Consider the following 248,559-nt stretch of genomic DNA (forward strand, 5'->3'; position numbering starts at 1 on the left):
TTCCACTGTTTTCTTCTTCCACCTTCCATAGATGTCTTTAACATTTCACTTTGAGGACTGTTTGTGGTCACCTTCACCAAAGCCTGATGTTGCTTGATAATATTCCACATTCCTGGGTCCATCCAGACCTGCTACATCTGAGCAGCTGGGGCAATGATCAGAGTTTTAAAACCAGCTTCCCAGGAGATTACTGCAAACTGCAACGTGACAACATGCCTTGAATCAGTGGTTCCCAAACTAAGTAGAGAAACAGGCTTGTTATCTGAATCAAATTGGGATGCTTGTTAAAAATACCCAGGCACTGAATTCCCTCCAAGACCAACTAAAACCAAAACCCTGGAAGTAGAACCTAAAATTTTGTATTTTAGAAGTGATTTCTTAAGCAGGGCCAAATATAGAAACAACTGCAGTCTATATCATTGAAATGAGCATTGTAATAAGAACTGACATTTTTCTTATTCCTTTTAAATTCTTTTGATAGTAAACTTTTAGAATACTTTGAAGTTTTGGTGTAGATCTATGGCTCTCAAAATGTGGATACTGGGCCAGCAGCAACAGTATCACCTGGGAACTTTAGAAATACAAATTCTCAGACCCCACTAAACCTATTAAATTAATTGGAGGTGGGGCCCAGCAATCTGTGCTTTAGCAAACCTTGCATGTATTAATAATTCTGATACAAGCTTAAGTTGAAGACAACTGGTTTGGGCCAAATAATGAAAATTACTTCTCTACTTTTTTGTTTCTTGGTGGGAGAGAGATTTTATAATAAACAATTTCATATTTAAGAACTTAATTCTTTAATAGATGCAATATTGGCAACAAGTGAAGCGTCAAGTTTTCTCTCTGTGTTTAGGTTGTGTGCTACAGATGTTGGCAAACATAGCAACATTTTAAACATTTGCAGTGGGGGAGACTGAGATTAGAATTAAGGAAATCTTTTAAGGTTAATTTCCCTCAAATACTTCCTCCCAAAGACCTTGTGCCAGTTCGTGATTTCCAGGCAGATGTTTTCCATTAGACCACTACTGGGTCATGACAGAATCGCCATGGTTTGCAGTTGCCATGACAACCAGATTTTTTTTTTTTTTAGTCTGCAGAGAATATTATACAGCTCAGAGATATAACGTTTTCTCTTAGTAATGGAAATGTTGAGCCATCAAAGGAATCGATTAAGTTGACAGCTGTACATTTGATAAATCAGCAGTCAATCTGAAGGATTACGTTTATTATCATGCTTTATCCAGTAGACAATATCCTGTTTCCACTAAGTTTTCTAGACAAATAAAGATCCTGTGGTAAGCATACCAGTCTTTAAAACTACAAAAAGCTGGGGAAAATGTTTTATGATTATTATAAGCCATATTTTTCAAGTAGAAGGAAGAGATTCCAGGGAAAAATAACCACAAATTTTAGTGATTTGTATTTACTGCTTTACATTCATTTTGAGCCTATTTCCCGCTTGGTCACTTACTAGAAAAATGAAAGCAAGTATTAATTTGCAAGGCAATGATAATTTAATAACATTATAGACTTGAAAACAGTATATGTAGCATCTAATTGTTCGTAATTCCATTTGGGAACTCGTTATCTAGGGTATAATTAGGTTTTACATACACAAATATGCTATGGCAAAACATTTTCAGAATTCAGGTCCTTTGAAAAATGGTCCAATTATCATTTTTAAATTAAGCCAGTAGAAGATTATTTTGATTCTTTTCTGTACCAGTATGTGTTTGAACATGATAATTTTTGTTTGAGGCATTATCCATAGCATACTGAAATCATGTTCTGGTTAGTTTATGAACTATGCTAGAACAAAAATCTTTCCAACAGAGGTCAACAGATTTTAAAATTATGGTACTTACTTTCAGTATTAGGTCCCCTGAAGTCTGGGTCAAAATACAATGCTTATCTAAGAAGCTGTAAAATCTAACTTCATTTCTTTTACTACAATAATAAGTAAGAATGGACCTCATTTTCTACTTGTTTTTTAATACTTTGCTATTTTTTTGTCTTGGAATAATTTTGGTTGAGTTTAATTATATACATGCCTCATTGATAGGCAATTTTTACATTTTAGTCAATTCTTTATTTTTAAAATTGCATTATTTAAGTTGGTAAAAATTTAAAAATGTTCTCTTTCTTTTTTGATTATGTTGAAAAATAAAAAATTATTTACATTCCTTCATTGACAAATTTCTCTGAATTATAGACCTGAAATTATTGTATTTGGTTCTTTTACCAGTTGTATTCTTTTGCCTTGTATTAGTGGTATGTGTACTTATATTCCCACTGCATATTATGTGCTTCCTGAAGTTTAATATTATTTAATTGGTTTGTCTTTGCATGCTTTTGTATGTACATAATACACACATAGGTGTACGTTATTGCTTGTTATAATCAATTGAAATAAATTACTTTATCTCCTGGTAAATTCAAACTGTAGTGCTGCAATGTATAAGCTTAATGCTTAAACACAGCTTGTAGGTTTAAGATATATATAACATATCCTTAGGATTTGAATTGCATGGATGCTAACCTGGTACTATTTTATACATTTCTGAATTTTTCAAATATTCTACAGTTAACATGGATGATTTTTAATAATCTGAAAGGCATCAGGTCTAAATTTTAAAAATGCCAAAAATAAAATCTAGTAGTTATTTTTTCTGCCTTGGAATCATTCTCCATTTCACATCATCTGGTAAATATGCAGTGGTGTTTGTGTGTTTTTCTCATCTTCCATCTTCTCTGAAATTATGATCAAATTTTGAAAGGATTAAGTCTGCTCATTCAAGAGAACTTTTGCATTCACACCCTGTCAGAAAAGAAGCCTGGAATTGCTCTCTGTCCTCATCCTGTTCTATCCCTTTCCATACACCTCCCATCCTCTCCTGCTGTATGTGTTGGCCTTTTAGGAAAAAGAGAATTATGGTATTTCAGAACTGGAAGGGATGTAATAGGTTATTAGATTACAGATTACAATCTCTAATGCTCCTGGGGCCAGGCAGCACTACAGAGAAGGAAATGGGCTTGCCAGGGACTCTGATGACTTAGAGAACACAGTCCTTGGGCATGAGCAGTGAAGACTCAGCTCCTGCTAATTAGTGCCAAGGGAGAAGGTAGGCCAGCTCTACCAATCTTTTTAAGAGAATCCAGAAATGGACTTTTATGTAAACATTCCAATTTTTAAATGCTGCCAAAAGTACTATCAGTCAAATTAAATGTGTCTCTGGACCAAAATTAGCCCATGAGCTGCCAGTTTAGATCAAACTGTCATTTCACAGATGAGAAGACTAAAGTCCAAACTGATATAAAAGCTTACCTAAGACCATCTGGATATTAGACAAACACTTCAGTGCTCTTCAACCATAGATGTTGGTGACTTGGTGTAGCTATTTCCTTAATGGGTCAAGAGGCAAGTGTGAAAGAAAGCATGCCCTCTGTGAGAGTGGGGTGTCTTGGAACTTTCTCCCGTGTTTGATCATGGAACGAAGAAGGCATTTGTGTTTGTGGGCCAGGAACAGGAAAGAAGGTTTTGTTTGAGTAGGTCATATGATTTGACACCTGAGAGGCAGGTAGGGTAATAATGTCTAATTTAGGTTCCTTGCATTTTTTATAGAACTATAAGATTTTTATACAGAAAAAAATATAATTATCTTCAACTTTCAGGTAGGATTTTGCAAATGGAAAGGAATATGTATATTCTATATTACCTCTACTAGATTAAATTTTGATGAATGTCTTATAATACTTGTAATTCAGAGAGAGAGAAGAATATTTTCAAAAATTGCAATCTCCTTGTGTTTATATTGTTACATTGCATTTTATATTCTGCACTTAAAGTACCCTCTCTAACATCTCAAGAAGCTTTCAGTCAATTTTTAGTAGTATAAACTGGGCCATACTTGTGAGAAGTAAAGTTTCTATAGGTATACTTCATTTTATTGCACTTCACAGATACTATGTTTTTTGCAATTGAAGATTTGTGGCACCCTTATGTCAAGAAAGTCTACTGGCACCATTTTTTCCAACAGCATGTGCTCACTCCAGGTCTGTGTCCCACAGTTTGGTAATTCTTGCAATATTTCAAATTTTTTTCACTATTATTATATCTGTCATGGTGATTTGTGATCAGTGATTGTTGATGTTACTATTGTAATTGTTGTGGGGCACCATAAACGAAGCCCATATAAAACAGCAAACTCATTTAAGAAATGTTATGTGTTCTGACTGCTCTGCCGAGAGGCCATTGCCCTGTTTCTCTCCCTATCCTTAGCCTTTCTATTCCCTGAGGCACAACAATATTGAAAATAGGCCAATTTATAACTCTATAATAGCTTTCAGTGTTCAAGTGAAAGGAAGAGTTGCGTTCTCTTGCTTTAAATCAAAAGCTAGAAATGATTAAGTTTAGTGAGAAGGGCATGTTGAAAGATGAGACAGGCCAAAAGCTAAGCCCCTTGTGCCAAACAGTTAGCCAAGTTGTGAAGGCAAAGTAAAAGTTCTTGAAGGAAATTAAAAGTGCTGCTCCAGTGAGCACACAAATGGTAAGAAAATGAAACAGCCCACTGCTGATCCAGAGAAAGTTTTATTGATCTGGATAGAAGATCAAACCAGCCACAACATTCCCTTAAGCTAAAACCTAATCCAGAGCAAGGTCTTAACTCTCCTCAATTCTATGAAGACTGAGACAGGTTAAGGAAGCTGCAGAAAAGTTTGAAACTAGCAGAGGTTGGTTCATGAAGTTTAAGAAAAGAAAACATAACATAAAAGTAAAAAGTGAAGCAGCAAGTGCTGATGTAGAAGCTACAGCAAGTTATCCAGGGGGATAGTATAAATATCAGATTTTCAATGTAGAGGAGGAAACAGCCTTCTATTGGAAAAAGATGCCATCTAGGACTTTCATAACAGGAGAGAAGTACATGTTGAGCTCCAAAGATTCAAAGGAAAGGCTGACTCTCTTGTTATTAGCTAATGCAGCTAGTTACTTTAAGTTGAAATCAATACTCATTTACCATTTTGAAAATCCTAGGGCCCTTAAGAATTATGCTAAATCTACTCTGCCTGTGTTCTACAAAAGGGACAAAAAAAAGCCTGATGACAGCACATCTGTTTACAGCATAGTTTACTGAATATTTTAAGCCCACTGTGGAGATCTACTCAGAAAACAGGTTCCTTTAAAAATATTATTGCTACTGCTCATTGACAAGAACATTAATGTTGTTTTCATGCCTGGTAACACAACACCCATTCTATATCCAAGGATCAAGGAATAATTTTGACATTCAAGTCTTATTATTAATATTTAAGAAATACATTTTGTAAGGCTATAGCTGCCATAAATAGTAGTTCCACGGATGGATCTGGTCAAAGTAAATTGAAAGCCTTCTGAAAAGGATTCACTATTCTAGATGTCATTAAGGACATTTGTGATTCATGGGAGGAAGTCAAATTATCAACATTAACAAGGGTTTGGAAGAAAGTGATTCCAAACCTGGTGGAACTGTGTGACTTTGAAATGTTCACAACTTCAGTAGAGGAAGTAACTGCAGATGCACTGGAAATTGCAAGATAACTAGGATTAGAAGTAAAGCCTGAAGGTGTTTCTGAATTACTACAATCTCATGTTACTCTCAAACGGATGCGGAGTTGCTTTTTATGGATGAGCAGGATGAGCAAAGAGAGTGAGTGGCTTTTTGAGATGGAATCTACTCCTGGTGAAGACAGTGTGAATATTGTTGAAATGACAACAAAGGATTTAGAATATTATGTAAACTCAGTTGATAAAGCAGCAGCATTTGAGTGCATTGACTCCGATTTTGAAAGAAGTTCTATAGTGAGTAAAATGCTATCAAATGGCATCACCTGCTGCAGAGAAAGGAAAAGTCAATCAATGTGGCAAACTTCATTGCTGTTTTATTGTAAGAAATTGCTACAGCAACACCAGCCTTCAGCAACCACCACCCTGAACAGTCAGCAGCCATCAACATTGAGTGTAACCCTCCATCATAAAAAAAAGATGCTGACTCTCTGAAGGCTCAGATGACTATAAGCATTTTTTTTAGCAATGGAGTCTTTTTTAAAATTACAGTGTGTACAACATTTTTAAAGATATCTTATTGTACACTTAGTAGACTACAGTATAGTGTAAACATAACTTTTATATGCAGTAAGAAGCCAATAGAGTCATGTGACTTGTCCTATTGTGATATTCACCTTATCTCAGTGGTCTGGAACAGAATCTGCAGTATCTCTGAGGTATGCCTGTATTTCCTTAAAGTTTGCCCACTGATGAGATTTTATATTCAGATGACCCAGCATACATTACTCCCTGTTTCACAAACTACACAACATTGGAAACACGATCCATTAGACAAAAGATGGCTAAACTCTGCAGGTGAGAGTAAGGCTGCAAAGATGAGGGAAGGCCTAACTCACAAAATATGTCACAGGGCACCCTTCAAATGTGTAATAAAGATGACTCTCTGTGTAAGTTATTTTCAGCCCAGATCATCTAGGAAATTTAAAAAAATACCTATGCCCAATCCCCACGGCCAGGGATTCTTATTTAATTGATCTGGGAGGTAGGCACGGGGATATCTTATCTCAGTCCATCTCCATATCCATAGTGGTACTAGCAGATGGTGGGAATAGCAATCAGTCCAGAAGTGGAGTAAATCCTCCTCTAACTCCCCACACCAGTCCTCATAATGCATCCCGGGATATCTAGTAACAATATCTAAAGAACAACAACAAATCTGTCTCAGCCCTGTATTGACATGTTGACCACTGAAGAGGGAAACTAAAGCCTTGCTTATTTGCATCCTAAATGCCAAAGGTGGTTGAGTTGATGATTATCATTCTGGTGTCAATATTCCCTGTTCAGTGGCAGGACTTCTAGATCAAGTGGCCTGTGTCTATAAGACTGAAGATTCTTCAACACTCCGGAAGCTCAGAGATATGAAACAGAGGAGATAGGAGCATTGATGAAACTAAGCACCACTGGCTGGACATGCTCAAGTTGTTGATCACAGTAGAGCCCACATAATGGAGGATTTTTTTTTTTTTTTTTTTTTGAGACAGAGTCTCACTTTGTTGCCTAGGCTAGAGTGAGTGCCGTGGCGTCAGCCTAGCTCACAGCAACCTCAAACTCCTGGGCTCAAGCGATCCTTCTGTCTCAGCCTCCCAAGTAGCTGGGACTACAGGCATGAGCCACCATGCCCGGCTAATTTTTTCTATATATATTAGTTGGCCAATTAGTTTCTTTCTATTTATAGTAGAGACGGGGTCTCGCTCTTGCTCAGGCTGGTTTCGAACTCCTGACCTCGAGCAATCCACCCGCCTCGGCCTCCCAGAGAGCTAGGATTACAGGCGTGAGCCACCGCGCCCGGCCATAATGGAGGATTTTAAATGATTCCTGAGAGAGCACCAAAATTTCTACATGGCAGGGAAGGAAATAACCCTTTGAAACCTATCTTAAAGTTACATTTGCATGGCAAAAACACTAGTTTTACTTAGTTGAAATGTTTATTTGTAAAAAGAAAAGAGAGAGGGGGAGAAACAAAGAAAGAAAGAAAAGAAAGAGAAAGAAAGAAAGAAAGAAAGAAAGAAAGAAAGAAAGAAAGAAAGAAAGAAAGAAAGAAAGAAAGAAAGAAAGAAAGAAAGAAAAAGAAAGAAAGAAAAGAAGGAAGGAGAAGACAGAAAGAGGGAGGGAGGGAAAGAAAGAGAAATTAGTTAAATAATTATGGAGCCATGAAAGGATGATGAAAATTTGGGGGTTAAACACACACCTTAGCCATTTATTTGGTGATGCCTTGTGATGGCCTGAGAACTGGCTAGCTGTCAACGCAATGCTTGATCCCAAAGGCCAGGAAAAAGAAGAGAGAATGGATCCTCTATTATGGCCACTGCCACAAGCCTTCAAGTGATGCTTTTGGGAAAACATCAGCCCTCTAAATCACGCACAGTGGTGAGGTTTTCCTCCCCGACTACATTCTAAAGGGTTACAGTTTCTGGTGTTCATGTCTTTAAATTCACCAACACAATCAGCCCCTTTAAGTGCTAGGTTAGTTATTATTTCCAGAAATTACCACCTCATAGACTCAGAATCCTTATCCTCTATATTTTCCTCATTGTCCACTTTGATGTCTAAATTTTTGACCCTCAAAACATCAAAATTCTTATTAACTTTATCTATAGAATAGCTTACCGAGCAGTTGCAAGCAAGAGAAATTAACCTCAGAGATTCCATGGTGATTTTCTGTTCTAATATTTAAAAAGTTGCCACTTATCACTTTAAGGAAGACAGAAAATATGGATACATAGATTTATTTATATTTAAGCTCTGAGCAATTTCATAATTCACATTTAAACCTCTGAGTACCTTCAGACAGAGGTTTATACACACAGTAGAGATAACTTTTATAAATGTAGGTATTTTAATCATCTCAAAAGACTGTGTCTAGTGATCACAAAACTTTAAATAAATATTTCCCAAACTGTTCTGCAGAACTGGAGTTCTATGGCTTGTTAACAGTTGCCACATACACTTGTGTACATGTGTTAAAACAGACACACACACAATTTACTGGTTTGGGAAATGCTGTTTTACACAAATGTAAACTGATGTTTTTATGCTAAGATTGCAAAACTTTGTGCCAATTAACATTAGGGGGATATATTTTAACATGTTTTTAAAATGTATTCAACCAATCAATCCATTTTGAACGATTATGTGATGAGAATAAAGGTTTCTTTTTTAAAGAACTTCAGAAAATATGTTCCATATCACGAACTGGGAAACCATGTACTTCAGAATCTCCGACAGGGTTAGAATTCAGCTCTGTCACTTACCCAGCTATGTGACCATGGACAAGCTACTTGATTTCTTGAGTAGAAATTGGATACATAATATCTGTCCCTCAAGGTTGGTCTGAGATTAAAAGAAATAAACTATGTAAAGACCTTGGAAAACAGAGGTCCTTGATATATCAATAAATCTGAATTCACTCCTTCCCCTGCCCTCACAGTCTCTTCTGATGACTCTTCATGTACGTATTTATGTATTTATGTGCCTTTAATCAGGTTTTACACACGGATCTTCTTCTTACTTCACTTAATTATTTACTGTAACTGTGAGTCTGAATTGACATAGTTCACACAACTTAAGAAGCCCACTAATAGTCCATGCTATCAAACACTAGTTTCACTGGACAATTGCTTATTGTTAGACATTTGAGTTATTTTCAAATTTTCCCTTTCACAAGCAGCTTTTTATGAACAGCTTGGAACAAATTACCCGTTTGCTTTTAGATTATTTTTTAGGAGTATATTCCCCAAAGTAAAATTATTAGGTCAAATGAAAGAAGCCATTATACAGCTTTTGTTACAAATAGTTCTGCAGAAAATTTGAACAAATTTACAATGACATTTAAAATATATAAGCCTACCTTTTTACCCTAACCTGTCACCCATGAATTTTTATAGCTTTTCCTAGTTTAATGGGTATGGACTGATACCTTAACTTTGCTTTAAGCCAATTTTATTTAATTTCCAAAATGCTGTGGATTTTTTACTATACTAGTTTACTGTCTTTATTTTTGTGTGCAAGTTGTTTATTCTACTTCTTTGATATTTATTGACTGGAATCTGAATTTCTAGATTATAAGATCTCCAGCCAACCTTCTGTTTTAGGGTAAATATTGTAATATATCATAATGGTTTCTTTAGGATGAAGCTTTGTCATGTCACTTCCACCCTTCTCCCTCCCACCACCTCCCTTCCCCATCCCACCCTCAGAAGTTGATAGAGCTTAGTGAATCTTAAAATTTTTAGTATAAGAATGATACTACAAGATATCTGGGGTTTAAATCTCTGTTGTGGTTGGCCAAAAATTTATATCCACGGGCAATCCTTTAAATGGAATCCGGGTAATTTTAAAATTATTATGGATTAGAACTAGGCTAAATTATGTAAGCTCATTCCTAAGGTCTATTTCTACATATTGCCAAGCTCTGCTTACAGTATTTTTTTTTCCTCCATTGCCAAGGCCACGTGGTTGCTACATACTCTGTTCTTTAGGAGCAATCCTAATTTTAGACAACAGGTTCCATCTCAGCAATCCAGGGTTTAGCTTTAAATTGCTCATCCTGCTAGTCTAGTCTTGGTCTTGAACTTCAGTACTGATAACTAGCCTGTCTGTCTAGAACCCTAGGATCAAGGTACTGCCTTGATTTTGCCTCTATTAGCACCACACAGAGATAGTTGACATTTCCCAAAACTGAAGCATGTTGGTGGGGCACATGTTCATCTCCGATCTGTTTACAACTATAAACACTGATGCCTTATCTGTCCTAAACCTTAGTAACTATGAAGTCACTTTATTAATTACTAACAGATGAAAAGCTAGATGAATCATAATCCAGAATCTGAAGCTCTGCCATTGTTTTCCAGAGAAAAAAGTTGTGTTATTTATACAGCAAACTGAAAAGCTGTCTCTTGCCAAGGTGCACAAAATAAGGACTGTCATATGCATACATGTGACTGAAATACTGCCTTCTTTATGTTGGGAAAATATGCATGCCTTGTAAAAGAACAGACGTATCGACGACTGTGTACTAAAAAGAGAGAGAGAGAGAGAGAGAGAGAGAGAGAGAGAGAGAGAGAGAGAGAGAGAGAGAGAGAGAGAGAGAGACAGGGGAGAACCGTGAAGATACCCAGCAATCGTCTGTAGAAATAGTTCACTAGATGTCACCCCACACTTAAGTCAGGATTAATGTTTTCCTGACAGAACACACAGGAAAGGTGCTGTCTGTTTCCTGCCAAAGAACTCTTACTACTCCCTGAGCTAAATTGGCAGAATATCTGTGTGTAGAAAATGATTCCAAGTCATAAAACTAACTTTTGGCTTTAAGCAAAGGATTTTAATGTTCTTGAAGTTTTGACATTTGAGCAATAATGTATTATGCTAAACTATTAAGTAAGCTTATATAGTGCATACTTATTATATAAAAATTTGAAAATACAAATAAGTAAAAGAAAAGAAAGAAATCACTTTACCGCCAGAAATAAAATTGTAAACATTTTGTTATATTCTTCTAGAATTCTTTCTGTACATACTCACACACACACACAAATTAAAAAGTTGGCTCATAAAGCATGTACTCTGTGCACTTTCCATGTCAATAAATATATTTTTGCTGTGAGTATGCAATACCAATTAAGTGGCCCAATAGTATTCTCTTATTTATTAACCAGCGTCATATAACCAAATATCAACATCCTATTGTGTTGAAAAAAGAGGTGAGACCTAGTGTATTTTTCTTATGTTTTTGATATTAATGTATATGACATCATCAAATTTTATTTAAACCATTTTAACATTTTCCTTTGAAGTAATTGTGCAGACTTTAAAAAAAAATCTGATAGTATGCTATCTTAATCAAAGTACTCAGTTTAAAAATCTGTGTTTACTGCTAAGATTTCAATTCCAGGAAAGAAAAATGATGACTTGATTGAGGTAAGCATTTACTCTGAGGGAACTTGATATTACTCTGGGTCTTATCCGACTATAGGTGGGACCAGAGAAGCCACAGACAGGTTTTGTATGCAAAATATTGTATGCATGTCTTTTACTGGGAAGAGACTCCTTCTTCATTCCTATTCACTTTCAAAGTGATTAGTGACATATTTCTGAGAGCCAGATGTTTCTGTGTTCAAATTCCTAATGGGATGAGTTCAGGCAACTTATTTAATTTCTCTGATCTCATATTCCCACCTGTAAATTGGAGGTCATGATACCTACCTTGAAATGTCATTGGAATAAAATGAGATCATACTTTTAAAGCTCTTTGTTCATAAAAGCACTGGTTTATTTCCTATTTTATAAATGGATCCTTCCTTTTTTCAGAAATATAATCCATGATTCTGCCCATCAGTTGAGTATATAAGTAACTACTACATGAATAATTCTAGAAAATGCTTAAACATATTTTATTTAACTGCACAATTACAAGTAAACAATGTTTGCTGCTGTTATTTCTATGTGGCTTTTATCAACATGTTTTTGATCTGTTTACTATAAGCATTATACATCCTTATGATTTGTGTCTACCTCTGACATTTTTTCTTCCTCTCTTTCAATCCTTTCCTACTTGGCAATCTAATGAAGTCATTAAGGCAATCGTGAAATAAGTCCTATTGGGCTATGAATATATCACTTCCGTTTCTGTTGATATTCACCATGTGCTGGTGGAATGCATTGTTTGGGTTTTGAAAGAAATAATAAGGTGATCACTCTGACAGCTCACTCTCTGCACTGTCCCCACAATTGCTTGGGTAATAATAGGAAAGAGGTTGCTTTTCTTTGACAAAGCTTTTTTATTGTCTGGCCTCATTAAGCCTCACAGCTTTGGTTGTACCTAACCAGACACTGAAGGAATAAAGTCAGAAAACTTCCTCTAGCCCTTCTCACTAGTGCACACGTACAAATGCACACAGACATACTATTTTTTTTAACAGTTTCTCCAAATGGATATTGTGTTTAAGGAATGCCATATTTATCTTTTGTATTACCTTTATCAAAATGATTTCTTTTTCAGACATGCTACTAAATAGAAAATATATAGTTGATCTTGACTTAACATAGAAACATGAATCAACTGCATATGTGCATGTATTTATGTACATAAAATTCAGTTCCTTGTTTCTTAGAATCTCCCCACCATATAAAAATAGTAAGGAAAAAACCTAGCTAGGTGGGAATCGGTTAACCTCTATTGCTAGCCTTACTCTTGTCTTATGCGCATTCCTTTCCTTCTTTCTTGACTTCTTTCCTTCTTTTCATTCATTTCTCTCTCTCTCTCTTTCACTTTCTCTTCCTCCTCCCTTCTTTCCTTCTTTCTTTCTTTTCTCCCAGGTGATCTTGTCTGAATGTTTCCAGAAGTTAGTGTAGCAACTTTCATCTAAACTTTCTGTGCTAAGCATGTCTACTTTTATCCTGGATACTGTGCAAACTGTGGCACTCAAGGTGTTTTACTATTTAAGGCTGTATTTGCTCAAGCTGTTTTACTGTGCACCACTGCTGTAGCATCAAGACCTAAACATTCAAAATGGAGGTCAAAATAAGTACATTGTTCTTTTATTCAATGAATGTTTATGGTGTGTTTAATAGGCACCAGCTACTACTTGTGTCATTAAGTGCTCATTTCTGTTATTAAATTTTTATTGTTAAGTGTGTTTATTCTCACTTCTGGAAGAAAAAAAGACCTTTATTCATACTTATATGTTTTATATATCATTATATTCAATATACACCCTAAAATCAATTTGCTACTCACTGTATCTGATTCATGAGATTTACTAGTTTCTGATTTTCTGTGAACTTTGACAGAAAGGAATATAAATATTTAGATTCTTTTCCATCACTTCAAAGTTTAGAAAGATTTAAGTTCATTAAACTAGTCAATAAAATAACCCCCTTCACCTACCTATGCTCATTAAACAAATTCTCCACTTTCTATAAACTGAAATAAACTGATGGGAAAAAACTATATATTTGGTCTTGATCCAAAATGTAAGTGGATATGGAGTAGTGTTGTGTATTAAGTTACACTTTCAAACACATTTTTATATATCTGGCCACAGTGCTAAACAATGATGAATAAGAGTGTCATCCTTCAAGGGGCTTCTAGTACTAAGTAACTTGTTAAGCTGTTTCCTTCTATTTTGATGAAGGAATGATATACAGCTCCATGGACATTCTCTTTTATGTACACCCAAAGGTCAAATTGCTTTTAGCTTATCTTCATTACCTACTTGGTCAGTTGTAGAATTTTTCTCTAACCCTACTTATCTATCAGGAATGTCCAGTGATTACACAATATTTTTGATTGATATCTTTTAAAATATTATATAAAGATAAATATGCATGATAGTATAAATATGATGATGTCTACTCATATTTCTATAGAGAATATACATAAATCCACTCTCAGAATATTCTTATGAGGAGAAACTTTATTGTTATTATCAAATACATTTTTCCCTCATTGGAATGTGGACATAAGCAGAATATATATTTTGTGAAAGTTGTTTTTTTTTTCCTCCAGTGGGACAAGGCAAAAAAATATTTGATAGCCATACATATCTACATTGTGTGCATCAGGCATGGAACAAGTCATTATGTGCACTAACATCATCTCTCTGATGGAAGGAGTTCAAAGGACAGTGGGGGCAGATGGAAAGGAGACCCCCAAGGTGAGTGTTTCTGAAAGAAAAGAGAGAGGCTCCAGACCATGCCGTGTCTTGTCTGAAGCTCTACGGCCTAGTGGAATTTTGCCAAGTTTTTTAAAGGAAGGAAACGGAGGAAAGTAAATGTATGAACATGTGAAAGTGAGAGAGTACCGCGTAATTGCAGAGGTATAATAAGCCTAGAGTTTCAGAAAAGAAAGTTATGGCAGGTAACAAGGCAGGAAAGACATGCAGCTATTGAGACATCCAGGTGGAAGTCTTTGTTTGCCAACTTTTGAAAAGAAATCTGAGTTTGGCAAAGGTAGATCAGATGACCCCTAACAACCAACAGGGGAACAAGAGTCTGGGTTAAATCATGAGACTATCGCTTGAGAATGACAAGTTATTTGATTTTCATATGAGAAATTATGTAAAAATATTGTGATTGATATTGTTAAAAGGGAATACACAGTGTTGAGACCACTGAAAATTTTTATTTTTATGGAAATGAGTAGTCAAGAAAAACACACAAAAAGGAGATGATCAATATGTATGTACAGAGATTTGGCTCCTCATAAACACCCATATGATAACATCGGGTCTACTCAGCACATTAGTGAAATTTGGCAAGATGTATGATTTTTCTTAGCAACCTCCCCAGGAAATGAAGTTTGGCTGATGCAATGCCATTTTTAGGAAATGCCAGATCTGCATATTATTAACATTTGTGTTGGTGGGTTCCCAAAAATGGGTCTAGTCTGACCCAAAATGTGTGTTAGAATAAAAATCCTACTTGCTACAGGAGTGTGAAATGATCTGAGAGAAGCAAAAAAAAATAGACATTTCTTCAAGCACAAATGGCTGGTGTCAAAACTAGTTTGCAACAGCGCTATGTTCAGCAGCTGTACCTGCGTGGTAACCAGGGAGCTATCTGGCTAGGACTGTTTGTTTCACACATCAGAATTTAAAGTAGAGAGTAGAACACACTAGGCAACACCTCATGAAAATGAGGGAATGGGTTCTTCCTCCCTCTATTATTTGAGCCTGAAGCCTTAAAACAGGAATGAAAACCATAATATAATGGTATGTTCATCTTTGGAAAAATATATCTTTTTCTATGCTAATAATGTGATTTAAAAAGAAAAAAAATGCCTGTTTGGTAATCACTCACTCCTACCTCATAAGCTGTCTTAGAGTTTCCTTTTTGAGCAATCTTTCCTAGAGACCCAGTATTGGCCTGAGACCAATTTGTTTACTTTATGCCAAAAAGTTACTTCTTAAGCCCAATTATCTAGAAAGCTTATGAAATGTGTACCTTGGCAGGCTCAAGAAAAGAGATTTTTAAAATCAGGTTTTCCAGAGGAACTCTCAGAATTTCCAATCCAAGATTTCCTTTTTGGTTGGAGGAGGGTGCAAAGATAGGAATAATAATAAGTAAATATGAGGAGTGTTATTAGTTTTACAGCCATAGGCATATTTGTTTAATCAAGCTCCTCCTAGTGGAAGGGAAGGGGGTGGTAAAAGGAAGGAATCTAGAAATAAGGACCTCCTATGATGCCCATAATCAATATGACCACAGTGATTTGGAAAACCTTGTGGAAGGGCCTAGAGGCAGATCAGTGACTCCTTTCACAGCTTTTTGGGCCAGATGAGTATATCAAAGCAAAGAAGACCAGTAGGTGAGTCTGGGATCCATACAAGGTGGAGGTCTAGGACACTGATACTCCCTGAGGATTTAGCTTATTTATACACTCAGTTATCAGATGAGCTATAGAGTCACTAACCTTCCTTATGACTCCTATTCTCTCACCTCTTTATTGAGTGCTTTCTCTTTGTAGGTGTGTTTCAAGTGGCCTGGGCTTAGTTAGGTTTTGTGGAAATATTGCATAAGATTAATAGTTTGGAAATATCGCATATAGAAAAATTTGTACTCTAGGTTCAAAAAAAAGTTAAGGTTTTTGCAAGGCAGGTAAAGAAAACTATGTGTTTGGGGAAAATACTAGCAAAAGTCAGCTAAACCTAAATCACACAGAGGACCCTTATAAAGCATCAATGAAAAAGTTTGCCTTGGCAAAATTTTTCTTTACCCAAGTATAAATGCCCACTCAGGCAATTGTGTGCTTGGGCTTGTAGATAAACCTTCCGGATCTCTGAAGGTCTGGAGATGGAGACATAAGGGAGACCTCTTGAACATCCCCTTATGAGATCAAAACTGTGTTGCCAAAGAGAAAAGAAATCCTATAGAAAAATTATAATATTTGCATTAGGAAAATACTAAGGGGAGGAAGGACAAACATTTTAAATGTTGTATTGTATATGAACTATAAAAATACATGATTGTTTTTGACATGCTAAAGTGGATGTTATCTGCAGGGACTTAATAACATATTGTGCATTATGTATATAGATTGCCTCTGAAAATAGTATATTTTCTCATCAGCAGCTTCAGAAACTAAATTTGAATTATATCTTGAGAAGTTAAAATAAAGATAAAAGACTTCAGAACATCTAGGATTTGGAGGAAAAATTGTCCAGACCCACTCCCAATTTTATCAAGGTATTTCTTATAATAAACATATTTTTATACATTCAGTAGTATTTCCTTTTGATAGTGGAAAGAATAAGACAGATTTGGGTTCAAATCTTGGCTTTTTCCTATAAAAAATGGGGTACTAAATAACTTCTTGGTGGAGATATTTTAAAGTTTCAGTAAAATACTATAAATGCTATAAATAATGAGAGGAGCTATCTTTCTAGTAGATATTTTATGCTCAATACAAAGAAATTATTGCTAGCACTAAATTTAACATATAGCATTAAAGATTAGGACATTAAGAAATGACTATGATTTCATTACTCCCATCAGGACAAAATATAAGGTAAGAGGTTTATAATTTGGGCTTCTTAAAGGAAAAAGAAGGAAAATAATGTTTGATTAAGGCATTACCAGAAATATTCATTATTATTATTATATATTTTTAATCAGTTTTGGGTACAGCATTATGTCTCATTTTGTCTCTTAAGATCAAAAAGTTTGAGCCAAACTTTCAGTTCCAGATATAATGAAGTAGCCTATAGCAGATAGTATTTCTTGTGAAAATGACTAGGAAAACAAAAACAGATTTTTTTTTTGTAAGTCTGAAGAAATTGGAGAGCTGTCAAGGCAGCTAGGACTTGAGGAACCAGATCTTGCAGAGAAAGGGAGACTGAATTGAGCTGCAGTTGGGTTAAACATAGCTTTCTACATCCCATTCTCCCCTTGGGACATCTGCTGAATCTTGGCATAGGACACATATCTGGGAAGCCTGGCAGGAAACAGTCATTAACCCACAAAGTGAAGTTGCCAGGCATACATTTTTGAAACAACCATGACTAATATGTACCTTAAAATAGATAAAAATATAAAGAATTTCAAAAAAAATTAGAACCTATCAAAGAGAAGCAAATGAAAATTCTAGAATTGAAAAATATACTGTTTGAAAACTCAATAAAAGGGTTTAATAACAGACTGGATATAGCTAAACAGAGAATTAGCAAGCTGGAAGATAGGACAGAAGAAAATATAGACTAAAGTAAAGAGAAAAATAATGGAATATGGAGATAAGCATATGGTAGATATATAGGACATGGTATAAATGTCTAATACATGTGAAATTGAAGTCTCAAAAGGGGAAGAGAGAAAATGAGAAGAGAGAATATTCAAAAACATAATGGCCAAGAACTTTCCAAAGCTGATAAAGAAACCACAGATTTGAGAAGCACTATAATCACAAAGATAGATAGCAAAAAATTAATTAATAATCAATCAATTGCTTAAAATAAAAAAATTTAAAAAACAATTTTAATGTAGTCAGAAAACATACGCACATATAAATACAATGTGAATATGGGAGCAACAATAAGATTGACATTTACTCAAAAGAAATAATAAAAGGATACTGAAAAACCAAGAGCTGTACGTGGATGGCTCTAAATGAATATATAGTTTAAAATAATAATATTGTCCTATGAGATTTAGATGTATATGTATATAGAGTTAAAATTCATGACAACAATAGCACAAAAGCCTAGAGAGAGGAACTTAGTCCTAGCATTTTGGGGAAACGAATAAAATTACTCATTTATATTAGACTCTAACAAATGTTATCTGTAAAATAACCACTATTTAAGTTGTAAAAGAACATACAAGGAACAAACAAATAGAAAGAGAAAATGGAATAATAATAATAATGCTTGAATAATCCAAAGAATGCAAGAAAGAAGAGAAAAAGGAACATAAAAACAGTGAATGAATTTACACCAATAAGACAATAGACATAACCTCATATATATCAGCAATTACATTGAATGGAAATGGCTTAAATATTCAAAAGGAGGCACTGGCCTCATTTGCAGAGTGCTGGATTTTTCACATGCCAAGGGTCCAGACTCACTTACTCTTAGGTTTTTGTTAACATACAGAGCTATTTTCCTAAGTCCCAGTTGCAATAACAGACATATATGGTATGTGGCTGAATCCAAAGAGGTTCCAAATACATCTTTAGTTATGCTGGTTTCTTTTACCCCTGTTGCCTCAGTCCTGTAGCCTAGGGAAAATTTCCTTTCACCCCCTACTCCAGATCCACTCTTCCTCCACTTCTTCTCCCTAAGGAAAATGATACTCCTTTAGGGAGAAAAACTCCAGCTAATTTAAAAGAAAACTGATTTGAGTCTTCATATTTTTGCTAAGTGTATCGCTTCTCATTTCTTACAATTAGCTTCTGCTTTCTGACTTTGAAAATATCTCTCAAACTCCATCACAGAAACAAAAGGCATCCTCCATCCCATTCTACTTAAAATGCTAGCATATAGCTCACTTCTTTCAGGAAAATATCTATGATTTACTAGATCTAATCCTATATTATAAATTCCATATTTAAAATTTCTGTATTTGACATCTCATGTGAATGACAAAAATTCAGGGCCAGGCTGAGGCAAAAAACAAAAAAATACTCTCAAACATGGCAGCTGGTGGTGATACAAAATTACAGAACCTCCCAAATAAAGGAATTTGATAAGTTCTGACAAAATTGCACATGCATATGCTCTTTAGCCTGTCATATCTCATCATTTTAACAAATAGTAAAGAAAGGGGGAAAAAGATAAAAGAAAATGAGATAGTGGGTTAGGGAAAGCTATAGATTAAAAGTGAATACTTGCTATGTACGGTATAGTACTGGACCTTCTTTGGAAGCTGATTTCAACAAAAACCAAGAAAATATTTATGAGACATTTGGAGTATGTGAACACTGACTATATATTAACTTTTTAGCTGAGATAATGGTAATTTTAAAAGTTTCCTTATGTTTTAGAGTGTGTTTAATATAATAGGGAGAAGGAGATAGGCATCTGAATGAAACAGTAACATCATGAGTTGATTATTGTTGAAGTTGGGTGAAAGATATATGGAAGTTACTTTTTCTTTATAAATTTGTATCTGTTTGAAATGATCATTAATAAAGAATGTACTATGCTATACCTTATAAAAATACAGATTTATAAGTCAAAAACTCCATGATTTTGATTTTGCCAATCTGAGGTGACACCAGGAATTTGGTTTTTTACCTAGGGTCCCAAATGTTTCTCATGTAGGTTACCAAAAATATATAATTTTGTGACTCTTCAGCACTTAAATTATAAAACATAATTATAATATTATAAAATAGTAATTGTCATGTAGATTTCCCATGATATTAAGGTATGTTTTTATCTTCACAACTAGACGGAAATGACTTTGCATTGTTGTTTTCCCTACTATTTCACTAGTACCATTCCTTTATTATGATAGACATTGGAACATTTAGTCCTCTTGGAGAGAGTATACATGCCTTAGTCCAGAAGAATTTTCCCTGAAATCCACAAAGCAAAAGTAGGATGCTGAGACATCTTAAAGCTAATCTTGTATAACTCTCATTTATAAGTTGCTATTTTGTTTTAAATATTTAGAATAAATGCACTCCCATGTTTATTGTAGCACTATTCACAATAGCTAAAATATGGAATCATCCTAAGTGCCCATCAATGGATGAGTGGATAAATAAAATGTGACATATATACACAATGGAATATCATTCAGCCATAAAAAAAAAGAATGAAATCCTGTCATTTGCAGCATCATGGGTGGAATTGGAAGTTATTATGTTAAATGAAATTGAGCCAAGTACAGAAAGACAAATATTGCATTTTCTCATTCATATGTGAGGGCTAAGAAAGTAGATCTCATGAAAACAGAGAGTAGATTGGTATATACAGGAGTGTGTGTGGGGGGATATATACATCTATTATGTATCAATTTAAAAAATTAAAAAATAAATGAAGAAAATATCATAAAACATACTATGTTAATTTTTACTTGTAAGTTTGAGTTTATTTATTCATCTTTTTCTTTTTTTTTTTTTTTTTTTTTTTGAGACAGAGTCTCGCTTGTTGCCCAGGCTAGAGTGAGTGCCATGGCGTCAGCCTAGCTCACAGCAACCTCAAACTCCTGGGCTCAAGCAATCCTGCTGCCTCAGCCTCCCAAGTAGCTGGGACTACAGGCATGCGCCACCATGCCCGGCTAATTTTATATATATATTAGTTGGCCAATTAATTTCTTTCTATTTATTCTAGAGACGGGGTCTCGCTCTTGCTCAGGCTGGTTTCGAACTCCTGACCTTGAGCAATCCGCCCGCCTCAGCCTCCCAGAGTGCTAGGATTACAGGCGTGAGCCACCGCGCCCGGCTCATCTTTTTCTTTAAATAAGTTTACAACTGCAAACTGATCTTTATCAGAAAATAATTAAATATTAATAATAATGATGAGAATGATAAGCAACTCATAGCATCTGCTTTGGCAAGATCAAATCTGAATATCTTGTTATTTTCATTTCCCCACATGAAGATAAAAGGAAAAAGTAGGAAGATGAAAAGGCTTAAAAAATATGTGTGTGAGCATGGTAAGGAAGGGACAAAAAACTTGGTCCAGGCATTCAATTACTCACCCATGGTTGCCTTAAGAAGTCAATTTGGGGTCTGCTGCATATCAGAGCTGCACCATGAACCAGCTTCACTTTAGGAAAGAGGAAAGCCAAAAGTTAGCCTTTCAAATTTAACAAAACATAAAACTACCTTTGAACTAATCAAGAACACTTCTAAACACTATATTAGGACTCTTAGTTTTTAAGGATATTTTGGCAGTTATGAGGTAGAAAGTTCACCTGAAAAAGTTTTACTTGCTCAAGTCTGTTAGCATGCCTACAATCCCCTCAAAGATTTGAATTCCATAGGAAACTTTGGCCAAACCTCACATTATTGTATAAGCATGGCAAGATTTTCCTTGTTCTTTTCGCTATTTTGCAAATAAAGCTCTCTTGTTTGCAATGTGAAACTGTACATACCATTTATTTTCTTCTTCTATGGATGGGGCAAAACACATAATCTTAAATATTTCATTTATTAAGTAGTATTCTTAATTATGTTGCTACTTGTTTTCTTTTACTTCCTGAAAATTCATATTTAAATGATCTATTTTTAGAAATTCTTAGAGGTAATGTGTTTACTCTCATTTTTTTTGTCTTTAACATACACAGATATGAATGGCTACAATTTCTTGCTATTTTCACCCTGAATTTGTAATAATAATCTATTTACTGAAAAGGAAAGAGTGCCTACCCACAATACTGTGTGGGAGAAATGCCTCCCTGGGGGTTATGGCTGAGATCAACTTGGAGAAAATAAAAAGACAAAACATCTTTCATTTCCATCATTCACCCTGGGATGACTACATAACAGGATGTATAGTCCTGTAGTACACATCATAAAGATTTACACAAATTGTTCCCTTCTCTCCGAGTGCTGTTACTTTTCTCAGTGTTACATACTGTCATTAAATTCTCCACCCTTACTATTACAGCTTCCATTACCACCCACATGGCACTACAGCTTTATCCATGGGTGGCAGATGTTATCACCATATGTCATCCGATCAATTTTCCATTCAAGGGTAATGTAATGTTTGGGGGAAAGCCAACTCACACTTTAGTAAAGGCTGTCTCTGTAGGCTTCACCAGCCGTAAATGCAAGCATCCTTTCAACGTATTGGCTCTGATATCTAACCCAAAAATCAGCGGGGATCTTAGAGGCGCTTTGTATGTTTCCATGTTAGTTGGGCTCTCTCTCACTGTCCTCTGCCAAATTATTTTCTATTAAGGAGTTTGGCATTATTTTGTTTTCCTCCACTTTTATTCATTGCAGGATACTCTGGACAGAGAAACACTGGATAGATGAACAACAAAGGAAACTAGTGGTCTCGGTCTGGTTTATGAGGCTGTTACTGCTCATTTATTTCTGGCATCTGTATCCCACCTCCTTGTTTAGAAGCTGGCGTTACTCATGGAGTTCGGAATTCTTATTCTATATAATTCGAAGGGGCAGCCGAAGTTAGGACAAGATCAATTTATCTGTATAGTTCTGATTTATGTTCTCTCTTTCTCTCCATCTCTTTCCCTCTCAGTTCTTTTTGGTTTGTTCTGGTCTTTCCATTTCCTCCCACCTCTGTTGTCACTCTTGCTGTGAATCTGTATTTTTCCACATTTATTGAGCATCTATTATTTGCCAGTCACCAAGCTATGCTCTGCATATTTAAATATTAAATAAAATATAATTCTTCCATGACTTCCAAATCTCGAAGCTAAACACTAAATTATTTTGAAACCAATCCAGTCTAAATCACTGTATTTCCCATTCATGTCAGGTTATTAAGATGTGTAATGTTCATGAGGTGAGGAAGTAGAAACAATCACTTGTTTTTATTGTTCATGAAATTATCTCCCTTTCAAGTACTCAAGCTGCCTGCAGTTGGGTAAAGAAACTTCTGTTTACATTAGCCACATGCTTAATATCTTAAAGATTTGAATTACATCCTCGTTTCTTTTTTGTCTTACCAGTTTTGAGTTATCCAAATCTTGTTGTCAAACTCATTGAAAACCTCTTAATTCCACTGGTCACTAGACTTGCCTTTCTTCAGATATTTTCCAGTTATTGTATGTCTTTCTTGACATGTGATAACTAATAATTACTGTGTCATTTCAAGTGTAGAAATCTGTACTTTTATTAATACAGAAAATAAATCCTTCCTTCTTAAAATTCTCATTCAATATCCTTCCAGAAGACAGTTAGGTTGGGGGGATATTTTGGGTACCTTTAAATAATATATGTATGAATCACTCTAAAGTGATAATTAACTTTTTCCTATGTTACTATTGATGCTCAAACATCATTGTGCCTTAAAGTCGAAGTTTCTTATTCTTAACTTATAAATTTATACCTAATGAAAATCACCTACTGCTTTATTGTTCATTCATGCTGACTTATAAAGCTATCTGTAGTTTATTCTTGTTTATTCATTATGACACTCCCCAGGAAATGTGAGATAGGATAACATGGACAGTTTACTGTTCTCTGGGCTTGGTGGCACATGCCAGTAGTCCCAGCTACTCAGGAGGCTGGACCAGGAGGATCGCAAAATATATTTTGCCTCCATTAGAATGGTGGCTACATAAAGACAGACACCTGGTCTTGTTTACTATAGTATTTTAGGACTAAGAACAGTGTCTTCATATAAAAATGCTTAATAAATATTTTTGAATTGGTGCTTTTAGAATATATTGTTTTTTTATAGACTACTAATGAATAGATTCTTAATTAATTTGTATCCATACCTAAGTGATTTTATGAAATATCTTTTAGCATCTCTTACTGTCTGATAATTATCATGGTCTTCTCACATGGGCACAGGTCACCCAGGTGGTTTATTAACTTCCTGGCACATCTGGGAATTTATAGCAACATGCAAAATATTTTGGCCGGTTTTACCAAACATTATCCTTGAGTTCCTACAAACATTTGGGTGGTTGCCACCAAGACATGTTGATCTATTTATTCCCATGTGTTGATTAGGTCAATAGTAGTCTTAGTGCTCTTTATTAGGGTTGGATTTGATACTTCTGAGTCTCAATTTCAAAATGCAGTTTAGGAGTCCTTTAATGATTTCCTCAGTGAAGAGTGGAATGAAAAGCAATTTTCTCTATTTTGCTTTATCCTTTGATATGTTATGTATGAGACCACAGACATTAAATAGTTTCACTAATCCTTAGGCTTACTTTAACATATTTGAAGGCCTTTTATCTTTGATAGTTCGTTCCCTGCAAGGGTCTTCTTGCTTCTGAACTAAATACTTTTTTTTGTATTATTGCTTTTATCTCCCTCCCTCCCCAACTAAACTACATAATTTTTGATGTACCTGTAATATTACTCCTCAAGATCTTCCCAATTCTATTCACCTGGCAAATTTTTGAACATTCAAAAATACAGGTTTTATTAAGTTAGTCTCTTTGGCCTGTTAGGTATGAAGAATTTTTGTTTGATCATTTGCTCTGTGCCCGGCCTCATCTATTTCCTTAGTGGTCAATTATATTATCCTAAAACCTTACCTCTACAGGTCAATGGAGAAACCTTTACCCCGTTAATGCATTCAATATTGAAATCCTTTCCTATTATAACCTGCTCTAATTTTGGACTTCCTTAACACTTGGCAGGTCTCTTACTCTATTTGGTTATTCCCGTTTTGCTAAGATATTTTAAAAATATCTTATTTAATCATGGTTCTCTCAACCTTTAGATATTTTGTAATATTTCTCTTGCCATGAATTATTTTTCAAGTCACTAAGACACACTTTCAGAAGGTCTGTCACCTTTGCTTCAGGCAAGCAAGGCAACATGCAGCTCAGCTTCTGTGGCCATCAAGGGTCCAACTGTCACTGCTCCTTAGGAAAATGTCTCCCTCTGTCAATATCACCCTCTGATATTTCCATCATGTCACGACTCTCAGATGAATGGTCTAAGTAAAGACAGCAGCAAGCAAGGCTCAATTTCTGCCTCTGCTCTTATTCAGTTTCTTTGAATTGAAGAGATGGTCTAGTGAGCAACGTGTGTACTAGAAGACTCTTGTTCTGGGTGTACACAAAGCACAAAACTTGTCTTCATTTCTTTATCTCTCATTCATTTTTACAACCACTGCAGTCTGCCTGCAGTGCCCTACTACTCCACTGAAACTGTTCACTTTCAGTTCACCAAGAACTAAAAGTCAAATTCCATAGGTGACTGTTTCTAAAACTTAAATGTGCCTGTGATTCGCCTGGGGATCTTGTTACAATGCAGATTGTAATTCAGTTTATTGGGGCAAAACCTGAGGTTCTGCACCAGAACTAGCTCCCATGGCATTTCTAAGTTGACATTAGTGAATGCCTTTGGACTATCAAGGCCGTACATCCTACTGTAGTATTTGGTAGGGCATCTTCCTGAAACTTTCTACCCGTTTGAGTTTTGCTACATCATTCTCCCCTGCATCCTCTCCTGGATAGCTAACTGTTCCTCTTAAGCATCTTTTTTTTTCATTCTACTTTCTGTTTGTTCTTCAAAGGTAAATAAATTCCCATAGTTGCATTCTCAACCTATTTCTCTTCTTCCTAGAGTGGTGATTTTCAAACTTTGGTGTACAAAGAAAGTTAGCTGGAAAATAGATTAAAAATGGAGCTCCCTAAACCCCACCCCAGTGATTCTGCTTTAGTAGGCATGGGGTGGAGTCTGTTAGTCTGCATTTTTCATTCTGATAAAAGTGTTTCTTTTTTTTTTTTAAAAAATAAGTGTCATTGTATGTGATTAAAGTATACAATAAGATGATGTCAAATGATATATATAGGTAGTAAAAAAAGTTACTAAAGTGAAGCAAATTAATATATCCATCATCTCACATAGCTACCAATTGTTTTTGTGCAGCAAAAGCAGCTAAAATCTACTCATTTAGCATGAATCCCATATACAGTATAATTTTATTACCTATAGTCCTCCTGCTGTCCATTAGATATCTAGAATTGTTTACCCTACATATCTATTTCTTTGTATCCTCTGACCTATATCTACCCATTTTCTACCATCCCAGCCTCAGGTAACCACTGTTTTATTTGCAATCTCTGTATATTTGATTTTTTTTTTTTAGATTCTACATATAATTGAGATCATGTGATATTTTCCTTTTTGTGTCTAGATTATTTCACTTAGCATAATGTCCTCAAGTCTCATCTGTGTTGTGGCAAATGACAAGATCTCATTCTTTTTTAGGGCTAAATAATATTTCACTGTATATATGTACCACTTTTCTTCATCCATTCATTCATGGATAAACACTTAGGTTGTTTCCATATCATGGCTATTGTGAATAATGCTGCAACGAACATGGGAGTGAGGATATCTATGAGCTACTGACTTCATTTCCTTCTAGTATATGCCCAAAAGAGAGATTGCTGAGTCATATGGTAATTCTATTTTTAATTTCTTTAGAAGCCTCCATACTCTTCCATAATGTTGTCCAATTTACACTACTACTAACAGTGTACAAGGGTTCCCTTTTCTCCATACCCTAATTAACATTTATTTTTTCACTTTTTGATAATAGCCATCCTAACAGGGGGTATGTGGTGGTATCTCATAGTTGTTTTGATTTGCATTTGCCTGATGATCAGTGATGTTAAGCAGCGCTTGGCCATTTTTATGTCTTCTTTGGAGAAATGGCTATTTAGATCTTTGGCACATTTTTAATTGGTTTGTTTTTCCACTATTGAGTTGTATGAGTTCTTTATAAATTTTGAATAATACCCCTTAGAGCACTCATCCACTCTCATTGTTTTAGGTATACCCTAGGTGCTGGTGATTTCTAAATTAGACTTACACCCCAGACCTATGCACGAGTTTAACAGACTATTTAATATTTCAATTTGGATATCCAGAAAAATTCAAAATGTCCAAACTAAATTTGCTGTTTTGTTTCCAAATCTGTTTTTCTTCCTCTGTCTAGGATAATGGCACCATCATCTAAACAGAAGAAATCTGGTTAGAGTTTGTGTCTAGGAAACACATATCTACAAGTCTCTGTCTATAGCATAGTTGGCATAAAAACTACCTGGGGAGCTTGCTAAAAATGCTGAGTCAGAAACCCTTGGAATGCTGATTCTCATTAAGTCTGGAGGGAGGCCCATAGATCTGCATTTTAAATGAGCCTTTCCCCAGAGATTCTGATGCAAATGGCTCCCAATAACCACTTCAACAAATGCTCTGTCCAGGGGTTGCTTTCAGTTATTCCTAGCAATAGCACCACAGAGACTTTGAAAGCATGTTCCCCCATAGAAGACTTGGGAAGTGGGCTTAAGATAGTTTAACCTTCCCAAACTAAGTATTAATAATACCAATGCACTTTGCATTTCCATATAAAGTCAATTCCAGGCTAAGTCACCAGCCACTCCCCTCATAACAAGATTGACACACTGCACTCCTGTACAGTCCTTCCTGGCCTACCAGTGATTTGCCCTCACGGCAGTACTCTTAGAATTCAAGAATACTTGCTTGCACCCTCTCTCTCCTTATTCTCCCTTTGGTTTTGTTTAACTGCTTTAAGAAATTGAATAGCTAAGCCTATAAATATGTCAAATAGACGGTATGTACCCCTATGGTGGAGATGATATCCTCTGTTAAATTTATGTCTCCCCAAGGAAACTTTTTCAGACCACCTCCAATAGAGGAAGCTCAAGTAATAGCATTTTTATCATAAAGAGTCTGGTTTGCATTACAATTTTTTTTTTAATTAACCTCTTTGAAGCTGTGGATGAATTTGCTTTGTTGTCTTAAAGAATTCTAATGTGATGTTTTCCTCAATTGTCCTTTTATACATGTTCAGAGGTGAAATGATTTTGCCCAAGTTTATCCGAATAAAATTGGAGTTCAATTAGTCACTGGGAAACATGGCAACCAAGTGGCTGATCCTTTTTAAATCTTTAATAAGTCCTATTATTCACAAATTGACGCTGGCATTTAAGGAATCCAAAGTAATGCAAACCATATAACTTTGCAATATTTGAATACTCTAATACCTAGGATAAAATATATTTTTCATACTGATTAGATCCTGAAACTGGCTGTGAATGGAAACATTGCCAAACAGAGATTGTATTGCAAATAGTGTACAACATCAATGTTAAGAGTTTTGATTCATTTTAATTTTCTCTCTTTGCAGACTGAATATGCATAATGTCATCTGATTTGGTATTTAGTCTCCCTCCTCTAGCCACATAACAAAATGCACAATGAGGAAATACATTCTGGTGGGGGAGAAAAATCAGTGGGAACTGAAAAAATAAGTACTGTACCTAGGTTTTACCATGAGGGTTTTGCTTTGATTCCTCGTGAGTGAGGCATTGATTAACCTTATTTTCCTAAATACAAATCAAGACATTTTACTTCAGCTGAAGTCACCTGCAGTCATTTCCCATGGTTTGGATCTATTCTTCGAAATATTTTGCATCTCTGCTTTCCTCTCCATATTTTTTTTTTCTCCACTCCCTTCCTTTCTTCCCAGCTGCAGGGATTTGTCCTCTAAAAGAGTGGGGGTGGGAGGGAACAAGGAATGGAAGCAAAGCAGGGAGCATGAGCTAGAGAATGCCAGGATCTGGCTTTTGTTATTGGTTGGCTGCCGCCTGATGGAGAGCGGAGGGAGGAGTGAACTCCTCAGTGTGTTCAGACGGAGCCGAAGTACAGAAACCATATTTACAGGTAAGAGCAAAAAAAAAAAAAAAAAAAGAAAAGAAAAAAGAAAAAATAAATAAAGAAACAAGAAAAGAAAATCCTTTTATCTTTGAAAGAGAATGCTTCTCCATTTTTATTGAACGATTTTATATTATGAAAATTATTCTGAAATATTTTCCGAAAGCCTGCCCCTTTCATTACTTGAGGACGCTTTGCAATGAGCTGTTCTTTCTCCCTGCAAAATCCTTGGCTGATAAAAAACACCAGAGGCGTGCCTTACCCTGGATAACTTTCTAAGCAAGTGTAATTGAAGCCAAATTAATAGATAAAATGAGTCACCATGTGCCTTTTAGAAAAATTTGTGTTCATGCTTATGTTAGGAATCACAGGGGCAATGAGCAAAGCTCGATAAATTCCACAGGTCCTGAGAAAATGGAGCCTTCTCTGAATATGCAATATAAAATTTCATGTGGTGCTTTTAAATATTTACAATACAATAAATGACTTAGGCAATTTTTTTTTAGGTTGTAGATTCTTTTAACACTAATTTAGATGAATGATTTGTGTGCATTTAAGTCCGTTTATTTAACTCTTCTTGGTAAATCTCATGCTGTTGAATAGTTGTATCATTTTATTCAGTAAATTTTAAACTTATGTGATAATTGAACAATCATCTGTCTGTATTTAACAACCTATATGGAGCGCTGTCTTTTTTGTAAAGCTCAGAAACCTAATTTTGAAGAATTAAATATTGCTGTAAAAAATAGCATCCTAACAGGCATGTTTCATTGATAGTATCATTTATCAATCAAATAATCTAGATAAGAATTCTATCAGAGCTTTTATATTGTTGGTAATGTCTCCAAGGCAATATTTTTTAACAGTTCTAAAGTTAAGATCTTACTTTACTAATTGCTTATATCTCCTAATGTTCTTGTATTTTCCCTTAGGGGAAATAAGGAAGAGTTCTAAATATGTAGAATAAATAGCACACTTACAGTAAAAACATGGGGGAAATAATTTTACTCCAAGTCATTAATTCTATAGTTATTTTAATTCATAAATATAGGTCACTTAAGGGTGGGAGAATCTCATTAAGATTGAGCTTTGAAGAAATATTACTGACTTGGGCACACTGACAATCAATTAATACCTGTTGACTATAATAACAAAATAAAAGTCTTTTAATGATGTAAATCATTCATTCATATATATTTTTAATGCTTTTTTGAGTGAACCATGAAATAATATAAACAACTATATAATTTCTAAGGATTTTTTTGGTCTCATTTTTGCTTTTTCTTTTTCTTTTTCAAATTTATTAATTTATTGTACTTTTTGTTTGAGAGATGGATTTTGCCTTTGAATAAAGAGATACAAGCATAACAATTCTTGCAAAAATTAAAATAAGTGGGCAGAAAAACTACTGAATATTGGGTAAAAATTATCTAAATGAATGGAGAACTACCTTAAATTTGCTAAATATTAAATTTGCTAAATGATTAAATTTGTCATACTGATCCTAGCAAATACTCTTGCATGGTTTATTTTGAACTATTTCTGGATTTCAAGAAACTGAAATTTTGCTATGTTTCTAATTATTAATAGGGTTTTCTGATTTTGGTTTTTCAAACAAAATGATGGGTAAAATTAATATACTTCCCCAGTGGAATTTAAGGTGATATATAAGACCAGACATTCATCTCCTAAAATGTGTTAGAGGAAATAAATCAATGCAACCATATTTTTTAGAAATTATAAATTCTGACTAAAGCTACCTCCAGGAATGAAGGGGAATTGATGAAAATTAGAGAGCAGAGTTCCACATGGTTTTAAATTATTCTGTTTCCTTGGAAACCAGCTGCTGCAGATGCATTTTGCTTTCTTTGGCTAAAAATATCATCCTTTTAATAATCACTAAGGGAGAGGTTCTGAATAAAACCAGAGTATATTGTTGCTGCTTTTTATAATTTCCTTAATGGTTCACATATTTTGGATGAAAAGTAGATAAACCCTTTCTCAATCAGCATTTCCTATCAGCCACTGGCAGACGTCTGCAAGTCTTATAAAATGAGACAACTGTGGCAGCTTTTGCTGCAGAGTCTACAGGGACTCAGAGAGGGAGAGGGACAGGGAGGGGGAGGGGGTGAGAGAGGAGGAGTGAGGAGGAGGAGCAGAAAGGGAGGGAGAATGTGTCCTGAGAGAGGAAAAAAAGCATGAAAGAAAACAGTGAAGAGATTCCTGTCCAAATGAACAATGAAACAGGGCAAATGAAAACCATGTAAAGCAGCTCAATTGAATGATGGCAAAACAAGACCATTTGTTTTTCCTTTGGTGAAAATGTTTTTAAGATTTAAATGTAGGTTTTTAATGGAATTTGTTGTTTCCAACTTTGGCCCTTCTCGGGATAGTTTCTTCTCTTTTTTTCTTTATGTTTGTAGTGGTTAGTAATGTACTGAATAAGACAATAAGAATATTTTTTTAGTATGTTGGTCACTTTAACCATAAAAGAAAAGCTTGTTCAGACTTTGGGTAGTGAGGAAGATTAAATACATGTTTTTACATATTACGGTAGAATAAGAATGTTTTAAACTTAATGTCTAGATCCTGTTTCATTAATGCAACCATCTTCTTGCCTTTGTAACCTATCCAATATATTTTTAAAAATTACACATTCTAACAACTTAAAAGCTATTTGTTTTGATATTGAGATAATTTACTTTAAATTTAATATGAATTATTATAAATGTGCATATATACTTTTTGTTTTATTAAAACATTTTGCTTTATATGAAAATAAACATTTATTTTTGTGGCTGTTCTCTATAAGAAAAGAAAATCACAGATATCATCATATTTTACCTTAGGTAATTTCTTAATTTAAAACATTTTTATTATAAAATTGCATGCTTCAAAGACAGCACTGTCAGCCCACACCTCATTTTTTCCCTCTCTCAGCAATTTTTTGAGAGGAAAAATCATCATAAAACTGTTACATCCTTTCTATTATTTTTATTATAATTCAGGTGATATTCCTAACTGTATTTTCTTTTTACAGCTCATTTAAATATTTTTGACATATTATACTTTATTTTCATAATATTAACTTTAGTCTGTTAGATTTTGTGTTGGCAATGTAGCAAATAAAGTACTATCACGCTAACTACATGTTAAAATATTTAATATGTATCCAATGTATTATATAAAGTGAAATTAATTTGGTATGTCAGTACTTTATTTTTCAAAAAGAGTTAGGATGGTGAGAAGTATTTAGTTTTTATCAATTAACCTGCGCCACGCACTTTAGTGACAGCACTTTCAGGATAAACACTGATGACATTACAAAGCACACTAACAACAAATCAGACAGACTAGTAAATGGATTGTGTGACCTGTGCAAATAACTCTTTTAAGACATAATCAAAATTATCAAGTGCATGTCAAGTTCTTGAAAATAATGCATTGCATAGACTTACTCTCAACTACAGATAATTTTAAAATACAGTTTGTTGTAGCGTCTACTGCATCATACTTCTTTATTTGCTAAAAGTAGCTTGCCAGAATTGTGAGTGAATTTACAGGGGCCTCATAAAGTCTCACAAAACATACTAAAGAAAATGAAATATTTAATAGTGTCTCCTATAATATGGGTAGAAACTTTTCATCTATAATGGAAATATGCTAGTTTAGCAAATAACCCCACATGGCTGTAAATGGAGGGGGTGGGATTTATAAGAAATGGATATAACACCAGGGGAAGAAAGCTTGGGTCAGATTTCACAATGTTCAAATTGTTCTATGTACTTAAGGTAATCCAGGCAAATGAAAAATCACATTTACATTTGTACTATGATACACCATAACGCAAAAATATTATTAATCAGATATTATTTTTTACTTAATATATATTTAAAACCTGATAGTTTAATAGAGAGTTTATGTAGATATGGAAAGGAAGTTGGTTCAAAACAGCATTATTATTTAATTAGCATTTTATAAATCAAGGAGCGAGGAAGAGATTTGATCATCAAGCTAATGATCACATTTGGATACACATATCTCAGCAAATCAGTTGGGTATGTCATTCAGTTTCTTGGTCAGTTGTTTAGATTTCAGATATTATAATGAACTAAATATTTTGATACGGAACTTGCTGAATGTGTATGCTGTGAGAATACAGACTCAATATAATATTTCAAGCATTTAACTCAAGATTAGGATGACCTTGATAAACATCCATGCTAATTCTAAGGATCACACATTAGCAAGGAAACCACTTTGATATGAGATCAACTACATGCTTTAGTCTCATGGCCCAAAAGGTAGATACTAGTGATGTGATTTATTTCCAAAGAGCCATTATAGTTTAGTAATTATCTTTCAATACAACAGCAAAGGCTGGTGTACACAACAAATATCTCCATTTTTCCTGACTCACATGGACATTCATAAAAATGATATTATTTTAAACAAAAACCTCCAACCACCAGCAAAAGGAGGTTTTTAAAACTTTTTATTTATTTTTTAGCAACAAGGTCTTACTGTGTTGCCCAGGCTGGAGCGCAGTGGCTGTTCTCATAAAGCACTACAGCCTCCAACGCCTGGCCTCACATGACCCACCAACCTCAGCTTTCCGAGTAGCTGGGACTATAGGTGCCCTGCACCATGTCCAGCAAAAACAGTTCTTATGCAAATTTTTATGTCTTTAAGTAATGTTTAATATAAAGCCCCTTTGGCAAATACTCATTTAATTTTCATGTATTCTCTTTTCATAATTTAGTCTTCCATTGCCCTAGAAACATGAGACTGGCCTATAGAGATAATTCCTTCCTAGATTCCTCATTTTACTTATGAAGAAATTAAGGCACACAGAAGACAATGATTGCTTTTGGTGGGAAACTAAACGTTTGCTTATGCAAAATTACAACAGCCAAACACTATGTATTTGCATTAAATATTGGACATAATGCATTAACTACTGGCTGAAAGAAAACCAGAGCTTAGAAGGGCTTTGGATAAAGGTGAGAAAAGATGGTGTGGCCAGATGGGCTCCAATGTACTCCATAGGGATTTTTAGAGTTGCACAAAACCCTCCACTTCAGACCTGTTGCTGGTATCAATTTAGCCTAATGTCTTTGGCTTATCAGCACAGTCTGCTAGACTTTTTATAAGATTGCTGTTATGATCAAAACTGCATTTTCATTTTGTTTTTGAGGAAGTGTTGATGCAGTTAGTTGCTGTCATGTTATGGATATAACCCGATATATTTAATAAATGAAACACATAATTTCCTAAACAGGAGCCCTAAATGTATTTACAAAGATTTTCATTTACTTTTCTCTCCCCATGATACGCTAGCCACAGAAAATCAATATTTGACATCAACCGTTACCCAGGTAATACTGGTTGGGATGGTATCAGCATCTTAAGGCAGAAAGGTTCTGGGAAAGGTTTTCAAAAGTCATTAAAAAAAATCCTTTTTTGGGGTCAAAATTCCTTTTGGTAGCACATAAAACTCATACTTCAGATTTTAGATTGTTTACCCATTGTGATATCCAAATCAGTGAGGAGTCCCAAGCTGAATAATTAAGGGAATTATCTTGTCAGTCATTTAGCCTCTTCTTGTACTTTCCCAATGACAGAAATCATTACATTCTAAGACAGTCCCTTGCTTTCATGTACGTCTCTGTTAATACTCTTCAATGTGACAGTGTCCATGTCACATAAATGTCATTAAGCCATGCAAAATTTTTGTATTGTAGACTTTTTATTGTCCAAACTCCATTTGTACTCTCCTACATTAATAGTGAATTCCATCTGCATACATTCCCGATTTTCTGCTTCGTCATTATACTACTGTGTTCCTGATACACACACTCAAACACATCATCATATACTAAATCAATGGGTTATTAGTAAATTAATGGAATTAAACTCTGATTGTCATATTAATATATGATATAAATGTTAAATACTATTTGTGTAAGAAAATATAGGAATATACATTTAACCAAATCTGTTTTCATACATATACTGTTAGTCAAGAATCCCTACTCTATTGAGTTAACATTTTCAGCAACCTTTTCATTTGGCTCTGGGCCAAATTTCTGCCATTGATGTATTCTGGTGAACAATTCTAAGCCATAGTGCCTGGCAGGTGACAATGCTAAAAAGACAATTTTCAGCTGCAAAGAAAACAAATGCATACTTGTATACCGAGAGTAAATATGCCCGTTTTACTAGGGTTTAATATGCCTCAAAGTAAAGGTAAGCAAGTGATATAAGACTGGTAGAAGTCCCTTGATATAAATATCACCTCCAGCCAGGTAAAAATAACCAAGGGGAAAAAAAGGATGCCATACCCTGATGATTGACTGGTGTCTGCATAGAAAGAGTGATTGCCAATATGCCATAAATGTGTTCATTTATATGGGATTATACTGAGGCATACATATACCCCATAAATGGGTGATTCAGTCAGGCAGCAAGTCTGTTTCTAGAAATGCATCCTTTGAGCTACTAAAGTATTGTGACTTTGCCTTACCTATTTGATTCTTTAGGTAGTGCAGGGTAATCATTGATGGGCTGCCTAATGGGCTTTGCAATCAGACATGTTATCTTACTGCCTGTGTAAATTGGGTCAGTTACTTAAGCTATCTGAGTCCCAGTTTCCTTACTTGTAAAATTCAGTTATCTACCTGGGCAATAATTGTGAAGACTGGTAGATGTATGTAGTGCATTTTTCACTGCAGAATTTGGCACATAGTGAGCCATTGTGTGCAACTTTAGTTGTTACTGTTAGTCATGCTTTTCTGTTTATAAGCCAAGAACAGGCCGGGCGTGGTGGCTCATGCCTGTAATCCTAGCACTCTGGGAGGCTGAGGTGGGAGGATTGCCTGAGGTCAGGAGTTCGAAACCAGCCTGAGCAAGAGCAAGACCCCATCTCTATTATAAATAGAAAGAAATTAATTGGCCAACTAATATATATAGAAAAAATTAGCTGGGCGTGGTGGCGCATGCCTGTAGTCCCAGCTACTCAGGAGGCTGAGGCAGCAGGATTGCTTGAGCCCAGGAGTTTGAGGTTGCTGTGAGCTAGGCTGACACCATGGCACTCTAGCCTGGGCAACAAAGCAAGACTCTGTCTCAAAAAAAAGCCAAGAACAGAAGGAGCAAAAATAGTCTCTAGGGTTTTTAATGACTTCCTGAAGTATTATTCTTCATTAGTGGATTAAAAAATTCCTCTTGTTTGGCTAGTTTTTCTACTTTTCTGTATTAACTATAATTAATCATTGGATATCAGCTGATAAAGTTAGCATTATATGAGAAAGAGGAAGTATGACAACAAATCTTAAAATCATTAAAGAATAGCAACGGTAGGACCTTCAAAATATCAAATTGGAAGAGCATTTTCCAAACTGGGGCATAGTTCTGAGAAATGTAATTGAAAATTTTATGGAAAAAAAATGTTCTATGGCCTGGTGCAGTGGCTCACTCTTGTAGTATCAGCTATTCAGGAGGCTGAGGTGGGAGGATTGGTTGAGCCCAGCAGTTCAAGGCTGCAGTGAGCTACGATTGTACCATTGCACTCCAGCCTGGGCAACAGAGTAAGACTCCATCTCTTTAAAATAGAAAAGGAAAGGACAGGAAAGGAAAAGAGGAAAGAGGGGAAGGAAGAAGAAAAGAAAAGAAAAGAAAAGAAAAGAGAAAAGAAAAAAGGAAAGGAAAGGAAAGGAAAGGAAAGGAAAGGAAAGGAAAGGAAAGGAAAGGAAAGGAAAGGAAAGAAGAAAGAAAAAAAAAAGAAAGAAATGTTCTATGGTTGAATCAATTTAGGAAAATGGAGAATCTGGATGACATTTAAACAAGACCCATTCCTGTTGAGTCTTTCTTATGCTAATAAATATTGAGACTTCACAAAGGGTATATGATATTAAGAATTTTTCATATCATAGACCTCCTATTAAAATCTTGTGGATCATGTTTTATACAGACTACACTAAGCATTTTTAAGACAGATGTATATCTACTATGTTACTGAACAACATCTAAATCAAAGGCTAAAACATGGTTCATGTTTTTACAATTGTTAAAATATAAAATAGTTCCAATGTTTCTAATATAAAAACATTTTCAAAATCATTCAATTACTTACATATTCACTCTTCATCAGAATTAATATATATTGATATATATTCAAATTTTCTTTATTTCCTCTCTTTTTCTCTTCTCCATATTTTGCTCTTAAACTTCTAAAAAGCAGCATGCGCATTTATGTTTCAAAAGACTTGCTGCCCCAAAAAGTACATCCAATGATTCCCTTTTGTTTAAAGTTCTCTATAAAGAGAAATCTGGAAACTTCTACTTTGCTGCCATATCTTGCCCTCTATTTACCTTAGTTTCCACTTCAAAAGTCCTTGCTTATTTACCAAACATTTCCTGAATCTCTGAATAAGAAAATATCCTATTCTTGAGTTGCTCATGGTCTAGAAAACCTATGCAAAGTTTTATATAAAGGGAGTATAGCATGACCATGAAGAGCACAGTCTATGGAGTCAGGCAAGTTGGGTCTTAAATTCAGCTCAGTTATTTATTACTTTTGTCAATGTCAATAAATTACCTACATTCTAGGCTTCATGTTGCTCCATGATAAAAAGAAAATCATAATATTTAATTCAGAATCATTGGAAGGTCAAATAAGACATGTTCACAGGATTTAGTTTATGAATCAGCAACATTATTATGATCTATTTATCTAAAAACAAAGTAGTTTATTAACTAAGAAAAAAAATAGAACAAAATGGAGAATATGAAGAAATCCCAAAGAATCACTTAAACTTTTTAAATAAGCAAGGACTTTAAAGGTTATAAAGAGTGCTTATTAATGACCTATTTCTTCTGCAAAGGTATTGTAAAAGTACTAAAACTCACAAGCCATATGTGTGCTCTTTATAGCTAGAATAAAGTGTCTGTAAACACAATATTTATGTATATTTTACCAGGAAAAAAGAAATGTAACTTAGACAATCACACACACCCACGCAGAAACTCATTAAGAATAAAAAGAGCCGGGCGTGGTGGCTCATGCCTGTAATCCTAGCACTCTGGGAGGCCGAGGCGGGCGGATTACTCAAGGTCAGGAGTTCAAAACCAGCCTGAGCGAGACCCCGTCTCTACCATAAAAATAGAAAGAAATTAAATGGCCAACTAATATATATATATCAGCCGGGCATGGTGGCTCGTGCCTGTAGTCCCAGCTACTCGGGAGGCTGAGGCAGGAGGATCGCTTGAGCCCAGGAGTTTGAGGTTGCTGTGAGCTAGGCTGACGTCATGGCACTCACTCTAGTCTAGGCAAGAAAGCGAGACTCTGTCTCAAAAAAAAAAAAAAAAAAAGAATAAAAAGAAAGTACATAGGAGAAAAAGTTCTAAGTATCCCCCCAACCCCCCCCCCCTAATTTCAAGCAATGAGATACCATCAAGAATGTGATGATTAAGGTAGGATTTCAAGTGCCCAATGCCTGGGCTTGAATTCTGGCTCTAAGACTAATTACCTATATGACCATGGCCTCCTCACCTAACCCCTCTGTGTTTTAACCTCTAAAAGATATTAATAATAATTAATAATAGTGCCTACCTCACACAGATGTGATGAAGATTAAATGAGTTGACATATGTTGCATTAATGTTCTATTGCTGTGTAACAAATTCCCACAAACTGAACAACTTACAACCACATCTATTTATTACAGCAAGTTAGAAGTGCTGCACAGTCTGGCCAGGTTCTTTGCTCAGGGCCTAAGATGGCCAGAATAAAGGTGTCAGCTTGGCTGAACCCTGGACTGGTTACTTTAGGGTAAAATCTACTTTGAAGTTTTTGTTCTTACTGTTGGCAGAATTCAGCTCCTTAGGGCTATAGAACTTTGGTCCCTGTTTCTTCCTTGCTTCAGCTGGGGGCTCTCAGTTTCCAAAGGCTGCACCTGTTCTTTGTCATGTGATCCCTTCCTACTTTGATGTAAGCCATGAAGAATCTGTCTCTCATTGAATCTCTCTTATCCTTAGTCTCTGCTAGACCTTGATTTAAAGGGCTCATGTGATTAGGTTAGGACCACCTGGATAATCTATCAGGTCACTGGTTTGGGACCTTAACTCATAGACAAAAATCCTTTGTGCCATGTAACATAAACATAATCACAGGAGTGGTATTTCATATTCACACTATTGGGGTTATACAGGGTACAAGGTGTGTTCATTCTGCCACCTTAGAATCCTACTTACTAAATATGTACAGTGCTAGAATAGTTCCCAGCACATAGTAAGCACTACATGTGTGTTAACTATAATTATTATCTTGAGTAGCTGACAAATTCACAAATTTTTTTTTTTAAAATAGCAATGCTACAAGTATTGGCAAAAGTATAGTGAAATGATATCCCAGTGCACCATTAAAGAAACATAAACTGGCAGAACCTTTCTGGCAGTCCAAATTGGCAATGTGTATTGAAAGGCCTGTACCTCCACTTCTAAGAATTCATCCTAATGACCCAATCAGATACATGCACAAAGATACATAAAGGAAAATGTTAATTATACTAGGATTTATAATAACAAATGTTTTAAAAGGAACCAAGCATGTCATTTTAGATGTTTGGTTAAATATTATGGCCTAGCTATTCAATGAAATATTATGTAGTTTTAAACACAGAAATAAAAATCAAATAAAACAAAAACACTAGAATGGTGAATCCTTTCCAGAGGGTCAAAAAAGAAAAAAAAAAGCAAAAAAATTAAAAATTTAATTAAAATGTAAAAAAAATTTATAAAAAAAACCAAAAACAAAAACATGTGGTTTTGGAAAATCTTGAATGAGAAGGAGACATTTATGTTATAAGTGGAGAAATTATAGGTTATAAAATTACACATATAGTGTTAATCAGTTCACACTTTCCCCTGGAGTGTGAGGTAGGCTTTTGGCAAGACATGGTCACCTGACAAGGGCTGGGGATAGACCCTGACAAGCACCCTCAGATTGCTGTAGATCAAACCAGACTTCTGGAGACTTGTTAGGAAGCCCCAGCCTCCTTCCTGGAGTGTGAAGTGGGCTTTTGGCAAGGGAGGGTCATTTGACAAGGAAGGGAGCATGCCCTGACCAGACTAGTCGTAATGTGAGGCATCCTGAAATACATGATATGTACCAACAAGGGTTGGGGGGAAGGTATAGAACTTAGAACACCTACAGTGTACATTCTAACAGTATAAAGTAGCTATAAATAATATTAGTCACATTTGACAGATGAGAAAACTCAGAGAAATTAAATACTTGCTCAAGAAATCCTTTTCAGAAAATGGGGAAACCAGGTTTGGAAGCACCTGAGGTTTTGCCATACAAATGATTTCTTGTGGTTCCTGAGACTCTGTATATATTTTTAAAAATGTCCTCAGAGAAGTTACTAATTACCCCAGTGTAAGCCAACTGCAGTACACATTCCTGCATCCCTATACATGAAGGCAAATTACTAGTGCAGTTGCTTTTTCTTCCTCAGATTTTTTAGTTCCTGCTTCTCAGATCTTAAATTCTAAATTAACAGATGTGCTTTTCATTGGGGGATCCAGGTATCACAACAACTTCAAATGGAAGCAGTTTTTCCCATTTACTTTTCAACATAGGAAGGTGTACCAAACTTCATAATCTTTGGAACTAGCATCTTTCTATAGACCCTACAGCCCCGGCTAGTTTCTTCTACTTATTGCTCTGCTATGACTAAATTTTTGATAAAAACCAATGCCCAGACCTCTCAAGTCACCAAATTGTTCTTTTCTCATTTGAGGATTTTTCTTCATCCTTCTCAGAATCTTTCTCCCATGTCCTACTTTCCCCCATATTTCCAGGACTGTTCAGTCTACTCACCTTTATTTTGCATTCTTCTCTACTTCCAACAATCTGTCCCCATTTCTTGCTCTAGCTTTTGCCAGTTAGCCTTTGGTAATCAATTCAAACCCATGGTTGTATCCCAGCTATATAATAACTGTCCTTGTAGTGGGAGGAGGGGAAAGAGGCCATAAATATATATCTATGGTTGTGGAGAGTTTCTATTCAATATATTGGGGCTCTGGGAGGGGCATTCAGGTGTCCTAGTCCATAATCATAAAATATTAACCATTGGATGTTTTATTCTGAAAAACTTGTCTAATAGCAACAAACATTTAAGACTCAAGTGTGTGTGTGTGTGGGGGGGTGGAGATCCATCTAAGCTCTAAACTCTATTATTTTTAGAAAAATAACTTTCATTTGTAGAAAGGCCAATGTACTCAGCATTCATAGGCATCCTTCCCTCAAAATGGCAAATTGTGTTTTATAACTTATAAGTTATATTATAAATTATATATGTACCTTTATATTCTTTAAGTGAACTATCCTGAGTCAATAGCTACTCCAGTTATTTCTCATTACAACATCATAAACTGAGCATAAAAATTAATAATTTATAATTTTCTACTACTACTCTTAAATGCTAATAATCTCATTTTACTCTTTTGAATGTCTAGGTTTCTAGGTTACTAAGCTTTATTTTGGAATATTTTAATTTGAAATATGATTATCCGATGTCTTAGTTCCTTGGGCTGCTATAACAAAACACTGTAGACTGGGTGGCCTATAAACAACAGAGACTTATTTCTCATAGTTCTGGAGGATAGAAGTCCAAGATCAAGGACAGATTCTGTGTCCACTGAAGGGCTGCTTTCTAGACAGCCATGTTTTCACTGTCACTTCACATGGCAGAAGGTCTAGGAATCTCTTCTGGGGCAACAATCTGCCTTCATGACTTGATTATCTCCCCACATCTCTACCTCCTAATACCATCGCCTTGGGGGTTAGGATTTCAACATATGAACTTTAGGGGGACACAAACATTCAGATCATAGCATTTTACTTGATAAATATACAGAACTGTAACTATTTTCATATTAGGAGTGCCAGTAAGAAAATTATATTTTATATACTTTTCAAAAAGAATTATTATATATAGGATCAATTATAATACAATATTCCCATTAGATAATTTTTTAAAAATTTTTTTATTTTTTTATTTTTTTTATTTTAGTGTATTATGGGGGTACAAGTGTTACAAATATTGCCCATGCCCTCCTCCCCCTTTGAGTAAGAGCTTCAAACGTGTCCATCCCCCAAACGTTGCACATCTTACTTGTTGTGGTGGTATATAAATTTTAAAAAAATTGTAAAGCATCATCTTTTTTGGACCCAGGAAACATAGATTTTGTTAGGGGAGCTTGAAGAAGGATTCAGAAAGTTCTGGCTTCTAACAAATACACAACTAATGTAATTTCTTTTATGTGTTAGAAAATATAAATCATCTGGGCTGGGGTGCGGTGACTCATACCTATAATCCTAGCACTTTGGGAGGCCAAGGTGGGCAGATTGCTCAAGGTCAGGAGTTTGAAACCAGCCTGAGCAAGAGTGAGACCCCATCTCTACTAAAAATAGAAAGAAATTAATTGGCAAACTAAAAATATATAGAAAAAATTAGCCGGGCATGGTGGCACATGTCTGTAGTCCCAGCTACTCGGGAGGCTGAGGCAGAAGGATTGCTTGAGCCCAGGAGTTTGAGGTTGCTGTGAGCTAGGCTGACGCCAAGGTACTCTAGCCCGGGTAACAGAGTGAGACTTTGTCTCTAAATAAATAAGTAAATGAATCGTCTGTACTTCCCTCTTTTGCTAACATTTTCTCCCAGTCATGTACTCTAAAAAACGATATTCTGTGCTATAGGGTGATTTTTAATACTGTTTAGGATTGCTTTCAGTTGACCATGTAGTGGGATGAACCAGTAAAGATCATTCATAATCACTGTCTTCTCCCTTAATTGTCCTCCTTTCCCACCTATTACTGCAGACATCTGAATGAGAGTAGCGTGTTAATATCTCTTAAAATTTTGCTTTCCATTATGATCTTGCTTCTGTTGCCATGGAAATAATTATGAGATTGCAACTTTGGTAATACAACCAGAAGGCACTACAATGGAATCAGATTGGTGAAAACAAAGCAGAATGAATCAACTCTCTCTCTCTCTCTCTCTCTCTCCTCTCTCTCTCTCCCTCTGTCTCTCTCTCTCTCTCTCTCTTTCTCTCTCTGTCCTTTCTGAGGCTCCAAGGCTTTGGGACGTTCTTTTCTACCCTATATTTGTGTTTACTTAGATATCTAATCATACATTTCAATATTTTTTTAATGACTTTGTGTAAGAATCTTCAGCCTGGAGGTATAACTGTGAGCAAATGTAACAAATTGACACAAATATTTACATTGATTTCTTGTCAGATAAAGAAATCAATTAAACACTTTCATAGTGTAACAGTTTTCAAATATTAATAGTTTCTTAATCTATAAACATAAGGAACTACAACATTTTTAGAAATCCACAACAACTCTTGGTCTTTCAGAGATTTTCCACACTACTTCTAAAAGTGCCACAAGTCACTTGAAGACAAGAGTCTAACCAAATAAAGGTTACTTTAGGTCTTCAAGTGAGTTTTTAAGCTAGAGACCGCTTGGGTTTCAAACAGAGTCAACCCAGAGCCAGAATCCTATTATCCCCACAGTAGCAGATAGTGATTATATATTTGAACTTTTCAAAAAGCTTTATTGAATAAGTAACTTTAGGGAGGGTGGTGGGTAAAATAGTTAACTCTGTGTCTCTATTTTCATTTTCCCATCAACAAATAAATCCTTGATAATGATCACAATCTATATATTGCCTCTTCTCTATCCAATTGAAAGAAGTATGTCTTCAGAGTGCTAAAAGAAAGGTTACTTTTTCATTGTTTATTTTATTTGCCAAAGTAGCACCACAAAGTGGTACAAAGTATCTGAATTCGTCTTATTTGAAATCTAGCAAGTAAGGTAACTCCACCATCATCAAGTAACTAGTTAATCTAGAGACCAGAGATGTAAAATTAAGTAAGCAAATTGCTTTAGGAAGCACTTTGAATTTCCCTCCCCTTCTAATGTCTTTTTAGATTCTTCATTCCCCCAAAAAAGTATTGACCTCTTTGGCTCTCTAAATAGTCAGGTTTTATGATTTTAACTGCTCATGTAAGCCACTAAATCCTCCCTAGGCATTTTCTTTAATTCTAGGCCTTCTTTTTTTTTATCCCATCAAATCTACCTTTTGTTTATCATAGATCTTCTGTTTTCTTATGAAAGTACAAATTAATGAATTGTCCTTTTAAATCGTAAGCCAGATATTGTCACTACACTACTTAAATGCTGCAGTGGCTTCCATCTCACTTAGAGAAATAGCCAAAGTCCTTAAAGGCTCTACACAATCTAGTCCTGAAGACCTGTCTAACCTCATCCTCTACTGTGCCTCTCTTGGGTCTGGCACATACCATTCCTTTTGACCTGGACTGCTCTCCCCTCAGAAGCCCACATTGCTGATCCCTCACCTCCTTCATGTCTTACTTCCTCACTGGGACATTAACTCACCAATCAATTAAAAGCTGAATGTTCTCTCTACCAACTCTGTAGTCACCACATCACTTAATGGCTTATTTTTCTCCATAGTATTTATATCCATATGACAATATTATGTATTTAATTTATTTGTGTTTATTATTTGTTTACTCCTTCCCCAAATAACACCAAGTAAATAAGCACCATTAAAGTAAAAATAACTTATTTTTTTGGTTGCTTCTTTATCATTTCCTGCTATCTAACTAAAGTAGTCACTGGAACATAATAGAAGCTCACTAGATGTCTACTGAATAAATAATGAATGGCCCCTAAACAAGGGGCAGACAAATAGATCTCTTTTCTATAGAATGATGTAAATGACCAAAAAAAGGACACTCAGATTCCGCCCTAAAATATAAACAAACCCAAGTCATTGGTGTTCGTAGTTGAGACTGGCAGAACACAATGAGGTAGAGACAGATCTGTTGGGCGCCAAAGCCATCTGCCAGCTGAAAATATGAGGAAGCAGAAAATACAGAAAAAGAGGAAGCCAGTCTGCAGAAAGACGTGGAACAAATATGCCCCATGAAGTAAAGCTACCAAGATGAAGGGCGAGCATGAGGGCAATGAAGTGCACAAGGAGGGTGGCCAGTTCCAAGGTTGCCACCTTTTAAGAAGTCACTCAAGTTAGACTTGATCTTTACCTCCATAAAGGCATAGATAGTACCACCATACTGGGGTGTGTTGGCTTAAGATGCCATTGTGCAGGTGTCTTTTGTAAAATAAGTTTATTCCCCCAACTAATGCATCTCTAGTGAAGAGCATTTCAGGTGGTATGTTGAGCTGATGGGAAAGAGAATGTTTTGATTCCCTGGTCTGTTAACCCCTCCAAGTCACAGGTCTGAAACATTCTTTGTCTATCTTGTAGAGCCAGTCTAAGTTGAGATTTAAAACTAAAGTGCCCATCAATACATGAGTGGATTAATAAAGTTTGGTATATGTATACCATGGAGTACTACTATTCAGCTATAAGAAACAACAGTGATATAGCACCTCTGTGTTTCCCTGGCTGGAGCTGGAACTCATTCTATAAGTGAAGTATCCCAAGAATGGAAAAATAAGCACCACATGTACTCACCAGCAAATTGATATTAACTGATCAACACCTAAGTGGACATATAGGAATAACATTTATCGGGTGTTGGACAGGTTGGGGGGAGGGGATGGGTATATACATACATAATGAGTGCAATGAGCACCAACTGGGGGATGGACACGCTTGAAGCTCTGACTCAAGGGGGGAGGGAGGGCAAGGGCAATATATGTAACCTTAACATTTGTACCCCCACAATATGCTGGGAAAAAATATAAATAAATAAATAAATAAATATAAAAAATAAATTACAATGTAATCTGAAAGATGCTCCTTTAACTTTGTAAATGAAATTAATAAGGGAAAGGACAATGGGGAACATGGGCCCTAAAGGACTGCTTATGAATAGGAATGGGCACTGGCCAGAGTTAGAATAGATTAAATTGGGAAAGCAGGGACCCAAAATGACATAATACCTGACATGAGTAGCAGCTTCATCCTTTGGCCTGGGGGTGCATATTTAGTTCTCCACAGTCTTACTACCTACTATCTCTTTGATTGTGAAGTCATTTATTATTGTATGCATGCTGTCATTTTCCTTCAGGTCAAGAATTTCTTGATACCCTTGTTACAAATAACGGTAGACAAAAAACTAGGATGACTTCATGATTTTATTACATCTGACCCAATGTACTCATCGAGGTTACCTGCCACTGTAGAAATTTGTGTTTGCAACCCTAATCACCTTACCTGTTTCTCTGTAGAGGTTGGAAGAAATTGTTACTCTCAGATGTTTAATGACTCATCTAAATTTTTTTTTTTTTTTTTGAGACAGAGTCTCGCTTTGTTGCCCAGGCTAGAGTGAGTGCCGTGGCGTCAGCCTAGCTCACAGCAACCTCAAACTCCTGGGCTCGAGCGATCCTTCTGTCTCAGCCTCCCGAGTAGCTGGGACTACAGGCATGCGCCACCATGCCCGGCTAATTTTTTTTTATATATATATCAGTTGGCCAATTAGTTTCTTTCTATTTATAGTAGAGACGGGGTCTCGCTCTTGCTCAGGCTGGTTTCGAACTCCTGACCTTGAGCAATCCGCCCGCCTCGGCCTCCCAGAGAGCTAGGATTACAGGCGTGAGCCACCGCGCCGGCCAGACTCATCTAAATTGACATTAACAAACTTTAGGAAATGCATCAGGCTACATCTGGCTGGCTTTTACTGACCATGTTGATATAGAGAGTGAAGAGACCTAAATTAATATTTTATCCACCAAAAGATTTAGGACTGTGTTTTTCCATGTATCAAATCTATTCAGCCAACCTCCCTGGCATGGGACTCAAATATTCCCTGTAGCTCTGCTGAATTGACTGGAAACATGATAATGCATCTAAATTCTGCAGGTATAGCCATGCCTAGCAACCAATTTGATTTTTGATGGACAAAGAGCCCCAGGAAAGTAGATGCCTTTATACCTGAGAAAAAAAGAAATCCCAAGCAAGATAGACATACCCTCATCAGTATGCTGTGGATATGACAGCATGCAAGTGAGTGATCTATTTTGTTCTGAACTCTGGCTTTGTCAGTGACAGTGCACGATTTACTAGAACAGATAAAATAAATGCATTTGACTCCTGTTTTGACGTTTCACGACACTGAACCATATTTCCTTATGCAGTTTTCTTATTCCATATTCTTAATTTTGACTTTTTCTTATAAGACACTGTTGTCAGAATGAGATTGAAAATAACAATGAATCAGGGTAGAATTGTTTGCAATGCTTTCCAACATTATGGAAAGAATAATTTCTGCATGGATATGATAATGTGGCATATGTAGTTCAAAAAATTACAGCCCTCCTCCCCCCCCAAATGACTTTGAGACCTTGACTATGCAATCAGCAGTCAAATATTTCAATGCTCTGTTGCTCCCATTCCTGGTACAGGTACATGTGACAGCGCTGCAGCTATGAGTGGAATTTTAAAGGGGAAGTTTCAAGAAGTCAACGGCGCCTCACCCTGCTCTTCTGTGCAGGAATCAGATGATGACGTTTTTAGCTGTGACCGCGCCGAGAGTGTTGATAGTGTCAATTCATCCACTTCTAATGACTTTACCAGTGAGTATCTGAAGCCGTATTTCAGATTGTGCTCTAAATTGTATTGGGCCCATTCTTGGGGGCTTTAGCTTTATCTATTGCCTTATATCTGCTCCCACATTCTTCAACAAATCAAACACATTTGCAAAAACATGATATCGATTTGGTTAATTAAACCTCAGCAATACACTTCTGTTTATCTTTATGAGTGAGTATATAGGACTCATTGTTAGAAATGAGTCCAACTGGAAGTAAGCAGGTAGCAACTGAAAATGATTTAATATGTGTCTTCAGTTTTCTGAAATATTAATAGATCCAGCTTTTGGAAATATAAATAATTGAACCATTTTGATTTCTAATATTGATCAATGAGTTGTAGAATATTTGCAGTGCTAAGTGTAACGCATTTACTTTTTGGATGAGAAAATGATGTTTGTTTTTAAAATGAATGCTACCGTGAAATCAAGGCCTTGATGGCCTTGAGATTTTGTAGTTGTTTGGACACAGGTGAAACTTAGCCATAGCCAGGTTCACGTGCTAGGGTAAGGGCAGCTTTCTTTATGTATATACTTCAACATCATTTAGCTTAGTATGATATGTTCTGACTTGAAACTCTACTCATTTTAAAATTGTATTCCTTGTAACAGATGCACATATGAAGGTTTTGAAATAGGTGACCTTTTCCAACATCCCTGTGCTCATTCAACATCAATCATTAAGGGAAAAAGGATCTCAAATCAATTTTTAAAACAAGTTAGCATGCAAAGCAAAACTAAACAAAGTCAATGAAAGCCCCATAATTTAACCTATGCCTCATGAGAAGATGGATATAAACTTCCTTTTAAGGTTGTATTCCATAAATAAAGGTAAAAATTATCCAATACAAAAGATTATCATTCAGAAGAGGTTATTTCCACACTAGTGTTTTTTCTAGGATTACTTTTCTGGGGCATTTATATTCAGGGATTTCAAACTCAACGAAACAGCCTTTTTAAATTCACACTAAGGTTCATACAGTGTAGCTCTTTGACCCCTACAATTCTATTTTTAACCTTCTTCCCACTTCTTCAGGAATTCAAATTTTTATTTGGTATTTATGAAATTTCCTTCACCATTGTTAAAATAGTTTAGAATAAAAATAAGTACAATTTTATAGTCATTTTTAGCCTTTGTATCATTAATCTCTTGACTGAAATAGAACATTTTTTTTGAACTTGTAGAAAGTAGAAAAAAGTAAGGAAGATATAAAGGAACACTTGGGGGAAGGGAAAAGCTATTTTGAGGATAAGATTCTCGAGGTACATGGAAAGACTATTGCTAGATAGTCGATTTGGGGTAGGGATTTAAGTTTTGTTTGGGATTTGCCTATAGCCTTTTCACACCTTCCTCCAAGTGACTGTCACCTTGTGGAGGGCACCAATTTTGCTTTTTACACCGTGTTATCAACTGTGGTGTCTGAAAGAGTCCTAAGGATGCTCAGAATTCTTTATTGAGTAAAAGGATAAATTTCAGACAATTCTTAAAAGCTGGAGAGAATGAGTCCACTGGATGTTCTTATCCTTAGAAAAGTAAGAGTATATATTTAAATTCAAGACCCTCCAGAGCCTTCTATTAACACCCTTTCTGTGTGCTTTGGAGAGCTCTCCTTTTTCAAGTCCTGCAGCACTGCAGGAGGTGCCCAATATTTCTCCATTTTTTTTCCCTGTAGCCACTCCTGAAAAACATCATCAATCTAAAACCCTATTTCTTGAGGTACCACCTCATCTAGTAGTGCAGTGCAGTGTTTTCCACACCCCTGTGATTTTTTTTATCTCCAGCGTGCTTACAAGCTCCTTGGTGTCTATGCCTCTCCTCCAGTTACAAATTGGCTCTCTCCTGGAAAAATCAATTGCAGGACTTCTCTATGCAAGACACTTATTGATTTCTATAGCTTGTGAGTTCACAAAGTGCCTATAATGCTCATTTAAACACCATCAGGTCTTACAATTGTGGCTCAAGATGCTTTCCAGATGAAAGTGATGTTCTGGTGGTTTAGGAAAGTTTGAAAAATTATAGGTCAGGCAGTTGTTCTGAGCACCTAAACAGTTCCCTGAAAGGATAAAAGTTCCAGTGGAGAGTGGTTTTATTTTCTCATAACTATTTTGATATGTGGGCATAACTATTCCATTTCATCATCATTACATTACTACAGTCTGTAGAGGAGAAAACATGTATCCACTGTGGTCAGAGAAGTCTTAGGCTATTAAAGAAGGCAGCTGCAAAGTTTGATTCCTTTTTTTCCCAGCAGTGCTGTTAATGTACTTTTCTTTGTGAATTTTCAAGGGCTTTGAGGGAAACATTTGCTGATACTCCTCTGTAAGGGAATGGTGATATGCATCATTGAACAACTTGTAATTGAGTGTGTGATCAGAACCATGATTTGGGCTAAACAGTGGGGGAAGGGTAAAGCAGCATAGATGGCAACATGACCTCCAGGGGACTTTCTGTTGCTGTGGGCTCCTTTTAGCCTCATTGCAAATACAAAACCATATAAATTACTTTATTCGGTTGAGTAAATTGAAGAAGAACACCCATGCTAGTCTCTTTAAGTGGATGTAATGCTCTGCTTATAACGGAGTGAGACAAAAACAACAGCAAAGAGTCAGACCTCATTTTGAATTCGAAGAATGTTAGAACTAGTAGGGCCTTGGAGAGCATCTAGACTGACTCCCTTATTTTACAGATGTGGAGACTAAGGCCCAGGGAGAGTAACTTGACAAGAATCAAAATGTGAGCTGGTGGCAGAGGACTTTAATGTAGATCCCTAGAGTCTACCTTTCTACTAGACCGTGTAGCAGCTCTCTGATGGCTCTGTTACATGCCTGACTACTAAGTAGAGGGACACAAATCATCCTGTGAAAGACGTGCTTATATCTTTTATGCTAGCTTCTCTTAGAAATAGAATGAATCTATCTTTTGGTAAAGGTGATTGGCATTTCATCTCTAGTTGCTTTGGTGTGTGTGTGAGTGTGTGTTTGTGTGTGTGTGTTGGTTTTCCCCAGTTGGTTTCTGATGAAAATGCTAGCATGCCCTGGCTGTATGATAGTGCCAGTGATGAGTTTATGAAAAAATCCAATGAGCTAAATGAAATAATGAGCAGAGACTTCAATTCGAGTGTGAAAAGAACATTTCACTTCCCCTTTCTATAAGTAAGTGACAGGTCAGACAGTTGAGACTTTCCTTGTATGTCACTGACATTGATGGAAATATCTTACAGCAAACATGTTGTTTTACATTTACATGAAGGAAATTGGTTTGTCTTGGTGACATAGTGCTACTTGTGATAAAGTGAAAACGTTACAATGAAAATAGGTGAGATGAAGTATGCAGTGTGGATCTTTAACAGCAGCTAACAAATCAAGGGTTATTTCATTTACTTTAAAAGTAAAACCTTAGTGTATTTCACTTTTTGCCAGAGGGGCGAATAAGCGTCGTGGACTCCCTGAAAAAAAGATAATAATATCTTTCTATCCCTTGAACTACAGGATCTTGCATTACTTGTTCAATAATTCAAGACTTCAGAAACTCACTTACCTTTCATTTCAATTGGACTCACTTAGTCACAGTTTCTGACTGAATGGTGTAATTATATTCCATTTTGCTGGCTAGGTACAGAGCTGACTTTTATATTTGCTTATTTGTTTTAATCCCTGACAATCTTCATTTAAATTTGGCTTTAAACTTAAAAGCATAATTGGATAAATTTCAAATAAAATTTTATGTATCAATAACAATGAATCTAGAAAAACAATAATCACCGTGGTTTTGACTCTCAATTAGCTATCATGAGAGATTAAATATAAAGGTATTCCTGGTGATGTTAATAGTACTGTCTCTCTCATCATTTGAAGGATATGGCTTTATTAGCATGAGAATTGAAATACATCACAGAAAATCTCCCAATTTCCCACATCAATTATTTACTCAGGATGTGCATAGGTGGAATTGATATTGTAGCTGTATTTCATAAAAAGCATAAGAATTAAAGTTGCTATTAAATATTAAAGATACCATCTTCACATTAGTGATCAAAACATTTTCATCTAGCAGTGTAATTTACTTACAAATAAATCTTAGAGTGTTCACATTTTATAAAGCTCTTGATAGAGAATCACATCCTTTCTTTGGGGTCATCTAGGAGTGGTCACAGGCAATAAATAAATGATTTCCCAACTGCAAAATATCATGGCTTGAGAAATGGATCCAAACAAATTTAGATGATTAAAATTAAAATTCTACTAACCATCTTCAAAGTAGCAACATCTCCTGGCTTTGGTTTGAATACCAGACATTGACTGGCTTTATACTTGTTTATGATGGTGATGATGAAATCAGTGCCTGAAGCAAATGTCCTTGTGTTTCTCAAAAGATTTTAAAATTCACTGTGCAGATCAGGCAGTCTGATGCTTTCTGACAGCTCCGGGAAGTCTATTTGTGTGCAAGTGAATGCAGAAAAGAATTAAACCTGGTTCTGCTTAAAAAAAAAAAAAAAAAGAGCCAGTTGGTGCGATTTTTAAACAGGCTGCAATATTTAACCCTTTAACTCTGGGAAGAACACATTTGTACATTTGGATGTCAAAAATATTGCTTTTTTTTTTTGTCTGAGGAATTTAGAAATAAACTGGAAATGTTTTAGGGCCGCAGAATTATTGCACCATATGTTTTACATGTTCAGCTACAGTGATCTGGCAGGAACTAGAATAGTTAAAAAAAGCCTCAAATTTACTGAATTCTATTGAGTGTTGGATTAAGGTTAAAAGTATAGTTTTAAAATGTAATGAAGAAAGAGCAATTAGAATAAATTTAATAAAACCTAAATATTTGTTTTTCAATGAAAGACCAAACACATAAAACCTTGGGAAAACAATTTAAGTTTCTGACAGAAAAGTATTTGCAGTGAGTTGAACGTAAAATGGACACTCGGTTTGTTACATTTGCTCTTATCTCACAAATACAATAAAGGAACAGTAATAAAGATTGATTTACATAATTTAAATTATAAGAATTTAAATAAAATTTCATGAGACTTGGTTTATATAAGGACTAATTAAAGCACTTTATAATCCTTAATGTATATCTGCAATGATCTTAATTAGCATTACCAAAAAACTCCCAAAATCCCCCCAAAACACCAGAACACCAAACTCAATTAGAAGAATTTTCAAAGCACTCTGAAAGCTGGTGAAGCTTGCCAGGCAGAGTGCTAAAAACACTAGATATTTCTGTGTGGATTCCATTAGTTAGAGTGGGACTAGATATTTCTGTGTAGGTCTCATTATTTGTGACATGTGGAGACCTGAAATGCATGAAATGTTATGTATTTTTATGCCATAATTAGACAATAACATTAGTGGAAATATCATGAGATGAAAAATGCATATATTTTAGTTTGAATCATAGTAATAATGTTACTTTTAAATATTTGCCAGTAAAAAACATTTATATTTCATTTTGAAATTTGCGCTAATTCCTACAACTCCCAAGTTTTGGAAAATGTACGTACTTTAAATCTTAATGTCAGAGTTTGGAGTATTTCATTTCATCCATGAGGACTTTGGTTGGGAAGAAATAATGGCAATTAATTTTAAATAGAGTTTATTTCTTTTCAGCATGTCCTATGTCCTGGCCTATTTCATGGTTCTCCTAAAGGTGCTGTCCATTACCTTCTTGCTATGTCAGATCTGACTTTCTGCCATTTGCTGTTTCTATGACAACCATCATTTTGGCTTGGCGAGAGTAGTGCATTTTTCAGATACATACACATTTTCAGATATTTATATCAAGAGCTCTTTACTTATCCAAAGAATTGATGACTAGGCTGACCATTATGGTGGCTATTAATCAGTGTTACAAGGTTATAATGCTAAGATCATGGTTATGTAAGACATAGATGTCATACACTTAGCCTAGATTTTTAAAAACAGGTATAAAGCTAGAGAGGCTGAAAATGAAAACCTAGGGAATAAATTTGACTAAGCAATTAATGAGCACTAATAAGAAAACTTATATATATAAAAATGCCCCTTAATATGAGATAAAAAATGTTTCAATGAAATATTAAACAATGAAGGGAATCCAAAAAGGATAAACACAGCTATACAAACATTGTTATTTTCAACAGAATAGCTCTTACTTTTTTAGTATTCACTAGCTTTGTACTGTGAACATAGAAATAATTTAAATGTATAATTGTATATATTTTAACTTTCTTTTTTTTTGAGACACAGAGTCTCACTTTGTTGTCCAGGCTAGAGTGAGTGCCATGGCGTCAGCCTAGCTCACAGCAACCTCAAACTCTTGGGCTCAAGCAATCCTACTGCCTCAGTCTCCCAAGTGACTGGGACTACAGGCATGTGCCACCATGCCCAGCTAATTTTTTCTATATACATTAGTTGGCCAATTAATTTCTTTCTATTTATAGTAGAGACGGGGTCTCATTCTTACTCAGGCTGGTTTCGACCTCCTGACCTCGAGCAATCCACCCACCTCGGCCTCCCAGAGTGGTAGGATTACAGGCATGAGCCACCATGCGTGGTCATAAATATTTTAACTTTCTTGATGGCAGGCCCGTGTCCTCTATTTCCCCCACATTGCTTCATGGGAATAATCATAATAGTAAGCTTCACTGAGCATTTTATCATTTGCCAGGCATTGTGCTAGATGCTTTAAACAAAATATTTTATTTAATTGCCTGGCTTTAGGTCTAAATGAGTTTACTTATTTATTTTTTGAGACAGAGTCTCATTCTGTTCCCCTGGCTAGAGTGCCGTGGCATCAGCCTAGCTCACAGCAATCTCAAACTCCTGGACTCAAGTGATCCTTCTGCCTCAGCCTCCCTAGTAGCTGGGACTACAGGCATGCGCTACCATGCCCAGATAATCTTTTCTATATATTTTTAGTTGGCCAATTAATTTCTTTCTATTTTTAGTAGCGATGGGGTCTAGCTCTTGCTCAGGCTGGTTTCGAATTCCTGACCTTGAGTAATCCGCCTGCCTCAGCCTCCCAGAGTGCTAGGATTACAGGCATGAGCCACCGCACTTGGCCTAAATGAGTTTATTTTTGATTGGCATATTCATAGCTTTTTACTATAGAAGATTTAACTGATCAAATAGTTTCTATCATCTTAAATATGACATGAGTCAACTGAAACAGGCTAATTGTACAGAAATTAATCAAGATTGTTAAATACAATTATGGCCTCCTTCAACAGGTACAGACACACAGGAAAAAATGTTTTCATATTAGATGCTCATGAAGTGTCTAATTTATGTATACAGTATTGCCAGTATGAACTTGGTCACTCCTCAAGCTCTGTATGTAGTTTCTTCAACCTTTAAATTTATTAGTAAATCAGAATTCAGTATTTCAAGATTAGAACATTGAAATATTTAAATCAGTGTACTCATCATTTATTTATTTCTTTAAAAAGCTTTAGGAATGATTTTTGCAGTTTTTTTTCCTTATGGTGAAAAATTATACAGAACCTATATACTATGACGTTGGTTAAATAATCTCTGAAAACCCCACACCATGGGGGGGGGCTACCATGGCTACCATGTAGCCAATAAAACAGCTGAATAAGTGTAGTTATTGACATAAAAATATATTCACATTACCAAATTATATTATGTTTCATGCATTTTTATAAAATCTTATATATGAGGTATAAGTACAGTAAATTCTAGAAGGTAACAGAGAAACGCATGTTTTCTACAGATGATAGAATTCTAAGTATGGTAGAATTATGGGTGATTTTTGTTATCTGTATATATTTTCACAATTTATTTTTATATATTTTAGCCTAATAAGACTTATTGTGTTTATTCATTCAGCTTTCTAGAATTTTCCACTAATGTGATTATTGCTATCATGACATACTTGTAGATAAATTTTAGGATAATTCTCTAAAGGTGAAAATCATAGTACAAAGAGTATAACTTGAATTGCCCTACAGAAAATCTTACCCACTTCTAGCCCACTCCTAGCATTTGTGTGCCTATTTTCCCAGTGTCTTGCCTAAACTGGCTAGGTATTTTCTTTCTCTCCCTGTATCCTCTGTCTCTCTGTTTCCCTAGTGTGCACACACTCTCTCTGTCATTCGCTCTCTCTCTCTCTCTCTAAGTATGTATATATAAATACATGTGTGCATACACACATATATATATATAGACACACCCATGCGTACATTGGCCAATATCATAGGTGAAAACATATTTAATTGGTGTTTTAACTTGAATTTCTCTGAATACTAGGAAGCTAACTTATATATTTATTTATTTGTCACATGCACAAATAAATAAATTTCCTATCCAGGTTCTTTTTATTATGATGATGGTGATTTTCTTTTTCATTATTTTATAATTTTAAGGATTAGTTATTCAATGAATGCATACACAATATCTTTTCTATTTTGTCATTTGTCTTTTAATTCTGTTTATGTTTGCCAGAGAACTATATTTGTACAGTCAAATATAGTATGGATTTAGCCTTTAGGAAATACTTAGACAAACCTTCTGTGCTCTCAGGATCAATTGCATGCAAATAATTTCTTCTAGAACTTTCATAAATTTCTGTATATATTCAAACACTTAGTCCATTTGAAAATTATGTTGGCATATTGCATGAAATTAAAAATAATTTTCAGTTTTCCTTAAATCATATATTGAATAATTCAATATATCCTATTGACTTGTAATTCTGTTCTATGCTAAATCCTTACATACAGTGTGATCAATGTTTGTGGTTTTCTTTCTGTTTCATGACCTGGATGGTTATTTCTAAACCAACACTAGTGTTATATCATGGCTCTATAATTAGTTTTATTATCTCACATGGGAATTCCCAATTTTCCCTAACCCACTACTATAAAGAGAAACACAGTACAATACCATACTCTTTAAATACTCACATTATTTTTATGTGATTATAAAATTATATATTTTATTTGAATTAAATTATTTGAATTATAGAAGAATTATTATTTGAATTATAGAAGAATATTGTTAAGTCACCAAACAAACCATTGCTGTGCCATTGGAATTACATTAAATTTATAGGTTAATTTTGACCACACATTAGGTATCTTTTTGTATTTAACTGTTATTCTATGCAGAGCAGAATTTTGTCTTTTTATTCTTGCAATATAGGTTCCTTTCTGAGTCTCTACGTTTTAAAGATTTTTGTACCCATTATGAATGGGATCTTCTAATTATATGTTCTAACAGATTATTTTTGGTACTAGGAAATGTTTAGTACTTTTTAGTGGAAATGCTTCTAGCATTTCACATTTAATTTGGCTATAGGATATACTTTATGCTAAATTAAGGAGATATCCTTCCATTAAGAATTTTTAGTTAATAATGAATATAAAGTTATATCAAATTTTTAATCAGTATATATCAAGATGATCCTAATTTTTGACCTATTAATATGATAAACCAAAAAGTAATTTTTCTAATATAAAATTATTATTGCCTTTGACTTTATTCATCATAAAGTAATTTGTTTAATCTCGAATGAGTACCTAACTTAGTCTAGCAATGTAGGTGCATTATAGGCCCTTTAGGCTGGGGCCGGTGGCTCAGGCCTGTAATCTTAGCACTCTGGGAGGCTGAGGTGGGTGGATTGCTCAAGGTCAGGAGTTTGAGACCAGCCTGAGCAAGAGCAAGACCTGTCTCTACTATAAATAGAAATAAATTAATTGGCTAACTAAAAAATATATATGTGTGTATATATATATATATATATATATATTAGCCAGGCATGGTGGCACATGCTTGTAGTCCCAGCTACTTGGGAGGCTGAGTCAGAAGGCTGGAGCCCAGGAGTTTGAGGTTGCTGTGAGCTAAGCTGATGCCATGGCACTCTAGCCCCAGCAACAGAAGTGAGACTCTGTCTCAAAAAAAAAAAAAAAAGCCTTTTAAAAAATGTTCAAGATTATTTTAAAATCTGTTTTAAAATATATTTCAAAGAACATTTTAAATTCGTACTCAAAAATAATAATAAGATGGAAATGGTGCAAAACAAGCACTTACAAAAAGTTCTCATGAGTTTGCTGCTTCATTATAATTTGAATGCTTTTAAACCATCATCTCATTTAATCCCCACAAAGCAACATATGAGATGGGTGAGGGTGGTAGTCATGGTAGGGATTATTCTTTTGTTATAGATGAGGAAACCAAAAAGCAAAAAGGACAAGTAACTGGCCTGAGTTCACATGGATTGTAAGTGTTGGAGCTGGAATTTAAAACTAGTTCAGGCCGGGCATGGTGGCTCACGCCTGTAATCCTAGCAGCCTGGGAGGCTGAGGCAGGCGGATTGCTCGAGGTCAGGAGTTTGAGACCAGCCTGAGCAAGAGCGAGACCCCGTCTCTACTATAAATGAAAAGAAATTAATTGGCCAACTAATATATATAGAAAAAAATTAGCTGGGCTTGGTGGCGCATGCTTGTAGTCCCAGCTACTCGGGAGGCTGAGGCAGCAGGATCACTTGAGCCCAGGAATTTGAGGTTACTGTGAGCTAGGCTGACGCCATGGTACTCACTCTAGCCTGGGCAACAGAGTGAGACTCTGTCTCAAAAAAAAAAAAAAAAAAAGCTAGTTCAGACTCCAGAACCCACAGTGTTAACCACTACAGTATGGTATATGATATAAATTCTACAAGAAAATAAAATATTGTTTTATTTCCATGCCATATAACTAATGTGTTCTCAAAATTCTTAATTAGGCCAGACATAGTAGTTTGTATTTGTAATCCTAGCACTTTGGGAGGCTGAGGTGGGAGAATTGCTTGAGACCAGGAGTTTGAAACCAGCCTGAGCAAGAGTGAGAAGCCAGCTCTACAAAGAAATAAAAAATTAGCCAGGCATGGTGGTGTATGCCCATAGTCCCAGCTACTCAGGAGGCTGAGGCAGGAGGATCACTTGAGCCCAAGAGGGTGCAGTGAGCTATAATCACACCACTATACTCTAGTCTGGGAAACAGAGCAAGACCTTGTCTCAAAAAAAAAAAAAAAAAATCCTTAATTTTAAAAAAACCTTTAAGCATTAAATACAAGAGGTTCTTTAGTTCTCATCTACAGAAGTATTAATTAGACTAAAATGAAGATACCATTGGAAGTGATAAAGATTCAGATTCTTTCTGATCAAGCTTAACTCTTTTATGCTGATTGCCATTAAAATCGGTTTCATTAAATGCTTGAAACTCATATTCTTGCCTTTAATACCTCCCATAACTGAAGAGACATAAATTCTTTACATATATCTAGAATCTATTAAAATTCTATTCATAAGAGAATTAATAGAGCACACCGAATGTGTTAAATACTACACTGAAAGTGTATCACAGTATATAAAGTGAAAAGCATGTGACTGTCTTAAGGAACTCACACTCTAGTTGAGAACTTGAGACTAATAGACATGAAACCATGCTGACAAATACAATTTTCATTACATACAGAGTGGATAAAAAATTAACTCTCATATCCAGGAAACTTCATATACTCTAGAGAGTGTATGATTAAATGAGGACAGATTTTGAGCAGATTGGGGTTAGAAGTTCATTCTCCAAACAAAAATGTTTATTGACAGATCCAACTCTCAATTTTAGGTTGTCAAAACAAACAAGCAATAATTGCTAAGCAACTTTGGATTTTCAAGGATTTCTATCCTATAAAGGGAAAACCCATTCATTTCTCTCTGTTTCCCACTAAATTGGAAAGTAGTAAGAAGATAAAGGCATTGCTTTAAGTGAGAGAAGAAAATGCTGGAAACATTAGCATGTAGAACAGATGGATTGATAGTGTAGTTAACTGAGACTCCTTTACCTTTTTGCAAATGGGTTAAATGATAAATTATCCATTAATTTTATTTAAAAAAATCTTTCTTCAATTGTTGAGTTAGGATAAAAGAGGATGACATTGCTCTATTTAGCATCTCACATCCTATAGCTGCAGATTAACTTTAGATGCATTTTTGTTTCTTTACAGTGAATTTTTGTTTTGATACCTAGCATTCTCTCCTAGACGATCTATTAGAATCGTGAGAATCTGTTTACTATTGTGGTTCCTCTCCATGGAGGAGACACATGCTACCTGTGTCTAGCCAGCCATCTTGATCCTATTCTCACATTTATTCTTTAACTTCATTTTTTTTTACTGGTAATACTTGGCATTTGCCCTAGCACCTCTTTAAAGTAGTCATAGTTAATGGTCATGGTTATGTTAATTAAGACTTTTTATTGCAAATGACAAAAGCCCTACACAATCTAACTTAAAAAAGGTATCTTAACTCATACAACTGAGAAAGACAGGGGTGAAGGTCGTATCAGACAAAAATGGATTTGGGGCTCAAATGACAAACTCAATCTAACCTGACTTGACTCTTTTCACTATGGGAGGGACTCAGTTTGTCCTATTGCATATGGGATCATGGGTTTTTCCAGATGATCCTTGGATGATGTTTGCCTGCTCATAGACATATGCATTCTCTTAGACCTGTATTCTTGAAATCAAGAAGGCATCTCCTCCACCCCTGTTCCCAGCAGTTTAGATCTCAAGGATTATCTTAGCGTGTCAAGTATGTGTCTGTTTGTACTCAGATCCAGTCCCTGCCAAATTGCTTTTCCCAACTTCTATGCCCACTGCCTTCCAGGTGGGTTCAGCAAATAAGAGGTGGTGGTGAGGTAAGGAGGGCAGGAGTATGGGTACACCAGGATATTCCCACCCACTCATCCATGTCTCAGGTGGTGTTTCCAGTGGCCATGGTTTCTCCTCATGGTCAGTCCTTGCTGTAATGACCCTGCTTTTGTGGTCCCAGCCCCCAAGCAGCAACCTCTCCAGGGATTTGACTTCCACTTGGCAGTACCAGCTCTTGAGCTCTGGTAACTGACATCACCTCCTTCTTTGTGCCTCTGAGTGGTGGTAGCATCTTCCTACTGTTGCTAATCTCTGAATTTCATTGTTTTTATTACATACTTATTAGGTGTTGGGTACTTTCTACAGGGGAATTTTGAAATATTCCTTGTATCTTATTGTGGCAGAGTAGATAATGACATATTCTTATGAGAAAGTACATGATTTGCTCCTCAGTTTTTAAGAGAATGAAAGTTGTCAGGGCAGCCCTAGCCACCAGCAGGACCTTATTTGGGTGTTCCTACCTTCAAGGACAATAGCTACAGTTTCGATAAGGGAAATGTCCATGATAACAATTAAGGTAGATACCATAGGCTGCTTAATTAACTAAAAGTTGAGCTAACACATGCTGTAAAGATCTCCCTCTTTTATTCCTATCAGTGGATTTCGCTTTTTCTTTTTTTAGGGTTGATTTCTATTTTCTGCAGCTGAGCATGAAAGTACACTGACTAACATAGTCTGCAATTTAGCTGTGTTCCTAGGACCATCTGTAAGAATTTGTGCATTGCCTGGGAATCTGATTAATTCTAGCAAAAATTCTCTGTTTTATTTGTGAAATTAAGGAACTCTGCAATCAATTTTATATTTAAAATTTGATTTTTATTTTAAAAAATTGTGAGCCCACTGTGCAAAAAACATTCTGTACTTTAAAATTGATTTCTCTTTTATGCACACACACCTTTTTATGTAAAGGCATAAATATCATGATATTACACAATTTGTTCAATGTTCTTTTCTTCTTTTTTTAGATTGACTTTTTCCTATTCTCCCCCTCTGTCCTTCATTCACATCTCTTGCTTCTGTGGGTAACTCTTTTTGACAACTTGGTTTATATCCTTTCATATTTTTTCATAATCATATATTCATAGATAAACATATTCATTTTCATGAAAATTTTTTGTTTAAAAAATTGATCATATTATATACATTTTATTGCATCTTAATTATGTCATTGGGTAACACCTTATGGAAATTCCCCAAGTTATTTTTCATAGCTCTATTTCATTCTTTTAATAACTACATAATATTCCAAGGTATGGATATATAACTGTTTAGTCGATCTTTCCCCTATGGGTGTTCATTTATTTCAGATTAGTTTTTATGCTACTACGAACAAAGCTGTAATATATGTTCTTTTTAAAGTATCCTTATATACTTTTTTTTTTTTTGAGACAGAGTCTCACTTTGTTGTCCAGGCTAGAGTGAGTGCCGTGGCGTCAGCCTAGCTCACAGCAACCTCAAACTCCTGGGCTCGAGTGATCCTTCTGCCTCAGCCTCCCGAGTAGCTGGGACTACAGGCATGTGCCACTATGCCCGGCTAATTTTTTATATATATATATCAGTTGGCCAATTAATTTCTTTCTGTTTATAGTAGAGACGGGGTCTCGCTCTTGCTCAGGCTGGTTTTGAACTCCTGACCTTGAGCAATCCGCCCGCCTCGGCCTCCCAAGAGCTAGGATTACAGGCGTGAGCCACAGCGCCCGGCCCCTTATATACTTTTTATGGTATAGATTCTAAACAGTGAGAATACTGACTTAATAGATATTGACATATTGCTTTTTCAAAGGGGCATCAAAATGTATACTTCTACCAGTTTGGGATAAGATTACACTTTTTCCTATAAGTTCCAAGCAGCAAGTGTTTGTTTATTCATTCAATAGGATAAAGCTACTGCCCTGATAGTGTGTATGTTAGTAGTTAGTCACCATGGATAATAAACAAATAAATAACATTATAATGTCACAAAAGTGCTGTGAAGAAAAACAAAGTAGGGTTAGGGAATAGGAATGGGGGTGACTATTTCAAATAAGATGATCATAAAAGGCCTCTCCAAAGAGACAATATTTTGGTAGAGGCTTGACGAAGTGAGAGAGTGGGTCATGTGATATCTGGGATAGGAGGAGGCTTCCAGAAAGAAAGAACAGCAAATGTAAGATGTCATGTGTGGAGACAGGTGGGAGGTTATCATCAAGTAGCAGAAGTGAGAGATGGGGGATTTGGTCTATGGTGGTAGCAGTGGAGATGGTGAGAAGCAGTCTGATTCAGGATACATCCTGAAGACAGAGCTGACAGGGGATGCTGATTGTTTGGCTGTGGGGTGAATGAGGAAGAGATAAGCATGAATGATTCCTGGGCTTTTTAAAATAAACCTTTTGTTTTGGAAATAATTTTAGATTTTTGAAAAAGTTGCAAAAATGGCACAGAAAGTTCTGATGAATCCTTTGCCTAACTTCCCCCAATATTAACCTCTTACATAACCATGATGCACTTGTCTAAATTAAGAAATTATCATTGATACAGTACTAGTAACCAAAGAACAGACTCCAGATTTTACAGTTTACTCATGACTGTCCTTTTTTTAAATCTAGGCTACAATGAAGGATACCATATTGAATTTAGTCATCATGTCTCCTTAGTCTCCTTGATTAGTGACAGATCCTCATTCTTTCCTTGTTTTTCCTGACCATGACTTTTTTGAAGAGCATTAGTCAGACTTTTGTAGAATGTTCCTGAATCTTGATTTTCTCTGAATTTTTCTTTTGATTAGCGGGTATGAGTGTTTGGGAAGAATACCATAAAGTACTCTTCTTATCAAATCATATCAGGGAGTACATAATATCAGCATGATATATTTATTACTGGTAATATTAATGTTTGTGAATTGGTTGAGATAGTACTTTCCACTGTAACATTACTATTTTTATTTTTTCATACTCTTTTGTTTTTAGAAACAACTCACCAACTCCAATTTACACTCAAAATGGGGGAGTGGGATCAAGCTCCTCTTCTTGAAGGGGGAGTGTCTATATACGTTATTTGGAAATCTTCTGTAAGATTCCACTTCTTTCATTTATTTATATGAGTATAGACTCATAGATATTCATATTATTCTTTGGGTTATAATCTAATACTGCCATTAATTTTTGTTGCCTAAATTATTCTAACTTTGACCACTGAGAGTTTTTTCAGGTTGGCTATTGTGTCCTGTTGACATGCCTGTGACTATCTTTTTTAACTTTTTCTTTCCTTACTTTCTGGCACTACATGATGTTTCAGGTTCCTCTTGTATTTCTTCTGCCCCACTCCTAGAATCGGCCATTTCTCTAGGGAGGTTGGTTTTTTGTTTGTTGTTGTTGTTGTTTTTGAGACAGAGTCTCGCTTTGTTGCCCAGGCTAGAGTGAGTGCCATGACGTCAGCCTAGCTCACAGCAACCTCAAACTCTTGGGCTTAAGCAATCCTGGGACTACAAGCATGCGCCACCATGCCCGGCTAATTTTTTCTATATATATATTAGTTGGCCAATTAATTTCTTTCTATTTATAGTAGAGACGGGGTCTCACTCTTGCTCAGGCTGGTTTCAAACTCCTGACCTCGAGCAATCCACCCGCCTCGGCTTCCCAGAGTGCTAGGATTACAGGCATGAGCCACCGTGCCCGGCCTGGGAGCTTGGTTCTTAGTTGAGAAATTGAGTAAACAGTGATGCCATTTCCTGAAATGAAAAAGCTGAGGGAGGAGGAAGCCTGGTGTGTGCTGCTGCTGCTACTGCTGCTGCTTCTGCTGCTGCTGCTGCTGCTGCTGCTTCTTCTTCTTCTTCTTCTTCTTCTTCTTCTTCTTCTTCTTCTTCTTCTTCTTCTTCTTCTTCTTCTTCTTCTTCTTCTTCATTATTATTATTATTTTGATACATTAAATTTGAGAAGCCTATTAGCCATTCAAGTGGGGCTATGGAATTGAGTAAGCAGGATATGGGTCTAAAGCTCAGAAAAGAGGTTCAGGCTAGAGATCTAAATATTGGATTCATCAGTAAATGCTGCTACTTAAAGACGTGGAACTGGTTTCCATGTCTTTCCATCTGATTTCCTAGGACAGAGTCAGAGAAGTCTCACAACTGAATCCACTAAAGGATGTAGAGTTCAGGAAGAATGGAAGAAATCAGGCAAAGAGGCTGAGAAAGGGCAACAAATGAGGCAGGTATGGATGATATCCTATAAGCCAAATGAAGAAATATTTTAAGAAAGGGAAAGTGATTCTCTGAGTCAAACTCAGAGATTAAGGAAGATAAGAACTCATAATTGACTGTTGGATTTGACAATATTCAAATTCACTGCTCACCTTAAGTATTTTTTCCATATTTTTTCAGTAGAGTTGGGGAAATAAAGTCTAATATGGAGGAGTTCAATATAGAATTGTAGCTGAGGAATGAAGAATGCTCTCTTTTGAAAGGTTTTGTTATAAAATGGAGCAGAGGATTAGGGTGCCAGTAAGATGGGAAGCTAGTGTAAATGAAAAAAATAATTTCAAGATGGAAGACATTATAACATATTTGCATACAGATGGGAATAATCTAGTAAAATGGAAAAAAAATGATGTAGGAGAAAGAAGGTATCCTTAAAGTACTGAAAACCTAATTTGGTGAAAGGAAATGGAATCTAAGGCTCAAGAGAATGGACTGACATTAGGTAAGAGAAAGAAGTTTTCCATCATTATAGGATTGAAGGCAGACTATTGAGTACTAATATTAGGTGTATGGAGGATATGATGGTAGGAAAAGGAGGAAATTTAACTGTGCTACTTTCCATTTTCTTAGAAGCGATATCATAAACTGAGAGTGAAGAGATGGGAAGGACTATGAGAGGGTTGAAAAGAGGCAAAGTTGTCTCTCTGAGTAGTATCACACAGTTGAAGCATGAATTAACAGGAAAAATGTGATAAAATTGACAGGTACTACTAGATACACACTTGGTGTTTGTGGTCAAATGTGAAAAGTTATGCTGATAACACAATATCCCACAGTTTTTCTAGTCACAGTCATCTGTTTAGCCTCTAGGGGCAGGTTCATAGCAGGGAGAACTGAATTTAACCATGTGTTTTTTTTGTTGTCACGCTAGTTTGAAGAGGAAAGAGAAAGGCCTTGGAGGTGACTGTATATGCAAGGAATGGACTATCATGTTGAATAATGGACTTGAAATTGAAATAAGTGGGGAATTGTGAACATTAGTGGAATGAGAGAAAAATGTTTAGAGGTCAATAAAATTTTTTACTGGTGAAGTATATGATTTAAATAATGTGAAGACCTTGTTATAAAGGTTCTCTAAGACTTCCCTATACCCTACTGATACTTTTTTTCTTAATTTTTAATTTTTCATATGACAATTCCAGTGGTAGAACTTGAAACGGGTTTTTCAGTCCCTTCTATGGTAATCTGTGTCACCTAGTTTGAACCTCTACTGTGGCTAGTCTTACTAATTTACAGTTTTCTAGAGATTCATCTACTTCTTTAATATTTAAATTTTTACCTAAATTATCACCTAGATTCTCTTAAAATTCTTGCAAATTCCTGGTAATTGTAATGTCTCTTCCAGTCCCTTGAAATAGAGAATTATCTGAAAAATTTTAGAGAATTGTTTGCATACTTTTGAGCACAGGTGACCACATGATCTATAAATAGTTTAACTAAGAATAGTTTTGCTATGATAACTCTTGTCTTCTTTACTCAAATAGAAAGACTAAGTGCTATCATCATTTTATAAACGTTTTTGTCATGTGATACTGCTTTTTATATTTCAACATATATTTTAAAAAATGGAAATCCATTTTTGTTTGGTAAATGAGTGGATTATGGGCTACACATATTTTTGATAGTTGTACTTCAGCATGTATGTGAAGGTACAAAATTGGAGTGGTATTGTTAAAAATAATTCTAAATGGAATTAACATAACTATCAGTAGGGTTTTCTTCTCTTAAAAAGATAGGGTCAAACTCCACATGGCAGATTTCTCTCTGCTGCTAGATTTCTTTGCTTCAGACCTTTTGCTTCTGTCAGAAGTTGTCCTTCAGAGTAAATTATGCTTTTGCTGATTATAGGCATTTTAACTATGCAATACTATATTTTGAGATGTAATTGTAAATACAGTTATACTATTATACTGAATTTGTAAGTCTTATTATCACTTTAAAAATATCAGACAGCTTCTCCACTGTGTTCATAGACCAATATTCTCTTTTGATGTATTTAAACTCTTTATATGAGCCAGACTTCCATACATGCGGAAGTTGTCAGCTTAGGGGTCTCAAATTCTGTGATTATGGGAAGAATAGGTTTTTTTCTCAAAACCAAGGGCTTGCAAGACAGATTTTTAAAGGGCAGGAACAAGATGATAGTGTTTCAAGCAAGTTATATTTCTTTATAGTTAATCATTGAATCATCAATTGAAAATAATACAAGCTGGTTTTATAGCTCAGTGCTATCGCTGGGATGTCACCTTCAGTCATCTCAGTGCAAGCTAGGTTGGCTATTGACTGAAACACACCAACAAGAGCTGTGTGCCTCACTGACCTGCTAAAGGTGCTGCTGTTTGGAGAAAATGTTGACAAACAGGGAAGAGTGCCTTGACCTTGGCCATTCAAGATGGTGACTGGGGTTTGCAGCAATGTCAAGAAGCCAAAGGGGCTGAAACAAGGAGAGGTTGCCTTCACCTTTCCCTCCAGCACTGCAACATTAAAGGAATTTCCACAAGTTGAACTGGTTCTTGGGGTCTTTCTCAATGACCCCCCAATATTAGAAAAGATCAGATGTGAACCATAAGTGTTAGGTGCACGTTTCTAAATGATGGTATAGGTCTATGTTAATGTTATTTTTTCACAGGACTCATGATTAGACATCTGATACTGGGTTTCTTTAGATGAACAACTGAAGCCATGTGAGGACAACTGATGTTAATGTACACGTTCCCAGTCTTCTATAAGTTTCACACTCCTTAAACATTTTTGTAGTTCCTGGGATGATTATGTTTACCCTCACTTTAGTCGAAGAGGTCATTGTACCAGAATACCACTCGTGTGGTTGTATAGGATGTGATGGGGCTATCCAACTCAGTCTTGATCACTTCATAAAGATTGGATTCCGGGAAAAATGGCAGTTCCCATTTATCTTGTGTACCATGCCTGACGTGCCTAGAAGGCTTGAAAGAAAGAACAGGAAGCCCTAGGTCTTGCCGAGGTACCTCACTCAGGGATGATTCCTTCATAAAGTTGCCTCAGAGTGAGTGCCATACATCTCAGCAACACAACTCTTTAAATTCCCTTTCTCTCCTACATATGCGCACACACACTTTATTAACATGGTCTCGCACAGCCAATGTCCCCAAATCATATCCACCGAGCCAAGGTGCTGAAATGGAATGTTCCTATCATCAACTACTGGGCGTGGTACTTGGACCTTTGCATTTAATATGCCTTCTTCTTGTCTCTTTCTTCCTTCGTGGTAGACCCTCTCCTTGTGGCCCCATTGGCCTCAGTTAGGGTCAGTCTTATCCATAAAGTTTATTTTCGTATCATTGTCCTTCAAACAGGTTAAGAGGTTGACTCTCTTTTTTCTATAGCCAAGAGTACCTTTGCGTCTGTCTAAATTACAGGTATGTAGATTTAGATCACTAAATTTATCAATACTTATGTTTTTCTCAACAGAGTACCTTAATGCCTAAAGAAAGTCTTATTCATTCAGTTGTAAAATACAATTATGTGTTTTGTTTCAATTTTGATAATTAGAAGTCAAAAATACCTAATCTCTTCCTTTAGATTTACCTACAGGTCACAAATATAAAGTAATCAGCTTTCTTATTTGTAAATTGGGGAACTGGAATAGAATAGCAGTTTTCCCTTTTTTTTATAGGAGCAAAAACTTTGTTTTTAGCATAAAATTTTAAATGATACCTCAATAGGTAAAAATTGTCATTCAAATAATGTGAAATTCATTTTCATTAACAAGAAAATTTGAGTTGAAATTATGAATGACATAGAAATGTTTAACTTAGCAAAACTGATTTTTTGATTTTTTTTTAGTTGCAAATAATTTTTTAAAGTCTATTCAATGGACACATTCAAATAGAGATCTGTTAGTATATGTGCTTGCTTGTTGGTTTTTAATTCCTTGGCTTGTAATCTCAGGGTATTTATCTTTAACAGAGAAAACAGGACAAGTTATATGCTGAAATTTTTCTCAAAATGATTACAATGGGTGGTTCAAGTTATTTCTTTAGTGGTCTCCATCATACCCTCATTTGCGTGTGTAATGTTCTCAAGAGAACTTTAAGATATTTAAAATTATAATTAACACTGTACAGCAAGGTGACTATAGGCAATGATGATATATTATGTTGTTGAAAAGTGTAAAGAAAGTGGAGGTTGTATGCCCTCCCCACAGAAATGATCACTATGTGATTAACTAAATTTGTTAATTAGCTAGAGTTAACCATTCCATGATGTATATATAATTCAAAACACCATGTCATACATAATAAAAACATAATGTTATCTGTCAATAAAAAATTATAATAATGAAAAAGATTGAATGTTGAATCAATCTTTCTGAGATTCCTTAAGTTCTTCTGCTGAATCTGGGATTCCTCTGAACCAAACTGAATTCAATAACCTCTATTGCTCTGTAATTCTAATCACAAGTTGATATTTCTATGCTATTGTTGTATCAAAGACATTCTAGTTTGTTCCAAATCTTTATCCCAGCATATCTATGTAGATATTCAAGTTTAAAGGAAGAAAGGTCCCTGGAGAAATAATCTTTCTAAGATAATTTTTTTTCTTAAAGATTTTGACATTTTAAGTTTGCTCAAATGACAGCAATATAACTTGACTGCTCCGAGTATTTCTTCATTCAAGTAACACATTTATAATATTTTTACACTAGTTATTGTCATTGGCTATGATCAGTGACAGTTCAGTTCTGCCTACTATGGGAACACAATAAATGAGCTACCTTTCACAAGTTTTTCTACCTTATTTTTAAGGAAATTTTTAATTTTTATATGGACATAGTAATATTTACCTTAGCATGTAAGAGTCAAAAATTCATTAGAGATAGAAACAGTGACTATATATATTGTAGTCTGGGTAAATAAAAAGTAGATATGATTGCCAGAATTTCACCATCTTTTTAAATTGTTGCACTATTCATTTGTATTATGTAACTGTAATTTTAAAAAAACATGATTTTTGTTAAAATATGTCTATTTTAAAGAATATTTTCTTAATTTTCTTAAAGCCTAGGTTGTCTTAAAAACTTATAAATGTTTGAGTTAATTTTAGAATTAAATAGTTTCCTTTAAGCAAATTAAACAAATCAGGAAACATACCAATATTCATCGCAATTTTCATCAACTATCAAAGGCTACAACATTTTGATTTCCCTGAATTCTTATGTGTCTTGAAGTTATGAAACTCCTGGAAACTAGAAATTTGTTTAAGTCTGGTATAATGCTGATTAATAAAATGGATATATCTTTAACTTCTTGTCCATAATAATACTAGTTTATTGAAAGACAAATAAATAAATGAATTAAAGTTTTACTATACTGTTCTAGGAAGGATATTTGTTCTTCACTGAACTATATACAATATGATTATTTAGTTCTATATTTAATGTCTTCCTTATATTTCAAGATTCTTTTTTATTTTCTCCTGTGTAATCGTGATGTTTGCATCTTGTAGTCAGCTTTACTTTTTGAAAATATAACCTTATATAATATTTTGAAACATATTTTCTTTTTTAAGGAAAAAATAAGGAGATATCAACAGACTGAAAAAATGTTTTCAGAGGCATAGTCTTCAGGAGAATACTGGAGTTCATGAGATCTCAAGGTTAGCAATTTATACATTATTATTTTCATGCTGTTACAGATTTGGGATATAACTGTGTAAATGTTCCAAGTTGTCATTGCTAATGCATAATCAAATAATAGAGAGCAAAGTTCTTCAAATATACGTTTTTAACAAAATCTTCTAAAGATTTAAAAAAATCCATTCATGTTATTATAGAAATGTACCATTTGGTTTCATTAGGAATGGTTAAAAGAAATGAATATTTTAAGAGAGAACCACTGGTTATTATAATTTGCCTCATTTTTAAAGGGTAGTTCTATTAGCATAAAAATAAATATTAGGCATTGCTATAAAATTTTCCTTACGGTTTGTTAAGGACTGTACACTTGTTTAATGGATTTTTCATTTCTTTTGTATCTTTGGCTACAATATATACACATATAGACACATAATTTAGAAGGATAGCTAATCAGCAATCCTAAAATTCCTTGCATCCGATTCTCTGATTTTCCCTAACTACAGTCAAAGAAATGACGCTTTCATTGGAAAATGTGGTCTCAATAAAATGACAATTAATGTGAAACAACAAGAACATCTTGGGAATCTTTTCTAAGTTGCTTAAGATCACGAGACTGGAAAAGAAGAATAACTGTAAACAGTTTATTATAATGACATCCTACTGTGAATTAATTATTTACATTATAAATGTAGGTTAAAATACTTTACTCTAAAAAGTAGATGATTTCGGCCGGGCCCGGTGGCTCACGCCTGTAATCCTAGTTCTCTGGGAGGCCGAGGTGGGCGGATTGCTCGAGGTCAGGAGTTCGAAACCAGCCTGAGCAAGAGCGAAACCCCGTCTCTACTATAAAGGGAAAGAAATTAATTGGCCAACTAAAAATATATACAAAAAAAAATTAGCCGGGCATGGTGGCACATGCCTGTAGTCCCAGCTACTCGGGAGGCTGAGGCAGGAGGATTGCTTGAGCCCAGGAGATTGAGGTTGCTGTGAGCTAGGCTGACGCCACGGCACTCACTCTAGCCTGGGCAACAAAGTGTGACTGTCTCAAAAAAAAAAAAAAAAAAAAGTAGATGATTTCTTACTTCTTTGTATTATGTGACCAATATTAAATATTCATAATTTTAGATGAAGAAATATTGATGACCTTTTATTTTGATTGTCTTAGTTAAACTTGTCATTAGTGTCTGTATCTTTTTCTCATTTATCCCAGGGTTTATTCATTTATTTAGGACTTACCATATGCAAGGCAATGAGCAAAATGCTTTGGTTGTTTCAAAATGAATAAGATATGGTCCTTGTTCTAAAAAATTGCCAACCAATATGTTACCCAGAAATTAATTTTATTACTAACTCAAGCAACACATAATTAAAAAGACAAGCTAGATTTTAAAAGGGCATGTAATTAATTCTAAAGCCAAATGGGGATTATTTGGGGATTATTCATACTTTCCCATTATAACTTTTATTAACCTAGAATACTAAGAGTTTATACCAATGAGAATCTTGCTCCATTACAATACACACCCTATGACTTTTTATTAAAGTAGCTTGCTCTTCAAGTACAACAGAAGTAATACGAGATTCTAAGAAGGAAAAGTCTCTCTTTTGCCACAGTAGCAAATTTAATTTGTAGAAAATAGTTGCTCAAACGTCTATGAAAAGAACAAAAGTAGCATTACCTACTTTCTGTTTTTCATTCCAGTACATTCAATTTCTTTATTAAGCTCACCAGAGAATTAAATCATTTCCCCAATGGGCTAGAAAGGCTTGTGAGTTTGAAAGGGATTGAACACTATAAACCCCTATGACAGCACATGCAAATAGTAGCTATATGAGTAAAAGGATTTGAAATGGAGTGGGAGTCCCAACTCTGCTTCAAATGGAATTGCATAGCACTGTGCTTCTAAATAAAAGTATTTTTAAAAAGGCAATGTCTTGGGAAGTCAAAGCAAGTGAAGAAATTAAAAATAGTAAACTTCTATTTTGAAAAATCTATGAACATATCCTTTGCCTAATTGTGCCATAAGAAAAGTGGTTAAATTAATTTATATAATAACCATGATCATTTAACAAATATTTATCATGCACCTACTATGTGCCTGGGGGTGGGGGTGGGGAGCAGCAGTGAATAAACTATATTAATATCCTTGCCTGAGTGGAAATTACATTCCAGTGGGTGGAAATGGATAGGTTATAAAAAATAAAGTTAATAGTGTTCTGTTTGATGGTTATAAGTGCTGTAGAGAAAAAGGAAAATGGAAAGGGACTATAAAGTATAAAAAGGAGTGGAATTTTTAAATAAGCTGAATGACTTAGTAATACATGATTCACACAAAGGAAATAGATGTCACTTTTGTCCACATAGAACCAACTAAAAACAAGTGTGATGAAATAAACACCTGATGGTAGGTTTCCTAAATCATCATTTGTTAAGGTAAAAGCTGTCAATGTCATAAAATAAATATTAATAGTATGTGTCTTTTGCAATTTCATCAGAAAGAAAAAATATTATTTTCAAAAAGGATGGTATAGTTGTTACATGTACATAAAATGTTATAATGTTTTCAATAAATAAATATATAATTGAACTTGGATTAGTTCATCCACTTACTAAAGGAGTAAAGACTGTAACTATTCAGCTGTGTGTAAGGGGCAATCAACCCATTTTTTTAATTAAATAAAATATTTTAAAGCCTAAATTAGTTAAGGATCTCTATGCCACTACATATAGTTGGTACATGGTGCTTGAAGTTTCTATATTATTTTCTTTTTGTTGTTTAATTATCAGTCTTATCATTTTAAGAAAACATTGAGTATCAGGATTGAAAATAGAAGGAAAATATTTAAATACCACCTCATGCATATAGTACACTAATTTCTTAAGTGATATAGGTCTCTGTATGTGCATTTTTTATTAGAAAATATACAGAGAGTTGGAAATTACAATAAATTAATCTATTTGTGATCATTAACGAATGAGTCATCAGGTTTCTTTTGTTGGTAGTCTAGTTGGAATTTTCCTATGCAGTGTTTGGTGCTGACCACAGGAGTCCAGAGATGTTTAAGGCCCAAATTTTCCTGCCCATTTTTTGCAGTCCATCTAGACTATAGATGAACCCATTGTATAAATTAGCAGTATCTTAGAAGTCATTCAGCCTTGACTTTACAGGATAGACTTAAGAAGTTTAGCCACTTTTATATGCAGCAAAAGTAGGTGACTCAATTATTTTTATTGAAGATAAGTTAATGTGAAGTGAACATCTGCCCATCAACATATACAGAACAAAGTTTGAATTAAAAGGTCTTAAACCCTATTAAGTGCTGCAGTTCCATCAATCTTCCAAAAGACAGGTATTGTAAGCAGTATAGTATCTAAAAGAAATAAGGGTCCAGTATTGGAGTATGAAAAGAAGCACAGAGTAAAGGTCATGATTGTTTAGAGGCTCAGTCTTAACTAAACCAAAGCAGAGAATGTGCATTACATGGTATATTGTAGAGAGAATTGATGGTCAGCTCTATGAGCTTGACCATGAAAGGAAACTAGTATTGTCTGTTTTGAGAAAATCAAAAGAAAAGAAAAAAATTAGAGATGCAGAGGGCTAGTACAAGTGTATAGAGAAAACAAAGACTTTTCATATAATGTCACTGTGTTAGAGGTAGATTCTTCCAAAACCAATATTGACCTTTCCTGAATTTATCTGGAAACATTGACAGAAAGACCTAGAAACTCTGGTAAAGGAGAACTGAAACATGACTTTTCAAAAGCAAGTGACAAATAGCAAAAAAAAATAGTAAAAAAAAGAACACTTTCCCTTAAAATCCCTTGCTTTTATCCTCTCTACCTACATTTGCTTCACAAATTTGCTAACCCAGGAATCATTAGCAAATTTGCAGCACAAATCCATTTCCCCATGATGTTTCCAGATAATGACACTTTCATCCTCACACAGAATACATCTTGGAATCTCACATCACCTGACGTGCCCACACTCTGAGTGGTCCTTCCCTGTGTGCCTCTGTCTTCAATGGTTCTCCAAGTGATTTCCTAGATTCTTATTGTTCCTTTCCTCTTACAAATAATGCATCTAATCCAGGGTTTCTCAACCTCAGCCTCAGTACTATTAACATTTTGCTCCAGATAATTCTTTTTTTTTTTTTTTTGGTTTTGTTTTGTTAGCCTGTAGAACTACCAGTTTGTAGATAATTCTTTTTTGGTGGGGCAGGGGTTATTCTGTGCATTGTAGGATATTTAGCAGCATCCCTGGCACTAGATGCCATTAGTGCCCCATCCCCCAGTTGTGGTAATCAAAAATGTCTTCAGACATTGATCAATGTCCTCTCAGGGCAAAATTACCCCAGGTTGAGAACCATTGATCAACCCTAACCTCTATAATCTCAATAAACTTCCATTGTACAGCAACCACAAAACCTCACGACCACCTCCAGCATCTTATTCTCAATCAAACATTTCAACGGAGACACTTCAAATACCAGCTTCCTCTTTTAAACTGAAATTCACCTCTGTTTGACCATCTGTATGTTTTAGTTTCCTTTTAGTTTCTTGTATCTGGCCCTGTATCTAAAATGTGTCTTACAAGATATTAAGACAGAATATAAAAAAATTAGCTTAAAGAAGAAATAAGGTAAAAATATAAGATAACATAAGTTAGGAGTGAAATTAGGTTACAAATGCAATAAACTTCTTTTTCTTAGAATTCAGTGAGAATTCTAGTATCTTTAATCCTTCCAAGTTCTTCACATCTTGCTTGGAATTTTGCTGGGACCAGCAGCTTACTTTCCATAGCTCTACTGCCTGTCCTTTCTTACACAGTACCTGTAACCTTGAATCTGAGCTGTATCTTCTCTTTTCTTATACCTAGGCTCCTGAGTGCTACAGGAGCAAATTATGCCACTCTGTGATTTATGGTTTTCTAATCTGAGTTAGTCCCACAATAGCATTTACTAATCCTTTTACTCTGACTGTGGTCAGCCACTCTTTTCAAATTTTATCACTCCACTTAAGCCACACAATCTCTCTCCTTCATTCTTAGTGCACCTGCTATTTTAATAAGAAAATTGAGGTCATTGTGTGAAAATGACTTGTGACTCCTTGCCAATTCCCTCCAGCATCAAAAGCTACCACATCTATAAACATACTTACTTTTCCCCCTCCAATCTTGAAGAAGGATCAGGAGTTTTTCCTGCTATTCAAAGCAAAGCCTGTGTTCGATTTTATTCCCTATCACTGAGGCTGAAACCTTTTGCCATTAGTTGTCTCCTTTTCATCCTTTATCTTCAACTTCTTTTTTTGCTGACCCTTTTCCTTCTGCCCATTCATGTTCTCCACATTCGTATCCAAGAGAGTAAATTGACAAAGAAAAACAAACTGACCCTTCTCTTCACTGGGGCTCACCACCACTACCATCCAATTTCTCTCCTCCTCAACTCATTCAAACGCTCCATAGCAGCAGTCTACATTCATTATCTCCGATTTCTAAGACTCAGTCACTCCTCGGCTCAGTGCCATCTGATTTCTAACCCCATTTAACCGAGCATGCTCTCTCTAAAGGCACAGATGACCCGCAGCCCTTATCTTGACTGGCTCTCTCATGGGTATTTGACACTGTTAACTACATTTTTTTTTTTCTTTCACTTTCTGGACTGTTGTTATTCATCCCTCTTAGTTTTCCTCAAATCTTGTGGACCTGTTTTCAAAGACTCCTTTCACAGGCTCCTCTTTCTCTGTTCTTTCATCCAGGAAGTCACAAATCACAAGCTCAGACACCAATATAGGTAACACAAATGAGTGATGTTGGCTAATTGAAGATAAGAAACACTGTAGAGGTCAAACAACATGCCCGTGAAGTTCTTCGTATTTTATTCCTACCCAAATGGCAGTGCTCCCTAGAGTTCCATTCTTAGCCCATTCCTCTGCTGTCCTCCTGCTCTCCCTAATCAAGCAAAGCTACTCTTATGATTTTGTTAATGACATAGATGTGAATTTCTCTAACTCTCTTCTTTAGTTAAGCTAATTAAATGTTATACATACATGTCTACAGAATACTGATGTCTAACAATAATATACACAAAACCAAATCATCAGAGCAATGCAATAGAATAAGGAGTCCAGAACCAGACACTATATAAATGGAATCATAGAATGCAAAAAAGAAATAACCGTAAGTCAATGAGGAGGCCCTCCATAGAAAATCTGTTAACAAACTGAAGTACACATAATTAATTAGTGTCTGATAAAGAAGACATTTCAAATAGGGGGATGAGGGAAGGACTAAGGGTTATTGAACAGATGGCACTAGAACAGTTTTTAACAACTTGGGGAAAAAATAAGGTGTGACTTGTACATCATATAATATTAAAGTAAATTTTAAATAAAGATTTAAAATACTATTTTAAAATAGTTTAAATTAAATATTTTAAAAATATTTGAAATCATTTAAAAATATTACTGAACATTGAATAAATTCAATAACTTGAAGGTATTTATGTGACTTTGATCTAGGAAAGCATTTAAGTGACACAAGAAGGCAAAGTAACTTTTTTATTTTTAAATTTATAAACAGTAAAATTTACTGTTCTTGGTGTATAGTTCTGTGAGATTTGATAATTGTACAAAGTCATGTAACCTTCACTACAATCAAATTACAGAACAGTTCCATCAACCTCAAAATTCCCTTGAGCTACACCTTGTCAACTTCTCCCCACCTTCATCTTGGCAACTAATCTGCTCTAGGTCACTATAGTTTTGCCTTTTCCAGAGTGTCACATGAATGGAAACATTCAGAATGTTATCTTTTGCATCTGGCAAAAGATTGCCAGATTGCCTTTTTTGAAGAGACTGCCTACTCCCTAGTGTGTGTTCTTGGCAACTGTGCCAAAAATCAATTGACTATAAATTCATGGGTTTATTTCTGGATGCTCTATTCTGTTCTATTGGTTGATGTTTCTATTTTTGTGCCAGTACCATGCTAGTTTAATTATTATACCTTTAAAATGTAGTTTGAAGATAGTATGATAGCTCCAGCTTTATTCTTTTTGCTTATGATTGCTTTGGCTACTCAGGGTTTTCTGTGGTTTCATATCAACTTTAGGGTTTTTTTACTAAGTAGAAATATGTGAAAAAATGAAAAATGACATTGGAATTTTGGTATAGATTGCATTAAATCCATAGATCCCTTTGAGTAGTATGGAAATTTTAATAATATTGATTCTTCCAATCTATGAACATGAGATATCTTTCTACTAATTTGTGTTTTCAATTTCTTTCATCAATGTTTTGTGGCTTTCAAATCTTTCACCTCCTTGGTTAAATTTATACCTTAATATTTTATTGTAAGATGTTGTAATTGAGATTGTTTTCTTTGTTTCTTTTATAGTCTATAAGAAAGCTAATGATTTTGTGTGTTGATTTTATATCCTTTAACTTTACTGTATTCATTCATCATTTCTAATAGTTTTTTAGTGGACATTTTAGAATTTTCTGTATATAAAATCATGTCATTAGCTAACAGAAACAATTTCACAACTTCCTTTCCTATTTGGATGCCTTATATTTCTTTCTTTTGCCTAACTGTTATGGGAAAAACCTTCAGTACTATATTGAATAAAGTGGTAAGAATGGGCATCTCTGTCTTTTTTCTGATTTTAGAGTAAAAGGTTTCAACTTTTTACCGTTGAGTATAATGTTAGCTGTAGGCTTGTCATACATGGCCTTTGTTGTGTTGTACACATTGTACATGTATTGTGTCATTCTTCATATACCTAATTTTTTAAGAATTTTTGTCCTGAATAGACATTTTTCAAAAGAAGACATACAAATAGCCAACAGACATATGAAAAAATGTTTAACATTACTAATCATTAGGGAAATGCAGATTAAAACTACAATGAGATATCACTTCACATCTTTCAGAATGGCTATTATCAAAAAGATGAATAATAAGTGTAGATGTGGATGTGAAGAAGAGGGAACCCTTGTACACTGTTGCTAGGAATGTAAATTAGTATAGTCATTATGGAAAACAGTATGAAGGTTCCTCATAAAATTAAAAATATTAATAGAACAATAATAGAATCCAGTAATCCCACTTCTGAGTATATATCCAAATGAAGTGAAATAAGTATGTGGAAGAGATAGCTGCACTCCCATGATTATTGGAGCATTAGTCAAATAGCCAAGATATGAAATCCTAAGTGTCCATCAACTGATGAATGCATAAAGAAAATGTGGTGTATTTATACAATGGAATATTATTCAGCCTTTAAGGAAAATAAAATTCTCTCGTTTGTAACAACATGGATGAAACTGGAGGACAGTATGCTAAATAAAATAAGCCAGGACCAGAAAGACAAAAACTACATGTTCTCACTTATGTGTGAAATATAAATATGCCTAATTCATAGAAGCAGAGAGTAGAATGGTAGTTAGTAGAGGTTGGGAAATGGGGGGAATGGGGAGATGTTGGTGAAAGGGTACAGAGTGGCAATTGGAGGAATAAATGAGAAATATTTAAAGTGATGGCTATGTTAATTAGATGATCCAATCATTCCACACTGTATACCTATATCATAACATCACTATGAATACCATAATTATATATGTTTATAATTTCACAAATAAATAAATGAAAAGAAACTTGTTAGAAAATATGTCAAAAATATTCATATACTTATGTTTCTTACCTTAACAATCATATTTTCAGATGAGAGGAAATGTATCATAGCATTATATATGATTGTTGGAAACATTGAAAACAACATACAAGTTCTACAATAGGGATTGTTTAAAACAATTTAGGGACATTCAGAAGATATGATATTACACAGCCAACATAATTTCATTTACAAGAAATTATAATGCCATGAAAAATGCTCAGAGTATGTTAATTGATAAATGCAGATGGAAAAAGTGATGACATTATAAATTTAACTATATAAAAGGTACATTAAAATAAAAAAAGACTGGAAGGAATTAATCCAAAATTTTAATTTGCTTCCCAGAGGACTTCTTGCTCATCCCATAGGTTACATGCATCCTGTTCTGGAGCTCACTAGTCTGGAGGGGAGGATAACATGAAAGTGGATAATTTCAATGAAGTGGTCATTTATTTGATTGACAGTAAACGTAAGGTGCTAGAACTTGGAAAGAGCTCAGAAGACTTTCTAAGAAAGAGCCACTAGAGGTAATCCCTGAAGTACAAAGAGCAGCTAATGAAGCACAGAAAAGAAAGCAGGGTGAAAAGAGGACTATTCCAATCAAAACAAGCAGCCTATGCAAAGGCACAAAGGAACAAAGCCAAGAGAATGATTATAGGTGAATTCAGGACTAATGAAATGTGGAATCACAGTTTAAGCCTAATGAGCGATGATGCTCAAGAAGAATATGGAAGACAGGTAATTGAAACAGGTAGCTTGGATTTATCGATGTATGGAAATTCTTTAAAGAAAGTGAAGAGGGTGAATGAAGGTCATGATCAGATATTTGTTTTGGATTAGCCCCTAGGCAGCTATACTTGGAATGGATTTGAAGGGATATAAATGTAACCAGGGAAGCTCAGTAGGCTATCACTTTATCCAGGTGAGAGAAGAATAATAGAATTGAAGTGGTGGCAGTGAGGATGCAGCTCTCAGGAGGGGATAAGAAGTAGCACAAGGAAAAAAACAACAGTAGAATTTGGTCATGATTTTCTGAAAGTGACTGGTGAATGAGAGGGAATATTCTCAGCTACTCTGCAGCTTTCTGATTTAGATGACTGGCTACTCTTAGCTGAGATGATGAACACAGTAGCAGAAAAAGATTTGGGGCAGGGAGGAGATAAGCAGATTTTTTAAAAATCAGCACTTCATGAAAATTGAAAGTGAAAAAGAACAAATCACTTGTCATTCTACTTCTGAGAGGAAATCTTTGTGCTCAAATACTACTTACATTATTTATATTGTTACAAAATATTTGTGAATATTTTGGTTTAATTCCTTCCAGTCTTTTTTTATTTTAATGTACCTTTTATATAGTTAAATTTATAATGTTACTTTTTTATGTCTGTATTTATCATTTAACATACTCTGAGCATTTTTCATGCTGTTAAAATTTCTTGTAAATGAAATTTTGGTGGTTGTGTAATATCACATTAATATTTATGTTTATTCTTTTCATCATTTATAATTTCTATATTTAAGTATTCATATAATTTATATAATATATTTCTATAGTAATACACGATATTATATGTAAATACATATATATGCACATATAGGAGTGCATGCAGAAACTTTTTTTTCAGCATACTATGGGAGTACAAATGTTAAGGTTATGTATATTGCCCTTACTCCCTCTCCCCCTGGAGTCAGAGCTTCAAGCGTGACCATCGCCCAGACAGTGCCCATCCCCCAGACAGTGCACATCACACTCATTATGTATGTATATGCCCACCCACTCCTCTCCCCTCCCATCTGCCTGACACCCAATAAATGTTATTCCTGTATGTCCACTCAGATGTTGATCAGTTAATACCAACTTGCTGGTAAGTACATGTGGTGCTTGCAAGAAACATTTTGTTTAAACTGGTGGGGATATATGTTTTAAAATTCTAGCAGACCATTGCTCTGAAGTTTCTCAGAGGTGAGGAGTATACCTTATTTATTCAGAATGTATAGCACAGTGTGGGGCACATAGAGGACTCTGTTAAATTCAACCGAAATTAAAATTTTAGCAAACTCTCATCCACATTTATAAAGTTGGTTGTGAAGCAATTAAAGATTTAGGTTAGAGGGCAAAATTCTTCTTCCTCTTGCATATTAAACTTGATGTGTATAAGAGAGGAAATTTGAGAAAGAAATGGAAAGTAGTAGAGAAGAAAATCCATACTAAGTTAACTTTCATGATTGCAAATGTTTTTAAAGCATAAGGAATACAAGATTTTAACAGATGTATGCTTGGGGTTTGCCAAAGGCAGCTAAAATGCAACATTGTCATAGTCTAGAAGATCTATGAGGATTTATAAAAGGGAGTGTGCATTTTCAAAGCAAATGAAATTTTAAAAGTAGAGTATGTTTGATCACCCCACTTCTCCAATCTTAAAACTCAAAAGTCTTTAAAAAATTTCCTTTATAAGAAGCTACCCCAATTTATATAGTATTTATATATATGCGTTGGAATATCTGTCAATCGGTTTCAATTTCTAATCTGATAAGAGCCAGAAGTCTAAACCAGAGAGAAGAATTCCATTCAAATAAATGTGAACGGTGTTCCCAATTTCAATAAAATTATAGTGCCAGTTATCTGAAATTCCAGACAAAGAATGTGGGAGAAATGTAAAGAAAAATTATCTTTATGGCTTGTATAAGGATGAATGAATACACAAATGAATGAATCCAATATTTACAAGCTATATATATTTTAGTGTTGTTTTCAGGGTAGAGTTGAAAGTATATATCTGAATATAACATGAGATAGTTGTAAAGAAATTTTCTCTTTCCTAATTAGTTTTTTAAAAGACTTTATGAACATGATGAGTTTAGGGGCCTCTCTTACATTTTTTTCTTATAAAATATAATAGACCTATCTTTTTCTGCTGCTCTTTTATTTTAAGCAGAGCTAATCCAATTTAGTTGCTTCTTTAGATTTTTAACATCAAGCCAAAAATAGGTATCTAAAAATTTGTGTTGCTCTTGGACAATTCTGTCCTACTTCAAGGCATACATTTCCTGAAACAATGTTATTTTTATCTCACTCATGATTACCTTTAAAAATCAAAAGAAATGAAAACATCGTATGAGAGATTTCTCACTAAGAAAAAATAAAAGAATTAAGCAAAATAAAAACTCACAGATGGAACCTTATTTTATAGCACTTAAAATAATCCCTTATTTTCAAAGTTCTTCTTTTTCCTAAAATGATTTTTCAAAACATGATAATATGATATATTTTAAATGTGAAAGTTTAAGACAGTTTCTTCAACACAGGTTTGATTTCCAATTGTGAACATCATGTCACTATTTCTTTTACATTCAGTAGAGGTGGTAGCTTCCCCCTTTCTGTTAAATATAAACCAGAAGCATTGAAAAAAATGGCTGCAGTTTTATGTCTTATTTTATGTGTAGGTGTTTTATTTTTTAAGTCTCCAAAGAAAGGAAGATGGCATAAATAAGTTGTAAATATAAAAGTACAATTAGAATAAAGTGACTCATTTTCAAACTCACTTTCCTGGTCATTGTCGCCCCCATGTCAGACTGATTTGAGGTGCTATTTTATTCTGCTTTGAAATCCAGTCTTCCATTCACGCTGTAGCAATGGGAATCCCTTCCTTAGCCATCTCTGCTTGACAATCTCGTAAGGTTAAAGGGCATAACAAAGTGCTAAAGGAAGCCAAGCTGCTTCGTGCTCACATTGTGTGCTCTGTGTTGAAACTTCCAGACGTTTATTGATGCAGTGGGACTAGAAAAATGAGAGCAGAACCAATTTTCTCCATGGCCTTCACCCTTTTCTCACAGACCACAAGATAATCACTGTTATCAAAAGGACACAAGAATTTTTCTCTTCTGTTTTTTGTCAAGCTAAAGTAATGACATTTCTTTTTTCTACTCAAGGATGTTTTGGTAGGCTAAATATAAATCTTAGCAGGATATTGTCTTTATTTGGGACAAGTAGTATATTTCCTTAGTTTCCCCTTGTTTCTGGTAAATGAATGATGACAGTATTAAAATATTCTTATATTTAAATTTAAAGGTTTTCTAACAAGTTGATAAGTGTTAGAAAATTGTGTCTATGAATGGGCAAAATATAAAACAATATTTTTTCTACTGCTTTCAGTGTATCTGTTACGGAACATTTATGTTGTTAAAAATCAATACAACATACAAGGAATCCTGTGCAGGAAAGAATGAATTCTTCTCACAGCTGTGATTTTGAAAAAAAAAATGTAAAGAAAGAAAATAAGGTCAAAACTAAGATGTATCTAGTGAAATTAATCATCAAATGTTGTGTTGCTTTCTCTAGTAAAGGGAGTTCTGTGTTTTATCAAATCAAAAGTGGGTGTATTCCATTAAGACAAGGACTGAAAACTGAAAGCCTGAGAACTGAAGATATGTATGTTTTGTTTGGCCTCATAGTGTTTTATTTAATGAAATTTACTAAATCTCTTCTACTTTCAATTTTCTTACTCTGTGCTAAATCACATAGTCTGGTACTTATTTGGCTCCCAAATCATCTGAGTTTGTGACCTCTGCTTTAGAAAGTTATTATTGTATGAGTTTAAAAACTGGAAAGTGTGTAGAGCAGGTTCTCTTATATGTTACTGGTGAATATGTGAATTCTTTACAATATTTTTGGAGGGCATTTGGCAATATTTATTAAAACATTAATTCCTTAGAGTCTTCCATCTCTCTGCAGTTATTCTACAGAAGAACTCACAGGTGCATAAAAGATGTTCACTGACAGCTTGTTTATAAGAGTAAAAAACTGAAAACATTCCAATCCTTGTTAATAAGATATTGATTTAATAAATTATAATAAATCCATATAATGGAATATTACGCAGCTCTTTAGTTAAAAAATGAGATAGTTCTAGTATACATTGACATGAAAAGATATCAAGTAAATATAAGTGAAAGAAGAAGTGGTGAAATATTTATATGTTTATTTGAATAATGATTTCATGTTATTAAAATAATAATACATTAGTATATTGATAATATATACAAACTAGTAATAGTAGTTATCATTGATTGGGTGGGATTATGGTAGGTTTCTTGTATTCTAAGCCTATATTCCTGTAACATTGAAATTTTTAGAGGATTTATATGTAACACATAATAAAATCTTAAATACAGATATCCGAAACACTGAAATTCATATAGAAATTATCAGACAAGAAATCATTTTCCTATATTATACCTAAGACTTGGCTTGGCTACTGATACTTAGTAATGATATACAATATAGTCCAAAGTGTAAACACTTGTTAGATTACGTTTATCAGCTTTTTGATGCTATTTTATATAAATAAGAGACATTTTAGTGATATAGGCAAAATTTTTAAAATCTAACTTATTCTTAAAAAGAAGAAAAACACTTAGATATCTAGATATATACTTTTCATAGACATAAGAAGAGAAACATATTTGATGCTTCCTGAAAAGTTGTATTCTGAGGACTAGGTGTATATTAAATGCTTTAGCTATCTCTCTTTTTTTTTTTCCTTTTGACCTAGTTTTAAAATTCCGTAATAACCAGTTTTGGAAGGAAAGAAAGGACATATTCCTCCTGCTGCTGAGAAGAAAACCTTGTCATCTCAGCCTTAATCACAAACTGGGCAGTGGGTTACAGAATAAGCTTGGCAAAATTTAGATGTCCTCTCTTTGTAGACCATTTGTTCTACAAATGGACAGATGATATACAAGATGGCCTTCTTGTCATCAAGGATAGGATCAGACATGAGGCAATCTTACATGCAGGGGAAGGAATTTGTGTGCTAGCCTTGGAAAATTTTATGTCTGACCTGATCACACTGACAGGTTTATTGCAATGATGAGAGAGGATGAAAACCTTGCTGGCCTAGAGAAGTGCTTGAAAATGAAAAGGGGACCACAGTGTGGAAAATGAGATCATGGCTTGGACCACTGTCATCATTATCAATAGCAAACACATATTGAGAACCTACTAGATGAAAGGCATTGAATTAAGTGTGGTTAGGCTGATGCTATAAAATCCACATGAGAAGCTGACAGAATGATATATATTTACAAAGTTGATTAATGGTGTATTTAGTCATTCCAGCCATCATCAGAATTGGTAGGGTTTGGAAGTTTCTATTTCCCATGAAACTATGATTCCTCTTCTCAGAAAAATGCACACAAATGTTTCCACAAAACTCAGAGGTACATTCATTCATAGGTCCCTACTTTAAAATAATTTTCTTAAGTTAGCACTAGAGATATAAAGGACAACTTGGTTTTGAACTCCAGGTTATATGCACATTTGTGTGCCAATCATATACTTCTAAAATAATTTTAATTAAATCTCAACCAAATACGTCAACACAACATTTCTAAGCCTTTTTCAGTGTAATTAAAATAGTGTCCTACATATTCTAGTTGCTCATCAAATGGTAGTAATTTTGTTGCTATTGTCATTGGAATATTACTAGTTCAGGACAGGCATCCTCAGAGTTTGAAAATGCACATTCATTGGACCTCAAATTACTCTTTTATATCTGTTTACTATTAATCATGCTTAAACAAGTTTCTTCAAAGTGCATCTAGGTATGTTTTTTACTTCTTCCTTAAGAGACTAAGGTTTCTACAATGTTTCCATAAATTTCACCTGAATATGGTTTTCACATGATTCTACCTGTCAAGCAATGTGCCAGTGCTCAACGACAACATGAAAACCACACCTTATTACTTAAAGTATTGGTTCTGTTGGGTGACAAGTAAATAATGATGGTCTTTAAGATTTTTATATTTGTATAGGTGTTTATTGACCTCACCTTTATAAAATTACTCTTAGGATTTCTAAAGTGTGTAATGTTAAACACGTGTCAAGTCCTTCAACTAAATGCAGTGAACAGAAGTGCGTGTAAGGTTCTTTTGAGTTCTAACTCTGCCATGGAAACATGCTTCTGGCAGAATCTGCTCATTCTTCCAAAAATAATATTTAATCATAGTCCACTATATGTAGTTTTTTCATGTGTGTCAGTTATCGTGAATACATTGTTATATTGCAGTAAAACAAGATTTAAGTTGTTTTCAGTTAAATAGATGAATAGACAATATGCACTGATATTAATTAATATGAATTAAGAGCTTCTATAAGACCATATGAGGCACTGGCTATAGCCATTGTTAACATGTTGTATCATAGGTATGGCCTTCCCCAAAGAGAAATGAAAAACAGGATATATGAAGCAAACACTCAAGCAGGAAACTCTGCCTTCCTTTTCCTCTCTTTTTATCTCAATGAACTCTCCAAAAGAACTATCCACAGCAGCACAGATCTTTATTTTTTTTGCATCATTCTATTGTCTCTGCTGCCCAGGACAGAAGATAAATCAACTTCTTCAAATGTCAAGAGAGAGGGATGGTGGATAACAAGCCCAACTGTTCCTGACACAGTCAACTCCACGCTGCTTTTTCCTGTTTATGGCCCAGGACAAAGCAAGGGTGAAAGAAGCTCCTTACTGAGTGCCAGTGGGTTTACAAATCCTGACCTTGTTAATACTGAGTTTTAGGGATTTGTTGGTAGAGACATTCAGAGAGTGAACTGCAGGGGATCCAAAGGTTCTTAACACCAAGAACCTTACCTTGAATTTTCTAAATGAAAATCTTCCTGCATCCTAGATCTATATTCAATGATATTTATCTGTTCTATCACATCAATGTCATACTGAAAGAAGCTGAAATAAAGGGTTTTGTTCTTATCAATTAATATGTCAGTTTTGTAAGTGTAAATGGGAGAAAAAAATTATTACTACCTTTAATTGAGTTGTTACGAATTATTAGCAATTATTCAGAATGTAACACCTCCTCTCAGGGAGCTCACATTCTTTCTTAAAATTTCGTTTGTGGTACATCAGAGAAATATCATTATATTGTTCACTCAGAATTATCTTTTCGGTGTCTTCTTTAAAGTTTCCTTACTTTTTCTTTTCTCTTGCTTTCGTTTTTCTCCATATTCTCTATTTTCTTCTCTTCTTGTTGATCTTAGCATTTCCTTGCCTTAATTAAATTTATGACCTAGAACTGCTGCTTGCCTTCCATTTTTCTTTTAGATTTGCTCAATGCAGAAATATTTATTATCTACCATGTGTACCAACACTGAGAATCCCAAGTGAAGAAGAGGTAGCTCCTGCTTGATGAAACTACTGAGCTTTTCCCCTTCATCTCCTAAGGATGGGTGAAAAAAATTAAACTAGAATGTTTGTGGACAAAGGAAGAGAATAGAGTTGGCCCTTATTTTTCACATATTAGCAATGACCCACTGCTCCAGCAGGACCTCCAACAGTTCAGTGGGGGCTACAGTTTCTTTGGAAGGCAAAGAAAATTTCATTCTGTAATGTGGGAGGATTTATCCATACAAATGCCCCGAGAGTAATTCAGTTAATTAAGCGCTCCTTATTTGAGATTCCCATGGTGCTTTGTTTAATTTCTTCTGTTATTATTATTATTACATAGCACCCTGTCTCTAATCCTGCTATTTCCCAAACCGGTAGAAGGAAAGGGGGACAGGCCATTTTGAGGCTCTGAGATTCTAATTTCCAATGATACCTTCATCTCTCTCACTAGCATTTTCCTTCTTTGCAGATTATATCTGCCTCTACTTTCCCATATTCTTTATGAAGTAGTTATCTACATGTGCTATACCACATGCCCAGAGTCCCCACTTCCATCCTGTCTCTTTCTCCATCACTCATGGACAAGAAGGGGCATATCTAGTCTTATTTTTGTATGAACTGAAAGAGCCACTGTATAAATTGCTTTTGAAATGGATTGTTGACATTTCAATAGCATCTTCCTTCACCTTGCCTTGACATTTCTCCCATTTTTTTCATAGTCATCTCCAGGAATAGGAATAGATATTCTATTCCTTTGCTTTTAGTGAAAGAGTCTCCTCTCCCACTTGATTAAAGAATAACGAAATGGCTTATCTTTGCATTGAGAATTGAGGTTTTTCTGGCATGTGGCATTACATTTGTGAATACTGTCTTAGGGATACTCATTTATGAAGGATGTTGCATCTGTTATAAAGGATCTTTTATTATGAAGGATCATGCATCTTGCCATTGGTGAATATCTGCCATAGCCAATTTTCAAATCTTAAAAAGTATGTTTAACATTTCTATCACTCCTTGCTTCAGGATCACCACAAAAATGGTTTTCCCCCCACATTTGGTGAAGAAATACTCTTAAAGATGGGCTATAGGAAGCATGAGCTATCAAGGGATAGTGGGTTGAGAAGGTGCAGTTATTATCTAAGCCACCAAGAAAGGTTTAAATTTTTTTGTCTTATCCTTTTTCTTTAAAATTCATGTTACTTTTTACATGCAACTCCATAGTATATTTATGTTTATTATAATACAAAGTGATGTTTTGATTACTTGGAGCATTTTTTCCAAGTATTTTTAGTAAAACTGACAGATCAATATGCACTGTTTTTACTTTGTGGTTTTATGTATTAATAAATCCAATATGCCTTCTGTAATAGAGAAGCAGGAATAGATAAAAATTTGCATTTTCCTTCACTCTGCCTGACTAGAACACTGAATTTTCACGGCTAACCTACTTGATTTTCTTAGTCATATACACATCCACTTCATTCACTCCTCAATGAGCTGACATTTTATCTGATATTCTATAAAAGCCTCACCTATTTTGTGCAATATTTGATTACTTTTCCCTTAATGCCTATGTATTTTAAACACTTTTGCATAGCTCCTTCTAGATGTTTTTGATTAAGAACTTCAACAGAACAAAAGCTTTGCTCTTTTCTATAATTTACAGTATGACTTGCACTGCTAATGTATAACAAGATGTTTAATGAATGCATTTTGATAATGATTTTTAAATTTCTTTTCCACTGCTTTCTTTTTGTGACCTTTTTATTTGAATTAATGTGGATTTATATTTGCACTCCAAGTGGCTGCCTGCTAGAGATATGGCTAACAGTAAGAAAAAAGTAAGAAGTAAGAATAACAGTAATAATTATTGATATAAAAGTGGTATAAATTTTAAAAATTAATTAAATTCTGTGACTGAGTTTTTAAAATTTTCATGTGAGACTGATTTATTTTGCTAAGGATGTTTGTTACTGGCTATCCTGGAGCAGACTGTAAGAAACTAGAGGTGCTGGAAATCAGAATAAATCTCCAGGTGAAGCCTACCCCTTGAACTTGAGAGATCATCAGTGTTGCTGGTAATATACCAACAAACCCAAAGGATAAAATGCCAGAAGCAATTGACCCGTGAGTCCATCACCAATAAAACAACATGAAATGTCAAGACTCTCCAGTCCAAACCTCTAACCCATTATTATTCCTGGATAGCAGAGTATATTGTCTCATTGAGACAAGGTGTTGGCAGGCAACCAGTTCTCCCTCTCTTTTTGCTCTAAAATGCATTGAATAGCCTGTTGAACTTGTTTATATTATTTGCTTCAGTGGCTTGCCTTGGCAAATTACTCCCTGTCTTCATTGTTAAATTCAGTGTACTGGTAGTGTTTTAATTTTGGTTTGTAGCCCAGTGTTTAACATTTCCACTAGTGTAAACAATATTGGATAAGTTGATATTCTGAGACAGAAGCTTATAAAGTTTCTCTCTTTCTTTATTGGGAAGTCTCTTACCCAGTAACTTGAAAGTCTTTATTTTTACATTTAGAATTATCTTAATTCTATGGGAAACACCATTAATACCTGCGATCTTGTCCTTTGCTCTAACACTGGTAAAGGCAGTCTCTTTCTCATCTCTTTCGAAAGCTTAGCTGTGAAATCAGTTTCTCTTCCCTATCTCTGCACAATAAGCCCTGGAGACTCCCGTAGACCTTCCTGTATTCCACAACACACCTCATTGATCTTTGCAGTTTTATTGCACCAGTGTTTTTGCTTTCCCCAGGAATCCCTGCTGGCTTGTCCCTATAAGATAATGGATACATTCCGAATTATCTGTTTAGTCTGAATCTCTAATGCCTAAACTCTGAATTCTAGTGACCTAGAAAGAGAACTCAACTGCCAGGCCCTGTCTGGAAAGGGCCATCTACTTTCTGTGGCTAGTCCCTCTGTATCTATCTTTAATATAGTTTCTGAGAAACTGGTGTAGTTTGAGTATCTACAAATAATATTATGAGAACATTTTGCATATATTTATAAAGATCCAATATTTTTACATGGTGGGGTTTTCTCTGAAAAGTATAGCTTTCCAAATTAATTGTTATAATATCTTGTATTGCTCTAGCTGCTTGAACTTGGATTCTGTATTTTGTATACTATCAGACAATAAACCTCTTTTATTTGAATATTCATCTGAAGGATCAGTTACTGTTTGGAGTTCAAATTCTAACCCAATCCCCATTTAGAGTTTCTGGCCTTCTCATGCTACCTCATTAGCTGCTAGCTAATCACATCCTTTACAACAAATGGATTTTTTAGACAATATGCAAGTCTGCCACTTTTTTGTTTTCTTATTGTATATTGTAAATTATAGAAGTTTGTAAAAGAAAGTCCCTTTTGCCTTATTCTTTACCTGATCTCTTTTCACATAAGCTTCTAGAATTCTGGCTCTCAGTGGTTCCTAAATACTATAGAGGCTGTCCCATAGGACACTGATTGTCCTAAGGTCTCTCTCCTCTGTCTTTAGCTATTTCAAAGTGACTTGAAACTGGAGGTCTCCCTACTACTTATTGGGTGGTGCCTACCCTCAAAGTTCTCAGCCCATTTATAGCACAGTTCTTCTCCCCACACATTAGAGCACCGAGGGGCATCTGGCCCAGGTGACACATACCACAGGACACAAAAATGAACTAGATCATATCTGCTTATAGAGAACAGGAATCTAAACTCTCCTAAACTCTCATGTTGCCACTATAGAACTTATACCCTTTGGCCGCTCATTCTACTCTTAGTACATGGTGTCATAAAACATCTGAGCAGTTCTTTCCATCCCTCCCCTTGTACACACAGTGAAGGTAAAATTCCTCAATCACCCCGGTTTAGGGTGAGTACTCATACTTGCTAAGACAGTGAGGTGTAGAGTCGATGATTCCCTTCTGCAGACTTTATATTTTTCCAACTGTTTTTATAGTGTCATAAAAAGATGATCACATAGGCAGAGGGAAAAAGTACCTTGTTATCAAAGAGGAAATCCGCCTTAGAGAGGTCTAGAACTTGGAACTCTGTTCACCACAGCAGTGTCCACGCTGGCAGTGTCTGAATGGAGCCATCACAACCTTTTGGCAATGATTAGGATTTTCAAAGACAGGTTTTCAAATTACCCATTGCTTTCCAGAACTTTTGGTATTTCATCCTAACACTCCTAGCACTGTACTCCCTCCTCCGGAAAATTAGTTTTCCTAATGCAGAGTATCACTAATGGAATTGTTTTGTGCAAGTGAATTGCATGGTAAAAGTAAAAGTAAAAGATTTGAGTAAAAGATTTGAGAACCAGGCCTCTGAGAATTAGATGAAACTTTCTACAGAAAAATGCCTATAAACATCGTTTTGCATCTAATTTCTAACACTCATGAATCTCTTAAAAATTCATTATTACCATTTGGTGCATGTTCTATCAGCATTAATGAAGGGGTGTGTGTGTGTGTGTTTGTGTGTGTGTGTAAATATATATGTATATAAACATATAACAAACAAAAAGACTCAAACAATTCATAATGTAACATTGACTACTTTTTTCAGTTGTCAATATTTTGTGAACATCTTCCCATTTCAGCAAAATATTTAATGACCTCATAATTTTAATGCCTGCATAATATTATACCGTATGAATGTATCAAGTTATATCTTTAACATCCTGTTCCTGAAAGGTGATGTTGTTTATATTTTTCCACTGTTAACAGTGATCCTAAAAGTTAAAACTTTAAATACACGTAGGATTGTGTTCTCTGCATAAAATTCTTAGAAATGAACTTTAAGACTTTGGATAAGAAATGCCAAATCAGTGGAAATTTATCCTACCTATTCCAATTGCAAATGACAATAGTATTCTCTCTTAGTGATAGGATTTTTACATTGAAATAGACATGATGACATAAGAATATTTTCACTTCTCAAGATCTCTGATGACAAGTCCTTATGGAATATCAAGTAGTAAATCAGAATGATATTTTTCTGAATTTACTAGAATCTGTGGATTAGTAGGCAGCAGTAGACTCCCAAACTCCTCTGGAACCGATCAAACAACCAGTAGGCTCTTATTAGCAGTTGAAATATATTGTGTGTCTGTGTCTTCTCCTGAATAGGCAGAAGGTGACAGTTACCTGGCTTCCTGGGATGACTGAAACATCAATTGACTCAGCTTTAATTTGAGGCCTTGGGATTTTCTTCTACTTTACTAGACCAGGTTGTCTCATCCATCTTCCTTAACTATGCCAGACATCTAACTGGACTGCAGAGCTATAGCTGCCCTTGTCTCTAAGGTCTTCCTGTATTCTTATGTTTGTTCTTTTATTAATGAAATTTTTATCTAATAGTTTTTTAAATTAATTAAAGAAAATGTTTTTAGCAAAGAGCATGCAAATTAAAAGTATATTCAGTTAGTAAAGACAGAACTAAAAGTTCATTGAACTGATTTACCTATGATCTTGGGAACATTTTAATTATATTTTAATCAGAGTTTGAAACTGGATATGTAATTATTACCACATCTCAAATATCATTTAGTTGTAGCTTTAAAAGATCAAGTATATTATTTTCTATCTATTTTTTAAAAAGTTGATTTACCTGAAGGGAAAGACATCTCAGTCACAAAGCTCAATTATTTTTTTCCTATTCAGGATTGTGTTAATGTTTTCTTAATGAAGGTAGGAGTTGGTTCAAATGCTAGGATTCAGCTTCTTTTGAAGTTGCAATAAAATCAATGGTTTTAAGTCATTCATTCAATAAATATTGATTAAGCTTCTATTATGTGCAAGGCCCTATTTTAGGGCTTTGAACACATCATTAGATAAAAGAGACCAAGATGCCTGCCCTCTAGTAGCTCAACTTTCTAGTGAGGGAAGATAGACAATTAATAATTCATGCAACATTATATTTGTATATTATATATATCATATACATATTATATAAAATAATATATATTCTATATTTGGAAAATATACAGACCATCAACCATATAGTGTGTTAGAAAATGGTATGAAAAGAGAAAACTGGGGCTAAGTACATGTGATCTGAAGTGCAGAGGCAGAGGCAGAGGCAGATTGTATTATAGTATTAAATAAACTGGGTAGCCTAGGCTTTACTAAGAAGAGAGAATTGAAAGAAGTGGAGGAGGTAGCTAAGAGGGTTATGTGGGGGAATAGTGTTCCAGAGAGGGGGCGGGACCAGAACAAAGGCCCTTAGGTGGGAGTGAGACCTCCTGTTTGTAGCACCACCAGGAGGCTGTGGGTGGCTGGGATGGATGTTTAAGGAAAACGTTGCAGGTGATAAAGTCACAGTGGTAAAGGGGGCCTGGTTATAAGGTCCTTTTGCTAATGAAAGACTTTAATTATTACTCTGAGTGAATGGGAGAGCCACTGGAGGGTTTTGAGAAGAGGGTGACAGGATCTGACTTAGATATTTAAAAGGATCTGCCTGACAACTGTTAAAAATTGACTGTAGAAGAGAGGAAAAGCAGAAGAAGGGAGACCTTCTTAGGAGACTTGGGCCAGAGTGACAGAGTAGAGGTAAAGGATGTGATCTGATTCTGAATATGTTTTGAAGGTAGATCCAACAGGCTTTGTTGACAGGGTGTGAGGTGCTAGAGAAGTGTGGAAAATCGGAAGTCCAGGCAAGGACATAATGAGTTTAAATAATACATTCAGGTGGAAATATTGAGGTGGTAGTTATACTGGGGCATAGACGTGATAGTCTAGACAGAATACATAAGTTTGAGAGCCTTCAGTATGCAGATGAGGTACAAAATCACGGGAGGGCATAAGATCACAAAGAGAGTGAAGGGAAATAGAGAAAAGAGCCCTAGATTGAGACTTGGCCCTCTACAATTTAACATAGAGATCAGGGAGAAAAGGAAAACCAGGAGAAGAAACAGAGAAGAACCAATCATGAAGCAGGAGGAAGCCCAAAAATGGGACAGCGTGAGCCACAAGTAAAGAATGTGCACCAATGAGAAGAAAGTGATTAGCTGTGTCATTTGTTTCTGATGGCTCATAAAAGGTGGACTGAGAATTGGCCATTGCTCCAACATCACGAAGACCACTGGTGGTCTTGATGAGTGTAGTTTCAGTGAGCTGGTGGGACTAAAGCCTGATTTAAGTGATTTTAAGAGACAATGGGTTGAGAAGATTTAGAGTGTGTGTAGACAATTATTTCAGTGTGCTTTGTTAAAACATACACAAACACACATACTCTCTCACACAAAGAAAGGGGTAGTTATTACGGGGGGGGACGCTTTGAGGAGAAAGTTGTTATTTTTTTAAATGGGAAAAATAGCAGCAGGTTTACATAGAGAATGATCTAGTGGAGAGTGAAAATTTAATGACGTGGGAAAAGCAGAGTAGAATTGCTGGCTCAGTGTCCCTGAGCAGGCAAGATAGGGTGGAATCTAGCACATAAGAAAAAGGAGCATACTGTAGACATGTTTACTGTACTTTGACACTGTATGATGACAGAGTCATTGTAAGCACTTCAAAGAGTCCAAGATTTAGGGTGGAAATGGAAAATATGGACAGATATCTGAGATCATTGTCACTTCTTTCAAGGTTATGAATTCTTAACAAGGGCCATGAAGATGGGGACCATGTTTGTCTTATTTTCCCTCTGTGCCTCGTGCCTGGGATGGGTCCTGGCACATTAAATAGGTATTTTATAAGTGTTTGGTAACTGACTAGGTGAAGGAAATATTTTATTTTCTTCTCTTTTATCTGTCATTCTTAAACTTAGCATAATAAACATCTATTACTTTTTAAATTAAAAAATAAACATTGCTAATCTTAAAGAGATAAATAGATCCAGGAAGCTACAATTGGTGATTTCAAGTCAAGTGCAATATTTGAAAAATTATTTACCTCAGGTGATTTGCTAAATACTCTATAATTCAGGATCAAAAATAAAAATAGACATTGGATGCCTATTATTGGTTAGGGCTTTGCATTTGTGTAGTACAATATGTATTATTAGCCCCGTTTTTATTGATTAGGAAACTGAGGCTCAGAGATGGTGAGTATCTTCCTGAAACCACAATGTAAAGTAGAAAACCCGGACTCCACCTGGTTCTAACTCCATGCTTTTTCTCAATACCCCGTTTCACAAAATCTCTGTCTTCTGCAATGCTGGTACCACTGATATCCTACATACCCAAAAACTCAATGCAGTGTTTTCTTTGAATCAGATTGATCTAAACAATTTCTTCACCCCATAAATTCAGAACTATTTTCTGGGGAGTTTATCTTGCCTTAAAGATTGTTTTAATTAGTAGTTTTTAAAGAGATATAGAGCACATTTGAATGAGTTCAGAGAATTTTCCTCAAATGACATAATATGTAACTAGAATTTTTTTATGATAGGTACCTGTCTTTATTACCTGGGGAAAATAGGGGATTTACAATATTAAAACCTGTCTATCTATCGCTATAATTTGGGATCCTGAAAACATTGCAAAACAGAAAACAAATTACTTTATGCTTTTTTCCAAAGATGGAAATCCACCTAAGTCAATTCTGGCTATGTTCTGACTTTTTAAAATTTGAAGTATTTTAGTAAAAATGTAAAAATATTTTCCAATAATATGAAACATAGTAAGCAAAAAGTGAAAGTTTCCTCTATATCCCCCCTCCAACTTACTCCCTCACTCACTGATCACCACAGTCAATGTTTGTTGTAACTCTCTTTAAGCCTTTTCTGTGTACAGTAAAAAATGCTTTCTTAGTGTTCTTTTTGCTTTGGAACATACTAATGAACCTCATCCATTTTTTTTTTTTAATCTGCAGACCATCCCATATTATGGGTGTGTCATTACTCACTTAACTATTTCCACTTAGAAGGACACTTGACATTCTGTTCAAATTTTCACCATTACAAATAGTGCTACAATAAGCACCTGTGTATTTCTGGAAAATATGTTCCCAGACATGAAATTATTGGTCAAAAGGTTTGTGCATTGGACAACTTTGACGGACAATGCCAAATTACTGAACAAAATAGCTGTCTCACCATTGATGTAGACAAAGGCCTGCTTCCCAGCCCCTTGCCAACACTGAATATTGTCAGTCTTGATAACTACCAATCTGATGTGTATTTGTTTTACTGGTATCTCTGGGTTCCAATTTATATTGCCTTGATTATTAGAGACGTTGAACAACTTTTCATATGTATATTGGCAGTTTGTATTTTTTCTATTAAGTACTATGTACCTAATAATTCAAAATATGCCCAATTTTTCAATGATTTCTTCTTTTAGCGTTTACTGAAATATTCCAGAGGCTACCCTACCCGGGAATTATAGTATATTTTCGGTTTTTTATTTTCAAAGTGGAAAGTATTTCTTTTCATGGTTTTTTTTTTTCTTGACTGTAAAAGTAAATCATGCTAATGATAAGAAAAAGAATCTGGATGTGCAGAAAATTATAAAGAAAACTGTAAAAGAACCCAATTAAGAAAAATTTAAAGACCACTTGCAGTAATAACCCCAAGGCAATCACTGTTAACATTTGGGTTCTTGTACATTTATACTTTACATGATTCTTTAGTATATAATTTTACAAAATGGTAAAAGATGATATGTATTGTTTTGAAACCTCAAATTTTATGTTAAATTTTGATTTATTTTGCTTTTATTGCGAAAATAATGCATGCTCATGGTAAAGTATGCAAATACTAAATGTGTGATATGAAATGCAAAAGTCTTTCCTCTACCCTACCTCTGTGATAGCTAATTTGTGGTTTGCTAAATTACTTCCTCAAAAATGGTCTGCTATTTTGGCATTCAGAACCATTTAGAAGGACTATTTAAGAAATGGTGAGATGGAAATTCTCTCAAAATATGTGCTGGTAATAATTAATCCGTATTTGCTTTTCCTAAAGTATCATGTTAAAACACAGGGTGGGAGGTCTTAACATGATTAGATTCCCATTTCTGCCACTTACTAAAGTTGGATCTTAACCATCATTTCACTCCTCAAACTCCTCAGGTGTAAATGGGATTAGTAACACATACCTCTCCAAGGTACTCTGAGAATTAAAAGGCAATACTATTACCTGACACATGGGAAGGTGTGCAATAAATATGATTTGAATTTGAATTGTTCAAGCCACTCCATAGGACTATATTTATCTCTTAGCTAGATTAATATAGGAAATAGTGTTGTATTGATCTAGTTTATTTATATCCAAAAGTCTTTGTCTTATTACAAAGATGGCAAATATGATTTCTTTTTAAGCGTTGCAACATAAAACAAGAACTTCACGAGGTTATAACATTTATTATTTTTAAGTGAAGACAGTCTAAATTGTTTGGAAATTATTATGTTCTAAAAATTAAGAGAACCAACCATAAATGCATAAGTACCTAAAATCTACCAGGAATCAGTCTGCTCTTTTTTAAGTGACATAAGAGTGACATATTTAATTCTGGGTATGTCACTATTTCTGCGGCGAATCTATTATGGACAGAATAGTCTTTAAGTAGAAGATTTAGCCAGAATTGTGTCAAAAGTTAATACAATGCATGGCATTTTCAGAACTACTCCTTTAGGAATTTCTATTTCACTCTGGATAAAAAGGGAATTAGCAATTAAAAATATTTCCCACTGCTTTCCTTCCTTTTAACTTCTTTTTTAGAGATTGTTTTTCTGAGGTAATATCTTCTTCTTTTTTTTTTTTTAAGTAGTAAAAGCTATTATGCCTTCCTTAAGGAAAACTACTTTTGAATTCTTAAATGCCTTAAAGGTGGCTACCTAATCTACTCCTAGCTATATTGAGATTGCCCTGAAAAACCTTCAAGGAATAATTTTGAGCTGGTGATTCATATTATGAAGATGACTTTATTTATAATCTGTGCTAAAGGAAACCTCATTGTTAGAAAGTCTGTACCTCAGAACACTATGAAATCTGGGAAGGACCAGAAATCGTTGTCACTTTTTCTGGTACAAAAATAATAGCTTTTCTAAAATTCACAACTAAAATCTAGTCATTTAATTGGGAGACTTGAAGGTTGGGGTAATAAATTTAAATTTAGATTTAAGACCAATTTGAAAGTTTACACCTATAGTCAGTTAATATAAGCTAATAGCAACTGTCTGCTTACAAAATCAGGCTGATAAAGAACTTGGCTTCTTCAGCATAAAAAGGACAGGGATTCAGTCAATTTTTTGGCTGGCTTAAGATACATACCCCTAAATTACTTACCCAACCCTAACTTAAGTCAAAATGGGGTAGCTCTCAATTCCATATGACATTATTGTTTTCAATGAGCTGTTACATTTTTAAAAAAATGTTATTCCATCTAAATCTTCACAAAATTACTGAAAGACACATCACTTTACTAGCACTCAAATTGGGAAGAATTGAAGGGGTAGGAAATATGAAACAATCTAGCATGACAAGGAGATAAAGTCTGTATTTTTTTCTACCCATTAAAACCCTCTACAAGGCCACAGAGGCCCTAGAGTAAAATGAAGATTCATTGTACTGCAGCCTAAAGGAGCTTTCAGTCTTGCTGTAGTCCATATGGTACAGACGAAGTGTCCTTTCAAATTTGTATTGATGTCTAGAGATAATCATCAAAATAACCTTGAGAAATGGAGATGAAAAAAAAGAAATCAGCCCAGCCCATGGTTTTTCTGTAGTCTGTCATACCTCAAGGAAGAATCATAACATTTTGGAGTGGGAAGTATTTCAAAAACCTTTAGCAATTAAATTGCCATTATATGTGTAGGACCTTGAATATTCTAAGATCTGGCTAAATAACCCTAGCCTTAGCAAATAATTTAAGATGTAGTAAAAAGCTCAACATTATTCCCAGAACCATGCTGATCATTGTCAATGATTTGAGGCCGAAAACGAGGACATGAATAAAAACCCAACACATTTTTAAATGGCAATGGCAATGCACGAACAAAAAGATTAAAAAAAGAAAGAAAGAAATGGGTGCCAAATGAAAGGAGGCAAAACGTTACTTTGAATATCGTAGGATATTATTATAAATAAGACCCTATTTTAGAGAGCAATTCAGTATAGGAGTGAGCCTGGGGCTAAATTATGATGTGGTCCTGGGGGAGAAAGAAAAATCAAGGGGAACAGAGTGGACAATTTATTTTGAATAGAGAATGGTATTAACAGCTCGATTAAGTGCCAACAGTTTAGAATTAGCTAAGAGTCATTGTCTTCCCGGGACAAATAAATTCTAGCTGTTCTAACTTGCTTTATGTTTCACATAAATGTGAACTAAAATGTGCTTATATTGTTCCTGTCAACAACAGAACAAACCAAAAAAAGCTTCGTTTGTGGAGTAGAAATAAAGATTTGTTAATTCTGGTTTTCTAGAACACTATCAAGTCACACAAATATTTTTAAGTTTCTATATTTAGACTAATGTAGATTTATTTTCACTGGATGAATTTGGCCCGATCTATCCTGAATCGTGCCCATTCCTTGCTGTCCTGCTTTCTCCCTCTGTCTCTTTCACATGTTCACCAGCTAATCCTTAGGAGGCCACCATCACTCCTCAGGCTAGGAATGCTTTCTGAAACAGTTGCTTTGCACTGGCTTCTGGCTTTAATGAGAACAACCATTTGGTAAGATGATGAAGGTGAGCTTTTTCTTTAAACACAGTCTCTCTGCATTTTTAGCTTTGTCACATAACCTCCTTTTCTTCACCTCACTTCCTGAAGAAGACTTATTTTCTTGCACCTCTGAAGTCAAACACTAAGATCCACCTTCTCTTACCTTCTTCTACCATGTGCTTCCAGAACTGGACAGCTTTTACGACCCCTTTCTATGCTATCATTCTTTGGATCCAAATTTGCCTGAGTGTTCAATTTAATTCCAGGGTCCATCACACATGGACTGTTGAAGTTCTTATTTCACACCTGCTAAATCACATTAATACCCCCAGTCATTTCATCTCCTCTTGAAGCCCTAGGCTAGGCATACTCTTACGTGTTCTCCCCACCCCAGTATGAATTTTGTAAAGGAATGTTGAAACAGACATTTCAGAATTTCCCACTAAGAGAAAATGAAGTATCTTTCACACCTTATTTCCATGGTGCCTTATGTATTTCCCCCAAAATCTTTTAGTCTCTCCTGATACCCAAGTGAACAGTGGGAGCTCCTGTTGTCTGTCTCTCTGCCACTTACCTTTCCCTTTCTCTGTCGTTCCTCTGTGCCAAATCACAAGTGGAGATGGAGAACTTTCAAAAAATGCTCACATGTGTCCTATGTGTATCTAGTAATGGCAGAAGTCACTTTCAAAAGCCCATGCATATCTTGTAATAACTATTCCTTTCTAACTCTGTTCATTGCTAAAATAGAAAGCTAGGAGAAGAACAAAATTGTATTCCCAGAGGAATTTAAACTGTGGCACTTCAGAACAAAGTAAAAATTGTGTTCTGATTTGTGCTGCTTTGCAAACTATATGGCTATGCCATGAAATATTGGTTTACCACTCTGCTTCTGGTAGCAAAAAGGAATATGTAGATTATTCCAAGAATATGTTAGAACTCCATACAAGTGTAAGCTGTGATGTCAACCTGTTCTCAAATGAATCAAATAAATAGAAAGAAATCTTCAGGGAGAATTTTAAGAGTTGCTAAAGAAATGCAGAAATTCAATAAATATGAAAAGTGTGAAAATCATTCATATTTTTTTTTTTTGGTGAAGAATCTAACCTAATAATTTTCATGACATTATGGTAGATCAACAAGAGGCCTACATCCTTTATTATGATGAACATTGTCTGCCAAAGCATGGAGAACTCACAATGCTGAGCAGGCTATTGTTCTAACACAACATCCCTTTCCCCACATCTTTCATTTATAAATATGTTGGTCAGAGTGGCTTAAATGGAAATTTAATTAAAAGAGAAGAAAGCTATTAGTTTTTCTGCAAACATTTAAATAGTGATCTTATGGAATTCCTAATTACTATAAATGTACTATACACTAAAATAACCTCAACCCAGGAATCCCACTTCTTGATGCTCTTAAGCTATTCACTTCTTACCTCTGCAACTATCTCAGTTTAGTAATCTGGATAGAAAATCAGCCATCTATTCCAGCACAAAGCCCATCCTCAGTCAATCAGTATAAAGTTAGATATACTTTGGCATTGGTAACAGAAGTTAGGTGATTGTCAACTGTGGATACAGTCGGATAATAAAAGTTGAAATTTATTGAGTGAGCCAGTAGACTGGGTACTCTGATAAATTGCTTTCTATCTCCTTAACCCTCACCAACCTAAAAGGTACAAACTATCATCTTCTTAAATAGTCATCTGCAGGCTCCATATCACTCCTCTTTTCCTGAAGATTTTAGCTCTTGTCTCACTGTTTCTCCACTTAACACCACACTTTCACAATTCTTGGTAATATAAATGTCTGTGTAGATGATTCTTCCAGTGGTAGTTCCATGAATACCTTTTCAATACCGTTATCTTTCACTTTCTTCCTTTGTATGTACCATACAAATTTTCATGACCAATAACTGCAGCTGTTCCATGAACTCAATCTCTAGCAGTCCATTGTCTAGTCTATCTTTCTAGCTCGATCCCTCTAATAATCTGATTACCATAACTCTTCGACCCACTGGGACCTACCATGCATTGATCCCACTACCTTTCCATTCATGTACATCTTTCCTTCCTAAAATAAACTAAATTCCATGGTACATTATTTTAATCACTTCCTTAAATTTACCCTCAATTCCCTTTGCCTCTTTATCTCTCTCTCTCCTCTTCACTTTATAGTACATGCCTGGCATGACCCCAGCCCATGTTCTATAAAACACTCTGCATATTTCATTACCTATTTCCATACAGCTAAACATGGTTGGAGGAAATGCACAGCTGTGCTGATGTATTTACATTTAAATTCATAGCGATTAATTTCAACTAAGCCTAGTGGTAGCCACTACTCCTATCTTATTTCCCAAGTGCACTTAGTTCCTCCCCATCCAGAAGATTTCTTTCTTTCCTTACCACAAAACTCCAGTACTCCCCATCCTCACGATCAGCTTATTATCTTGTTTCCTACTTCACTGAGAAGTAGGAATAGAAGTAGAATAAGCTCTCCTCCCAAATCTCTACTTTCCATTTGTCATTATGGATGTTCCTACCCAGAGCCAGCTGCTCAAATTGTGTAGTAGATCTGATTTCTTGCTGCCTTCTCAAAGATATCACTCGAGCAGATATCCCTCTCTCCTATATCATCTATATCTCCTTCTCCTATATTATTTCTATCAGCAAATATACGTATACTTTTTTTAAAATTAAAAATGAAAAAGTCTCTTTTCCCCCGTATCACCTTCCATCAGCTGCCCCACTTCTACTCACCAGCTTTGTGAAACTCCTTGAAAAGCTGTTTATGTTCTCTGGTCAGGCGTTGCCTCTATGACTTCATCAAAACAGCTTGTCACAGTGCCCTTTATGTTTCTAAACCTAATTATAAATTTTCAGTCTTCCACTGACTTGAGCCATAAGTGGCTTTAACTGTTGAGCATTCCCCCGTGCATGGTGCACAATGCACCCCCTCACCCACAACTTTACTGCCAGGAAGCACGCTCTCCTGGTTCTCCTCCTGTCACATCTGCTGCTTCCTTTTAGTTTCCTGTGCTGCTTCTCCTCTTTTCCCCAATCACTAAACACTGGAGTGTACAGTGTACAGCCCTCAGACTGCTTCCCTTCTCTACCTAGGCTTTAAATATTATCTGTTTACTGGAAAAGTCTTATCTTTAGCTTTAACTCCTTCTGTGACTTTCAACTTACAGAGCTAGAGATAGAGATAACTACCTATTTGACATCTCCACTTGAATATATAACAGTTATCTTCAAGTTAATTTGAACTAAACTGAACTCCTGTTCTTACCCATCACTCAGAAAACCTTTGCAGACTTTTCCAGTATGAACTGCTAACACCATTATTGTAATTGCACAGGTGAGAATCCTTGGACCCAAGATTGTCTCCTCTCTTTTCTCTCACCTAACATACAGCAAATCTTTTTTACTCTACTCCAAAATATATTCAGAATAAACCATTTTTTTTTTTACCACCAAGTGATCCAAGCCATCATCACCTATTATCCAGAAGATCGTAAGAGCCTCCTAACAAAGCTCTTGATTCTACCTTGTTCACCTATGATGTATTTTCAACACAAGGGCCACAGTCTTCTTAAACCTTATTACTCCTCTGCTTAAAAGAATTGTCTGTCTATGTCACTCAAAGTAAAAGTCAGAGTTCTTATAAAGGGCTACACAGGTATCCTCAAACTGTGGCCTGCGAGCCACATGTGGGCTGCCTAGCACATTTATCTGGCCCTCCTGGTGTTTTTGCTGCCGCTGCCTGTCCTGCTTAGCAGCAGACTTGTCCCCGGCCCGCAGTGCACACTCTTCAACGTTCTGAGGGACAGTGAACTGGCCCCCTGTTTAAAAAGTTTGAGGACCCCTGGGCTACAAGTTGGAGCACTGTCTGTTGCCATTCTCACTTCCCCTGCCACATCACCCACATCTCTGACTTCATTTCCTTACTTCCTCACTAGCCCTCTCCTCTTCGACACTGTGGCAATCTTGTTATTTCTTGAACATCCTAGGTCCTAGAAATAGAACATTTTCTATTTCCTCTTTCTGGAATTCTCTTCACCCCATATATGCTCATGGCTCACTTCCTCACCTCCTTCAGGTCTTTGCTCAAATATCCTTTCTCATGAAGGCCTTCCTTAATCAGGAAAATTTGCCTACCCCCTCCTGCATCCCAAGACTCTATTCCCTGTCCCTCATACACTTATCACTATATGTTTATACTGTATGTTTCATTTAGTTATTTTCTCTTGACATATTTATTTTCTTTGTCCCTTCCTTCTTCTAATTCTACTGGAAGGAAAGCTCTTTGAAGGTGAGATTTTTATGTGTGTGCCTAGAATAATTCTGGAAATGTAGTGCTTACTAGGTATTTTTTTCATTTACAAATGAAGAAACAGCCCAAAACCATAGAACAAGTAGGCTGTGCTGCTAGGAATGGAACGTGGGCAGTCTGACGCCTACAGCATTTTTCTCAGACCTTCTCTCTCAGGGTTGTCTCCATGGCTTGCCAACTACTCTTCCCTTAGGCCTGGACTAGGAGCGGGAGAGTCCATGACTAACCGTACTTTGCCTACTCATTAATGGTGATGCCAGGATGGTTACAGAAGAGGGAAGGAGTTCTTTCAATACAATTTGGTAAATAAAATGGAAACAGTGAGGAAAGGTTCTTAACCCAGTTATATAAATTCAGAAGCTGAATCTTAATAGATGAGTAGGCATTAGTCAGACGAAGAAGAGAGGAGATATTTTAGGTGAGCGTGTGCAGTGTTATGTGCAATGTCACAATTGCATTTTATGTTCAATTCCCTATTATTGGGAATTAAAAACAACATAGAATTTGAAAACAGATGAGACCGAGGCAGGAAGTAGAGTCCAGATGCAGGGCCTTGGTGCCGTGTTAAGTATCTTGATAGTGAGTCACTCGGGAATTCAGCAGGGGAGTTCCTTGGCTTGGATTTGTGTTTTAGGTTGTGTTTTAGGTAGCACTGTGAAGGACGCTAGTGACTACATCAGGGCCATGGCCCAGTTACGTGAAGAAGGCCTAGACTCAGACAGAAGTAGTAGGGATACCATTGAAAATTCAGAACTGGGAAACATTTGGAGGAAAAGTCAGTAATGACTAGTAGCTAACTAAGTAGAATTAGGTGTAGGGCAGGAAAGCAGTGAGTAATGGCATGTAAACTTGGAATGTAAATTCCAAGTTTCTTGACTTTAGAAAACAGGGTAGTGTGGCTGGACTAAGATACGGGATGTGAGCGGAGACGGATGTCTGTCTGATGGGAATGGTTCGGGTCCACCGTTTGACACACTAAATTTGAGGTGCCTGAGGGAAATCCAAGTGGTGAAACAAGTCTGAAAGACTAAAAAGATGTCAAGGCTAGAGATGTAGGCGCGGAAGTCATCTGTGAGAAAATGGAAGTCAGAGCCTGAGAATGAATCATTCTGCCAAGGCACAAAGAACAGAGAGCAGGAAGGGGTGGGTAACAACTCTGGGGAAGCCCAAGTGCAAACAGTTGCAGGAGAGGGTGCTGCATAAGCAGGGACCTGCCATGGCGACCAAGAACCAAAAGTCAGAGAGGTGAAGAAAAGTAGTGGAATTTAATGTGAGTGACAAAAATAGAGCATTTCTCTAAAGGTCTGAGAAAATAAGAAAGTTTTTTTTCTGGCAAGGTCAGATTTAACAGAATGGTGAGAGTGCATTCACTGAAAAATGAATGGAGGATGAGAAATTAGAATAATCCTCAAAAATATTAGATATAAAAAATAGAAACAGAGTAAGATCAACACAAGAACACCTTTGTTTGTTTCATCTTTCAGATGAGATGGAGGGATGTGATCTGGCCTGAACACACTGAGATTAGCCACAAATGGTTTATGGCTGGTACCAGTTGTGATTGGCTAGCTTGTCTATTCTGATTGGTTAGAAACCAGAGTCATTGTTCAGTGTCCAGAGTCACTGCCAAATATTTTTAATATTCTCTTTAGTGTGATTATAGACTAAGTTAGTGGTCCCCAACTTTTTTTGGTGCCAGGGACTGTTTTCATGGACAATTTTTCCACGGACCGGGGAGGGGACATGGTTTCGCGATGATTTAAGCACATTACATTTATTGTGCATTTTATTTCTATTATTATTACATTCTAATATATAATGAAATAATTATACAACTCACTATAGGTTGGGGACCCCTGGCAAGGGGAAGTAGGAAAGCAAGGATTGATGATATGGAAAAGTGACAATCATATGCAGCAAAGGCCAGCAAACTATGGCCTGTGGGACAAATTTGGCCCACCACCTGTTTTCTAATGGCCCTCACACAGGGTGTTTTTACATTTTTAAATGATTGAGAAACATAAAATAAAAAGAACTTCGTATGACACATGAAGATTTTGGTAAGTTCAAATTTCAAGTAGGCCGGGCGTGGTGGCTCACGCCTGTAATCCTAGCTCTCTGGGAGGCCGAGGCGGGCGGATTGCTCGAGGTCAGGAGTTCAAAACCAGCCTGAGCAAGAGCGAGACCCCGTCTCTACTATAAATAGAAAGAAATTAATTGGCCAACTGATATGTATATAAAAAAAAATTAGCCGGGCATGGTGGCGCATGCCTGTAGTCCCAGCTACTCGGGAGGCTGAGGCAGAAGGATCGCTCGAGCCCAGGAGTTTGAGGTTGCTGTGAGCTAGCCTGACGCCACGGCACTCACTCTAGCCTGGACAACAAAGCGAGACTCTGTCTCAAAAAAAAAAAAAAAAAAATTTCAATGTCTATATAACATTTTATTAGAACACAGACACATCCATTTGTTTATATATAATACATTTGTGTATTTGTACATTTGTTTATCTACAGCTGCTTTCGCATTGTAGCAGAGTTGAGTAGCTGTGACAGCAACCCATATGTCTTGCAAAAGCCTTAAAAATGTACTATCTGGCTTATTACAGAAAAAAACTTGTTGACCTCTTATTTATAGGATAATTTCTGAGAAAAAAGAGGGCGAGGAAGTCAGAGGAAAAAAAATGGGATCAAGAGCATATATGGGAAGATTGGTCTTGAACACTAAAAAAACTGCTTCATCCTATGAAACTGGGGGAAAAGTGGCAGGATTGTGCAAACATAGACCAGTTTATAGGTTCTGGGAGAGAAAAGAGAGGGAGTTCCTCCCACCAGTGTCCACACCCACACTGTAAGTTAAATGTGCTGGCTGCCACTGATCATGACATTCTAGAGGACAAAAACTGTGTCGTATTCATCTCTGTTCTCCCACCCACAGCTTTCAGTTACAGTGCCTTCCTTTCAGCCACTCTCACTAAATATTTAATTGAATCCCAGGTGAAACTCTATTATAAGCACATTCCTAGAAACCTCTGCCCTTAGGGCTTTGCATTTAATTCTCTTACTATCTAGACCCACATTTATTAAAGTTTGATGTTATGTTTAGAGGTGTGAAGAAAATGGAAGCTAGTTTCTTATTTAGTTAATTTTCAGTTCGCTAAATGGAGTCAATGTGGTCAGAGATAGTAAATATTCTTATTAAAATTGGCCATTTTTCCCTCTTTTTTCAGCCTGAATAGTTCTATAAATCACAAAGGGGTTTTGAGAATAAATACTATACAAATATAAGGTATTAATGCAGATTCTTAAAAAGCCACTAACAATGTAAAAAGAAAATAAGAACCACATGGAGAGTTGAAAAGTTAAGGGCAAAAAAACTATTATAGAGTAGAGGATATGGAAAACACTTAGTTATTTTATTTTGCCAGCATGGTAGATCGTAAGAGTCTGAATTTCAATGTCCTTGGGTACCCTGCTCATTCACTGCTGTTGCCATAGTTGCTAGTGTCTTAAAAAAACTGCTCACACAAATATATTGCCAGCCTGGACCTTCAAATTCTTTAAATTTGTAATTGATGATAAAGAATTATCTGAAAGCACAGGAACAGTCCACATGATGAGCTTAAGGTTTACCTTTTATCACGGCATATATATTTTCAAAAAGACTCTATAGAAGTCACTGAGCAATTTCCTCTGCCTCTAGGGGTACTATATTTATACCATGTAAATTGATATTCCCATTTAAAAAACATTTTTAGAAAAGAAGGCCATCATTCCACCATTTAACAATGGGGAATTTTCTAGGTGAAATAATAAAAGAGTTTGTGAGAAACAAACACACATGTGTATTTACATGAATATACGTATATTCACTCCAATTAGCCAAATCACTAGATCTCTCTTGTTTACTTAAACAAGTTAACAGCATGTATGTGAAAGTGTCAATGATTTTACTTATTAATCTATTGTGAATAGAAAAATTAATTTCGATATTTCTCAGTTAGCTAATGTTCTTTAGTCCTTCAATAAATCTTTGCATCTCCAAAGGGAGCTATATATGTGATGACCTATAATGATATTCATCTTGGCATGATCATCCTTATCATTAATCTTCTAGTATGCACAGATTGCTGAAAGGGATACTCTGAAATGACTAATGATAGTGCTATGGCTCCCAATGACAGAGAACATATCTATGCATGCAACATATTAGTATACAGTTACATAATAGTAACTAGACACATGCTCATACTGCCATGCCCTAGCTACAAATCTACAAACTCATCTATGGTACAGAATAGACTTACAATAAAGTGATGTGTCAGGGGCTATTGAAAGAGAGAGAGAGAGAAATGTGCAGAGGCAAAAAACAAACTATTTTGCCTGTTAATTCATATGGAAATTAGAATATGGGAGTTTTAACTTCTTTATTCTATTTTCAGTATATTTCAACATACACAAAAATTTTGGTTCCTGGGTACTTTGCCACTTCAGTCAATAAATCACTCTGGAACTAGAAATAACAGAGCTTGATCTGTGAAGGTGAGAGAAACAGCAATAAAAATACAATCTGTCAACTGTTGATCTCTACTGATGGAAGTGCACCTTTAAGATCACTTGTTCTAAATGGTATTACACTCATAGATAAAGGCTGGGAGAAATATGATATGATCTTCAGTTGAACATGCTTTTCACTAAGTATCTTTTTTTTTTTTGTCCTTCTAACTGAAAAACATGTAAATACATTAGACCAAGATATATATTGGGAAATTGGCATTTTTAAAAAAATGAACAAAACATAATTATATTAGTAGATTTTATGGGAAAAGTCCCATCATTTGTCTACGAGTAAAGTAAAGGGATGTGTGATAAAACTAATGGTTTTATTAATGAGGAAAATCGAGTTCAATTTTCGCCATCTACCTTTGACACATTAGAATTTATAGGAATATAATTAAATAAAGAGACTTATAAGAGTAAATATAAAATATATTAAATGTGCATTTTAAGTCATCTTTGTAGTCTCCTATTTGTCTCATATTATGGAATTGCTCTGTGTATAACACTTTTTTTAAACTAACAGACCATTTTTTATTCATCCTAATCCAAGGATGAAAGATTACAATTAGATCCTATTACTCTCCTTAGGGCACGCAAGACACTTTCATTATTTTCCCTGGAAATTTCTCCCTTGTTAGATGGTGGAATGAGGGACTTCTTTCTTAAGAATGTTTTTTAAATGGGAATATCAATTTAAATGGTATAGATACAGTCCTCCCTAGAGGCAGAGGAAATTGCTCAGTGACTTCTGTAAAGGCATTTGAAAATGACCCGTGGCACTTGCCTGTGTAGTGAGAGAATTGTGTCATTACTACCTCTTGCTAGCACTCACCTCAACGACAACTTTTATAACCATTGGGAATAATCCTTATCTATCCATCTCTTTTCCTGCATCCTCTTTTAGCATGTTACTCTGTAGCTAACCCAAGCTTTACACTATCTTTTCTCTCTTCCTTTAAGCCACCTGGTTCCCACAGAGTGAGTCTATCTCCCCCATAGTCTTTCCGTCTCCTCTGATGGCATCCACCAAAACCACAGGAAGCATGATTACAGTTTTGCAGCAGTTGCTACCAAATTGAGCTTGAGTTATTCAAATCATTCTGGTTTTTTGTTTTGTTTTGTTTTGTTTTTTCGAGACAGGCTTTTGCTCTGTTGCCTGGGCTAGAGTATAGTGGTATGGTCATAGCTTACCACAACCTCAAACTTCTGGGCTCAAGCCATTCTCCTGCCTCAGCCTCCCTAGTAGCTAGGACTACAAGCACATGCCACCACGCTCAGCTAATTTTTCCATTTTTTGTAGAGATGGTGTGTCTCGCTCGTGTTCAGGTTGGTTTCCAACTCCTGACCTCAAGCGATCCTCCCACCTCAGCCTCCTAGAGTGCTAGGATTACAGGAATGAGCCACTGCCCTTGGCCCAAATCATTCTGTTTTTGATGGGAAGGAAAGTAACACAGTGATCAGGTGACCAAGTAGTATCTAAAAGCAAAGCTCAAAATATCTATGTTAATTTTGTTAACGACTCGATCAGATATGAAATGCAGGTCCGTATGGTAAACCAGACTTTTTCCGTTTATGTACTTGGCGTGTAGATCCACTCCTTTAGTGATATGTCTTTAATCGCTTTAAACTGTTTGTTTCACTAGTCTTCATGATGTGATTTGGCTCACTGGAGCTTACATTTGGAAAGCAAAAAATGCTATTATTTTCATATTTAGTTATAGCTGTCCACTTTCACACAGTACATTTAGGGCCAGAAACATGCCTTTAAATACTACCCATTTGTCTCACATATAAAATGAAACACTTTAATTCCTCATATTAGTTAGGAAGGACTACCACTTATCAAATTCTGCATTTGAATAAAGTTTTAATTTCTGTGCAGTTAAATAATAAAAAGCCAGAATACTTGAGTGAAACGAACATTGTCCAAACTAAGAAAGTGAAATCTTTATTCCTTACTTTTACCATCAGTAAAGCTGGATAAAACTATAAGTAGTGCTTCCACCTTGCATGACTACTTAAAGATGAAAGCGAATGTTTAAAACTTCTCAGGAGAAAATTCAAGTCCATCAAAAGGTTGAATAAATTCAAATTAGGAAACACAAACCCCCTAAAAGGCTATATGAAATCAGGTCATAAAGGGAGAATGGTTGAGGTATTTTTTCTCTTTTCCAAGAGTGATTTCTTACTTTTACAATTCAGTGATGATTCTTCTGTTTGTTCTGAGTTCTTGATATACTACAAAAAGTCGTTTCAATTTTGTTAATTTATTCACTGAGTCCAAAATGGACTGTTCATTTGGATTTTATTCTCTCCGCAAATATTACAAAATTACATTGACTCACTCTTCTATGAATTTAATGCCAATGTTTATAAAATTGTTGCAATACAGACCACATTATAATTTGTTTTGCCCTAGGAAATACTCAACAACATGAAATGTTAATATTTTCCATAGCAAAGTATGCCCTTTGCCAAAAGAGGAAAGAATAGACAGTTGTAATAGACAAAAAGCCAGTAAGGAACATTTACTTTGTAAAACCTTTTCTTTCTGGTCCATCTGTGGTAGGTTTGATTGGGGTGGGGGAGAAGGGATTCTCATTATTAATCAATGTCTCAATAAGTATTTCTTATGTTAAAGACTATTAAAGTTCAGCAAAATTAATTCGGAGTGAATATATATAAAGCTCTTCTATATATAATATCAATTAACACATGAACATTTTAGTATAACTTAAGTAGTTTTAACACATGCCATGAATTGACAGAAAGTTCCTATTGACAGAAATAGTATTCTTAAAATGGCTGGCATATTGGCACATGTGTTTGATCCAAAATGTGAAAATGTTTGCAAAAGTCCATTAGCAAAGCCTGAATACCCCTTGATGTGCAAGTGTCTTTGCTCTAAATCTACTTGTAACCCCATAGTCATGTTAGATAACTAACAAAAGTTAGTTCAAGACTACTCTTGAACATGGGAGCACGTTGAAGCACATCTCTGCATTTGAAAGAAAAGGAGGGAAAGGAGAAAAGTTGTTGACAGTGGGGATGGGAATGATGATTGGTGCTTGAGAAAAAGGCCTAAGAAGTTTTATCAGTAGGAGAAATTTTTAACAAGGCTGAAAATGTGTTCCCAGCTGTGGAACAGCTGAAAGTGGGGAAAAATTATAAGACACTTTGTCTGATCCAATTCTCATAACCTGTCATTGGGAGGGGGGGAAAGTCTATGCAATATCTCCTGCTTTTCACCTGTTTTATTTAGACAAGTTCATGAAACACAAACTGAAAGCCAATGTTAAATGATAATTCTGTCCTCTGAGCAACCTGAATTTTACCAGCACTATCAAGCATTCTAAAGAGAGCAATCTCAAAGCTTGTGCACACTTTATTCAATAGTCTAAAAACACTTTCACAAAAAACGTGTTCAGTAGTGTTGAGGATCTCTCTTGGGAAAGGCTTGTGGTGGGCTCTAAGAATATGAGTATGACTAAGGCAGGGCTTTTGTCCCTGAGATCCCAGTTTATTGGTATCTGTCTAGAAATGCAAACACATTAATAGAGAATAGTGTTATTAAACGTATAGCAGAGTAATAATCAAAAAGACATGGAAGAGAGAGAAAGAGATTTTTTTTCACCTCATGTAAAGGGATATGGGACTAGGCTTTAAAGAAAGGGCACTTGTCTTGAAGAAGGAGGATTTAACTTGAAGAAGGAGAAAAGGGTGTGAGAAATCGGATCACTGTCTTACAGTTTCTACTGTGCTATGGATTGAAAATAGGGGCTTTCTATACCAGATTCTCCTATTTATAGCCAAAGATTTATTGGGCAATACATGGTAAAAGCTGCCCCTCAAATCGTTGCCTGGGAAACACACTCCAATTGTGTAATGATGGGTTCTTTTTTAGTATGCAGTTAAAAACCATAACAAAACTCACTGATAGTACGCTGAGTCTCAGAAATCTTCAGCACCGGGTCTCTCCGGGAAAGCAAGAAAGTAAGAGTTCAAGTGCTAGACTTTTGTCTTCCAGGTACCTTCCCAACATAAAGGAGACTCAGTATGAAGATACTAATGTTTTCCCAACTACATGCTTTCACCACAGGCCTTCTCTGATTTTTCTGCAGTAAAATTTTGTTTGGAACTACATAATGCCCAGCTACAAATTTTTCTAATTTCTCAATATCTTCCTCTAATTTAAACAAGTACTACATCACACTAGTGCCCTTGCCATTTTTAGTAAAGTCTCTATCCCCCAAGCAAGAAAACTAATTTATCGTCCTGTAGGGTTTGGCAGCTGGGTCAGTAATGTCACTCATTGATACCTTAATGTGCCATCTCAATCATTCTTTTTGGTCCATGGCCACCTAGGGAAGGAATGGGAGGAGATATATGAACCTCTTTGCAGTACCTGGAAAGCAAATTTAGAAAAGCAGCATATTGTGTGTTTTCTTGAAGAAAATGTTAAAGAGGAATCTGTCCATTAATCAAAAGTAATCAGGTCTTTAGAGTTTAGAATCAAGCTTCAGATCCAGCCTAAGGGTAGAGTGTGGAAGCAAAGATAAATTTCCTTGATGTCTAAAAGCTTAAACTTGCAGCAGTTGAAATTGTTTAAATAGCCCCCTTATTTTTAAATGCTTTTCTCATTAAATTAATAGTAATATAATTAATATTAATTGCAATAATGTAAATAATGTAATTAATAATATTTAATTATTTAATATAATATAATTATATAGCTAATTCAAATACAATAATAATTCTAATATTAAATTTTGCATTGTGTGTTAATAACAGAAAACAGAAAAATAGAAAAATCCAAAGTAGAAAATCAAAATTATCTATTACTTAATTTCAAAAGATAACTATTTTCATAAGTTTGATTATATTTTTCCAATTATTTTATGCTTACCTATATTTTAAACACTGAGATCACAATGTGTGTATTGTTTTATACTCACACATAGTCCCTTAATTCCTTTATATTTCTGCCTAATCGTCTTCTATACATATTAGTTATAACCATGCTTATTTGAAATTCTGGTAAACTTTCACTAATCATTACTTTATAAACATTTTAATTGCTTTTACAAAATCATAATGATTCTGATTTTAATGGCTATCTGACATCTCACTACACTAATAAATCTATATTAAATATATGTAGGGGATTGAAAGCTTCAATTATTACATATGTGGTTTTTAAACATATCTTTATATTTAAAAACTGCATTCTTGCTGCCACCTGGTTTTGCAGTGGCCATAGAACATAGTAAATGGGAGTGATGTAGCTGTAGGCTTCCTAGAGCAAAGAAATACTGTGTAAATATAACAAATACATATTATATATAGATAACTTTAAAGCATCTTACTGTGAGTGGCTGGGAAACAGTAGCAGTATAGTGCCCAATTTTTTTCTCAGCCATCATAATTGCACATCCATAGATAATCATGAGTAATTAAAGAGGCAAAGATCCAAATCTTACTATGGCCTACAAAGAATAGCAGTTGCTGTAGTATCCATGGTTGTCAGCTCAAGTTATCAGGGGTCATAATATTCCAATAAAATGTGTTTGCCCTTCTCTCTATTCTTAATCCTACGTGGTTGGCTATTCACATAAGCAAGTTTTAGAACATCTAGGTAGAGTTTATTGAGACTGTGATGAAAATAACTTGTTTTTACTAGTTTGTTTACAAAGCTAATTACTTTTCTTCAATGGCATGTTGATGCTCTAAACTAATACAGTTGTGAGAAGAATACCAGTCCTTTAACAAGACCACTCAAATTAAATACCACCAACGTCTAATATGAAGGAACACATATGTACTATTATAACATGGGTATGTGTACATAATCATATACCAGTGTAATAAGGCTGTATAATTTCCTTGCTTCCATAAATAAAAACCAGAGTCAAATATGTTTGGATCATAGTTTCATGTAATAGTGCTCTTTGATAAAAATAGACATGAATAATGAATACTAAATAGGAAGCTGACTATATGAACAAGAAAGAAATGCACGCCTCATATCAAAGAAACCAGCCACTAGCATTAATAGCAAGCCACGAAATTAAGCTCATTAAAATATTTGCCTAAAGGAGAAATCTAATTTATTTCTTGTATTTATTCATGTTGTATGATTAATAGAAAGCATGGAGGTGGATTTCCTGATCAGGAGCATGATTTTAATCTGCACAGAACCCTTTAATATGGCTTTTTTACATGAGAATTATAATTAAGTTCAATTGATAGTATTCAAGATTTGAAGTTTTTTTTGTGAAAAAGGCAAATGCTCTTTGTTCTCTCTTAACCTGTAATCAGGCCACTAAGAATATAGAAAAAATTCTATATTCCTAAAAGTTAGCTGCCATGGACAGACTTGTCTATCTGGGTTTATAGATGATAATCTATGAATATCTCTTCTTCCAGGCCCTCATTGCAATTCATTCTTCAAGAATTTCCAGTTACTTAATAAAACACAGTTGTAATCAAGCCACTTAAATATCCTGTATGACTCTAAGATGACTGTCAAACATTCCAGCATTACAAAAGCACACGTCTATTAAGATCAAACAATCTTAGCACTTTCAGAGTGAATTCTTTAGTTTTCTTCACAGATCATTAGTCATGCCTTGGAATCTGTATATATTCTAGCTTTTCAGCCTAGAATATTCTTCCTCTTTTCCACAAAACAACTCCTGGTCATGGCTTTAACAATTATTTCCCATGTCACCTCTTCTGCACACCCCACCATGAGTATCTTAGATAACATGCTCACAGTAGAGCCACAGTAGGTTAAAGCCACACTATCTGGGTTTGAATATTGACTCTGTTGCTTGGTGCCTCAATTGTCTCATCTACAAGATGGAGATGGTAAAGGTAGCTACCTCATAGGCTTGTTGTGATGGGTACATGAGTTAATCAATACATGCAAAGCACTTTGGACTTAGTAAGCACTTAGTAAGCACTTGAAAACTATTAGCCATTTTTAGATAGCATGATTCAGTCTGTCTTTATGTTATTATATGTTCTTCAATTATAGAACCCATTTCATTATGCCGTAACTATCTCTTTATATCAGTCCCTGCTTCTAGATGGAGAGCCATTTAGCTTGTGCACTATGACTTATTCATCTCACTAACATATCAGAACACTGAACCCAATTCCAAGCATACGGTACTTGGTGAATGTAAAATGAGTAAGTGTGTGAATGAATGAATGAATGAACCCAGATAAATAATATGCCAAAGCTGTTTCTGTATGTTTCTGTGATACAAATTAAAGTATACTCATTTGGTTAGCTAAGTATTTGTGGATTTGTGTTGGTGAAATAAAACATCAAAATATCAAAAACGTTTTTGTGCCTTGACCCCAAAAGCAGTCTCATAGCCCTTTTAGTCATGATGCAACCTTCCCATCGAAATGGAAGAGCCATCGGTCCCATTAAATTATTCTTTTTATTTTAAACTGCTCAGTTCATGTTTGTCTTTAGCATATCCTATTTTGCTCCATATTTTATCGTGTCACAGGTGAGACATCTAATTCAGCATAAGAAGAAATCATTGTAATCAACTTTTATGGTCATTAAGAAATAAATGTATCCTTTGTGTTCTCGGATAGGAGGTTTGCTTCGTTTACTCTTTTCTCTTGATAAGTGCTGTTTTCTAATGCTTTGGTAGTGATAGAGACTGAAGGGTAGGGAAAGAATGTGGACACTTTCTTCTCTGAGTCACTTTGCATAAAGTCTTCTTTACAGCCATGTTCAAATGATTTATGTACACATCGTAGATACAGTAGCGGCAACTATAGAGCTATTCCTAGCACTTGACCTGCTGCATTCCGAGTGGCCATTCACTGGCTGCTTAAGTTAACATCTGCTGCTCCGGTAGTCTAATATCTAAATAGAATAAAAAATAAAAAAGATAAAACTCCAGTAGGCTTTGATAAGTAATGGTGAGCGTGTGTGTATAAGTCTTAGCTTGCATTATCCAAAATTATGTTTTTTATCTTTGCATAACTAGGACATTTTTATCTTTTTTTCTACATTTTCCCCCTTAGGAATCAGATACGAAAAAAAAAATACAAATACTTTCCTCTGTATACCTTATTTAAAGAAGGCCCTACAGTTTTACTGTCAGTCTTCAAACACAACATTAACAATATTTGATATTGACAATCTTTCACAATATTGGAAAGTTCACAAACTAAAGCCAATACAAATCAAAATACCTATGATATTAGTGAAGCTGTCTAACAAAACTAGTTTAATCAATGCTTTCTATTTCTAGATCTAATTGGTAGCTGAACCATTGAACTAATAATGCCTTTTCTGTTGTTGCTGCTATCTCTAGGTAGATAGTAGAACCATTGACTGTTAAGGCTATAACTTGAGACAGAGACCATTTTATTCAACTGATTTTAAATATTCCATCTTTATTTATGGATTCGTCTCTCCTTCCTCAGTTACTGCCTTTGGTTCACGCCCTCATCATCTCTTCCCGTCTTCATCAGACCAGAGCTGTAGCCCCAGTGTTCCACCTGGCTAGTCCCTCCTCAACTGCCAAAATTCTTTTCTTTGCTCATGACTCTACTCATACCTCCTATCTCATCCCTTAGTGATGTCACAACGCCCTGCATGTTGCAAGGCTCTCCTCACCTCAAGCTGCAGGGTGATCCAAGAGGAAGCACCAGTCTTCCTTTTTCTCTTTCCACATCCCACCACTTGCCTAAATCTCCTGTCACCCAAGCCTTCTCACAGGTCCTCTCATTGTACTTAATAAAGCTCTTGCCTTTTTTCCTGAGCTTTTCTCAAGGTGCCATTTTACAACTTGGAATTCCCTTTTCTCCCAGAGTGTGGCTTCTCCAGCATGGCAGCATCAGGGAAGTCAGTCCTCTTCCATGGCAGCCCAGAGTTTTCCTGAACAGTGTTTCAAGAGGCTCAAGTGGAAACCACAAGGTTTCTGAGGGCCTAGCCTTGAAATTTCCGGAACATCACTTCTGCAGCTTCCATTGGTTAAGTAAATCATTAAGGCCAGCTACTAATAAAGGCAAAGGATATTAGACTCTACCTCTTGCAGGAAGAAAGCAAATCATTTCCAGCCATTATATATTTATATATATGTTATATATAAATATATAGTATATTATAAATATATAAAATATTTCCTTATGAGTAAGGTCTTATCTCTTCTAGATTATAACATCCAAAAGAAACTTTTGATAATTTGCAATTTGACATTTGATAAATAATTTTTAATTACAACAAGGATTTTTCTGGTTTTAGGAGATAATATTGAAAATAAAGAAATTATGTTAACTATACATAAAATGCATATTTAGTCAATAAAATATTAATACATTTTTTTAAAAGTCCCTATTTAACCACTTTCCCATAACATGCTCAGCACTTTTCTTTTTTTTTTTTCCCCAAGCCAGAGAGACTATAATCTTCTTGGGAAAAGTGTATATTTCATTTTTATATCCCTAGCAACTGTCTCAGAGCTTAGTATGTGGTAACTTCTCAATAAATGTTTGTTGAATTGAATTGAATTACTCCTGGATTTTGAGCTGATATAGCCGACTTGTTGACTTCTCTGAATGTGTTGTGAAGGAGGATGAAATGTAGCAAGAAAATCCAGTCTGATCAAGGGGCAACCCAACAGGAGTAAATTGTATATATACCAATTAATATGTTCCAGGAAACACAGGTGATGGTGTCAGTAAATCTTCCTTCACCCAATAGAATGTTCAAGGGGTCATCTACTTAGTATGTCTATGCCTAAATTCCTAAGTTCCTGCAAGAGCTAGATAGCAAATATTTTGGGTAACTTCTGATAAGCTTTGGTTATTTTGTAGGAAAGAGGAGTAAATAAAAATGATTCTGTGAGGCCTCTTTGTCTTTAGAGAAAAACCAAGCTAAAAAGAGTGAATAGTAAGACTTAACATCCCCCCCCTTTTTTTTCAATTTACAGCTTTTAATATGGTAAAGTAAATTAAAACATCTTCTTAATCTTTGATGGAATTTGCTTCTTAAATCTGTGATCTTGTGTTTCTCTGTTAATTTCAAATTTAAAGAACTTTTGGCTGATGAAACTGTTATATAAGCAGGGACACCATTGTTCATTGTGAAATTTGAGTATCTCTGGGGCTATTCTCCTGCCCTGTCACTGGCAGAGAATTCCAGAATTTTGACTGGAAGGATGGACATATTTTGTAATTTGTTTTAGTCTTGACACAATTTTATGAGATTTCAAATTATAGCACTGCCTAAATTTATTTCTGTTTTTTCTGCATGTATTAGAAAAATAAATCACCTCTTACTTCCAAAAGTCCTATCTACTTATATTTGTTTGTGCTATTAGGATAATTCATTTAAAAATTCCTTTGAACAATCATTAGAATTTTATGTCATATCTTTCTATTTTATCAATATTAGTTGACAATTGTTGGCTAAAGCCAATTTGGGGAACTGAAGTATAAAATATTGCTATATGTTTCCATGATATGCTCTCTAAAGATTTTTCTGTTTCTTGTTTGCAAACTTGAAAATTAAGACATAAGATGCTGGCATAACTCACAAAGGTCATTTAAGACAATAGCAGAGCTGGAGAGATTATGACTACGTCATGATTCATTCTGTCTTTTTCTAGATCTTTCTAGTTCTGGTGTCTACATTTAAATATCTTTTTTCAACAATAATGACTTCAACAATATATTTAATACATTAATTTTTATAGATCATAATCTTCCCATTGGAAACTCACTATTTTATTGGTAATTTGTTTTAATTGCTAGCTATTTTTATATTCCTTATATTTATTTATAGCTTTTTCTTATTGTTGAATTGTTTCTTTGCATGCATACACACAAACTTCACATATATATGTATTTTCTCCCCAATTTCATACCCTTTCCCCCTTGTCACCCCCACCAACTAAAAACTTGGAAGTAACTTAGTTTTCTGCTGGTTCTTTCCTTCCATTCAGCAACCATTTTATTTGACTGTTTTTGAAGTGATGCAGTAAGAGAAAAATGGCTGCCTTTTGTTTATTTCCTTGTACATTAGCATGATGTCATCATCAAAGATATTAACTAGAATGTACACATCTTTAAGAACCCAGAGGTATCTTATAAGCTGGAAACCCTTTATTTTCCCTTTTCTTTTAATGCCCCAAGGTTTTGTTGCTTTAGTGTAGCTCTTGTGTGCAGAAGGAAAAATGAACATGAGCATTTTAGAACAAGCATTAAGATGATGGCATTTAAAACATATCTGAATATTTCTTTCAATGTTAAGAAAAAAACACCCAAAGGTATTTATTTAAGTCATGAAACACTTAGATCAATGCTATCCCTGCAAAAATTGTAGAGAAAGATACTAAATCATTATATTTAAAGACTGAGCTATTTAACCACACTTGCCTATTCTGGCTTAAAATTATTTTTAAAAATTTCAATTGACACAAAAATTTGTGTTACAATATTTTTTTTTGAAAATAATTTCTTACTAATGGAAGGCCTACGTAGATATGTATACACACACACACACACATATATTCAAATTTTAAGATTAAATACTGAATTATTTACAAGTACTATTAAATGTACTGTATTTCTAACTATTCAGAAAATTTATTTTCTGATCTTCATTTATGGTGCTTCTGACTTTTCCTTCTGTGCTCTTTATTGTACTTTGCATGTATTTGTCATAAGATATTCACTGAGATTTATAAGCCACTAGCTTTCAGTACCAATTCAATTTAGACAGTTATTAAACAAATAATATATTGATATTTTTTATTAAATTCCAATAACCAAATAGTTTTTTAATTTAGAAACCCACAATCCATTTTCAAATTTTGAGGAATAATTTCAGAGATTTTTTTTTATATTTGGAAAGATGATCCAACTACATACACATATTGTATATATGTTAATGTTATATCTGTGCAGCAGAAAATTCCTATGAATGTTGAGTAGTCAACTCTGAAACTACTTGTTAACACTGAAATCAGACAACATAAATCATATGCTTTATTGAGGTAAGCTGTCTAAAATAAGTTACTACAATTTTAAAAATTAATTTGAACCATATGTTCTTTAGATCTTTAAATTGAAATCTGCATTGTTCTTTGAAGTCAGCTGTTCTAGGAATGTGTTGTGTTTTGAGAAGATAAATTAATCATCTACCTCATTTATATACATCAATAAAAAAGATTCACCCTCTCATCTACTTTATCAAAAGTAATTAGGATATATATTTTTATTCATATATAGTATCTTTCAGTGACTGAGATTTTTTCATTGAGATTTTGAGGGAAACAGCAATTATGGTTTTTTAAAAAAACAAACCCAAGAAAAAGAAATACCAGCAATCTAAAGGTTAACACATATTGTCAAATCACTCAGTAGCACAAGGCTCTTTAATAACATTTGTACAAAACTACTTTTAGAAAGCATAAGGTAGGAAATGGCTTTTTGCAAGTTCTTTTCCCTTAAATTATTATTCAGCCTCTTATTAAAATAAAATCTAGTTAACTGCTTTTGAATGCTTGCTCAAACGTTTTCTATAATAAAAAAAAATTCCTGTGAAGGGATTTCCATAAGTTGTGCTGCATTAATGACTTAGAGCAGCTTCCTAATCTGTTATTCCTTCCTCCTAGTAGACCTCAGCTGATAAAAATATCCATAGACACAGTGAAGTCAGTGGCACGCCTGGCTTTCTCAGACAAAACTCCATGTGATCACATATAGGCAGCCTCAGTGAGGCTGATGCCGTGCAGCAAGCAGTAGGTAATGAGTCTTTGTGCAGAGTGAAGCTCTTGTCGCTGAACAATAAAGCATATGGTACCAGCAATAAAACACAGGGCTGGGAAATTTAAGAAGATTCCGCTGAACCAAGAAGAACTGTGTCTTTGGTGATGCTGACACATATTATAAAATGATAATCAACTTATTTTGGATTCTAATGAATAAACAGTGCAAGGACTAAAAAACTACAGCTATTTGAACAGGTTGGTGATTTTATAAATTACTCCAACACTTGCTTGTGTTTGATTGGATTTAAATTAGAATGAGCTGGTATGTGTTTTGCCTTAAACAAAAACTTTGCAAGATATTTGTGGTGGGTAATATAAAGGATGCACTTGAATTGACCCAACGTGATTAAATTGTTGTTCTAGGCAGATGTGACGGAGAAATATTGATATCATTACATTAAACTGAAAAGTTATTTATTCTATTTAAAAATTTATGGATAAGAAAAAAAATGCATCCAATAATTTCTAATCTTCTATATGCAGAAATAGTAGAAAGGAAAATACTACCAAAAAATAGCTCAAATAAAAAGCTTCAAATTTATTTTTCCAGCATTAAAAAATTCTATGTTGCAATAGTTTACATGTTTTATCAATCGGATGGTATGTCATTCAGAATTTGTTGATGTGTTTCAGTATAGTGCAAAAGGAAGATTTGGATTATTTAATTATTTAAATAAAAAAATTAAAAACCAGGAAATTTTGAAATATTAACAATGTTATTGGGATAATGTATTTAAATACATAATTTAATAATATACATTTATGTGCATGTGTTGTATGCTTTTTATTTTTCATGTTACATTTCTTTTGGGAAATGGAAAAGATTATTGCATAAAACATTTTACTTTATGGAGAAAAACAAATTAGCTTAATTTTAAAAAGAGGAATGGATTAATCATTTGATGATGCATATTTTCATTGGTTTACCATGTAGGAAAGAATATATGCCTTTATGAATATTTATAAAAATATATAAACACACATGACCTTCTTTATCTAGAAAATAACCACTTCTTATGTTTATGAGCAATAGAGAAGTTTATGTTTCAGACAGAGATTGCTGTGTATAGGAAGACAAGGGAAGAAATAACTAGCAAATAATAGCATAACACTGAACATTTTTGCCAAAGACAGACAAGCATTACTGCCATATGAATCTTTAGATTTAAACACATAGTTTAACTTTGCTCTACATTTTTACTGCTGTATTGTTTTAAAGGCATCCTGGGACCTAAATTCTTTACAATTAATTTTTGGACACCATTTAGGATGATAGTCTCCAAGGCACTTAGGCACATTTAACATTTTACAGAATTACTATAGTGACCTCATGTATTTGTATAGTGGCTAATATAAATTTATGCCTGTAAGATGCTGTTTAAACCACAGCAACAAAAAGAAATACCCCATGTGCCAGATTCTACGTGCAATATGTGTTTGAATTTTTTTAAAAAGCTATGTTTCAAAAACAAGAGAAGTTAATGAAAATTTAAAATTGGCCTTCCACACGTATTTAAATGAAGTATTTGACTATTTGGGTTTCCTTGGTTACCATAGTCGCTGCTGACAGCTTCTTTTGGTGGGGAGGGGGTAAGCAGTGAGAATAGGACTCTAAAACAAAGCGTTAAAATCATTTGTCCACTAACAGACACGGGGGAACGTGATGCTCACAGCCCAGTAAAACCCTTGCCCACTCCCCATCGCGTGTTCCTGCTCTCCCGTGATTCAGGTACCCTGGCAGAACTGCAGTTCCACAATTCCTTACCCAGCATTCCGTTTCAGCTGCTGGAGGACTGCCTGAGCCTTATGCAAATGAGACCAGCTCAGAGGCTTTGACTGCAGAAGAGAGAGGAGGGGGGCAGAAGGGAGTTCAAAGGTCACAGGGCTGGTGGAAAGCTGGATCAGTTGCCTGAAAAAAAATGCACTGGGCTCCTGCAGCAGTGTTTTGCAGCAGTTAAATGAAGTGTGCTTTATTTCTGGGAGTGAAGATTTTGCAGCGTGTGTGTCGTACTCATTTAAAGTGCATGCAGGTATGGTGACATTTCATGATGCGCCTGATTTTATTTCTGTTATAGACACTGATGAGGATTGGCTATTTTAATTCATTGTGGCAATTGGCAGGGTGTTCCTGGTTTTCAGGCTTCCCTTAACTAGTTTATTTTTCAATTTTCTTTTTCATGTTTTCTCTGAAACATGGACGTTGTGTTCCAATGGAATAATTTCATATGAGAAAAAAATTGTGTTTGGGCTTCTAAATAATTCCATTTTGGGGGGGAGGTAAGTCTTTATTGCAGAGAGATATCTGAGTTCAAACATCTAGATAGATATCAAGACTTACAACTTTTAGAAAATTTTTACATTTTTAAAGAAATGTATTTTAAATAGGATCTGAGTTCCTATCCTAAGATTCTTACAGATATCTGGAATTAAATAATGGAGTTCCTTTGTTTATATCCCACACAACATCATAAGGACAGTTTTAATAAGTTATGTTTTGACTTCAAGAGGGGGTTTTGGTTTTGAGAGTTTTCTTTCACTGTTTTATTGCTAAACATCTTGTCAGAGAAATAATTCCTTATTTTGGGTCTAGATCCTTTAAATCCTTCTTCGATTTTTCTAATTGTTATTAATTTTCTTTGAGACTTTTTAGATCATGCTATTTGAACTCAACATGTTCAACTTCCTATGACTTTTCCTTTCAGTTAAGTCTGGATTGTAAAGTGATCCTCGTAAATGTCACAGGCAAGACAAAAGTCTTTTCTCCATGCACTAAACATCACACTTCTGTAAAACGTGTGATTACATCATAGTAAAGTCTGTCCTGCACCAAACAAATGTGTACTCACTTTTATTGTTCATATTGCTTTTTTATTTCCAAAACATATTTTCAAATAAACTTAATTAAAACAACATGATCAAACTGTTTATCCATAGCATTAAAAAATTTAAATATATCAATTCGGTACTTAAAATGTTGATGAAAAAAATGTTATTTTCATTTGCATCAACTGTGCATCTGTCTATATTACAGGTTGCATGTGTATGAAAATATGTTGGAAAAAATGAAGAGGCAAAAATAGCATTTAGTCATGAAATTACTGCTTTATGCTTTTATATTTGCATAAGATGTAAAAATAAATTTTATGAAGCTTACATGTGAAGAGGTAGTACATATTTAGATACACTTAATTACTTTTTTTGCACTGAAAAAGGGGAGTTAATTTTATTATAATGTTTAAGATATTGTAGTTTGGCAATAATATCTTTTATTTTATTATGGAAGAAGGCTCAAGGGGAGCCCAAAAGAAGAGGATGGGCATTGAAAGCAGTGAAGGACAATTATTTCAAATATTTATGAAATTCACTTTGTAGTGGTTATTCAGGGCTAGATTCTCACCCTTTATCACTCTATGGGGACATTATGACATTTATCCAGGATCCGGAGGTTAATTTAGGAAAAGGAATTCATGTTTTGTATGAGCTTTTTAAAAATGCAAAAAGTGACATTTTCTTCTAAACTCTTTCTCTTTTGAAACTTTCAATGACTTTAGCTAAAGGGAGTATATTTTAAGTAAATTATTTCCTTTTTTATGTTGATCAAAACATACAATTCCCTGGTCCAAACAATATTAATAGACTTTTGCCTTTTTATATATCTATACACACAAACATATATACACATACATATACACACACATATGTATATATAGCAATATATGTATATTATATTTTGTATACATAACATACTATTATTTTCCTATATATATAAAACTTATATTTTAAGCAGCCAAATAAAATATTCTTTACTGATAAATCATATTTAATCCAATAATTTTTAATAAAATTTTTATTTTACCTTTAATTCAGGTAGTGTCTTTATTAACCTCTGCATATGTTCTAGGCAGAAAGGGAAGAAAGAACCGAGTTTAATATTAATCTAGGCTGTCCAGTTCTTCTGACTTTGTAAATGCAACTGCTACCAGTAAGCACATTCTGAATATGGAAATAAAAACACAGTGCAGCCAAAGAAGGAGAGCCCATGAAGATTCTTGGAGAAAACGTGATAATAGACAAATGTGAAATAAAGAGAATTGTTGTGCTTCCGTGAGCCACAAGAGAGCTATCTATGTCCTGTAGCTAATTTATGGCTTTGAATATCCTGGATAATTTATGTCTCTATGCAGATTCACTCAAAACTATGAAGTCTTTTTTGCATTAGCTTGGGCCATATTATTTCCACACAAATCTCAGCAGCATGTACATAGTAAGTTTATGGTCTAGATATCTAAATGTATATAGAAAAATGTATTTGTGTAAATACAATTCGAATCAAATTTGAGAAGTAAAATAAAATAAATAGAATAATCTAAAAACAAATCCTTGGAGATGTGCACTTAGTGTACTCAAACAGTGTTCTATCAGACGTCAAAGGAATCTTTAAGGATTTTTCAAAAATGAATTTCCTGCTCTCTGATTACCAGTCTGTCTTTGTCATCACTTGAAACTAGAGACCATATTGTAGGCTTGGAAAAGATTTTAGGGCAAACATGTTGTACTCAGTCTAGCAGCATGGAATAGGGTCTAAAATCTACAAATAACTGTTGTCATCTCAAAATCACGTGTGTATGTTTTAAGTTTTATTATTGCTATATTTGTCCTTCTCCTGAACTTCTGGAGCCTGTGAAATAGAAAGAAGAATTTAATTATTTGTGACACATAGAAGGAAAATGCTCAAAATAATTCAGTATTCAAAACAATCATATTCATTTTAACATGACATTTTAAAAGAAACAATCAATAATTGCCTTTATTATCCCATATTGTAGAATTTAAATAAAATTAAATCAACCTTATTGAAAAGTATAAGTATAAAAATTGTAAAATGATTTTAAGGATCTTATTAGACCTATATATAGTAATGCTATAGTAATACCTTGTCTAGTAGAGTTGAAAATAATCTGTACAACATAAACCAATTTTCCAAATAGCTAGAGTTTATAAATATAAAGGCCAGTTTTTTAAAATGCTAATAGCTTTCTTGAAAGCAAAATATAGTACACATCATTCTGCCTGTTGAGCAAAGTAGAACTCAGTATATAGACTTTTCTTCATGGCTTAAGAATGATAATTCCCACCATTATATTCACTTATTGCAAAAGACAAAACGTGTTCCCAACTATTCTCCATCACCAAATAGCCTTTTACTGTTACATGTTTTTTATATGTAATTTTATATGCTTTCTATAATTTTACTACCTTATTTTTCATGTTAAAATATATTCTTTTTAATATAGTAATTGTTCCTTGTCTTAGAGCAATCCAAAAATAAAATCAATTTTGTGAACCTGGCTTTACATTAAATTCTAACTCATTTAGACTTTGCTAGGCAGAGGGAGAGAGATAAACATTCTTCCATACTTCTCTCCTATGTACTAAACTTCTGACACACATACATATATAGTATAGGAACATAGAAAATAAATAAAATTTATTTTTGGGTTTTTTTTATGCTCATGATATTGAAAATCATATGAATTCCAAATAAATGAAAACGTGTTCTTTTTGCTACAATGAGAATTTATCAGATTAAAGAATCAACAGTCATCTGAGACTACTTAATGTCTCATAGGGAAATGAGGAATCGCATATATAAAAGAACACACAGAGACCAATTTTTTTGGTGAGATTAGACTAATCATTGGTGCCACATACCTCTTCTTGCCAATTTCAGGAGTGTGATCCATCTCATTTTCAAGCCTGGCATCAAATTCACCACCTTCCACTCACTAGATGGGAAGGGTTGTTGCTTGGTCACTCCTTTATCTCCATGCAAGCTTATGAATCATATATTCATTTAGAAATGCATTTAGCTGTATGTGTGCATGCTCAGGTTATAAGACAACTGAGCCATAAACCCCCATTTCTTTGAAAACTCACTAATACAATGTTTGTTTTAAGATACACAAGACACACCATTATTTTAGTAGGTGTTCTTCCACACTCTGAAGAACTTTGAAGATCTGAAGGAGTACGGGTTCCATGAACCTAATGTTGAAAGAGTCTGTAAGAATGAGAACTAGTCCAAAATATTTGGGGGAAATCGCTTCATATTCTGGTCCTCTTTTACACATTAGCATTTTTTGAAAGGCCTGAGTACTGCTTCTTTAATAAATCGGAGTCACTTTGTTTAGTACAATAAAATTTTATAACTTTAGGTCAATTTATGAACAACTGAAAAACCAGAAGGATACTGTATTTTGTTTTCTTGATAGGTAAATGCTTTTATTATGCAGTTTATTGTGTGTGTGACTTCAAGCTGTCTCATGAAATATAAAGAGCCTGAATAAGAGAATAGTTAAGAGCTTTGGTTCAAGTCCAAACCCAGATCACTTCCTCGTTGTGCTCTGCCACTTACAAGCCATGTGGCTTTGACATGGTACTAGAAATCTGTAAGCCTCATCTTCTTCATCTGCAACGTGGTAATACTAGTCTCCATATCAAGAATTTTTTATGAAAATGGAATGGCATGACATAAGAACATTCTAAGTGATAGCTAATTTTAATATTTTTCAACCCATAATAGTTGATTCCCTGATATTAATGAGGCAAATTCAGCTCAAACCTATAGTTATAGAGAATCCTGATGAAATACCTTAAGTTTTAATGGATGAGGAAGAGATTTGTTTTCCAAAAATGGGAACCTACCAGGATTTTATTGAAAGTTATACCAAGGTAATACTGAGCAGCTAATGCCCAGAGTTCAGATGGGGCAAGTAGAGAAGGCAGTCAGCATGTTCATCAAGGTTCAAACTATATGTGGCTTTACAGGGATATATCTGAAATCTTTTTAACTAGAAGTACAATCTCTACAAAATCCTCAGATATGATGTGGCAGTATGTACTTTTCTGACCTCTCTTATTTTATATCCTTTATTGCTTTTCAAATTTCTATCTTTGTGCTTTTGCTCTGCTATTTTTCCATTTTGACCTTGTACAATTAAGGCAGGAGTTGTTCATGTCTGATGAATTTCTATCCAGAATTTCTATCTCGTCCACAGACTATGAATTTTTCAATTATGAGGGAGGTTGGCACATAATAGATGTCCAAGAAATGTTTGCTGAGCTACTGCTGTCATGGGGCATAAAGAGCCTAATTTTATCTAATTACATACAAGTGATAATTTGTTTAAATCATGAAATGATCTTTATGTCACAGATTAATCGCTATTTTAAACGTCCTGTATATCACAATGATGTTTAGAAATATTGCATGAATTGATTTAGTCACAAGATTTTTCAAAAGAAATTGAGAAAATATATATACATTTTTTATTTAAAAATTCTTTTAATAGCAGCATACTTAGAAGTGCTTTTTGATAAATATACATTGGTAACCAGTTTTGTATAAACTGGAGGAATATCACGAATCTTTGATTTTGTGAAACTTCTTCGAACGGAGAATCTTCTTTAAACAGTGTATTTCCAACTTTTTAAAGATTGTATAACATTGTTGTGATTTAGTTCTATTGTGAAAAAGTCTTAATTTCTGACAGTAGGACATTCACTAAGACTTGAAAATCCACATAGTTAATTTTACACCATGTATTATTTTTACTAATTACTTCTTAATGCAATGCCAGCTGCAGGTTGAATAACTATTGTTCTCTGTCTTAAATAGCAAAAAAATCTATGTTGTGCCTAAGGTGGTGGCTTATTTTAAAGAATATCTGAAGTAGTTTTTTCTACTTGTCCTAATTTTTTAAATGTCTTTTATTTTCCGTGCAATATCTCTGGCAGAATCCCAGTGATTGGATGGGTATGGTTCTAAAACTTGGCCATATTTTATTCTGATGTCTATTTTAGATTACTTAATGAGGGAAATGCTTTTTTAACGTTCTTTTTCCTTCACACTATTCAGATGATTCCTCTGAAGGAAAAGGTTACCATGTCTCTTAAATATCCTTTGATTTACATTGGATAGTCTATTGTATTATTCAATCAGAAACTTTCTAAAAGACTGAAGGAAAACTTCTTAAGTGCTAAGGTGAAAAAAAATATTATCTTTGAGTGCTGCAATAATACTAAATTTTTCCACATCTGTGTGGTTGTTTTTTCCTTAATGTGCTAAGTCTTGCCAATCATCCAAGTAATCAGGCTAAGTACTGTTTTTAGTTGTAATAGCAAGCATGTAAAATAAATTTTTCATTGACTTTACATGGTACTTTTGTTGTTAGAGTGGGAAAAACAGGCTTACGATGGCCACTTGATAAATTTGCAACAGTTTTAAAAGCCTTATCTTGTTCCTCACAGTTTTTCTCTATTCTTGCTAACTAAAAGAGCACCTTAATGGTTAATTTTGGGGAAAGGACTTTTGACTACCAGACTAGTATGTATGCCATTATATAATTTTGCCAAATACCAAATGATGATCAATGTTTAGGACCAAGAGGCATTAAAACCCAAGTTCTGGCTATGCTTCTGTGAATAATAATCCCAACGGCACACAAGCATAGGCAACATGGAAAGCTTCCTGGGGATCCCTCAGCCAGACAGTCATAGAGAACCTCTTTACCATTAATAAGTGGACTAGCTGTCCATCAACCCTTTATCAGCAGGACTTAAGTCAATTTAGCTGATGTGGTTTGCACACAGTGAGGGAAGAGGGCATGAACGATTAGAGACCCTTTGCATAGAGGTCATAGATTTTGCATTTACTCCCAGGTAGTGGGGATGACTTGGTTTCAGAACCTATTTTTACTAGTTATGCCCTGACCCCTTTTTTGGTAGAAGTGAAAACTGAGACCCAGAGAAGTGATCTTCATACTTAAAATTATGCCACTTGTTAGTAGCTGATGCAGGATTAGGACTCCAAGTTGATGACCAGTTATTTACTGAGCAGGCTCTGGAATACATACTCGGTCCACAAAGAACATTTTAGTCAAGCGTGAGAAAACATCAGGTAAAACAGATTATAACACAGTATAATAAGTACTGATAGGCCGGGCGCTGTGGCTCACGCCTGTAATCCTAGCTCTTGGGAGGCCGAGGCGGGCGGATTGCTCAAGGTCAGGAGTTCAAAACCAGCCTGAGCAAGAGCGAGACCCCGTCTCTACTATAAACAGAAAGAAATTAATTGGCCAACTGATATATATATATAAAAAATTAGCCGGGCATGGTGGCGCATGCCTGTAGTCCCAGCTACTCGGGAGGCTGAGGCAGAAGGATCACTCGAGCCCAGGAGTTTGAGGTTGCTGTGAGCTAGGCTGACGCCACGGCACTCACTCTAGCCTGGACAACAAAGTGAGACTCTGTCTCAAAAAAAAAAAAAAAAAAAAAAAATAAGTACTGATAAATGCATGGACCATGCTGTGCTGTGAATGCAAAGAGATCGCTGAACCCTAGTGTGGTGCTGGTCAGGGAATATTTCTCAGTGAAGGAGTGAGTTAGCCATAAACCTTGAGCAAATGATCTAAGCATCTGAAACCTCAGTTTCCTTTGTTAAAATTGCCTTGTAGGATTTAGGGGGAGGTTACAGAGAATGGTTACAAAGGATCTGGTCCATAATAGGTGCTCACTAAATGCTAACTTTAATTATTATAAATGGAACGAGGCTATCGAACCAACCACCTTTTAGGAAAGACAGATACTGTCTGGGAAAGTATATCTCAACTTAGAACCAGTCCTGTTAAGTATTTATCAAGTCACAAAGTTACAGATGAGGCCAATTTTGGGTAGCTGTTTAAGAGTAGTATGTGGCAGCCAAGAGAACAGTCAAGAAATCGAGAGGTAGTGCCCCCATGAGATGCAGTAGGTCTATTGGCACACATGCCAGACAGAAACCCAAGGGGCTGGAAGGAGCCTTTTCCTAGGAAGGAAGTGGGTAACTCTGGTGGTAAAGGGAATGGAGCGGGTAGATTCTCAAACTTTTTCCATACTTTGAACTAATTTGTTCACATTGAATCATTTCTCCAAGTTCTGGATATCCACTAAAGCTGGAGAAATGGCATAATCACCAAAGCAGAGGTTCTTACCCTGAGAGTCCATGAATAGATGGTCTTTTCTGCTATGTGCACAGTTTTTTCTGGGGAAAGCATTCATTTCTTTCATCAAATCCTCAAACTGCAAATCGTCAAACTGCAAAACATGTTATGATCCACCACACATAAAGTAACTCAGACCTTAACTCAAGGTCACAGGCAACTCTGGCAGAAGGAATTCATACATAATTGGGGAACCCCACAATCATTATTTCTCCAACAAAAATATTTATTAGCCAGGAGTGCTCTCAGGGTTCTTGGCTTAAACAGACACCTGGACAAGAGAAGTACACTTGGCCGACTTGCACTTCTCACATTGGCAAGCCACCAACAGCATTTTTCACATTGGTGGTGCCCCATGGAAACACCTTGTGGGATTTTACCTTGTGAAATCCTTGCCAAATCCCTCTCCTCTTGGCGGCAGATACGCTAATTCCCTGCCAAATGGGTTTAGGCAGAAATGGCCCTAGTACCGTGGAAGGAGAAGAAGAAATCTTTTTTTTTTTTTTTTTTTAGAGATAAATGCATAAACATTCTTAGAATGTATGGAGTGGTAAATGTTCAAGGCATTCTTCTGCTTATTCAATGGTAATTGTTTGAGTGATCTAAGAGTGATGGATTACCTTCTAATAAAATTACATTAAATATTGCTTTTGAAGGAACATTGCCCCCACATAGATGTGAACTGTTTTTTAATAAAAATATTCTAAATATTATGCATTGTAGTTACCTCTGTGATTTGCTGGAAGTCTTCCAGTGGGAAGGAGCATAGTATGGATGTACAGAGTTCTAATCCTGGCTTTCTAAGAAACTGAAAAAATTTTGTGGCAGTCTTCCGTCTCTGAAACTTGGTTTTCTTTAACTGCAAGATAAGGGCCACATTGCCAAGATTGTTGTAAAGTTTCAATAAGATAAAGATTGTAAATAAATTGCACATAGTAGATCTCAAGATACTTAAATCCTCTTCATCTTTCCCTATGCCTTTATTTAATATAATAGTCTTCAGCCTTGTACTTCTGGTCTACAGGTTTTATTCTAGTAAAATAAATATACAAAAAGTATTATAAATGACATTAAAGTAAACAAAAGATGAACATTAAGGACAAATATGTATACAACTTCTCTGCTGTTATTGAATGACCATTTATTACACATTTTAGAAGTACTCTCAGGGAAAGGAGCTGAGGCCAGGATCACCATGGCTGAAACAAAGAGCCAGGTAGTAGCAAAGAGACGGCCTCCTAAATGACACTTGGAATTAATTTCCAGTATGGAAATAAATCAGAGAAATATGCTGTCACATAACACTCAGCGTTAGAGAGATGGTCTTTACCTTGTCCATGCCCCAGTTTTGCAGGCTACTATGCAAAGAATATGAGAGTGCAATGAAGAAGAAGCAGAAAGAAAAGAAGGAAATGGATTTGTTTAAAGATTCAACAACAACAAAAGCTAATAGAACTGAGTCAAAGGCCTTGGGAAAAAAGTAAGAATTGTTCAGATTAATTAAGATTGTTCAAAGAAGTCATTTCTTTTAGAAGGGAAACTGCCTAAAATAATGATTATTTTATTTAGCGGAGACTTTAGACTATAGCCAGTGTTTGATTAACAAAATAGTGTAAGGGCAGAACATCACAGATTACTCAAAATTAGAGTTTGAAAAAATTGGAGAGGAAAAGGATTTAATATAAACTAACTTAGCTAAAAATTTATCCAGACATGTAGGAATATTTAGTTAACTAAATTTTTCTAAAGGGATAAAAGTAACATAGCATGGTTTTTTAAAACTGAGTTCTCTTTTAAATATTGAAATAAAACCTACATACCATCAATTGAACTACTGTCCTCTTCATCCTCTATCTAGACCAATAGACAATCTGGTTGATGATTTCACATTGCAAATAATCTTACTTTTGCCAGCTAAGCTTTGACCACCTGCTATCACAGATGAGCCACTCCCAGTATTTTCAATACAATATTTCTCACCTCATCATTTGAATTTGGTGAAGCAACCAGAAGAAACATCAAAATTGTTTTTCATTCTGAGTAAAGCTACAGAAGAAAAGCTTTTCCTGTGCAACTCAGTCCAGACACTGGTGTTTCCTGGACCCTGAGCCATTGCTGATTGAAGCAAGTACCCTCACCTCATCAAGTTCACTGGAATAGAACTTTATTTATTTTCTTAGCCTTTTGTGCTTACTGGAAGAATTTATTGGAAAAACACAAAATAGCTTATTTTGTTGACAAATCATGAATAATTCCTGCCCCCCCTGCCACGCTACATTAGAATATGGAGTTGTTTTATATGCTCCTAGATCTATGCTAAATCACTGTGGTGGAAGAATCTCTGTTAATGACCATTGCAACTAAAGGTTGGTCTCACTTTGCTTAACTACAAAATTTGCATTGCAAAGGATAAAGCCAGTCTCCCAGGTGCAAGTGACTGGAAAGGCTGTAGATGCCTTTCATTGTTCCTGATTGAATACCCACTAAGGCTCATCCACTAAACACCTTTGAATAAGGAACTACCAGTTCAAAGGAACACAGAACTCACAGCTCACTTCCCTTTCATTCCTCAGGCCAAGGAAGAGACAACTTCTCACTAGAGGGACCTCCCTATCACCATATGAAGAAATTCTTGCCTTGCCAAAATTAATGTCCTTTCAGTTTCATTTATTTCTGCGTCAGTGATAAGTAGTCCTATACTTAACCTATTAACCACTACATACCCCCTCACTTTTTCCAACTGTTTGGTAAATTCATGATTCACCCTAATGATCTTACATGTTTTATTTACAGGGTTTCAAGAACAGGAATATTCCAGTCTAGGCGGTTTTCTTATATAGGTGTTTTTGTTGATTGCACAGTCATTTTATTTTCTCACCAAGAGAACCAGTTAGTGTTGTCAGATAAAATGTAGAATGCTCAGTTGACTTTGAATTTCAGATAAACAAATAATAATTTTAGTATAAATGTCCCAAGTGTTATTCATTTTTTAAAATAGGAAATTCAAATTTAATTGAATGTCCTATATACTTTTTTGTCCTATATTTTTATTTGCTAAATCTGGCAACCCTAAAGTGGTTCTTCTGCAAATCACATAACCTGTTCCTCACAACTGGGTGATTGACTATGTTCTTAAAGCACATTTTCTGTGGTTGTTTTCTTATAATGGATAAGAAAATATTAAGAAATAAGGATAGAATATAAGAATAGAAAAGGATTATACATTAGATAAATTTAGGTAGGATACTAACCTATGAAGGCTGTAGAATTTTTAGATCATCAAAAGAGAGTGAAATGAACAAGAGTCCATACAACACATACCCAAAGTTTAGTTTTAGTCATTCTTCCAAAGGCATTAAAATGTATGTTTTTATCCATCTTATTGATTTGGCATTTTAAGCCAAACTCTTCCCTTTATCATCACATACATCTTTCTGATACTTTTCTCTTTGAGCTTGCAATTCTCTTTGCCTTCCCAATAGGCCAGAAACATATTCAATGAAATAACTATACTGATAACCATAGAAGATCTAGTGTTGTTTCATCATCAATATGTTTTTGATGAGAGAAATGAAACATTTATGCTTTTCTGCTACTTGTTCCCAAATGTGCTAAGAAGCTTCTGAGCAATGGTTACATCTAATGCAAATATGAAATAAATAGTATATGTTAATCAAGAATAGCAAATTTCCAAGATTGCAACATGCTTATTAATGTTTTAAATAAAGTAGTTCTCAATTAAATTTTGCAGTAGACAAAGAGATGTTGGTGCAGGGAAAGGGGAATCCCAAACTAAGAACCTGGCCAAAAGGTAAATACATGGGATATATTGGTAAATGAAATAAAATGCAATAAATCAGTTTTTTACAAGGAAGAGATACTGGCTTTGAAAGTCTCTGAGTGAGAGTCTATGGAGTGGTATCTAATCGAGTAGCTATCTTTTCATGATACTTCCCTCTCTACCTAACGCCATATAGGTGAAAGATCAAGGGGCAGACAGACACCTGACCCAAGACAGTTCAAAACATCACTCAGTCCTGGGAACGTTACCCTTGAACCATGAGACAGAGAGAAAAGTTGCTGGAGCTTAAACCTGGTAACAGCAGAGCTCTAGAGAAAAGATCAAGGAATTTCTACACCCGTAATCCTAGAAGCTGTCCTGGTTCCTGTGTTTCCTGAGTTTTGGTTTTTAGCTCTGTCTTAGATTACATGTACTAGTCCAATATTTTTCCAACAGAAGTCTTTTTGCTCAAGTTAGTCCAGAGCTGATTTTTGTGTTGCTTATGAGCAAAATATTGTGTGACATTTTAAGGTCGATCTCATTTCAATCCTCTTTCAATCAAAATGTTTTGTTAATCAAGGGAGACAGAGAAGTAAATGAGATGAACATGATTTTTGCCTTCATAGAGCTTCTAGTCTAACAAAGAAAACAGACATGATAAAGTAATTAACGTATGGAACTAAAAGGATTTTATTCATTCATTGGACAAATATTTATTGAGCTATTGGCCTTATCATTGATATTTCAGGTCAAATAATCTTTCAATTTCTCCAACTTGCCATTTCTTTCTGGCCTCTAGGCCAATAGCTCAAAGTGAGGATGAAGAGGTTAGCAAGCTAGATTGCTAAGAACTTTATAAGCCATTTTGAGGATTCTGAGCTCTATCCTAAGGCAATCTAAAACCACTTAAGAGTTTTAAGATATAGACTGACATAATCAATTTTGAATTTTAAATTTGTCATTTTGGCTTGGTGAGGTGGCTCATACTTATAATCCAAGCAATTTGGGAGGCTGAGGTGGGAGGATTGCTTAAGGCCAAGGGTTAGAGACCAGCATGGGCAACATAGCAAGATCCTGTCTCCACAAAAAATAGAAAAATTAGCAGGGTGGACATAGTGGTGTGCACCTGCAGTCTCAGCTACTAAGGAGGAAGAGGCAGGAGGATCACTTGAGCCCAGGAGTTTGAAGTTGCTGTGAGCTATGATGCACTCCTGCCCGGGCAACAGACCAAGACCCTGTCTCAAAATAAATAAATAAGTAAATAAATAAAAATTTAAAAATTATCATTGTACCTGCAACCTGGAAAACACACTGGAAGCTAGCAGCAGTGAATGGAAGAGAACAATTAGGAGGCTCTGTCTGAATGGTACCCTTGACTAGCATGTGTTTCATGAATTGGACAATGGTAGTTATGATAAAATGGCTGTTCTAGACTTAGACATTCAGCTCTTTATGTTTAGAATAAATTAATGCCTCTCCAACTTTATCATCTGCTCTTTAGATGCTATCTAAAGCCAATTTGAAATGTTTGCCACTTTTTCAATCGCTTCATGCTACCAAGTTTGATTGTTAGGAACAAAAATATAGTATGTGGGTATTTAAGGAGCAGCTATTGGGTGAGCATTCATTCTCCTTACTTGGATCTGTATCTAGCCAGCCATATATTGCCATCCTCAAATTCTGAGGTGATCAACACAGGGTTCAAGCAAACCAGGGATATACACCACTTTATTGACAGGGTCTTCTCCAAAAATCCTTATATGTTTTTCTTTTCTAGTAAGATGATGTAGACGATGAAGGAGAAAACTACATCTCTCTTTAAGATTCCACTACTGAGTAAAGATTACAGGTTACATATTGGCAAACAATGGGCCATTTGGCCCTCCTGTTTTGTTATAACATTTTGTTATGCTCACATAGTATTTTAAAAAGACAGTGAAACTATAGACAGATGTGATGCCCTGTTGCTTCATGAGAGTTTAGCACTTCACCAGTTTCATAAGTATAGGTATAAGTTAAGGTTATGACCCACTGTAATTAGTTTAATTTCTTCCTTAAATACTGACCATACCCTAAACAAACAGTTCCTTACTTCCTTGCACCTGGTTCTAGCTCAAACTCTTTTCAGTTATAAATATCCAGACAGAAATTACATCCAACCTTCAACTTTGTTACTGCAGCTCTTGGCAGTCCCAAATGTAATAACAAAAGGAAAAAAGACACTTTTTAACTCTTTTATTGTCTTTCCAAATATTTCCCCTCTCATTCTTGAGGAAGTGAGAAAGGAAGAGAAGAATACCAAGTACCACCTTTTGTAATGTTGGGACATGGTTCCCTGTAGCCCAATTAGGTGTCTTTGATTCTTGAAGAATCTGCCTTTCCTATGGAATCTGGAGGGGTGGGGTGGGGGAATTAAGTGGAGCTCAAGAACATGGTTTTTAACTGTTCCCATTGCAATATCTTATTATAAAAATGTGCTTTTAAACATAGGTTTCCATCTTGTATTACTTTGTGTCTTGGAGTCTCTCCCTCATGAATTACTTTGCATCTTGTTTGAAGTGAACCATTTTAAAATTTATATCCTGTCCTACTTTTATTTCAAGACTTTGCTTAAAATATCTTTTTTTTCTCTTCGCTCTATTCAGATATGCATGAACATTTTATGCATTTCACACTCTCTAAGATGGAGAAAATAATATGCTAATCCGAATAGTGGTAAAATCACAATCAGAATAGAGATTATATTTTCAAAATAATGGACGATATATCTTCCTGTTGCTGTCTCTATTTTCAATATAACAATCATGCAGAAGACATGGATCAATAAAATGATTGAGGTAGAACAGGAATGTGGGGTATTTGATGGAACCCAGCATAGTGAATGTTTGCTCTTTGAGGACAGGTAAGGTATTCTAACTCCCTTTTGTATCCCCACTCAACTCAAGGAGTCAAGCACATGCATATTTCTCAACGCATGTTTAGATGAATGCAATAAACTGAAATTATAATATTTATTAGACATCTAAATACTGTAATTATTTTGCTAGGAATCATGCCAGGGTAAGCCAAAGAAGAGATTTTGACTAGGAATTGAGAGCTGGGTTGGGTGACTGTCTAGGGCTGGTGTGTGGACATACCCAAGGAAGGTCAAAGTCCAGGGAGGGAGACACTGGAGCATCTGAAAAATAAGCAAGGAATTCTTTTTTTTTTTTTTTTTTGAGACTGAGTCTCACTCTGTTGCCTGGCCTAGAGTGCTGTGGCGTCAGCCTAGCTCACAGCAACCTCAAACTCCTGGGCTCAAGCAATCCTCCTGCCTCAGCCTCCCAGGTAGCTGGGACTACAGGCATGCGCCACCATGCCCGGCTAATTTTTTTTTTCTATATATATTAGTTGGTCAATTAATTTCTTTCTATTTATAGTAGAGACGGGGTCTCGCTCTTACTCAGGCTGGTTTCGAACTCCTGATCTTGAGCGATCCGCCCGCCTCGGCCTCCCAGAGTGCTAGGATTACAGGCGTGAGCCACCGCGCCCGGCCGCAAGTAATTCTTAAATTTGAGTATGCATCAAAGTCACCTGATTTGGGAGCTTCATAAGTATGGAATGCTGGGCCTTACTTCCTGGGAATTTCTGATTCAGCAGATCTGAGATGGAAACTGAGAATTTGCATTTCTAACCAAACTCCTAGGTCACACTCTGCTGATGATCTAAGTAGCACATTTTGAAAACTACTGAATTAGACTTTGGAGAGCTGGCCCCACTCAGGGGATCTGAGCACAAAGAAGGGGGGATTTCAGAGATTTCTCAGAGCAGTACCAGATAATGTAACTACGTTGACCTCAGAATAACTTTAAGGGTCTTGCTTCTCTTTGATCAACAGGAATGTCTATACTCTGGCAGGAAAAAAGAAAGAATGGTTTCAAGAACTCAGATTAGAGTTAAAATAGACATAACGGAGGTGAAAAATAGAATGCATGGAATTAAATTAGTAAGAAAAGTTGAACATTCCTAATTGGAAAATCTAAGTCCAAAATGCTCAAAAATTCAAAATTTTTGATGCCTATGTGATGCTACAAATGGAAAATTCCACACCTGACCAAATGTGGTAGGTTACAGTCAAAACATGGTCAAAACTTTGTTTCATGCACAAAATTATTAAAAATATTATATAAAACTGCCTTCAGGCTATATGTATAAGGTATATATAAAACCTAAATTAATTTCGTGTCTAGACTTGGGTCCCATCCCCAAAATATCTCACTATGTAGATGCAAATATTTCAAAATCCAAAACACTTCTTATCGCAAGCATTTTAAATAATGGATACTCAACGTGTACTTTCAGCTAAGTTAACCTAATTTAGCAATGTAAGATCATGTACATATATCTAAGCTAATTTATATATAGCTTATTCCCTAAAATATCCTTAGTTTGCAAAGGACTATGCCCATGTCAAGGTAAAATAGGGCAGGTGGAGAAAGGGAAGCCCAGGGAGAGTGGAAAGCCCCTTTATCCAAGAGAAATGATCTCGAAGAAACCACATCCACTCCTCACCCCCAGGTCTCCCTACTCAATTAGTGCTGTCTCCCAGGCAAATAGCCTTAGGAAGTTTCAGAAAAAGTGGCAATGACTTCACCAACCAGGTAGCATGGGGACACATATCACCTTACTGCAACATTGAAATGGAAACTACCTAAAACTCAGACCTGATTTCATTAGCTTCATTGTGCTCAGCTATTTAGGGTTCTTGAATTTTTAAAACTTAGGTATAAAGTTTTTGCATACTTTTTTGTGTTCTTTCCAGATGAATTTAATATCATGCAGTCATCATTTAGGACTTCAGGAGATACCAGCATTTGTTTTCTTTACAGAATTTTATGGACTCAGGTAGATTTTTCTCAATTCGCCAACAAAAAGAATAATGGCATGACATTAAATTGAACTATGTCTAAAAATGTCAAAACGTTTTGGTAACAAAATGGTCCAATACTCTGTGTTTAATTTAATTTGATTTTTTGTTAATTTAAAAATAGAATAAAAATCTGCTTGGTGATCCTTCCGAGGGAAAGCTGTACCACAGCTCGTGTAATAAAAAGCCACATAAAAATGACTCCGGAGACCTTGACTACACGTTCAGCGGTCAAATATTTCAATGCTCCACTGCTCCCGTTCCTGTTACAGGTACATGTGACAGCGCTGCAGCTATGAGTGGAATTTTAAAGAGGAAGTTTGAAGAAGTTGACGGCTCTTCGCCCTGCTCCTCTGTGCGAGAATCAGACGATGACGTTTCCAGCAGTGAAAGTGCTGACAGCGGGGACAGTGTCAATCCGTCCACTTCTAATCATTTCCCCCGTGAGTACTGAGATCAGACCTGAGCCGACTGCCTGGTTCTACCGTGAAGATAATTGTGTCCTCTCAGTCTTTGTTTATACCTTTATTGCCAGTTTTTTTTTTTGTTGTTGTTGTTGTTGTTTTAATTTTCCAATTGATGAGATACAAAGAGCAATTACCCCCAAAATGAAATATGTTTGAGGCAACTCAGTGGTTTCCGTTATTTAGATGAGTCTTGGTGGTGGATGATTTGATCATGTTAACCGACTGATTGAATGAAAAATGACATTTCATTATTATTATTTTTCCAAGGAAATGCCCAGTGTTCTGGGAAAAGATGAGGAATGACAAAGAGTAAATCCAGGTTTAATAAAATGTATCCTCTCATAACTGAAATGATGTTCTGAACAGGAGGGGAAAAGGCTGTATTTAGGAGAGGAAGGTCTAGGTTATGATGAGAAGGCATTTAGGCAGCCAGGCATTAAGAAAAGTTGTGAAGGTAGCAAAATTCTCCGAAATGTGCAAGTGTTTATAATCTTATACCTCTTCCCTACTCATTCCTTTATTCTCTCTTCCCCAAGGATAGTATTTAAAGTCTACTAACAAATATAAGTGTATATGTATGCTTCTTTTTTAAATTTCTTTTTCTCCCTCCCTATAACACCAGCCCTTCTTGTCAGGCAAGATATTATGAGGATTGAAGGAGTGATATGAAATATTCTTAAGATAGCACAATCTATAAGCTAAAGGAAACTGACAAGTAATAGTTAAATAATCTTTGAATTTATGTTTCTTAAGATATTTATATAATCTTAAGATTTTAATATGTCTCAAAATCATGATAGATAGCTGGTCTTGGTTTTTGATTTTTTGATTAGCTAATTCCATTAATATATGATTCTATAGCATAGAATTTATTTTGCAAATGTGGCAACCCAAAAAGCCAAAGGATTCAAACATATTTTTAAGAGATAGTAAGGAACTGAATCACTGTTGAACATGAGAGAAATACACTGAAATTAACAGCATTCCTTTAAGCAAGCACAATTAATTACAAAATGTGATGAAAGGGAAATTATAATTATTATAGTAGAAAAATTTATAAAATATTTGGGGCAATGTCATTGTGTGATGTTGGTAATCTATAAATATATAATAATCACATATCATGATAATATGAAATGAGCTTGTGCTTTTGATGCAAAAGAAGATATATATTTACTTTTTTGGTCTTAATAGTAGTAATGATAATAACAACATCATCTCATAGGGTTTTGCAAAGTTCAGACAAAGTAGGATAATACACATGAGAGAACTTTGAAAAATGTCAAGTACTAGGCATATGCTGTATTAAAAACTATGATCATAGCTAACATTTATTGGATATGTGCTATGCTCCAGTAGCTTTATATATATCATCCTTACTCCCTACAGATCCTGAAACTAAGTAGTATTAACTCCAATTCATGGAGGAAACAACTGAGGCTCAGATAGCATAAGAATCCCGACCAAGATCACACAGGATTTGACCCTCAGTATATATCCATGTTTCATTTCATAGTCTCTATGTTTTCCATTATCTTATTCTGCTTCTTAATTATATTATATTGGACATATCTTTAGAATGTTACTTCTTATGGGTTATAAAAGAAGATTTTAATTAGTGAATAGGCAGATTATGTTTCCAGATGTAAAGATAAATAAAATTATTAATGCTTTCAACATTCATTTATAAATATAAGAGTATAATCTCAATAAAATCCTCAACTGAAATTTCTTAGAAGGTGAGAGAATGACAATCTATTTGGAGAAATGAGCCAATAAGAACAAAGGAATATTTTTAAAAAGAAACCATAAATGTTGAAAAGCCATTCCAGATATCCAATTGTAGTAGAAAACAATATAATTGAAGTTTTTTCATAATGTGCTCTATGTAGGAAAACATGTAAAATCCCACATTATATCTAAATTTTGTATCTATAAGAAAATGAGCATTATAGAACAATAGGCAAGGGAAAGATTATTTGATAAATGGCTGTGGTATTAACAAATTTGAAAAAGAAGTAATTTATATTCACAACATATGTCAAAATACCAGATGGATTAAATAGATAAATACATTTTTAAAGAATTAAATCATGGGGAAGTTTGCTTATTTGCCAGAATTTTAGTAGAATTATTATATCAGCTTTATTGCAATAGGAAAAAAATTACATTGGAAAGTACTTAATATGCTTAATGTTATAAAAATATTAAACTTATCTTCTACATAAAAAAACCCAAAGAGAAAGAAAAAACAATTTATATTGGAAAAAAATATTTGCAGTTAATATGTTATAGGCTGGGTTATTTTCCAATAGAGTATAAAAAAATACATGTAAATTTTTGAGATAAACACTAAAACATACATGCCCAAAGATAATCTACATAGTAGGAAATATGATTAGCAAATATTTTAAACCATTTAACAACAGTAATAAAAATATAGATTAAAACAATACTAATGTCATTTCATTATGAAATCACAGACATTTCATCTGTGTGAAATTAATATTCCTTCCTCTAACAAAAAATACTAATACCTAAGTGTTGGTGAGGGTTGTAGTACAAATTATTATAGGTATACATGTTGCTATTACTAACAGTGAAATTTAGAAGCACTTTGGCAATATGAAAGCCATAAAAATATTCATAAGTCTATACTTCAGAGAATTTATCTGAAGGGAGAAACATCAAAATCAAGGGGAAACTGTATAAATGAAAATGTGGGTGGTTAATGGTAATTCAAAAAACCAGGGGTGGGAGGAGGAGGAGGCAGAGGAAGGTAACATGTATGAGAATGGAGATATGATCCATTAAGTTATGGTAATTCATTCAATTAATTTATTTTCATGATAGTTATGAAGGCTCTCTGGCAGTATGTACAATGCTTATAAAATAAGCAGAACACAAAATTTTATCTATACTGTCAGGCAGAGCCTATGCCTGTACAAAATCGAAGAATGGTAAGATGTCCTAAAACTTGGAAACAATTTGATGTGTTGCAGAATTAAAATGATGCATGAATTCTTATTTCTGTTCATTTACATCTGTTCTTACAACAAATGTGTCAAATTTAAACATCTAAAAATGATAACTGTAGTTCATATTGTGTTTATATATGCAAAGCAGGAGATTGAAATGGCATGATGAGCTAACTTGTATACCCTAGCCAACTAATAGAGACTTTTTAATGAGCTATGTCCAGTAGAGATTATTTTTCCCATTGAAGAAAATAGACTTATTTCATGATGTCCAAGAAGTTATCGAAAGGTTTCAGCTCATCATTTAATATCAGTGGTAGTAGCAATAGTTAGTTTACTAAAATGCTGATTTAACTTTGTATTAAACAGAATCTGACAGATTTTTCATGATTTTTAAAGATAATTTAGTAAATGTTTTAATAAAAATTTCCCTTTTCATTTAATAGTCTTCTTTGTTCACAATATTCATGTCATGCAGAGGGAGGTAAAGGAGGAGGAATAACAAAGAATCAAGATAAAAATTCTGCCTAGAATATTTGCTGTATAAAATAGCTGAGCATTTTAACCAATATGAGAGGAGTATTTTAAAAGGGTTTCTTGTTTCTAGATATGTATTTCAGATTATTTGCTAGTTTAAAAATTGATACACAAATTTTTAGAAAATGTTTTATTTATTATTTCATCTAAATTAAGGCTTATCTACAGTGATCTTATCAGATCTGAAGTTATGGTTATAAACCTTCAGAAATGCTATTATTGATAAATCCTGTTTCTTTATCTTTCTACTTTCAAAAATAAAAATAATTACCTGTTTTAAAGGATTCTTGAAGGCTATCAAATTTGTGTAGCATTAAGAAATTATTTAGTTTCACATTGAGATTCTTTCAAATGTGGCTGCTCTTATTTAAATCTCACTCATCATGGGCTCATCTTTCATATTTAAAACTCCCATGTACCCAGCTTTTTAGAAGCACTAACATATTGTGTAACATAACATTTTGTTGTCATTGCAAATATAGAAATGGATAAGATTGTTGGTACATGTCAGCAGCTGTGGCAGTAAAAAAATTCCATGCTATTCTACGCTTTCTGTTAAAATACTCAATTTGCAGCATACCACACTATGATAATAAAAGCTTCAAAATAGAAATCAATAAGGGCATTATGGCTTTTTCCTTGGACTTTTGAATTTTGCTAGGCAACTAGCGTGCTTACCAGTCATCAACCAAGGTCATATCTTGTACTTCCCCTGAGATGGAAGCAGCAGAGTCTGTAGTCCTGTGGAACGCTTTGTTTCATCAAATCCCTATGGCTCTATAGCCAAACAGCCTGTACTTGAGCTCTGTCAAAAGGAGAGCTACAGAGAAACTAAGAGGGGTGATTTTTTTTCTGCCCTCTCAAGGTTCTTAGCACTTCACATGAGTAATGAGAAGCTGTGTGATGAAACATGGTCCCAAAAGGAACACATTATTTTTCCTGAAACAGAGTGTTTCTACAAATAAACGTACAGTATTTAGGAAGTGAAAATATCAAGAGGTGAAAGGATAGACATTCTAAATTGCACATGAAAGCAGGTAGTTGGATGCCTTACATAGAGATAAGATTTTTCTAATTTACGAAAACACTTTTGCATTCTGGAGCTCTTTTATATTCCAAAAAATTGTTGTGTGATTAGTAGCTGATTATTATACCCATTTTATAAAAGTAGTAGAGATTAACATTCAGAGATACAGTAATAATTTACCCAAGAGCTTAGATTAGAATCTGTGCTTCCGTCCTTCCCTCCTTTGCTTGCTTCCTTCCTTCCTTCCTTCCTTCCTTCCTTCCTTCCTTCCTTCCTTCCTTCCTTCCTTCCCTCTTCTGAATACATTAAACATAAATATGCCACCAAGAACACCCAAGTCAGAGTCCTTCTCCAATATTACTTCCCTACAATTGACTCCACATTTCATAATGGGTTAAAGAATCAATAGAAAACAGATTTTTTTTACATTAAACTTTACTAGAAGCATGACTGGAACATGTCTTTTCTCTTACTAAGCAGTTAAACTGCATTAAAAGTCTAGATTCAATTTCAACAAAGATAGTGTCTTAGGTTACAGCTGTGTGCTAGGATCCTTCAGACATGTCACAGTGATAGTAAATACAACTTGGGGACACAGTGACAAGTCATGTCTCCCCAGCATTGTGGTATTAGTTTGAGAATTTACTGGAGCAATCTACCCCCAACTCAATGATTTTTTTTTTAAAACAACGAAGGAGTCTTTAGGCCAAGCAGAACACAGGCCTTTTAGAAGTCCTTGAGCAGGAGGTAAGACATCATGACCCTCAAAAGCTCCTTCTTACTCTGTAATAATATGATTGTAACAAAAAGGATCCAAAGTAGCATCCGATTAGTAAGTTGGAGCCAAGACCAAGCAGGAGAGGATAAGCAGCATAGATAAAGACACCTGTGAAAAGCTATTATTAAATTAAGAGATCCCCAGCCTCTTTGCACCCACTTATGTTGGAAAAGAACCAGTTAGCTTGGGCTTGTGCAACCAGGCCTGAACCCAGCTGCAGATCATGTCTGGGATCATGCAGATCATGACTAGGTCATGTCCATATCTCAACACCAGACATACACCACTTGAATCATTAGATGTTTAGTTTATGGGAGATAGGAGAGTTAAGTATTTAATAGTTAGGCCAGTTATGAGTGGTGGAAGATAGATATGAGCTAATGGTCCTTCAGAAAATATATTGACTTGAATATGCTCTAAGACCTACTGACTGATACAATGGAATTGTTACCAGATCATTTGATCTGCAAAATCATGGACTACGGTAATGATAAATGAGACAGAGTTAATCACTGCTACTTCCCCTGATCTTACTTAGACCATCCTTCAGGCTATCTTTCCCTCTCCTCTCATTCTATGACTATATAAATTCCATTCCTGCTATGAAGTTCATATCAGATATTTCTTTTTCCGTGAAGACTTCATAACGTCTCTCATTCTATGCATTATCTTCCCCATCTCCTTAGAATCTTCTGGTATTTCACCAATATTCATAAACTTTGGCAATGGTTTCCCTGCTTCTTTCCACCTCAGTATTTCCCACCAAACTTAGTCATGTCAGTAGCCATGTCTGGCTCATTGAGCCCATCAGCCCCGTGCTTCCCTGAACACCTGTGTCCTAGAGTCTTTGCTTTTGTTCCATTCGCGTTCTTTACCACCATGCTAGTTAGTGGCTTATGTCCACAGCTTTACCCACGAGATTTTTACACATGAGCACAGCTTTACCTCTGAAATACCCAACTCAGTATTCCAAACTGAGACCACAACCCCTTTTCCTTCCACTTCTTTCCTCCCCCATCTACTTTTTTACTTCCTTCTCTTGTTTTCCCTTATATCCACCCGCCATTTTTCTCTACCTAGCTTTCTACTCTTTACCATTTGCTCTATTCTTTCAGTCTTTTATTTTATTTATAGGCTGGGCTCTTAGTCACTCCCCCCACCTGATATCCTTCACTCCATATCTATTTTCCCATTCAAGACACCTGAAAACTTTCAAGAAGTTTTGGAAAACATGACAAAACTATGTTTCCAAATTCACCTGTTCATTAATGCCACACAAGTGTCTCCTACTAAGAGTCCAGAGTCAATTTTCTCTGCTGTCTCAAGGCACTAAGTGGGCATCAGTCTCCTTAGGTCACTTTCTCCTCCACTTGCTACTTCATACACAGCAGATCTTGCTTTCTTGTCATCTTACACCCTGCATTCATATTTGTCATTATCTGTGTGTTCTTACCCTAATAAGCAGGGCACTCAAAACGAGTTTTGAAGACATGAGTGTGAGCTCATTAAAGGCAAGAACAAGGTCTTGGTATGCCTACCATCTAATCATCTAATAAGGGCTTAATAAATATTTGTATAAATGGATAAATGAATGGACTTATTAGACATTTACTATTTGCCATTCATTGCACCACAACTAGGAGCTGGAAATATAAAAATAAATGAGACAGAATCCCGTTTCTGTAAAAACTCACAGTCTAACAGCACTTTAGCACTTCTTGAATACTTACTGTATTCTATTTTACATTGTAGTTATTTGTGGACACACTTTATCTTTTCTGGAGATTTATTGTACTTAATTGTGTTTTCTTCTCACTGCCTGGTGCTAGTTCAATTACTGTTAAATACTTGGTAACATTTAGCTTTGTAAAGACTTGTCTTTTTTAATACAACTGAAACTTATAAGGTGAAAATAAAGAGATGTATTTATTGTAGGACATCATAATAGCACAAACATTAATGGAAATTAATACCAATTCACTAGCTAACTGTAATTTATGATTTTGATGAGTGTCATTGTGATGTAGCAGGATCCTGATTTATTAGTTATCATATCTGAATGCATGTAACGGTGTACTGTATTTTAAATAGGGTCCCACTGTAATTATGCATTCCTATCATGTGCCTTTCTGGTTTCATTTGCCTATATATAGCTTTCCCAGGCAGAAACATCACTGTTTAATTGGATGCTGTGCAGCTATTTATGCAGTAGCTATATAACACACTTGAGGGAATCCAAGTTGCTTTCACCTTCACCATCCTTTGAATCAGCTAGGAAAAAAAGGCATTGCTAAGTCAGATCACTGACACCATGTAAATATAGTTCATTTAGTTTTTATTTGATTTGTTTTAAATTTAGGATCAGGACCTCACATTTAGCCTTAATAAGTGGTAACATTACATTTAGCTCTTTATTTCAGCCTGCTGAGATTTTTTTTTAAATTGTGTTTTATCTTCTTATATATTTGGTTTTTCTCCCACAGTCATGTTTTGTATAAATATATCTCCAATCCATCCATTTATCTCCATTTGTGCTGTACCAGCCAAGTCCATATATAGCTGTCATCTCTCCCCTGGACTGTGTTAGGAGCCTTCCAGCTGCTCTCTCTGCTTCCTTTCTTGTCCAAGTCTCCGCCTCTTCTCTATGTAGCAATCTTTCAACCACTTTCAATCCTTCAATCATTTCAACTGAACTCATTACTATGTCCTCCAAAGCCCTATACAACCCTCATCTGACTGAAGCTTCACTCCTGTCTCTCTCCATCTCCAAACTCCAGCCACACTGATCTGTACTCAGTTCTTTGAGCATAATAAACTTTCTTGCCTAGGACAGTGTTCCCATCACTGACATGTTATATTTCAGATTTCAACTTAAATATCAGCTCTTTAGTAAAACGTCCCTGGTCAACCGCATCTGAAGTATGCAGATCCAAAGTCCTCATCTCTTACAGATAAGTGTGAAAGTTTTGGCAGGAAAAATGATGGGTACCTTGAGTTGCTTTTAGATAACCCAGTAAAATAGAGAGAGATTAAATGAGACTGAAGAAACACTGAAGCTGGAGGCTTACTGTACTACTGTCTACATTCTTATATAATTAAAATTTTCCATAATACATTCTAAAAATGTAAGTCTAACTTATCCTAAAATTCCCATGGAAGGGTCAGGGCTAAAAGTACGGCCAAGTACAGTTTTGAAAAAGAATAAGGAAGAGGTAAGGGGAGTGTGATTGACTACTCTAAGTGATCTCAATACTTAAAAGTACTTAAATAATTAAAACCCTTGGAATTAGTTTGAGTCTGCACATGAAACAAACAGAGAGCTTAGAAACAGACTCACATTTAAATGGTAACTTGGTGTATGACAGAGAAGACATTGCAAATGAATTGAGAAAGAAAAATCTATTCTAATAAATGGTTTTTTTGACAAAAAAATAAAAATAAAATAAAATTAGATCCCTACCTCATACTATGTATGAAAATACATTTCCAATGAACTAAAGATCTAAATGTAAAAGAAATTAAAACTGTAAAACTTGTAGGAAAATAATTCTTGACAGGATAACATGCAAAAAAGCATGAATTGCAAAACACTAGTATGTATTTGGCTAAATTAAAATAAAACAATATATGATGAAATACCCCATCAAGAAAGTGAAAAATATGAGCTATAGACTAGAAGGAGATATTTGCAAATCATTAACTGATAAAGAATTATACTATTACTATATAGTAAATTCCACATAACCTTTTTTTTCCCTCTAAGGTATTGAAACACAATATTGTTTCTCTAGTTGATCATCAGTGAAGTAGTGCATTTGGGAGCCATTGTGAAAGAAAAATATTTAGGTTTGCTATGCTTTTTCTTTCCCTAGTGCATCAGTTGAACTTGTGAGAATGGACTTCACTGCAAATTCATTCAATTTGTTGTAATTGAAAAAGTCACAACCAAGGAGCCAGAAAATTCTCATTCTAGTTTTAGTTCTGATACAATTAACTCTGACTTTGGTTAATTCATTTAATATGTTTCTTCATTTGTAAAATGTGAGAAAAGATTGATTTTCAAGGTATTATAATTTGTATAAGATTCAGGTAATCCCTTTTCCCTCTAAATACAATATGCCTCCAATAGTCCCTTTTGCTTGAGTTATTTATGGTACCATATTTTATTTGAGGACATCTTTGTCTTTTCAATGTTTATGCTTGTGTACTACTAGTGTGACTATATATAAATATAATAAATATTTTATCTTGTGCTTTTAGATCACGCAAAGATGAAAATCATATGAATTATTTTAATGGATTTTATTTTGGGCTCTCTTAATTAAACAGATAAAGCACTCAAAAGATAGTACATTAGAACTGTGAAAAGGAAAGTTTAATAATATAGGGCTGAGTAAAAAAACAAGGGCCAAATGTTGGGATAAGGAATTGTGTGTGCATATTGATCCACTGGCAATGAAAAATTTGAGCAATAAGTAAAATATTCATGTACTGAATGATTTTTAAACCATCTTTAAAGCTATCTTTAGCTGAAATATGTAAATGCTCACTCTGCAAAATCTCATGACCACAAAGGAATATTCTAACTGACAACCTCTAAAAGTCACAAAAGAATGAGGGACTAAAAGGAATGATTTATCCTGGAACATTTCTTAAAACACATAGTCATCTGATAGCATGAAATGTTATTTATAAAATGAAATATCTACATTTTTCTCAAGGATGTGCTAACTGTGTTTTGGTATTGGCCAGCTTAACCCTACTTGTCAACAAAATATGGAAGCGTTTAGGCAGCATATTTTAGGAAGCTTTATTTGTCTTTGACTATCTTATACCACATGACTGAAATTCCCACCATTAATGTGATTCCCTTGAGATAACTATTAAAATCCTCATATAGATAGCAGTCTATCTAGTAGTTAAAAATGTAGTGTCTGGAGTCCTATTACCTAAATTCTCATGAAAGATCATCTGCTTACAGGAAAATAATGTAATATCGCTTTGATTACCTCATCTATAATCACTGATAAAAATAGTACCATATCTACATTATAAACGAAGATGAGTGAATACAGGCAAAATGCTTTACATTGTACTCCACATCTACTAAGTACCCAATAAGTAGCTGTGATGATGATATTTCCAAGAAGGGACAACACAAATTTTACTAATGCTTATTCTGAAAAACATGCCAAACAAAGAGTAGGTCTTCAGACAAAAGAAATTTGAGACAATTTTGCTTTTGGCAGAGTGGGAGAGAAGCCTGGAAAAGGGCTGAATTAGGGATGCAAATTCAAATATCTTCAGATGCAGGCAGATCATGTAACTGTAAGAAGCAGCCAGGTGTGTGACAAGAGGGGATGAATCATAGCAGCTTTGAAAGGAAGAATTTCCAGAGTTTGCTTTTTCCATTCTTGCTGGCATTAGTCCTAAAAAATCATGAGTTCAGAATAATAATCACAGCAGTAATAACTGGCACTTATTGAATTTTCATTAAACATTCAATGGGAGGGACTGCAATGACATTTTACATGCATTTTCTTACCCAATTAGCACAACCTATGAGGCATCTGATGCTTGGAAAGATTTTAAGTAACTGTCCAGAGTTACAAACCTTATAAGCAGTGGCCAGCTTTCCACCCTACATCGGTCTGATTCAGGATCCTGTACTTTAATTTCATTACATTGTTTCCCACAATGATTGTTGCAAACAGCATTTATCAGTCTTTCTCATTCTAGCATCACTTTTCAAATTTCTGAAAACATAACATTTTGCATCCAATTCAGAAAATATACTAAAGTGTACTGCTAATTCATAAAAACAGCACATAGATTTATTCCATTTTTAATGAGACAAGTTCAATAAATATTACATGGGTTGGGTTCAAACTGAATACTGTGTATTTGTTTACTAATTCTCTCATGCATAAAACTTTTTGTATTGGTATCATAAACCTTTGTATTCCAGTGCTATGGCTCATAGTCAGAACTTTGGCCTCAGATTTTTCTGAAGCTGAACCATCCCAGTCCTTTTTTTTTTTTTCCTTCCTTCCTGCCTTCCTTTTCTTTCTTTTCTTTCGTGGTAGTTTCTTTTCATTTCCTCCAAGTAAAAGAAGAAAGGAACAAGAGTCGCTGACAGTGCTATGACTAGGGGGGTCAGACTGGGCACTGTGGCACCTCTCCACCAGGCCTGCTTCCTTGCAGGAAGTGCTTCAGAGCAGCGTAGATGGGGGTGATTTGGCTGCTGTTTCCCTCGTGATTGACCACACCAGGCTTTAAAAATATCTATGGGTTCATTAGCGCCAGCCATTTGCAGAACTCTCTCAAAGACCGTCTTAATGGAAGCATGTGAGAGCTTTTATGAGTGCACTCCAAGATATGATTTATGGGAAATCGTCACAGCAAGTGTTTGCTTGAATGTCTTTTGGACTCATTCCCCTGAACTCTAGGCATCATCAGGACATCAATAAAGCGTGACTTTTGTGTAAATACCAAGACAGAGAAATAAGTGTTGGCGCAGGTATTTCTGGGCATTTTTCTATATCATTCATCAAGGACAGTTTGTCAGAGGAAATAGATAGTAACCTGATGCTAAAAAGTCAAAGAGGAGGGAGGAAGGGAGGGAAAGAGAATGAGGGAGGAGGAAGAAGATAATGCAGTTGGTTAGACTGAGAATGTATATTTATATACTCAGAATATGGGCTAAAGACAAGAAAAGGGTAGGAAGCAGGGGAACTGTTGTAGAATAGAGACCTGAGTGTGGCTCAGGCACACGGCACAGTGAATGGGTGCTAAATAATAATACCAAAATGATAATCATGTGAGGCAATATAATCACTATTAATAATTAGCTAGATTTAACATTATATATATTTTTATATTTCCACAACATTATATACTTCAAAACATCATGTTGTACATAAGAAATACATACAATGTTATCTGTGAAATTAATAAAAAAAAAGAATACAAATTATAAAATTGATTGCTACTGCTCCAGTTAGCATCTTTTAAAAGTTTCTACCTAAGAGACTGAATCTACTTATTCCAACCTCACAATAAGGGTAGGTTTCATTTCAAATGGTGAAAGAAATGTGAGATTTAAAAAATTGATGTTTACTCTTACACTTTACGTGTATCAGTACATTTGATTTTCATGGCAATCCAATGAAATAGGTACCAATTTTAATCCTAGTTTGACAGATGATAAAACTGGAGTTTTGAGAAGTTCAGTAATTTTCCAAGGAGCTTGCAGTTATAGAGCCAGGTTCAAACCCGGGCCAGTCTCACTTCAGTCTTGAACTATTAATACAATGCCGTTCTGTGGAAGCCTCAAAATTCCTCCTACCTGAGGCCTTCTTTTTCTTCCCTGATGTGGAATTCTTAATCTAGGCTTGATTTTTAAACATTTGCAGATCTAAGTGGGTGTAACTTAATTTTCTTAGTGTGAAATAAAATCAATGTCAAATTATTTACTTAAAGAAAGTCTTTGTGGTACAACTTTTATTTATGTTGCCAAAATGTAAAAACATTTATAATTTAAGACATTTGCTCTTGCCTTTAAGTTTTTTTCTGTACTACACTTGATCTTAGCCAAAAGGTTGACAAGTGATGAAGTTTTTTTCTATAAAAATTACCTTTATGTTGACTAGGTAATATTTATAAAACTACAACAAGATGCTTGCCAAAGCAATAAGTGTTTTTTGCCATATGCAAAAATTTCTTTGAAATACTATTTTGTGATTATTCTTGGTAACTCATTAGTTCTCTAATTTTCAAAATTATATGTACAGTAACAAAACCATCTACCTTAGAATTTTTTAATAATAGAACTAATGTATAAAGCAGTGTGTGAAAGTATTATCAGACCTTCATTGATTTTGCCAAAGGTTTATAGATATTTGGGCAAAAGTATCAATTATAACCACCAAAACAGTGAAACTCTAACAAATATTATTTTGTATATATCTAATAGCTCTTCTTCTTTTGCTTGTATGTTTATATTGCTTATTTTGTACTTTGAATTATTCCTCTAAAACATTAAATTAACATAATTTATCGGTTGTGCCAAAAGTATACTGGTTGGAGGGGGTTTGTACTCTCCTAAAAGAGCCAATTTTTAAATGGGTGATGTCTTATAAATATTTTCCATTAAAAAAAATAATCCAGCATTTTCGTGTATTTTTTAACTGCTTCCAGACTTCTTTTGCTGTAAACTCTTGTCTGATTTGTGGTCAATTAGCTCAGTTAGTTGCAATCTGAGCTTCAAGTTCGAATTTTAGTGCCAAAGTCAGGCTCAATCTCAGACTGACTGCTGGATCAGTTTCATTCTCTTCCATTGACACAGCCACCCTTGATTCTCAGACAGCTACAATGTCTATTCCTCAATACTATAAAACTGGCTAGAGGGATAGATAAATATGTACAGATGTAACACACATAGTAACTGAAAAACTCAGTTCAAAGTATATGGTACTTAATGATCTTTTTACACAGACCAAAGTCACATATGCTATACTAATAAAACTATTCCATCTGTCATCTTGCAATATCTGGTGGCAGATATTTTTGCTGTACTATTCAAAAGGAAGCTTGAAAAACTATGAGTATCTTTTATCCCCCTCTTGGAAATTAAAGTATATTATTTAAAAAAAATGTATTACGGTAATATATATATAACAAAATTTAACATTTTAACCATTGTTTTTATTATATTTTTAGTTGGCATATGATTTTAGTTGGCATAAAATATATTTTTGGGATACAGAGTGATTTTTGATACCTGTGTAATGATCAAATTAGGGTGATTAGTACATTTATCACTTTGAACATTTATCATTTCTTTGTGTTGTAAACATTAAAAATCCTCTCTTCTAACTTTTGAAAATATGCACTAAATTATTGTTAATAATATTCACCCTATAGTACTATAGAACATTGAAACTTATCTTCCTATCTAGTTGTAACTTTGTATCCACTTACCAATCTCTCCCTTGCTCCCCTCTCCTCTTCCCATCCCAGCCTTTAATAAAGACAATTCTACTGTCTACTTCTATGAGCTCAATTTCATTTTAATTCCCACGTATGAGTGAGAACATGCAATATTTATCTTTCTATGCCTGATTTATTTCACCTAACATTGTCCTCCAGGCTCATCTATGTTGCTGTAAATAACAGGATTTCATTATTTTTATGGCTGAATAGTATTCCATTGTGTGTGTTTGTGTATATGTATATATATATATACATATATATATACATATACACACACTACATTTTCCTTATCCATTTATTGGCTGATGGACAATTAAGTTGATTCCATATTTTGGTATTGTGAATAAAGCTGCAATAAACATATGGTGCAGGTATCTTTTCAATAAACTGATTTCTCTTTTTTTGAATAAATATCCAGTAGTGGGGTTTCTGGCTTGTGTGGTAGTACTATTTTTAGTTTTTTTGTTTTGAGAAGCCACCATATTATTTTTCATAATGGCTGTACAAATTTACATTCCCATCAATGGTGTATAAGAGTTTCCTTTTCTCTGCATCCTCATCAGCATATATTATATTCTGTCTTTTGGATGATAGCCGTTCTGAGGTAAGGTGATACCTCATTGTGATTTTGATTTGCATTTCCCTGATGATTAGTGATGCTGAGCATTTTTTTCATTTATTAGTTGGCCATTTGTATGTCTTCTTTTGAAAAATACCTATTCAGATACTTCAATCATTTTTAAAATGGATTATCTGTTTATTTTCTGTTGAGTTCCTCTTATATTCTGGATATTACCCCTTGTCGGATGAATAGTTTGCAAATATTTTCTTCCATTCTGCAGATTGTTTCTTCACTATGCTGATTTGTTTCCTTTGTTGTGCAGAAGCTTTTTAGTTTTAGTTTAGTTTAGTCTATTTTTGCTTTTGCTGCCTGTGCTTTTAAAGTCCTACTTATAAAATCTTTGCCTAGACCAATATCCAGAAGCATTTCCCCTGTCTTTTTTTCTAGTAATTTTATATTTGGGGGCCTTACATTTAAGACTTTAATTCATTTGGAGTTAATTTTTATATATGGTAAGAGATAGGAGTCTACTTTTCTTTTTCTATATATGGGTATAGGACTATTTATTGAGGAGGGTATCCTTTTCCCAATGTATATTCTTGGTGCCTTTGTTGAAAATATGTGGATTTATTTCTGCATTCTCTATTCTCTTTCATTGCTCTCTGTATCTGTTTTTATGTCAATACCATGCTGTTTGGTTACTACAGCTTTGTACTATATTTTGAAATCAGGTAGTGTAATGCCTCCAGCATTGTTCTGTTTGCTCAGTATTGTTTTGGCTCTTTGGGGTCTTTTGTAGTTCCATATGAATTTTAGGGCTTGTTTTTCTATTTCTATGAAGAATGTCATTGGTATTCTGGTGGTGACTGTATTGAATCTGTAGATTGCTTTGGGCAGGATGGTCATTTTAACAATATTCATTCTTCCAATCCATGAGCATGAAATGTCTTCCCATTTTTTTGTGTCCTGTTTAATTTGTTTCATCAGAGTTTGTAGTTATTATTGTAGAGATATTTTACTTCCTTTGTTAAATGTGTTCCTAGGCATTTTATTTTATTTTTATAGCTATTGTAAAAGGGATTATTTTCTTGATTTCTTTTTCAGATAGTTCATTATTGATGTATAGAAATGTTACTGATTTTTGTATGGTGACTTTGTAACCTATATTTTTACTGAATTCATTTATTGGTTCTAACAGTTTTTTGATGGACTCTAGGATTTTCTAGATATAAGATCATGTCATCTGCAAAGAAGGACAATTTGACTTTCTGTTTTCCAGTTTGGTTATTGTTTATTTCTTTCTCTTGCATAACTGCTAGGACTTTCAGTACTATTTGAATAGGAGTGAAAGGACTCATTGTTGTCTTGTTTCAGTTCTTAGAGGGAAGATATTTGGCTTTTCTCCGTTTAGTATGATGTTAGTTTTGAGTTTATCCATATATGGCCTTTATTGTGTTGAGTTATGTTCCTTCTGTACATAATTTGTTGAGGGTTTTTATCATGAATGGATGTTGAGAATTATTTTGTTCCTTTAGAAGTATCATGCTGCTTTTTCATGTTTCTTGTGTCCTTACGTTGGTATCTGTGCATCTAGTATAACATTGACTTCTTGTAATTTTATGGAGTAGCTATTACAGGGAAGACTTCTTCCTGCAGATATATCTATAGTGTTGATTGGGTAGGATACTTTGACCTTGATTCTGGGTGGGTGCTATAGTATATGGTCTCAATATTATTTCTTTGACCTTAATCAACATCAGCAGTATCTGCAAGTTTCTCAGTGGTTTAGCATGCAATTTTTTTGGAGGCTGTGGTGAAGTTTTGCTGAAGACTACAATGCCAGGCAGGCTGATCCTCAAGCCCCTGAGTGGCATGTATAGGCATGGCTATGGCAGCAGCAGGACCTGGGAGGATTGGTTCTCAGGCCCATGAGTGTTGTATGTGAGTGCTGGTTGGGGTGGTGGTGGGCCAGGCCTGAGAGCCACCTTCCTGATGCCACTGCTAATACCGCTGTCCCTTCTAGTGGCAGCCCCACCCACTTAAGTGACAGGACCAATACATATCCATGTGTGCCACCCAAAGACCCAAAATATGGCCTACGTGGGCCACTGCCACCACTGCTGGCTCCTACATGTGCCACACAGAGGCCCGAAGACTAACTTGCCCAACCCACATTACCGCCGTAGTTATCTGTAGGATATTACATTACATTTTCTTTTCTACAACCAAAATGTCATATTGCCTGTGAATTAAGTGGTCTCCAGCTTTGTTTTCTTTTTTTTTTTTTAATTAGTATTTTTAATCTGCTTTTTTTTTTATTTCGGCATATTATGGGGGTACAGATTTTAAGGTTTCAATAAATGCCCATTTCCCCCCCTCCCCCCAAAAGTCTGAGTCTCCATCATAACCATCCCCCAGATGGTGCACATCTCACTCATTATGTATGTATATACCTGCCCCCTCCCCCCTCCCACCTGCCCAATACCCAATTACTGTAGTACCTATGTGTCCACTTAGGTGCTACTCAGTTAATACCAGTTTGCTGGAGAATATATCTGGTGCTTGTTTTTCCATTCTTGGGATACTTCACTTAGTAGTATGGGTTCCAGCTCTAACCAGGAAAATATAAGATGTGCTATATCACCATTGTTTCTTAGAGCTGAATAGTACTCCATGGTATACATATACCACATTTGTTTTCTATTACTGAATTATATTTTTATCTTCATCTATTTTGATATTATAATTATATTTGATTTTTAATGTATAATTAATTATGTAGCTGATATCTTCCTAATATGTATGCTTTTCTTCAAAATTACACCTTACAAGAGAAATGACCACCATATAGGTAACCTGGCTTCTCTTCTCTTATTTTAATTTCTTTCTCAATTATAAATAAAATAAGGAAATTGTCACATTATGATAAACTGAAAAGTCAGAAGCTGAAAGTCAGAAATCAAACTTAAGCTGAAAGTCAGAAATCAAACTAAGCAAATAACAGCTCTTGGTAAGCAGTCCTGGATCATTGTTGTGTTGAGTCTTGTCTGACCACAGCTGTTCTGGGCAGCTTTTATTGCAGGCATCCTACCAAAATATTATTATTTGTGTTCTGCTTGCCTCCTTCAGTCCTTTTTTTTGAAACACCGTGGATGCCAACTCTGGCTTTCTTTTCTGGCTTTTCATCTCACTTTCCTCCCAGCAGGCACAATTTTCCTCAAGTGTTCTTCCATTTGCTATGCTAAGAATGGAAGACACAGTACAAAGAAAGAAAACATGGCCTGACCCTCAAGGAACTCCTAGTTTTACTGATGGGGAAAAGAGACACAAAAAATTTCCAGTGGGGCATAGAATGAATCAGTAGAAATACGGAGAAATAATGTGTGAAGCAACACGGGGTAGAATATTACTATATCAAAGGAATATAGACTAGGAAAGTCTTAAAAAGGAGGGAATGTTTGAGCTGTTTTTTTTTTATTTCATTGTAAAAAAACATCTTTATTAAAGAGAATTATTCAAGTTCTCATTATCATCCTTCTCTATTTTTTTTATTTTTGTTCTTTATAAGTTTGTACCATTGGAAAAAAAGTCTATTTTAAATAGTCTTATCACATTTTAGGCTTCATACCATCATGCACGTGTGTGTGTGTGTGTGTGTGTGTGTGTGTGTGTGCGTGCGCGTGTGTGTACACACACCATTCACACACATGCTTTATCTTCCTTCCTCTATTTCTTTGGCCTTATTTACTTCTTGTCTCTTGTTGTTTTGATTTTCCACTTGATATTTCTACCTATGTGTGCTACTAAATGTTTCTACAGATGAGAATGTTTATTTTGCTCTTTAGAGCATTCAGCTTTACCACTTAGAGAATTTTCTTCAGATCATTTAACACCATTCCCCACTCTCACAAATCTTGAAAGGCAGGCAGAGCTTTCCTCTTTGAACAGGTCTCTTTATTCTACTTTGAAACATCTCCTTTCTGAAAGGCATCTTACTGTATTTCTCCCATATTTTCCACATTAAAAAATAATTTCCAAAGTTACTATGGTGATCAGAAAAGAGTATCTCTCAGTTTGAATTTTGAAAGTTCATCTTCCTTGCAAATAAATATTTTTAATTCTAGCAGACCATTTTCCTTCTTTCGTAAGTATATTTCCCATCTTGTTGTTATAAAATTAAATCTCTCTAATTCTCATTTGGCTTTATGGTTCTTTTGATAGGTTACTTCTTGGGATATACATTTTTATAAAAGTTAAAATATCCATGTCTTTAAAAATAACATACTAAAGAGAAGTATAGATTTAAATACCTTTCTTGGTATCTATGTATTAGTTCAGCTGCTGTAACAAAATAATAGCTTTAGCTACATTATAGAATATGGTTTATATTTAAACATATTATGTAGCTTAAACAAGGTAGAAGTCTATTTTACTCAACAGAGGGGTCTAATCATAAGCAGTCACCACTGATCTGAAGGCTCAGTGACTTTGGGAACTCATTTTACTTCTATCTTGTTGATCCACCATTTTTAACGCACAATTTCTGTCTATGTTTGAGGTTGCCTAATCGGGTTCCTGCCACCATGTTCACATTCCTCCAGTGGGTAGGGGGTAAGAAAGAAATAAAGAAAACGATATGTTTTTTAAAAACAAAACCCAGAGTTGCCATATACTATTTTTACTGATATCCATTAAACAGAAGCAAGTCACAGGTTCTCATTTAACTGCAAGGAAGAAGGGGGACTAGCTTAAAACTATTACTAGAGAAGTGAAGGTACTGGAGAAACAGCTACCAGTTTCTTTTTACAGTCTACATTTGTGCATACCACTTTCTTTTCCTACAACCTAGATATCATGTTGTTAGGAATTTGCACCTTTCTGAAGAGTCTCCACAGCCAGGCTTTTTGATGTACAGTCAGCTCCCCATATCAGCATGTTCCACATTCACAGATTCAACCAACCTGGGGTCAAAAATATTAAAAATAATCATAATAAAATATAACAATATAATAATAAAAATAATACTGATATAAACATTACAGTGTAACAACTATTTACATAGCATTTACATTGTATCAGGCATTATAAGTTGTCACGAGATGATTTAAAATATAGGAGAGGATGTACATTAGTAGGTTATATGCAAGTACTATGCCATTTTATGTCAGGGACTTGAGCATCTGTGGATTTGGATACCAGCAGGGGTCCCAGAACTAATCCCTCATGAATACTGAGGGACAACTACAGTGAGGCTTTTGTGCCACATTTGCATATTGATATTTTGTACCCCAAGGCAACAAAGTCTTCAGCTGTGAGATATTTCGATGGTGTGCAGTCGCTGATTGTCCCTTTCCTTCCTGAATTTCTTATCCTGAAACTTGGATTCTATTTACAGGTGGCTGTTGTCTAGGTTTTTTTGTCTCCCGTCATTACTTTTTCTAACTCTTTTCCTTTCCTTTGTAGAGCAACCATAACTGGGGTTGCCAGCTTCCTTCTCTCCACAAAAGCTAATATCTCCTTGGCCAGCTTTTCTTGTCATAGCCACACATGAAGTCCATCAGCTTCATTTCTCTGTCCTTCTCTGGAGCTTTCTCGTATTGCTCCCCACCCCCACAACCAATAAATAAAAAAAGAGCCCTGGCCACTTTGAACTCTTCCTCTAGCTTAATTACCTTGTTTCTTCTTTCATCTCCATTCCTAAAGAAGGTTCAGGAAAAGCATTCTGGAATTTGGAGGAGAAGGAAAGAAAATATTCTTTATTTTATATAATTTGGGCTTTTTTATAAAGGAATATTATTTAATATTTTTATCTAAGCTTTTTTTATATTTATTCTGAAGCTACGGGTAAAATAATCTTTATCAAAACACAGGCTCAGATTTTAGATATATGCACCCCACCCTGGTTCCATGTGACCCCCTGAAGGGAATGGACAAAGGCTTCGTGCCTGCTCTGTGGAAATACAGAAGAGAGCTTCCACCAGGCCAGTATTTTTTCTTCCTGAAATATTATCTTAAGTCAGTCTTTTCTTTCCTTTGATGTAAGCTCACAATTTCCTCACTTTCAGGAATTTAAATTACTACAAATGTCCTGTGGGTTTGTCCATTTTGAGGTCTCCTGGTACCTACACAGTTTCTTGCTGGCCTGCTGCTCTCTCATCCATTGTTCCCTGGCATCTCATAAATTCCCCCCAGAGGTCTTCCTGCTACACAAAGCTGCATGCATTTTCTTCTCTTAACTGAGAGGCCTTCGTGTCATCCTACAGACTACGAGGAAGCAGAAAGCACACTGAGGTTCTCACCCTTCCTTCCCCTGCCTCTCCCCATTTTCTCCTCCTTCCTATCACCTCATTTCTTTATTTATTCTTCTGCTCCAGTAAGCTCAGCTGCCAGTCACCGGGGTTCTCTTAGGTGCCAGATGTCATACTTGCTAATCTCTGCAACCCAGCGAGGTAGATATTCCCATTTTACAAAGAGGAAGCAAGCATAGAGAAGTTACAAAGCCCAAAGAAGGTGGGAAACAAAATATTAATAGCAGCTGAGCCAGGATTGAAATCCCAGTCTGACTCTGAAGCCAGCACTATGTCACACTGCCCTTCAGACATAATCATCATGTTATGTTTTTAGAGAAGTCACGCAGAACAATGGAAACAGCGTAACAGTCCAGAAGATCCGATTTCAAATCCTGACTTCATCATTTTGATTGTGTCCTGGTAAACATTAGATTTCTAGGTTCATTTTCTCATATGCAAAATGGGGCTAGTGATCCACTTTTTCATTCAATAAATATTTACTGAGCACTTTCTATGTGCCAGGCAGTTCTAGGCACTGGGGGATAGAACAGGAAATAAGTCAGACACTACCCTGTTCTCAAGGAATCAGCATTTTAATGGGAAGATGAGTAGCACATATATGTATCTAAGTGCTCTAAAGAAAAATGAAATCGTGGAGAGGAGAGAGTGACAGAAAGGAGGGGGAGAAAAGGCTTTCCACCAAGATGAAACTTAAGCAGAGACCTGAGTGAAGTAAGGGAGGCAGCCACGTGGATAGCTGGGATAAGAATATTCCAGTCAAGAATAGAAGTACAAAGGTCCAAAGGCTGGATTTAGTAATAACTAACTCAAAAGCATGTAACAAGTTAACCCTTACAGTGTATGCGGATTGGCATGTTGCAGGTACATGACATGTTTCCGTCTTCAAAGTATTGCTAACACTGAGCATTTCCTTGTCCTGAGTGTGGGATAAGTGTTTGAGAGCTAAGCACATCCAAAAGGCTACTGTTCAGCCTCATTGCTATGATGTGCAGTTTCTTTCTGCACCCTCCTTAGCAGGTCAGTCGGCTGCCTGTCGCCAACACCTTGTGTTCTACCACCTTTCACAGTTGCTGCTCTCTCCTCTTGGTACCCAGAGGAGAGAAGTGCCTTCGCCTCGGTGTGGACCAGCCTTTCTCATAGCGAAAGCTCTTGATTCTTCCATACTTTTTAATGTAAGGATGGTGTTACTTGCATTCTTTCCAAACCAGAGAAAATGCACACACCTGCCTCTGGTTTTCCATACCCTCAATTACATCTCTTTTCCCCAAGAGCACAATGAATAGGTTCTTTTCTCCTTTCTCTAATTGTACTTCTTCACCTTCATCCAGGCTGTGTTGCTGGCCACCTTCTTTCTCATGGGATATATGTTGTTTATCTTGGCTTTGTGCTTTTATTTACTTAGAAGAAGGTTAGTTCTTCATGGCTTCCTTTGAACTCCTTCACTTCCCATTTGACTATTTTCTTTTGTCTGAAAAAGAATCTTAGACTTTCTATTAATGAGTCCTCTTCTTCCTGTTCAATATGTGACTACAGAGACTGTGGGAGGCTGTATAACTGGGTTTATTAACCCCACTTACTGTTCCCCTTCTCTTTCTGGGCTGAGACGTCCTTCACCTGTGAAGCATGCCCACCCCATCTCCTCTTGATAGCATCTACAATAAATTTCCTGCCATTTTCTTTATTTCTCTATTGTCTAGGCTGGGTAGGTTGTTTTCTTTTCCTTGTTTTTCTTTCCATTACCTGAAATACTTTGCCATGTCCCTTGGAAGGTCTTTTGCACTGCCTATTGTTTCTATTGTATTGCAGCTATAGGCAGCTTTCCTGAGTTCTTTCCTCTTTCATTCTGGGCCCTTGAAGTATGTATAGCTTACCTTTACTGAGAAATGATTTGTGGTAATCTGCTAGAAATAGCTTTCTCTTCCTCTTTTAAAAGAGTGCACTGATACTCCCTTCTCTTTGCAACTCCTCTACTCCCTTCACGTCACACTAATTGCTTGAGTCACATGCAAACCATATTTTTGTATTAGATATAAACCCTTTCTACCTAAAAGAATGCTCTGTCCCACAGATAACACTTCATCCTCTTGCCACGTGACCTTATTTTACTAAGTGACTCCTTCACCCATTGTGGTTGAACAGATGTCCTTATTTGCTCCTTACCACCCAGAGATGTGGGCCGGGCATACCTTTCTCTCATGCTCAGAGAACTCCCTTCCACAGTACACAGTCAATAAATGGAAAGCTGCTGCTTGAACCCATTCTTCAATAGACCTATTCTCTCTTCAGTTCCCTACTCTCCACATCCCACCAAGTTGTACTGGAGCTGTTAATGCTAAATGTTCTCTGAAGCAAACAAAAAATTATCTTGGAGCCATTGTTGAATTCCTGAAGAAAATGGGCAGTTTTGATCCCCAGCCTGCTCAGTGGGATTGCCACAAAATGGTTCTAGCAACCCTACTCTGATATCATTTAATACCAGATCAAATTCAAGCCCTTTACTTGATTGTTTATTCTTGTCTGGTATATTCTCCTTACAAATGAGCCTCGAGGGATAGGCTACAGAGACCTCCCACCCTCAACCACAAACACACTCTTCTTTCAGATCTACTTCAGATCTACTCTGTTCTTTATACACCATTTTATGCCTCCCGCCACCCCTTTTTCTGCTTCTCTTGCCCTCTTTTGCAGACCAATGTGCCATAGTTTTTCAATTTCTTTCTATGCTTATTATCTCCAAAGCTTCTCTTTATAGACTAGTGGTCCTCAGAGTGCGGGCCCTAAAATGGAAGCATCAGCATCATGTGGGAACTGCTAAATCAGAATCACCAGGGATGGGGCCCCCAAACAAGCCATTCAGGAGATAAATAATTGGAACCAGCTGGTACAGGCTCTTTATCTCTTCCTCAAAGTCATGTTTAATGATTCTATGCTGGTAGTTTGAAATTGGTCAGGGCAGGAATATTTACACTACAGAAATTGGCAAACACTACAAATCAGGGGAAGAGCCATTTGTTAAACATTCCCAGCACATGACTGCTGCCAGGTGATTCTGATATGAAGCTTGGGAACTTTATGATGATCTTTGATTTTCATTGATCATCTCTGACACCCTGCTCAGGGGAAATAGCCTGTACTCCACTTCTTGAGGTTTTCACCAGGTCGTTCTGACACTCCTCTTCCCTTCATGCTTCAGGTTCTGGGGACAAAGAGAGGATGACAGTGTGTACTCACTGTTTGCCTCTTCCTGCCTCATTAAATATTATACTACAACAACAGGTTCCATCGCCCTGGAACGCTCTCCTACACTCATGTCACTTGAAGTAGCTGTGCTTGCTCATGCCCTTGTTCATGTGTCTCATTCACATAGGCAAAGCTCCCATGATTTTTCTCGAAAATGCTATGAATTCAGGGGTGCACTTGTGAGTCTCCCTTTTCTGTGAATCAGCTAGAGCATCCCTAGTATGTGACTTGTCCAAGGTCATTTGGTTACTTGTCATGTCAGGAGAGAGGTCAAAATCAGAGGCAGAGTGAAATCTTCTCCATTTGGGGTCATTCACAAAATATTCTAACAATTGGGAAATGAAGATATCGTGACATGTTTGATTCAGAAATCCTGTTAGTAAATATCAAACTCCAGAACCTTCAAATTACTGTTTCTGAAAACCTAAAGCAGTAATCCTATTCAATCCCCCTCTCTCTTTTCCCTTTAAAAGTTTTCATTTTTATTTATCTTCATTTTGCACCCCACCTTTCATTGATCCTCTCTTTTATTTCTAGCTGGCCTGCCTGTGCATTCAGCAAGCCATTCCTCCTTTCAGATCTAGAGAACCCCAAGCCGATTTCCTGTGGCTCAGTTCTAACCATTGAAAAGAAAGGTTGCAGTGTTTTCTTTTGTACTCAGGTGAATTTGATTGTTTAAAACAAGCTTTCTTTCAAAGACTCTCTACAGACTATACAAAAGCTTAATCATCCTATCTGTATGTAGACTAAAATAAGACCTAGGGTGCATCATCCAAGGCTGCCTGTTCTTTGATTTTGGCAGAAATAAAAAAGCTCCTTTTTTTTTGTCTCCTTTCCTGCCTGAAAAACTACATTCTAGTGTTCTTAGTGAACAATGAACTAATCCTAAAAGCACGTATATGTATTTTGAATTGGTCTTTTTGTTTTCTACGAAGACAGCATTTAGAATTGCCATTTTTATTTCTTCTACACCTAAGTCTGACTCCCTTTCCTTCAACTTTTTATTTATTTCCCTTGCTTTATTGCCTTTCCCTTTTTTCTTGTGCTGGTAGCCATTTGTAACGCCTTCTCTTTGATAGCTCTTTGAAATCCACCATATTTTTTCCTGTTTGTTATCCCCCAACCTCCTCATGGCACTAACTGTAGTGAGTCTCGGACACATATTGGGTACCCATGAGAGCCTGCCTGGGTCTTTGTTCCTTCAGCGGGACAGTCACAACCTCTGCGGCCTGGGTCTCCAGGATCCTCTCCAGGATCTTCTCTGACACATCCTGCGTCTCTTTCCTTCCCAGTTATCAAATGAAAAACAAAGTAGTCATTTTACGCTTACTTTGTACATGGATATAGCTCTCATTCACGGTGAATTTCAACACCATTTTAGGAAACGCTGACCTTGTACAGCCACCCTCTAGTGGGAATTTTATCAGAAATTTTTTGTTTCTCGTGTCATAAAATTGATGCTCAAAGTCAGCTCTTTGATTCTTCAGAGCTGGTGGAGCAAAGGCCTATCGCCCTCATTCATTCAAAAAAACATTCATTAACAGCCTACCAAGAGACATACAGAGACACGTGAATACCCCAGGGAAGCTAATTATTTGTTTAACATTTTCTTATTAGGGACAGGGTTTTCAATTATTTGTGTACCTTTTTCATTATGTTCAAAATAAGAGATTTATTACCTGCACTAAACATTATATAACATTGTAACTTAATCATAATTGCCTTGCTGTTGCAATTTTCTGAGCCAGATAACTTCTGAGGAAGCGTATTAGAGGGTTTTAAATTTAAATGATAAAATAAATCACTTGTTCCTGGTAAACAGCAGTTATGCCATGTGTTACACACTTTCAGAATTTCAGCTCCCAGTGACTGCCACTTCAGGCAACTAACTAGGGGCTGGGGCCAGTGTGTATGTGCAGGAAATTGGCTCTGCTTGTAAATTACAAGGGGCAGCTTGATGTGCCTGCCACGAGTATCCTCAGCAGAGATGAGTGGTGCCAGTGAAGGCTTTTTTATATTCTCACTCAAGGGAGCTGTTTACTTTGGTGGGAACAAGACACATTTACAAGTTGCCCGTCTTCTGTAGAAATCCAACTTTGCTAATACATATATTTTATTTATTCCATTGATATTCTATAACCCCGTGTGGATGCCCTTATAGCAGCCCTTGGCAACTGCCCAGGTGTCCTGCATTAGGGATATAAAGAAAAAGGAAGATACACTCTGTGCCCCAAAAGACCTCAATCTAGTAAACAAAGCAGAGTTGAAAACAGATAAATTACAAAAATTAGTAATTAAACAATCAGAATATGTCACAGTGTTTAAATTATATTTTTGTAGGCATATCTATTCTATAAATCAGAGGTCCACAAACTATAACCATTATAGGCTAAATTCATCAGGTTACTAATTGTTATAAATAAAGTTTTTTTAGAACACAGCCACTCTCATTTATCTACCTATTGTCTGTCAGTGTCTGCTTTTGCACTATAAAGGCAAGGTTGAATACTTGCAAGGGAATCAATGGCTCAGAAAGCCAAAATGATTAATATCTGGCCCTTAAGAAAAGCTTTGTTGGCACTTGGAATAAAATATGTGTGAACCTGTTTCAAAGGGATAGGATCAAATACTTTTGGCATTTAAAGCATCAACTGATTCGAGACTTGCTTATAATATGTCCATAATTTCTGTGCTGCATGGCCAGGCCTAGAAATGATTATGAAATATGACCATTATTATACTAAAGATAATAGAACGCCATTAAGCATTTTATGAGCGCTTAGAAGATAGCCTAGGTATTAATTCTGAATTGAGTGAAAAAATATTCTTTTCGTTTTCTTATCAATGTAACAAGTCTGTCATTCTACTAAGAAAAATAAAAGTGAAATAATAAGAGAAACCACATGTTGTTTTCTCTTCCCATTAACAGACTATCCCTGAAATGAAACTTCACAGCCTCACAGTTAACATTTTAAAAATCTGAACCTAGAAATCAGCAAATCTAACCATTCATGTTTAAATGGATTCTCCATAAGAATATTTTGTTTTGCTCATTAAGAAGAACCTAAATAAATGTTTTTCCATGGAATATTTTCAATAATTATGGCATGCCTTAGGATTCACCCATGTCTTTTTTCAGAACTTTGTGTTATTAAGTTTAGTTGAAACAACTTGGGCTAAGTGACTTACCAGCTATCAATTTTTGTTTCCTGTCTCCAAAATATAAAAACTCTTTATATCATTTATAGGGCTGTGTCCAAATTATAAAATCTGAAACTCTGAAGAGGAAGCCATCCTCTTCCTTTCTGTCTGAAAAGCTGACTGTGATCATAGCACCTAGCACTTAGCACTATGGTAGACACGTGAAAAATATTATCTTCCCTTTTTTGATTGTATTATTTGTATTCTGTATTTGAACATTTTCTCATGTGATATTTGATGCAAATACAGTGTTCTTGTCACCTTAAACTTAGCAAAAGAACCATCTGAGTTAACCAGACACTGCAGTTAAGCTTATTTAATATCTTTTAAAACATTTGTCTAAGTTGTTACTTGATAATACCAATTCAAGTGATTTAAATCTAGTGACACTCTATTCCAAAAGACTTGATAATGCAATAATATTGTAAAAGGAAGGCAGCCAAGACTGTCTTTTATTGTGTCTGTCACTTAAATCACCTGTAAGTATGTTGAAATATGCACCACTAACCTCTTGGAGTAAGCAGATTTTTGAGTCTCTAAGAAGGAAAGTAACGGCCTATTGTGAAGCCTCAGAGCCCATCTGGCATTGGTAATAGTTTGATTTTGTTGTATTTCTAGGATTTCTTATGAACCTGCATGGAGAATATTTAGGTACTTTTTAATTACAAAAGGAAAGCAATCTCTTCTGAAAATTGCAGCTTCTTTTTTTTTTTTTTTTTTTTTTTTGAGACAGAGTCTCACTTTGTTACCCAGGCTAGAGTGAGTGCCATGGTGTCAGCCTAGCTCACAGCAACCTCAAACTCCTGGGCTCAAGCGATTCTGCTGCCTCAGCCTCCCGAGTAGCTGGGTCTACAGGCATGTGCCACCATGCCCGGCTAATATTTTCTATATATATTAGTTGGCCAATTAATTTCTTTCTGTTTATAGTAGAGACGGTGTCTCGCTCTTGCTCAGGCTGGTTTCGAACTCCTGACCTTGAGCAATCCGCCCGCCTCGGCCTCCCAGAGAGCTAGGATTACAGGCGTGAGCCACCGCGCCTGGCCTAAATTGCAGCTTCTTTAGTCTTGCTTCGTTCAACATTCTAATGCTTTTCTTTGTTTCCCACGTAATAACTTCAATCCCCAAGTTCACAAGCTTTCCAAGACTCCCCACTGAGTATAGAATACAATCCAGTCTCCTCATCCCAAGATTCAAGCTTGAAACCACGGTAGCCTATTTCTGTCTTACATGCTGAAAACTAGGGCTGTGTCTTACGTCTTCGTTCATTTGCTCAGTGCTGAAAATAGTGCCTGGCACATAGTAGGTGCTCAATAAATATCTATTAAAAATAACTAGTAACTGAAGTATAAATAGCACCTACTCTGCGAACACCCACCATTTGTGGCTCCGTGAATATGTTCTACTTCTTGTAACCTCTGGGTACTTTCCAGAACTGCTGAAATCCTATCCGTACTTCCAAGGCCCTGCCCTGCAAAGCCTCTTCTTATTCTTCAGTAGCCAAGATTAATTTCTTCATTGGATTTTCATAGCACACCAGTAAAACAGCATTCCTTGCTCACAACCAAGTGAAAAAAGCTACCTGTAGGTGACAATAATTACAATCCAGTGTCTAGAAAGCACTCTGATGCATGCTGTGGAGGAAAGCCTTTCTAACACTGTGTGGTTGCCTTGCTATTTGATGTGCATCTATGTTTTGTGCTTTACTGGCAATCTCGGCCAGGAAGGAGCATGTGCTATTCACGTCTGTCCTCCCAAAGTGCTTAACAGCCCCTGATGCATTCTAGGCCCAGCAGGCTATTGAATCAGCCAGCGCAGTCCTGAGGAGAGTCCCCCCAGACTCACGCTGGAGCCGGGGGAGGAGCCAGCCTGGAGCTCCTGTCCTGGTGTTCTCAGCCAAGGGAGCTGATTGCTCTCCCCCTGTGAATTGCTGTACACACTGAGAGGCCCGCAGCAGCGGATCTGATAAGTGGGAGAGCTGCCAAGGCTGCAGCCCGGCTGTGCCCCTGGGGTGCCTGTGAGGCCATCCTCTTCTTTTCTGTTTGGAAAGCTGACTGTGATCGTAGTGAAGATGAGTGAGCAAAATCTGGACAAAATTCGTTCTCGTCTCTTCATATCTATCAGAAATGTACCCCAACACTACACACGACAGTTGTATTCATCTTGCTGACAAAAGCCTGTCTCCATTTTTTTTTCCTCCAGGAAAAGAAGGAATTTTAAATGAAAACTTTACATTGCAAAGTTGTGGGAAACCCTTACTCTCATTCTCAGAGGTATATCTGAGACTACATTCTCTGAAATAATCAGGTGCTTTAATAAAGAGGTTGGCATTTGGAGAGAGTAAATGAGAAAGAAACAGGACAATTTGTGTTCAGTAAGAACATGGCTTCTTACAATGGACATCAAATGCAGTTTTGATTCCCCAATCTTACTTATTATATTGCTTACATATAGCACAATATTGCCTTGTCTAGAGACACAGTGTCTTATCTGATGGTAAAACTAGTGTAGACTGGTTTGGTCTTTGTGTTAAGGGGGCAGTAGGTGTGTAGACAGTTTAGTCATGGCCCAGTGCAGCTCACCAGGTCCACAGGCCAGAATTACATGATTCTATAGAATTGAACATCTATGTTAGAGTCGTAGGTAGTCACTGCATGACAAAACTTACAGCCTTCCTCCATGTCCTTGCCTCCTCACTCCATCCATACCCATTCTTTCTTTTCCTCCTAAATTGCTCCCCCATCCCCAGCGTTGTAAAGTCATCTCCTGCTATGATGCAGAGCTCTTCAGCACCCGCCAGCTTCTCCTTCCAAGCTCACCTATCTAAACACAGCATGGTAAGTGGTAGACCCCAGGGTAAAGAAACACGTTTATTGTTGTAATCCAGTTTCCTGAACTTACATAAACACATGGTACTGTTCTAGTAGTATTCCTGTTAACACGAAGAGAAACAATATCTTCTATTGGCACAAGTGAACTTTCTTGTTATTACTATAGCTGTGGCCAAGTGACAAACTCATCTGTAAGCAGATTGCCAACGTATGTGGAAGCTACTTAGAAATTGCCTGGATTCTAGGTACTTAATATGTATTTATTCATTTAATGAATCAATAAGAATGCATGCATCCATCATTGGATACATGAATGAATGGATAAATTAAAAGTGTATAGATAAGGAACTCTTGGAGTGAATAACATAGGAAGATGTTCTATGTGTTTTTAGAGATTGATAAGGCATGTGTCTAAAGATGTTTTCCAGTAATATCAATGTATTTGTGTTATTCTGAACTATCCTCTCTCATTTAGTTTTCATAACCAATAGCATCAACACTCAAGAGAGGTGATCACTATTACCATGTATAACCTTGGCTTCGCTAGAACTGCATTAGCAGATCAACCCATATGCTTGTCATAAGCAAGTGTATAAATGTAAAAACATACATATGTCATATTTGTATATATAAGTCATAGTTTAATTCTAGGAAAACTTAATTCTAGCAAAAATATGGATTTCTTTCTACCCATTACAAAATTCCATCATGCCAATGTGGCTATACTTTTATTGTTTTTTAAATAATTAGAGTATTAAGCATTAATACTCATTCTTCTGATTTTTACCAATGTTGGAGCAAAGCACATAGATTTGGTTTATGACTGATGGCTTGAGACTGAGGGCAGTAGCTGGACAGTAGGGCTGGCCCCTATGGAAGACAATCAGCAGACCCATTCCACAATACCACAGATAACATGGTATACGCAGTTCTGATGCAGGCAAGGTTTTGTTTGTTTTGTTTTTAGCTAAAATTTCTATGTGTTGGCACAAAGCATGGGAGAAGGTATTGCTAGACCACAGCAACAGGCAAGTCACAGAACTATGATTCTATTAATAGGTTGATTCAATAGGGCTGAATCTTCAATAAGAACTCAGAGAAGAGCTTGAAATTTAAAAAAACAAGCCTAAGTCTGGAATAGAAGGAAAGAACTAAACAAGATTAGGGCTGCCGCTGGGAAAAATCCAGTTCTAGCAAGGAAATGGAATGTGAATCTAGAAGCAAGAATGAGACTACATCAAACTGCGTCTTTATGTAAAGATTTGGTGGAAACACTACTACCCAGCGGGGGTGAGCATGCCCTGAGTTAGAGAAACAGACTAATTGTATACCTGGAATCTCTAATGGAGGTGGAGCTATTAATGTATTTTCAGACTCATTATCATTGGCTCACAATTAGGTGGTATTAGTACTCACAGCTGGTCATGAATGGGACAGGAAGGAAATTTCACATTCATAACTATTATTTCTGCTCTTGAACATACTTTATGGATTTCTATGAATAAGTACTAGTGCTTATGCTTAATGGAATTTTGAAAATGTAAAACACATGGTCATAATTGCTAGGGTATAAGATGACTCATTTATAGTAATGTCATTTCATGAATGCATTAAACAATTTTATTGTCTTAAAATCAGAAAGCTATAATAGAAGTGTTTCTTAGAGTACAAAATGGAGAATTTATAGTCTCTATAAATATACTTTTTGTGATGTTCATTGTATAAAAGTTGTAAAGTTCAAAACAATGTAAAGAAACAATGTCTTATCACCCCAAGACAACCAATCTCAACATTATGGTGTATTGTCCTAGTATTTTAAAAATGTATTATTATAATATATAGTTGCTAAATATTATTAAATATTTTTTCTAATATGCCCTTTTTCCCACTGAACACTAGTATCAGGCATTTTCTAATATTATTAATACATCTGTAAAATCATATTAATTTTTATTGGCTATAAGAATTTTCCATATATATAATAGAGAGAAAGCCATTTTACCCAACTATTTCCATGATGTCAAGCATTTAGATGGTTTTTCAATTTTTCATTATTATGTATAACTGAATGATGAACATGTTTTGACATAATCATCTTGTAAATTTCTAATTAGATCCTATTATTGATTGCAAAATTCAGAATTATTTATTCAAAAAGATGAAGATTTTCTAAGGTTCTTGGTATACATTGAGAAATTGGTTTCTGAAAATGTTGTGATAATTTATATACCAACCAGTAGTGTAGCAAACTGCCTATTTCTTTGTACTCTTGCAAAGTGGGAAAATTATACTTTGTTATTATTTTGATTTTTATTTCTTTGAATACTAGTGAAATTGAGCTGTTTCTAATTTATTTTAAGTATTTGAATGCCATTTTTGTCAGCTTTCTATTCATGAACTTTGCTCATTGATCATTAGAAAAATGTCCCATGACAGAGGAAAAAGTGCAGTCGATTCTCATCACTCATGGTTGTTATGTTCTGTAAGGTTGCAGGGAACACTGAGCCACCGCTCCTGGGGGAAATACACAGGGTTAGGTATCCGTGAGCCTCCATTCACAACATTTTCATCCTCCAATCAATACATAATCTTGTTTGTCTCTGTATAAAGACACCTTATCTAACATATACTATTGATTGATTAACATTAAACTGTGACCACCAGCTTTGTAACTTATGCCTGAGCAAAGCATATCTTATCACATATTTTCTCTGTAAGACACATTACAGCCTTCTTGTCCTTAGGAAGACTAGATAGCATGTCAGCACTGTACTTGGGGGCCTTTGTAAACAGTGAAATCACCAACAAAAGGCACAAAAGATACAAATAACGTGGCACTACACATACACATAAAGGGCACTTGTTTATCTAAAACAAGAAGGCAAAGTCACCTTGTTTAGCCTCAGCTGAGAACAAGCACACGCGGCAAGTCAATTTTTTTTTTTTACTGGTCTGCAACGCCTATGAATGAGTATTGATTTGGGCTTACAAATGAATTTAAAGTCTATGAATAATGAATATTGATTATGTCTTCATAGCTTGGTGATCTGACCACAAGGTGAATGGTGATATATCCGGGCAAGTAAAAGAAAAGAATGAATGGGTGGACAAATATAAATCTGTTTAATTGAAAGAGAACACATCAAAAGTGTCCTTTAAATCCTATAATTTGGAAATGTAGGCAGGAGTTGCCATACCCAACAGCAAGGAAAGAACAAAACTGAGAGTGACAAAGTCAATATTCTGACAGCCGAGGAGAAACAGACAAGGCAATGGAAAGGGCATCGCTGTGAAGCCGGGCAGAGTGCGATGTGAGTCTCGTTTGCCAGGTTTGTGCCCTGGCAAGAGAAGCACTCTGAGCCTCATTTCCTCCTCCACAAAATCAAGATTAAAATATCCTTCTTAGGCCGGGCGCCGTGGCTCACGCCTGTAATCCTAACTCTCTGGGAGGCCGAGGCGGGCGGATTGCTCAAGGTCAGGAGTTCGAAACCAGCCTGAGCAAGAGCGAGACACCGTCTCTACTATAAATAGAAAGAAATTAATTGACCAACTGATATATATATAAAAAATTAGCCGGGCATGGTGGCGCATGCCTGTAGTCCCAGCTACTCGGGAGCCTGAGGCAGCAGGATCGCTTGAGCCCAGGAGTTTGAGGTTGCTGTGAGCTAGGCTGACACCACGGCACTCACTCTAGCCTAGACAACAAAGCGAGACTCTGTCTCAAAAAAAAAAAAAAAATATCCTTCTTAGATTAACTGTCTCGTACAGGTACATTTTGTCTCCTATTTGCAATTATAACCCTAGGACGTAGCATAATTCCTGATACGTATGCCAATTACCTATTAGTTGTGTAAGTCAGATACTCAATGTCCATTACTTTTATGTACCAAAAATGAATGTGAGAACCAAAAATATAAAAGTATTTAAACTCCAGAATCCTATGCATTTGCAGAATAAAGCATTTTAATTGTAAACCCTTATCATATGGGGCTAGTCACTACCAATAAATAGTTAACACGCATTGATTGCTCTATGTCAGGCACTCTCCTGCTTTATATAAATGATCTATGTGAATTCAAATTATATGAATGATTTGTTGATTTCTTTATTTTTATTTAACACATAGTAATTACCACGTGCCAAGCATTTTTTAATGTTTTACAAATATTAATTTATTTAATCCTCAGAGTAGCAATATGCAGTATTATTATTAAAACCATTTTATATATGAGGCAACTGAAGCATAGAAATATTAATTTGTCCAAGGTCACACAGTAAGTACATGACAGACCCAGGATATGAACTAAGTGCTTCAGCTCCAGAGTTCATGTTTATAACCCCTAATTCACAAGGACCCTAGCAGATTCCAGATAAGGAATGGGTTAAGTGGCTGACCTACAGTAGCAGTGAACCTACTGGTGTGTCTGACTCCAAAGCCTGTGTCATTAGGATGGATAGCTCCAGGTCACTAGCAGTCTGGTGCTGCTTCTAACTGCTTCTACAATGTAGGCAACTTGCTTTCTCTATTTTCCTAATAAAGATTATCATTGCCTAACTCTAGAGATTGGGTCCTGGGAGCAGGTGTTCATGAGATGGAACAAAGAAGAAAAAAGAGTATTTGACCATTCCAGAACTAAGAAAGGGAGGCAGTAAGTATAGATTAACAGCTTGAGCTATGGACTACCACTGTCTGTATTTGAATCAGGCTGCTCTCCTACCAGATGTGAGGTTTGGGTAAATCACTTCACTTCTCTGGACCTCAGTTTTATTTATAAAAGTGGTCTGGTTCTACCTATTTAAATCATGACCTTGTAGGTTTGAAGAGTCAATGAATTAATGCCTGTAAAGTACTTAGAATGGTCCTTGGCATATGGTGTGTGTAAGGCTGGTGGTGGGCCCCCTTCCTTCCTTAGATCAAAAAAGAAAAGGCTCATGAGACCAGACCCGCCAAGGACAAAACTGCCAGGTCCCGCTGAGAGGAACCACACCCAGATGTCCACCTGGATAAGGACATTTGGGCTCTTGGATTCCACAAATACCTCCAGCCCCTCCTAAAATCCCCAGCTCTTCTCCCCAAAAGTCCCTAGCCAGGCCCAAAGTGTATAAAAGGCCTCAACCCCTTCAAACAGCAGCGACTTCTGGGGCCCCTCTCTTTGGGGCCCCAGAACCTCGTCCACGAGTGTATAATAAAGCCACGTGGTTTGGCCCCCACTCTTTCTCTCTGTCTGTCTTTTCGATGCCGCCGAAAAACCTTACAGTGAGCATACAAATAAAACATTACCCATAGAAGCAACTTTTTTAAATTATCCAAATTTGGCTTTTATACAGTTTCATCTCTTGTGTACTAGTAGATTTCCAAATTTGTGTGGTCACTCACTTGTATCATTAAAATTTTTAAGCATGTATACCAATATCTTTATTTTATGTATAAATAATGGAAATGTATTGCTGTATTAATAGATGCATGCAGTTTTAAACTAGACAATAATAGTGGCTCACCATGTCCTAGTTTACCTTCCCCAATACTCCTGAGCTGTCCTGGAACAGTCTTGGATTGTCAATAGTCACACCTCCCCTCCCTGAAGAGTTCTTTACTCAAAGTTACCTATCACCTATCACCTCTTCCAATCTTTCTCAATTCTGAAGACTTACTAAACACAAAGGGGTAACTTCCGTGGAAGGAAAGTAATTAAATTCATTGTCATCTGGGAATAACAATAGTTCCTTAACTCTCCTAAGATTATTCATATACTCAAAACATTTCTTGTGTTATCCTTACCGAATCCTTAATCAAAGGCCAGGAATCTGGAAACCAGGGCAAGGTCTGCCTTAAATTAATTCTGCTTCTCACTTTTTTTCCCCCCAATTCTAAACTTCAAGAGACTCTTTGGTGAGTGAATTGGTCTCAGGGGTCAGAGATGAAAATTTTGCTCGTGTAAATCACTTAAACATTGAATTTAGAGTCCTTTAAGACTGTATTATGAGAGGGAGGTCAGAGAAACTGGTTAATAGAGAATAGTAAGAACTAAGCTTTGAAATTTTAGTTTGCTCCACATGATATAGGAAACATGAAATTTTTTGAGAAGTAATGCTCTTTAAAGATAGAAAAGGTTGAATCTCCTTTTTATAAAATATAGTACAGTCATTATGCTGCCCATTTTTTCCCTCTCTTCTCTGCAAAGGAACATAAATTCCTAAAATGTACAAGAGAAACAGATTTCTTTATACCTTTCCATCTCCTTTTTACAGTCCAGGCCTGAGGTTACATTTGGCTTTGGGAAAAGTATTTCTTGTAACAAATAGCCCATATGTCATGAGAGTAGCATAGATAAAAGGCAATCATAGATCCTTTGAGATTGTTTCTATGCATCTTGTAGTATCTGAGAATATACAGTTATATAGGGTAAAAGAGAGAGATCATATATCTATATATACAGATATGTCTCAAAGATATGTTAGCAGCTGTAGCTAATACCACTGGTTGGATCTGCCAATATCATTCCAAAAATTTTGGACTGCTTCTCTCCTTTTGCAAATATTTCTGAGCTATGAGGAGATCTAGAAGAAAAATACTATACTTCACAAGAATAAAAACACTTCATTAGGGATTCTTTAGGAAATCCTTAAATTTGTAGACTCTTTGCAGGGAAAGATTGTTTCTTTAGGTGTTCAAAATATTGCTTTCGCACACAATGTGATAGTTAAAATATATGTAGTTGTGAAATGATCATTTTCAAGAAATATAGTGATTAATAAGAGAAGTGGCATTCATAAAAATTACAACCTAAATTTATATTGGAGTCATATATATTTAAAAGAGATACTAGCTTTGAAAATTTAAACAAATATCATTAATTGGATTTAGAAAGAAAAATACACTTCAGGAAAAGTTTTATTTCTGAGTTTTCTGGGAAATCTAAAAATGATTATATTTTTTCTTTATAATATGAATAATGTTTTAAGAGACCTTATTCTTGAAATTTGCTCTGTGCTCTATTCTACCATGTAGAAACCCTGATAAACATTGTTGGTTGCAGTTACATGTGGAAAAAAGAGAGAGAGAAAGAGAAAGGATTATAGAGAGTGATTCTGTGCTTCCATAGGTATTTTTAGAATATTCTTTAATAATGTAAACTTTTAGATGATGCAGTATGAAGTCAATTACAAAATTTTAACCTATAATCCCCATTCATTCATTCAACAAATGTGTACCGAATATCTACTGTATGCCACATTCTATTCTAGGTGCTTAGAATCTATGAATCAACAAAGTAAATAAAAATCCTGTTGGGAGACACTCCTCCATGGATTTCTTTAGGAGGATACCAAGACTGCTCTGATCTTTCTTAACTTGGGCCACTTCTCAGTGTTGTGAAGTGTAGCAAGCAACCTTGGGGATGAGATAATATCTTCCCCTGGATCAAAGAATAGGCTTGCTTAGTGCTTGCTATAAACCAGTAGGTTACCAAGCTCATTATGCTTTTGGTGCACTGCAAACCTACGATGTGTGCAGCAGCTATTTGGCCCCTCCACATTGCCCCTGAAGGATTTAGGGGGCAGGGAGTACCAACAAACACATGATGTTCATGCTGCTTCCTGTGCTCTCAGTAATAAGGTACTTTGTTTTTGACCCAAGAGTCTCATGTTGTTTGTCACCATCTGTGAAACAACAGGATAACTTTTTCATTTTAGGGTAAAATCAGTCCCAGACATGCTGTATCCCTGTCCAACTTATATTCCAGACTGTGTTGTTTCAGTTCTATCATGCTTGCATATTTCAATGAAAATTGGAAATCCTCCTTGCTTATTTCTGTTCTTTTTCTCTGAATTTCATCAATTAGTCCTTTTATTTATATCACATCGCCATTACCACTAAAGAAAGAAAAATTATCTTAGAACATGCTTGTATACTACAAAATTTCATAGGAAATTAATAAATCTTAAGCAATATGATTTTTTTTTTATAGGACAGTCACTGTTCTGAGACACAGATAACAATTTAAGTACTAAGAGGCAAAATCGTTTTGTAAATCCTTCGCTAATGGACTGCTAACGGCAGGAACTTCAGTCATGTTTTTGCTAGAGGTCAATACCAATTAGTGATACATTATCAGCAGGATTTCTCTTTCAAAATCATTTATAATATTCAGGTAACTCTTCTCCCTACCAGCTACTTGCTTTTTTAGAGATGCGTTTGCAAGCTCATTATTGATGGATTGTTTAGAGGTTTATTATGGTGCCAGGGTTGGCTTGTTATGTTAGATCTTCTGATATGTAAAATATTGCATATTTCAAATGGCTTCTAATGCAAAAGTTATGTGTGCCCTCAAGCCACGAGAGTGATGTGTCCTTTCTTCAATATGTAATTTTTGTCTTTGAAAAGCATACCAGGAGAATAGGTAAAGTGACTAAAAATTCGTAAGGAAGGACATATTGACCATGAGACTTCATGGGAAAACTCTGGAATGTTATATTATCATTTAAAATTAAGAAAAATATATTTAGGAGAGGTAATGTTTACTTATCTAGCCCATTGTTCAATTATTTATTCATTTAGTTTAGTTAAATAAGCACTTATCAAGTGAGTCCTAGTTTTATGTGTGCTGTATCCACAGTAGTAAGATGTAGTCCTTGCACCCTAAGTCCTGATTGAGTAGTGGAAGAGAGAGACACACACACACTTGTATTTGTATTTTTATTGTCAGAACCAAGGCAGGGATGCTTTAGAAATATATAGGAAGAGCATGTATCTCATCCGAGGGGTTCTGTGGATGTCTTCCTGGAGGTGACATGTGAGCTGAGTCTCAATTTTATTTTTCTGCAGTGATTATTCTATGCTAGACATTGTGCTCAAGCAATTCCTTTATTCACAGTTTTGTTGTTTTGTTTTGTTTTGTTTTGTTTTGAGACAGAGTCACACTTTGTTGCCCAGGCTAGAGTGAGTGCCGTGGCGTCAACCTAGCTCACAGCAACCTCAGACTTCTGGACTCAAGCAATCCTCCTGCCTCAGCCTCCCAAGTGGCTGGGACTACAGGCATGAGCCACCATGCCCAGCTAATTTTTTCTATATATATATATATATTAGTTGGCCAATTAATTTCTTTCTATTTATAGTAGAGACGGGGGTCTTACGCTTGCTCAGGCTGGTTTCGCGCTCCTGACCTTGAGCAATCTACCCGCCTCGGCCTTCCAGAGTGCTAGGATTACAAGCCTGAGCCACGGCACCTGGCCCTTTATTCACAGTTTTAAAAATTTGTAGAAACTGACTTACTGCATTGAGGCTGCTATAACAAAATACCATAAACTGAGTGGCTTATAAACAACAGAAATTTATTTCTTACAGTTCTTGAGGCTGGGAAGTCCAAGATCAAGGCTCTGGTAGATTCAGTGTCTCGTGAGGGTCCACCTCATAGTTGGCATCTTCTCCCTGTGTCCTCACGTGGCTGGAAGTGTGATGGTCTCTCTGGGGTGTCTTTTATAAGTGCACTAATCTCATTTATGAAGAACCACCCCCATAACCTAATAATCTCCCAAATAATCTCCCTCTTAATACTATCACCTTGGAGGTTAGTATTTCAACATATGAATTTTGGAAGAACACAAACATTCAGACCAGAACAGATATTGAGGGGATTATGAAAACTTGAAGCATACGCTCAATCAAAAATATGATATTTTATATAAAAATCGTAGTCAAAAGGTTTTCTTTCTTTCTTTTTTTTTTTTTTTTTAATGTTTGAAACTCTCCAAAATCAATCACTCACAGCCAGGAAACAAAAGGTACTCTAATAATCCCAACTGTCCCTCTCCCAGCTGCCCCTCTGCTTTAATCTCAGTTTTGCAGCCCTGGATCTTTTTTTTTTAATTTAAGATTTCTGACATATGGGACCAGTGAAACAGCATTGATTAATTATTTTCTTCTTTTATGTTTTAAAATTATTTAGGTTGTTATTTGGGATAAATATAGTAAAGATGTTTTTAAGTTTAATGATATATTTTTTTAAAAAGCATGTTTTGATTCTTCCTGGCAAAGATCAAAGTTCAAGTGCATGGTCCTTGGCCCAGTTTTGCTCTCCAGAGTAACTTCCAAGAGATCTTAGAAGAATTTTGTTGCTCTTGTTGCTGTGGAGGCTTTGTTTTGGTTTTTTGTTGTTGTTTTTAAGTGATGTTCTGACCTGGATTATCATGATATATTAGGCTTGACAGGGCTGTATTGTTGGACCAGATGAAATACTGCTTGGGAAGTCATTGAGCAGGTGGAAAATGCTGTTTAATCCTTCTAACAGGAGAGGCCCATGGAGGTATTGAGAAAATGTAAAAAGCAGCAAAACAGGTTAGTAGAGCTGAACAATAGCAAATGTCTCCTTCTGTCATTGTGCCTTATGCGGCTTTATTTTGCATTGAGATAGTCCACGTCCTCAAAATATTTCTCCGGTGGTGGTAATGAATTGCATTGCCCTCTTGGTTGTAAGAGCACGGGTATTCTGCTGAGGAGCCATATGGTTCCCATTTATTTTAATGTGTCTTCGACATCAGGAGAATCGCTGAGACAGCAGAGGAAAGTGCTTACACCTTGGACTGCAGCCAGAACAGCGATTATTTATGTTTAGTAACAACTACCTTTTTTCCCAATAAGAAACGATGTGGTCTTAAGATGTTATTCATGTTGAGGTTTTAAGAAAACTAGAGTATGGGTTTATATATTTAAAAAATAACTGTTACTTTTAGTGGGAGTGAAATTTGTTTCTTAAGCGTGAAGTTTTAGTGTTTAATTGCACATATGAGAGATTAAGGAAACAAGCTGGGAAGTGGTGGTACTTATTTTCTCACTGATAATAAAGGAACATGCTTTTTATTTGGTTCAACACATCACCAAGATAGTATTCTGCATACATAATGCCTTCCGTCAGGGATGCATAGGTTTTTTACAAAGGTAATTATTTCTTATAATATTCCTGTGAGGTAGATCAACATAATTCTGAAAATATTAATGAAGAAACTGAGAAATACAGATGCTCGTTAATACAATTTGTATAATGGATTTTAGCAAGCATTAGAATTCAGATTTTTAGTTGATTGCATCATTTGACTATTTACTATTTTCCAGACATCAGGACAGTAAAATATTTTCTCTAATTCATTAGCAATATGACATGCATACCATAAAAGAGGACCTTTTAAAAATGGAAAAATAAATACCTCAATAACATAAGTTACATATGTCAACAGGCTTTGTGAAATTCTTAAGATTCTCTGGAAATTTTTAATGTATCTAAAAAATATAGATAGTGTAGAAGGACAAAAGAGCTGGTAACTTTGATCAAAATTCTGTAAAATGGTTCTCAACGGTAACAGTATCAGGTGGCTGAGTCAAACGTTCTGGATTTACAATGGTTCGACTTACTATTTTTTGACCTTACGATGGTGCGAAAGCAATAGGCTGCATTTCAGTAGAAATCGTATTTTGAGTACTCATGTAACCATTCTGTTTTTCACTTTCAGTATAGAATTTAATAAGTTACATAAGATATTCAACACTAGGAATTATGTTAGATGATTTTGCACATTGTAGGCTAATGTAAATGTTTTGAGTATGTTTAAGATAGGCTAAGCTTAACTACGATGTTCTGTAGGCTTAGGTATATTAAATGTATTTTCAGTGTACAATATTTTCAACTTATGATGGGTTTATTAGAACATAACCCAATCTGTATATGGAACAGGGGGAAAAATTCCACTTTTTGGTGTGCTTTGGGCAGAGCTGAGCAGAATGCAGTGCCTTCTGCATTGCAGAACAGAATTCAATGCAGATTTAGCAAAAACACTTTAATATTACATTGTGCTTCAAATTCTTCTTGAGGATTTTAATGTATAAACTTTATTTAAATGATACATCATATAAGGACAAAACCAGAAGGAAGACAAAACCAGAAGGAAGATCTGTCAAACATAGAATTAGAATGCCAAAATTCATGGTGCCTAGTACTTTAAATTTCATGGATAAATTGATGTGAAAGGAAAATCATATATCTAAATTAGATGAAAACCAATACATCACTCGGTTAGTGGTACAATTTTAATCTACAGTTTAACCTATATGTCTTTTAGTTTAGCAATTCACCATCCTCAATATTAATTGCATTTAATGTTGAAGGGCAGGACATTCTGCAGTTATGTGACATTTTTACTAGGATATTAATTCTACATAAGGGGGAGGTCATTGCTAAGTTGATTACATATAAAGATTAGATACAAAAGAAAACATAATTTTTTTAAAAAAAATTTTACTCTCTTACTTGAAAGTTTATAACTTTAAAATGTATTTTGTGTGTGTGTGTGTGTGTGTGTGTGTGTGTGTGTGTGTGTGTGAGATAAAGTCTCTCTATGTTACACAGGCTGGAGTGCAGCGGCTATTCACAGGCGTGATCAAATCTCACTGCAGCTTTGAACTTCTGGGTTCAAGCGCTTTTCCCACTGCAGCTTCCTAAGTAGCTGGGACTACAGGTGCATGCCACTGCACCTGGCTAAAACATAGTATTTATGGCTTTTTTCCTAACAAGCATAAAAACAAAATGACTTCCTCTCTCTCTCTCTCTCTCTCTCTCTCTTTTATTTTTATTTTTTGTAGATTACTGAAGAATTAGGGAGAAAGCAGAGATGGCATCTTTTTAAAATAGAAATGTGTGGATGAAAAATAGCTAGTGTGACAAAGTGATCACCTTTTGTGAGTTAACCATTTTAATTATTTATGCATCAAGGCTGCAAGGTCAGAGTTTACATTTAATTTTTATATGCAACTTTCTGGATTTTCATCAAAATCTTGGGCAATAAACCCTCTATTTTTTCCAAGCTGAGAATTTCAAATAAATGATTAGTCTATTGAGCCACTCCTAATAAAGTCAAATTCAGCTTGCAGAGTGTCAAATAGCCTGGGCTGTGCCTGTCAGGAGAGACCTGGAAGGGAGCTGGTTTCCTCCACGCAGATCTCTCCCTGGCCTGTGTGGATACAGCCGACAGACCGAATGGATGACAACGTGACATGCATGTTCATGATCCAAAACAAAGCTCATCCAGCCTCAAGGGTCATCTTTTTATGTTATTTCTGTTCTTGCTATTTTGTTATTGTTGTTTAAGTGCGCATGCAGTATTTGTACATATCTTGATAGAATACTTAGTATTTCACAGTCTCGTATGAGAGGAATTTCTTTTTCCTTTGTAAAAATCAGCAATTTAAACAAAAGAGTCTCACCTTTGAATCATCTTGCTCAGGAGCTGCAATGTGCAAAAGACTATTAGTTTTGAGTGTAATCTATTGTGACTATTTTCAACTTAATGTTAAAATAGAAAATATTTATGGCTAAGTGGTTCACTACCTAATTCTATCTATGGATTATAAACCTAGTCGTCCCCTACCAAAGGACTGAAATTAGGCCCTTCTGTGTGTTTATCATATTTGTTGTAGCTGGTCTAGGTTACTTACTGCTTTAATACATAAGTTCGAAGCTTGGTTGGTTTGGAACAGGAGAAAATGGCAATTAGGGGCTCAAGAGAGAGATATGCTATAATTTTAAAGACATTTCAAGCTATGCTTCATAATATAGGGAGCCAAATATATCTGTAAGAAATAGACTTGGACTTAAAACTACCAGCATCACTTAAGTAGCTGTTACTTTTCCTTGATTTTTATTTTTGAATGCTACTTTCCTAGTAATAAGGGTAATAGTGGAAGGAAGGAAGGAAGGAAGGAAGGAAGGAAGGAAGGAAGGAAGGAAGGAAGGAAGGAAGGAAGGAAGGAAGGAAGGAAGGAAGGAAGGAAGGAAAAGAAAGAAAGAAAGCGTGCCTGACTTGCTGTCTATTTGGTAGACTCTGCACTTTTTTACATTTACTGCCTCTGTCCCAGTTCCGATTATTTTTTTGGAAAGGAAAAGCAATTCAATTAATTCCCAAACATTGAATAGGTAATAAACACTTGCCTCTTTCATGCCCGATATTTGGGGAGGTCTCTTTTTTTGTTTGTGATTGTTACTGTGTGTTTTATACACAGTACAGTATATACTCTTCATAACTGAATATAAAGTAACATTAGCATAAATCAATTTACCTTATAAATGTAATTTGGATTTTGTTTATGGTGGGAAAGGAAATATTCCCAATTAGTCTTTATTTTCATTTTGTCTCTCATTTATGCATGTCCCAAGATACTACCTTACTATCAGTCTTTTCTTCCATTTAAATAATGTACTACTGTTTTACATACCTGACTTGAGTAAAATACATTGAAAGACATGACTAGGGCAGGTATATTCAGGAAATGTGGTATGCGACTCAGAGGAATAAAAGGGGACAATTAAAACAAGGAAAGATTGCTTTTGATACCAAACTAGACTTTACTTCTGAAAGAATTACTCCTGTATTTCTAGACCCATTTTCATTCCTTTTGTTTAAGACTCGAGATTGTGTACATCACACTTGGATCAAGACAGGCCAACCTTAACAATCTTGTCAAGATGGAGAAGATTAAAGCATATTATCACAGAAAATTTGTAGAAGTCATTTGTAAAGGTTAAGTTAATCTTAATAACTTTAACCATTGGAAATTGATTTACTATTCAATCTGTTATGCTAATTTCTACATAAAAGAGTTTCTGATGAAAATGGATCTTCTGTTTGTAAACTAAGGCTTCTAGCTTGATAACTAATTTATCTTGACTTGTGCTTCAAAAGGTAACAGCATGCATACTTTCAGAACCTGTGATTAGTTTGGTCTGTATGATTTTAAGACAAATTTTTACTGCCAAGGGTTTACCAAGAAAAATAAGTTAATTTTGGCAATCTCACTTTGTTTCTCACCAGATTTCTTCAAAATAAATTAAAAAATAATACATTCAACATATAGACCTACAAATCATCTGGCATTTTTTCTTTTGAGCATAGCGTATAGAAGAGAGAAGTGTATTATTGACTTTAGACCAAAATGGTAGAATTAATATTTTCCATAATTCTCCTTTTATTTAACATGAAAATGGACCATGTGCCAAATTCAGTGCCAAAATACATGACTCTGTCTACTGCTTTCTGACTTTCCATCTATAGCGGGGCTTTGCTGATATTGTTGTTGCTGTCAACAACAATACTTGTTGACACAGAAAAGGACAAGTGTACCTGAAGAGGATAACCAGCTCACTGCCCCAGAGTGTCTGCCCTACAGTAGACTTGGTGGTCCAGAACCTGGCTTTCAATTTTACAGGCCCAGATATGTGATTGTCTCTGTGCATGCAGAGGTAGCCAAGCTCAGGTGGAATGACACACATTAATAGCATTCACAAATGGCTGAAGCATAAATCAGAAAGCAAAATCGATTATTTTCAATAAGAAATAAAATTGACAAGTCAGACAGATAATCTTTTAGACTTGAAGATATATTCCAATTTATATAGACAGGTTGGTTTATGAGTGAGGAAATGGAGCAAAGTCAGTTGAATTTTCCTAGAACTTAGCGTTATTCAACTTGGAAACCTCCTCTGTGTGGGAACAGAATATTTATCTCATCAAAGCACTTATTCCTTCCTTAAAGATACTACTGGAAGCATACTGTGCAATTTTTAATTTTTGGTTTCTATTTTTAATCCACTCTGTTCACGTGCTCTTTCTTTAAATAGTTTACAGTACAGATTATTTTATTTACCTATGTTCTTACTGTGGCATTATGAATTGGTCAATTTTCCAGTTCTCTTCTCCATCCATTTTTAAAGGATTTTTTAGGGTGGAAACTTCTGCAGATAGCAAATGTCAGTCACTCTGCGTTGTTTATTCGTTTAATTTACAAAGATCAATAGTATCTCTATAATATGTGATCATTTTACAGTAATCCCAGGGTGGCCAGATGTGCTGGCCGTAATGCTGTTCCTGAGAGCTGTTTTGGGGGGAGTATCTTGTAGTACTACTGCATTTAGACACTTTTGCTTCAGAGTGATACTGTGGTTGAGATGAAAGAAAGGATCTGAAAGTCACAAAAAATTGCTATCAAGTATGAAAACAGACTAATTATTTTTCAAAACAGTCATGAAAGCCACATTCTCCTCCCCTTTTTTCTTGCTCTTGACCTTGCAATAGTAAAGCCAACACTGAACTCTGGAGAGACACAAAGTGTGTAGTTCAATCCTATTGCAAAGGCCACAAATTACTAGTTAGGCATATCAAGAAGGTTTCAGATTCCCTAAGGCAGATGTGCTGAGTGAATTTAGTCTGCTTTTTCCAGGTTCAAAGAACACAGACTCTTTTTTTATAACTTCATTTTGTGATGTTAGTCAAATTTGGGGCTGGAGGCAGGAGATAGCACATAAAGTCCCCTTCTAGTTCCATGATTCAATCATCAGAAGAGAGGCTTGGATGGCTCCTAAGTTCAGGACAGGCACACGTAAAATATCCCCCATGAGGCTGATCTTACAGTATTCCAAAACCTTCCCTTTAAATATTTTCCATAGGCTTTTGAATCATTTTTCTTCCAATGCTACTTATAATTTGCAAAATAAGCATAAGCACATATTTCAATCATGAAACCTAATTGGTAGGAGGAACACTGTTCCTAACACCTGTTGACAATGTTAGAGCTCCCAAGAGTCCTGCCAAAGGGCTCCTGCTTTTTGCCACCATTGTCATTCTCCAAAGCCGTAGCAAATCATCTCTGAACTCTGGCATTTAAAGAAAAGGTAATGTGGCTTTTAGGGAAAGGGTTGTGCAATAGATTCATCCATAAGGGTGAAAAATTCATCTAGAGGGCCACAAATTGTCTAAAACATAAGTAATAAAGTTACTAGAGGTATTTATAATAATTGTTTTAAATGAATACATTAAAACCTTTTTTCTTGTCTAGAGTGCCACAAATTGTCTAAAAACAAGTAATAAAACTATCAGAAGTGTTTATCATAATTATTTCAAATGAACACATTGTACATTAAAACCTTTTTCCTTATTGGCAAATTTATGGCCTTGAAAGACAATGTCTTAAGGGCATCATTCTTATACTATTAAGTGTGAAAAAGATTGAAGGTTATCACCTCAAAACCAGAGGTTCTGGCCTGCGGTAAACTGGTGATGGATGAGGTTGTCAGATTTGGTAGCAGATTACTGGGCAGATTGTTGAATTTTGCTTTCTATGGTGATCTTTTACATTTTGACAAGTCCTTCTCTGTTTTGAGATGATTTAAACACACAGTTATGAAGCAGATCAAAACTTTTAAATCAAAGTTGAAAATTGTCTTTACTGCCAGGAGTACCAGTGGGTTGCAGCAAATGTATACATAAATAAATGGAGAACTTATGTACACTTTGAAAGCATTTGCTTTCTGGCAGTCTCTTCTGAAGAAGTAAAACAGTAGAGAAGAGGGAAAGTTGGGAAAGCTGAATTTTTTCTCTAATGTCATAATTCTCTTATTTTCTAATCTTCTGAGTGTCTTAATTCTGAGTTTCTTATAACTGGGATGGAAACTCCACATGGGCAGGGATCACTATCTATTTTTTAAAGTGATATATCCCAAGTGCCTAGAAAGTGCCTGGTACATAACAGGCTCTCAATTAATATTTATTGACTAAATAAATCCATGAAACGATATTCATCATAGCAGTCTCTCTATATTTGGCTTGAATGTTTTATGGAGGAAAAAAAGGAGACAAAGGAACTTGAACCTCCTTGGGAAAAGATTCTTACATAAATCCAGGTTGATATTGTAGTTGTTTTTCTTTCATTGCTCATACAGCCTTCCAAATCAAAATCGTCTTTGAAGCCAGTTGATATCTACCAGAGGTAGTAGGTAGCACTTCTCAGCCTTGTTCACCTCCCCTGGTGTAGCTTCAGCTTTCTGCTGTGACATGGTGTTAAGAAGCTAGGGCTCTGAATAACGAATCCCAGTTTCGCCTCCAGCTCTATGACCCTGGCCATGTTATTTAGTGTTTTGTTATTTGGTTTCGTAAAAATGAGGACATGGGTTATATCAACTCAAGGAGTTCTAATGATAAAGTGAGATGATTCATGTTAAGTTCTTTGCATAGTATAGCACATGGAAAGCACTCCGTAAATGTTAACTTTCTCAGTTCATTGTATTTTTTCTTTTTCTACTTGAGCATGTGTATGCGTTTCTTAGGGCTGCCATAAAAAAATAAATTAAAAATGGGTGGTTTAGAACAGCAGAAATTTCTCTTCTCACATTTCTGGAGGTCCGAAGACAAAATCCCAGCATTAGCAGGGCCATGCTCCCTTTGAAACATCTAGGAAAGGGTTTTTTCCTGGATGTTCCAGCTTGTGTTAGCCCTAGATGTCCCTTGGCTTGTGGCACCATAATCTCTATCTCTGTGTCTGTCTTCACACAGTGTTCTCCTTGTGTCTCTTCACGCATTCCCTCTATGCATATCTGTGTTCAAATTTAACCCTTTTATATACCTTTAATTCAGTCATCTTGGATTAGGCCCACCCTAACCACCTCTATTTAGCTTGTTTACCTAGGTAAAGATCCTGTTTCCTAATGAGATTACATTCTGAGGTACTGAGGGTTAGGACTTTAACATATTTTGGGGGGAAGAGATACAATTCAACCCATAATAGCATAATTCTATTTCTTTCTCCTCAACTATGTGTGTTTCCTTCCTCAAAGGGGAAGTATCATATAATATGGCACCAGATTGGGAGCTTTTAGGTTCAAATTTAACTGTGCCACTATCTACATCAAAAGAGGTCACTCAAATTCTCTAAGCCTCAGTTACTTCACTATAAAGTAAAAGGGCTACTAGGCAAGATGATTCTACCATGTCTTCCACCTCCAAAATGTCATGTTTATAATGTGCAGTTGCCCTTCTTTTTCTCAATGACAGTGTCTACTTCAACTATCTTTGATGTTCTGTCCATCTTGATGTCCCTGTAACTAATAATAAAGGTTCTGATCATCACACACACAAAAAAATAGGTATGTGAGGTAATAGCAACGTTAATTAGCCTGATTTAGCAATTTCACAATATATACATATATCAAAGCATCATGTTATATACTATAAATTTATACAATTTGCATTTGTCATTTAAAAATAATAATAATAATAATAAAAAGTTCTGATATATCTCATGGCATTTTCGCTCATCTCATTGTATACTTAGATTAAAATCTCACTGTCTGTAATGCTATTTAATGCGGAAACTGGTGTTTTTTTTCAAGTGAAAACTTGGTTAGGTTTAGATTGTTAAAATATCTAAGTAATGCCAGGAAGCTTTTTGTGTGTGTATTTTTATTGCTTTTTGGACTTTTCTAAAATATACAAATAGGCATTCTTTTTATGCCAAACACCCTTCATATAGAAATTAGATCCAAGATATGAGGGTTTGTGTTATGTGTCTTTTCTGATTATAGTATAATACATCTCGTGTGAAAATAATAAAACCAAAAGTCAAAGGATTGGGAGAAATGAAGAATGACAGTGGTTCCCCCATATCTGCGGTTTTGATTCCTGCAGTTTCAGTTACCTGTGGTCAGCCACAATCTGAAATTATTAAATGGAGAATTCTAGAAATAAACAATGCATAAGATTTAAATCGTGCACCGTTCTGAGTAGCATGGTGAAATCTGGTGCTGTCCTACTTTATCCCCTTTGGGACTTGAATCATCCTTTTTCCAGCATGTCAGTGCTGTCTATGCTACCTACCCAAGAGCGACTTAGTAGCTGTCTTGGGTATCAGATCCATTGTTGCGGTATCACAGTGCTTGTGCTCAAGGAATCCTTATTTTACTTAATAATGGCCCCAAAGAACAAAAGTAGTGATGTTAGCATATTATTGAAATTATTCTACTTTATTATTAATTATTGTTGTTACTCTCGTACTGTGCCTAATTTATAAATTACTTTATCATGAGAATGCATGTGGAGGTAAAAACATAGTGTATATAGAGTCTGGTAATTCTATGGTTTCAGGCATTTCCTGGGGACCTTGGAATGTATCCCCCCAAAATAATGGGGGGCGCTATTGTAAATTCTGCCACTGATTCCTAGACTATTGCCCACTTCCCTTAAAGTTTGCTAAGATTACCTTTATAGAAATACTTAAAATTGTGCTCTGCCACAGCTAGAAGAAAATTTAAGAAATAAAATAAAAAGAACTTTGTGCCAACTGTGGACTATAACATTTTTAGAGTCCCTGGCCAAAAAGGGTTGACTTAGATTTAAGATCATCACGTGGCATTTTCTTGGTCTCATCTCAACACTGCTGCCCTAGGCGTTCACAGAATTGTTTCCTTCTCTTTCAGCTTCCTCCATTCTCAAGAGGGAGAAGCGGCTGAGGACAAAGAATGTGCATTTTAGCTGTGTCACCGTGTACTACTTCACCAGGAGGCAAGGCTTCACGAGCGTGCCCAGCCAAGGGGGCAGCACCCTGGGCATGTCCAGCCGCCATAACAGCGTGCGCCAGTACACCCTGGGCGAGTTCGCCAGGGAGCAGGAGAGGCTGCACCGGGAGATGCTGAGAGAACACCTCAGGGAGGAAAAACTGAACTCCTTAAAACTAAAGGTAAAAACTGTAAAAACTCACTTTGGCAAAACCCCATATCCTTACCACAATTTGATTGCATTAACCATTTTCATGTTTATATTCACACACCAAACCGGGCATTTTACATAGCGGACTGCCTGCTGAGGCTTTTTTTAAAAAGCAAAGCAGTAGAGTCTCTTCACTGAAAACAACATGAGACTCACCTGACATTACTTATTCATTCATTCCACAAATATTTACTATTGAGTATTGCTAGATCATATACCTTGTGCATGGGCTGGGGCTCATGGGTGACCAAAAATAGATGTGGTCCCCTGTCTATAGGACTTAATAGATTAATAGGAAGGAAAAGCATATGTTAATTAGGGTGTCAAAAAATTAAAGTCACAACTTTGTTAAGTGTTACGAAGGAGTGTTGCAAGGTGTTATGAAAGTGGGTAGCAGGGACCTGATGTGGTCCAGGGGGTCAAGGAAAGCTTCCTCATGGGAGTGAAAGGAAAATCTGCAGAGGTCGTTAGGCAAAGAGGACTGGCAAGAGTGTTTCTGGCATCAGGAAAAGCTGGAGCTGCCTTGTGCCAGGAGGGAGCACAGAGGTTTGTGTGACTGTGACAGAGGCAAGAAGAGTAAATTAACATGCAGGAGGCAGGGGTAGGGCACGGTACACCATGTTAAGGTGTTTTTTTCTCTTCATCCTAAACCATCAGAAGTCATCAAGCATTTTAAGCTCAGAGTTGGAGAAGCAGGAAAATCTGATCCAGATCATGCAATGGCGTGAGGATACTTTGTGGGTAGTGTAGGCTGCGTTGGCAGGGGAGGGGACGTATGGAGGGAGGCTTGTTAGGAGGCTGTGACAATAGTCCAGAAGAGAGGTGGTAACAGGTTAGATTAGACAGATGGCTGGGGAGATAAAAAGAGATGGAGAGAAGGAGAAATTTAGGAAGTAAAATCCACAGTGCTTGATGATGGAATGGATTTGGGAGGAAGAAATGGGGATTGTCAGGAATGACACCTAAGTTTCCAGCTTGCAAAACTGAATGAGTTGCAGGTGATAGTACTGTTTGCTATGACAAGGATATAACAAGGAACACAGGAAGAGGAGCAGGTTGGGGGTAGGTGTGGATAATGAGATCATTTTTGGACATACAGAGTTTGAGGGGCTCTTGAGTTATTGAGAGATGTCAGGAACGTATCCAGGTGGAGAAACCTTTTGTTATCCCACTTTAGAGATTAAGTGGAAGGAAATGCAACACAGAGGCCAGGGGCAGTGGCTCATGCCTGTAATCCTAGCACTCTGGGAGGCCAAGGCGAGGGGATTGCTTGAGGTCAGGAGTTCGAAACCAGCCTAAACAAGAGCGAGACCCTGTCTCTACTATAAATAGAAAGAAATTAATTGACCAACTAATATATATAGAAAACATTATCCAGGCGTGGTGGCACATGCCTGTAGTCCCAGCTACTTGGGAGGCTGAGGCAGAAGGATTGCTTGAGCCAGGAGTTTGAGGTTGCTGTGAGCTAGGCTGACGCCACGGCACTCACTCTAGCCCAGACAACAAAGTGAGACTCTGTCTCAAAAAAAAGAAATACAACATAGAATGTCTTTCTTAGACTAGAGACACTCTTTATATTTTATTTGGTCTGTTATCCTATCAATACATAGGAAATATTTTCCCATCATAATCTAATGATAAAGAAAAATCTTTCTTAGGTAGTCTAGGGTACTTAACATAAGGGTCATTCATTAACTACTTGAAGAGCCACAAGCATGTCTGTGTTACTTTAACCTTCAGTTTGCAGTTTTAAAGTCAGTGAGCAGAGGTGTGATGTGTATTTCAAAACACCTTATTTTATGTATTTTGTAATTTATGTATGTTTCTTGTTCCCAACTGTATGACAAGGCAGTCAGTTAAATTAAGCTAGACATAACCTAGCCTAGAGCATGTCTCATATTTCCTTTAGCAGTATTTTTGGCAGGTTTCATTGAAAGTCCCAGGTTTCATTGAAAGTTTTTTCAGTAGCAAATCCACTGTTGTTGTTTTTCATGATTGCTTTCCATGCAGCTTAATTTAGCAAGAATTCTCAGATTTGTTTCTGAAATCCACCCTCTGCCTTTGTAACCCACTTTAAACCAACACTACTCGGTGTGTACCCAAGGAGTGAAATCATTCTCCAAATTCAAATATTGATAGAACAATAGTAATGGCTGCCAATCATTACGTGACTTTTATTTGCCAGGCATTTTATAAACATTATTTAATTTAATCGTCACAAAGACCCAGTGGGATGGGTAAATTATTAGAACATGTTTACAACTGAGAAAAAAGAAGCACAAAGATGTTAAATAACTAGCTTACTCAAGTAGAAAACTGATGGTATCATCTTGTTACTTCTAATTCTTAAATTAATTGATTATCCCCTATAGGTATTGAGAAAGACAATCTTTGTACCTGCAGGGAGTCATCCTTTTCTGAGGTCTGGTACTATATGTAATGATTTTTAACAGCTGGGAGACTGTAATACTATCTGAGAACCAAAAGATTTATGGTGGTGAACTTTGAGACATATTGTGCATGTGATGAATGTTAGAGGAAGCCACAAACTTACAGCAACCTTTCCTTATGTACCATATATTAACATTATAATCTATACCCAGCTACTTCCACATTTTTTAAACAAGCTAAACAAGAAAAGTAGGAGCAGAAAGAACATTGTATTATTGATTTATTTTTTAAATTATGTTTAATGTTGGGTGCTGGAGAGGCTATCATCTGAGCAGATATCATGTCTTGATTTGTTATTAATAAGTGAAAGCATGCAGTTCTCCCCTTGGTGAAGATGTAAACAAAAAGCATTAGGTTATCATTGCCACCTTCAAATGAATACCAAGCTGAATGATATTGGGAAATAATGGGATTCTAGGTGACCTGATCTTCACTTCATTGTACTTAAGTGTTACGAAACATATGTCACATGAAGTTAAAAGATTACAGCAATGTGGACTGGTTCTCTAAAACAATCTGAGGGGGAACTAATGCAGAAAATCTTACATATTTCAATTGTAATTCCTCTAAAATATTAACTTTTATGATTTTTAAAATATCATTGGCTATACTTGTCTAAGATTTAGCCAACCAAAAATTTCACTCTGATACTTGAAATTATGCTTTTAATATGACATTTATTTTGAAATATAAATATCTCTGTGCTAAGTAACAAAATACAGACGCTCCTTGACTAATGATGAGGTTCCATTCCAATAAATCCATCATAAATTGAAAATATCCTAATTCAAAAATGCATTTAATACACCTAATTTACCAAACATCATAGCTTAACCTAGTACCTCAAATGTGCTCAGAACACTTTTATTGTCTTACAGTGGGGCAAAAATCATCTGGCAACACAGTTTGCTATAGAGTATTGATTGTTTACCCTCACAATCGATTGTGTCTGACAGAGCTGTGCCTCTGCTTGCATTGCTAGCCCAAGAAAAGATCAAAATTCAAACCATTGTTTTTGCTGAGTGTATGTTGCTTTTGCACCATCATAAAATAAAATAAAAATCAAGTCAAATCATCTTAAGCCAAGGAGTCTTTGTAAATGTGGCTAAGTTGATTCCATTATTTTGACTGGGGTGGCAGAAGGGTCCCTGGGACAGAAGAATGGTCCAAAGAAGAGAGCAAGGATTATTAAAGATAAGCTTTAATGTGATTTTTGCCTGAGCGGGTCCTCTGAGTGAGAGTAAACTGCCTATTGAGGAAGGAGTGAGAGGAGACAGCATCTGACAAGACATCTTCCAAAGCCCTCATCATGGAGACCGGGAAAACTCATTGAACTTGGAACTGGATAGCTTTCCTTCTACTTATTTGACAACCAGCAGTCCCAGAACAGTAAGGAGAAGTTTCTGTTTCCATAGTGCCTCTGTGAGTTTCTGGAGTGTTTCTGCTGAATTCCAAACAGAGAACCAATGGCACCTCTCCCAGTGGGGCTTTAGGAGGGAAATATGAGTAAAGAAATACATACATATATGCTGCTAGATCTTGCCTTATAATATTTTGAAAACAAAATAAGAAATAGAAATTTAGGTTTTTATTATAAAATTGTCCCTAATTTAGTAATTTGTCTTTCATCTTTTGTATATAAACCTTTTTTATTTGTTTATTTATTTATTTTGAGACAGAGTCTCACTTTTGCCCTGGCTAGAGTGAGTGCCGTGGCATCAGCCTCGCTCACAGAAACCTCAATCTCCTGGGCTCAAGTGATCCTACTGCCTCAGCCTCCTGAGTAGGGACTACAGGCATACGCCACCATGCCTGGCTAATTTTTTGTATATATATTTTTAGTTGGCCAATTAATTTCTTTCCATTTTTAGTAGAGACGGGGTCTCGCTCTTGCTCAGGCTGGTTTCGAACTCCTGACCTCAAACAATCCGCTCGCCTTGGCCTCCCAGAGTGCTAGGATTACAGGCGTGAACCGCCATGCCCGGCACAATTCATCTTTTGAATTAGCCATATTGAGAAATAATATATACTATTACATTTGTAGAACAAATCCAATTCTATTTGGGAGGTTGAAATGTGGTGTGTTTTTGTTGGTGGTGGTGGTGTTATTTCAAACATTGTCTATAAACAACTAATAGAGAAAGCTGATTAAATAAAATGCATGTTCCTAGAAGAAATAACTAGCTTTAGAGTTCTAAATTACAGAGCACAGTTATTTTTCTCAGTCAAGCCCATTCAAACATGTCATACTCTTCACAGTAATCAATGCAGTCATCTTAATACTATACTCTTTTCCAAATTAAGTGCTTAGATTTCATCATCTGCACCACATTGTTGAACAATTACATTAGCCTTTATTCCCATTTCACATGTATCTATAAAATGCATTAGGCAGCAATTTGTATGTTTTAAAAGAGCCTTGGCACTCCAATTGCATCTGGGTTCTATCATACTGGATTCTACTACCTTGTTCTAGGAAATTTAATTTAGATTTCACAGCTTTGGCTTGCTCAACCCAAGTTGTTCTTCTCCTTTCTGAGACCAAGGGTTTATCTCCGCACATGTTACCATCTCCAATAGCTTTCCAGAATTATACACTTTTCTCAATTTCTCAGTCATAATGTTCCTTTAGTAATGCTTGGTTGTTTGTTCTTCTTTCTTCATTGGGGGGGGAAAAGACTTGCCAGATGGTAACACTTCCTTTAATGATTAACCTTTTTAAAATCTCTATGGAAAATTTCTTCATCCCAAACCTGATTTATGATGGTGCTTTATCCATTTAGCGACCTATCTGTGCGATATTATAATTCTCCACTTCACCTCCAGCCCTGCTTTTTGTATCCCTTCAAAAGTCTCATGATTAATTCTCTAGATAAAGGTCTTAAGTGCTCTGGGAGATACAAAGGATTAGGGGTTTGTGAGATATGGCGGAACTATGTCAATCATCAGCATTTTGGGATATGTTTTTAACTATTCTCCCATACTATAGTTCTTTATTAGATGTGTTACAGCCTGCTGTCATGGTATTTCTGAACTCCACTTATCCCGACAGAATCTCTGTGTTAGACTGTAAAGATTACTCCAGAGTATACTTAGTGTCACAGCTTCTAGAACACATCCCTAAATGGAGGCCCACTTCAACATCCAATGGAGAACTTTGATGTGCAAAATACCTGCCCTGTCATCTGCACAGCTTATTTTGACAAGTACTGTACGAGTAAATACACCCAAGCAAAATGATAGAGACCAAAACGGTGGGCTGCAGCCCTGGGCAAATGTATTACATTTCATTTAAGAGTATGTTCTTTCAAAATATTTCTGGTATTTTAGTTTAAATGGAACAACTAATTATATTAATCAAATCTTTATTTTCTGTGCAACAACCATTGATCTACTGATTCAAGGAATTCTATTGCACTGATTCTCCTGATTAAAATGTGGGGTACATGCAGTGGTGGGCTGGAGCCAGCTCGTTAAAGTTGCTCACGAAAGTGAATTATGTACATCTCTTCCCAATGGTAGCTTGAAATCAGCTATGAGGGGAGTGTTTAAACCATGGGGCTTGACAAACATAACAAATTAGAATTTTTTTTTAAGAGTGCCAGTTGTTGAATATTTACCAGTGTGCTGCTGGATTCATCTGGCTAATTAGCTGCTACTGAAAGAGACAAGGTTGCTCTAAACTGAAAGGGAAGATAAAGGAATTTAAGAAAATTATATGTGTCTTACATGTTGACATTATCATCTCTGGTGATTTTTGTGGGGACATGTATGCCAAAGACTGATTGTGATTTCAGGTTGTTGAAATACTTACAGACTAACAAAATAACTGAACATTCTTGGTTTTGCAAGGGCATTATTAAATTGGCTCCAGTTTGCTACCTGCAATTTTCAGTTAATGGGCTAAAGAACTATACTATAAGATTTGACTGGATATCAAAATGATATGAATGTTTTCCTTTAGTTTTCCATAGACCTTAGAGACTAGGTCATCTGCCCAACTCATACTGCAAAACCAGGAATTTCTTTTATTAAATACATATCCTATACTTTCCAACCTCTTATGGCACATCTCTGGTGACTCAGAGCACACTGCTTTTTTGAAGTAGCTCATTCTATTTATGCAGCTTTAGTTGTTAGAAAGCTCTTCATTACTCTGAGCCTACCTGCTGCCATCTGATCATACCTTTTGACCCCAATTCTGCCCCCTAGGCACACAGAATAAATCTTTCCTATTTTCCACATTCTCGGGGTTGGAAAACAGTGATGATAGACATGCAAATATTTGAAGATAGCTTATAGGTTCTATGTGTTTCTGTTCTATGGGATTAAACATTGCTGGTTTTTTCCACTAATCTTCCTGGGGCTTGGTTTTTAGGTACTCTGTTGGTTTCTTTAGGTACTCTGTTGGTTTTTAGGTACTCTGTTGGTACTCCTTGGTTTCTCTCCTCTAGAACTAGTGCTAATTATGTCCACCTCATAATATGGCACTTGATTTGGACATGGTACTCCAGATGGGATCTATGAAGTGTTACACTATCCTCTCCCAAGTTGTGGATGCTCGTTCCATGGGTTTGCACTAAGGTTGGAGTGGTTTTTTGAGCTGCGATCAATGTGTTTGTTCATCTTAAGTTGGTAGCAAGTAGAAAAACAAACAAACAAGAAATAAAACAAGCCCCAAACCAAGCAAACAAAAGCAGCAAACAAACAAGACTCAGGTATTTTGAGCCAAGTCTGCATTATGATATAAATAAAATTTTGAAACATCTCTGCAAAAACTCCTTTTAGTGCTGGACGTGGCCCATAGATAGTGATCAATACAATTTTGTTTTATTTAATTTTAATAAGCTTGATCTTGTCACCTGCAGGTGTGATAAGCTTACCTGTTGAGTCCTCATTCAAGTTATGGATTTAAAATTATATTTAACAAGACAGGGGCCAAGTTTAGGATATGGTCTCAGAGTAGTGATCCTCTGGAGGAAAGGGGGAAGTTTCCTTGCATTATCCCACCATGACCTCCATTGAGAACCACTGCCTGGGTGGGCCAGTGCTACTCATGGGTGTAGAGATACCACGTACCTCGTTCCTGGCCTCACTGGTGGTACAAACAAGGCTGAGCATCACTGGTCTTAGAAACATTTTTATCAACCAATTAATTAAAAATCGATGTATCCAACCATATGCTTATAAATCAAATAACATTTAATTTTTCCATGTGAAGAACATAAGAAATTTAGTTAGAGCCTAAGAATGAGAAATTCTCAGGACTGGCGCACTGGTTTTCCAACTATGGTCCAGAGAGCCTGGGATTGGGGACCAGGGCAGGAGACTCAGGAGGTAGAACTCTGTGCAACGCATTCCCACTTTTATCTTTTAAATGTTGAGGCTCTTAACAGAGCATTATTTGAAAAATGCACACTTTTTCTCTCATAAACCCAGGTAATAGTCTAATAATAACTGCTCTTCTTTTTCACAGGTACTGACACTGTTTAAACAATTCTTTCAAAAATATTGTTATCCAGCCGGGCGCGGTGGCTCACGCCTGTAATCCTAGCTCTCTGGGAGGCCGAGGCGGGCGGATTGCTCGAGGTCAGGAGTTCGAAACCAGCCTGAGCAAGAGCGAGACCCCGTCTCTACTATAAATAGAAAGAAATTAATTGGCCAACTAATATATATATAAAAAATTAGCCGGGCATGGTGGCGCATGCCTGTAGACCCAGCTACTTGGGAGGCTGAGGCAGAAGGATTGCTTGAGCCCAGGAGTTTGAGGTTGCTGTGAGCTAGGCTGACGCCACGGCACTCACTCTAGCCTGGGCAACAAAGTGAGACTCTGTCTCAAAAAAAAAAAAAAAAAATATTGTTATCCAGAATTAGCTTTTTTTTTTTTTTTTTTAACAATTTGTCCCCATTTTGATCATCTTCTAATTCCTTTCCCCATAACTCTTCACAGGTGTTAGACTGAGCAACCATAACTTCGAGCTTTTCGTTGCTCTCCAGTATAAATGATCTGTATTTGGGTATTCTTACAGAAAACAGCTGAGTCCTCTTTCACTGTCTCCCACCTCCTTTTTTGTTTAAATCCTTCCTACATGTCTGTCCTCCCATTTCTGTTTTGAAAGTTTTTCTTTTTGAAAGGGACTACGGAATTAGATTGGGAAGTAAATAAATCTGCTTTGTGTCTTTGTACCCAGCCTTCCTTTTTATCTGTCTACCCTCTCTTCCTCCCCGCCACTTCTATAACTCACCCATATATTTTGTTGCACTTACTATGCTGTATCAGGACTGCTATTTCCTTTCCTGCACCATAGCACTGAGATCAGCTCTTAGAGTGCAGCTGTAGCCCGATCCTTTTTTTTTTTTCCCTTCCATACAATTTTTCTATCATTACTTGTAAAAATTTTTACTCCAAACTGGTCTTGCAAGCATGGCTCAAGCATTGGATTGTCTCGTCAGTTAAATGGATACAATGATGGTATCTATCTCATGGGAATTTTGTGTCGGTAAATGAGCTAATGCAGGTAAAGTGCTTAGAACAGTACCTGGTACACAGATTCAAAAACTGTTATTAATATTATTATCAGGTCATAATCTATTTCTAACACCTCTCTTTAACTCCCACTTTCAATTTCTCTTTCTTTCCCACACAAACATACACAGAAACAAAAGGAATTTTGAGGGCCAGGATTATTTGGTAGTCTTCTTAAACCACATATTTTGCAAACTTTCTCTGAGCTCTCAGGGAGGCAACATTATTTTGGGAGAAAGAATACTACATGAGAAGTGGACCAAGTCCTAGATTGAAAGTGTCTACCTCAAAAGAGAGCCTGCATTTGAAAGTGCTGGCTACTATGTATGTTGTTTTATAAATGTAATATCTTTTAAAATATCCTGGTTCAATTCCGTGTTAGAGTCCCAGCGTTGTATTGAGTACTATGGAAAACTTGTCATCTGTCTGTGAGATACCGGGAAAAGCATATGGAAATATCAGTCAAGGGATTTGGTTCTACAGGTATGTCTTGGAGAGGTCACAATTAACTCCAGCCTCATTAAGGCATAAAATAAGAAGGCTGCATTTGGTGATCTACAGTCTGAAAATTCAACGATACTATTTTGAGATAGGAAAAAGGCATTTAAAGGTACCACTCATTTCAAGAGGAGAAAAAAATGGACAAAATAAATATTCTTGTGAATGAAGATGGGTCAGGGGTAGATGGAGTCAGCAAGAGCAGAGGAGACATTCCTGGCAGGCTGCCTGGATTTCTTTGCACTAGATCTTAAGAACATAATGATATGAGTTGGAAAAAAACAGGGCGCTCATTGACTTTTTCTCCTATTGTTCTAAGATGGGAAAAGATATTTGGGAATAATCTATGTACCATGTTTCCCCGAAAATAAGGCAGGGTCTTTTATTTATTTTTCCTCAAGAAGATTCCTTAGAGCTTGTTTTCAGGGGATGTGTTATTTTTTTGAAGCACGGTACAACAATCTACATTTATTCAAATATAATTAAGTCGTCTTCTTCTAGAACATCATCATAACTCTCCAAACCCCGAATTCCATCCTGATTTTCTTATGCCTCTATTTCCTTTAGAATCATTGGTCCCAAGCTCTCATGAGACAGATGAGAAGGGCTGCTCATCTTCTTTACCGCTCTGTGACGAAATGCATGGGTTGTGCAAATTCGCTGTGTAGCCACGCCCATCACTAGGTCTTATTTTCGGGGTAGGGCTTATATTGTGCAAATGCTTAGAAAGCCTACTAGGGCTTATTTTATGAGTAGGTCTTATTTGCAGGGAATCATGGTAGTACTCTTATTCTAAAGAGCATTTAAGCTCAGTACTTTTAGCCTGGGTTTTAAAGAAGCAAATGGACATAGACTAGAGACCAAGACTGAAAAAGGACTTCCAAGAAGATGGCAAAGAATAGGTTTGTCTCAAAGGCTACACAGCACACCAGAAATGTGATGAGGGAAGATTTGCCAATTAACCAGACTGAAGTAGAATAATCCCAGTCTTCATTAGAAACAATAGAGATGATATTGGACAAGTAAAGAGAAAACTTTACCAAATCATTTCATTGCTAATATGAGATTTTGAAAATCGAGATTAGAACCTTAGAACCCAAATAAGTTCTTGAGCAAGAGTGAAACAGAATGTAGTTCTTTGTGAAAAAACTTTTAGATTCTTAGTTGAATTTTTATTCTAAAATAAAATCATTTATTATAATTTTAGCATAAGAGAGTAAAAGATGCAGCTTTTATTTCTAAGGGCACTTATATTTGGAGTAAACTAAATCTGTAATTTATTTGAGATACAGTTTGTTTTTTAATTCTTAGGTGCCAATTGATTGTTCATCTTGCCCTAAAAATTTTGATGTGTTTTTAAATGTTTGCTAAAATCTTATTTACTTCATGTTGACTTTTAGATTTCATGTATTGTCTGATATCAACCATCATTTTTTTTAAAAAAAATAGCCCTTTTGATTCAAAATTGAGATTTTGTTGTTTTTGTGATGTTACCAATTGCATAATGAAGCATAAATATTATAGAACATAGATACTAAGTAGGAAGTATTAAAGTGAATCATACTAACCAAGTTCTGAGTGTACATCATGTGCCGTGGAGTCCAAAGACAGCTGAGGTTCACATAGGCAAGCCAAGAATTGATGAAAACAAATCTAAATGCCACAGAGTGACAAGAAAGGAGAGTGAACACTTCCTAGTTGTTAATGTTGCTTTACCTACCACAGAGGATTAAGTATACATTAGGCAATTGTACACTTGAATTCCTTAAAAAATCAGATCTTTGCAGATAGAAATATGCAACTTGTTACTAAATAAGAATTAAGAAAAATGATGACTACAGCAAAAGTAATATCCTAGTAGTAGACATCATAGTTTAACCAATAAATATACAAAGAAATGCCAAAAAATGACATTAATTCCAGATCGCACCAAGAAACAAAACCCAATAAAGGGGAATGTCCATCTTTGTAAAATCACAGGTTTAAGCTCTAAAATATTCCAAAATGCAATTAAGTTGTTTTTAAAAAACTGCATTTCAGGGACCCTTTGTAATATAATATACACTTGTTACTATGTTGTTTCCTCTATGAAAGTTGTCTGCTTGAGGGTAAAGTCCAATCTTCTATTTGTTCTTTAATAATTTGAGAGTTTTTTGAGAGTAATAATAAATTTGAGTTTTTTCCAGGATTACATGTGCTTATCTAAATGTTGGACTTTTTCCTATGAAGATGAAACAATGATGTTGGATGTCATCAGAGTATTTTAACTGTGTAATGGATAAAAAGTTAAGATCACCAAGCATAGTAATAATTACAATTAATTAAAGTTAGGAGGTAATAAGTTTAAAAATTAAAGAATTAAAATAGCTTCCACATTTAGAACCTCCCTGATTTTTTCTCATAGAGTTTCTGCATTTATTCCTCTGCTGCCTCTCAGAATAGATTTCTTGCTCATGATCAGAGAAAACTTCTTTATCTAAAATGCTTTTTGTACAAAGGAAACATAACATGTGGTGCTTTAATGGGAAGAAACGAAATACTGATTCAGGGCCTACTGATGGATGTGATTAATTTAGAAAGGAAATATAAGTAGAAGCAGAATAGTCAGGCCTATGTGCGACATGGTTGTCTATGTGAGCTATTATGCAGAGGGTATCGCTTTGGGCAAAGGTTGTCGTGAACTCCTTTGAGGGCCAAGTTTATTGTTTCAGTTGTGGGTTGCTGAGAGCTCGCTGGCCCTGCTCTTGCTCCTTGTCTTAGAGAGCATGCTGACCTGACTGATTACTTCATATCAAGACCTCATTCTTGGAATGTTCTGTGGGATAATCGTGTTCATAATCCCAACAGCACAGTGCAGCACAAGTTTATTTCCTGGTGCATGGTTTTCCTGGAGCCCCAAAGACAGGATTGTCATTTCAAGGACAACATGTTTGCTGAGTTAGGTGGGGATGGCTTCCACTAACCGCTGTCACCTCTGAACAAGGACACATTTATTCCCACATCAGAGCTGCCCGTTATGAACTTAGTCTAAAGATAGCTTTCACTGATGGGCATCTGTAACCTTTGGTCTTTTAGACGTGACAGTGGCTAAAAGCTCTAACTGTAGCTCCTAACATTCGGAGGTTAAGAGTTCCAATTAACAGGCGTCTGTTACCACGTTTAAAAGCCTGTCATTTTTGATGTCTTTTGTTTGCCTTTCTGTGATTTCTCCTGCGGAGAAAGATAAAAGGAAAATGATCTAACTCACACGTATTGGTTGTGGCGACACGATGACATATAACAGTTCATTCTCACCAAGTGTGAAAGTAGAGATTTTGCGCCCTGCCCCTGCTAAGTCCCTTGTTTGCTGCTTTGTGTTTGTAGATGACTAAGAATGGCACAGTGGAATCGGAGGAAGCCAGCACTCTTACAGTGGATGATATTTCTGATGATGACATTGATTTAGACAACACAGAGGTAGACGAGTACTTCTTCCTACAACCCTTGCCAACAAAAAAACGAAGAGCCCTGCTGCGCGCCTCTGGGGTGAAAAAGATTGATGTGGAAGAAAAGCACGAGCTGCGAGCCATCCGCCTCTCGCGAGAGGACTGCGGCTGCGACTGCCGAGTGTTTTGTGACCCAGACACGTGTACCTGCAGCCTGGCAGGCATTAAGTGCCAGGTAAGGATTTGGATTTCAGAGCATCCAAAGACAGGCATTATTCCCCACCCCTTAAAAAAGTAGTCCTGTTACCTGTAATGAAGCTTCCCACACATAAAAGAAAACGTTGTGGCAAGGCAAGATGTGTAATTCAGGAAGAGAGAAATACTAATTCAAGGACATCCATGGGAATGCACAAAAACGCTTCTACATATAAGATATAATATGAAAGGCAGCCCGAGCTACAGCTGAGTTAATTAAAATTATTTTGTCTTGAATTCATTTATTAATCAGCTTATTTTGACTATTTACAAATATTCAGGGAGATCATGATGTCCCTAACATGTGAGCTTGTACTTTCTGATCCATTCAGGGGGTAGAAAACGATAATTGATTGGAGGTGATTGGACTATGGAAGAGTTACTAGACTGGGACTTCAGAAAACTAAGTTATACTCCTGTCTTTGCTGTTTTCCAACTGTGTGAAATTGGCAAGTCAGGTAAACTCTCTGGGCTCACTTTCTTCATTTCTAAAATGTCGAGGCTGGACTAGGTCAGGGGTTGGCGAAATCTGACCTGCCACATGGTTTTGTGAATAAAGTTTTATTGGATCACAGCCATGTTTTTTTCTTTACATACTGTCTATGACTGCTTTTGTGCTCGTATAGCAAAGGTGAGTACTCTGGTTGCTGCAGAGCCTGTATGGCACACAAAGCCTCAAATATTTCCTCTCTTGCCCTTTGCAAAAAAAAAAAAAGAAAGTTTCCCAACCCCTGATGATTGGTAACCAGATAATTCTCTGGTCCACATCCATCCATGATATCATTGGTGCTCTGTCTTTAGTTAGGTGTTACTATTTTGTGCAGAAACTTGGCTTTTTCAATCAGGAGGGCCACTTAGGCAGGCCAAAGAAGACAGTTCCTATCAGCTGAACAGTTACATAAGATGGATTCAAAGAAAAGAGATTGATGAATAAAATAGCAGCTGCCTCTTCTATCTCTGAATCTACTGTTGCTTGGGACCAGGATAACTGCATTGAATCTACCTTCTCTGCGGTAGAATAGGAAACTCCTTGTGTTTGATAAGGTGAGAAGCAGAGCAAGTTTTGTCTGTAGTATGTACTCTGGTCTGCATACAGGTTAATTTGTAGGTCTGAGTCAGTTGGCAAATATGAGTACCCTTGGATTGCTTAGAACTCCACCTCCCCCCCCCCAATGAAGAGGTCAGTCCAACGACATTTGTTGAACCTGATCACTCTATCTCCAAGTATCAGTGACTCAGATAGTTTAGGGATATTGATGAAGAGTACATCCCCTTCCTTTGAGATGCTTGTGTCTCATGGAGTGGGGAGAGAAGGGGAAGAGCTAGGACCTAAATGTGAGTTCACCAGTCATTCGTGCATGTGCATACCCATCACAACAGTACACACAAGTGCACCCATGTAACAAGGACCCAGAAGAAGGAGAAGGTTAACAAGTGAAGAGGATCCATGATACTAAGTGGTGTCATTCTGGAGGGAATGACACCAGAATGACACCTCGGGCAGGGAAGTTCATTTTATAACAAAGAGAAAAGGATATAGCTAACATGAAGAGGGTAATATAAGTTAGATTAAAAATAACATGTGGGAAAGGAATATAGTAAGTTTGCTTGTTTAAAAGTGGGCATGTGAGCTGGGATGCAGCAGAAGGAAAAGGAGCTTGGGGGAAGGATAGAAGCCCTGAAGAAATGGGAGCAAAATTAATGGGATGGGGAGAAGAGAAAAGGGGTAAATGGAGAAAGAAGTAAAAAAAAAAAAATTCCTGTAGAGGGGGTCAATGAGCTAAAAATACACACTCGTACTAGTAGCCCATTTTTATTTTGAAGATAGTTTTAAAAACTACTTACTTCTTATATTTAATCCTTAACTTCCTCTTTTCCTTTGTATTTGCAGTTTGACTGTCATTTGCTCTGGCATAAGTGGGATTTAGTAGATTACTTAATTCAAAGGGTTACTGAAAGGTACTGGATTTTTGTTTGGTTTATAATAGTTCCAGGGTGCTAATCTGCGTTCTTCTTTCCAAGGTGGACCGTATGTCTTTCCCGTGTGGCTGCACTAAAGAAGGATGTAGTAACACAGCAGGTAGAATTGAATTTAATCCTATCCGTGTTCGGACTCACTTTTTACACACAATAATGAAGCTTGAACTGGAGAAAAACCGAGAGCAGCAAATCCCCACGCTGAACGGCTGCCACGGGGAGATAAGTGCTCACAGTAGTTCCATGGGCCCTGTCGCCCACTCCGTAGAATATTCCATCGCAGACAATTTTGAGATTGAAACTGAACCCCAGGCCGCGGTGCTGCACCTGCAGTCTGCTGAGGAATTAGATTGCCAAGGAGAAGAGGAGGAAGAGGAGGAAGATGGGAGCAGCTTTTGCAGCGGAGTCACCGATTCTAGCACACAGAGCTTGGCGCCTAGTGAGTCAGACGAGGAGGAGGAGGAGGACGAAGAGGAAGAAGAGGAGGAGGAGGAGGATGATGACAAAGGAGACAGCTTCGTGGACGGTTTGGGCACCCATGCCGAAGTTGTCCCTCTTCCTTCGGTCCTTTGTTATTCTGATGGCACCGCCGTTCACGAAAGCCACGCAAAAAATGCTTCTTTTTATGCCAACTCTTCAACTCTGTATTACCAAATAGATAGCCACATTCCAGGAACTCCTAACCAGATCTCTGAGAACTATCCTGAAAGAGATACTGTCAAAAACGGTACCCTCTCGCTGGTGCCTTACACCATGACGCCGGAGCAATTCGTTGACTACGCCCGACAAGCAGAAGAGGCCTACGGTGCCTCCCACTACCCGGCTGCCAACCCCTCTGTGATCGTCTGCTGCTCCTCTTCTGAAAACGACAGCGGTGTGCCCTGCAATAGCTTATATCCTGAACACAGGTCCAGTCATCCTCAAGTGGAATTTCACTCATACTTGAAAGGCCCCTCCCAGGAAGGGTTTGTCTCTACATTGAATGGTGACAGTCACATTTCAGAGCACCCTGCTGAAAATTCTTTGAGCCTTGCAGAAAAGAGCAGATTGCATGAAGAGTGCATCAAATCACCCGTGGTGGAGACAGTCCCTGTTTAGTCGCTTAAATTATTCTAGGACCAACTCTTCTCCTATTTAAGGCACTGTATTTAATTGGATTTCCTGGGCTCATCGTTGTTTAAACTGAAGACTAAGAAATCTTGGACTGTGGTTAATCTTCCAGACTGTATTTTGTTTTCTCCTTTCTAGCCACATGACTGTGGCATTGCACAAATACAGTCTCTATAGGGATTTTAAAAGATTTCAGACTGTTTTGATAGAAAATGCTAAATTTTTAAAATGCATATCTCACAGTTGCCTACCTGTCAAACTGTGTGAAACCTGCCAAGCTGTGTAGATCAGAGCTCCAAGTTTTGGATTATCGGGCCTGTGCAAGATTGTTAACTAAGACTGGGAAATGATATGATTTAGAGTCCTAATTTTCGATATATCTGAAGATGATGGTGACTTTTTAATGTAAAAGTAATTACTGTAAGAAACAGATTTAATTGTTCCATGTGTATTTTATTTATGGTAGTTTAGAAGTCATGTTTTGATGAAAATGAACAGCAGCATGTTCATTCAAACTGAAGATGCATAGCTAGTACCACAGAGCATGCCCACATGGATTGCATCTGGAATCCATTCACATTTTTGTGATCATGACTCATCAAATTTGCAAATACTTTCTTAAGGGTGAAATAGGCCTATTTTTTGCTATTTTGGACAAATAAATGAGTCTATATGTGCAGGTCCTTACACAGTTTTCTCTAAAGTTAAGAGTTAGGACAATCCTCCCGGGAGGGTCTAGTTCACTTCCCTCCCTCCATTGACTCCAGAGATGGAGGTAGAAGGAATTGCCTTTCTTTTTAAACAGCATCATCTTGGTTCTTAGCTTGGGCAGCACCTTTAAACTCTACCCCCTACATCAAAATGCACTTTAGTGCCCCTTCACGGTACCTCGTGTGGGGTGGGGACTGAGAACTCTTTGAGATGAAAAAAAAATTTTTTTTAATATCTTTAACTATTATAAGGTTCATATAACTAATATAGAGGAATCATCCAATGATACTTATGAAGGAAAATGACCTATTTTCCTTCACCACTCTGAGGACCTAACTCAATAAACGCAGAGGAGGCTGAGGAAACACGGAAGAGACACCACCTCAGCAACCAGCTTTCTCTACAGCGTGATCAACCCATCTCTGCAAAATAAGTGTATAATGAGATTTCCACTTAGTGACTATCTGATTGAAGGGGGGGCCTCTACCCAAATACTCAACTAGGCCTTACTTTTCTGAAGCATTTTGATTTGTCTTGCCTGGGACAACTAGCAGAACAGTCCAGAATGCATTGCATACTTTCTAATTACCTCATGTTCTCTTATTAAAGGGAACAGATAGAAATAAAACATGCACTCCCCACCTTTAGATTACCTGCACTTGGTTCGTCGGAGGACTTCTAGGATCCCATTTTCCTGTAAATTAATTTAGGTAACTAAATAGTGTATTCTACCTTTTCTTTCCAATGCAATATAACTATGCTAACTCTGTTTCACATTTTTTGGCCTTCTATTGTTATATCATTTCACGTGTTTTATAACTATTTGAAACGTGGACATGCCTTGCTATTCAGTGACTGCATCACTACTTATTTTTTTATGTCTTTTAGACTTGGATATTTAGAATTATGAATATAAAATATACTGTAGATCTCAATTCCTTAAAAAAATCCTTTTATTTAATTGAACTTTAAAATGCTTGATCTAGGGAAAGTCCTCCAATGGAAAAGTTTCTACTAAAGCTTGATTTGGGGAAAATGTGTTTACTTGGCAGCTCTTTCACTGTGCAGTTGGTTCCTGCTTCTTCTCTACCCCACCACTGGGCCAAATGTATAACTATTAAGATTAACATTAAAAGAGCTTTGGGTTTGTCTCTCCGTAGGTAGCAGTAATAAGGGTAGGGATGTTCCTTTCAAATGATTAGTCCTTTGGGTTGATCAGATGAGGGTTTGGCTCAAATCTCAACAGTGTATCCTGTGTTATCTGCAAAGTTACAGTTTTTAGTGCTTAATCTCCGATTTTTTTTCACCTACTAATACAATCTAAAGAGCGGAGGCCCAAAGAGAAAATGTCAAGAGGCTATTGTTCCTTCATTCAAGCACATGAAAGAATCATGTGTGCTTTATTTGCTGGGCCGTGTCAAGCTCTTGAAGGATCCATGTGTGACGCTCTCTGAGGTTATTCTTGGAACATAGAGAGTGGGAGAGTGAGGAAGAGCTGACTCTGGCTAGAGCAGAACTGAAGGGTAGAATGACAGTCCAGTTTCTGAAAAGACAGATATTTTAATTTTCGTTCAGCTTTATTTTCACAAGAAGGTCTGAAGCCTACTTTTTAATGTTCGGCTGGGTCTTTGTTTTGTACCTTTGTTTCCAAAGGAATGCTTTAAAAAACAGAGCTTTTTTCCCTATCTGCCCAATTGGGTAGGAAGTCGCTGCCCTCCTAAGAAGAATTAACCCTCCAACAATGACAGCTTCTATTCCAAATTTTCATATACCTAACTAACCCCAAAACATCTCCCACAAACATCTTCCACACAGGCTACCTATCAAAACACTCCCATATACCTAACACACACATACACACACTACATGCACACCACACACTAGAGAATAACAGATTTTAGGCAATGGCCAGTAATGAGTACTGAGTTTTTCCCACCCCATAATCTTACTGCATTTTATGATCTAAAAATGTTGTCTAAAGTAGAGAATAATCTGTAAAGGTATAGTTTGAAAATATTAGATCAAAGTTGCAAGTAATACTAATGATGAAATCATTTCACTGTTACTTCCTTTCCCAGAAAAGCTGAGAGGGCATAGTGTTCCATTTGACTTTTTTCCCCCAGTTAATAGCCCTTCTATTCAACAAAAACGGCCCACATGCCAGGAAAGTGCTACAGTCATTCTGAGCTTTTAAAAATGGGGATCAAGCTAGATGCAGCCAGTTGGGATACTTAAGATCTTTATACCAAGACACAATAACCTGTCTTGCAGCTGTTGTATTGGCCCTCTAACCAAATTGTCATCTATTTTGACACACAGCTTTTTAGTCATTCACTGTCAATTACAAAGCTTCATGCTCCAGTCCCTGTTGTTTTAGTACCAGACCTATACCTTTAAATGGGGCTTAATTTCCAGTTATAATCCTGGCCAAATTGATTTGCAAGTCAAGTGGCTAGGGCAGCTTTCATCTCCTTTGTCATTCTAGATTTCCTTGGGAGAAAGAAGTCAATAAAAAAGATTTATGTTAAGTTTTTCTGCCCATCTCTTGATCATCAATTATTAAGACATAGGTAAAATCCATTTGTCTCATATCTTTTGGTAGGTTGAATAATATAGTTACTTTTTGAAGGCCAGTCTTTTCCTTTGTGATAAAACTATATTTTTCCCCATGTATTGGCCACATATACAATGTGAAACTGATGTTTCTTAGCGTGATAAAATCTTCATAATTATATATGCCTCCAGTAATACTCACCCACCCAGCAACCCCAGAGCCCCTAAAAAGAACTATGAGTTGCAGAAACACTGGTTACAAATTAACCAGTGTTAATGAAAAAGCAAAGAGATTATGTTAGGTGATGATGTTCTTTAAATTTTTATACTCTTAACAGAAAAATTCTTGGCAAAATTCTGATTTTGTTGCCATTATTATAATTGATTTCCTATAAATTAATATATCACTGGTTCTTTTATTTAAATTTTTTACATTGTTGTATAAGTTTACAAACCTTTGGTCTTGATATTACAAATTTAGTAAGTATCAATTCTTTCTTTCAACAAATATGTACTGAACACTTGCTATGTTAGAAAAACTGTCATGGGTAGTAAAAAGAGAGGAAACACTACAAATTCTAAAGGATGTTAATGAAGTATGACATAAAATAATCAAGCCTATTCAGACTCTTTTAATATGTGGTTTTGTAAAGTGATATTAGAAAAACTGACATCAATTCTTGTCTAATTATATGTAAGCTGCAACTAGAAAGATACTTCTTTTTCTTAAATTAGTAGAACTCACTAGATCCTCCTTCATTTGTCTCTCCTCATCTGAAATTTATGAATTAAATTTGGACTCAGACAGGACAGAATCAAATGAAAAAGAAATTGTCAACTAATTGCTTCTTCAGTGTTAGTTAGCCCTGCGTAAGTGATGCTAAATTTATACCAGCAAACTCCTACCTGACACTTTCAAAGTGGGTTTGACTCATGCATAACCCAGGAAATATTTCAGGAAACTTTTAAAACAACAATGTGGAACACAATCACTCTTCTATTTATGAATAGCCTATCAAAATAGCAAACTCCTGTCCCAAGTTCCAAAGACATCACCTTGTAGCAGGTGGAAAACAGAGAGGTCACTAGATACCTCTCATTAGCTGCAGTTACAAACCGTCGAATTAGTAGGTGGAAAATTGACACCCTCAGAAGCCAACAAGAGACTGCCTTTTTAAAAGGTGCCACGATGCCGTCTGTTTCTCCAAATATAACCTTAATGTCTCTCTTTCAAATGGTATCTGCTCCTTATTCTCTTGAAGACAGATTACAGTATTATTATAGCCAGTGTATTAAATACCAACCTTACATAGGATGCACCTTGGTGCTTTGAAAGCAAGACTTGACTGTAATTTGAAATTGGAATTATTTGTTGTACCCTTACCATGACCAACACCAATAGCTTGAAGCCTTGATATCCCTCTTAGTTCCAATACAAATTTGCAACTTCTCATCGCATTACTTTTTCTGAGATCTGCTAACTTGTGCCAGAATAACATAAATACCTAAGCCACGATGGCACAGCTTTGTGCAAATAGCACAGTTTTTCAGATGTTTTCTGCAGCATTAAGGAATTTAAGTGACTTAATCGACTGAATATCAGCAGTTTGAAAATTCACTAGAATTATGAAAGTATCAGGGTGGGGGTGAGGATGGAGTATAAGCTTAATAAGTGGTGGCGTCTTCTAGGAACTATAAAAAAAAGTTTCAGCAGAGATGGGCTAGGTCTTATTACACTAGAAAGGCTATAATCACAAACAGCAGCCCCAGACCTAGAACAAATGGTTACAATGTGGACACCCTCACTGCCCAGTTGCTGCTCACATTTGCTGACCAACAACCACATCAATTACATTTTTGCTGTCTATAAGTCATTGGATGCTTTAGAAAATATAAACACAGACTTACAGCAAAGAAACTATTTTTTAGGAAATTTAAATTCATTTTATATTAAAATACTTGATAAATCACTTGCATTATTGTTGAAAGTAAGGAATGTGGAAATAAAAGAGCTCTTCTTTAATATTATACTTGCCAAATCTGTATATTCAATGTGACTCTTTAAAACAGTCACTTCTATGCTTTACTTTGGCTCCTCGTGGCTTTTCAAGCTAGACCGTGAGACCCTTTTTCCAAACAACGCAGGTGCTTTGTTTTACCTTTTCTCTCTTAACAGAAATTCGAACTGGAAAGCTTGACATGACCTGAGTTTTACCTGGTGATCGGTCCCGGGGCTAGTCTAACCATGTGCTGTCAGGCATGCCTTGGGTTTCCTTAGTGATTCAGATAGAATGATGAGAAGCAGGAGAGTGCATGCAAGCAGATTCAAAGCCCAAACCAGTATGTCTTTTCAGTTCATTTTTATATGTAAATTTTCAAAAATCATATTAATATCTAGCCTGGAATTTTAGTAAATATAGATACCTACTTGTTGCATCCATGAAAAATGAAGTAATTTCAAAGATTTAAGTCACAGCGATTACTTTCTTTCACTTGTAATAAATATATCACTATACAGAGTGATTGCTTTTTTATTTGATCCTTTACACTTGCTTATAATTGAAGAAAAGTCGATTCCACTGTGTCATCTTATTTCATCTCTCACAAAAGTTCTGGCAGGACTAAAGTTTCAAAGGAATATGATAGAATTTATTTTGGACAATATTTGTATTCAACATGCTAATAATGCAGTTCCTCTCTTTGCATTACTCACTGCCATGGTGATAGTCAAGTGAGTTCAATAACTCATTTTAGTGACATGCGTGAGGCCATTTAAATATTTTTAAGATAATGTATATTGATTAGAAAGAGTTAGGAAAAGACATATTTATGGTAGAAATTAGCCTTGCCTTTGTCTAAAGTAATTAATGTGGCCTGATTGAATGGTTTTAGTTGTAATTTTGGAATAGCTTCTTTGTTAGGTATTTCTTTCTTTTCTCTTTTGGCTTTCTCCCAATATTCCTGTCTGTCTTGGCGTTATCTTAAAAGTTATTTGTTAATGAGTATTTGGAAGAAAATGGACCTAGAAAATGTCTCTTTAAAGATTATGTAGGTGCTTCTATCACCATAGATCTTTGCCAAGTCCTATTCCCACACTATAAGACCACCCACACCCTTTTCAGGGGCATGGTTTCTGAGTAGTGATTTTGCTGTTGTCTCTACATAAGGGACCTATGAAAACAGCTTTCAAAATTTCTAACTTTGTAGCACATCTTATCCAATTTTGTTTTGTTCCTCCTTTCCATGCCGGCCACCAAGCTTTTTTCCTTAGCCATTAAAAAAGCCACTCACCTTTAAAGCAAATCTAAAGCTTTATATACATTTTGCAGCTTTATTTAAATATAAAAGAGAAGGAAAGAATACAATGCAAATCCAAATTCTCCCAAAAAGTGAAAACCTAAATATCTGAAGTTAGGAAATACATTGTTGCCTGAATTTTGTTTTGTTTTGTTTTTGTATTGTTTTGTTTTGTTTTAATGTTGATCCTTGAGTGATGTAATGGTACCCAAGTGATATCTGAACATGAGAAATTTTTTAATTTAATAGTTGGCAAAGTTAATTCATTTGTACCACAATCAAATAGAGTCCACTGCCAAAGGTTACCGTTTGAACTCTGATTTCATTAGGCACTAGTCATGCCAAACGGGTATCTCAGAATAGTTTAATCTTTTCACAGATACTCACAATGGCCAACTGTGTGTGAATAATGGAAAGTTTGAGATTCTTCTGTATTCTTCAGGTTTTATAGTCCTGAGAGTAGGAGAGATCTCCAGAGGTCATGTGGCTCATCCATCTACCTCCAGGGAGGACTGTCACTCAGGCATGCCCACCAGGATAGATAGCCATCTATTCTTAACATCTCTAGGGAAGGTGGTTTCCTTGGCAACACAATTCAGCTTTCTTAGGTTTTCTCACAATAAGAAAATATCTTGGCCCGCTTTTTGTGATTCAGGCACCTGGCAACAGTTGTGGTGATTTAGGCCATTGTACTAGGGGATTCAAGGGAAGTTGGGTTGCCCCCTACATTTGATGATGATCACATTTGATGATAATCTCTAAGTCTCCTAAGAAGTCAGATTTTTAAAGAAAGATCTGGATACAGAGACAATGCTCAGTAACATGACCTGCTTTTGACAGACGTGGCTGTAGTTGGTTTTATTTATTTATTTATTTTTTTGTCGTTTGTCATTTTTATGTCAGAAAGTAACGTCAGGAAAAGTGACCGTTTCAGATCCCCGGTGACAAACATCAGAACTAGGATGAAGTGACTTGACTTTTAAACTGTTCAGTGTTCTGAGAAGTTATAATTGCAAAAGTAAGCATCTTCTCCATTGTTGCTTTTAAACAAGTACCTTCTCATTGATCTTTCTTTACCCTAAAATGACAAATAAGAATCCAAATTTTTCCATTCCTTTTGGCGAAAGACATGACTATCTGTGAAGTGACTCCAGAGGAGTTACTCAGCCACCATTTGATCCCAGCCTTTGTGCTTGTGTTATCTAAACAATGGCTGCTTGCTTTCTCAGGGATCAGGAAAATGATTTAAAAATTTGTCATCTTGACAAGGCCCGAAAACAAAGGGAGGAGTCCGGGAAAATGGTGATTTTTTTTTCTTCTTCTGATTACATCATCTGACTCCAGGACCCTGCCGCTTTTAGAGCTTTTTCTGTTTGCTCACAGTTGACTTTAACTCAGAGTCAGAACTTACCGGAAGATGAGGAGCACCCTCAAAATCAATGCTTCCTTTCTCCATGGGATTTTTTTAGAATCTAGGTACAGATTATGCTTATGTCCCCAACTCAGATGCTCTTGTGAAATGACAGCCACATCAGAGTGGTTGCTCCCCACAAATAACACTAGGGGAAGATGACCCTTTTTGTTAGAAAACAAATGCTATAGAATGCTCATGTAAAGAATGTTGAATAAAATTTGGCCCATGTTTTGACTGACGTTAGGCACCTCTATGGAAATGAGTCTGAGGCGTAGTTTGTGAAACATGTTTCAAAAGTGTTTGATGTATAATAAATGCTAGACATTTACAGTACAGAAATAGTTAAAAAAAAAAAACAAAAAATTTTAAACCTGTAGATTACAACTCTGTTCCTAAGAACCTCAGCCTTTATTGTGTCTTAGTAAAGTTGATCTGCTTTTATTTTTAGTTTATTGCATTTCTGGTGTAATAGCCTCTTAAGATAGAACTATTAATACATATGTACTGGTTAATGCCTGTTAATGCAGAAAATGGCACTTTGTTATTTCAATGTGTTTCCCTCAGTGTCACAGGGTATATCGATTTGATAAAAAGATCACTTGACATTGGTCAAAAATACATTTTCCCCATTAAAAAATATATATATGTATAATTGGTTGCATAGACAAATATCACTTTTTGCAGTGTCTTTATCTTGCTCATAGTTTTAGACATCAACTAAGTCTCCACTTTCCAGCTGCCATAGAAATTTGGTACATTTGCAATTTCTGGTATAATCTAGTGAGCTGAATGTATTGATAGATCAAATGATCCAAAGCACTTGGGTGTTATCCTTCAGTCTTTGTTGAACCATTCAGACATTGGGAATGGTCCTTACACAAGGGAAGTCTTTTGAGAATATTCGTTTCCTCTTTTGTTTTTTGTTGGTTTGTTTGTTGCTGACAAACAAAAAATGGTAACTTTTAAAACTCAGAAAAGCCACTGCACTGTAAAGTATTTTTTGACATTATGATTGGTTTTATCTTTTGACTGATTTTTATTACTTTTACTCAATATCAACAGTACTGCAATAGATATTTATTACTGTTATTTTCAATCTAGTGACTTAAAAAGGTGGAAAGGGATGAAAATCAAACTACAATCTATACATACAGTCATATTACACTAAGATGCCATGTTGTATGTCGCCCAGTTTCTAGATTGATTTCTCTTGTGTGTAAGTTATAACATCAAAGATGCCAAAGGGTATATAAAATAAGCTACAATAATATTCAACAGAACTTAACCTGGACCTTATGTTGTAATAATTTATTCATATTAGCTGTAGTCTTCTGTATTTATATTTTCAGTATTTATTATGAATGACATGGAAATTCGTGTATTTATTGTGGCTTTTTATTGCAGTGTGTATATATATATATTACAAATAAGCATTTTTAATTCTTATCCTTAAGTTTCTTTTATTAGTGGCACTTGTATTATGCTGTACTTTTTATTATATATTGTACAATATCTTGTCCATTTGTTTGCAGCAGAGTAAAACCGGTTTCTAAGTTGTATCAACTGTTGCATTTTGTGTAAATCCTTTGTTCTTAACATCCTGAGTCGCAATCCCTTATGCTGTCACAGCGCAAAGAATACCTCCCTCCCTCTGTGTAACAGATAACATGCTTGAAAAGTTAAGTGTGAAGCCAGTTCCTATGAAATGGTTCATTACATTATCATTTCAAAGATGTGTTAACTTTGCTATGATTGATCCCCAAGTGAGGATGCTTACAACACTACTTTTTCAGCTATTCAACCCCTTCATCTAGTCATGTTGTATAAACAAACATGAAGGCCAGGGAGGAACTCTCCATGTAAATGAAATTTAGGAGGATATTTGTACACAGACAAACCTAATCCCTTGTAAGTAGTATCCTTTAATTCAACTGCTTTGTAGTATTCTTGTTTTACTTTGCTTAAAGCAGAATCTGTGTGATTTGATGTTTAAAATATATGAGTACATATCGGTACTTATATCTGCCTGTCTGTTTAAAGAGGATGGCTTAAGGTAAACAAAACACAACTTTTATTGGCAGTGGAAAGAAGATACAAGAAACTACATTCTTCTTAATCTCCTCTCCTATGCAAGACACTGTCTTCAAACAACTTGTTTTATGTCTGGAGACTGGATCTATATTTTTGAAAGTAAAACAATAATATGTGATTGTGTAATCATCCTAAAATTCAAATTTGATCATGGTTACTCACTTACTTAAAGATCTTCCATGGTGTTCCTTCCTCATGGCCAAAATAAAACCCAAACTCTTTAGAATGCCACACAAGGTCGCCTAAGATCTGGGTACACCCAACTTCTAGAGCCTTTTTGCTCATCAAGCAGTCTCTCTTTACCTCCCATGTCCACCCTCGTCCACAAAATAGGTTATTTAGATTTTATCTGCTACTCCATTTTCCAAACTTGTCTTCTACTTGCCCCTTCTGCCCAGCATATACACCCCACAAACGCACCCTTTCTGTCACGTTTCCCATTATCCCAAAAATTGATTACCTGCTCTTTTATGCCCAACACAGACATTTATCAGAGACCGTTCAGATCTCCCTGAACTCATTTATGCATCTACTCCCTCCTCGGGACTCCCTGAGAACAGAAAACTCATTACTCTCCATGTTCCCAACATGCAGCTTAGTGCCTGAAACATAGTAGCCACTTAAAATACGTTTACTGATGTATGTGAAGTGCAAAAATGAGTCATATAAAGTCCACTCCATAGGAGTTCAGATGGCTGGCAGAAACAGTGGAAAACGTGTCATTCAGGGAGAGGGAGAATTTCAGTTGGCAGGAGCACTCCATAGTCCACGTTATGGAACAGTTTGCGGAAAGGCAAATTGGGACCAAGTTACCCTCTGCTGTGCAGGGCAGAAGGACCTTGTTAAGAACAGAAGATTTACCTTCAGGAACAGATGACAAATCAGGGGAGGAAAACGAGTTCAGATATTGCAAAGCTTTAACAACTGGACCAGAGTCTGACTGGTATCCTTAGGGAAATAGAGATGAGAAAGACATGAGAAATAGAGAAGAGAAAACTTTCTCTTTCTTAGAAGAGAAAGTTCATTCGAATGAGAGTTATGTTTGCAATGTGGACTAGCAGTGTGACTGTAGTACATAGACAGTTTGGGAGGATGGAAATGCCAGAGTAAAAATCTTCCTTATAGCCAGGAAGTCATCATTCATTAAAAAATAGTAATAATAGTTGAGAACCTACTATGATTAGGACACTGTGCAAGAGTGGGCTAAGATGAAGAGGCAGCAGGGAGAAGACAGGCAGAGGGCTGACAAGCAAGTGAGGAGGTCTATTTGAAAGCCAAGTCAGATGTGGGTGTTAAAGGTAACAATAAGATCATGAGCTCAAAATACCGTAGGTGTATGGGGAAGAACTTAAGATGGACATCATTAGCAGCAATTAGGATATTACAAGGAGGAAGATGTGTTCGTTTTAAGCAGCTTGAATTGATGTCGGGATACTCAGTGAAAATAACAAATGGGCAGAAGGAAATACTAGTCTAGAGCTTAGTTAAAGATGTAAGATTTGGAATGAATGAGTGTTTAAGAGGAGAACATACATAGGGAGAAGTATATAAAACAGAGGACCGAACTTTTAGGGTAATGATTCAGGTTGTGTTCTCCAGAGATGCACAACTCTGAGATGGAGTTGAGTTTAGCATGCAGGATTTTTGTAAGGAATCAGTACTTGTGCACACTCAGGGATGGAAGCAGATTAGGAAAAGGGAGAAATCAAGCAGTGATGTGGGTCAATCCTACGGGAGTGCCCTGGGGCATAGGGGCTCCTGTGAGTTGTCACTTGGTGGCCTGAAAGGGCTGGGCCTTTATAGCCACCTCGTAGCCAGTCACTTGATGTAGTCCCACCCAGAGAGGGAGTGCTCTTGGATGAGGTGGCGCTCTGCAGTTGAGGGGAAAGCCTAAAAAGAGCTGAAAGCTGGAAGATGTGTTGCTGACAGCACTCTTGGAAGCTAGGACAAGTCCTTTCTTGACGGGGAATCCTTGAAGGTGGAACAGCTCTATGTCTTCCACACCCATCCCTCAGATCCACTTCTTTAGTAAATTTCAGGGTATATCTCCTCCAGGATTCTGGGAAAAACTTAGAAAAGCAAGGTTAATAGAACAAATTAATTACAGCTCCTGCCACCATGGCTGGTTCTACAATCACAAGTGATATGATCTTCTTTCTCTCACTTTTCTATATTCTCTTCAGCTTCAGCAAGCACTTTCACTAGTCTCAATGGCTCAGTGGCTTACTTGGTGTCAGGGGCTCAGATAAAGAAGGCACCTAAGCGAGTCTTTCTTCCTGTTCCTATTATATAACAGCAGATCTGTCTCTTCCCTGATGATCAAAGTGAAGTAGTTCTGCCAAGATGGTGACTCTTCTTGCCTATTATAAAATATCAGAGACCAGCAGCAATGGCAATCCCATGGGACTCTTTAGTGCCCTGATGAAAGTGTGCCCCTTTGGGAACCAGGTCTTTTACCCTGCAGAGCTTAAAGAGTTGTGGGGGGTAAGCAGTGCAATTTTCTCCAGTGGGTCATGTTAAGTGGGGTCTCTCCTGCTTCCACCCCATAGTTTTTGAACCCGTGTGTTCTTCCTACTAGGGATATATTACTATAGAAAGGTTTTTGATTCAATGTTTATCCTGGATCCTGGAGGATGGTACCTCATCTTTGCAGAGTACCATCTCCAAAATTGCACTTCAACTGCATCTTCAGCAGGATTCAACACTCTGTTGGGCAAGGAGCTTTGGAGTCTGTGATATGACCAGTGGACCTCGTGGTCATATGCCCACTCCCACACTTCCTTTTCTGTGAATTAGTTTGCCTGCTCTGATTTGATGTTAAATGAGATTGCATATAAATACATTGTAAGCCCTTGAACAATGATGTTAGCTGATGCACTGCAGGTAAAAACGTCATACTTGGAATATATGTCTATTTCTATTTAAAACAAACAACACACAAAAAATTCTGGTCCTTCTAGGATGGAAGGGGCTCAATAATCAATCTGCTAACAAGTGTCTGGTTAGATTCCAGAAGAACAGTGCCATATGGAGGGCCCAGCATCAGTCTCTGTTGCTGGCAGTCCGTACCTTGGCAGCAGCGGGAGTCAATCAACCTTGGGAAGTTGTAGGCCATGCTCATAGGCCCAGGCAGAGCCACAGCCACCCAATGCGTGTACCTCTCATGGCAGCACTGAGGTCACCAATGACTGAGGCTGACTGCTGGCAACTGGCCAAGCTATTCTGTCTATGTCAGTACGACCTGAAACAAATGTAACATGAGCCACAAATGTGAGCTGCATGTGTAATTTTAAATTTTCTCATAGCCACCTTAAAAAGAGTAAAAAAAAGAAGGTAAAATTAATTTTAATAATTGCATATATTAGGTTAATTAATTTAATAATTACATATATTAGGTTAAATATTTTATTTAATCTAATATATGCAAATTTCAACATATAACCAATATAAAAATCATAAATAGTATTTTACTTTTTTGGGGGGTAATACTAAGTCTCTTAAATCCAGTGCATTTTTTACAGTGACAGCATATTTCAATTTAGAGTAGTCACATGTAACTAGTGGATACAATATTGGACAGCACAGGTCTGTACTGTTGTTTAGCGCATATTCTGCAGTGGGTGCTCTCTGGTAGGTGTTGACATGTGAGGCAGAGATCTTCACACTTTGTGCCCACTCTCACATGTCCATCCCCGTGCTCCTACCCCACACCTCCTTTTCCCCAATTTTCTAATCTCTGTCCTTTCAGCTCCCTGAACCCGGCCATTTGCTTCTGCCCAGGAGTCCACATAGATGTTCTAACACAGCTACTCCTCCTTCTGTACAAAGAGAACAATCAGCTGTACCACCAAAGCTCGGTCCATTTCAAGGACTTTTCCCTAGCCACTGTCTGGCAAAGCTACTACTGAACAAGGCTGCAGTGTAGCGGCCATACATTCTTGGCTTGCATTGCATTCACTTACTAAACCAGCCCGCCCATAAATAATATTCATATTTTTCCCCTCCTTCATCATTTGGCCATAAGGGATCCTCCTTGTGGAGTGAAGGACAATCTGAGGGAGGGGTGCTGGTACAGTGGTGGCAAATGACATGGAAGACAGGGCTACTTGGCACACAGCTTTTTTGTCCTATCTATGTTTGATCTAAGTTTTCTGCTTCTAGAATCCATCTTACAATGGCCTTCTGATAACTCTGCCTTATTTTTTGACTTACTGGCTTTGTTAGAACCCAGTCCAAGGTATGTTGTGACCAGAAGTATGGTCACTTGGTGTCCCATAGTCAGGCACTTAGTCTCTAGGAGGCCTCAGTAATATATCAGGAGTTATTTTTCAAAAGGCATATAAATTACTGCTACAAATGGCAATGATTTTATCCAAGGCCCATGTTGGGATTCTTTTTTTTTTTTTTTTTTTTTAGCTAACTACAGTGAAAATGAAACCATGTTGGGATTCTACCACTGGGGCTTGCCATGACCTCTGCACAGCATCTGTTCCTACCACTGGTAGCTCTAACACCATGGTGCCAGGTCACATGGCCCAAGCAGCAGGGCTTGGCGCACTGCAAGCAATACCTCCTACATAAATTTTTCTGCTCTGTGTCCCACTCAAAGCTGGCAGCCTTTCACATTGCCCAGTATATAGGTCAAAGCAGTCTTCCTGGGTATGAAACATGCCATATCCAGAACCTAAAGAGGCTTAGCAGGTGTTGTGCTCCTCTTTTCTTAGTGGGAGTTGCAATATGCAATAATATATCTTCACTGTGAGGGAGATATCCTGAAACTCCTCATACTATAGGATCTCTAAAGATTATATTGGTGTGGCAGCCTCCTGAATCTTCAGAGGGTTTATCTCCAGTCCTCCATAGTGCACGTGTTTTACCAGTGCCACCAGCATGCTGGTAATTTGTTGCCCATCTGCCCTAATTAGCATAATATCATAAAGAAGTGGTATTCTGTGCAATATCCAGAGAGTTGAGATCTCTTCATGCTATGACAAAGAACAAAACAAAATATATATTGTTGCCCATTCCATGTACACACAAAAAATTTCTGATCCTCTTTTTCTAATTGGAATAAGAAGGGACACATTTAGCAAACCAACAGCCTTATCCATGTACCTGAGGTTGGTTAACCTGCTCTAGCAAAGATACTATTGGCATATCTGGCACAACAACTGCAGTTGAGGCTACTACTTGATTGAATCCATAATAATGTGCTGTCATTCTCTGGGGTCTATCTGTGTTTTGCAAGGCCAAGTCACTGCATTAAAATGACTTAAGTAGGAATAAATAATAATAGGGACCACCACTCTACATCCTTTAGGTCTCTAAGGGTACCACTAATTTCCGCTATACCTTATGAGATGCAAACTTGTTTTGTTATTTACTACTTTAATTGGGTGGAGGGTAGGAACAATTTCACAGACTTCTGCCTGGCTTTCCCCAATATTATAGCGTTTAACCCATAAGCCAAAGCTTTAATGTGGGGATTACATATATACCAAATAGGCCATCTTCAATTTGGAGACCAAGGTAAATGACCAATAGGTGGGTCCACGGACCCAGTGGAATTACTATAAGACAGATAGTCATCAGGACTCTGTTTATTACTTGGTTCGTGTATGCTCCCACTTTAACAGGGGTGGCCCATAGTGAGGTGTCAATTCTCCAGTATCAATGTCAACTCAGACCCAGTGTCAAGCAGTCCTAAAACACTTAGGTATCCTTTCCCTTGTGCATAGTCACCCAAGTAAATGGTTGTAGGAACCTTTTAAGAAAGACTGGGGTATCATTACCATATAGTTGCCTGAGGTAGCTGGGTCTTTCCTCCTGGGGATCTGATCTTCTCTTTGGTCAATGGGTCTTGGGTCTGAACGCTAACTTAGGTCTGGAAAGTAGGCAAAAGATTCCAACACCTTGTTGGGGTGACTACCTTCAAGATCCTTATTATTTATCCTAATTTCATGTGCTAGTATAAAAAGAAGTATGCTTGTTGGCTGCCCATCTATTTTGTGCCTGGGGGTGTGAGGGTCAATTAACCGTCTCCACAGTCTTTGTGGGTCAGGAACCCTTGGCTGCTGTTCTGACTCTGCCACTCATTGTGATAATTGCATCCACCTGCCTTTTAGCAGTTAAGTGGCGCCACCTGTCCTCTATTGTTCTCGGGTCCTTTGCTTTCCATTGGATTATCTGTGCTCCACTACCATCAGTGATGGGGTCCACATGATCAACCAAGTAACAAATGATACAGCTTCAAATTCCATCTTATCAACTGCTTTTTGGGATCATTCCTGGTACCAAATGTTAGATTGGGCTTTCTAGAGACCCTGAAATGGAGCTTGACTTGAAAGGTATTTATTAGGTTTCAACAGCTGTGGAAGCACACGGGAGGAAGCAATTGAATAGAGAGATAAGTTGAACTATGTGTAGGCTTGACAGAGCCTCAGCCCAACCCTCAGGGAGCTCCGGAGTCGTATGACCCACTGGAGTTGTCTTTATAGCCCTGCCGTAACCAGGTATTGGATGTGGGTAGCTAAGAAAGGTTGTGCTTTTGGGCAAGGCCTCTCTGCAGCTGAGGCCATCCATGAAAAGCAGATAACAAGCTCTGAAAGAAATCTGAGTGGTGCCTCTGCCTGCCCATCACAGCTAGATTTAAGATGCCAAAGAAGGAAGTAAAGGCAGGCTTTTGTATCCAAGAGAATCCAGTGTAAGTGTTAAGAGATAAATGGAAATTCTCTAACTTAGCTTTAAAAATGAACGTGTGTATTTATGAGCACAAGATTTGTCTTTAATGATAATCAGACCCCACATGGAGTTCAATTCTGGTTACTGTAGTTTAAGAGAAACATCCATTTACTGCAATGTGTCTAGAGGAAAATAATCAGAACAGTAAAGGGGCTAAAAACCACAACAAAAAAGAGCTAGTTAAAAGAACTGATGTTTATACTGAACAGAAATTTTCTTTAGACACCTAAGGGGGCTTGAAATTATTCCCTTTAGAATCAAGAGATGACAGTCTAGAAGACAGATGTTATCAAAATATAGGGAGGATACTATCAACAATTAAATCCAGGTGAAGAAGTACTGCAGGTGTAAGCCAGATGAAGGAGGAAAGAAGATTTTCTGATCACAGCAACTATCACAGGCAACTGCAAAAAGTTCAGATTGGTCTAATATAAAACCACAAAGAGAGTGGCAAGAAGGGGGAATAACTAGAAAGTCAATGTCAGATCATCAAGAACCTTGTATTTCATACTCAGGACTTCAGCTGTTCTGCAGCTGTGTTGACTGGCTTGGCATTTTAAAAGAGTAAGTCTGACAGTAAGGTCAAGAATGGATTAAGGGAAAGGTACAAGATAGAAAGCAGATAAGCCAATTCCAAGTAGCCATGATCAATGGAACCAAGTCTGTCTTGTTCATCATTGTATTTGCATTACCTGGCGTTGTACCTGCACATAGAAGCCCCTCATTAAATATCAAATAGATGGATATTCAAGGAAAGTACCACTGGTTGTATGAACTAAAACAAGGGCTGTCGTGTTAAAAAGATATGTAAAAGAATGAATGTAAATCAAGCGAAAGGAGAGTCAAGGGTAAGAGATTTCCTAATTTGCAACTATGGTATACATCCTTTAGACTGGAAAGACTGAAGGAGGAGTGAGTGATTGGTGGGTAGGTGAAGGGAAGGAAAGAAAGATTGAATTCTAAAGTCTCCCTAACAATCTATGATTAGGAGCTATCTGTTGTTGAAATGTCTCAACAAAGCCTCCACTCATGTGCTTTCCCATAGATATCTTCTATGCACAAGTTTCCCATGATTACCACCACCCCGTCAGTATGGGACGGCCTGTTTCTTTGCTTTTCTCTGGTACAGCAAAGCAGCAAGCCAATTACTGAGATCATTCAGATGAAAATTTTACTTTTGCCTGAATTAGCCAGAGAATTGAAGCATAAATGGACCTTTTCACTTGACTGATTGAGATAATTGCCTCACTTTTCTAGGGGAGACCTATAGCTGGGAGGCCGTGTTTGGTCACCAAAACATGTTTGTAATATGCATTATTGACTTTTCTTGAAACAACTCTGCTTGGCTAAGTGCCACATTCAAACACTTGCTCTCATCTTTTTAGGTATCTGAAACAATGCAGAGAAATACCATGCCTGGGAAACTCAAATGCTCGAATTCTTTCATTTTGGGGCAGCCCTTAAGTACATCAGCTCAGGCCTCCAAGAGAGGTAAAATGGCATCTAGGGGAGTCTGGAAGGAGGCGGCAGGGCAGGAGGTTGGTTGAGTGGATAAGATGCAAGAAGTGAGAATTAGCTCCAGGTGCCTGGGAACAAATGGCTTTTCCTGAAAGAAGTGGGTAGGTGGACTTGAAAGAAACATGTAATTTACATTTATTATTGGAGGGATAAGAGGAGTTAATAAAGGGACCTGAGTAGGGGCAGACAATTAAAGCAGCAGCAGGGCTCAGATCAGAGCCTTTGGCCTGGATTCTATGTAATAGAAGCTTTTTCTAACAGCATGAGGCACGGGGAAAGGATTCTAAAGAAACAGCACAGCATCTGAGCCTTTCTGCAGATTTTGCTATCTGGTGGCCTGCTATGACAGCCTGGGAGTGTGCAGACAAAACATGGCTAGTACTGACCTAGAAAATTCACCGAAGAGCAAGATGTACGTTAGAAAAACCCTCACAAACTTGAAGTCTATGAGGAAAGGGTGTCGTGTAAATGTGTCTGCAATTACTTTGTGATGGCTCCCCTTGCTGGCCAACACGCAGAACATCCTAGATCCTAAAGAGAAGTTGGAGGAGGTAACCCTGAGGCAGCCTACTTGATTTCTAAATTTCCTATATATACATCTATAGGAATATATATGTATATATTGTTAAAATGGATTTTATTTTCTGAGCAATAAATAAAAGAAGGAAAATTTCAGCCATGGCATTTATAAAAGCCATGAGAATTATTATTTTTATTTTTATATTGATTTATCTTCAGTGGATATTTGGAGTCCATGTTAGGTTTTGTGAGTATGAAATAATATGAGTGCTTTACACTTTTTAATTTTTAAAGTTTTATATCACATATAATTTCAAAAACAATTTGAGGTGATGATGAGACGCACACATCAGGATTGATATATATAAGCAGCTGCATTTTAGGGGCAAAGTATGTGCGTACAATACAGAGGCTGTCATTGTTTAAAGCAATCTTGAATTTCTTTTTTGTTTCTTTATTGTTTGGAGTATTGCTTTAATTGTGGTAAATATGAGTGCTTTAAAAGTATATTTGACACAGTATATATTAAAAGTATATATAATGACATAGGTCAATACATACTTTTAAATCCATAGGTTATTTGGAATCAGTCAACTATGTTGAAACATGAACGAACTGGTAAAGTTAAATCATCTAATCTAAACTAATAAAAATAAAGTATATATCTTCCAAATCGTTCCCCAGGGTTCCCAGAAAATAGTCTTAAAAATGTCAAATAACAAACTAAGTATATCCACCTTTCCCACAGGCTATGTATGTTGCAATTTATTTAAACATAAGGGCTAGAATATTTTATTTTAAAAATGTCTTATTACTATCTCTATATAGGGATCATAAAATATTTTTATGTGTATTTTGTCATTGAGAAGTCTGAGGAGATTAACTGAATTGCTAGAAACAGACTACTTTTTATTTTAACATAAACCAAGACTAATCTTGTTTTCAGGACAAATAATATTGACATGGAAAGAAGTTATATCACGAGACAGAATTTTTATTTAGGCTGATCCTGCAATAGATAGGATATGCTTGAAATTAACAGTTTACACTGAAATAATTTTCCTCAGATTTTTTTATTCTTTCTCTTTTAATTTTATTTTTGTGTATGCACTGTGTTAGTTGGGAGATTCTAAATTATGCTATAGTAACAAACAACCCTCAAAACCTCAGTGGCTGAAACCATAGTCTCATTCTAGTTCCATCTTAAATGGGCGAGGCACTCTGCTCTGTCGTCCTCACTCAGGTGTGAGTATTGGCAAGCCTCCACCAGCCTGTGAAACATGGCAGGCAGGGAGAGGAATGCAGCTTCTCATGCATCGCTTCTTGAAGGTTTCTAATTGAAGATAACACATGTCATTTCCACTCACATTGCATTGGCCCAAACAAGAAATAAAACCGCATTTTACTTCCTGTTGTCTTAATTCCTTACAAAGATGCTTTAATTTTTCATAGAAAAACATAAAAGGTTCGGGTCATGCTCTCCTACAATATGCCTGGAAGAACAAAAACATTGGTGAACGGCACCGATAACTCCCACACTCACACTGAATGAGGAACTTTATCTTAATATAGGGAAAGAGGACTATTCTTTCATAGCTGAGAATCAAATACAGGATATAGTAAAATTTATATTTTGATATTATTTTTAAGCTGGAAGAGACCTAACATTATATTTTCTGGTTAGATTTAATATCTGAACTTCTTTCCAAGTCTGACTTTTTGCTGAAATAAATTGTGCTTAAATCGAGCTCTCCAGGGATTTCACAGTGATTGATCGATTAGCCTGGTTGAGGCTACTCAGGGTGGATGTCAGGAGTGGGCAACGGCGTGAGAGCAGCTGCTTTCAGGGCTCTGGCCTCAATCTTGAGCGTTGCCATAGTGACAGCTGCCAGCAGGAACCCACTGGGAGCCCAGTAGGAGTGCTGGCTGCCAGAGCTTTGTATCAGACGTGTGCCACCCCCAGCCTTTCGGATATAGGCTTAATGAACTCCTTAGCCAGGGTGCTTCTGCTCACTAACCTGAGGGACAGTTATTCTCACTTGTGCTGTCAATTGCTAGATGTTAGTCCAGACAGATTGACATTATTTTCTCTTTTCTCCTCTACACTTCCTCTCATGGTAATTTTCATATCAGACGCCACTCTTCTCCACTGTCTTTTATAGTACATATTTAACAGCTAGTCACAGGATGATTTCAATGTATAAATGTAGATATAATGAAAAAATCCAAAGATACAAATAAGTCCTCTCACAGTGCTGCCCCAAAGAACTTTCTATGATGATGGAAATGTTCCTTGTCTATGCTGTTCCATGCAGTACCCACTCGCCACCAGTGACTACTCAGCACTTGAAATGTGGCCAGTGCCACTAAGTAACTAAATTATTTAATTGATTTAATTTTAGTTCATTTCCATTTTAAATAGCTACATGTGGCTAGGACTACTGTATTGAACAGCGCAGTTCGGGGATCGTATTTAAGCCCAGGGAGTTGAACCAGCAATGGCTGGCCAGGGAGGAGCCATACTTAACAGCATCCTCTCATTCAAAGTAGCATGTTTATTATCTGCTCTAAATAAAGCATATTGTTATTATTGCTGCATAAGGTGTGCCTTGTCTTGCACTAACTAGCTCTTGTAAATTTAATTATGTAGCTAAAGAGGAGGTGAGAGGGCATGACAATCTGGCCATTCCAGGTGATAATCCTCTAGAAGCAAGCCTTGAAAGGGAAAGATGTTAGTTTCTGAATAGTATATTAGACACATTACTGTGATTCTGCAAAAGAACCAGAGGCTTTCTGGTTCTGCAAAAGAACCAGGAATCATCAGTTCTAGTCCCACATTTCATGCTAGTTTACTGTATTGTTTAGCAAAGACACTCACCAGGAGGGTGGGTTTTTTTGGTTTTTTTTTTGTTTTGTTTTTTTTTTATGGCCTAAATTCCTCCTCTATAAAAAGGGGCATAGTAATATTCACTGTGTGCTCACTAATACGACAGGAGCTTTAGGTAATTCTCATTTATTCCTTTTAACAAATCCATAAATTAGGGATTATTTGGCACATTATACAGATGAGGAAACTTAAGCTTAGAAGGGTTAAGTGCCTCAGATTTCCAAGCTAATAACCAGAAGAATCAAAATTTATTCAAACCCAAGTCTGCCTGTCTCCAAACCCCAAGTTCTTCCTGCTAAATCCCATTAGGGTGTTTCTAAAATCCCTTCCTACTCTTAATCATCACTAAAGTGAGTGCCATGTATTAAATATATTGAATGAGCCTTATGTACAACCAAAAATAGAATACTTAACTGTACTCCATTTTTTAAAACATGATAACAACTGAAACTATTAGGCATTTCCTGATCTGAACCCATCTAAAGTTTTCTAATTCAGTGGCTTTCAACCCTGGCTTCACATTAGAATTATTTGGAGAATTTTTAGAAATATCAATGCCAGAGATTCTTTCAAATGACTTAAATCACAATTTCTAGGAATAGGGCCTAGGGACATTTTTAAGTCCCTCGGGTGATATCAGTGATTAGGTCATGCAGGGAGCCTCCTTCCTGATGCAAGTGACAAAACCTGCTTCTGTTGAGCCACCTGCTAGAATTCCAGGAAACTGCCTCTAGGAGCAAGCAAGAAAAAATCAGACATCTTGGTTGATCTATTTCATTTTATGGATTTATGTTAGGAGAAACTGCCAATTTGAGATAAGGAAGCCATCTCATACAAACAAGCCTTTCCTCCTCAATACTGACTATGATGCAAGAGGTAATTTTTCCCTCTCAGGGCTCAGAAGCCTCTGCCATATGTACAGCTGGAAGGAAAGTAGTACAAAGAGGATAATTATCTGATAGGAAAAGGAAGGACTTAGCAACTATGTCTGGACTGTCTTTCCATGTGCATGGGTGCTATACCTGTTCATGCTCAGGTTGCAACAGGGTCTAAAAGGCTTCCTTGTTGATAGGCAATGCCATAGGAAAGTAGGTTTAATAAAGCAGGGATTCCCCCAAGGAACAAAGATGTTGAATAACTAGGGTGGTTCCTAGACTAGAAGAATAGGCTTGCCTACACTTTCATACCTAAACTAACCCCGCTTCCCCCCACTTTTTTTCTTTTTTTTCTTTAAAAAGAACAGGACAGGTGCCATGGTGTATACGTGTGCTCCCAGCTACTCAGGAGGCTGAGGTGGAAGGATAGCTTGAGCCCAGGAGTTTGAGGCAACACAGAAAGACTTAGTCTTTAAAAACAAAAATATAAATGTAGACAAAAGTCTCAGTAGCTCCTAACACTGCTTAGCTTTCATTTGATTTTTAAAGATGTTAATGTTTACCTTGAAACACTGTTTTATTAATTTCACTCCTATACTCATCCTGAAAAATCTTTAGTGACATGCTTTTCTCACAGCAGTGCACTTCACACTTGGAAAATCTTGTCTAAAGTGCATATCGCGGATGCCATTCCTGGAAGTCTACAATGGGACACATTAAAAATCTCTGCTTTAATGATTCCAACAAATCTGTTACAGGTGGTTGAGGTAGGCTGTATAATGGTTCCCCAAAGATGCCCACATTATAATACCCAGAACCTATAAATATGTTACCTTAAATGCCAAAAGGACTTTGTGGATGTGATTAAGTTAAGGATCTTGTGATGGAAGACTATCTTGGTTATCCAGTGGGCACAGTGTAATCATAAGGGCCCTTATAGGAGGAAAGCAAGAAGGTCAAAGTCAGAAAAAGGAAATGTGATGATGGAGCCAAAGGTTGGAGTGATGCACTTTGAGGATAGAGGAAAGAGCCATGAGTCCAAGAATGTAGACAGCTTCTAGAAGCTGGAAAAGACAAGGAAACAGATCCTCAAATTGTCTTCTAAAGCCCTCAGAGGAATGCTGCCCTGCCGACATCTTGATTTTAGACCTCTGGCCTCTAGAACTGTAAAATAATACACGAGTGTTGTTTTAAGTCACTAAGTAGGTGGTAATCTGTTACAGTAGTAAAGGAAACTAATATAATGATCCATGAAGCAGAACATTACCCCAAATAAAACACTTTCTGTAGAAACCAATTCAGTCCCTCTTATGATTATAGAGCATCCTGCAGTACAAGGATCGAAGGGAAATTATCCAACTTCACTCAGGGATTGAGAGAAAGTCCAGGACAAAAGTGGAATTCTCTTAGTTTGGTTCTCTTTATCCTGGCACTCAAGGTATCTTCCCCAATCTACATTGTCCTCTTCCTATATCCTTACCTTTATGGGCAAGCAGAATAGTGGACACATTTTTCCCCCCTGTCTAAGCCCCATCAATTCTGTTTCACTACCTTGGTCCATATCCTTCCCTATTCCTGAAGTCCTTACATTCTTGAATGTTAAATTTCACTGAAGGTCAAGTCCTACTTCCCCCTCAGCTCTCCAGCATTAGGTGAGCACTGACCTTGGAACTCTAGTGTCAGCACAGCTGCCCTTTAAAGATGATGGTGAGGAATTCTCAGTCTATTTATTCCTCAATATGATGATCCAATTACCGCTGGGGCTTGTGGATACTCCCTAAAGTAATATTGAGGGAAAAATGGGTGACTTAATCCAAGTCAAGTTCTTGGATTTTCAAGTTCTTCCTCTTTATAGACGGTTTCAGTTATTTCAACAACTTTTTAAAAATAATTACCCCTAATAAGCTTTCATTACTTGTTTTGTTAATATCAATATCTGTCTTCCTAGTACAACAGTTAAAATCTTTTGTTACTTGATTTGTAGATGACAATTCAATATTTATATCTCGGTGGGGTAACATAGCATTTTAAAACATATTTCATATTGACATGTAACTTACACACCATAAAATTCACCATTTCAAAATGTACTTTTTTAGAAGTTTTTAGTATATTCACAGAGTTATGCAACCATCACTGTTATTTAATTCCAAATGTTTTCATTATCCCAAAAGGAAACCTGTTAACCATTAGTAGACACTCCCCATTCTTCCTCTTACCCCCAGTCCACTGGCAACTGATAATGCTTTTTCCATGGTATAGATTTGCCTATTCTGTACAACTCATGTAAATTAAATCACCTGAAATGTGGTCTTTTGTGGCTCGCTTCTTTCACTTTGCATAATAGTTTCAAGTTTCATCCCTGTTGTCGCATATATCACAATCTCACTTCCTTTTATGGCTAAATACTATTCCATTGTATAAATGTACCACATTTTAAATTCATTCATCACTGAAGGAAATTTGGGTTGTTTCCACTTTTTAGCTAATATGAACATTAGCACATGTTACTATGAACATTTGTGCAAAAATTTTTGTTCTGTGTATGTGTGTGTAAAAAATATATTTTCAATACTATTAGGCATATACCTAAGAGTAGAGTTGTTAGGTCATATGATGACATATGCATAACATTTTGAGATTCTGCCAAACTCCTTTCCACATTTTCAGTTGCACATTTTACATTACCACAAGCAATGCATAAGGATTCCAATTTTTTCACATCCTTGCTAACACTTGTTATTTCCCTTCCCCCCCCTTTTTTTATTATAGCCATCCTTGTGGATTTGAAGTGGTATCTCATTGTGGTTTTAAGTTGCATTGACCTAATGGATAATGTTTTGAGGATCTTTTCATGTGCTTTAGTGGCCATTTGTATATCTTTTTGGAGAAATATCTATTCCAATTCATTGTCCATTTTTTAATCAAAGTCTTTTTTCTTCCTTTTGTGTACAGAATACACCCTTTTAAATTAAAGCGAGAGTCTAGAAATTGGGGCATACCTCCCAGGTTCTAACTAGCATCTTGTCTTCTTTCCACAGATTTATTTGTATATTTCAGGTCATGCTCAGTTTTTGCATAGTTCCCAGCTCATCATTTGCATACTGGTCTCATTGCTACCACAGATAGGAAAGGTAAGGTCTGAATCTATATTGCTCCCAAGGGAGCAGCATTTTAGCATCACTTACCTAGTAGTAATACCCATCTAAATTAAAATACTAGCTTTGCCACCCACCATCAAAAGATCCTTGGAGAAGATGTTTAAATTACTGAGTTTCTCCCATCATTGGGAAAATGGAAACAGTAGTAAGATCTATAGAGCTGTTTTGAAGATTAAAAATAATACTGTATCTAGCATCATATTTCTCATAATAGGGTATCAACAAATCTTTAGCTGCCTTTCCTTAAATATCTGTTTCAGTTACAACTTTGTTATGGATAGGTAGGAGGAAGAGATATTAGGTAAGAGATTACCTAAAGAAAAAACATTGGGGAATGTAAAATAAGGATCCTCATTGAGTTGGATACCAGTCCATGAAGGTGTTTCACTCTGTTAGTGATTTGGAGAGTCAGCACCATTTGGAGTCTTCCCAATTTCCCCTTTCCATGGGCAGTGTTTCCCAAACTTAATTAGGTATGGATATTATTTGAGAATAGGGATCCTGGAATCCACTTCAGATCTCCAGGTAGGAACCTGGGGAGCTGGGTCTTAACATGCTCTTTAAGGACCCTAGTGATTGGGCCAAATATAGAAAAATGTGCTCTTTTCTCTCTTTCCCAGGAAGACTAAAAACCTCAAAGTTGGACATAAAGATAGTTAGAATGTAGTTGGTTTGACTGGGATAGAAGTGATGCTAAATAGTTTAACAGGAAATTTAGTCAACCTTGTAAGAAGAGGGTGCTAAAGACCTATTGTGTCAAGCACAAGGAAGGTAAGGACTTGCTCAGGATACACTCAGTCAAATGCTGTAGGTGTATGGGAGATGAAATTTAAGACTCCCAATTTCTTGGCCAAGGCCAAGTTTCCTCTAGTATGGCTGTACTTTTAATTGGGTATGTGCACAACTGAAAGTTGTTTTGATTCAGAGTGATAAGTACACAATATATTTCTTAGTTTAGAGTCTTTGTTCCTAGAATTTCTCTAAATTAGTTGCTTAGAACCACTTAAATATTAAATATCTTTTAGGAGATATAGTAAATGGTTAAAATGGTTAAAATGGTTAATGCCTCTAGATTTTTACAGTGTATTAAACATCTATTTGAAATAAAAGCCAAAGAACAATTCAAATAGAATCTTAAGCTCTGGAAATAGAAGGTCATGGGGAGAAGGAAGGAAGAATGTACCAAGAGGTGAGAAAAGAAGATACAAAGGGGCCCTGCATTTTCTGAATGTAAGGTCTGCCATAAGGAAAATGTTTTGCATCTTTCATTGTCTTTTTTGCATGTCTCCTCTGTCCTGTGGTGCCCTTACATTTATTCTAAAAGTAGGCTGGGCACATCACAACCAACGCTCTCCTCTACTTAGCAAGCAAACCCTTTATTCCTTCAACACGGTGCAAAAATCTCAGGTAAGTTTACAATGAAAGCCTTGATCTCATTTGTAACTTTTTTTTATCAGTTCAGCAGAATCTACTTTATTTTATGGAGGCTGTCACTCAAGATACACACATGAGGTCCATCTGGAAAGTATCCAGTGATATAATATGACAAATTATGAAAATTATGGCTGGATACTTTCCAGACAGAGTTTCATATACACACCCCCCACAAAATTTAGGCAAAATTAGGCAGTACAAAAAACTGAAGAACAGCAACAACAATGAAATCAGGCTATAGGCAGAAAAACCAGTGTGTCTAACATTATCCTACTTGTCAAAATATCTTGAGTGGCGCTATTGCTTATAGTGTCTATAGTGTCTGAAATGTGAAATTCCTTATCAAGTCCTAAAAGACTCAAATTCCTGTCTTCCATATAGCGTCAATTTTCTTAAATGGGCAGCATTTGAAATAATTGTAAGTTACAAAGTATCTCAATAATGCCCACCTTTCAGTAATATGCCAGGTAAGAGAGATGAATCCAATCTTTTGTGTAAGTTTTTGTCACAGCATTTTTATTATACTTAGTGAAAAGTAGGGTTAAAAAATAGATATTCACAGTTATTTTGTTATTGTTTTATATTATTTTTAGTTTGTTGTAGCTGTCATTTTCTTTGAATGTTTTGTTTTTATGTAATTTCAGGTTTATAGAAAAGTTGCAAGACTGGATGTTTGTGTCTCCCCAGATTCATATGTTGGAATCCTAACCTCCAATGTAATAGTGATTGCAGGTGGGGTTATTAGGTCATGAGGGTGGACCCCTCATGAATGGGATTAGTGTTTTTATAAAGGGGACCCCAGAGAGCTCTCTTGACCTCTTTCTGCCATGTGAGGAGATGATGAGAAGATGGAAGTCTACAACTCAGAAGAGGACCCTCACCAGAGCTCAACTATGCTGGCAGCCTGATCTCCAACTCCCAGCCTCCAAACCTGTGAGAAATAAATTTCTCCTGTTTATAAACTCTCAGCGTTTTATTATAGCAGTCTGAGCTAAGTACACAGAAAGTTTCCATATACCCTTCACCCAAATCCCCCAAATATTTAATTTGACCATGTTTGCTTTATCTCTCACACATTTTTCTCCCTGAATCATTTTAGCCTAAGTTGCAGAAACAATGCCCAGTCACCAGTAAATTCTTCAATGTTCCATTGTGATTTGGATCTACTCTGCTAGGTGGTGAGTCTTCAAACCCGCTGAAGCATGCAAATTGGAGGCTTATAACCTCTCTCCCTAGGCTTTGAGATCAACATTAGAGTCAAGCTTCTAAGGGCTGGAACATCTTCTTGGGAATTTGGAGCATCTTCTACACTCCCTTGAAAAATATAAGGCAGTAACTATTGTTCACTCCGTTAGGGCCTTTGCTATCTGATGCTTTTCAACATTCAAAGCCGCTCCAGTATTTTTTTTTTTAAAAAAAATCCTTTCCCACCTTAGCTGTTGACCTAATTTAGCTGAACACACCCTATTAAATATTTATCAAACATCAGTTCATGGAAGCACTCTATCAAATGGGTACACAAGGGCAATACCCAGTGGGCAGGTTTCCAGTTTATCTAAAAGCACAGCTCTGAATTAAGAGCGTGGCTGATGCTCGGAAAGGAAAAAAACACAACATGAACTCGACTGTTTAGAAAAATCTTCTATAGGTAACAGGAAATATAAAAAGACGGGTTAAAAAGCAGAACCAGAAACACCACACACAGCATAAGATAAGCTACATTTCATCTTCCTACTTTGGTATGGAAATAGGATTCTTGCGTTTATCACTCATCTCTCGCATTGACAATTGTTCATTTTCTTGACAACAAAGGGCAGATCCGAATGTTGTAGAGGCTGAAGCTTATACAATTTGGGGGTTTCTCATAAAAAATAAAACATAAAATTATGAACATAAAACAGAGTGCAAAAGTAAATATGTACTTATAATGAGAATTTAAATCTCAAGAAATAAATTTGGAACAGCTGAAAAATATGTCACAAAATCAATAAAAATAACATTTCTGTTAATTAACTGACATGCCTCTATAATACTTTTCCCTGCACTCTTTAGTGAAATGCTCTCTTCCTATAACTATCTTTTTCTACATAGAGAATACAAAAATAATTCTATCTTACCTCTAGCAAAATTGGATAAAATTTCTATCCATAATAAATAAATTCACCCTTTATTCGGGCCAATTTTTTTTTTTTTTTTTTTTTTTGAGACAGAGTCTCACTTTGTTGTCCAGGCTAGAGTGAGTGCCGTGGCGTCAGCCTAGCTCACAGCAACCTCAAACTCCTGGGCTCAAGCGATCCTCCTCCTGCCTCAGCCTCCCGAGTAGCTGGGACTACAGGCATACGCCACCATGCCTGGCTAATTTTTTCTATATATATCAGTTGGCCAATTAATTTCTTTCTATTTATAGTAGAGACGGGGTCTCGCTCTTGCTCAGGCTGGTTTTGAACTCCTGACCTTGAGCAATCCGCCCGCCTCGGCCTCCCAAGAGCTAGGATTACAGGCGTGAGCCACAGCGCCCGGCCTATTCGGGCCAATTTTAAGCAATTCTTTAAACTTCCCCCTGTAATTATGTCCTTTGTCCTCTTGGCAGTGCAGGCAACATTTTCCTGTGATTAACTGGGATTGGAGTGGGGGGTAGAGTGTGATATATTATGTCAATTCTTCTCTTGGAGGAAGAAAAACTATCAGAGTTTTTCCCAAAGGCAGAAACTTTTGCTGGAGTGAGGGTTGAAAACAAGAGGAACTTGGGATGTGAGGGAGGAAGAAGGACAATGAAAATAAACAAGAGCATTAAAAAACTAAAAATGAAGCATAAAACAAACAGAGTTAGGTGAGAAGATGCTGAAATCATCTTTGCTGAACATTGACTCATGAGGCCTTTGGTAACTTTCTCTCTTTTCCCATCACCAAATAAATCTGAATGCCAAAGGGAAGGCACACTTTCACTGTTGAGAGAAACGGATCTAAAAATAAGTAACAAGCAGACAAGAATGGACAAAGAACATTATGAGCACCATGGTGTCCGCTTTCAGGTTAACTATGGAAAGACGTAAGCACAAATGGAGGAGGCTGGTTTATCTTTGCTGCTGCGCTTTAAAAATAAAGACCAAAGCTATAAATGCCATCAAAATGTTGACTCTTCTCAAACCAAAATTTTTGGTTTCATGTTTAAGGCCACGCCCATTTAGAAGAAAAACACATTCATTTGGGTTTTGTGGTTTGGGGCAAGGACTGCCAGAGAGGAGGTGAAAGCCGCAGCGGAGCATTCCTGAACAATCCACTGCAGGCTTGGGAGATCACCATGCAGGCAGCTCCTGCTCGGTAATAGTCAAAATAGCAACACGACCACAAATAATTCAAAGCCTGGAACGCTTTCTTCCCACCGGTTCAAACTCTCCTGCTTCGATCAAGTGGCTCCGGCAATCCTGCCTCCTCTACAAAGCTCTTCCCAACTGAATCAGATGCAACTCCCTTTGAACTCCACTTTATATAAACACACAATTCCCATGGTTCCCTTATCACTCCATTAAATGCACTTGCTCGCTGGTTGAACACAATGCAAATCCTTTTATGCTACCTTGTTCCATCTTTGTTGCTTTGGCTGTATGGCCGTAATATCCGGTAGGCCCTTCTAACTTAAGTCCCTCATCTAATTCACAAAGCATTTTGCTTAGCAAAGCCTCTTATACAAATAAACACATGATTATCATTAATGCTTTATAGGATAGAGACAAGAAGGTCATTGTAGAGAAAATAAGAATAAGATAATGGTAAGGAAAGCAAACTGTCCCGGGGCTGTGTATGCCGGTGTCTCCTTCCCCTCCCCCCTCAGGTCCTCCCTCACCCTCCACAATTTTTTTGTCACTTGAACTTGATACACCAATCTGCCCTTAGCTCTCCAGGTAAGACTCGTTCTCTCCGCATACAATATTCTTCCTGCCTTCTTCATCTAAGCTTTTTCCTTTAATTATTAAATGCTTCATATATACAGAAGACAGTATACATTATATGTCTTCCCTTTAAGGAATAGTAATAAAATAAACACCTGTGCACCCGCTTTAAGAAACAAAAGGTACCTTAGACAGTCTTTGTGTGTCTCCTCCTAATCTCATCCCACCCCTGTCCTTCCACATTCTGAGGTAATCACTATCCCTACTTTTGTGTTAATCACTGTCTTTTAGTTTAATCCCGACTTTTGCTATTCTTTAGAGTTTTACTACCTATGATTTTATGCCTAATGATACATAGTTTAGTTTGAAAAAAATCAGAGCAGTCCTAAGCTTGGCAGAATTAGAGAAAGATCAGATTGCTGCTGAGAGAGGACATCTCCCACAAGAAAATAAGCTGAAGGAGGCTCTCCATTGTGTAGTGGGTTCGGCTTCTTTGGGAGCTTGCAAAAGTCATTGGTAGGGAAGTCACAGGGTAAAGGACTGGAAGGGGAGACTCCCAGAGCTATGATATGGGGCAGGTCCCCGGGGGGTGTGTGGTGTGAGTTGGGAGCCCGGGGGCTGAGAGCCACAGGTCAGTAGATGGGCGGCTCTTCTGCTTCTGTGCTCACCATGGCCCACCTCCTGCGCTCAAGAGTAGAGGGATGGTCACTCTCTTTTACCCCACCTAAAGAATAAACTCCAGATTCCTGATGGGACACTGAAGGGTAGTCAACCAGGCTGCCTTCAAAGAATAGCTCAGTTTCCAGTACAACTTTCCCGACACCCACACCCAATGCCAAGACCCCCTTTGCTGTCTGTGCCAACCACCGGCAAGAGCTCCCGGCCCTACTGTGATCATCGCTTCATTAAACCTGATGTTTCTTGAGGAAATAGAGTATATCTTATTGATTTTAATAAGTCATCTAATATTTGTTTGAATGTATGCATATGTACAAACCTCATTAACATTAAATATCAACATTTAAAAATCAGAAGGCAGAATATGTATTCTTGCTATCCCGAATTTATTAGGAACAAAGAATTTTGAGTCTCTCTTCTCTTAAAGTGCTTCTCTGAGTTCTCCTTGCATTCTTCTAGCTGCAGGCACGACGCACCTTCCTAACATTTCAGTTATGTGTCATTTGCACAGGTAAGGAGACCTTTTCAGAGTGATACACATGAAATAGAGGTGTTATAAAAAATAATATTTTTCACCTTGATTCGTGCCTAAAAACAAACATGTGTATGGTACTAAGCAAATTAAAAAAAAACAACCATGATTTAATCATCTCCTTCTACCTTTTATAACATGATTGGAAATTGTTTTTACTTTTATAATTAGGAGGTAAAAAGCAGGTAAACAAACTATTAACAGAAAAAGCTACTACCTTTCAGTTAATCTTTTCTAACTACAGTTTTCTTTGAAGATAAGTACTGCTTTGAACTAAGCTACAAAATAAAAGTTAGTAAAAAGAAGATATTAAAATATCAGACATCAATCACTCCACCATCCAGAATTAACCATGTTATATTGCCATGTATCCTCCCAGACATAATATTTTCTTTTTAAAAATGAAGTTATTCTTAATATGCTATTTTTAACCTGATTTTTTCATTCAATATATTCTGGATGTCTTCTGATTTTGATAAATGTACTTCTAAAGCCATAATGTTTAATGTCTGTATATGAGTCTATACGTATATAATAAAATCATACTGCCAAATAAATGAAAATAAACACAAAATTCAGAAGAGTGGATTTTTTTTAACTTTTTGATGGCAGAATTGGGTTTGTTAAGGCTCTAGACATGATTTCAGAGACAGGAATTTTTTTATTTTTATACCATATGTTTTATGTATAAAAATTTCCATAGGAATATTATATCATTTCAAAATATATCAAAATACATTAAAGCAATCTCATTTCAATAAGCATTTATATTTTTCCAATCTTTCACTAAACAAAATTCTGATGAATATTCTTACATTAAAATGTTACAAATATTCTTCTTTTTATCCTAGAATAAATTTCTAGAAATAGAATTGCTAGCCAAATGGTTTGCACAATTTTAAGGCCATTAGTACATATTGCTAAACTGCCATCCAGAAAAGTAATGTCAATTTTATTCCTACCAGCAATGAGTGAGTGTTATTCTCTCTCAGTCCTTGCCAACACTGAGCATAATTAAGAAGAAAAAAATAACTCTGCCAATTTCATTAGTGAAAAGTTGTGTTTTATGTTCTCTCTAATTTGTATTTCTTTGATTACTAGGGTTATCAAATCTTTTATAAGTTTTTAGCTCTTTCCTACTTTTTCTTTTAGTAATTGCTTAGGAATATTCTTTATTATTTTTCTGTTAGGGTTTTATTCTTATTGATTTGCAAGAGCTATTTATGTGATTAAAGATGTCAACCTTTTTTGCCTGTCTCATGTTGTGAAAGGCAGAATAAGGCTACCAAAAATGTCCATATGCTAACACCCATAAAACATCTGAATATGTCATGTGACATGACAAAAAGGAATTAAGGTTGCAGATGGAACTAAGGTCGCTAATCAACTGACTTTAAAATAAGGATATTATTCTGGATTATCTGGTGGACTAAATGTAATTATAAGATTCTTAGAAGTGGAAGGAAGGTGAAGGAGGGCTAAGAGTCATAGAGAGATTTGAAGATGCCCCACCACTGGCTTTGAAGATGGCAGAATGGAGCCCTAGAAGCTGGAAAAGGCAAGAAAATAGATTCTCCCTTAGAGCTTCCAGAAGAAACACAGGTCTGCCAACAGCATCTTGATTTTTGTGCAGTAAGACTCATTTTGGACTTCTGATCTCCAGAACTGTGAGATAAATTTACCTTATATTAAGCCATCAAGTACCTGGTAATTTGTTACAGAAGCAAAGAGAAACTGGTACATATGTTGCACATGTTTTCACAATTTTTATATACAGAATCTTTTTTTTTTTTTTTTTTTTTTCAGACACAGGTTCTTACTCTGTCACCCGGGCTCGAGTGCCGTAGCACAATCATAGTTCACTGCAGCCTGAAACTCCTGGGCTCAAACAACCCTTCTGCCTTGGCCTCCCAAAGTACTAGGATTACAGGGTGAGCCACTGGGCCTGGCCCCAAAATCTTTACAAAGCTATCAAAACATCCCTTATGATTTGTGTTCTTTAAAATGCACTCGATATATCTCTTCTATTCTCTACTATAGTGAATGAAGCAGATAAAGTTTGACCAAAAATACATTTGGTCTAACTCAGCTTCAATTTTGTTTTTCTGTTTTATGAAGTGGTTATATATTAAAAACAAAAACACAGGAGGTTGTTTACTTTTCTTCTTCCTTTCCTTTCCCTTCTCTTCTTTTCCTTTCTCTTTTCTAGGAAATGGCTGAGGACTGAGAAAGTTAGAAGGATGAGGGGAAAATGGCATGGCCAGGGGCCAAAAAGGACTAATGGTGTGGTAAGGAGATTGGTTACATACAGGGTGATTAAGTAAATAAGTAAATATTTTAAAGCTAATGGGAGCCAAGTTTCTCACTGTCAGAGTAGGGATTTATAAAGATGGAGATGGAGAAATATAAGGTATTAGATTGTAATTGAGAGAGAAAAAGAGAGAACAAAAGAGAGAGAGGTAGCTATAGACAGATAAAGATATATGTATAGGCATATAATTAGATGATATAGACATATATGTAGATAGATAGAGGATATAGATACAGATAAGGATTTGTAAATGCAGCTTTGTCTGCCATGAGGGCCTAGAAGAAGATACCCTAGTAGAAATGAGCACACTAAGTACCCAGATTTAGATTTATAAATGCCTCTGCTAACATGAACCAGGTCATGGAGAAATAGTTGATTTCAAGGTTCAGACAGAAGAAGTACAAAATGACCCATAAAGTATGGAAGTGTTCAAAGAATAATAGGAACATGCAAGATAAATCCATGGGAGTTAGCCTGAAGTGGCTTTAGTGGCCAAATCTGGAACAATTACTGTAGCATCAGCAAAAATAATGATAGTAACCAGATTGTAATGCACTGAATGAAGTAGGAATCTATCAGGCTATACCAAATGAATGAATGAATGAATAAAGGAATTTTTTTCTTGCAGTATAAGGCCAGCAAACTAATGTAGAAGGGATGATGATACATGTCAGAGAGGGAGTTGAATCAGGTAGGAGTCGTCCATGAATGCTAAAGCCAATGGATAGGAATTTGGTGAAGGAATATATATTGGCATAGTCTTGGAGTGTCTCCTCACAAAATGTCTACAAACAAAGGGAAAAAATGATGGCCTTATGAAGCAGGAACCTAGAAGACACCAACTTGAAGAGGTTATGAAGGTCAACATCTCCAGTGCAGGATGGATATGCATTGAAGGACTCCAGATATAACACTACAGCATCATTTCTGTGCTATTCCTGGTAAGAACTAAGACATCTTTGTCCACCCTAAGATAGGTGGCAGTTACAAGTATGTACAAGTCAAAACTTGTCAAACTGAACCCTAAAGATCTGTGCATTTTATTGCATATAAATTATACCTCAATAAAAATTTTTAAAAAACAATAAAAATTGCTGCTGGGAGGATACAAATTATTAATATACTATCTAACTCCACAGAATACAGAAATAAAAAATATAGTAATATCTTTGACTCAATTTAGAAGAAAAAAAAAGGAAAGTGAGAAAGTATATAACAAAAGGATTAAGTGGACAGCAATTTTATACATATCATATGCATAATCACTTAAATGTGTTTGCTTTACAGTTTAAAGGAAAAGACAGCAAGAAAAGAATGCTATAGTTTTCAATTCCTGGGGTTTGTACTAAAGTCATTTGTCATGTTTTTTATTAATAGCTACCTGGCATCTGAACTCTCTTTCTATGCCTGTGAAATTTTGGCCTTCAGCTGCAGAAGTTCCAAGGCCAGATGTTTGCTTTTATAGTCTCCATTGTCTTGAGGGCATGGCACATGAATAGGCTCAGTCGGTATGCATCCAGCCTGGATATTGACTTGGGAGCTAGTGAGAAAAGAAGCAGTCAGTGGAGAATTCATTCTGACAGCAATAGTAGCAGTACCTTCGAGGATCCAGTCGCAGCAGCTATAGCAGAGGGGTCATCCAGTAGCCAATGCCAGCAGTAGGCAATGCCAATGCCAGGTGAATGAGAAGTGCAAACTGTTCACTTGGTGTTTGCTGGCAGCAGAAAGAGTATCCTCACCAGTCTAGTTCTGCAGCATAGTTTTAGCTTCAAAGCTATGCATTTTGCCTTACCCTGCCTGCCCATTTTTTTTTAGCCTTTTCTTCAGTGTTCCAAGCGACTCTGTGAACTACTCAATATCCTTTCAACAAACCCCTTTTCCTCTTAAATCATTCAGAGTTAATTTCTATTGCTGGCAATGGGAACTCTGATGGAAAAATAAAATAATAAATGTACTCCACCACAGAGTAACACAAATTATGCTGCTCCTAGTTAACAAGGATTTTACAAGTAAGTGGAAGTTATTTGGTCTTCTTTTTAAAAGGAGATTTTTGAAAATAATAACACCCTGAATCCCACCCATGCTTTCAAAGAAAACTGTATTTTATATTTTAGCCCCAAGTATTCTGAACTTCAATAATGTTATATTTTAAAGGGAAAGCATTTTCAAAAATACTACTGGAAAAAATTAGATTTCTCTCATAATTTATACAATGGATGGCTGAGATTGCAAAGGAATGTCTTAAAATTAAGATATTGTTAAATAGAAACACATACCTTCATAACCAACTTTCAGGGGACCATGTTTTCAATGACAATATATTATTCAAGGGATATGTTTTAAGAGATGCTGCTATCTTCTATGTTACTCTAAAAGCTTGGAGAATATGCTAAACATTCTACCTTTCCTTATTGATTGTGAACCTATCAGCCATCAATTTTTCTGAGTCTACTTTATATGAAATTTCCACCTACATAAACTCTGGGTATCGAGTTTCATAGATTTACTGTGTGCTATGTGAACTAGTACTTCTATATTTTGGTCCATTATTCTTGTACTGTTGGATTTTATGACTAAATCTATGTTCTTTGTAACATGTATTTTGAAGAAATAATGCATATACTCACATAATTTTTCCAATCAATATTTTTTTAAAGTTGATGTTCATGAACCCAAGAAAACTTTGTCTTTTTTTGTTGCTTTTTATTTTTTGCTGATTTGTCCATTTTCCCTCATCATTCGCCATTCCATTCCCATACTCATAGCCCTTCCTCATTGGCACCTGTCCTGTGCATGCCTGAAAATATAATATCTATAATATATATTAAGCACTCTTAAAAAAGTTGTTTTATGTAAACAATGTAGTGAACTTACCTAAATTGTAATGTGATATGGATTTCTTTATTTCTTATCTTGATTTCATGAATGACATTTTAGTAGAGACAAAAGACAAGTTCACACATAAAGGAAGACAATAATTTCAAGTACTGGTAAATGTAATTAAAAAAATAAACATGGTGATTGGGTAGTGACTGGGTTACTTTATAAAGTGTGGTCTCTTCTGACAATGTTTTATTTGTTCTGAAGACTGAAGCATGTAATAGATAATGTGATGAAGAGCAGACAAGGGACATATAGGCTCTGAAGCAAGAACAAGTTTTGACATATGAGACCAACACGGGAGGCACCGCCGTGCCTAGGGCACAATGGGTCAGAGAAAAAGTGGTCCTAGATGAGGCAGGAGAAGCAGGCAAGGACTGGGTCACATCGGGCCTTGCTGACTGTGACCAGAAGCAAGAATTTCATTCTAAGAAGAGTTGGGAGCCAAAGGTAGGTTACAAAATCAGAGGAGGAATGTTTTTTACTTAAAAAGTCAAGTCAAATTGTGAAGAAATCAACCAGGGAAATTAGTTAAGAGATCATCTTAGTTCAAGTTATGTGAGAAATAATTAAGATAGGCATGGGATACCCTACAGGAAGTTAGGGCAGAGGTCAGGAGAAGGTCAACAGAACAAGACAGTCCTAAGAATGTGACTACGCTTAACTAAGATAAATGTAACCAATGGAGACCCTTCAGTTATTTTACTTTAGCCATAACATCTTTATCCAAGGTAAAAAGGGGAATTTCTTTAATTGGGGCATGCGCACAGGTGACAGTGTGCATGAGGTGACAGATACCCTAAATGAACTAACCTCATTAACATAGTAAAAATCATACCCACCTTTACCATGGCAGTTGACAAATGCCACGGCAACTCCTGGAAGTTATCCTGTACTTCCAGGTTAAGAAAGAGGAGGATTCCTGGTTTCAGGAATTCACTCTTTTCCCAGAAAACCTGTGAATATTCTGGCCCCAGTTTAGCATAGTATTAGGCATTAGCATAAAAAGACAGACCCTAACCCTGGCGTGGCATTGTTCCTTCTTGGATCAGTCCATTCTTTTGCCTTTTCTTAAGAGTGTGCTTTGTTTTCAATGTACCTCTCTGCTTTTGCTCATACCTTGTGTCTAAACTCTTTTCTCTCACTTATGCTTCTGTGCTTGAATTCCCGTCCTGTGTGGAGGGGAAGAACCCTCTCTGCCCTGCCAGTATCACACTGGGCAGTGGTCTGCACTGCCAATATCACACTGCTGATTTGAACAAGGCAGTGGGACTGGGGATAGAAGCCTGTGGTGCCATACAAGCCCAGAGAGGAGAGAGCTTCACAAATGTCCAAAATGCGTTAATTGTTTCAAATGCTGCAGAGCTCAAATAAAAGGAGAGCAGTTGTCATTGGATTTGGCAACCTGGAAGTTGTTAGTGACAGAAGATAGATTGCAGGTCATTGAAGAACTAATGGGGATTTCTCATCAGGAATACTAGAGTCTGCCCTCATTTCTTCTGCTTCCTTACAAAATCCCATGAAAATGATGGTAAAGATGTAGAAAAAAATATATAAATCCATAGGGAGAAAGAGCAGAAGAGGTTTGAAGCTTGGAAAGCAAGTCAGTTAGTAGTGAGTCAATCCAAAGCTAACAGTGGAGGAAGTAAGAGCAGTAATCCCTTTTGTACCACAAGACCACAGAAAGGATCAGGAACTGGTGGTGCCAGGTGCCTCTGGAAGTGAAGGAGAAAGTGGGGTTAGGGGAGGAGGACTAGCTGACAGTCCATTTACTAGTTAGACCACTCAATCCTCTCCCATACCTAAGCAGAAGCCTAGAGATTCAGTCACTGGGGAGGGTAAAACAGAGGGTGGTCTCTAGAACAGTGGCCACCAGCACAGTCGAGGACAGGAGTTGAATATTGAAAATGCATCCTCAGCCCTCATCTTCCAATGGCAGTCAGGCTTACACCCTCCAGGCAGGTGACTGGAAGATTCTTCTCTGGGGATCTAAACTGTCGCTTTGTTTCCCAGCACGATGGCTCCATAAGATCACCCTACAGAAACCACCACAGTCAACATGCCCTCCCCATGCTACAGAGCTTTCTAATAAGTATGGAATGCTCCTCTGTTAGAGATAGACAAATAATTAGGGATCACTAGGTATTTGAGGAAAGCATCTATTATGAAATTCAGAGAGGAAAACCAATAGTAAAAAAAAAACTGCTTGGGGAAACGACCTATAGATTCACGGTTGATAGCAGCACAAAGGGGTAGAGCATAATATATCCACATGACATGGCTTCAAATAAACTGGGGCATTTTTGAAGAAGGGATATGCCTATTCCAAATCCTAGCCTTGAAGCCCAAGAGGAATGATAGACAACAAAATAAAAAGCAATAGTCCTCACTGGAATAGGAAGAGGTATCTTTAGGGAATATCCAGTTTCAGTTAAGGCAAGACAATAAATAGGACTTCTAGAGACAAGGTTGTTGATGTAAGAGAGTTTTCCTATCAAAGAATAGACGTTTGCAGAGTAGAAGGTGATCAGAGGGTGGGTGACTGATCAATTTAGGGTTATACAAAATATGTAGAATGTGCCAGGGAACCATAACGACAACAATGGATGACAGGGAAGCATTGACTTCTGGTGATGCCTGAAGTAGTAAGAGAGGTGAAGCATGTTGGAAGTCACCATGGTAGTCACAAAGAACCCTAGGCATTGATTCAACAGGTAGTCTTTCTACTCAAAATGTGGTACCAGGGGCAGCAGCCTTGGCAATACCTCAGAGTTGTTAGAAATATAGACTCACAAGCTCTACCCTAGGCTTAGTGAATAAGGATCTGGATTTTAATAAAATCCTCAGGTGTGTACAAGGTTTCAGAAGCATTAATTATGTATCTCTAAAATACGGGGTCTCTGTTTTCGCCTCTAGTTTCTGTCAATGGACTCAGCAGAAGCTGAAGATATTGACTCCATCATGGGGCTATTTCTCTCCAAAACATCATTATGAGGCCTCATTGATAACCACATTACTAAACTGTAACCTTCTTGAAGACAAGAACTATTTTGTGTATTATTAGCCATTGGTACCTAATAGAATTCTTAACACGCACAAATAATTCCTAGATGTTGAAGACTAGGAAGCAAGAGTGACTATGTGTGTAGAAGGAATCTCTTCCCCAGTGCAGTTGAGCTGATGGTTGATGATTTGGGAAAGGTAGTTAAAACAGAAACACATACTATATGTGTGTGTGTGTATATATATATATATATATATATATATATATATCTGTACTTTAAAACATATACATACCTACACACATACTCCTACATTTGTATGTATGTTAATTCCTTCACAAA

At 36.1% G+C, this 248,559-nt stretch overlaps 1 protein-coding gene across 3 annotated transcripts; it reads left to right on the forward strand.

Moving 5' to 3' along the window:
* Nucleotides 1-28,855: 28,855 nt before the first annotated feature.
* On the forward strand, nucleotides 28,856-221,130 carry CSRNP3 (cysteine and serine rich nuclear protein 3). 3 transcript variants are annotated; one of them, XM_012761165.3, is made up of 7 exons: nucleotides 28,856-28,907; nucleotides 47,368-47,538; nucleotides 70,031-70,117; nucleotides 140,257-140,427; nucleotides 191,193-191,452; nucleotides 204,320-204,616; nucleotides 206,659-221,130. In XM_012761165.3, exons 3-7 carry the CDS (start codon nucleotides 70,105-70,107, stop codon nucleotides 207,709-207,711), a joined length of 1,794 nt encoding a protein of 597 aa, XP_012616619.1. In that variant the 5' UTR covers nucleotides 28,856-28,907; nucleotides 47,368-47,538; nucleotides 70,031-70,104; the 3' UTR covers nucleotides 207,712-221,130. The 3 variants fall into 3 exon arrangements, with proteins under 3 accessions (XP_012616619.1, XP_012616622.1, XP_012616623.1); XM_012761168.3 differs by lacking the exons at nucleotides 28,856-28,907; nucleotides 47,368-47,538; nucleotides 70,031-70,117 and adding an exon at nucleotides 119,302-121,452; XM_012761169.3 differs by lacking the exons at nucleotides 28,856-28,907; nucleotides 47,368-47,538; nucleotides 70,031-70,117 and adding an exon at nucleotides 123,206-123,287.
* The last annotated feature ends 27,429 nt before the right edge of the window (nucleotides 221,131-248,559 follow it).

The sequence above is a fragment of the Microcebus murinus genome, chromosome 8, assembly GCF_040939455.1.
Source record: "Microcebus murinus isolate Inina chromosome 8, M.murinus_Inina_mat1.0, whole genome shotgun sequence".
Classification (NCBI taxonomy): Eukaryota; Metazoa; Chordata; class Mammalia; order Primates; family Cheirogaleidae; genus Microcebus; species Microcebus murinus.

What these genes read in the sequence shown, in the direction of transcription:
- CSRNP3 (XM_012761165.3), top strand. An exon ending in TGAACTCCTTAAAACTAAAG is followed by an intron (nt 191,453 to 204,319) that starts GTAAAAACTGTA and finishes TTGTGTTTGTAG; the next exon opens with ATGACTAAGAATGGCACAGT. An exon ending in TGGCAGGCATTAAGTGCCAG is followed by an intron (nt 204,617 to 206,658) that starts GTAAGGATTTGG and finishes CTTCTTTCCAAG; the next exon opens with GTGGACCGTATGTCTTTCCC.